The sequence below is a fragment of the Aristolochia californica genome, unplaced genomic scaffold, assembly GCF_029961685.1.
Source record: "Aristolochia californica isolate CCGP_79_NKW_82.1479 unplaced genomic scaffold, dmAriCali1.0.hap1 SCAF_3, whole genome shotgun sequence".
NCBI lineage: Eukaryota > Viridiplantae > Streptophyta > Magnoliopsida > Piperales > Aristolochiaceae > Aristolochia > Aristolochia californica.
Window position 1 is genome coordinate 7,979,656 of NW_027181992.1, and position 260,461 is coordinate 8,240,116.

The 260,461-nt window shown below is 38.3% G+C and overlaps 17 protein-coding genes across 24 annotated transcripts in view; 8 read left to right on the forward strand and 9 right to left on the reverse strand.

Moving 5' to 3' along the window:
- The window catches only part of LOC137959169 (protein FLUORESCENT IN BLUE LIGHT, chloroplastic), an 8,128-nt gene extending 3,565 nt beyond the window's left edge, over positions 1-4,563 (forward strand). The window contains exons 3-6 of one of the 5 annotated variants that reach the window (XM_068806513.1): positions 1,700-1,983; positions 2,845-2,989; positions 3,605-3,922; positions 4,056-4,563. In XM_068806513.1, coding sequence (XP_068662614.1) covers positions 1,807-1,983; positions 2,845-2,989; positions 3,605-3,922; positions 4,056-4,258 — 843 coding nt within the window. In that variant the 5' untranslated portion in view covers positions 1,700-1,806 and the 3' untranslated portion in view covers positions 4,259-4,563. Of the gene's footprint in view, positions 1-1,699; positions 1,992-2,139; positions 2,739-2,844; positions 2,990-3,604; positions 3,923-4,055 lie in introns of those variants that run through there. The other 4 variants (XM_068806514.1, XM_068806516.1, XM_068806517.1 and 1 more) reach the window with 4 other exon arrangements.
- Positions 4,564-12,338: 7,775 nt separating this feature from the next.
- On the forward strand, positions 12,339-12,920 carry LOC137959314 (ethylene-responsive transcription factor ERF017-like). The gene has a single exon (XM_068806722.1). It carries the CDS (start codon positions 12,339-12,341, stop codon positions 12,918-12,920), a length of 582 nt encoding a protein of 193 aa, XP_068662823.1.
- Positions 12,921-29,510: 16,590 nt separating this feature from the next.
- On the forward strand, positions 29,511-31,754 carry LOC137959752 (3-ketoacyl-CoA synthase 10-like). Its single transcript, XM_068807096.1, has 3 exons — positions 29,511-29,941; positions 30,293-30,918; positions 31,073-31,754. The coding sequence occupies exons 1-3, from the start codon at positions 29,531-29,533 to the stop codon at positions 31,614-31,616; spliced, it is 1,581 nt and encodes a 526-aa protein (XP_068663197.1). The 5' UTR covers positions 29,511-29,530; the 3' UTR covers positions 31,617-31,754.
- A 2,065-nt stretch (positions 31,755-33,819) lies between these two features.
- LOC137959751 (auxin response factor 16-like) lies at positions 33,820-43,065 on the reverse strand. Of its 3 annotated transcripts, none has more exons than XM_068807094.1 (13): positions 41,828-43,065; positions 41,058-41,170; positions 40,835-40,930; positions 40,702-40,758; positions 40,256-40,411; positions 40,067-40,151; positions 39,625-39,715; positions 39,374-39,538; positions 38,805-39,000; positions 38,409-38,547; positions 36,483-38,257; positions 34,625-34,815; positions 33,820-34,528 (listed from the first exon to the last, which is right to left on the reverse strand). In XM_068807094.1, the coding sequence occupies exons 1-13, from the start codon at positions 41,865-41,867 to the stop codon at positions 34,348-34,350; spliced, it is 3,285 nt and encodes a 1,094-aa protein (XP_068663195.1). In that variant the 5' UTR covers positions 41,868-43,065; the 3' UTR covers positions 33,820-34,347. The 3 variants fall into 3 exon arrangements, with proteins under 3 accessions (XP_068663195.1, XP_068663194.1, XP_068663196.1); XM_068807093.1 differs by having other exon boundaries at positions 36,483-38,275; XM_068807095.1 differs by lacking the exons at positions 41,058-41,170; positions 41,828-43,065 and having other exon boundaries at positions 36,483-38,275; positions 40,702-40,742; positions 40,835-40,860.
- Positions 43,066-60,067: 17,002 nt separating this feature from the next.
- LOC137959289 (nuclear pore complex protein NUP107) lies at positions 60,068-116,694 on the forward strand. The gene is made up of 24 exons (XM_068806688.1): positions 60,068-60,336; positions 60,942-61,276; positions 61,501-61,570; positions 69,681-69,796; positions 70,863-70,894; positions 70,964-71,089; positions 72,328-72,486; positions 84,661-84,753; positions 84,867-85,034; positions 85,172-85,270; positions 94,747-94,979; positions 95,073-95,130; positions 95,402-95,487; positions 95,599-95,730; positions 103,204-103,326; positions 104,806-104,904; positions 104,987-105,172; positions 107,655-107,829; positions 107,966-108,122; positions 110,448-110,647; positions 110,847-110,988; positions 111,072-111,232; positions 115,670-115,786; positions 116,182-116,694. The coding sequence occupies exons 1-24, from the start codon at positions 60,257-60,259 to the stop codon at positions 116,260-116,262; spliced, it is 3,228 nt and encodes a 1,075-aa protein (XP_068662789.1). The 5' UTR covers positions 60,068-60,256; the 3' UTR covers positions 116,263-116,694.
- A 1,009-nt stretch (positions 116,695-117,703) lies between these two features.
- On the reverse strand, positions 117,704-129,340 carry LOC137960050 (protein PHYTOCHROME-DEPENDENT LATE-FLOWERING-like). Its single transcript, XM_068807515.1, has 12 exons — positions 129,009-129,340; positions 124,364-124,445; positions 124,222-124,286; positions 123,409-123,489; positions 123,051-123,131; positions 122,171-122,332; positions 121,980-122,078; positions 120,515-121,896; positions 120,119-120,345; positions 119,831-119,982; positions 119,685-119,723; positions 117,704-119,595 (listed from the first exon to the last, which is right to left on the reverse strand). Exons 1-12 carry the CDS (start codon positions 129,153-129,155, stop codon positions 118,057-118,059), a joined length of 4,056 nt encoding a protein of 1,351 aa, XP_068663616.1. The 5' UTR covers positions 129,156-129,340; the 3' UTR covers positions 117,704-118,056.
- A 5,368-nt stretch (positions 129,341-134,708) lies between these two features.
- LOC137959726 (DEAD-box ATP-dependent RNA helicase 17) lies at positions 134,709-145,597 on the reverse strand. The gene is made up of 11 exons (XM_068807061.1): positions 145,325-145,597; positions 144,514-144,586; positions 144,187-144,296; positions 143,951-144,094; positions 143,649-143,757; positions 143,125-143,489; positions 142,957-143,030; positions 142,277-142,578; positions 141,950-142,196; positions 135,392-135,673; positions 134,709-135,057 (listed from the first exon to the last, which is right to left on the reverse strand). The coding sequence occupies exons 1-10, from the start codon at positions 145,524-145,526 to the stop codon at positions 135,425-135,427; spliced, it is 1,875 nt and encodes a 624-aa protein (XP_068663162.1). The 5' UTR covers positions 145,527-145,597; the 3' UTR covers positions 134,709-135,057; positions 135,392-135,424.
- Positions 145,598-156,102: 10,505 nt separating this feature from the next.
- LOC137959315 (monooxygenase 2-like) lies at positions 156,103-158,044 on the forward strand. Its single transcript, XM_068806723.1, has 5 exons — positions 156,103-156,326; positions 156,421-156,492; positions 156,751-156,928; positions 157,034-157,250; positions 157,355-158,044. The coding sequence occupies exons 1-5, from the start codon at positions 156,103-156,105 to the stop codon at positions 157,930-157,932; spliced, it is 1,269 nt and encodes a 422-aa protein (XP_068662824.1). The 3' UTR covers positions 157,933-158,044.
- A 64-nt stretch (positions 158,045-158,108) lies between these two features.
- On the reverse strand, positions 158,109-161,763 carry LOC137959184 (zinc finger CCCH domain-containing protein 62-like). Its single transcript, XM_068806541.1, has 9 exons — positions 161,551-161,763; positions 161,413-161,486; positions 160,703-160,817; positions 159,948-160,009; positions 159,682-159,733; positions 159,456-159,567; positions 159,273-159,371; positions 158,991-159,118; positions 158,109-158,891 (listed from the first exon to the last, which is right to left on the reverse strand). Exons 1-9 carry the CDS (start codon positions 161,721-161,723, stop codon positions 158,345-158,347), a joined length of 1,362 nt encoding a protein of 453 aa, XP_068662642.1. The 5' UTR covers positions 161,724-161,763; the 3' UTR covers positions 158,109-158,344.
- Positions 161,764-165,723: 3,960 nt separating this feature from the next.
- Positions 165,724-169,967, reverse strand: LOC137959316 (uncharacterized). The gene is made up of 6 exons (XM_068806724.1): positions 168,950-169,967; positions 168,735-168,802; positions 168,446-168,629; positions 167,363-167,827; positions 166,233-167,071; positions 165,724-166,008 (listed from the first exon to the last, which is right to left on the reverse strand). Exons 1-6 carry the CDS (start codon positions 169,965-169,967, stop codon positions 165,724-165,726), a joined length of 2,859 nt encoding a protein of 952 aa, XP_068662825.1.
- A 1,540-nt stretch (positions 169,968-171,507) lies between these two features.
- LOC137958773 (3-oxoacyl-[acyl-carrier-protein] synthase II, chloroplastic-like) lies at positions 171,508-182,426 on the forward strand. Of its 2 annotated transcripts, XM_068805901.1 has the most exons (14): positions 171,508-171,658; positions 171,796-172,258; positions 172,892-173,097; positions 173,257-173,460; positions 173,875-173,985; positions 174,120-174,215; positions 174,308-174,353; positions 174,476-174,555; positions 174,994-175,062; positions 175,175-175,259; positions 176,229-176,383; positions 178,380-178,460; positions 181,543-181,602; positions 181,815-182,426. In XM_068805901.1, the coding sequence occupies exons 2-14, from the start codon at positions 171,877-171,879 to the stop codon at positions 181,929-181,931; spliced, it is 1,692 nt and encodes a 563-aa protein (XP_068662002.1). In that variant the 5' UTR covers positions 171,508-171,658; positions 171,796-171,876; the 3' UTR covers positions 181,932-182,426. The 2 variants fall into 2 exon arrangements, with proteins under 2 accessions (XP_068662002.1, XP_068662003.1); XM_068805902.1 differs by lacking the exons at positions 171,508-171,658; positions 171,796-172,258 and adding an exon at positions 172,658-172,742.
- Positions 182,427-194,749: 12,323 nt separating this feature from the next.
- On the reverse strand, positions 194,750-195,684 carry LOC137960248 (pectinesterase inhibitor 3-like). The gene has a single exon (XM_068807809.1). It carries the CDS (start codon positions 195,496-195,498, stop codon positions 194,938-194,940), a length of 561 nt encoding a protein of 186 aa, XP_068663910.1. The 5' UTR covers positions 195,499-195,684; the 3' UTR covers positions 194,750-194,937.
- Positions 195,685-205,476: 9,792 nt separating this feature from the next.
- Positions 205,477-207,798, reverse strand: LOC137959758 (uncharacterized). The gene is made up of 6 exons (XM_068807103.1): positions 207,473-207,798; positions 206,954-207,047; positions 206,800-206,867; positions 206,654-206,710; positions 205,943-206,191; positions 205,477-205,794 (listed from the first exon to the last, which is right to left on the reverse strand). Exons 1-6 carry the CDS (start codon positions 207,590-207,592, stop codon positions 205,675-205,677), a joined length of 708 nt encoding a protein of 235 aa, XP_068663204.1. The 5' UTR covers positions 207,593-207,798; the 3' UTR covers positions 205,477-205,674.
- A 9,112-nt stretch (positions 207,799-216,910) lies between these two features.
- Positions 216,911-217,562, forward strand: LOC137959317 (protein SMALL AUXIN UP-REGULATED RNA 51-like). The gene is made up of 2 exons (XM_068806725.1): positions 216,911-217,361; positions 217,522-217,562. The coding sequence occupies exons 1-2, from the start codon at positions 216,911-216,913 to the stop codon at positions 217,560-217,562; spliced, it is 492 nt and encodes a 163-aa protein (XP_068662826.1).
- Positions 217,563-230,716: 13,154 nt separating this feature from the next.
- LOC137958849 (respiratory burst oxidase homolog protein E-like) lies at positions 230,717-237,287 on the forward strand. Its single transcript, XM_068806026.1, has 15 exons — positions 230,717-231,316; positions 231,400-231,559; positions 231,634-231,682; positions 231,795-231,908; positions 232,032-232,451; positions 232,895-233,278; positions 233,833-233,928; positions 235,149-235,264; positions 235,360-235,530; positions 235,615-235,774; positions 235,859-236,047; positions 236,176-236,304; positions 236,390-236,468; positions 236,565-236,710; positions 236,818-237,287. The coding sequence occupies exons 1-14, from the start codon at positions 230,746-230,748 to the stop codon at positions 236,672-236,674; spliced, it is 2,748 nt and encodes a 915-aa protein (XP_068662127.1). The 5' UTR covers positions 230,717-230,745; the 3' UTR covers positions 236,675-236,710; positions 236,818-237,287.
- Positions 237,288-239,585: 2,298 nt separating this feature from the next.
- Positions 239,586-249,099, reverse strand: LOC137960525 (uncharacterized). Its single transcript, XM_068808172.1, has 9 exons — positions 249,017-249,099; positions 247,937-248,670; positions 241,711-241,858; positions 241,476-241,626; positions 241,072-241,197; positions 240,910-240,990; positions 240,602-240,794; positions 240,083-240,347; positions 239,586-239,942 (listed from the first exon to the last, which is right to left on the reverse strand). Exons 2-9 carry the CDS (start codon positions 248,153-248,155, stop codon positions 239,707-239,709), a joined length of 1,419 nt encoding a protein of 472 aa, XP_068664273.1. The 5' UTR covers positions 248,156-248,670; positions 249,017-249,099; the 3' UTR covers positions 239,586-239,706.
- Positions 249,050-254,076, reverse strand: LOC137960526 (stress-response A/B barrel domain-containing protein UP3-like). Its single transcript, XM_068808173.1, has 2 exons — positions 253,145-254,076; positions 249,050-249,137 (listed from the first exon to the last, which is right to left on the reverse strand). Exon 1 carries the CDS (start codon positions 254,017-254,019, stop codon positions 253,162-253,164), a length of 858 nt encoding a protein of 285 aa, XP_068664274.1. The 5' UTR covers positions 254,020-254,076; the 3' UTR covers positions 249,050-249,137; positions 253,145-253,161.
- Positions 254,077-260,461: the final 6,385 nt, after the last annotated feature.

Consider the following 260,461-nt stretch of genomic DNA (forward strand, 5'->3'; position numbering starts at 1 on the left):
TTTACTTGATCTACAACTTCACTTTTGCTTGATTAGAAGCTCACTAGAACTAGACTTTTATTTTTGTGAGGACCCACTTTCTTACATTAGACAAAACCCCTTTTCCAGCGACTGTTACTCATCCTAAGTTCCAACTAGAAGCTGCTAATCTAAAACTGGGAAGTCCTGATAACAAAATACCAGTCTGAAATAAGAAACTCCTGAACTAGAAAGGCACCTTTTAAGTAAGAACTCCTAGAAAAACATAATTTTTAAGTAGTTTCTTAAAAACAAAAGAAAAATCAAAAGATTAAATTGGATGCATCTAATAGTAAGAAGAGACTTTGAGGAAACTCTCTTTTTTTTTGTTGAAAAGGTGATGATTTTATTGCAAACAAAAGGGGACAAAATTATATCAAGGGAGACCTCCCCTTACAACAAGAGATTGCAAGGAGGAACCCAATTTTGCACAAGAGGTAATAGAATTTGCTGATTTAGGAACATGAGACCAGTTGCCGAACCATTGTCAATGAATCTTCTATCTCTACATTGTCCTGATTCTCGCTCAGTGAAGTACCATCTGCGCTCTTGGTTGGTTGGCCTCATCGATCGCCGTCCATGCTCGCCGGCGTGATTGGAGAGGGATTCCGACTGGCAGTGAGCATCGCCATGGCGACCCTGTCTCTCTTCTCGCTTCTCGTCCATGTCCTAGTTTACCCAAACTCCATAAGCTAGATGTAAGAAACAATATAGATGACAGTATGGAAGTTTTGACTACAAGGAAACTGTTAAAGACTCTATGGCTGCATTAACCATTCCTGGTTGAGAACAACTCATCTTCGAGTTTGATACTTTCATTTGTTTAAACTTCTTCCTAGCTAAAATAGACACCGTTGACCTCAATCTTAATTGGATGAATATAATTACGTATTTTAGATGGTGGATGCTTTCAATGTACATGACATGATGTGTAGATGTAAGAAGAATTAAGAAACAATGGAACCAAATTTGCAGTTAGTATTCTTGAGAACAAGTTACAGATCTGCCTGAACTATGTCTAACTTGACCTAAGAATGGATTTTCAAAATCAGGCAAGATGAGATGGCTTGCAATGATGTAAAAAATTTGAAACCCAAATACTATGTAAGAAACAGATGATGTGTTGTCTAGGGCGTGGAGAAGGCTTTTTATAGAGTCTTCTTACAAATTTTAATGTAGAAACTTACTACAACTAGGACTCTTGCATCTCTAAAAGCTCTACCTAGACAAAATTCACATCCCTTAAAAAGACCAGCACAAGATAAGTAATGTTTTTAGAAACTGCTTTTCTAATTAGAGAAAAGTAAATTTTGAATGAAAAAAAAACTCAATAAAATAAATATTACAAATTTTGTAACTTCTAAAAGAGATTTTTTTTTTAAAGAATCTAAAAGAGATTCTTTTTGTAACATTATGCTTACAAAAGATGACTTTATGAAAATAAGTCTTCTAAAAATTCTTAGAGACTAAATCAGGTAACTCTGAGGATTACATAGCTGTGCTGTCTGTTACTATCGTTTCTTTACTATTCTTAGTGAGGTCCTAAATTTATTTGCATGAGAATGACTCTTCTGAGCATGTTCTTCCTCTTCCTATGTTGGATTATGCTGTACTGTCCTGTAATTATCATCTAAGGCTGGATAACTCCTTTTCTTTGCTTCCTGCTACCATCATCTTTCAGAGCAGAACTTGAAACGTCCACAGTGTCTCAATAATGCATTTGGGGTAATTCAACTATTTAAGCCAGAAAAATTTTCAGCCTTTCTATTTAAACGAAAAATTCTCGTGATGACCTTCCGAAAGTTCTCTCTGGGGCCTCTGGCTAAATCTCTGCGAAAAAGAAGATTCTCTGGAAATCATTCTCTGGGCTCAAACTCTGATGATCTCCAGATTGTTGTCTCTGGGGAAACTTCTGACATGAAGCTAGATGCATGTAATGATTTGGACCACTTTTTCGCTCATGAGGTATGATGGTGAGTCTCCTCATATTTGGTTTTGATTTTAATCAGTTTCTTTGATTGCTGTTTCCTGATCAATGTATTGTTTTTTTAGACAATGAAGGTGCCTAAGGTCACAATATATGTGCCAGAAAACAAATAAACTTGTAGAGCCACTTAATATGGACTTTGGGATGGTAGTATTTATCTTGAAATTCCATGGCCTTATTTTAAAACTATGAATACAGTGATGTTTTCTAGTATCCTTTTATTGATCTATGTTTGGTTAGCCAGATGACTCGAGCATTTCTGCTATGGACCAGACCGTTGTATGAAACTCTGAGTCACTTGATGGTTCATTTTCCAAAAAATTGAAAAGTTTAAATATCATCAAAATAAATTCTGGGACAGTGATTTGTGAAAAGTTTCAATTTCATCAAAGTAGATTTTGGGACAGGGATTTGTCAAAAGTTTCAATTTCATCGAAGTAGATTTTGGGACTCAGTGATTTGCATAGCGTAATTTTGTTCTTCATAAAATGTGTAGCTTTGACCACGACATCCAAAATCTAGATGTAGTAATTTTTCCTATGTTGATCACACATGCAGGCTACACTCCTTTCTCTTGGTGAGACTTGAACCCTAGACCTCACTCTAGAAACCCACCCTTGTGACTACTGAGCCACAGGCTCAATGCACAGCTAGATGTAGGATTTAAAAACTCTATCACTGTTAATCTTGCCATTTCAGAAAGCTAATGCAGTGGTTCAGCACAGTTAAAATGGTAATTGAAATCAAGTTCATGCAAGCATATTCTCAATTTTCTTTGAATTTAACTGTCTATGCTAACAGGTTCATGCCGTTTGTGACTTAAATTTTTACTGCCGCAGAAGGTGTTCTTGTTCAGCTTTGCCAGTGCATTGATTCTTGGTTTGCCTTTTGAAGCTTTGGCAGAAACATGTGAGGCTGACAGTTTATCTGTACTCAACATGCCTCTGCTCTTTGCAATAGCTATGATTGGTGCTACTGTTGGAGGTACCTTAAATTTTTAACAACACTTTTCTGTACTTCATGGTTGATTTTATGCATTTCTCTTGTTGGAACAAGATAATCATATCTAACCCTGTAAATTTTTTAACTATTCATCATAAAGCAGTTATTATGGTGATGTTCTACATTTTTTTTTTATGGCAAAATTAATTATTTCCTACATGTGCCTTCTGTTCATTTAGTAACATTCCTCAGTGAGTTGCCAGATGTAGCCCACACTTGCATAGAGATAGTCTGCTGGCAATGCCACCTCTAGAAGCAATTATATTTCTTCATGTTATCATTAGAAATTATTCTTATATCACTAGGGGTTTCTAGGAGCAATTTCTTTAATGCTTTTGTAACATTTAACAATCAAGTCTTTTCTCAGTTAATTCTTACTAATATCTTTCTTCATAGTTTGACTGCCAATTCCATGAGTTGTATTCTCGTAATTACTTGTCTGAAGTTTTTATATTCATCTATATGAATTGGAATTATGATGCTTGCACATCATTTTTTGTATCTGGGTTAACAATTAAGTTAAAATAGTCCACACACTTCAGATTGGAGTCATCTTGGGGAAAAGAAAAGAAAAAGAAATCTAAACCTTGATTGTAGGATTACTTGCAAGACAAAGAAGAGGAGAACTGACGCGTTTGAATGATCAGCTCCGGCAAATAAATGCAGCACTAAGAAGGCAAGCAAAAATAGAGTCATATGCCCCTAACTTGAGCTATGCACCTGTTGGTAGAGCACCAGAAAAGGAACTCATAGTTGACCCAAGGAAGCATCAACTGATTACAAATTTGAGGAGTGGGAAAAACTTCCTCAGGAATCAAGAACCTGATAAAGCATTTACAGAGTTCAAGACAGCTCTTGAACTTGCTCAAACCCTTGGTGATCCAATCGAGGAGAAGAAGGCTGCCCGTGGCTTAGGTTTGCTTTCTTCCAGTACTAGGACAATATAAGCATTTCATAGTCCATTGGTGATAATTCAAGAGATGGTAGACCTTACATCTGCACATAGTTTTTACCATCTCTTCGCTGACTTCAACTTGGCTACATCCAGGGGCTTCCCTGCAAAGGCAGGGAAAATACCGGGAAGCAATAAAATACCACTCTATGGTGTTGCAGATCTCAGAACGAGCAGGAGAAGATTCAGGTAACACAGAAGCTTATGGAGCCATAGCCGACTGTTTTACTGAGCTTGGAGATCTAGAACAAGCTGGAAAATTCTATGACAATTACATTTCAAGGTTAGAGACAGACTAATTCCTGTCCCCGTGCATCTTGTTTTTTTCTTAGGGAGTTGAGAGTTCTGTCCTAGATCAATCAATGTAGGAATTACTTTTTTCTGTTTTTTAATAGTTAAAGCTTGCATTAACATGGGGCTCTACCCCACCCTCCCGCGGTTTCTTCACCCTTCTGATGAAATGTTTTGGGTAATTTATATGCCTTGGAATGATCAGAAATTTTTTTTATGCACTACAATTTTCAATTTCTTGTTTTAGACTAGAAATCGTGGTGATGGCCACAAACTGAATCGTGTAATACTTAAAATACTTTTAGGGTTTGGATTTCATTGCAATTCCATGGATTTTAGTAAAGTTTGGCTGTTGCTCTTTAAGAGCAGCACATTTTTTAAGTACTGAAATTGGAATTTTGTCAACAGAAATAATCTCTACTGGCAGAATAGATGTTTTCGCTAGAAGGTGCTATATGGAAACATTTCCTGCCCTTGCGAAAATATCTAAAGATGAAATTATCAACAACCATGAGACAAATCATTTGAATTTTCAAAATGCAGAGGTGGTATTGTTTTTGTCAGTTCGATGAAACAACAAGATTAGGAACTGAATGAATAATTTATGGTTTAATGGGAATGTAGATGAAAACATATTAGATTATTCTTAAAGTCTCGTGGACCCAACCTATCTCTCATATGTCAGATTGGGCAGGTTAGTATGGGATAGGTCCAAGGGCCTAGTTAATTTCTATGTTCGATCAACTCTTAAGCTAGTTTTTGGTGTATTAGTTAGGTACTTAACATTTGATATCAATACTACAAAAAAAAGGGTTACTTGTTGCTAGAGTGAGAACTGTCACAAAATATGAAAAAGGCTAATTGGGCTGAAGTGAAAGATACCATAGGGTGAGCCAATGTGGAAGTTAACATTAGAAGCATAGTGGATTGTTATGGTCTTATAGGGGCTAACCCAATGTCCATATGTCAGGTTAGGCCAACCTAGTATGGGATAGGTTCAAGGGCCTAGTTTTTTTGCATTCCATTCGCTTTAGAGCTTTCGGTGTATTAACTAGGTACCTAACATTTGGGACCAGAGCAGACACCATGTGTTTGAATCTCAGAGAAGGCCCCCTATAAAAAGGGTTACCTAGTGCTAGAGTGAGAGCCATCACAAAAGATGAAAAGGGCAAGTTGGTTTGGAGTGAGTGTTTTCATAGAGTGGTCATGTGGATGTTGATAGGGAAACATGGTAGATTGGCATCCGTACACCAGTTAGGCCAACCTATGATGGGATAGGTTTAAGGGCATAACTTTTTTGCCTTCCATAAGCTCTTAAGCTTTTGGTGTATTGACTAGATATCTAACATTTGTTGATAGTAGGTTTGACTCCCACATTTTTTATGGTAACAAAACTTAATTGAACTAATAACTTGCAAATATAAAGTATTTCAAATACTTCACCTTCAAGAGCATTTCAAGGTCTAAAACGTCAAAGAAAAATTCAATACCTCAAACACAATGGAAGAACATCTCTAGAAGAAGCACCCACAAGGAAGAAGACTCAAGTTCAAGCATTAAAAACAAACATCTAAACTCGCTTAATTTTTGTAAGAGTATTCTAACTCATATTCCTTAAGTAAGGGACTTCAAGCATGATTGATCAAATGAAAATACACTGATCGACCATATTTGTGTTGTATAGCCAGAGGGAATCTCGATTGATCGATCAACCAGATCAATCAACTTGATTTGTCTGGACCAATGGTAACACATTGATTGACAGTTCAATCAGTCACTTGTGATCAATCAATTAAAGTACTAATTTTTGCAAACTGGAAAATAACAGCTAGTTTGAGTTTGGAAAGTTATAAATAATCTACCAAACCATGAGTAAAGCAGAGAATGAACATTTATTGACAAATCTTCAAGCCACAAACCTTTATCTTGCAAATTCCTATCAAAAGTGTTTTAGAGAAAAAGAGAGAGAGTCTTACTCTTGGAAGACCTTCAATCTCTTTCAATCATACTTAAATTCATCATAGTACAAGCTCTTTGATTTAATCACAATGTGCTACAAAGGAGGAGGCAACTTAAATCTCTTAAGGGGAAACACATCTCCAAGTAAGGGTGTAATTTTTCCCTTTCTTTTTTATAAAATTGTGAAAGGTTCGTGTGGAACATATTAATCTAGATAGAAAAGCTTAGCTAGAGCGAGAATCTAGCAACAATCTCTTGGGGAGATTGGCTTGTGTAAAAATCGTGTATAGAGCTACACGTGGCTAAAGAGACTCAAAATTCCTTTTGTATGTTTCCAGCTATTTTAGTGTAATAGTGGAATTCTTCCAAGCATGGGTTCTTTTGGCGGTGACAACCACTAGGGGAACATCGATACAATTTTTTTTTTGTCCCCGTGGTGTGTTTGCATGTTGTTATTTACGTTGAATTGTTTCTATAAGTTATTTTTAATTTGAATATTTCAATTCACACACCCCCAGAAACCACCGTGGGTAACAATTGGTATCAGAGCAGGCCAAGAACTTAATTGAACTAAAAATCTCCTTGATTTTGAAAAATACAAATGACATTTCCCGAAGGACAATCTACCAACGGTCCATACTTAATGGAACAAATTATGGATAATGGAAGGTAAGAATGGAGTTCTTCCTTCAATCCATGGATTAAGACATTTAACATGTAACCAAGAATGACCCATTTGATCCCAAAAATCTTGAAAATAGCATATCGGTTGCAAAAAAATTAGTGAGCCAACTAAAGAAGATAAGGAGCAACTCAAAACAAACTCCAAGGTCATAAATCTCTAGTTATGGGCCTTAGGATCGAACGAGTTCAATAGGGTCTCCACATGTAAGACCGCTAAGGAAATATGGAAAAAAAACTTGAAGTCACACATGAAGGAACCACTAGAGTAAAAGATTCTATAATCAATCTTTCGATAATCCACTATGATGAATTTAAAATGAAGTCGGGTGAGTCAATTGTTGAAATGAACTTAAGGTTCACTCATATAATAAATGAGTTGAATATCTTAGGAAAAGAGATTTCCTTATATAGGCAGAATGACAAGTTTCTCAAGGCACTTCCAAGGTCATGGGGCATGAGGAAGACAACCATTCATGAGAATGTTAACTTTAAAACTATAAGCTCAGAAGAACTGGTAGGAACTCTTTTCACATATGAGATGGAACCAAAAGATGTAGAGGAAAAGCAACCTAAGAAGAAGAACATTGCCTTAAGGCCAAAACATGTGTTGAAAGCAGCCTTAGTGAAGAGAGCTTAGATGAATTAAGTTTCATCACTAAACATCTTCAAAGAGTTTATACGAAGAAGAAAAACTTTTAAAAAATGCCAATTTAGAACTGAAAATGACAAATTTCAAAAGAAAACTGATGTTTGTTTTGAGTATAGTAAATCAAGACATAGAAGGAACAAATGTCCTAAATTAAAAGAAAGAACCCCATCCTAAAGCAAAGATCCCTAGAACAAGGAGAAGAAAGTTTGATCTCAGTTTGAAATGCAATGGAGGAAGAGTTTAGCCACTCCAAAGAAGAAGAAAATGACTTTGGACTTATGGTTTTTGAAGACATTGATAATGAGTCTACAACTTCCAAAGAGATAAGTGACACAGATTATGAGCATGAACTTAAATTACTTTTGGAAATCTATTTATAGTCTAAACAAGTATAACAAAAAATGCAATGCTCAACTACACAAGATTGTTCAGCTCCAGAAACAATTAATTGTCTTGAAGAAGGCAATTGAAAGCTACATAGCTAAGGCCTCAAGACAATGTGGATTGATAGACAAGCTATCATGTGATAGAGTTGCTTTTGAGAAGAAGAGCTTAGATTTAGAAAAGCAAGTCAAACTTCTATTTCTCAAATCCACACCTAAGAGGAAAGTTGGAAAGAACAAAACAAAGAAAAAGAAGTTCTCTCTCATTCCCCACATTAGATGCCACTATTGCAAAGGATTGGGTCACTATGCCCACATTTACAAAGTTAAGAATGAAAACGACATAAAACAAACTTGGGTACCCAAATCAACCGAAAAAAGGTTGTGGTAACCCAAAAGAACTTGGATGAACCAATTTGGAAGCCCAAATCACCTAGCACCACAAACGTCATCTCAAAGAGAACTAACCTTAAATCGGTCTCTAAGGGTTAAATCTCTTATGATGGAGGTATGTCTCCCAGCTAAAGCACCAAAAAATGTTTAGATTTTGGATAGCAGTTGCTTGAGGCACATGAACGATGACAAGAAGAAGATTGTTGAACACAATCACAAAGATGGTGGTCACATAACTTTTGGATACAATAGCAAAGGTACCATAAAAGGAATTGGTAAAATCTGTACCACAACCTCTTTTATAACCGATGTATATTACATTGATGGGTTGATGCATGATTTACTTAGCATTAGTCATTTCTGTGATAAAAAGGACAAATTCTTAATAAAGAATGAGAATGATGAACTAGCTTTGAGGGACATAGAAATAGAAATCTCTATGAAGCTAACATTGTTAATTTACCCTCAACTAGTGTCATCAGCTTGGGTGCAAAAATTGATGAATCTTGGTTATGGAATAAAAGACTGGGACATATAGGAATAAATTCCTTGATCAAATTAGTTAAAAATAACCTAGTGAGAGGACTATTGGTAAAAAAATTATAAGAGAGAGATCTTGTGATGCTGCCAACTTGGAAAACAACACAAAACTTCTGTCAAGGTTAAGATCGTAATTTCAACCTCTCATCCTCTTCAACTAATCTATATGGACTTAGTTGAACCGACCCAAACCTTAAATCTAAATGGAAAGCACTTCACCTTAGTGGTGGTAGACGACTGTTCAAGGTTGACATGGGTATATTTCCTAGCCCATAAGGATGATGTTTTTTCGGTCTTCTTTAAATTATGTGAAAAAGTTCAAGAGGAGCATTACCAAAATTAGGAGTGACTATGGAGGAGAATTTGAAAATTCACATTTCGAGGAATATTGTACAAAACATGATTTAAAAAATACATTTTCAGTTCTTCGAACTCAACAAAATGGTATTTTTCAAAGAAGAAATCAAACCTTAATCGAAATAGCTAGAGTTTTGTTGCATGCATACAACATGCCACATAGGTGTTGGGCCAAAGCTATAAATACCACATGTTATATCATTAACTGAGTACACATAAGGTCACTTCTCAACAAAACTCCATGTTAGTTGTATATGGGCACCCTTCCCAACATTGCTTATTTAGGAACCTTTGGATGTAAAGTATTCATCTTGAAATAGCTAAAAGGAAAATTTAGAGAAATTTGACTCTAGAGTTGATATAGGAATATTCTTCTACTCATAGCAAATCGTATAGAGTTTATAACAAGACATCTATGAGAGTAGAGGAGTCGGTTCATGTTGAGTTTGACGAATCTGATTCGCTAGATACAACTCTAACTTCAACTTTTGATTACGAAGAGGGAAACCCTTTCGATTCATCCTCGAGATCTCAACCTCAAGACCAAAATCTTAAAGAGAACCCAATTAACCCAAATAACCAAGAAGAACCACCTATGGAGCCAAAGAACTATAAATTCATGGTTGATCATCCTTTAAAACAAATTATTGGTGACCCTCGAGGCAAGATTGCAACTAAAAGATCAACTCATGAAGTTATGGCAAATAGTATCATCGTTTCTCAAATAGAGCCTAAATGCTTTGTCGAGGCCGAAAAAGATTACTTTTAGATCATACCAATGCAAGAAGAATTGAATCAATTTGAAATAAACAAAGTTTGGACTCTAGTACCTAGACCTGAAAATCAACGTCATTGAAACAAAATAGGTCTTTAGGAACAAAGCAAATGAAGAAAATTCAGTAATGAGAAACAAAGGTAGGTTAGATGCTAATGGATTTAACCAAGAAGGTATAGATGCTTGTCACATGAAATTCAAGTTGTACCATATGGATGTAAAAAATGTTTTCTTAAATGGGTACATCCAAGAAAAGGTATATGTTGAACAACCCGAAGGATTAGAACATGTGAGTAAGCTTGACTATGTATATACATTACATAAAGCATTGTATGGGTTAAAGCTTTCTCCAAGAGTGTGGTATAAAAGATTAAGTGAATTCTTAGAAAAAAATGGTCGTAAGAGAGGAAGCATAAAAAGACTCTATTTACTAAGAACCATGATGAAGATTTGATTATCGTTCAAATTTATGTAGATGATATCATATTTGATTTTACAAATCCCTCTCATTGTCAAGAATTTTCTAGTGTAATAAAGAATGAGTTTGAAATGAGTTCAAAGGGTGAATTCACATTCTTTCTTGGACTTCAAGTAACACAAACCGAAAATAACACATTCATAAATCAATCCAAATACAATAAGGGATTGCTTAAGAGATTGAACGTCGAAAGTCATAGGTCAATTAACACATCCATGAGTTAGTCCTTGAAAATTAACTCAAACAACTCTGGTGGAGCCATAGTTGTAAAAAACTCCATAGAAACATGATAGGATATCTACTATACCTTTTCAACCAGTAGACCGAATATAATGTTCTCAGTATGCTTATGTGTTATATATCAACCTATTCCTAGAGAATCTCACTTAGTGGAAGTAAAAGAGTTTTTCATTATCTACTTGGGACACCCAACTTAGGTTTTTGGTACTCAAACTCTTCAGCTATTGATCTGGTTGGTTATTCGGATGCTGATTTTGTCGGTTGAAAAATTAACAGAAAGAGTACTAGTGGTAGTTGCCAATTACTTGAAAATATGTTTGTCTCTTGGTTTTCCAAGAAATAACACGATTGCACTATCCACTACCGAAGTTGAATACATAACACGTGAAAGTTGTTGCGTTCAACTTCTTTGGATGAAACAACAACTAGACAACTATGGCTTAGAATATAAAAATATATTTACTTTGACAAAAATATAAAAATAATTAAATTAATACACTATCAACAATATTTTTTGCTAAAAAATCTAACTATAAAATATTTTATTGGTGAAAATTTTCCAAAAAATAATTATTTCAAAACTTTAAAGAATAATATTATTTGTTAGTGAACATTTTCATAAAAAATATTTTCATAGAAAATAAAAAATAACTATAAGAAAAAAATTCATCTAAAACTATTTTAATAATATTAGATTTCTTTAGTCTAAAAATATATTCACAACAAATTATCATTGGTAAATAATTTCAATAAAAATTATCGCCAACAGTGTACTTGACAGCAGAAATTCATCTTTTCTAGGTAATGTTTTCACTGACGAAAACCTAGTTTCATCTTGACCTTAGAGACAACGACAACTTGCATGTTTAGACAAAATTGACGCTGCGGGGTGGACCCACATGAAAACAACTGGGCTTATGGGCTTACGTCATGCTTTGGCTACTTACGTTCTGTCCGGATGGTCAAGCATCATTCGACATATTTGGAAATGAGGCGCACCTGAGAGAATGACGGTCAACGATTCTTTTTCTTCCTACGCGCTGACGACTTGCCACCGGCTTTGGCGGCTAGAAACACAAAAAAAACGTTAATCGATATTTTTTAAAAATAATAATATAAATATAAATTTACCATCAAAATTAAATCAAATTTACCACAGGGTGAAAACTAAAACCCATCTCCAAGTTTTCAGATCAAGTCGGGTTAAATTTTCCATAAAACCGGACCGGATGTTCACCTTTACGACCCAAGTGCCCGGAACGAAACTCCTGAAAACATTGTGCGCATGTCGTTTGAAAAAAAAACACACAAAAAAGGCATTACATCCATGTGCTGAAATGGACCTCCAAAACACACGTGAAAGAGGTGGACGTCCGCGTATGCCACCTCATCAACAATCGGGAGAGGACACGTGTTTGGGCTAGTCTGACTCAGAATCAACACGGATCTCCTCTGCTTCCGGTTACAAAGGGGGAGCAGCATATAAGGCAGAAGCAGAGCCGCCATATGGCAAGCAGCACTAATCAGGAGTAAAGACGAAGCAGACGCCGCCGCCGCCGCAGCAGCTTCAGGAAGACAAAAAACGGACACGAACGCAGTGTCAAGAGTGAGAAGAATAACGAATCATAGAATGAAGCCGGCCGCCGATAAGCACTCCGGGAAGAGCGATCTCAGCTTTAAGGGGGTAAGAAAGAGGAAATGGGGGAAATACGTGTCGGAGATTCGGTTACCCAATAGCCGTGAGAGGATCTGGCTTGGCTCCTACGATACCCCGGAGAAGGCCGCCCGCGCCTTCGACGCCGCCATGTTTTGCTTGCGCGGCAAAAATGCAGACTTCAATTTCCCGGATAATCCGCCGGACATTGCCGGAGGACAGTCTCTCAGCCCGCCCGAGATTCAGGCCGTGGCGGCGAGGTTCGCCAACGAGGCGCCTCCGGTGGCGGAGAAACACATGTCTATGTTCGATTCAATGTCGCCCTCCTCCGGGTCCGACGCAGGGTTTCAGGCAGATAGTGACGCAACTATCGACTGGTCATCCTACTTGGATTCTTTGACTCCACTGAATGTTGAAACCGGCACAAGCGGATCGGAATTTGGTGCTTTTACCGGGGAATTGGATTATTTGCCGGGAGATAACTTCTTGCCCCCTGTGGAGGGGGATTTTGGGGCTGACAACAGCAACTCTCAGCAATCTTTTCTCTGGAATTTTTGAGTCCAAAAGGGTAGTTGGTCGGTAGGCGAGTTTTAGTAGCCGGAGTAGTTACCGAATCCCTGGGGAATATCCAGTCGGCCGTCGGTATAATCCGACTTTTTCTTTAGTTGATACTCCATTTTTCTGTGTATCACACTAAAAGGCCCATTTTGTAACTTAATTCTTCAATCCCGTTATATACTAGATGTCTGTCTCCATGTTTCTTGTAAAGGTGTATGATTTCAACTTCTTATATATCAAAATAAAAAAAATAAAAAAAATAAAAAAATTATATTTAGTCCTAAGCAATCAACTCATTATTCTTCAACTTACAATTTGATGTTCCACTTGATCTTGGACTCGACCACTTCACAATTTTTGCTTCAATTCTCTAGCTTACTTGGTTTTCTTGAAAAACTGTGACTATGGTAGCAACTTTGATCAATACTTCACCTCCACTCTTGGATATCCTGAATCGATTTCACTCTAAGCCAACTTGAAGCATCATTGTAATCTTCTCCACTACTAGATATGATAGAAAGAGAACCGGCTTGGACACTATCCCTAGCAACACAATAGTACCATATTCCAACAAACAAGAGGATCAACATCTACTAAGCAGTGAGAGTATAACTCAGCCCCTTTGCAGTGACAGAAACCGAAGCCAATGAAGAAGTTCATGCTCATCGCTTTTGGTTAGATGTAATTCTTTCTACAATAACAAATCACAAGTATACGCCTTGCAATTCTAACATAATCTTAGGTTTGGACTCTTGAACTCTCTTGCAACTAAGAATCGAAAGATACCTAAAATAGATCAAGCCTTGCTAGTTAGAGACATAGGAGACTCTTGGGAAAGGACAAAATCTTAGGTTGGACTCAATGTAGTTGAAGTTGTTGAAACCTAAAAGAAAACTAGAGTCGGAAGAGCCAACATTGTAACTAGGAGCAACCAAGAATGTTGCCTATGAAAATAAGAAGTTGCTTCTATCTTTAAGTTGTTTATCTGAGTAGGAAACTAGGATCAAGAGAAGAAAATTGCCAATTTGAATTAAATCTTGGGCAATTACTTTGATAATTGATGTTGAAGAATGCCTACCAAGAAGACACACAACATGAAAGCTTCAATGTTAGGAGTCTTAATTATGATAGACCACAAAACATCTACTTTTGAGGGGAAAGGTGTAATATTTTAAAAGTGGATTAACCTTTTGAATTTCACTAGCAAAAGTTAAATTTATTTTAAAAAAATATAGTATTATATTTATATTTTTTATAAAACACATGCAATAATTGATAATAATAAAAAAATTAAAAAATCTAATTAATAAAAAATAAAAAATAATTGAAATACTCAATGCACTTAAAAATATATAAAAGAAATATATGTAAAAAATAAAAAATATATACCTTTGTAAAACAAGAAGTCAATTTATCACTGTATCAATAAGAGGGACCCAATGAATGCTTGTCCGGCTCTAAATGAAAAAGGCACTCCCACTAGAGAGAGACCTTGTGATAAGGGCAATCGAGCATAAACCTAAGACCTCTACTCTAATGCCATGATATATTTTAGGATTCCATTATGTAGAACTAGGGTGAAAGGAAGTAAATTGGTGAGAGGAAGAAAAAAAGTTGGGTAGTGAGATGGTTTGAGAGAAGAAGAAGAGAAGAAGAGATGAAGTGATGAAAAGTGAGAAGAAGAAGAGAAAAAAAGAGAAGTGGATGATGGGTTTAAACCCACATACTCATATGATAATTAAAGAGTGATCTCATAAAGATAACATTGATGTAATACGGTTTTGGCAGAACACTTTTGGAATTATTGACAGGAAAAAGTATTAGAAGCGTTGTGTCCGTCAGCGACAGCTTAAGGGCAAGTACGAGTTCCAGATTGGATAAGCTGCCACCACGTCGCACACCTGAGCCAGTCCACCGGTCGCTCTCAGGATTCCAGAAATTTAACCACGCGGTCAACCTCGGCACGAGACGCGTATGTGCCCGTCTATTTGAACTTTTGACTACGTGGCATCCAGATGTCATTGACTTCCTTAGTAGGACCAAACGATGCCCTCGGCTCCTCTCACTCCCGCGCTTTGCTATAAATAATCTTGCCGCGGTTACAGTCCTACCTTTCCAGTTCACACTCGGATTCGAGTCTGACAAGACTCGGAGAAGAGCAGAGCACCATTTCAAAGATATAACGTAGAAATAAACAATGAGACCGTCCTCCTCCTCCTCCTCCTCGTGGGAGAAGCGACCTATGGCGGAGACTGGGGACAGCTCTGGCGGGAACAGTAGTGGTGGCGCTAAGTTCAAGGGCGTCCGGATGAGGAAATGGGGGAAATGGGTGGCGGAAGTCCGGCTCCCCAACAGCCGGGAGAGGATCTGGCTGGGATCCTACGACACCCCCGAGAAGGCCGCACGAGCCTATGACGCCGCCGTTTTCTGCCTGCGCGGCTCCGGTGTGACGTTCAACTTCCCGGACAATCCGCCGCACATCCCGGATACGGAGAATCTCACTCCGGCGCAAATTCAAGCTGCCGCTGCGAGGTTCGCACATCAGGACCCAGCGCCGGTGTCCAGCGAGACGATATCTTCGACGGAGTTTCAGATGGATGATGGTGCCAACACAGAAAAAACGAGGTGGCCGCCGATGACGACGTCGGTGTCCGGCAGAGAGACATCGGCTACGGAATTTTTCGGGTCGGAGGATTTTATTGGTGCGTCCCCTCTTGAGTATTATTTTACGAGAGACGAGGCGGAAGAAGAACACCCATGCGACGGAGGGGCTTCGTGTCAGCAGCCGGGACTCTGGAGCTTCTGAATTTCGATACTCGAAATCTTCAGCTTAGTTGTGAAATGGGTCCTCACACTCTTGATAGCTAATAATACTTTTACGTTTCGAATCGGAGCTGCCATCTTTTCTCTTGAATCGATTCATTGCTGCCGTCTTTTCTCTTTTGGAATGATTAGATTACTGATTAATTCACGTGTTCAGTGCCCGGAGAGTGATCTTGGAAGGATTGCGAAACGACTGGTACAGGAAACCGCACTTAGCTTCAAGACGGTGCGGTGCGCGTCCGGAGAGTGATTCTGTCTAGTCACTGAATGGGATGATGACGAGTATCGTATCTTTTGGTTTTCCCTTTCTTCTAGGATTTTCTTGTATGTCTCTTAAACCGGTTGACTCGAGGTCAAAATCTCCTCTTTGGGGTTAGTGACCTGGTCAGTTTTTATAATAAGATTATACAACTTCAGGCACTTAAAAGAAATATTGAAAATCAATTTCTACCTAAAACTTGGTTTAGGGGAAAAATACTAGAATGCCTTTTCTTAGCTCATTGGGTGTTGTTGTGAGAATGAATGTATGAAATAAATGAGAAGGTTAAGTAAGGTGATGTCACATTAAGAATTTAAGCAAACACATGAGATTTTCTCTAATTAAAAATATAACAATAATATTGAAAGTAACACATGAGACTACAACAAAGTCAACCAAGTGATATTAAGTGTTGATTTCTAGGGCCAACACGTAAACACAAAATATCTCAAGGGAATGAGATAAGAAACGAACTTTAGCTCTTGCGAGAGAAGAGAGAATAAATCAAGGGAGAAAAATAAGAAGAAAAGAGAGAGCAGTGTATGGACGAATTTGAGCCAGAAGGAAGATGCTTGAATGTTCTACCTATTCCTTGAGGTTATATTTATAGTTGTGAGGTGTTTGCAATGACTACATTGTCTTTAAGGTTGCATGCTTCAAAAGAAAAAAGACATAAGAGGACATACACCATTTTGCATAATTATAATTATATGTCATCTCTAGAAAAATTTTCCTTAATCACAAACCATGTCACCCCTACACTCATGGACGTCTCTTAACATTAAGCAACCCTCATATTTACATTTAGTATCTTCTTAAGAATTTGGTCACTTAAAAGAATTTTTAAACGATCAATCTTTGAACCAGGTGAATCCTCATTAATTCTGTGTACTATAAACTCGACAAATTAATTTTTCTTGTTAGACAAGAAATTTCGTTTTTATATGCTTCACATGTGCACTGACATTTTCCAATTATAATGGTGTTTGGTCTAAAGTCTTGATCAAGTCTAGATACTCTACCCAATTAATCATCTAGTTCGACAAAGGCTATGAAAATCTACCATCGATCTTGAACTAGTTTTAACTCATGGAACCAAATGTTATAAAACTCAAGTAACAATGTTTGATTGATTGGATTTAATTGGACCTAGTCCATTGTCTGGCTAGAGCTTAGCAAGACCTGCAATGGGTGAAGACTCAATGACAGATCAAAATTGCCAGTTCAATCAGTACATATTTGAGTTACCCAACTTAGTCAATTTGGTCACTTATTGTTTGAGAAATTCTCCCATATACAAAAAGGAAAGTGTTGAATTTATAGAAAATAGAAAAACTTCACTAAGTTGATGTAATTTGAGTAAAATTGGACACTATTTATTATAGAGGAAACAATTAGAATTCAATTACAATTAAACTACCCATTATCCTAGTTATAACCAAAGTTAAACAATATAAGATAAATCATAGAACAATTGAACATAAATTGAAAACTAACATAACTAAAACATTTTTAACTAAGACTCTTCTTTGAAACCTCCTTTTGTGAGACTCTTTTAAGACTCCACCATAAGAATTTTGGCTCTTTGAGCGTCACGTAAAACTTTTTCATACTTTTCAACACTCCCCCTCAAGCAGGAGTTTTTGCAATGAAAAGGATTTTTGGTCTTCAATCTTCATTGGGAAAAAAAATTGTAGATGTTGAACCTTCGTCATCCATTCTACCCCTTTCTTAAATATTTTGAGTCGAAAAAAGTACTTCAATTTTCTCTCATATTTCTCATTAACATCGTCGGCGTAAATAGCCATTTTACAGACTATACATGGAAGAATTACGAGTGATTACGGGGATTATAGAGTTTACAAAATTTCAAGATATATGAAATATTTATAGGATTTCTTCTTAAGGTAAGAAATCTCAACACTCCCCCTCAAGTTGGTGCATAGATATCACTCATGCCCAACTTGTCGAGACAATTGTTAAAGGCTCTGTAAGATTCTGCCTTTGTGAACACATCGACAAGTTGATCCTGAGATCGAACATGAGGGACTTCAATGATTCTTGCATCTAATTTTTCCTTGATAAAGTCTATCAACTTCAACATGTTTAGTTCTATCATGCTAGACTGGGTTGTGGGATATATTACATGCTGCCTTACTGTCACAGTATAATTTCATAGGACTTCTTTGCTCAATATGTAGTTCTTGTATCAATTTTTTTATCCATAATAATTCACATATTGCCTTTGCTATTCTCCTGTATTCGGCTTCAACTGACGATCTAACCACCACCTCTTTGTTTCTTACTTCTCAAAGTGACTAAATTTCCACCTACAAATGTAAAGTATCCAGATGTAGATTGTTGATCCTCTATTGACCCAGCCCAATTGGCATATGTATAACCTTCAATTTTCAAGTCACCTTCCTTTTCAAATAAAATTCTTTCCCCTGGAGATGATTTCAAGTAGCGCAGGATATGGTTGACGACATTCATATGTTCTTCACTTGGAGAGTGCATAAATTGACTAACCACACTTTGTACATAAGCTAAATCTGGTCTGGAATGTGCAAGATACATCTACCTCCCGACTAGACTCTGATAACGTTCCTTGTTAGCAGGAACTTGATTTGAATGTATTCCCAGTTTTAGATTTTCTTCCAAGGGAGTACTGACTAGACTACATGTTGGCTATATGTGTAATTATGCATGGGATACTGAGATTTAGAGGTGAGAAGAGGTTCATAATTGACTCTAGGTTTTCGTCTTGTGGTTCGATGAGGTAGCACTCGTAGTCAACTTTCGAAACTTACCTGAGGCTCAGACATGGACTCGGACTCAGAAATCAATTGATTCAATGGTACACTATGACGAGGGGAAGATGTCGACGGAGACTCTAATTCCATCTCTTCCATCTTGTCTTGTTTGTCTCTATCTTGTGAATCATGCTCATTTGTATCATTTTGATGTTTACTGCTATAATCCGAATGCTCACCACTTGTAGTATCCAAGGTGTCCAAATGATGATTAAGGGTCATCAATTCTATCATGTTCTCCCCCTGTATTGAAGACTCGGGAGTAGAATTATACATGTTATCTTCGTGAAATACCACGTCAAGAGTGACATACAAATAATAATGATAACCATTCTAATGTTGAGCATAACCAACAAAAGCACACTTGAGAGTTCGGGGTTCTAATTTATTTCTCAATGGCTTATGGAGGTGCACAAAGGGTACACACCCAAAAACTCTAGGTGGCAGATTTGGCACAGCAGGTGAACTTATGGTCTTATGAAGAATACTCAAGGGAGTTTGAAATTGTAACACACTCGAGGGTATTCGATTGATAAGATTAGTTGTAGATGTGATGGATTCACCCCAGTAACTAGTCGACATATTAGCTTCAAACAAGGAAGCACGAACAACCTCAAGAAGGTGGCGGTTCTTTCTCTCTATAATCCCATTTTGTTGAGGGGTGTACGGACAAGTAGTTTGATGAGTAATATCATGATCATCTAGATATTCTTTCAAACTTTGATTCACAAATTCTCCACCATTGTCACTTTGAAGAGTTTATATTGTAGAATGATACTGAGTGACTATCATTCTGTGAAATTGTTTGAATAACGAATTAACTTCACTTTTTTACTTCATTAAACAAATCCAAGTCTTGTGATCATCAATAAAAGAAATAAACCATTGTTTATCACTAAGAGAGACTATATTTGTTGGACCTCATACATCAGAGTGAAAAATCATTAAGGGTGTTGGACTCTTATTCATGCTTATTTGGAATGGAACACGATGGTTTTTTTGCCAATTCACATACATCACACTTAAAATCTGAAATAGATAATTTTGCAAAGAGTTTAGGAAACAATATCATTAAATAACCAAAGGATGAGTGACCCAACCATTTATGCCATAACCAAATTTTAGAATCTATAGATTTATTCTTCATAAAGAATGTTTGGGCTAACTGAAGAAAACTCTCTGGCTGCAGATCAAGGTAATAGAGTTCCCCCCTTCTAGTACCATAACCAATTGTCTTTTGAGTTCGAATGTCCTTAAAAACACAAAGGTTAGGCAAAAAAATACTATACAATGCAAGATACGAGTTATTTGAACAAGTGATAATAGATTATGATTGAGGGTTGGAACAACTAATACAGAACCACGACTCAGATTTTCAGTGAGGGTGATGGAACCTTCTCCAATAACGTGAGAGGGAGTACCATTTGTAGTAGATATGATATATTGTTCAAATAGTTTCATACTTTTAACATGATGATTTTCAAAGGTCATATGGCCAATAGCAGTAGAATAAATTATGCATTCACTATTTCTACATGGAGCGGAAGTATTAAGAACCTTACCAGATGTAGCAATTAAAACTGATGCATCCTTAGTTGTGTGAGAGGTGGAAGGTTCTGCTACGGCAATGGAAGCATGATTATTTGGTTTGGAGTTCCATTTGCGAAGTGCTTTGGTAGGATCCCACCATTCTGGATACCCGATAAGTTCATAACACCGTGACTTTGTATGCCTAATCTCACCACAGTGAGTACAAATGCGCTCTGGTTTTGCTGTTCCGACCTCATAGCTACGATTCTGAGATCCTGATGTTTGATTTTGATCACTGGTAGGACCAATTGGTCGAGCTGTTTTAGGCTTAGCTCGACGTGCTACCATTGCAAATGACTCAACAAGATCAACTTCACTATTAAAAGTGGTTCTGCGAACAGAGTCACGACGTACGTAAGCATAGGCTTCTTCAAGATCCATATCAGGTCTTTTCTGAGAATTTTGCCATAGACTTGTTCGAATTCTGCATCCAATCTGTTTAAGAAAATGTGAACTCGCAATCTTTAAATGAATTTTCTGTAAGCAATAACATCATCAGGATCTTTCATTATAATCCTATCATGATGATCAAGTTCTTGAAAATTTTCCACAAGATCACCATAATACGTTGACAGAGGGTGACTAGTCTGTTTGGTGGAGAAAACTCTCTGATTCAATGAAAATAATTGTGATTCATCTGATCCATCATAGGAAGTTTTAGCTAGAGCATTCCATATTTCGCATGCGGTGCGCAGCCAAATATAGCTCTTCATAATATCTAGTGACATAGAGGTTAGCAACCACCCCTTGACTTTTTTATTTTCAGCATACCACTTCACATAGGAGGCATCCGTTTCTTGCGGGAGTGGTATTTTTCCCATAATATATTCAAGCTTCTCATGTTCTGCAATTTGTATCTCCATGATCTGGGACCATACATCGTAGTTTACTTCTGTAAGAAAGACACTAGTTGTAAAACCAGAGTTTTTGGATTGCACATGAATAATCGGTGTTAATTCCTTCGACATGACGAAAGAAGATTGGCGGTGATAAGAATAAAAAATCACCCAATAATATCGGTCCAGTCTCATTACTGGTCTGGTCCGTTTTCTGTTCACTGGGTTGACCTAGTTTTGATTTTTGTTTCCGGTCTGGTCCGGTCCGTGAACAATCCGGTCTGGTTCGGGACCTATGTTTAAGCAGAAAAAATAAAATTTCTTGTACCACGTCTTCTTCTTCTAGGCAATGCATTTTTTCCTCTTCGCTGGTGCCGATTGGGCTAGTGGTTTGAAAGAAGGCCGAGCGGTGGCTTGACTACCGTCGTCAGTGACTTCCAGAAGGTCCGCCGGAGTAGGTTCGTCTTCGTCGAGACGCATGCTGGTGAGGCTCTTCGTAGTCAGTTGACAACGCTTTCTAATGGAAGGCCGAGCGGTGGCTCGGTGGCCGGCGGAACTTTCGAACAGCGATTGAGATTACTGGACAGAGCATTCGCTCTGTTCTTCGGCGACGAGAGACTATGGGATAGAGTTTTCGCTCTGTACTTTGGCGACGAAAAGGAGAAGAAGCAGGATTCTCCTGCTCTGATACCAAGTCGAAAAAAGTACTTCAATTTTCTCTCATATTTCTCATTAACATTGTCGGCTTAAATAGCCATTTTACAGACTATACATGGAAGAATTGCAAGTGATTACGGGGATTACAAAGTTTACAAAATTTTGGGATTTAAGGAATATTTACAGGATTTCTTCTTAAGGTAAGAAATCTTAGAAGAAATCTCAATATTTTGGTCACATAAAAATTACAACAACATGTCGAACAAAGTACCTCTTTTTTGTACTTCTTATTTTACTTATCCCCCTCAAGATGGGGATAGAAAAAACACATATAGACCTATTTTTTGAAAACCACAATGTGTGAGAATAAAATCACTCACTTTTAACCATACGAAAAAGCCCCATACACTAGTTAGAATGGTCATAGTCTCAAACACACTCCTCTCAATTTTAAAGGTGGAAAAATTGTCCAACTTTAAGGTTTAACTAAGAGACAAGTCACTTTTTAAGGGTAGCTCAAACACAAATCATCTCTTGGGTGAAGAATAAAAGACTTGACTCAAGTTGGATGTTGGGTACACTCTTATACTTTTTAGGTAGTGGGTCTAAACATTGCACTGAAGTGATGAAAACAGAAAAAGACAAGAGATGAATAAAAGACTTGACTCAAGTTGGATGTTGGGTACACTCTTATACATTTTAGGTAGTGGGTCTAAACATTGCACTGAAGTGATGAAAATAGAAAAAGACAAGAGATGAATAAAAGACTTGACTCAAGTTGGATGTTGGGTACACTCTTATACATTTTAGGTAGTGGGTCTAAATATTGCACTGAAGTGATGAAAACACAAAAAGATAAACCGAAGCAATACTAGAAAAAACAATTTTAACCAGAAGTAAGCGACTATGAAATACTCATACTTTCAAAGTGACCTTTTGTTCTCACAAAAGAAACTAAGTCTCATTTGAAATGCACTTCATAAAGAATAAAAATGATGAAGTAGTTCTAGAGGGACATAGAAATAGAAACCTTTATGTTGTGAACATAGTTGATATACCCACAACTAGTGCCATCTATTTGGGAGCAAAAATTGATAGATCATGGTTAGGACATAAGAGACCAGGACACATAAGAATAGATTCCTTGAACAAATTAGCTAACAAAAAACTAGTGACAGGACTACCGGATCAAAATCTTGTAAGAGAGAAACCTTATAATGCTTGCCAACGTAGAAAACAACACAAAAACTCTTTCAAATCAAACAATGTAGTTTCAACCTTTCGACCTCTTCAACTAATCTACATAGATTTAGTTGGACCTACTCGAACCTTAAGCCTAATGGGAAAGTGTCTCACCTTAGTGGTAGTAGATGACTATTCTAGAATCACATGGGTAGATTTCCTAGCACACAAGGATGACGTTTTTCCGACCTTTATAAAATTGTGTGAAAAAATTCAAAAGTTGAGTTAAAAAATTCAAAAGGGGCAAGGCTATAACATTATCAAGATGAGGAATGACCATTGAGGAAAATTTGAAATTTATAAATTTGAGGAATATTGCATAAAGCATGTCAAAGACAATACATTTTTAGCTCCTCGAACTCCTCAAAAAAATGGTGTTGTTGAGAGAAGAAAAAGAACCTTAATTGTAAATGGCAAGAGCTATGTTACATGCATACAATTTGCCACATAGACTTTGGGCCAAAGCCGTAATCCCACTTGATATATCATAAACAGAGTAAACATAAAGTCCGTTCTCAACAAAACTCTCCTTATGAGTTGTATATAGGAACTCTTCCTAACAAAACATATTTTTGAACCTTTGGATGCAAAATGTTTATATTAAAAGAACCAAAGAAACAATTAAGGAAGTTTGACTCTAGGGCTGATATAGGAACGTTGTTTGGGTTATTTATTTCATAGCAAGGCATATAGAGTTTACAACAAGACATGTATGAGAGTTGAGGAGTCGATGCATGTTGAGTTTCACAAATCTTATTCACCAAATCCAACCCCAACTCCAATTTTTTTATGACGAAGAAGGAAACCCCTTCGATCCACCCCAGGGATCTCAACCTCAAGACCAAAATCTTGAAGAGAACCCAAATTACCCAAATAACCAAGAAGAACCACCTATGGAGCCAAATAACTATAGGTTCATGGTTGGTCACCCCCTATAACAAATCATTGGTGACCCTCAAAAACAAAAAACTACAACTAGAAGATAACTCATTAAACTATGAAATAGTGCCTCCATTTCTCAAATATAGCCCAAATGTTTTGCCAAAGCCAAAAAAGATGATTTTAGGACATTGGCAATGCAAGAAGAATTAAATTAATTCAAAAGAAACAAAGTTTGGACTCTAGGGCCTGGTCCTGAAAATTAGCAAGTCATATGAACTAAATGGCTCTTTAGGAACGAAGCCAATGAAAAAAAATCAAGTAGTGAGAAACAAAGCTAGGTCAGTTGCCAAGGGATATAACCAAGAAGGAGTTGATTTCGAAGAAACCTTCATCCATGGCAAGACTAGAGGCAATTAGAATCTTGTTAGTCTATGCTTGTTACATGAAATTCAAATTGTGCCAAATGGATGTCAAGAGCACATTCTTATATGGGTACATTCAAGAGAAAGTATACGTTGAATAACCCAAAGGATTTGAAGATATGAGCACGCTTAACCATTTATACAAATTACATAAAAAACTATATGGGTTAAAACAAGCTCCTATAGCATGGTATGAAAGATTAAGCGAATTCTTGGAGAAAAAAAGTTATATGAGAGATAGTGTGGATAAGATACCACTCACAAAGAACAAAGAACAAAGAACAATCATATTCGGTTCTACAAACCCCTCTCGATGTCAAGAATTTGCTAAAATAATGAAGAAAGAATTTGAGATGAGTTTAATGGGTGAACTCACATTCTTCTTGGGACTTCAAGTAATGCAAACTGAAAATTGAACTTTCATAAATCTGTCCAAATACACTAAATGATTGCTTAAAAGATTCAATATTGAAAATCTTAAGTCAATTAGCATACCCATGAGTTCATCCTTGAAACTTGGCATAGACAACTCAAGTAGGGCCGTAGATTAAAAAAACTCTGTAGAAGTATGATAGGATCCTTACTTTACCTATCTACCAGTAGACCGGACATAATGTTCTCGGTATGCCTGTGTTAGATTTCAATCTAACCCTAGAGAATCTCACTTAGTGGCTATGAAAAGAATTTTCTGTGACCTACTTGGCACACCCAACTTAGGTCTTTGGTACTCAAATTCATCTGTCATTGATCTGGTAGGTTACTCTGATGCCAATTTTGTTGGATGTAAAATTGACATAAAGAGTATGAGTGGTAGCTACCAACTATTTGGAAATATGCTCGTCTCTTGATTTTCCAAGAAACAACATTCAACAAACTTATCTACCACAATGGCTGAATACATAACTTGTGGAAGTTGTTGTGCTCAACGTTTTTGGATGAAACACCAACAAGATGATTATGACTTAGAGTAAAGTGAAATCAGTGCTAATAAAAAATGGCTAGTTTGGATTGGGAAATTTATAAATACCCTACCAAACCTCCCATTGAGAAGTTAATGAGATTTTATTAGCATAACTAAAACAATCTATTAGCATCCTTTTGAAATTCCTTTATAAGTTCCATTTTGAGAAAGAGAGTCTATTTTGCATATCGTTTCCATTTCTTTCTCAATTCCAACTCCTTGCGTAATTTTTGACAAGCTTCTATTTATGCCATTGTGCATCAAAGATTGGAAGCTTGTAACTCTCAAAGAGAAGGTGCTTTCCTTGTTTTTAAAGGGTGTAAGTTTTACCTTTGTAATTTTTCTATTCTTGATAGGTTCATCTAGAACCTTGTTAAATCTAGATTGAAAAGTTTGCTAGAGCTAGAATCTAGTTAATCTTTTGGAGAGTTAGAGAGGGCGAGAAAGAAAGTGGTAATCATGTATTTGAGCATACACGTGGCTTAAAGGAGAGTCAAAATCTCATTCATGTAATTCCAAGATAATATTATGATTATTAGTGGAATTTCCAAAGCACAGGTTCTTGGGCGGTGAATTAAGGGCGGTGAATTAAGGGAACATTGATAATAAAACATTTGGTTTTCAATTACAGTGTGTGGATTTTGTCTCCTTACTTTCATTTTTTTACTTTATTTTCCACAAACTTTAAGTTCAAAATTGCAAAAACTCGATTCATGCCCCCTCTTGAGAAGCCACCTAGGCCAACATCTTATTCTGAACCAATTAAATACACTTGGTCAACTAAATATGAACTTAAGACCTTCCACTTTGAAATTGTTAGATGTTTAGAATATTACTTGTGGGATAAAACAATGAAATCGGTATTTTAATTTGAGGTGCTTTTGATTGTTGTCCCCTATTTGAGAAACCACTCCAATTTTATCTTGAGCTTTAAAATTGAAATCAAGTCATTACAGACTAATTGAGTTACCATTATATAGGATTGCAACATAGGATAGTTGTGCTTATCTTTTATGCTTGTATTGTTATATTTTCCCAACTAAGAGGTTATTGTAAAGGGCTGAATTGTAACGCAAGTACTCCTTAAAAGCACAGATCGTTTTGTGTAGGCAAGACAACCCATCATCTCAACTAGAATGAGAGAAGCTTAATTAGCAAGGAATTAACTATTGGTAAGCCCTTTGTGTGTTTGTGTTGCTTAGTTGAGGGTAAAGGCTATTAAGCCTTATTTGTTGTTGTTAAAAATCTTTTTTTAGGTCTAGGTAAGTGTACCTAGTTGTAGCTAACTGTAAATCTGTATGAGGACCGATGTCATCAAGATGTCCCTTTATGGGTCAAGGTTTGTGTATCCTTGAGTTATTCTAAATCAATTTATGGGTTTGAGCAAGTGTGCCTAGTTAGTTGTTAGAAAAATCCCTTTGTGGGTCTAGGCTATAAGCCTAGTTTACTATTGTAAATCTATATAAGGGAGTGTATTGTAAATTAGGTATTGTAGTCAATTGAATGGTATAAGCCCCTGGGTGGGGAGCATTATAATTGACACTTGAGACGCTTAGCTACAAATATCATTTGGCTTCCCAAACATAGTGAATTAACTATAAGTTATAAGCACCTTTGAGAGTACATTAGCAACTCGAGTTTGGATTATACACCACTATAAATTCTTGATTTTGAAATTAATATTGCACATTGGAATTATTAAAGAGTGTGTACATACAAAGGTTTAAGTAAAAATAAGATTAGTAACAAAATCAACAAATGTTTTTACCCTCTCCCCTCTGGCTTTGTTCCTCATGGGACCTAATAATTATGATTGTAAGTTTTGTAAATCTTTCAGTGGCCTAAAAAAAGTTCCTTGTTCATGGTTTTGATCACTTCAACACATTTTTGCTCTATTTTGGGTTTCACATTAGTAATGTTGACTCTTCCTTGTTTACTCATTTCTATTCTCATGGGCTTAGATGGTTAGAACCTAAACTGTGAGTTTAACTTAGATATCATCAAGATTATTTATTTATATTCAAGTGACAACTAGTTCCAACAGTGTTCTTCATCAATATAAGTAGTTAAATGTTTTTTGACCTAAAACTGGCATGTACTCATGTTCTCTTGTTTCACACTTTTCAGTTCCCAATATTAAAACCAATACACTTACAGTCCCCTTTATACCAATCACATTCTATCATATCATGTAGATACATGTATGCATGATCAACTTTAATTTTTAACTAGCTAAAAGGATACTCAATTACATGATTAAGGGAATTTTTCCATTTAGGCATTACCTTTATCCTTCTCCTTCTTACATGTTAGTTTTTACTTGGTATTTCTGATACTGACTGGAGTGGGTGTCCCTCTACTCTTTCAGAGCAGGCAAATGGACGTGATCATTCACCCAATATCGTCCAAATCTAGGAGACATAAAACGAGTAACAACATCTATTCCATTAAAAGAAAGAGTGATTGCTCGAAGTTCTCTACCCAGGTCTCATGTCGTTTCTTCTTTTATGTAAGTTTTGGAGACAGACGGATGGCTCTGAAAGTATCTCAAGAGCCTCATCGTACACTCTTTAGTCTAATCTCTCTCGGTCGATATTTATGGAATTGGAGACGGAAAATTATTGCTGTGGAATTTGGAGCTTCGTGATTTACTCCAACATCCTTGCTTTATCTCTTCCATGTGGAATTGAAAGCTTACCATCTGCTCATGACGGCAGTTATACCCTCTGCTCAGAAATTTATTTTGTCATTTTCGCAAGGTTTTAAAAGCTGAGCTCATGCTGCTGACCCAATCAATGGTGTATTTATGATGGCCATCCGTCAACCATACGAAGCCTTAGACGCTGCAGTTATCCATTTGACTTCTCCTTCCTACAACACTAATTTATTGTCTTTTTCTTTAAAAAAGAAGAAAAAACATACACCAGTGTTGTGGTCAATAACTTGCTCCCTTTGTTCTGCAACCAGAAACAGAAGTGGCATTTTTCAGATGGAGAAGATGAAGAAAACGGTATGTTGTGATTTACTTCTGTCATGAATGGTCTGTAAACAATTAAGGCATGGAGAAGAATCCAGAGTATCCATGAGTTTCCGGTTCCAACAAATGAACAAGCTAAAAATGCTGGGCATTAAAAGAAGAACCATAGAAGCAGAGAAGAGGAGCAGAAGAGTGATTGAACGAGGGTAAGGTCATATAAAGGCGCTTCTGTCTGCAGTTGAGCTAAAAGATACGGGTATTTAACTGAGACCCTTAAAACTGTCAGCGCCTCTTCCTCTTAATTCTTCTCTTTCTATAATGGCGAGGCTCCTATTTTGTAAGAGTTCTTTTGGTAAGAATTCTCCCATGGGTAAATATACTTCCCGCTTCAGAAAACAACTGAACCTTGATTCTTAGCTGTTCATTGCCTGGACTTAGTTTCCTTCTACGGAGGAATTAAGTTTGAGCCGCTTCTACTACTGTAATAGGTAATGCAGTCAACTAAAACGACTTGACAAACTTGGATCTTCACATCTTTTTACGAAGATTGAAAAGTTTTGGAAGATATTATTCCTGTCTGTTCAAGATCTGTCACCGGCCTGTCAACTTCTGTGCTTGCTAGGATTTGAAAATGTCTTCCTCAACCAATGAACAGAAGTGGAGGCTTGCTTACATTTCCGTCAACTCCAACTTGACCATACTCAGTGTCTCCCCCGACAACTTATTTTCTAATGGAGAAGATGGGAAGGGGAGAAGAAAGAGAATAAAAAGCGAGGGAGAAAGAGAGGGAAAGAAATGTCTCTCCTGATGATTTTCGAGGAGAATAATTCCGGGCTTGTCTCGACCGGAAATCTTTCCCTGAAAAATTAAATAATTTTTCATACTCGAACCCTAAGCAACGAAGGAGCAAAACTGTCTTTTCACACAAGTTCGTAAAACAAAAGAAACGAAAAGGAATTTAACAGACTTTGAATTCCCTAGTGTCTAAACTCCACTGCATTCAAGAGCTTCATTCATGGCGGTTCCAACCACACTCACAAGTTGGGTGCATACATTAACTATCCTCCACCCACCGTTCTTATAAGTCCCGTCATCTCTCTCCATTTCGTCATATCTCTCTCTCCGAATATCTTCTCTTTTCTCTTCCCATGGCTGGCGAACAGTCGCTGCTCTCGACGGAGATCGTCAATCGGGGCATCGAGGCCACCGGACCTGATGCCGGCTCCCAGACTTTCTCAGTCAGGGTGCGAAGGCGTCTGCCCGACTTTCTCCAATCAGTGAACCTCAAGTACGTGAAGTTGGGCTATCACTACCTCATCAATCACGGGATTTATTTGGCGACCATTCCACTTCTGCTGGTAGTATTCAGCGCGGAGGTGGGCAGTCTGAGCAGGGAGGAGCTGTGGACTAAGTTATGGGACGAGAAGAGCTACGAACTGGCCACCGTGCTGGCGGCCTTCAGCGTGCTTGTTTTCACTGCTTGCGTCTACTTCATCTCACGCCCTCTCCCCGTGTACCTGGTTGACTTCGCTTGCTATCGTCCTCCCGATGAGCTCAAGGTATGCTCTCAGATTTTACCTGCGCGTGGGCCAGCTCCATGCTCTCTCTTTTTCGCTTTTGCATTTGAGGATATTTTGGCTACGCCTTCGCTTTCTGTCAGTCCATTGGATTAATGCGTCTGGACTCCGGAGTGTTTAATGGAGCTTTGACCCAAAGACCCAAGTCCTTAAAGCTATAAATTGTTCTTTAGATATTAAAAATCTGGGTTTCTTTTAAAGTTTTTCAAAAATCAAGTCAAATTGATATCTTCAACAAGAAATAGTAAAATTTTAGAATCACAAATTTGAATAATTTTCTCTTTGATCAAGTTACTGAATGCACGGCGATGCGATTTTTCCCTTTTTTTTCAGGTATCTAAGACTGAATTCATCGAGCATGCTCGCAAATCGGGTAAATTCGATGAAGCAAGCCTAGAGTTCCAAAGCCAACTCCTGAAATTCTCGGGCATAGGGGATGAAACTTATATCCCAAAGGCGATCATGTCGTCGGAGAACTGTGCGACCATGAAAGAAGGCCGGGCAGAGGCCGCCATGGTCATCTTCGGTGCCCTGGACGAACTGTTCGAGAAATGCCGGATTCGACCGAAAGACGTGGGTGTCTTGGTGGTGAATTGCAGCCTCTTCAACCCCACCCCATCTCTCTCGGCCATGATCATCAACCACTACAAGATGAGGGGCAACATCCTGAGTTTTAACCTTGGAGGGATGGGATGTAGCGCAGGGATCATCGCGCTTGACTTGGCGCAAGATATGCTCCAGGCCAACTCCAACAACTATGCGGTGGTGGTGAGCACTGAGATGATCACCTTCAGTTGGTACCAAGGCCGGAACCGCTCAATGCTTATTCCGAACTGCTTCTTTCGGATGGGTTGCTCCGCCGTCCTGCTGTCCAACCGGAGGAGAGACTTCCACCGAGCCAAGTACAGACTCGAGCATATTGTTCGCACACATAAGGGTTCCGACAGTCGAAGCTTCAGGTCAGTCATCAGTTTAGGGCTTTCTCATGATATTAATCTCTTGTTCTTGATATGCATATATATGGAGAGAGAGAGAGAGAGAGGTAAAAATCAGAAAAAAGAAGTTGGTTAATTACGAATTTGACGTGGGTGAGAAACTTTTGGACTGTGACAGGGCGGTATACCAGGAGGAAGACGAGCAACGGATCAAGGGTCTGGCAATCAGCCGGGACCTGATGGAAGTTGGAGGGCACGCGCTGAAAGCGAACATTACCACTATGGGGCCCCTGGTTCTCCCCTTCTCGGAGCAACTTATCTTCTTCGCTACCCTTATCGGGCGCCACCTCTCTGGAGGCAAGGAAGGATCAAAACCCTACATTCCGGACTATAAGCTGGCTTTCGAGCACTTCTGCGTGCACGCGGCCAGCAAGAACGTCCTGGACGAACTGCAGAAGAACCTGGAGCTCAGCGACAACAACATGGAGGCTTCCAGGATGGCGCTCCACCGCTTCGGCAATACCTCGAGCAGCAGCATTTGGTACCAGCTCGCCTACCTGGAGGCCAAGGAGAAGGTCTGCCGCGGCGACCGCATCTGGCAGATCGCCTTCGGCTCCGGCTTCAAATGTAACAGTGCCGTCTGGCGATCTATGGGTCGGGTTAAGAGGCCCAGCAGGAACCCCTGGCTCCACTGCCTCGATCACTACCCTGTCACTCTCTAGAGCCATAGTGGGCGGGCCTCTCATCCTCGATTTCTAATTCAACCTCTACAGCCCATTTCGTCTTCATTTTTATCTGGAAAATAAGGGAAATTGCTTTTTATGATCGACTTAAGAACTTGAAAGATTTCATTTTTCTAATCGTTGAGAAGTTGTGCAACAAAACCCAAATCCTATTTGATAGACTCCCCAACCTTGGTTTTGTTTTTATTTTTATTTTTATTTTAAAAATATAATTACTTAGTGCTTATGAATATTATAATAAATAGAATTACATTGTGATAATATAATATGATTCATTAAATATTTATAATCGTATTTTTTTTACATTATATTTGGGTAGATACTTAGGATTAATGTACCCATTTGCTTTTACTTAGATTATTAAAATTTACCTATTAAGAGACAATTTACTTGTGTTATAATGTAACCAAATAATCTTTGCAATTAGGTTAAGTCTTCAGTACGTAAGATCTTTGGTGTTGTATAAGCTATAAAACCTTGTGTTTGTAGGCAGTGTTGAAAATCCATTTATGGGTCTAGGTTGGTGTGCCTAGTGAGTTGTTGAAAACTCTATGGGTCTAGGCTTATGTAGCCTATTGATATGCTAGAAAATACATTTGTGGGTCAAAGCAAGTCTGCCTAGTTAATTTCTATAAATTTAAGTGAGAGTGTTATTATAAGTTGGCTATTGTGGTCAATTGAGTTGTGTAAGTCCCTATCTGGGGAGAATTTTAGTTTACTTTAGTTGAAATGGTCATATTCTATATGATCAATCAATCGATTATGGTTGATCGATCATGTTTTATAATCTTGGCCTACACACGTTTGGATGATAGATCATTGGCAAGGGTTTATCGATCATTCCAGTGTCCGTTCAACTATGTTGACTTTCAAAGCATATGAATGATTTTATCTAAGTGTTCTAATGTGTTTTAAAAGATATTTATGATGTTCCTAAACATTCTTATATGCAATTTATGTCTTAGAGCTCTATTTTAAACTATTGTACTCAAATAAAGGAGTTAAGGAATACACTCTTACATTTGTGACTGAGTTTAAATATATGACTTTTAGGGTTTGTTTGGAACCCTTTAGAAAAGAAAAAAAATGAGAATTTGATTATTATTATTCCCAAAAATAGTTAGTGAAAAGGAGATTTTGATCATTATCTTATTTTTACTAACTATTTTTGGGAATAATAATGGTCAAATTTGTATTTTCTTTTGACCATTAATGCCACTTCGAGATGTCTTCCAACAAATATCAAGGGTATTTATGTCTTTTTACTTGTTATATTATGTACGGGTTTGGTAAGTCTCATAAGTGGTAGGGTTTTTTATGGCTTAAAATTGGATTTATGGCAGACTCATGTAATGAGACTACATAAGCATGCAGACTATGAAACCCCAAAAACAAAAAAAAACAAAAAATGCAAGATGGAGGAGAAATCTGTGACCGTGAGAGAAGAATCGAAGGGCAAGAAACACAGAGAGTTAAAAAGCGAGAAAGAGAAAGATAATGAGAGCCAATAGGCATTCAACGAAGAAAGAACGTAGAGAAATAAGGTTCTAATTCCGAATGGAGCCATGAAAAGTTGGTATGGTTTAGGGAGATTAGAGTTATGTAGAGAAAGAAGAGAATGAAGTTCATGTATAGAAGAGTATATGTTAAGGATAGTACCACATATATTAGTAAGTACAAAGATCGTGCGTTTATCAGTTGGCAGAACAAGTTTCCTAAGTGGATAGTCATTTTGGGAAAGGGCTTTCGACCCAATTTAACATGGTATAAGAGGAAGGTTTTCATATGTAAACATCCACCCAAATTATCCGCGTACCTACACATGAGGGAGAATGTTAAGGATAGTGCCACATATATTAGTGAGTACAAAAATTTTGCGTTTATTAATTGATAGAAAAGGTTTCCCAAATAGCTAGTCATTTTGGGATAGAACCTTCAACCCAATTTAACAGTATAGATGAATCATGTAAATTCATGTGAAAGACTTGTCTCAGTCAATGGTTTGGCTCAATGACAACTACACTCCCAAACAACGCCTTTGAAGCTAATGTCCTAATTGTTTTCCAGTTTGGCTTTGCATTTGTTTACGAGTTGGGTCTGTTATGTGAGATGCCGGATATATAAGCCAAGGAATAGATATGGCTTTCCCTTTAATCTTCATCAATTTGTTTTACTTCCCCAACAAGCATTGACGAAAATCTTCTCAAGAGGCAAAAGCACAGCATTTGTGTCATATATTTAACAATAGATTGTCCGGAAGCCTCTTCTGCTTTCGCGTTTAAGCTACCAAACATTGCTGTGTTGCCCAGAAAACCATAAAAAGCGAAAAATGGAGAGCTGCACTCGTGATCACATGAGCATGGGCACTTTTATACGTTACAAGAACTCAAGAAGCCTTTCAACCTTCGCCTATGGATTGTGCTCGAGAGGGCTAATCGCTATTAGCAGAAACCTTGAGCTGTCCTTAATAGTTTTATCAAACTCGAAACCCTGCCCAAAAAATAATTATATCCGCTACAGATAGTTAACGCCGGCCAGGTCTCTTTACGTGGAACCCATAATCACCTTCATGCGCTTGACTCCTCCGTGCTCTGGCTCCTTCAGGTTAACCACCAGTAAAAGCTTTGGAAGCCCACGGGGATTAAGAACGAAAACATCCCTGATGATCAAGAAATCAACACATCATCTTGAATCCCTTCTATTAGCTTGTTCACCGATCAAGTGAAGCAGCAGAATTATCATCGTAATGGCCCCTCCATGCATTCCCGCTGTCTGATCCGCTGCATGCTTGATTCTGCACGGCCATATTAACCAAGTCACCATCTAAACTCATCTGCTGAACTTCTACAGATGACAATATCTTGATGCTCTGTACACAGCTAACAAATTCCCTGTGGTTGGATTCAAAGCAAGGAAACGGATGTTAGATCGTGCCAGAACAGGCTGAGGAATCGAAATCTTATAGCGCCTGGAAGACGGCCACTTACTCCCATGGATCGTCTCCAACGAGTAAAATATCATCCTCATGATCCACGTAAACCAACTTCCAGTCAGTCCTGTGTGGATCCTCCAGCTGACCCTCGATCCCAAACATGCATGCAAGATCATGTCTAAGATCATCATAGCCCCTGTACCGAGTGACATCGATAGACCTTCCTACTGAACCACGCTTGTGAACCTTCAATATCCAAACTAAAATTGTTCAGTACATCAGAAAAAGTGGATATAAAAGAAAAAAAGAATTAAGGAAAGCATCTAATCTTCAATTGAAACATTCGAGTTCGCAGGAGCATTCCCCTGAGCTGGTGTAGTCATTTTGAGGTGCGTTCATGAAATGCTCGCAAAGGATTAAGTATACAATTTCATAGGCAGAAGGATAAGAAGGGGATGGTTGTTGCTTCCATTTCAGAAAAGAAATGGAGAATTATGTAATTAACTGCCCCACATACAGTGTAATTAAACGATATTATGCTTAGCATTTTCTAAAACATAAAACTCTTCCACGATAAAGATCAGATACCCAGTTGTTTGTTCCCTGCAAAGTTAATAAACGATTAGGAACTATCATTTTATCATAGAGGCAATAGCAAAGCCAAACTAGTACTAATTCCGTGGGCCTAACTTCCTTACACTCTGTGAGCTACCACAGGCACAATAAATAAATCCAGGACAGACATTTCATCACTTATTTTTAAAGCTTCTTAATTACTAATTCAGATGACAATCAAAGCTAACAAGGCCACAAATTCACCTCATTAAAAACACCTCTTTTAATCACTCTGCGAGCATATTTGTAATCAATTTTAGAAAATGCATGTATAGATGCACGGGTAACCTCCTTAAAATGGGTAATAATACAAAATTGAGGCCAGCAACTGAATCAGTGGCTTGGCTGGTTTCATTTTCACCCATTGAAATTGGATGTTGAACCACCTTAAGGTCATGCAGTTATGACCATATACCTAAGAGAACAGGAAACAAAATGGGAAACTCAAAAAAGCTATCAAAAGAAATTATGAGAGCCACAAAATTAAGAAGCTGATAGAAAACTTTTTAGAAGATTCTAATAAACATCAGAAACTAAAAAAAAATTGAGTAAAAGGTGGGAATAAAAAAAACTAAATAAAAATTATTAGCAACTTATGCAAAATTTGAAATAATGCATATATTAAATACTATAATTGATGATTCAAAGAATCACAATAAATGACAAGCAAAATTACAATAAAATTGACTTTGAGTAGAAACAAAATACAATTAAATTTTTCACCGACAACTATTTCTTTAGAAGAAACATATAAAATAGGATTTTATGTGAATCGTCAGTTAGTTTTCAATTAAACAGACTAAAGATTTCTTCCAAATGTTTTCTATAAAACTAAGTAAAAGTTTTATTTAAGCCCCCAAACATGTTTTCTAAGGACAAAGGTTCTTCAAGAAGAGTTTCTATGACTACAGTCATGACCAATGAGTGATCCTTAAAACTTTTGACGAAACGTATTGGTACCAAGTCATAGCACAGGGGCAGCATTCTGCAGTGGATAGTCAAGTAGTTCAAATGGTGCAAGTTATTGTTGCTCAAGGACTTTTGAGGGATTAGTTTCCAATTTGGAATTTCATAAGTCCGCCATGGACAAAATGAACCTAGCCACTTAGGCCAGACTAGTTTACTAGTTAAACTAGATTAGATGGCTAGTTTTCTGGTTTTTAGGAAGCATGGTTTTTGGGTATACAAATCAGAAAGGACTCTTGAGTTTTGGTTCAACCCAGTCCAAGGGACTTGTTTCATCCATTTTAACAAGTTGCAACAAGCTTGTGTTGAAGACAAAGGAAGTAGAGGCATACCTTAGTGAAAGTCCTCATCCGCTGAGACTGTTGACTGGCCCATGCTACTCTGTTAAGGACCCCATTTTCATTACCAATAGGTTCACTTGAACAGCTAGGTTTAAATGACATGTCAGGCACCCCAAATGACTGAGAACTCATTCCTGCAGTAGATAATTCTGTCTCTATGTCTTTCTGATTATTGTAACTGGCAAGTAAATTCTGAAGATCCTTCCCTGAACCAAATCCTCTAGACAACAGAGTATCAGGCGTAAAACCATCGATATTAACTCCAAAGAGAAGATTATTCCGAGGGTCAACTTGAACTTCCCCGTCCAAACCAAATGAAGGCAGGTTAAAATTTTGCTGAATGCTTCCATCAATAACAAAAGAGGTTGCTGATGAGGAAGCATCCAACTGTTCAGTAACAGCACTACCATGAAATGCCAATTGATCTGATTCCTTTGTGGTGGGTAACTCATTCTTAACGCGAATGTCTGACTTAATTTGCATGTCTGGTACCAAATTATTGGCAGGTCCATGCCGAATCGCCATATCCTCCAAAAGTGGTGGACCTTGCTGGGTCCTGTTTGACATACTTGTTGAGGATACATGACAGTTATTTGTTGAAGGTGAGGTTGAACATGAGGGAGCATCTGCATCTGTAAGAGTGGAATGAGCTCTACCAAGCAAGGGGGACTTGATTTGGCTCAGAATTTGATTAGATGAAATCTGCTGTGAATGGTGATGGGATGAAATTTTCTGCGCCTGATGATTGGAGGATATTTGCTGAGTTTGGTGAGCAGAGGATATTTGCAGGGATTGGCTCAGTTGAGCAGAAGAAAATTGAGTTCCACTGGGCTGCAGCTGCTGTTGTGGATGCTGATTTTGTTGCACTTTTTGATTTTGTTGCTGCTGTTGAGGTACCGGAGAAGGAAACTGAGGGTTTATTTGTGAAAGCAATTGCTGCTGCTGCTGCAATTTTTGCAGTAACTGCAGCTGAAGGTGATGTTGTGTTAATGGCAGCTGTGGCAATTGTTGCTGCTGTTGCCTCTGAGCGAGATTCTGTTGTTGTTGGTCATTTTGTGACTGAAACTGAAAACTTTGTGATTGGACTGAAACCTCACTAGGTAGATGAGAATTTTGTTGAGATTGTGAGTTTGATCCAACAAACTTCTGCTGTTGGAGTTGGGAGTTTTGTAAAGTTTGCTGTGCAAGTTGATTCTGAATCTGAGACTGTGGAAGTGTTTGGTTAATGAAAGACAACTGCTGTCTTCGCTGAGACTGTTCGACAACACTAGGACCAATAAAATGGGATCTCTGGTGTTGTTGATGTTGCTGCTGTTGATGTTGCTGCTGTTGTTGTTGTTGTTGCTGCTGCTGTTGTGCTTGTGGCAGTGTTGGTGTTGCTGAATTAATAATTGTTGGTCGTTGTTGTGGTTGTTGCAGCTGGTGAGGCCATGTGAGAGGTTGCTGTGAAAGTTGTTCTGGTTGTGTGACAGGTTGATTTGGTTTTGGAATATTGAACTGTGAATTGGATAAATGCAAGGATGCTTGTGATTGAAAATTCAAAATCTTTGAGGGATCTTCAGAATCCACATTGTTGGGCAAAGCAGTAGTAAGCATAGATGGGAAGTATCCGGATTGAGCGGCATGGCTCATTAGCTGAGGGTTCTGCTGCTGCTGCTGCATATTCATCCACTGGACCAGACTTAGGCCAGGAAAGATTGAATTTTGAGCATCCTTCATGCCCATGTCATCTGCCAGCCATGGCATAGCCCTTTTAAAAGCATTCTCTATCTCAGCCTCTTCATCTGCAAGTCACTCCTATCAACCTTTGGTAAGAAACTCTAATTTCCTGAGTTTAATTCTCTACTATTCCTGTAGGATGCTAGTAAGGCATAAAAAAAAAATATTAAACTTAGATCAATATTAAAAGTAGCTTACCAGGCATCCCTGGTTGTCTGGGGAACTTGGGCCTGAAAAAGGGAGGAGGGCATACATAGAAAGGTGTGGCAACAGGCTCAATCTCCCAAATTGAAACCCGCTTTCGTCTTTCACCAGCAGTTGATTCATCCCAATTAACCTGTCAAATACAGAAATCATCAGTGACAACTATGCAAAAGTAAAGATAAAGACGACCCCTGGAAGTGGGAATTATTTAATATGCTGATTATTTCAGTACATTGCAAGTAAGAGATCAGTAGACATCTTCTGCACCAAGTTACTTGTTAACTGCAAGGACAACATGCAACTCTAGGAGGTTCTGCATGCATACCGTTCATACGAATGAAGTAGTGGCACAAGTTACAACATACTATCTAACAGGGATTTAACAGTAACCTGAAGATTGCACCATTGTGAACCTTTCCATCGTGTGGGATCCAGATCACCAATGCCTGTAATTGTCCCCATATATCTTCGTATTCCTGATTCTTCAGTCTCAAACATCATCCTGAATCGCATGCCAAGTGAAACTTGGTTGTAGAGTGCTTTCTGATATTTTGCTAATGGAATGACAAACTCTGAAGGGCTAGTTCTGTTAAAAAAAAATCACAACATGTGATTTGAAGGGAAAGCACATAATAAGAATTAATAGTGAAAGTAATTGCAGTGTTCTGCTGCCATCCACACCCACTTTATCTTCACATCACCTGCATGTATCTCTATAAGGCCATAAGAACTGATACTTAACTGGCCATCGAATTGATGGCATACAGGACAAAGGCTATGTGGGCATATAAAAAAATTATCCTTTTCATCAATTGAATTGAATTCTCATAATATCTACAACTTCTATTGGAAAAGAAGTCACAGCTGTTTCCTATGATTTTGAAGTCACCATCTAGGTTGGGAGCCTTGATAGTTCTTCCCTCTTTCCCATTGTAAAAATAGTAGAAACAAGACAGTACCTCGGATTGTAAAATACAGTGAAGGGGCTATTATTTGCTGCAGCATGAGCTGCAGCAGCAAGAATTCCAATGTGCATACTGTCACTAGATAAGACTGACGATGATAGAGTTGGTTGCTGTCTGCTAGCACCCCTTATACCCAATAGGAGCTGTGATTTCTCATCCCTACATGAGCAGATGTCCAGATAACTCATTATTGATTCAGAAAAATGGCATATACAGTTCCTCCTATCAACACCTCAGTGGTTTACCTTATAAAAAGGACAGAATCACCAGCACAGAGTCTTTTTGTACTAACAAAGACACTCCAACCTGTAGTCAGAAGATGCCGTTTTGGTTGACCTGAAAATTAATTAAATTTTGAACTGTAAGGGAAGCATAAAAGGAGAAGAAAACGAATTAAAATACCAGCCTGCAACTTGCCAAAATATGTTTTTGATATTCAAGAATTTCACATAAATGTCAACCCATTACCAAGGAAAAAATCATTTATAGCTAACAAACCCACCAAGATAAAGATATTTATCTGCCAGAAAAATAAGGAAGCATTTTGAAACAGGAGTAGATCCAATTATGTCATTGCCATAAAAGTGAAGAGAACTTCCAGAAGTAGGAAATTCACCAATGACACAGAACCTAGTTACAAGTACAAGATGATGACCATCAAAGGTAAGCCCTGGGACAAGAAAATACCACGATAAATATGTCGGAATGTCCAAGCAAAATCATGCAAGTCTCTGGCCATTATCTCTTGAGCTGGTGGTTGCATTGAAAAATCCTACCAACATGTTTGCACTTAATCACTAGAGTAGAAAAATAATAACAGCATATCATACATGTGAATGTTTAAGCATATCTAAAACCAGGAGGCATCATACATACAAGAGGAGGGAAGATTTTTTCAGCTGCACGACGTGGAACGGAAAATCCACCATGAGTGCTTGTATCACTGGCCGTCAGTGTTTTGCAGAAGAATTCAGTTGGTTGTTTGTTTTGCTTCAGGCCCATGTCAGAAGCGAGTAATGCTTCTTTATCATACTAGCACAAATGCATAGAGAAAGAGTACATCAGAAAAATAAGAAAAAATATTAGCAACAAACAAAATCCAGAAACCTGAAGTAGTATGATGAGGCTCCCTTCCTATATATAGCAACAAAGTACCAAGTGAACTTGCTGGAAAGTAGAAGAAATAGATTGAGGTTCCAGCAGTATTTCCAAAGAGAGAAAGAGGAAAATGTTTGACTCTATAACATACACCCTTGCTCCAGAATCAACCAGCATTCATTAGAACCTATGACTTACAAAAACAAAGAGGCATCTCTACCTACTTTATTCACAGGTTGAAGCGTCATCTGTGCATAAACCTCATCTGTTTCAGCATCGGCCTGATAGAAAGTAAAGGAATTAACTAAACCACATAAAAGACTGAATTCCATGAAATAACATGAGACAAAGGCTTACATGAAGAGTGACATTATGGAGGATACAGATCAACTTAGAAGGAAGCGATGGATAATTTGGGATACTATCTATCTCCTTTTGCATTGAAGCTGCAACCTGATACAGACACGAATAACAAATACTTACATAAGTCCCAAGCATTTCAATTATATGCGGTATACATAAACAATTCATATCCTAAGCATTATTATGATCTGTTAATGCAATTGCAGAACAACTATACCTGTTCACTGTGACCTTGTGGGAAGTATACAACAAGACTTCCCACAGGAGGAAGTGATACGAGTGGGCCTGCACACGCATGCCATAGTTCTGAATTGATGCTCCTTTTCTCCCCTGATCACACAAAGTTTAATATAACAGCCATCAAATCTTCCAGGAATGGCAGTCAAAAAGCAAGAAACATTTGTTTATTAGACTTTGCTATGATATCAACTACTGACAAGGTGTGGACGTCGATTATAGGCATCAATATAGGAATTTTTATTGCATATTTTGGATAATTTTTTATCCAATGAGGCTCGAATTATGATTCCATAGTTCAGAACTAAGATATATAATCATAATCTGTAATGTTAATTGGGTTGGTTTCGTCTGTTAGGCTGGAATCCCGAAAAGAGAGTCTTTAGTACCAACGTAGGACAACGCAAAACAACTGAAATAAAACCCGATGCCTAAATTCGTATCATTAGGTGGCATATGTCTTTTCAAGGGATGAAGAGATTTCTACTTGAAAGAGATGAGAGAGAAATTACAGAGAACTCCTGCCTCACCGATTTGTTTTTAAAACGGAGAAAAAAAAAATGATGGCCGATGAAAAATTAAATGCACAAGGACACAATTTTCTTTTTAGGCTAGCAGAAAAAAAAATTCAAAATTATATAAATCAAGCAAACCCGTGATAAAAAATTACTTAGAAGAATAGTCCAGATTTAACTACCAAATTTAGTAAAATAGTCCTAAATGCTAAAGTTAAAAGTTCGAGAGCTATACCATCTGAATTTGCCGGAAATCCATTTAATGGTGCCTTCATGTTGGCAGATACCGCAGTGAAGCTCTAAGAATGCGTACTGAAAATTTACCAAAGACGAAGCGTCACCCAATCTTTTTGGGTGTGAGAAATCTTGGAAAACTTCCGTTCTGTCTCAGCAACAACTTCTTCCATACTAAACTAGACGAAATCCCATCAGTATCTTTCAGTTTTATTGCAACTAGTGCCACGGGTTTTTCAGAGACAAACCCACGTTCGACTTGTAATTACGGTAGTACCTATACCAGATCCCTCAATCCTGCAATTATCTGATTGAAGTTGAACAATTATCGAAAAAACAAACTTCTCTGGCTTCCTTGCTGAGAGATGCTTTAGCTGCACATTTCAACGTTGAAACTCCAACTTCCTCACTTTCTTTGTTGAGACAAAAACCAGAACGATTTGAATATGTTTCCTGTCTAAAAACTGTGCCTCCAAGACGAATACAGAAGTCAGTAAATTTGTCGCCAGAATTCTCTTGTTCAATTGCTTGTGCGCCAGAACATTGAAAGGCACAACTGTCAAAAAAACACAGTCGGCAAGGCTTTTCCCAAGTTGAAGATTCAAGAAGAAGACACGTAACAACGACTATAGACGGGCTCTAAACAAAATTTGGTCGATTTGAATCACAATTTCTACGGAACAAGGTGAAAGAGAGAGTGATCGGAATAAAGTTACTTCATAGTTGGTAAGGAAGGATAAGGAGCCGACGAAGTTCCTCCAGCAAAACATAACAGTCTCTCATTTCCACATTGTTCTAGTTCCACTATCGAAGTAGCTGTATTGTTTTTAGTGGAGAATCAAAACAGCTCATTGAAGTAAACTTCCGCGGATAAATTGTAGCTCTTAGCAGGTCGAACAAAGAAGAACAGTAATTGCATTGAAGGGAGAGCACTACTGCCAATTTCAGTGGAAGCCCCCGCAACAGGAGAGCCTTTAGTTGAGAAACTTTAACCTCAATGTCTTCCAGCGAGATCGTAGGAAGTCCAACTTCCTTTCCGGAATTGTATATATTGCAGTAGCTGCTGCGGGGAACCTTGATACATCAGCTCCAAACTAACCGGAAATTGGCTGGGCACTTCAGGTAACGCACGCCCGCCCCGCGTGCGCGCGCGAACGAGAGCGAAAGAGAAAGAGACCGACGGAGTCGTCGGCGGATATACGGGGGTCCTCGCCGGGTAATGACGCGTTCTCAATAAGCTCGCTAGGTGTCCCTAGCCGACATGAAAAGGACGCAAGAAGGTTAAAAAAGGATCGCTTGCCCCTCCCTTCTCAGACAAACCATCCCTCAAATTCTGCCCAAATTCTTCTCAAATTCTTCGCAAATTCACTTCTTCCTGCCATTAGTTTATTCCTTGTTCCATTAAACAACACGCGACAGTCGCGATTATTCTGCCGTAAAAACCGGGAACTTTCACGTGCCATATAATAAAATGTTACAATCTCCCAATCACCATAATACCCTCAAAGACGAAAAATAACGGAAATACCGTCCCTGCCTCTTACTCCAGAGTCCATACGCGCGGCGTTACGGCTTCTGACTTTGTCTCCGGCGCACAGACCATCGGTAGACTTGCGAAAGCTGGTCTCGCCGTCAAGGATTTAGGGAATTTATCGCGTTCAAACGCGTTCCGACTTCTGTCCCGTCCATGTAGCAGCGTTTGTCGGGGCAACGACCGTCCGCAAAACAGAGAAATTAAATGCAGTGCTTGGTGATTTGACGAAGATGAGAAGACATCGGTAATTACGCCCCAAGTGCGAGCTCCTTTTCGTACACAAGAACTCGAGTATGGGCGGCGTCCATGTACATCACCAAGCTGCCTGGGGTTTTGCACTAGCTCGTGATTAAGTCCTTTAACCATCTGTGTTTTTTCTGATCTGAGAGCTGGAAGACGCCCGCAGAGAGACTGGACGGTGCGATCCGACGGTCCATATTGTGAGGGAACAGATAAGCGATGGATCACGTGGACGCAAGTGAGTCCCAAGTGAAGGGAGCGACAAAGACCAGCTTGACCGAAAGGATTCTCTCGGTCTTTGAAAAAGCGGAATTTAGAGAAGGAACAAAATGGCGCGATTAGGGAATCTTAGATCGATCTAATGGGATCTAACGTCTGAGGAGGGCTTGTCTAGTGACCGTCCACGTTTCCATGTGGTTTTCGGCAAAGTACGAGATTCCGGACCCACATGGAAGTGGAACTTGTCTTTCCTCACTTTGCTTTTTATAAAAGATTTCACAGCCTTTTATAAACAGTAAAGAAAGCACGAATTTGCTTAGCTATGGTAAATCTTTGGGTAGGGGGACGACGACGACTGACGGACGAGGAGGAGAGAACGACGAAATTGCGCCTGACATCATTACAATGTCCTTCATATAAATGGTACACGCCGGCGGGCTGTAAAGCTCCGGCCATGGAATGATTCGCTGTCACTCTTCCCAAATCCTAAAGGCTCTTCACCTTTTTGTCCATGGCCGACCACCTGCGGCCTGCCCCGCCTGACCCTCTCGTTTATTTCCTACAGAAGCATCATGTCGTACGCAGTACGCACCAAAAGCAATTAATCGCAGCGTCTCTACTTCAAGCACGGCCGAACCTCCATTCCGGTATTTTGCTATTTCGATGAGTTGTTTCTCTTCCATCGCCATACAAATCATTCAAGGCAGAATGCACAGTTCTATAGTAACCCCAGAAAAAGAAAACCACCAGAGCGAGTCTTAACTATAGTTTTTTTCTCCTCCTCAACTAGGTCAGATTCTAATCTGTTTCCTTTCTTGTGTTGCGACACTGGCAATGATGGGCAAAGGAAGAATTGACGATACCAGAGCTGCCATTTGAGGGGAGGAGAGGGGTGTAGGGCTGCCTGCTGCGACTATTTCCTGTACAGGCCAATCTTGGCGTGGAGGTAAACATGGAATGGATGTCGGCATATACTCCAAACATTGATAACCTTCTGCACACTTTTTTCAATGTATCGCAGGCTACAGCTAGACGAACCCTACAACAATCAAGTAATGGGGCCTTTTGGACGAGAAAAGCTGAACTGAGGTGCGAACCAGCAGCGCAGATCAATTATTTGTCTGATTCTTCAGCGGGACGATGAAGGGATCACTTCAACTTACCAGCAACCAACTGATATGCTCAAGATTGAACCTCAATAACTTAGTTGTCAAATGAATCTCTCTCTTCACCGAGACGATTTTCATTGGAGAGGAGGAAATATCTGGACATGTGGGGCAACTCCGCTAGTGTTTTAATCAGGCTTGCCGGTCTCGGAATCTTTTACCTATCGACTGAGACCAGTGATATCTCGGAATTTCTTCAAACAAAGAAATCTATACTATGATAGAGTGGATAAAACTATGAGAGACTGAACTGGACATTTTTATATTGATTTAGAGTGTTATTTATATAATTTAGAATAGAAATGATAAATATAATTATAAAGATTTTATCTCCTAAACTAATTTATCTCTTAAATCAAAGGGAGGATAAGTAATCTTATCCCTTGAACTAAAGTACTTTTTCATGCCTCTCAAGATAAGTCACGATCAAATAGGCTAATTTTGTCTCTTAGTAACTAAAACTGTTGAGAATATCCATTTCTAATAATGCCCCTCAAATAGATTGCTCTTGTGGATAGACTAGTGTCATTGCCAATTATAACATCATTAGAGCCAGTATAAAGCACATCCGATAAGGACAAATTTGAGCAAGAGAGAAGGATTCGAATTTGGGAAAAGATTTGCAATGACGGATTTTGATGGATAGAGTTTAGAGTCATCAATGTACCCCAAGGAAATCATACATGATAAGGATGAGTTTGAACCAAAAGGGAGAGAATTGAATTTGGGGATAAATTTGTATTGAGGGTTAGATGGACAAGGTTTAAAGTTATCAATGTACCCAAGGAATTTATATATGATAAAGGCTTAATTTGAGCAAAAGGGAGAGGCTTGAATTTGGGAATAAATTTGTAGTGAGGGTTTTTGGTGGACAAGATTTGAATTTATTACCTGATAAGGACAAATTTGAGCCAAGAAGGAGAGTTTATACTTTGGAAAAAAAATTGTAATGAGCTAGAACTACGAAACAGTGAGTTGGAAAATGGCGGCTATACTGAATTCCATTGAAGAAAGGATAAAGTAGGCAATAGCGGAGTCCGCTAAGCCTCTCGGTGGCGGGGACGGTCTAATAGGACATAAAAATGACCGGCTTTGATTAGGCAATGTTGGGGCAAGAAATCCAGGTTGTTGATCACATAAAATGAGAAATATGGACGGTTAGAGAGGGAAATAAAGGAAGCCTTGTGGAGGGTTTCAAACTCGGTGGGAGGGAGAGGCAGAGAAGGGGGAGGGAAGCCCCTTTCTTTTCACACCTACAAGTCCCATGCGCGAGTCGCACGTTATCGTTGAAGAAGCATGCGGCTCTTTCTCGAGTTGGCGTATCAAGAATATTTATTTATGGACTTAATGAAATCTTCACGAGATTGCAAGGACGGCACGTTGTCTCTGGGAATTCTGGCTCAGCTCTAGCAAGAAGCAACGATGAGGGTCCGGTGATGTTGATGCCAACTAGGACTGATGCAACATTCGAAGATGGCTCCGGGAGGTTCCAAGATCGTGCGTGTGGCATTGATCAAAGTCTATGTGTAAAGGAGAAAGAGAAGAGGAAGATATGGTAGGGATGCAAAATAACCTTGAATTGTTGGAGGTGCACGAAAGTTCAGTGCGAGTTTCCGTCGTCAATCGTGGAAAATGGACCGGAGGGAAGATAATATCCGAGGGTTTTAATGGGGTTAGTGGCCATGACACGAACAGGTACATGAACAGTTTGACCGAGGAAGGGGTCAGTCTCAGGGTTAGCTTCCACTGTTTCTTCCTTCGGTGTCTTCGTCAATGGAGTTCTTGCAAACTAAGATTCTTATGTCAGTGAAGTAATTAAAGAAAGTTCATGTTTTTAAAGCAGTCGTACATTGCATAATCTCACTTGCAAGATCAAAATCCCAACCACTGCCAATCAAAGCCTCTATAAATTATTCTGGGTGGGTTGAATGAAGACAATCTTCAGTCGACAGCACGCAGTATCCCGTGGGTCCTGTCGCCCAGACAGTGCAAGAACAACGCGCACCCAGCGAATGTCGCCATTATCGAAAGATGATGAGCTTCGCCTGGAGATTAAAATACCCGGGAATCAATCGTCTGATCTGTATATGACCTGAAACTCGTAAAATATACCTCAATCGGATAAACACCCGGAAATATCTGAGGCCCTGAACCAATATCTACCGAGGGCAAGACAGCTCTGTGGCGCTTTCATGATCGAATCAGCAATCCTGCCATCGAAACCAAAAAGGAAGACAATGCGCGCAAGTCACGGCAGAGGAATACTTTGGGGAACCAGGGCTGGGTGAGGTGGGTGCTGAGTTTTAAGGATGATTGCTCGTCTCCTACTCCACCTACAGCGCTGCGCGGCGACAACACCCAAAAACAGTTAATCTTTTCCTGTTTCCATTTTCAGACCTCCGGCGCTTTAAAAATGGCGGGAGACAACGAGGAAAGGATCATTACTGCTGTTTCCTATTGCTCGATGCTTCTGTGTAGCCAGCAAACCGAACCTAAATTTGACTACCTAAATTAAAACCAATCTTTGCCTAATCCAATCTCAATGGGCATGTGGAAGAGTATCAAGCTTTAATGCCTCTTTTGGCTCAAATTCTCTCGTGGTTTACTTTCTTTCCTCCCTTCTCCCATATCTTTCCACTTTTTCTTTTCTTCACTATCTCTTTCATGCTTCTTTTTTAAACTTAACATATATCATCATCATGTCTAAAATCCAAATTTCATAATCTAGCATAAAAGCATGATCGATCAACCTATTAGACTTGATCGATCATATTGAATGCAGTCTTGCAAAAGATAATAAGGAATGATCAATCAATGAAACAGATTGATCAACCATGCAGAAAGTTGCCTAACAAGAGCTACAAAACACGATTAATCATGCAAAATGGTACATAGCTAGGTTTACTAAGCATGACCGATCAACCTAAATGAATTGATCGATCAATCAACCATTTTTTATAAGTTAAAAATTTGATTGATCATGGCCTGATTGATCAACAAGGTTAAGGAAAGCAAAAGTATAACCATAATATATTGTTAATTGATCATACCTTTCCAGTGACAATTAACATTTTTTACAGTTTTTTGAAAACGGGTTAAGGTGATTTATTAACCACAAAGGGGCAAAAAAGGCAAATTTTTATGGGAGACTTATAAATACACTTCCAAACTTCTAGTGAAGAATAATAAGAGCATTTATTGGCAATTAAGAACACTCAACCACTATTTTTACCTGAAATTAAGAGCACAAATCTATTTTTGAGAGAAAAGTAGAAACTTGCAAAAACTTCCTACCACTTTCAAATTCTTTGTGCATCATAGTACTTCCAAGTCCAAAGTCTTTTCCTCTCGTGCATCAAACGTTGGAGACTTGAAAATCTCAAGGAGAAAATTGTCTCTCCATATTTCAAGGTTGTAAGTTTTTTTTTTTTATTGTTTTCTTTATACTACTGATTTAGATCCTTGTAATCTAGTTAGGAGAGCTTGTTAGAATTAGAATCTAACCTAATCTCAAATAGAGATTTGCAATCGTGTATTTGAGCATACATGTGGTTTAAAAAAGTCAAAATGTCTTTTGTGTAAATTTTTGCTAATAGAGTCATTAGTGGAATTTTCTCAAACAAGAGTTATTGGGTGGTGACTACCACTAGAGAAACATTTATAACAATTTTTTTTCTCTCCTTATGATATGTGTTTGATATTTACTTTACTTACATTTGATTTTTAATTCAAGCACTAAAAGTTTTAGTTGTAAAATTCTCAATTCACCCCCTTCTGAAGAAGCTACTTGGGTCAATAATAATGATCAAGTACTTTTTTTTTTAAATTGCACTAATATCTTTATGCTAATATGACTCATATTCTTTAGTTTTTCCCTGAATATAGAGGGATAAAAAATAAACTCTTAAAACACTTAAAAAAAAAAAATTGCAACATACATGTGGGTCTAAGTCATTGTTCTAGGCACACCATGAGATAGTATGTGTAACATTGCTGACATTTTTATTTCCTTATTTAAATTATAAGAAAACTAATCCTAGAGAATAAGGAGACAATCCTCCTATTCTTATATATGTGCATGATTTGGAGTTCCCTTGCCTTCCTCCCTTATTTGATTTTGCTTCAACTATAAAATCTTGTTTGTCTGATACTCACTTTAGAATATTTATTATTGACATCTTTAACACTCCCCCTCAAACTGAAGTTTATTATTGAAACTTCAATTTGCAAACAATTTTGATCATGAAATTTGTAATCGATTTTTTAATATTTTCGTGTGGCTAGAAAAAGAAATTCTTATTATAAAAGAAATCATGTTTGCCTTGATTCATCTTGTTCTTGTTCATGTTGTGCTTCTAATCTTCATCTTGTTCTCGTTTTATTCTTCCTCCATTTTCTTTATATTTCGGTTACACAAAATTTGATTACCGTAATTGTGGAAGGAGGAGCTCATAGACTTCTCATTACCCACATTTTGCTGATGACAAACATTCACTTGATGTATTTACACTCGAGTGTGAACAAATAAACTTAGATTAAGTACCTATCACAAGGAATCAAGCATATGGAAAAGAAGAAGGCCATAAAATTTCAACTTTTAAGGTTTTAACTTGTCCATAAGTTGATGGAGTCGAGGACATGGTTAATGGAGTTAAGCACATGACTCTAAAGCTAACACGGCAAAAAATAGTTGAAATTTTTGTTTGAAAAGTCGTTAGAAGCAATTGTTAAGAATAATTGGAGTGAAACCCGTACACATCTGAAGTTTAGTACATGCACAAAAAAAACAAAATAAAAACTCAGAGAGACAAGTTTTTAAAATCATATCTCTGCAAAATCTCCAAGAGGAGTAGGCTTCATAGTAAAGTAGTCACGCACATACCATCAATTGTAAGCAAACAAGGAATTGAACCCAAGTTACAAAAGGTTTCGATCATTTCAAGGAGCGATCCCTATAGGAAGATCAAATGTATAAGACTGAGTATATTGAAAAGGAGTTGACCCTTATAGAAAAATAGAAGAAGGGTTTGGGCCTTAAACGAGTTGTTGGAGTAAACTGGATTCGACCTTAGAGTGAAAGACTCAAACCCAAACCCCAAAATTGGAATTCTAAGTTATTCCATAAGCAATATCTTCGATTGTATAGTTGCAATTGTGGGTAAGGAAGAAAACCCAAAACCAAAATTTTTGGATCATGTTGGGTAATTATATTGTTATGCTATATGAATGAATCTTGTTAGTATTTGCATTCAAATATCACAAATGTAAGAATAAGAATGGGAGTATAAAAAAATCTGATCTGAAAAAACCCTAAATCGTCAAACTTAACTCCGACCCGATCACCATCTTAGAAATCCTGTCCCTGCTTTTTTCTCGTAAGCTCGACTTAAATCCAACCTATCCCATAAACTCGATCGTTTCTGCCCTATTTTGTAAACTCTATCCATCTCAACCCCATTTTATATATTGGTCTCGTTTGTAGGTTTTATGTCATGTTTGAGCCTAATTGTCACGCGGTTAGATTTAGGCTAAGTCCGTCTAGCCTTGCGGAATATCTACCCCGTGCGGCCTAGCTCTTCCGAAGAACTAGTCAGCCTCGGATCCTCCAACCAATACTTCACACAAGAAGTTGCAAGCCAAATGGGACAATGAAAGGAGCAAGATATAGCAGAGAAAAACCTACTTTGTATTAAGAATACAAGATTACAAAGGATGGCCAAACACTCTTGAAAGCCAAGGCTAAAAACTCTCTCTATACACTTGATAAGTAAAGAATACTAAGGATTTTCGACCTCTTTACAATGGGAGAGGCCCCTCTATTTATAACCTCTCCTTTGGCTTTAGATATCTCTAAAACCGCCAAGAAATCCGCCAGAATCCGAAAAATCCGAATTCTGGCATCAGGGGTGCCCTGGGCGTCCAGGCGTCTGGAGTCCTGGAAACCCCATTTCGCCCCGCCAGGACTCTGTTGGCGCACGCCTGGCGCCTGGAGTCCTGCTGGCGCCGGACTCCTGGAAACCCCATTTCGCCCCGCCAGGACTCTGTTGGTGCCAGCAACCCCATTTCGCCCTGCCAGGACTCTGTTGGCGCGCGCCTGGCGCCTGGAGTCCTGCTGGCGTAGGACTCCTGGAAACCCCATTTCGCCCCGCCAGGACTTTGTTGGCGCCAGCAACCCCATTTCGCCCCGCCAGGACTCTCTTGGCGCCAACAACCCCATTTCGCCCCGCCAGGACTCTATGGGCGCCAGCACTCTCTGTTGGCGTGCTGCCTTGTGTCTGGGCTGGCTGCTGGGGTTGTTGTACACCTTGTTGCTTGGCCATCCGTTTGGCAAACTCAAGTGTGTCTTCCTTTGCTGCAGCTAATGCCGGGTCAGCCATATGTGTGCGCCCCTCTGGGCCGTGCCTTGGCACTTGGCCTTGGCCGTTGCTGCTATTGCTGTGCACTGGACTTGCACAGTCTTTTGCCTTGGTGTCTGGCCACACCATTGCTTCATCCTCCGTCTCATACTCCCACCGCCATAAGGCAGACGCCCTCGTCTGCAACCCCTGGCGATAGTCGGCTACCTCCTTTTCGAACTGCCATAACTCGGCAGAATCTTGCCATGTTGCCTCGCTTTCCGGTTGACCCAGCCACTTAACCAAGTATTGCGTCCTCCGGGGCTTGCCCCTTTGGCATTCCTCTCGGTCTGCAATAATATACTCTACCTTATTGTCAAAGGTAGTAGATATATCCATGGGAGCTCTTGGGTCAACTATTCTCTCCGGGTTCGGGTCTTCAAAATAAGGTTTAAGGTTTGATACATGAAAAACGTTGTGGAACTTAAACCTTTTTGGCAGCTGCAATTTGTAGGCGAGGTTGCCCACACGTTCAATGATAGGGAAGGGTCCTTCATATTTCTTCAAAAGACCTTTGTTCTTGCTTCTTAGGTGACGAAATTGCTCAGGTCTGAGTTTGAGAAGGACCTGGTCACCGATATTGAACGAAGACTCCCTCCTCTTCAAATCAGCATGCTTCTTCATCTTTATAGCTGCGTTATGCAATAAGACCCGTGCCAGCTCCGCTTTCTCTTTCCACCTCTTCGCCAGCTGATGAGCTGCTGGACTTTTTCGTGAAGTGTTTGGAAAGATTTTGGGAGCCAAAGGTTGTCGTCCTGTCGCGAACTCGAAAGGACTGTGCCCGGTTGATTCCGATTTCTGCAAATTGTATGAAAACTGGGCCACGTCTAACAAGTCTGGCCAGTTTTTCTGATTTGCGGCAACAAAATGGCGTAAGTATTGTTCTAACAAAGCATTTACCCGCTCGGTTTGGCCGTCACTTTGAGGATGAAAACTAGTGGAAAAACATAGAGATGTTCCCATTAGTTTGAATAACTCGGTCCAGAATTTTCCCGTGAATCTGGGGTCACGATCACTAATGATCGTTGTGGGTAAACCCCAATGCTTCACCACATGTGCCATGAAAGCTCTAGCTGCTCCGTCTGTTGTACAATCACTTAGCACTGCTACGAATGTACCATACTTCATAAATTTGTCTACCACCACCATGATAGACGCCAGCCCATATTTCTTACGTAATCCAGAGATGAAGTCCATTGAAACAGACTCCCACGGCCGCTTTGGAATAGGTAAGGGCTGTAGCAAACCCCTCGACTTGCGTTGTTCGATCTTATCTTGTTGACAAATAAGACATGTGCGCACAAACTCCTCCACATCATTCTCCATGTCTGGCCAATAATACTGGCCAGACAACAAGGCCAACGTCCTTCTTTGACCTGGATGTCCTGCCCATAAGGTATCATGGCATTCCCTCAAGAGGTCACGCCGTAGGTTATCGTACTTAGGCACATAAAGTCGATTACCTTTGGTCTTGAGCAATCCGTCGTCAAGCCAGAATCTTCTCGTCTCGCCCAAGGCAGCAGCTTGTACAATGCTGTAAGCCTGGGAGTCTTGGCGTATTCCAATGCGAATCTTGTCTAGCAACGATGTACCAACCTGTGTAATTGCTGCTAAGGCTTGTAATCGCAAAGTCCCATCTTCTATTTCTGCGCCAAGATGGTCCTCCCTGCGCGCGCGCTTGCCTTGCGCAAAGCACATATCTCTTGCGCCTACTCTCGCGCCGCGCGCCTCTTCCTGTCCAGCTGCTACCGCACCGCGCGTGGTGCGCGTGAAGCAAGTACCGGCTGCTGCAGTATGCTGGGATTCAGTCGCACGCGTCTTCTCCTCTGCCGCATGCGTGTATGATGTTGGTGCTTGCTGCGCCATGTGCGCTAAGCTCTGGCTGGTCTCTTCCTCATAAGAGTTAGGTGCGTCCACCTTCCTGCTCAGTGCGTCGGCAGCACCATTGGCCTTCCCCGCCTTGTACATCATCTCAAAATCAAACTCGGCCAAGAAATCTTGCCACCGGGCCTGTTTTGGACTGAGCTTTTTCTGTGTAAGAAAGTAACTAGAAGCAACATTGTCAGTTCTTACAATAAATTTGGAGCCTAAAAGATAGTGCCTCCAAATACGTAAACAATGTACTACTGCCGTCATTTCTCTTTCTTGTACAGTGTACCGTTGCTCAGTTTCATTGAGCTTCCTACTCTCATAAGCGACTGGGTGTCCTTCTTGTTCTAGCACACCCCCAATGGCATAATTTGAGGCATTGATATGTACCTCAAATGGCTTGCTGAAATCAGCAAGGTGTAGCACTGGTTCAACCATCATGGTATCCTTCAGCCGCTGGAATGCTCTTTGGCATGAGTCCGTCCATCGCCATTTTTGGTCATTCTTTAGGAGATCAGTCAAGGGGGTTGCTATAGCTGAGAAACCCTTGATAAACCTCCTATAATAGTTTGCTAAGCCAAGAAAACTTCTAAGCTCACGCACCTTGGTAGGGATAGACCAATCACGCACAACCTCCACCTTCTTGCTGTCCATCCATATCCGTCCTTCCCCTATCCAATGTCCAAGAAAGGACACCTCTGGCAACCCAAAGGAACACTTCTCTTTCTTGACATATAGCTGATTGTGTCTCAATTTCTTGAACACTTTTCGAAGGTGTTCTTTGTGCTCTTCCATACTCTTGCTATACACCACAATATCATCCAAATACACAACAACAAATTTGTCTAAGTACTCGGAAAATACCTCGTTCATGAGAGTGCAGAAAGTTGTTGGTGCGTTGGTTAGGCCGAAGGGCATAACCATGAACTCATAAGCCCCATATCTCGTTACACAAGTAGTCTTCCCCTCGTCTCCTTCAGCAATCCGAACTTGGTAATAATCACTTCGTAAATCCAGCTCGGAGAAAACTCTTGCCTCCTTCAATTGATCAAAGAGATCAGCAATAAGGGGAATAGGGTACTTGTTCTTGATGGTTACCTTGTTGAGCACCCTATAATCAATGCATAGTCTCATACTTCCATCCTTTTTAGTCTGAAACAGTATAGGGGCTCCATAAGGTGCTTTGCTTGGCTTTATAAACCCCGAATCCAGCAGCTCGCTGAGTTGTTTTCGCAATTCGTCCAACTCTTTGGGCGCCATTCGATATGGTGCTTGTGCTGGCTTTCTTGCTCCGGGTTCAAGCTCTATGTGATGGTCCACCCCTCTCCTAGGTGGTAACCTCGTTGGGAGTTGTTCCGGCATGACGTCTCTATACTCATGCAAAACGGTTTGTATCTCCTTAGGGGTAGGGATGGCTAGGGGTGGCTTCGAGCCGAGCCGGTTCGTGAGCCGGCTCGGTTCGGCTCGGTTCGATTCGTCATTTTTCGAGCTCGAGCCGAGCTCGAACACCGAAATCGGCTCGTTTACCTTAACGAGCCGAGCTCGACCGAAGCTAGGTTCGGTTCGTTGGCTCGCGAGCCGGCTCGAAATGAGTCGGATCGGCATGAATCGGTACGGGATCGCGAGCGAGCGGGGGAGCGGGAGCGGGAGGGAGAGCGAGGGGGGGAAAATTTTTTCCTCCCCCCTCGTCACCGCCGACCCCTCCCATCGGTTGTTGTCGCCGCCTCTACCGCCGTCGTAGCTGTTCTCCGGCATTTATACCGCCGTCGCAGCTGCTCGCCGGCCGCCTCTGTGTCCGTCCGTTCGATTTCTTCCTCTCCTCGCCGTCGCCTCTGTTTCCGTCGCCGCCGCTTCCGTCACCGCCGATTCCGTCGCTGCCGACTCCGTCGTGGCCGTCATCTCCGACGATAAATCCTCCCCGGCGCCGTAAGCCCCTTCCCTCGGGGTCGTCTCGGCGGAAAACCAGAACAGGGGAGAAATAATCTCCCCCTTCCTCGCGAGAAGATGATCTCGCACGTGCGATTTCACACGTGCGAGATCATAAAAAAAAAAAAAAAACTTTTTCCTCTGGAAAAAATTAAAAATAAATTTTATAGAAATAATTTTCTATAAACTATTAGTGTCTCATGTTTTTTTAAACACTTTTCTAATTGAAATTTTTTATTAAAAATCATATAATTTTCAAAGTAAGATTTTTTGTACCAAGATGGGGTAGAAAACTGTATAGAAAATTTTTGAATAAGTATTTAACAGTTGATGCTGTAATACTTTTAGCATGAAATAATTTTCATTGCAATTTTGTGTTTGATATTTTATTTAATTAAAAATTTATCGATAAGTATAATAATATATTAGATTGGTTATTAATTTTTATTTATTTCCCTATAAGAGACAATAAAAGGTCCGTTTAACTTTCCTAATAAAATTTTAAAATATTTCCTATAATTTTCTAATAAGTCACTAATAGTAATAAGATTTTATTTAAAGGTTTTTTTGGGAATATGTATCATAGGAAAAATATTTTTAGTTTTTCCTATAATATAAATTTTTATCTAGGGGCACTAAGGAGGCCATAATAAGTTATGGCCAAATTCAAAAATTACAAAACAAGCTAGACAACAATTGGAGTAAAAAATATTAATATTGGTGCATTTTAATCCATTATTGAAATTCAATCCTGAACCTCCCCTATCATTATATTTTTTAAAAATGTATGTATAATTTTATATATAATTTATTCAAAGCCACCCCTACGTGCGAGATCATAAACAAGGAAAAAAAAACTCTTTGTCCCTTCCTCATGGCTCTTAAATAAATTGAAAAGATATTTTAGTAGAAATACGTTTCCAGAGACTAGTTTTTTCAATAAATGTTGAAAAAACATTTTTAATAGAAATATAGGGACCATTAGTGCCTCGTATTTTTTAAAAATATTTTTTTAATTATAAATTCTTTTTAAAAAATCCTATAATTTTTCAAGTAAGATTTTCTTGCCAAGATGGTTTAGAAAACCATATAGAAAAATTTTGAATAAATATTTGACAGTTGATGATATAATACTTTGAGCATGAGGCAATTTTCATAGTAATTTTGTGTTTGACATTTTATGTGATTAAAATTTTATCGATAAGTATAATAATATATTAGATTAATTATTAATTTTTATTTATTTCCTTAGAAAAGGCAATAAGAGGTCCATTTAATTTTCCTAAGAAAAATTTAAAATATTTCTTGTAATTTTCTAGTAAGTATGTAATAGTAATATGATTTTATTTAAAGAATTTATAGTTTTTATTTGGGTGATTGTAAATTGATAGTGATATTTTATTTAATTTTGTTGTGTTTGATTATTGTATGGAGTTTATTTATAATGTTATGCAGTGTATGGAGTGTTTAGATTATTTTATGGAGTGTATAAACAATTTTATGAAGTGTTTATGGAATGTATAAACAATTTTATGAAGTGTTTATGGAATGTATAAACAATTTTATGGAGTGTTTATGGAGTGTTTATGCAGGTATTATATATATTGATTATGCCCAATTTTAAGTAAAGGTCATGCCGAATTTTATACAAGTATTATATATATAGATTATGCTCAATTTTAAGTAGAGGTTATGCCCAATCTTATACACATATTATATATATAAGTTATGCCCAATTTTATGTAGAGGTCATGCCCAATTTTATATAAAATGTATGCATAATTTTATATACATTTTATTCGATATATATTTTTTGAAAAGTTTGAAATGTATGTTGAGGCTCGAGCTCGGCTCGAACTCGTTGGGCTCGATCTCGATAACAATTTTAGGCTCGAGACGAGGCTCGGCTCGAAGCTCGGCTCGAAATATTTAAATCAAGCTCGACTCGAACATAGGCAGGTTCGGGCTCGGCTCGGCTCGATGCCACCCCTAGGGATGGCATCAACCTGTTCTATAGCACAAAGAGAAGCAATGTAAGTAGAACAGCCCTGCTTAAGACCTTTCTTAAGCTGGAGGGCTGATAACATTGCATCTTTATTTTTTTCATCTTCAACTTCAGAAACAGTACAAGGACTTTGCTCGTCCATAATCCCCACTACCCCAACATGTGGCATTACAAAAGCCCTACAAACCGTGAAAAACTCCATTCCCAAAATTACTTTGAAATCATCCATACCAACAATGGTAAAAATTCAGAAATCCTACCCACTTGCCTATCACCACCGGGACATTCTTGGCAATCCCTTGGACTTCACAAGCAGCAGAATTTACGGCTTTCATTTTGCTTCCATCTTTCTCTCCTCATATCCTTAGGCGCCTTGCCTCCTCCTCCGAAAGGAAGTTGTGGGTGGCGCCAGTGTCCACCATTGCTTTAATAGTATGTCCAGCAAGTGTTAGTGATATAAAAAGAAGTTCTCTTGAGGGTCTTACCGGAAGTGGAGCAGCCTTCTCCTCCTTGGAACGGACAGCAGCATTGAGAAGGGTTAGAGAACCCATCCTAGGCTCAATTCCTCCATTGTCAGATTCTGTTTGAGCAGCATTGAGGAGTCTCTTTTTAGGACAATCTCTCGCATAGTGCTCTCCCTCGCATATAAAACAATGAACCTTCTTCCTCTGTTTGTCCCCTCTCTTCTTCTCTTCCGGCCTAGCCTTGGTATCTTTTACCTATGGCTTCTTCTCCCCTTTCTCCTTCTTCTTAAAATTTGTTTTACCATTATTTTCCTTGGACACCTTGTTAACCGAATCATTCCTCCTCTCGTATTCGGTTAACTTTTCAGCTGTAGATAACGCTGAAACTAGTGTCTTTACCTCTCGTCTTCTCAATTCTTGCTCAGCCCATGGACGAAGGCCAGCAAGAAAGGAGAAGAGACGGTCCTCATCCGTTATGTTGGAAATACAAAGCATAAGGGAAGTGAAGGATTGTACATACTCTTTAATTGTACCTTTCTGTGTCAATGCACGAAGTTCCTTCCTTGCTTGGTACTCAACATCCTCCGGAAAGAACTGTCTCCGCAGTTCCCTCTTGAAATCTTCCCAAGTGTGGACGGGGTCCACTCCCTCTTGCTCATCTCCCATGCGTCTTCTCCGCCAAAGAACAGCATTATCAGACAAGAACATGGCAGCCGTACTAACCTTAGCTTGCTCGTCGGTGAGCTTGCGCGCATGGAAGTATTGCTCCACTTGCCATATAAAATTATCTATGACCTTCGCGTCTCTCTTTCCACTGAAAGACTTTGGCTCAGGCACCTTTATCTTTGCTTGTGTGTGACCAGCCCCTCCATTGGCTAAGGCTAGTTCGCACAAAGAAAGTCTTGCCCGCAGCTCTCCAGTGAGGTCTTTGACGTCCTTCCCCAATCGTTCCATTTCTACCCTCATGACAGCCATGGCAGAATGGACGTCCTCCTCAAATCCTCTCAGCCAATTCGGAGTTGGCTGATGCTCCTCAATCGTCCTTTGAACGAACTCCTCCCAGTTCGTACAAAGGTTTTCAACACTGTCCAAACGATGTTCAAGAGTAGAAAAACGAAAGTTAACATCACTTACTTGTTCTTTGCCTCTTGAAGCATCTTCTCCACTTGTGGAAGCCATTGATTGCAACGCACGCTCTGATACCAGTTGTCACGCGGTTAGATTTAGGCTAAGTCCGTCTAGCCTTGCGGAATATCTACCCCGTGCGGCCTAGCTCTTCCGAAGAACTAGTCAGCCTCGGATCCTCCAACCAATACTTCACACAAGAAGTTGCAAGCCAAATGGGACAATGAAAGGAGCAAGATATAGCAGAGAAAAGCCTACTTTGTATTAAGAATACAAGATTACAAAGGATGGCCAAACACTCTTGAAAGCCAAGGCTAAAAACTCTCTCTATACACTTGATAAGTAAAGAATACTAAGGATTTTCGACCTCTTTACAATGGGAGAGGCCCCTCTATTTATAACCTCTCCTTTGGCTTTAGATATATCTAAAAACGCCAAGAAATCCGCCAGAATCCGAAAAATCCAAATTCTGGCGTCAGGGGCGCCCTGGGCGCCCAGGCGTCTGGAGTCTTGCTGGCGCTGGAGTCCTGGAAACCCCATTTCGCCTCGCCAGGACTCTGTTGGCGCGCACCTGGCGCCTGGCGCCGGACTCCTGGAAACCCCATTTCGCCTCGCCAGGACTCTGTTGGCGCCAGCAACCCCATTTCGCCCCACCAGGACTCTGTTGGCGTGCGCCTGGCGCCTGGCGCCTGGAGTCCTGCTGGCGTAGGACTCCTGGAAACCCCATTTCGCCCCGCCAGGACTCTGTTGGCGCCAGCAAGCCCATTTCGCCCCGCCAGGACTCTCTTGGCGCCAGCAACCCCATTTCGCCCCGCTAGGACTCTATGGGCGCCAGCAAGCCCATTTCGCCCCGCCAGGACTCTATGGGCGTCAACACTCTCTGTTGGCGTGCTGCCTTGTGTCTGGGCTGGCTGCTGGGGTTGTTGTGCACCTTGTTGCTTGGCCATCCGTTTGGCAAGCTCAAGTGTGTCTTCCTTTGCTGTAGCTGATGCCGGGCCAGCCATATGTGTGTGCCCCTCTGGGCCGTGCCTTTGCACTTGGCCTTGGCCGTTGCTGCTATTGCTGTGCACTGGACTTGCACAGTCTTTTGCCTTGGTGTCTGGCCACACCATAGCTTCATCCTCCGTCTCACTAATGGTGTTTTTTCTAGTGGGATAAAATTAAAAACTCAAACCCAGGATTTTTGGGTCAAATCGGGTCGGTTTCCTCGAAAAACCCGAGTCGATGCTCACCCCGATTCCTGATCGCGGACTTGAGGAAAACGGCGAGCGGTCCGTACTGGGTTCATGCTCGAAAGTTCATTCTCGAAGTTAGGGTTTAACCCGTCGTTCCCGCGCTTGAAATCATTGACTACCGGGCGAGACGAGCTGAAGTGTCTTCAGTGGGACTGGGGGGGAGGGAAGGAATCGAACTGGCCGCTGAAAGAAGCTGAAAAATCGTCCGATGTTCTAAGCCATCATTTTTGTTCGGAGCGTCATTTCTTCGGGATGGACGTTGACATGGATGCTTCTCCCAGCTATTTCAATCCAGAAGACCTTAGCAGTAGGGAGAAATATCGCCGCTACGGGTATGCTCTTTCACTGTTTATTGCTTTTGGTCCAAAATTTGGTCAGGAGAACGGAATTTTCTCGGCGCTGTTATCAACTTCTGAAATTTTTTATGTAGTGAGGATAATGCATTTTAAAATTTCCTTTTCTAGTCTTAAATGGGAAAAGAAAATATTTGCGAGGAAACATTTTCTACGTCTGGGTTGTGCGAGAATGGAAATTAACGCTCGAATATCATTGGAATGGAATTTGCAGCCTAAACAGTATCGCTCCAGCCATGGAGCCTGTCTTACAGATATAACTTTCATAATGTAACTTGAACGCTTTTCTTCACCCCTTCCACCTTTTGACCCACTCGGAGGGCCCTCCATCTAGTTACCTTGAATTCTTGATTGATGCTTAGTGTCTGAGTACCGAGTTGAACCTCGACGGTTGGAAGAAACGTTATTTGGACCGGCTTTTGTTAAGATTTTGTGAGCTTGAACTATCCATGGTGAACTTAATGGTGTCCCGATAGATTCTGGTGCTAAAGTTCAAGCTTCAGAGCACCTCTAATTTGAGCTTTTGAAGTTACTAGCATTTGGCTTTTCCATATAATGTTACTGACACTGTCTGATGTATACAGGACGAGGCATTCCTCAAGTTTTCTGCCTTTTCAAGAAACATCTCCTTCCAAGTTTGCTGAAGCAAGGATAACCTATGATGGCCACAATATTCAAAGTCGGCCAAATGCTGCACTTCTTCTTGAAGAAATTAAACAAGAAGCTGAAAATGTTGAAGTTGATGGCTTTGAAAGAACCCCAGCCAAGTTAACCTCTTCGTGTAGAAGAATGTCATCATTAGATAGTCAAATGGGGAGTCCTTCACTATTATCTTGCAAGCAGGAAGACGAGGTTTTGTCTGATACTGGAGAGACAATCTTTGGCTTGTTTTCATCTCTACTCGACAGCACACTTCAAGGTAGCTGAACTGCACACTGCCTTTTCTTTTATTCATTTACATTAGAGCTTTTTAGTATATATTTAGTATTTACACTTCTGCTAGCTTTAACTATTTGTACAGCTCATTGATTGGCATTATCACTTTTTATGTACTAAATCTTTAAATATCTTATATTATTCGTCTAACTTGATAAATCTTATCCACATTCAAGTGCTCATTATAACTGAAGTGTATGTTTTCAGGATTAATGTCCGTCTCCGATCTGATTCTACAGTTAGAGAACACTTGTCGAAATGTGTCGGAGATAATTAGGTAATAATTTTGACTGCATTCTAGTGTTTCTGTGTTCAGCTGGCCTAATATGTATATCTTGAAGTTGGGTGAATTGCTCTCAAAGTAACTAGATAATAAGGAGGTATTTTCCCAACTAATAAGTCTAGAATCATCTAAGCCCATAACAAATGCATGTTTATTCCCACGATATTCTCTCATCTCAAACAACTAGCTTAAGATGTGGATGACACTCACATCAGAATGGTGGGGTTTTATCCACTAACACTCTCCTTCACATCCATGTGTAAATGGACTTCGCAGTCCAAAACATGGAAAAGGATGCCATAAAGATCCACATGTGATCTTCATAAAGCATGCTTACAGGTCAATAAGTATACCGATCCTCCCCCCTCCTCTTAAGAAAAAAGATTGAAGTGTTGCTTTTTTTTTTTTTTTTTTGTGCTTGAGGTATTTGCATGAGTAGATCAATCTGAAGTTCCTTTATACTACAAAATAGATTGTCTAGCAGGTAGGTTAGTCATTTTGACTTTTCTCCTATCTTTTATACAAAGGCTTTCACTTTTTGTTTCTAACTAATGTCATCTGAAGCTGTGCTTTGGCTTCCCATTGGGGACCAAAAAGTTTGGTTTGCTGTGTCTCTACCTTTTTCGACTTGCTCTATCAAAGAGCTATGCATTAATCTGTTTGAAAATGTTGGTTTTCATCGGTTGTAGTGAGGCATTCTTAGTTGTAATCGACAAGAACTACTTCATGACTAATACTATTAGCTTCCTCTTTAACATGGTCTATAGTAATCAATTCTAACACATCTAACTGGTTCCTTAACAATGTCTATGAACCTATATGATTAAACTGCTTTTAATGAAAAAAGAAACTGCCCTCATGAAGCCTATTCGATTAGGTTCTAACAGTTCTCTTTAGTCATTGAGGTCTTTGAAACTTCAAAACTCGTCTCAACACCTTGTTCTTAGGGATTTACTTTTTTCAGTGGCATCTAGATTTTAGTTGATATTTTGTATTTTTTGTTTTGTTTTTATTAATCATTTTTTATTCTTTCTAATGGGGCGATTATTGGTCTGCCTTGTTCTTTATTTTATTTCGGTGTACCTTTTCTTAATCTTTTATATCTCCTTGTCTTCTCTAATGAATTTTTCATCATTTTAAAAAAAATAAAGAAATAAGACATAAGAGAGAGGGAGGGAAAAGTGAGAGGAAATGAAAGAAGAGAATCCAATTGGCTTCTAGAAGCGTACAACTCCTTATATAGACTAGTTATTAGTAGATGTTTCTGTACAATAAGGAGAAATACAATTTTAAAACAAAAGGCTCCTAAAGTTAATGTGCTTTGACTTTCTAAATGAGAGACTTAACCTAATAAGCTAACTTAAATTAAGAAATCTACTGAACTTTTGACCAACTAATGCAAAACTACTTTCTGCAGTTATCTTAAGACTTCTAGTTAGAATATGATTCTTTGACATACAGTTCTTTTTATAACTTAATTTTTATTATTTTTTAAACTGGCAGAAAGGGAGTGTCAAGGATATACAAGATTTGTAATGCATGATCTTTGATACTACTTTTTTTTTTTTTTGAAATGATATTGATTTTTATTAAGACAAAAGCTTAAAAGAGCAATTTACAAAGGAGGGAAGCCTTCCCAAACAATGAGAGATTGCTAGAAAGTTCCAAATATTGCCAATTTATCGGCCAAAGAGTTGGCAAATCTAGGAATGAGATTCCAATTACAATGAGTAGAAGATATAATATCAGCTATACTATCAATGATGGGCCAGTGGCGCCAAAGGGGGGAGCTGTCTTTGGAGCACTAACTAATAATAGTCTTCGAGTCACCTTTAATGATTAACTTGCCATGGAGACGATCCCTGAAGATTTGGAGGCCGAATAGCAGAGCACTAACTTTAGCAGTATTAGAATCGGCAATGCCCACGGGACCAACATAAGAAAGAATAGGGTCTCCATTGTGACCTCTGAACACACCTCCTGCTCCAGCCTGCCCAAGACATCCAATAGCACTACCATCAAAATTCAGCTTAATGCAGTCGCAAGGGGGAGGATCCCAGATAGCCAAACTCAGAGTTTTGTTGGGGCCAGTCATATGGGCAATCAAATTCCAATTTTCCTGAAGGGAAACCCCCCGATAGAGTGGCAAAATCCTTCCTTGTATGAAACCAGCTCGAGATGAGGCTAACAACATGAGAAGCCGTGTTGTCTGGGGTGCTAGCTTTGGAGTTAAATCTTCGGTTGTTCTGCTCGAGCCAAATGCACCATGGAACATGCGCAAGATAGGCCAAAAGTATTAACTTGCCCAGTCGAGTAAGGTGAATACCTCGAACCATCTCAAAGGTGCCAAAGAGGTCCTGATGTAGCCCCACTTGGAGCCCAATTTTCTGAAAAATCTTCATCCAAACATGCCACGAAAATCCACAGTATAAGAAGACATGCTTGACTGTCTCTTTGCATTAACCAAAAAGGGGACAAGAAAGGTCGGGGGCGGTGAAGCCTCTTCTATGAAGGTTGTTCGAAGTAAGAATCTCTTCTCTGATGGCCGAGCACACGAAAAATTTGATTTTGCTTGGCACTGAGAGTTTCTAAACCAGATTTGCCTTGTGCTCATGAATACTGTAGTCTTGCTTTCTGATATGAGAGTAAGCAGAAGTAATAGTGAATCGACCATTCTTGCTGGGCTTTCAAATCAGTTTATCAATTGAGTGCTCCCGGATAATAGTACTGCTGAGTCTAGTAAGGAGAAAACAAAAAACCAACGATTCCTCATCATTTAATCCTCGGCGGAACGGGAGACTCTTTGACTGATCACTTCATGAATCAACGACAAAGCAAGAGAGGACGCTAGCCACCCTATGCAGCCCCGAGAAGTCCTCTGAGAGGGATTGGGGCCCACACCATTCATTCGACTAGAAGAGAAGGGCCTGTGTGAAACGAGGTAGCATATCTGAATACTGGAAGGAACTTGAAAATTGATTTCCATATCAGGGATAGGAGGCGAGTGGGGCCACCCTCTCTCCACCAAGCACCCGAAAATTGAAGGTAGAATTTCACCATATTCCTCCATAAACTGTTATGTTTGTTGGTGAAATTCCAAATCCATTTGAGCATAAGCGCTTTGTTCATTTCTCTTGTAGACCGGATGCCCAATCCTCCCCTATTATGAGGCATGCAAATATCCTTCCAACTAACCAAATGGTATCTGAAGGTGCCTTCTGAACCTCTCCAAAGAAATCGCCGATGGATGACATCAATTTTGGAGCAAACGGGGGTTGGACAGTGCATGAATGATAACAAATAATTTGGCAGCCCAACCAGACAATACCTGAGGAGAGTGGGACTCCTCGCTGTTGATAAGAGTTTACCCCTCCAAGTGGCTAGCCTCTTTTCAAATTTCTAAATGAGGGGGGACCATAGTGACGCCGAAGGCCGAGAATCAAAAAGTGGGAGCCCAAGATATGTAGCTAGCATATTTCCCATAGAGCATCCCAAGTAGTCCGCCATATCCCGAAGCCCAGTGGGATCAATGTGGCAGTCAAGAAGAGTGGTTTTTCCCTAGTTTATGTTCTGATCGGAAGCCAATTCAAATAATCCCAGAATAGCACACAATTTTCTGATCTGATCCATAGTACCAACCCCGAAGCAAATAGTATCATCCGTAAACTGGAGAATCGGAATATCAAAGGCTGTGCAAGCTGTCGTGGGGAGGAGCCATCCCATGTTCTTGGCTGAGTAGATCAAGGAGGATAGATATTTTGCTACCACATTGAAGAGCAAGGGGGAGAGGGGGTCTCCCTGTCTTATCCACCTGGTTCCATTAAAATACCCACAAACTGTTCCGTTGAGAAAGATGGAGTAACTTGCATAGGAGATGTAGTTTTAGATCTAGAAACACCATTTTTCCTAGGAGGGTGTCCAGAAACTTCCAGTTAACTCTGTCACATGCCTTTTCAAAGTCAAGCTTGAGGATGAATCTGGGGAGCTTGAGGACCTTGAAATGATGACTAAGTTCATGACATGCCATGGCTGAATCAAGAATGTTTCTTCCCTTAATAAAAGCACTCTGGCCATGGTGAATAGCAATAGGGAGGACTGCCCTGAGTTGACTAGCAAGGAAGCGCGCAATCGTCGTATATGCATTGGTAGTGAGACTGATCAGATGGGAGCTTTGCCCCATCTTTTTTAGGGATGAGGGCGATGAAAGAGGCTCCAGTACTCCTATATTTGATGCCATGCTAATAAAAGGAGCGGGCCATGCTGGAAATGTCGTCTTTGATGAAGGGCCAGCAACGACAATAAAATTCCCCGTTGAATCCATCTGGGCCCGGAGCGCGATCCAGAGGAAGACCAAGGGTTGCAATTTCAATTTCCCGACTAGAGGAGGGGAGCTTGATGAGGCTAGCTACAACTGATGGAATAACCTGGAGGTTAACCCTTTGGAAGAAGGGGCAGACTGGCAGGTGATCAGTATAAATTTGCAAAAAATTTCACCAGTGAGTCAGAAATAAGGGTTTGGCTTGAGGTGGTCTCACCGTTGACACTGAGCATAGCAATGTTGTTGGCCCTTCTTTGAGTAGAGGCGACTGCATGGAAGAATTTAGTATTAGCATCCCCATCGGAGAACCATTTTGAATTTTGCACGTTGCTTCCAGTGCACTAACTCGTTGTGGGCGAAGGATTGCAATTGCCCTTGAAGGGCATACCTCTGAGAGACTTCCGGAGAAGAGAGACCTCTAGATTCCTCCTTAGAGTCGAGAGGTGCTATCTGAGCAAGGGCATTGGCTCTCACATCCGCCACAACAACGACTTCAACATCTTGAGCTTGATTGGGAAGGTCCACCCGGGCTAGCAACAGTCATATTCTCCCAGAAGGATTGGAGAGATAGATCAAAAGAGGGGTCCGTGAAGATGGTGCCCATCACCTTGGCAAGTTCCACTATCTGGGCCCAGGTTTTTGGGTCTTATTTATGCTCTTCTGACTGAAGAGCTGCCACAAACACTTGAGCTCGTTCACCCGACTCTGGAAGGATGAAATCTCAAGTCTCTAAGTTGCGGGGGTATCGAGTGGTGGCATTGGGTCTCCTTGTAGAAGTTGTCTCTGTTGACCTTTAGCTCGGCGCTGGTAGGTGACAACGGGAGGGGGATAATTGGTTTGCTTGTGAGCACGACGGGCTCACTACGTTCGGACTCTGCGTCGGAGATGTAATTTTCAGGGTGAGGATTTCTCGGGGGGTGAGCGGGGGGGGGGTTCCAATATCCGGGGGAAGTTTGTGGAGTGTGGGGGCTATGGGGACGATTTATAGGAGGGCACGTGTGTGTGTGTGGGGGGGGGGGGGGGGGGGGGGCAAAGTCGAGAGGTGCAATTCCTAGAGTATTGACTGGCTGTGTGATTTCCCGAGGTTTGATTTTGTTTTTTGGGACCACATCTCTAAAATCATCCATCACAGCGATGCTGATACCGATCCAATACCACACTTCATCCACCATAACACATATGAAATATTGGCCTTTGGATGAAGAGGATTGATGAGGATCCGAGCCTCATCCAGACGGTGCTAGTGCTTTGTGAGTGGGTCCAAAGCAATGTTAGAGCCAAATTCAAACACGACTCTCGAGAAGACTACGTTCTGCCATAGCTCGACAAGAAGCCCTGTAATAGTGACCCATTGGCCGTACTGGCTGGAGGGTGCCGAGAGGAGCCACTTTGAGACCCCGATGATGCCTAAGCCGGTGTGGGGTATGAGGGTAAGAGCCGCAAAAGACTCCTGCTGGGTTCCGAAATGAACAAGCCAAGTTTGGGGACTGAGATAGGAGATTATGGGAGTGTCAGGGAGGTGAAGTTCGTCAATCAGCCAGTGAAGAATGCTGGATTAATGACGTCGGGGGATGTTTGGACGAGAATGGAGAGAGTCAAAATTCTGCGTCCGTCATGGAGAAGGTTTGGTGGGATTTGGATGATTTCGGATGTTTCTGTGGGAGTAGGGGGGACCGAGGTATGGTTTTGGGGCAAATCAGGAAATTTCGGGGAGGAGGGGGTGCTGTTAAGAGCAAGAAGGGATGTCAGGGTGGGGGTGGGGTGATTTGGTGGCGTTGGGTTGTACGGAGGAGGTGGGGATCTTACTCTGGCATCACCGGGGAGGATTGGCGCTTCTGCTTGGTCCAGCGCCGGGGAGAGGCTCTGGAGTGTAGCGGCTAGCTCATTCCAGCCAAAAACCCCAGTTTGTGGCCTCAGGTATGAACAATCTGGCCAAAACAGAGGTTCCTCTTCTGTGGGTGACTCAACATTCCCGGCTATCACGGAAGGTAGTCACCGAGAAGAGGAAAACGAGTCCCGTGACCAGAGTTCACGGGATTTCTCAGTTTTTGTGGTTGCTCTCTAGAACTGAAGTCTGAAGCTGTGGATTGCTTCTACTAGGCCGCAAATGAATGAGAGTTTTGATCCGTCGGCTGAGGAGATACGGATCACTGGACCAGATTTCTGAACGACCCTCTCACCTGTAACTCTGCATTTTCCGTAGCTGAAGCGGAAAAGATTATTCCGCTTCTTTCGTCAGGAGACCGTCGTCTAGCAAGCTTCGTAGTCCTCCGTTGGAGCCTCAGAGAGCTCGCCGGAGCGGTGGCTGGACGGATCCGACTGTCTGTTGGTTTTTCTTCCTTGCCGTGGAGAGACATTTCTTCTCGTCGCAACATCGTCGTGTCTTCTACTGGCGTCAGAAATGTTTGCGGTGGCCGTCGGGAATGGTCCGGTCGCCGGCCATGGGGACGATGACCGTCGGGGGTAGCCCTCTCTCGCATTTTTGGTTTTCGGCGCACGTTAGGAATTTCAAAAATTTCGGTGTTCGATATGATCGCTTACGGCGCACATTAAGTGTAATCGCAATTGGTGCACATTATGCGAATAAAATCGCCTAAAGCGGGAAGCGGGATTTGAACCCGACCTGAATCGAACATATACTAATTTTTTTGAAATAGATCTTTGATACTACTTGAAAGAGTGGATAAGTGCGCAATCAATGGAAGCAACCGAACCAAGCAGTTATTGCTTTCGTATTGTAATTTTTGCGCTAAGCTTGTGTTGTCTTTTTCTGTTTTGTTGGTTTTTGTTAGCCAGCTGATGTGCTGGTCTTTTGGTCTCTTTGTCTTGAGGCCTTCTTCTTTTTGTTTCTTTTCTCCTCTCCTTCTAATGATATTCCCATTATCTTCAAAAACTATTGAATCAAACTGTCAATGCTGTGATGTGTAAACCCACAATCTCTGTTTTATATTTTCTGATTATACTTCTATGCTGAGAGTGCCTGGGCTGGAGTTTAGTTCAACCCAGGAGTAAATGGAGTCATATCCACCAATGAACTGGAATGTAGAGAATCACATTCTCCTGGCCTTTGTAAGCCAATTCTCAACTTCTTCACTATGATTTAGTTTTTTTTTTCATACTCCACATTCAAATAATCACTGTTTTTCTAATATTAACCACCAAACAGACTTGTGAACCTTGACTTATCAGGAATTGAGTTCCATAAAGACACTCTTGGGAGAGGTACAGACCGGGTAACATGGATACCTGTGAGGATTGAACTCAAAATTTTTAATTAGGAGACCATCCAATATGGCTGTTGAACCAAAACACTACCGTTATGGGCAACCTTCAGCCACCATCTGAAGTATTCAATTTCCAATTAAAAAATTGCAGTTTTGATTTGTTCTGGTTGTGTGGTCAGAAGCATACAAAATGGGCAGTGGAAAATATATATGAGAAATATTTTTAATTAGGGACTCGAGTTTTCTGTAAAATAACAAAGTTTTATGTGATCTATCAGTCAGATAGGTGTACTCAGTCGCTTCTACATGTTAAAAATGATAAACAAGTTTGCATTCTCACGCTGCAACTTTTCAAGTAGAGGGTTTCATTACAGTTCCTTTGCAAGTAAAGGGTAACTCTTGTTGGATATTTCTTGCACTGGTCACTACTTATAAGTTTTAAAAATTCGGTAAATTTTCCTGATTTTAGTATGTTCTTTGTGGCATATCTCATACTAGAAGTAGTTATTCTTGCGGTTCAATTGATTAGTTAACGATATTTCTCTATGTGGCTTATCTGAAGGGATGGGGCTGTTGGCAGACACCGTGTTGTGGAGGATAAATTAATGAGGCAAAGGGCTCAACTGTTGTGTGATGAGGCAGCTTCCTGGTCGCTTCTTTGGTATCTATTTGGAAAAGGTGATAGATTATGTAAACGGAGGTGCTATCATTTGAAGAGGCTGTTAAGTTTGCTTGAATATTTTGTAGTTGATCCTGGAAAATATTTTTGTGAGCATGAGATCAAGATCATTGTCCTACTGCAAGTAAATCCTTCCAAGTGAACATATTTTATCACAATTGGTGATTAACTGCACTGAAGCAATTATGCTGATTAAATAGTGTATAAAGAAAAGTATATCTTATCAGAGCTATTAGAGCCAGTAAATAAAATCTCAAGCCTTGTATCTAGGATCTGATGCAGTCTGAAGGACCTAGGTGACTATATTTGTTTTATGGTTTTAAAAGGCAAAATGTGAACTTCCCCGTATGCTCTGAGTCTCTTGGACTGACCTTGTCTGCATCCAATTGCAGTGGTCGTTCATAAATTAATCAGTGAGTATTGCCTCCTGCTTGGTCGATCTTCAATCCCCCATCCTTGGTGCCCCCATCCAGGAGGGACAAGCTTAATTTTGATGAAAGTTTTTGCTAAGACCTTAGATCAGCTGGGTTGGTTGTGGTTGGTGGAGATCAAGGTGGGAGATTCCTCCTTAATTATTCTAGCATTCTAGAGATTGCCAACTCCAAGGAGGTGGAGCTCAAACACCCTTTAAGAAGGCCTCAAGATTTACAATAAAGCTTCAGCAAGCTGTCTTTATTGGAGGGAACTAAAAAAGGGGTAATTGGTTTGTACATGTAAAATGTCAAATCCCTCGGATGTTTCTTCTATTTCATGAGTCAAATTGTAGTATTGCTTGCTCTCTTTGTTTCCTCCAAACATATTTTTGCTCTCTCACAAGGGAAGAAGCTGACTGGGATAGCCTTCTTCCTTTAGCTTTGCTTATTTTGCTTTTGGTTGTTTCTCTCTTTTATTGATGCCGATCCCTGGCTTCATGCTTCTAATCTTGGAGGGTGCTTTCTTTGTACCTTTGGTCTTTTTCTCCATTCATGATAAAATATAGACACAAAAAATTTGTTTTTTGACAGAACTGGTGTATCTGGGTGTATTTTTGGGCTTACCTGAAACTGTTTGTTCTTTTCTCCTCAGGGACTGAAGAACTGCCAGAAAACCTAATATTGGTAGGTAAACATTCTATTTCATCTTTTTGCAAAAATGTGCCAATGACGTCTCTCTGTTTGTTTTGACAGTCGCCACCAACTTCGCATCTAGAGGCTTGCCAGTTTGTTGCAACAGACCATACTGCTCAGTTATGCCTCAGGATTGTGCAATGGCTTGAAGGACTGGCTTCAAAATCTCTTGACTTGGAGAAGAAGGTTGTTCTTTGTCACATAATCTTCTTTTCAACTTCATCTTTTTTTCTATATTGTCCTATGGTGCCTTGGCAACAGAAAGTGCAAATAACAGCCATACAACTACTGTTTAGTAACGACAAAAAACTCATGCATATCAAAAGTGTTGATTGCCCATATTACAATTACAATAAGGTACCCAAAGAAGCAGGCCAGAGAAGTTACCCTTCCTGGTACTTGGCCAAAAGTTTGGTTCTCAGCTCAAAACATATTGTACAAAGTGGTTTTGGTATGTGATTTGTGCTCTAGGCAGTGAATTAGTAAGCCTAATGCTAAAAAGACACAAAGGTACTGGGTGGCTACTTGGCTCATAAATGGTAGCAAGACTCAAGTTGGTTACTCACATGGTCCAAAGGAGTTTGCTCATGACCATAGATCTGTCTAGGATTCCATGTTTGGCATTCCTATTTTATGTAAACTTACCTCACTGTCAATTACTCATGTATGCTAAGCCTTGTTTTTTTTTTTTTTTTTTTTGAAATGATGCTGATTTTTATTAAAACAAAAGCTCAAAAGAGCAATTTACAAATGAGGGAAGCCTTTCCAAACAAGGAGAGATTGCTGGGAGGTTCCGAATTTATCCAATTTATCAGCCAAAGAGTTGGTTGATCTAGGAATGAGATTCCAATTACAACGAGTAGAAGATACAATGTTAGCAATACTATCAGTGATGGGCCAGTGGCGCCAAGGGGGGGATCTGTCACTAAGCCTTGTTTTAGGGCCAACAAACAGAAAATCATACTTGGATGAGAGCATTCATACCAACTATTTTTGGATAATGTTTGTTCTTCCTTTTTGCTCTCATCCTTTACAATTTTTTGATATCAGAGCAAATTCATGCTGCAACTATCATTGATAGATCAAGATCTTCCATAATGGCTATTTTTGTGCAAATTGTCTTTTTTGATGTTCAGGTTCAGATTAGCTAAACAAAACTAGATTGCAAGAATTGCATGTCATATTCATGATTTTTCAGTACTTGTGTGTATATAAGTTTTTTCCAGGGCAATCGTTTTGTACTTGCCACTCAAAATGTTTTTCTTAGTGTTTATAGGTATCTGTGGATAGCGCTCATGTGGTTCAGATACCTGCAGCTCTGATTTCCATCATTAAATTCTTAATCTTGGTGTTTGCTAATACTACTAATTAATTGGACTTATTTCATTAGTTTCTCTGGATGATCCCTCCAAGCACTTTTACAGGTGAGAGAATTCCATGTTGGTTCATACCTGCCTACCTCTGGCATCTGGCATCATACACAAAGGTTTCTTAAGAAAGGGAAAACAGATGCCTCAGTTGTTCAACATTTGGATTTTGATGCCCCGACAAGAGAAGTTGCTCAAAAACTACCTGATGACATGGTACATCTACTTTTCTCTTTCACAGTCATTTTTTGCCTATGATTGGTCTTTCTGTCTTTAAAATGTGATTGATTATTTGGGGTAGGGCATGGAGATTTGACAGACATTTTCTAGAAGTTCATGACTTGATTTCTAACCTATATGTCTCTAGTAAGCATATTCACTGTTTTGCCAACTCAGTAGTGGATTCTGTAGCTAATGTTGGGATCTCTCATCAACATCCAGTTGTCAACATGGGCCTCCTTAGCTACTGGTTTCAATGATTTTTTTATGTTTATTTTCTTTTTCTTTCTTTAAAAGGGCTAATCAACCCTCTTCTTGGATTTGTATTGTATGTTTTACTTTTTTAATACATTTCTCAGGTCTCAAAAAAAATGTGATAGATTGATTTCGAGGCATCACTACAATGATCAATTAAATACCCATAATCTTTTTTTTTTTTTTTTTTAAACTTTAAGTAGATGGTTTGGTCAATTCAAAATGCATGTGGCATTTTTCATGCTTAGACTTTTGGATGTTCTGTCCAAGAGAACGGTCTTCTTTTCTGGGCTCGCAGTTACTCATGTTCTCTTTACTGAGATATCAGAGGAGGCATAATCCTATAGATTTTATGTAAGTATGTTAACCACCGTTTCCAGAAGGTAGATGCATTAGTTTCTATTCAGTGGTACCATTTGTCCTTCCTGCCATTACGTTTTTCTCTTTTCTGTTTCTCTCTTCTAATGCTGATGGTGAGAGGCTGCCAGTGGCTCTCTATTTCTCTCTCTTTTTCTATCTCTTTCCTGTGAACTGTTGTCCAAAGAGTACATTGATTCAGGAGTTGTGTACTTTGGAACATAGTATGCACATAATCCGATTCTGCCCCCTTGTGGCATATATGAATAGCTAAAACTTTAAGAGAGCTGTTTAGCCTAATTGATTTTTTTTTTATATTAATGTTCTTTCAACTTTTGGAAATTTTTGTGGAGTATCAAAATGGCAAAGATTACTGGAGATGAATCTTTTATTTATCTAAAAGTGGGTTTTGTTGTACTTCTGATGCAACATGGTGGTTTAGATTCTAGGATTAACAAAGCTGAATGCTTCCTCTGGAGTTTGGGTAACTTAGATTTTAGCAACAACTTAGAAAATTATAATCTTTGAATTCAAGTTTAAACCAAAAGGAGAGTTTCTGCAGCTATTACGAAAAATAGCAAACAGAGAGAAAAAAAAAAACCTCCGGATAAGTTTGTCTAAAAGAGAACGAAAACCAGAATTTTATTCTATGAAAGAGTGATTTCTGGGTTACATATTGGGGCCTTTTATAGGCATACAAATCGATAAAATAGGAACTCCTTTGCTGTCCACAATAAGAGATAGACTCCATTAAGTCTTTCTAAATCTAGTTTTACCTGTTGGAAACAAAACTCAAAACAGGAAACTGTTTCTAACTTAAAGATTTGTTATCTTTAAGCTATACTAATTTTTCTTTTTTGACAACGTGAAAATTTATTTAGAAGAAAAGAAGGGGGAGAGGCAAAAAAGCCTCAAGCAAACAGCAGGATCCACCAATGATTATCCCAGAGCACCAATTAAGTAAGATTTACAATCACCCCATCCTGCATATGGCCTGTCTTAGCTAGGCTGTCCGCTTCTGTATTAGCAGCACGAATCACATGCGGCCACACAAGCAGCAAGATATTCAATTTGGAGAAATTGCTGATCAAACCTCTATGCCCCTCGAGGCTTGCAATCTCAAACAAACAAAACGCCAAAAAAAAACTGGCACCACTGGCCGACAAGATAAAATTCTTGGAATCACCTTCTATTATCATCTGGCTGGAGAACTGCTCCAGAAGATCTTCAAACCATGGAGTGCAAAAACATTAGCAGAAGTGGAGTATGTGATATTAAAGTTCCATAATATGTCAAGAGAGTGGTGTCCTCGTGCTTCTGAATCAAACCTCCATAATGTGAGGAGCTCTGGTCAAAATTTACCTTGAGGAGGCCATTAGGGGGGGGTGTCCACCTCTCTATAGGAGCTGGCTGCCAAGATTCTCCAGTTTTTCTGAATAAGAGCTGCATGGAACTCATCGTACTCATGAACAAGCTTTGATCACTGAAGGATATCATGAACAAAGCTTGACAACAAAGGTCCAGTCATTGTGTTCGAGCCAAAGGGTCCATGGAATAGCGGCCAGAGTCATACACCGTAGGAGGGACCCAAACAGAGGCAGTTGAAGATGAAAGCTACTGGAAATAAAATAAGTGAGGGATTTAGGGATACAAAAAGATAAACCAAAATGCTGAAGAGAATAATAGCAAACCTCATTAGCTAAGTGATAATGAAGGAGGGAGTGGTTGATAGACTGGCTCGTTAGAGCAAAATTTATTGCAAGGGTTGTAACGATTCATACCTCTTACCTGAAGTTGGTCACAGGTGAGGATCCTACCTTTCAACAAGCTCCAAATGAAGTCTTTCACCTTAGGGGGGAAATAATCTTTCAAGCCAAAGAGGGGATAGGGGGTGGGGGGACTCCAAGGGTTCTTCAACAATGGCTTGATTGGAAGAGGCTACTAAAAAGAATCCCCAAAGAGTCAAGGGTCTAAACAAACTTATCCTTACCAGAGGCATGCAAGTAGAGGTTATCTAGCTTTGTCCATATCTGACATCTCATGATCAAATAGTGGCCTTCTGAGGCTTTAATGCCCACATCCACCATTCAAAGGATTGAAGGAGTTCTTGACTAAAGAGGAGTTCAAAAGAGTTAGCTGAAAAATTGCAAGAAAGGTTATGGTCAAGGCTTCACTTCCTGGTCCAAAATTTGGCAGTGGTCCAAATTTTGGCGCTGTCCCATTCATAGACACTAAAACGAATGAGATTATTAAAATTTTCAGCAGTGGAAGTGATGGATTTCTGAAGGTAAGAAGCATTGGGGTTCTAGAAGTAGTTGGGATGAGGGAGTCGGTCCGGATTTGGTATTTCTCACGGATAATTTGTTTCTAGATGCCATCAATTTCTAGCTAAAATGCCACAACCACTTCATGACAAAAACATTGTTCAGATATAATCTTCGGTTCTTGAGTTACAAAAGAGGCTAGGTATTGGCTGTGTGAGATGAGAAGAAGTACGAGTGTGAGAGCGAGTGCGAGAGGAAGGAAAAGTGTGAGAAGGCGATCACAAGGGCAATCGAGGATCCACCAAGAGGCAACCCGAAGCAGAAGGAAAAAGAAATTGGAATGCTAATGAGCATTGTCTTGGAGACCAGGAATCTGAACTCAGGAGATCACCCACTTCAGATGCTATGTTAGATGAAGAATGGCACCTCGTCTGAAGCGAAGCAAACAAGAAGAGACGGCGAAACGACCAAATGGAGCGCCAACTTGAAAGCAATTCCTTCAACTATGGCAGCACTGGTGTATCCATTAAAAAACTCCAAGATCACCTTGGGTTGGCGACTTGGATCTTTATCACCAATGGTGATAAGCGAACCTTCATCACAATCCTTGATGCCGTCTGCCCCTCCTTCCTCAAGTAGTTTGAACAGGCCATAAAAGATTGACACTCCAAAAATCGGGCCATGGAACTAGGGACTAGACACCTCGTGTTCTACTTCTCAGTCTTCAAATACAGACAAGCCTGGGAATGCAAGATCTCCCAATGCCGGTAGGGCGCCATAATGGCAAGAGTCTATATTCCTGAATCCACACTTTCTGCTTTGGCTGGAACACCTTCATGGAGTACATCCAAAACCTCTTCCCCCTTGACACTTCCAACGCTCACCCTACCACACTTGCTTTTCCTGCTTTGAAACCTAGTGCAGCAATACCAACCCTTCAAATCACACCCCTTCTTCAGTCCCCCACCATCTCCAAAGCCAACAGTCTCGAACCCACAAAAACACTTGCTAGCTACTTCACCATCACCTTACCCTCCCAAACTTTAGCCAACTGATGAGAGCAGCTTTCATCGTCCTTGATTGTCACCACCTCTTGTAAATCAGTTGACGGCCTCTCCATAGCTAGCTGGTTTACAAATCAACTTGACCTTCACTACTCTCCCATTTACTCCTACTTGGGGCACAATGAATGGCTGATCTGGTTCATTTCAACTGTTGATTCATCAACTGTTGTAGGCTTCCATCTCAATCTTCATTCTAACTTCCGAAAATTGCTACATACCTTGCAAGCCCTCGATCACCTTGCCCTGCTACAGTTGACTTTCTTAGCCCCCGACCCAATGGTGTGTTAGAATTTAATGGCTGTCTTATCTTCCCAGATGGTCAACCAGACAAAAGCTAGCGCTCACCCGACCAAGATTCCAACGCTCAGCCAACCATCAACATGCTCTTTGATCAAGAGTTGCATGAGAAGTCACTTTCCCATCAATGCTAAACTCCCCAGGTTAGCGTTTCTTTGGACACCTGGAAAGTCGACCGTACCATTGCAGACACTACCATCTCTCGAACCTATTCACTTTTTAACCCAGACAATGCCCATGCTCCCTGCCATAGCTCTCCCCTCCTTGCCACTTCTGGTATGGAAGATCTCCCACCTTCACCACCCTGCCTTTGCCACCTTTCTGATTTACACTTTAATTCTGAATCCGCCACTCCCACCAAAACCCAGTTTCCTAACCAAACTGCAGTAGCGGCTGCCCACTTGGACTACCCAAAAAATGCCTCTTCCCCTCTCCTTGCTGCCTACCAGAGGAAAGGAAAAAGGAGTTCAAATAAGGTTCCCCACGTGGAGTCCAACAACCCCAATCAATGCCAAGTTGATGGCACATCTAGCTGGATTCTCTTCCCATTGGCAGGAGAAAGATCCGACAACCTTGTGGCTGAGCTTCAGTTTGAAAAACATTAAGTATAGTAGGGTCACTTGGGGTGTATCTCCTACGGGAGAAGTCCGAAGTATTTTATGTATTCCAAGGCAACAAAGTTGCCCCTCTTCCAGAAATCCTTTCTCTTCTATTTTCTCCCCAAATCACCTATTTTTCATGGTATCAGTGCAACTTCAATGCCAAGGAAGTACTTGAGAGAGCCCAAATCCTTTGTCCAAAAATGCGTGGCCAGATATTATTTAAGTTTTGTAATACCATCAAGATCATCTCCAGATAACACAATGTCATCTACATAAACAACCAAAACCACCATACAGTCTTCCTTTTAAGTAGGAACATAGAATGATCACAATGACTCCTATAGAACATTGCTAAACTTTTCAAACCATGCCCGTGGACTCTGTTTAAGTCCATAAATAGCCTTTTGCAGCTTACACACCTTTTCTGTCTCCTCTTGAGCAACATACCTAGGAGGTTGCTCCATATACACTTCCTCATGTAGATCACCATATAAAAAGGCATTCATTACATCGAGTTGAAAGAGAGGTCAACCCTTGTTAACAGCCACATATATTAAGATATGTATCGAAGTAAGTCGGGCCACAGGAGAGAATGTCACAAAGACATCAACTCCAAAAGTTTGCGTATACCCTTTCGCTACTAGCCAAACTTTGTACTGTTCAATAGAGCCATCAACATTATATTTGATAGTATAAACCTAACGACACCCTGCTCTTATGCACCACAACAAAATGGGGTGGTTGAACGTAAAAATAGACATCTCCTTGAGGTTACAAGGACACTATTATTGCATATGGATGTTCCTAAATCTTTTGGGGAGATGCGGTTTTGACTTTGTGCTACTTGGTTAATCGTATGCCCTCATCTGTTTTGAGTAGTCAAGTTCCTCTTCATGTTTTAAAACCCAATTGTAAATTGTTTGGTGTGGTTCCTCGTATTTTTTGATGTACCTATTTTGTTCATATGCTTGGAATTTCTGTTGATAAGTTGCCATCTCGGTTTGTCAAATGTGTTTTTTTGGGGATATTCTCGTCGATAAAAAGGGTACAAATGTTATGATTCTGTTCGACGGAAAACATGTGTCAACCGATGTGATCTTCTTTGCACATACTCCATATTTTTCATCATTTACTGAGCTTCTTATATCACCTGAATCTCCTACAAACAGTCCTGTTCCTGTTGTAGTTTTGGATGTACCAGCTTCATCGAGTTCTTCATTGCCTCTTCGTGTTTACAGTTGTCGTTGTTGTACTCCTGCAGTTACCTCTATATAGCACTCTTCTCATGATCCACCAGCTTCCTCATTACCTGCAGATCCTGTTGTCTTTGATTAGGACCTATCTATTAGTCTACGAAAAGGATTTCTAGAAGAGGGAGTAGTTTTGCTGCCTTGGAATACATCAAATACTTCGGACTTCTCCCGTAGCAGATACACCCAAGTGATTCTACTGAAATTATCAATAAACGACACAAAATACTTAAAACCAAATGGGCTAGGAACCTGACATGGACCCCATACATCAGAGTGGACTAATTCAAACAACTTGGTGCTTTGACTAGAATTAATTGGGAAATTGGAGCGACGATGCTTTCCTAGTTGACATGATTCACAATCAAATGAAATATCGGCTGGCAAAGAAGGAAAAGGCTGATGAAACATAGCTGGTGAGGGATGTCCCAAGCGTAGATGCTACAAGTAAGAAGAATATGCAGTAGTGAGAGCTACATCTCCAAGGTAGCAAAACTGCCCCTCTTCCAGAAATCCTTTTTCTCTTCTATTTTCTCCCCAAATCACCTATTTTTCAAGTATGATAGGAATACATGGCGCCAAATTATAAAGCTGGCTGAGATTATGAGGATCATTTACAAAGGCAAGTTACGTGGAGACACTAATGACAAAGGAGTCACCAAACCCAAACCCAAAAAGAAATGATCATCTCCTCATGGAATGTTCGTGGAGTTGGTTCCCAATGGAAGATGGCCACAACCACAAAATTTCTAGCCTCCAACTGCCACCATTCTCATCCTCCAAGAGACCAAGTTTTAGTCTATGAGTGACCCATGACCTTTGGAGCTGCACCTCCCTCAATAGGACAATGCTGAACATAGTGGGACACTCGGGAGGTATCCTGATTCTTTGGAACTCCAACCCGGTTGATGTCCTTGACACTAACCATGGTTCATTTTTCATCGTCCTCACTCTTTGTGATAGCTGCTCCGGCTATGTATGGTGCCTCGCGGGTGTTTATGGCCCTACAAGATACCATGGAACACATGCCTTCTACGATGAGCTTTCATCCCTCATAAAGCAGTGGAGTCACCCTTGCCTGTTTGCAGGTGATTTCAGCCCCATTTGATACTACAACAAGAGATCTCATCTATGCGTGGCTTCATCGATTTCATTAGAAGTTGCGAGCCCGATGAGATTAGCACCTCTAGTAAATTCTTCTCCTGGTTCAACGAAGAATCACAACCTATCCTCTCCAAGCTCGACTGCTTCCTTGCTAATGGTGATTGGCTGAGGCTATATGAGAAGGCCATCGGCTGTGTCCTCAACCATGCTGGTTCAGGTCATTGGCCTATTCAGCTGGACACCAAGGCCGACAAATGGGGAACCAAGCCGTTCAGGTTTGAGAATTTCTGGCTCCCTAATAAGGAATTTGACTACCTACTTTCTAATTGATGGTCTAGCGCCTCCGCCACTGATGCCTTGGGTGGAAACTCACTGAAAAACTCTAGGCTCTAAAAGGAAAGCTCAATACCTGGTCTCCGGACCATTGTACCTCTTTGTTGAGGAAAGATCTTCGCACTTATCCCAAATCTCTCAACTTGATGGGATGGAAGAGCAACGACCCCCTCTTCTCCCCTACCAAATTCACTTTTCACACCTTCCTTCTCAACAATTTCCGAGCTCTCCCATTATGAGCGCATCCAATGGAAGCAAATGGCTGGCAGAAGGAGACGGAAACACCAAAATTTTCCATGATGTTGCTTCAACTTGACAGAGTACCTTATACATCAACAATGAAGTAACCTCGGACATGACTTCCATTACTAACGCCATTATTAGTTTTTTTTTGCAGATTTATATATTGAAGAATGCCCCATTCGTCCTACCATTCAACGACTTTAACTATCCAACATATCCCCTTGTGTTGCCTCACTCCTAGAGCTCCTCTTCTTCACTAAAGAAATTGAAGATGTTGTCTTGGGAATGCCAACTGATCGTGCCCCTCACCCAGATGGATTCAATGGGGGAATTCTATCGTAGATGTTGGCCGACTCTCAAGGATGACATTGTCTCTATGGTTGGAAGCATCTACCACAAGGAAATCACTTATCGGGTTATGGGGGACTCCTTTATTACCCTCATCCCCAAAAAATCTGCCATGGAGCACCGCCGTTACTTTAGGCCCATCAGTCTTGTCTCTGGCCCCTACAGCCCATCGTCTCAAGGCGCCCTCCTCATTGTCATCCATTGCGGCCAAAGTGCTTTTATAAAAGGTTGCTCCATCCTTGACTCAGCTATGGTAGCACATGAACTCATGGACCACTTCAAGCACTCAAGAATATCTAAAATCATTATCAAGCTTGATCTCGAGAAGGCTTTTGATCGGGTCAATTGGCAGCCGCTGGATGACATCCTTGATCGCGTGGGATTTGGAGACTGCTGGTGATTTTGGATAAGAAGCTGCATGTCCTCGGCCTCTTGTTCCTTCCTCCTCAATGGAACTGTCTATGGCTACTTCAAAGGCACTAGAGGTATTCGCCAGGGAGACCCCCTCTACCCTTTTCTCTTCAACTTTATTGTTAAATACCTCTTCTCCTTGGTCTACTCGGCCAAGACCACTGGTTGGCTCTCCCTGGTTGACAAGCAACAAAAGTTTGACGTCCCCGCACTATAGTTCTCTGATAACTGTCTTTGGTTTGCCGATGGCACGTGCTTGGGTTTTGATTGCTGGGTTTAATGGGAAGGTCGAAAGAATTTAATGCTAGAGGCATAGGATTAGTCGGTTTGTGAATAGGGAGGGTAGTCAATGTTGTTAGGTCGCAATGAATTCACCTGAATGCTGACATTAGTTATAGGCAATGAGTTTTCGTTTGGTTGAAATGGGGAAGTAATGCCTAGGAATTCAAAATTTGCATTTTGAAAGTTGTCTTCACTGGCTGGAATGAAATGGGCTATAGATGGCAAGGACAGGTCACCTACAGCTAGGTTGAGTTGAGTCGTTTCTCTATGAGTCATACCTGAGTCAACTCATCTTTGTCGTTCTCCTTTGCTGCTTATTCCTTGAGCAACTGATGTTTTCTTGTTGAAAGCGTAGACATATGATCCCAGCACAACATTCACCCATTTGTCCTTCAAATAATTCCCATGAGGTGTAATCTGAACTTGAGCAAAGTCTAGTCTTTGCATTTGTTGCATATAGTCATTCACCATTGTTGTTTTAACAAAATCCTTAACTAAAGCTGAGAATACCTCCTTTGACCAGATTTCAAATGGGAGGCTTGATACCTTCATCCAACATTGAAATGGGCCTGTTGAAGAGGATCCTTGCCATTCAACAATTGAAGAGCCAAGGATAGGGTAGTCGGAAACCCAAGAGGATAGGAGTATTCAACAATCCTCTTGCTTATGCAGACGTATTAGGCGTCAGCTATTAGCCAAAAAGGAGACTATGGGAATGTACCTCGGTCCCCAAATCTAATCACAAATCTTTGAAATCGATCCAAGCTCCATTTTATGATATCAACCGGGCTGCTATTCCACTGAGTGGTTCCATTTAGAAGAAGGTCAGCTGAAAGATGTAGAAAAGGTTAAGTTGGCTTGGTTTGGGAGTCTTGAATATGCTGCGATCTCCAGACACTACCTTCCCATGCTGAACTTGATTGAAGGGAAGTGTTGAAAGGCGACTTTTGGGGATGTCCGAGTTGGTTGAACTTTAGGAGAGAAGAAAGGTTTCAAGGCTTCCAATAAGATGGACTATCCAAAATTGTTAGTTGTGGAGTTGGGAAGATAAAGCCTTGCTAGTACCATAGTATCTCTCAGGTGGACAATTTTGCATTCCGTCCTATGATAATGGAACACAGTCATGACATATTGGGAGTTCTCAACCCAGATCTCCTTGCTTTAAATCTTTCCTTCTGGGCATTGGAAACTATTTGTAGTTGTGAAAGGAAGGTTCCTCCAATGCTGTCAGGTATCCTAAATGGAGGATTTCTTCTACCTGTTAGTTATTGAAACTTTGACATAGTGACCATCCTTTGTTTTGAGTTTGACAATATGAAGTATTGTTCCTTCGTATTGAAAAAGTCTTGAGTTTGCTGCTTTTTGAGTTGCCATCTTCTTCCTCCTCTTTGCTACAACCATCCAACCGCGGTCTTATACCCTTTCTGCCACCAATTCAAAGCCTCCTTTGCCCTTAGACTGTTGTTGCAACCTTGCATTGCTAACTCCCTCTTCTCCCTCTCTCCATCTCTTGCCTCCTGGCTCCCTTGCCCAGCTCTCATTTCGGATTTCACTATTGACAAGGAGCACTTATCTATGGCCTTCCCTTGATTCAGGTTAGCTACAGATAAATAGGTTCTAGTTGAGGATTTGTCTTATAATGATCCATGGGATTTTCATTTTACGAGGAATTTAAGGCATCAAGATAGGGATGCAGTGTCTAGGTAGCCTTTGTTGGATTTGAACTATATCACACGGGGAGGTGTGGATCAACTTATTTTGAAGTTTATTAGTTCGGGTAGTTATACTATAACATCTTTTTATAATCATTTTTTGCTTCTGAGGTACACAGTCATCCCCCTTCAGTCTTGGTTTGGAAATGTCCAGCCCCTCCTAAAATGAGGTACTTTATGTGGTGTGTTTCAAAAGGAAAAATTCTTACTATTAACCAGTTACCTCTCTGAGTTCAAAAGTGTCCAAGATGGTGGGTGCAAGTTTTGTTTGCTTGCTGATGAGTCCGTTAATCACATGTTTTTGCATTGCCTATTTGCCTTTGTTGTGTTGACTGCGATACTGCGTAAGTCTAGTTTCCTTTTATGAATTTCTAATTCTTCAAATTTTTTAGTGCATTAGCTAGATTTCTATCTAAGCCTGGAAAAGTTTTGACTGTTTTTTATGCAGTTGTGCCTTTGTGGAAGAAAGAAACACTGACTTTTGAGTACCAAACTTCTTCTATTGGTGGCATAATAGAGTGTATGATTACCCAGTTTTGGGTTAGTCAATTGATCAGCAATCTACTAGTTCTATTCTTAGGTCTCATTTGCATGAGGTTTCAGCAATTCACGAGTTCTTTTCTTAGATCTCAATGGCATGAGGTACTTGCTTTTATTGGCTCTAGAGCTGTTAGAGTTTGCATAATGTGAGAAATGGGGTGGTTGAAACTCAACTTTTGATGTGATTTCTCGAGAATTCGAGCATTGCAGGAGGTGGAGGTATCCTCTGGAACCATTTAGTACAAATTAATAGGGTTTATTCTGCTCCTTTTGGTGAGTGTGATTCTATAGAAGCTGAGCTTCGGGTATTATTCTGTGTTAAAATACAAGTTCAGGGGTATTTTGGTCATTTCTTATATTTTCAATATTATATTTTTCTCTTATAGTATGGCTATTAGATAGAGAATGTCTCTAGTTAAAATTTTCATTCAATTTAGACATGTGTTTTAGGAGATATGTAATTTTGAGTATTGAGGGGCATTTTTGTCCTATTGTAAATTTTCACTTAAACCCTGATTATAAAGAAGCAGGAAGGGCCTTTCTGGCTCGGATTCTGAAGTAGCAAAACTGCCTCTCTTCCAGGAATCCATTTTCTCTTCTATTTTCTCCCCAAATCACCTATTTTTCACTGTGGTTTGAGGATTCTTTTGCACCACTTTAAGATGCCTCTTGAGATGGAGAATGACTCCATTGTGGTGGTGGGGTGGTTCTCCACTGGACTTTAGTCACCATGGAGGTTTTGGGTGGTTGCATCATGAAGTTCTCGACTTGTGTGAGGGCTTTAGTTGCAGTGGGTGAATAATGTGATATGTGTTAATGGCCTGGCCGATGAACTTGATTGGCTAGGTGTTTCTCTTTCTGACCTTGTGGAGTGCTCTACATCCAATTGATACTGGCTGAATTGTCGCTTTTCAGTTTTATTTCTTGTTTTGGGCTCTTTTTTCAGTTTATCTTGTTGCTTTTATATTTTGCCATGTTGTTGGTGGCCTTTTTGTTCGTGGTCTCTTCTCTCTAGTAATCTTTTTCTCTCCTTTAATAAAAATCCTCATTGTTCTAAAAAAAGTATATCTTCAATTTTGATGAAAATGGTCTTGGTTCATTGTGCACAGAAACAAGATGAATCACTTCTAGAAGATATTTGGCTTCTGTTGAAGGCAGGAAGACTGGAAGAAGCATGTGAGCTTTGCCGATCTGCTGGGCAGGTAAGCTCTTGCTACTAGCTCTTGGACTTTGCAGGTTTTCAAGCTTTTTTCTTTTCTTGCTTTTTATCAAATGTAGTAAAGTTGTTTTCTTTGTTGCGATATCCTTGTGGAAGCCTTGGAGGGCTGCAACTTTATGCCCATTTGGTGGGTTGGACCAGTTTCCTTCAATTGAAGCTCTTAAAAAGAATGGGGTGAATAGAACACTGCAGGCAATTGAATTGCAAAGTGGAATTGGGCACCAATGGCGTCTCTTTAGATGGGCTTCTTTCTGTGCTTCGGAGGTAGAAAACTCTGCCTTAGCTTAACTACTTAAGTTGCTCTAGTTTGTTTTTGGAAAACGACTGACTGTATTAATAGTTCTAGAAAAACTATCATTAATTTTTACTTATAATGCTATGCGGTTTCTTCTTCATGCAAGAAAATTGCGGAAAGAGAAGGTGAAAAATATGAGAGTGCCATTTATGCCGCACAGTCTAGTAACTTGAAGCATTTGCTACCTATTTGTAGGGACTGGGAGGTACTGATTCATTTTTTAATCTTGTGAAGAATCTTCTCATCTCTTCAGATGCTGTTGTTTGACGACAGTTGATTATTCGATCGATGCAAATGTCATAATTTTTTTTTTTTTGCTGTGGCTTATATTGTGCTCTTAAGTTTTGTTCATTCTGTGTGAATTGATGGAATTTTGATTCTTCATCTCATGCTTTCCAATGTGAATACATAACCCCAAGGATAAAGGTTTTATTCAGCAATCAAGCATTGATGTCAGAGGATCTTCTCTAAATAAATCATCTTTTTGATCAGTATCTTGAAGTTCTGGTTACATGCTCATGGATTGTTTCATCACTTCCCAGTTTAATTCGACTTTTCTCTAAAGCACTATAAAACACTATAGATAAACCTAAACATTGCTTCATTATTCTTGTATCCTCCAAATAGAGCTCCTAGATTTCTCCTTTGTTAGTTAATGTTCTGTGTTTGTAACTTGCTTAAGCATTCCATTGTCGTCCACCACAACTTTCTTCTTCCTAGTTCTAGCCTGATCTCTCTACTCTCACCCTTTTCCTCTACTCTAGGGTGGGTGCTATAATTGGTATCAGAGAATGAGAATAGGGAAGGATCAAACTAGAATGAGGAAGAGGAAAGAGTTGGGTTGGCTATGATCGAATTCTCGAGCAAGTGGCATACACAAAAAATACTAAAAATGAAGGGTTGAGTCCTGATGCCTCTTCCGACATCCAATTCTCATTTTACAATGATTTTTTAGAGCTTCCTTTCTTGACCAACAATTTGCCTCCTTTCCCAAGGAGCAACTTGGAGAAAAAAAACCCTTTCCTAGTGCTTCTTTTAAGATACCTCAAAATTCTTTGCGTAGCTTCTAAGTGAATTTTGCATGGATGCTCCATAAAATGACTCACTACATTTACTGCAAATGAGATATCAAGTCTAGTGACTATTGCATATATGAGCTTACCCACTAGCCTCCAATATAGTATCTTGTCATTTAATTCTGCACTCTGATCGTCATAGAGATCATGCCCCACTTCCATTAGAGTATCAATTGGCTTTGCTTCTAACAAACCATATTCCTAGAGTATATCAGTTATATATTTCCTGTTAAGGAATAGTCCCACATGGATTAGTTTACAAAGATCTTGAGTTTATTAATTGGAAAAAGGGTTTCCTAAGTTGGCTTGTCATTTTGGGATTGGCCTTGGACCCAACTTAACATGGTATGAGAATAGGTACTCTTATGTGGGCCAACACCTAAACTATTCATTTGTAGAGCCACAAAAGAGGGCCTACACCTAAAAATTATCTACTTTTAGAGCCACAAAGGAGGGCCTACACCTAAATTATCCACTTGTAGAGCCATAAAAGTGGGTCTACATGTGAGGGGGAGTGTTAAGGAATAGTCTCACATGGATTAGTGAGTACAAAGATCTTGAATTTATTAGTTGGAAAAGAGGCTTCCTAAGCTGGTTAGTCATTTTGGGATGGGCCTTGGACCCAACTTAACATTTCCGTTGTGTTACTTCAATGCCTAGAAAGTATTTCAATGGCCCCAAGTCTTTCGGTGAAAATGTTCGGCTAAATGGGACTTAGTGTCCTCTATACAAGAAATGTTACTCCCAGATAGAATAATGTTATCTACATAAACCAGTAGCACTACAATCTTGGATGTCTTTTTCATTATAAATTAGGACTGATCACAATGACTCCTCGAGAATCCCACATATATCACAACTTGGCTGAAATTTTCAAACCAAGCTCTCAAACTCTGCTTTATCCCATAGATGGCCTTTTTGAGTTTGCAAACTTTATGTTTCTTTTGCTGATCAACATATCCCGAAGGTTGTTCCATATATACCTTTTCATCTAAATCACCATACAAGAAGACATTTTTGATGTCCAATTGACATATGGACCATCCTTGATTTATTACAATCGAGATCAATATATGAATAGAAGATAACCGGGCAGCAGGTGAAAAGGTCTCAAAAACATTGATGTTATAAGTTTGGGTGTACCCTTTAGCTATCAACCAAGCTTTATACCGTTCAACCAAGCGATAAACATTATATTTCACCATATACACTCATCTACAACTAACGACTATCGCCCTTGAAGGTAAATCACACAATTGCCAAATACATTGATCTACTAATGCCTCCATTTCAACATCCATAGCTTGCTTCCACTGGGGGGATAAAAGAGCTTCTTTCACTGAAGAAGGAACAATGCAGGTAGAGATGGACAAAGCAAACTTTTTATAGTTGTCAGATAAGGAACTACAAGAAACAAAATGAGACAAAGGATACCATGTACCTTTTTTGACACCCTTCCTATGTTTAATAGGAAGGTGTAAGTTACTAACCTTGGGATACTTAGATGAGTCAGAGTCATGGTCCGATGTGTGAGAGAAATCTGGAACCTGAGATGAAACTTCTTTCCTATGCCGATACACCTGCAAAGGTTTCTCAACTGTGACAACTTGTGATGGTCCAATGTATTCATCAACTAGTATAGTAATAACAAATCCAAGGTCTGAAGGTACAATAGGAGCCGGGGATAAAAAAAGTAGACTCAAAGAAGGGAACATTATAAAAAAATGCAACATCTGTAGATACAAATGTTTTTCTGGTGGATGGATATAAACATTTATATCCTTTATGTGTCTGAGAATACCCCATAAATATACATTTAACAGCTCTAGGTGATAAGTTATCCTTGGAAGGTCCCAATACATGTGCAAAATAGACATAATCAATCAGACGAGGAGAAGCAGAAAATAGTGGGATTGACGGTAAAAGAACCTAAATTAAGATTTTATCTTCTAAAACAGATGAAGGTATCCTACTGATAAAAAAAAGCAATAAGTACAACATCACACCAGTAGGACTTATGCACATTCATATGGATCATCATTGTCCTAACAACTTTCAGTAAATGACAATTCTTACGTTTAGCCACTCCATTTTGCTGAGGAGTGAAGATCCAAAACGTTTGATGAGTTATCCCTTGATTTTGACAAAAAACTATGAAATTTGTGAGTCATGAACTCAAGTTAATCAGTATGCAAAACATGTAGTGAGGCAACAAACTGATTCTTTATTTCATTATTAAAGCTATTTGAATACATCAAAAGCATCAGGTTTTTGCCTAAGGTGGTAAATCTGAGTGCATCTACTAAAAACATCAATAAAAGAAATAAAGTACCTATGACCAAACTGACTAGTCACAGGGCAAGGTCCCAAGATGTTGGAGTGTACAATATAAAAAAGATGACTACACTTGTGAGGTGAGGCTGGAAAGTAACTTTTGTGGTGCTTGCCCAGTTGACATGACTTGCACTGAAATGAAAGACTGGAGGGAAAGTCTGGGAAGACTTGAATCAATTTTTCTATAGATGGATGACCTAGTCATGAGTGGAATCAATCGTCTTCCTCATCGCGAGATCCTGAAAAACACTGATAACAAATTCATAGATTTGGCTAGTTGATTGACAAATAATAAATTTAAAGGAAACTTGGGGACAAGTAGTGTAGATTGAGGAGACAAGAAGATGGTTGGAGTGACATTGCCTACTCCTGGACCAAGACACGTAGAACCATCAACTAGATTGATATGCTTTATATACAAGGACTCCTTCAAATCAGAAAACAATGACGACATACTTGACATATGCCTGGAGGTCCTTGAATCAAGAACCCATGATGGTGATGAGCGAAATGATAAGCTGACATACCTAAGCTGGCATTGGTAGGAGTTGGAACAAGGATGGAAGCATGAGCCACAAATGCAGAGTTGAGGCAACAAAGATCTGAGCCGTATGTTGTGCAATTTGCTGCTACTGCTGTATCAACTGTTGCATCTCATTTGGAGCTCCCAATGTAACGGAGGTAGTAGTGTCAGGAGTACCGATCCCTCACTCATGGATAGTGGAGTTAGCCCATGCTGGTTTTCCAAACTTAATCTAGCATCTGTCTAAGTAGTGGTTACCGTGTCCATAGTGAACACATTTTCTTTCTAACATTCCATCACCATGACCTCTACCTTGACCTGAGCCCTCTCTACCTCAACCTCTGCCAGTACCTGTGCGACCTCTAGAGGAGTTTGTGGGGATTGATGTAGTGTCTGAAGCATTAAGAGTTGTAACTTCCATTATCTTGCCATCCTTACCTGCTTTGGGTAGTACTATTTTCTCAGCCCTCATAATGCGATTGAAAGTTGTAGAGAGAGTAGGTGTCTCATCAAAAGCTAATACTTGGGCTTTTATCCCATAAAATTCAGTGCCTAACCCATCAAGAAATTTCGCAACCACCAACTGATTTTGTTGTTTCCTCAATTCTCTTTCATCCGTAGTTAATAGATGATGCATATTGTTCTCCTGCTGAATACCTAGGAATGCACTATAGTATTTTGTGACAATTTTATTTTCTATTTTTAGCCCAATGAAATCAGTATATAGTTCATAAACTCGAGAAAGGTTACTCTCTTGAGCATACAGAGACTCTTAAGGACACCTACATATGCCTCTGCTGTCTCACAATTCATTACTTGATTTATCATTGTAGAATCAATGCTATTGACAATCCAGGTCATAACCTGGCTGTTCTCTGCCTCCCAGTCATTATCTGTAGGGACCAGAGGATTATCTCTAATAATTTTTTTTTTTTTAGAAAGGATGATTTTATTAACAACCAAACAACAGCTCAAGGGAGCAAACCCTTTACAATATTGGATTGGAGAGAAGCACCCTGTTTAGCAAGAATATCAACAACATAATTGGCAAATCTCGGAATGTGAGACCAAGTACAATCAAAGTGAGATACAACATCTATAATCTCGTAGAAAACATCCCAGTGGTGCCACAGAGGGACGGATGAAGATGCACACCAACCAATCTCCACTTTAGAGTCCTCTTTGATATGGAGAGGGCAGTTGCAGTGGTCATGAAAAATATGGAGCCCATTGAGGAGGCCAAGGAGTTCGACGGTCGTGGAATCAGCAATTCCTAAAGGGCCGTCGAATGAGATGATCTGGGTGCTAGTAGAGTCACAAAGGTCACCACCGAATCCGGCCTTTCCAAGTTTACCTAGAGAGTCACAAAGGACACCACTGAATCCGGCCTTTCTAGGATTACCTAGAGAGGAACCATCAAAATCAAGCTTGAGGAGACTAGGCTGGGGAGGCTGCCATTCTTGGATGATAGGGGGACCTCGTGGGAGCGAGCATCTGTGCCAAGGTGTGCTAGTTGTCACAGAGGAAAGAACCCAAAAACGAGGAGAATGCATTCTTGGTATGCAACCAAGTGGAAATCTGATTAGAGATGATGTTGGACACCCTCTCAATAGACTCAAGCTTGCCATTGAAGCGCCTGCAATTCCTATCCTTCCAAAGACCCTAGGGAATGTATTCAGTATAGGCAAAAATTAGAAACTTGCCCATCATGGGAGTAGTAGTCCCAAGGAGCATCTGGTTGGCTGAAACGAGATCCACAGGCATACAAAGCTGCAAATCAAAGCGATGAAGGATGGAAATCCACACCTGTCATAAGAAAGGGCATAGAAGGAGAAGATGGCTGACCGTTTCCTGAGAGGGGTCTAATTATTTTAATTGGGATAAAATTTGTCTACTTTCTTGCCTTTAGATAATTAACCCAATTAAGATAATTAGACCCTATTAGCTTCTAAGATGTAATCACTACATCCTTTCCATCATATCCTGAATTCTCTTAGGATGGAGTGTAAACTCTCCTGAATCACCCATATTATGTATTTATAATCACAAAATAATAAATTAACACTTCTAGAAAATTTCCAAATATATGACCAGAGTGTGCCCCATCTTGCAGAATTAGAGTTAGGGCCAAAACTAGGATTTGCACACTTCAATACTTCAAAACACTATACAAAGCTTCAAATTCAAAGAGAATAGTATAGATTACCCCCTCACTTAGGGCTAACACCAGCCTCATATGGGATAATGTAGGTGCAGTACCAGGGATGGGTGACACACATCCCAAGAATCTTCAATAGAAACCCACTTAGGGTAATTAAATCTTGGGAGATCACTCAATGATCAACAAAAACCAGTAACCCTAGAGTTACGGCAGGAAAAAAAAAGGAAATTTTTTAAGTTTTACCAACCAGTAATTGAAGAACTTGGTGGATCCTTCTTCTAGGAGATTGACCTCTTCAAATCTGATGGAAAATTGTAAGAAGGTGCTCCCAAATGTGATTTACTGCTACGATACCATGTAAAAATTAGGTTTTAGGTGTTGGAAGAAGAGAGAAGTGAAAGGAAGAGGGAGAGCAGAGAGAATTTGAGAGAAGCTCCAAAGGAGAGCTCGTTGGGGGTCATGCATGACCCCCAACTTTATTTAATTAATAGGTTTGAAGAAATTATGAAAATACCCCCACTTCCACAATAATGCTTCTTCTCCTTATATCTCCCTAACTATGTATCCTATGTATATGAAAATTAAACCATAGATATAGTTCATTGAATAGAACAAGATTATGTATAGAAATAACTCTGCCAAAGTAGTGAAATGACCAAAATACCCTGGACATATTTTCTAACAATTTTATGTTGAGGGTGGGACTGTCTTTCACATCTTGTATTTTTTTTTTTTTTTTACCTTTTTTATTGCTAGCCTCGTCTTGCTACTTTTTTTATTTTTTTATTTTTTGTATTTATATCCTTGAGTTGTATCCCTTTGTTTTTGTTGAATTTCTAGAAAAGATACAAACGTCATTGACTTATTGTGATTTGAGTATAATGAGCCTCTATTTATAGTAGAGTAAACAAGAAAAATTCAATTACAATTAAACTGCCCTTATCCCAATTACACGCAAAGTTAAACACTAAAAGATAAGTCCTAGAACAATTGAACATAAATAGAAGACTAACATAATTAAAACATTTGTAACTGCTGTGAGATCTCCTCTTGTGAGACTCCTATAAGATTCCACCATAATAATTTTGGCTTTGTGAGACTTCTTGTTGTGAGAGTCATGTGAGACTCTTTCATAGCTACTTTTCAACATTCCCCCTCAAGTTGGAGTTTATAACTTCAGCTTGCAAGGAAAAAGATCTTGGTCATCAACCTTTGTTGATTTTTTTATTTTTTTATTTTTATAGATGCAAAATTCTTCATTTTTATACCCACTTTCTTGAATATTTTGGTTACATAAAAATTATCACAACATGTGGAATTAAAATTACCTCTTTCTTGTACTACTTTTTCTTCTTCTCCCCGAAGCTGGGGATAAAAAGGATATAGAGATCCAACTTGGATAAAACAAAATATGGGAGAAGTAAATCACTCTTAGCCGTACTACAAAGCTCCAAATACCAGTCAAAACGATCATAGTGTGAAGCACACTCCACTCAATATTAAAGGCGGAAAAACGGTCAAACTTTATGACATAACAAAGAGACTACTAACTTTTTAAGGATAGCTCAAACACAAATCAACTCTTGGGTGAAGAATAAAAGATTTGACTCGAGCTGGATGTTGGGCACACTCCTATACTTTTTAGGTAGTGGGTTTACTAGGCATTGCTATGAAGTGATGAAAACAAAAGATGACAAACTGAAGAAATACTAGAGAAAACAAACTTTAATCGGAAGGAAGCGACTATGCAACATTCATACTTCAAACGAATCTAGAATGTGACCTTTAAAAAAAATAGGGGAGAATATAACGGTAGAACTTAATAAATTTGACGAAGGATAACTTTTTTTTTTTGTGACTACAATTTTTTGGAGTTGACTATGTGAAAGATACACAACCAAGTAACAAAATGCAAAACTTGAAAATACCATCGAAGCAGGATATTGCATACCATGAACGAGGACATCATGGAGTAATTAAATTTGAGCAAAATTCTCTGATGAGAAGAGAAATTTGACTAAAAAACTAGGTTTCTAGAAGAAAAGGAAATTCAATTCATGTCAATTCATGGAGAGGTAATAGGAGAGAAAATAGGATAAGGAGAGATTTTTCGGCAGAATTGACATTTGGCACTTCTGATATCCATATCTCTCAAAATAAATTCAGAACCACAAACAATTTGTTTCTCAAGAAATTAGATTTAAAGAGTTTGAATTTGATACCTAATTTGACATAAAAAGTTTCGTTCTCGAATCTTTTATGACCTTTTTATTTGCTTCATTTTGTAGCTCGACCCTTGTCGACTCCAATGTGAATATCACCTTATAGATAGATCAGATTGACATGAAAATTATTCTTTCTGAAACTAGACTTCGATGCCTTTCATTCAAGTATAATGTTTTTCCCAAAATATACTTCTTTTGAGACAAAGAATCTGATAGATTTCGGACTCCGTAATATGGCCGAGCTGAGTACTCTTTCTTCTTTGACCAACATGACCATTGATCCTTGTGAAATTGATATCTCTCTCTAGAAAAATTAAATTGAGAATCGGTTTGATAAGGTAGAAAATTGACTTACAGATCTTTCTTTTGACATATAAATCTCCATATAAAGTCTCGTTTTTTTATGGCATAAAGCGGTTTGAAAATTGAAGCTTTCTGCTACTGCTTCAACTTCTCTTGCTACCTGACATTTTTTGCTTCATATATTAATTTCTTTTTGTAGAAAACTCCGATTGCCAAAATTCTTTTTGATTTGGAAAGTGGACTCAAAGATATTTCCGTTAATATATAATTTACAATATGAAAGGTGTGAACGCCAAAGAAACAACGGGTACTAGGACAAGAAAGGAAAAAAAAGTAGAATATGAACATAAACTACTGGAGATGATAAACTAGAAAAAGGATCACATGATTTCTATGGGTTGACCAAGTCAACTCATAGAACACGCTCTGATACCATGTTGAATTTTTGTAAAAGAGAAAAACTTCACTGACTTGTTGAAATTTGAGTACAATAAGTTTCTATTTATAATAGAGAAAACAAGAAGAATCCAATTACAATTAAACTACCCTTATCCCAGTTACACCTAAAGTTAAACACTACAAGATAAGTTCTAGAACAATTGAACAACTGAACATAAATAGAAGACTAACATAACTAAGACTCCCTTAAGTGGGATTCTTTTGTGAGACCTCCTCTTGTGAGACCCTTGGAAGATTTCGCCATAATAATTTTGGCTTTGTGAAACTTCTTGTTGTGAGAGTTATGTGTGACTCCTTCATACCTGCTCTTCAACAGTTTTCATCTTTTTTCTTAATGAAATTCTTGACATTCTCAAAAAAATAAATAAATAAATCCAGTTTTAGTGCCTCTAGTAGAAATGATTCTTCCACAACAGGATGTGAAAGGAGACTCCTGCATGCACCAATGAATCTACCTAGTTATTTACACTAAGTGCTTGACAAACTTGTGGAACTGCACACGTTTCTGTTCTATGTTGGGGTTTTAAGCTATTTGATTTAATTCAATTCTTCTATTGATATCTATACTGCATCTCATGCTACTGCAATTTTTCTTTTCAGTCTGCTTGCTGGGCTATGGCTAAGTCATGGTTAGATTTCAAAGTAGACTTACAATTAGCCAACTTAGAAGAAACCAAATTGGAACAGTTGAAAAATTATACAGATGCTATGGATAGTTCTGGGCAAAGGGAGAAGTTCATGCATTCTTCTTTAGGTCCAGAAAGTTGGCCATATCATATCCTTGACCAACAACCACAAGACATACATGCGCTTCTTCAGAAGCTGCACTCAGGGTATGAGTTTTGTCTGTTCTATGTGCTTCTATTGCTTTTTCTTCTTATAATGCTGTTCCTCCTTTCTCTCAGTTGTATATCTTTTTAGTGCAGTGACATGGTACATGAAGCAGTCTCTCGGGCATGCAAAGAGAAGCATCGACAAATTGAGGTGAGAGTTCCATATCTCTGATATAAAGGAGGTTTATGTCACTGTTAAAAGTTGCTAATAGTGTTCTCCGCTAGCAACCACACTGTGTGGTCATGTCAGTAGCTAAGACTGACATTATGATTTTTCCTTATCCTATTTCGCATGCACTATTTTTGGTGTTAGAAGTTGATGTCTTTTGTGTAAATAATTATTTGTTTGTCTTACTTCATTTGTTCATTACTTATCTTTTGTTTATTCATCTTATTTATTCTCTATAAACCAATGTTGGCAGATGAACCTGATGCTGGGAAATATAGCTCTTCTGCTGGACCTTCTTTGGTCATGGATATCTCCATCAGATGATCAAAATTGCATAAAGTAATCGAGTGTATCTACTTGCAAACAGTCTTCTGCAAATATATACATTAAATTGGTTCCTCTGTTTTAAGGAGTCATCATTCCTGAGATTTGCTTGCCTTTTCTGCTCAGGCCCCATGGTGATGCTCAGATGATCCGGTTTGCTGCACATTTAGTACTTGTTCTCAGATATTTAATGGCTGACGAAATTAAGGATGGTTTTAAAGAAAAGCTCATGACTGTTGGTGATCGAATTCTCAACATGTGAGTTGTTCATATATGCACTCAGTTCGTCTTGCATATTTCTTTATTTTCATTAAATATCATAGATCTTAGGTCAGGCCTCAGGCCCTTCCCTGGTTAATTTTGCTTGGGCCTTTTTCTTGGCTTGAATTTTCCATTAACACTACTAAAATGCCACCATCCAGTTTTTAGATAAGAATAAAATTGTTGTCTTCCACCTGATTCTCTCTCTCTTTTTTTTTTAATAATGATACGAATTTTATTAAGGTCAAAGGAAAAACACTAAAGGAAAGAGGCCTAAGGAAGAGCCCCCCTGCATCATGTATGCACAAAAAAGCCAAAAACTACAATAAGTGAACATAAAACGGAAAAAGGTCTTCTCCATGAAGGTCCTAAAAGAAAGAACCTACCGCGCCACATAATCTGACATTTTATCTAGAATCTCATAAAGAGTCTTTTACTTTTCTTTTTCTGAAAACTGTGAGTTTCGTTAAAGAGGAGAAAGAAGGTGCAAAGAATTACAAAAAAATCTGGAAGGCCAAGAACAAATGGCCATGAAAGATAATTATAAATAAAAAACAATGACAAAAACAAAGAAACCAACAAGAGAGAAAGTATAGCCTTTAGGAAGATCATGCAAACGAACCCTTGCATGGGCCAAAATAGTTACCATGCAATTTGCACTACACTGTATGTGACAACATTGAATATTAAGCAAGTCACACATGTCATGATTTTTATCTTACAAGGGCAAAAAAGCCATGGCAGGTCTTTCCATGGATAGCAAGCACAAAATAATCACCTAGGAATCTTGTATCAATAGATGGCACAAAAAATGCTGAACGAAAAATCCACACACATAGAAGGGAACTGAGTTTTGACCTAGAAGATATGTAGAGTCCAAAGGGGGCAGATAATACATGCATGATCTACCCCATACGATCATGAAAGATGCCTCCATTTCTTGTGGGACTTGGATTACCCTATGAGCAGATTTCTTCTAGTTTTGTGGCTTCTTCCTCCCTCAGCATCTCCATTGAAGGTTCTTCCAAGAAGTTTGGACTGGTAGGGTAAAAACTCAATCTTTTCTCTTTTCTGCCTGCCACAATCTATTGGTTAATGGCAATTACTCTCAATTGAGTGACTATTGGGATTTAAAGCCCTTTAAGGGCTTTAAGGGATCCTACTTGAAGGCCTAACTTCATTATTGCCTGCGTCATCATGCTTCATCACCCCAACTGCCTGCGTTATCCTTTTTCTCTGTAATTGAGCCTCCTTCTAGTCAATTTATGGTCTTAATTGCAGAGTACTAGTACTATGAGTTGTTAATTGGGTACTTCGCATGAAATTTTGCCCTAATTGGTTTTGATTGTGGGTCCACTTGCCTACTCAGGCAAAATTAAATTGGGGAAAGTGATTCTATGTGGTTGTAAACGCTGTTTTGGGTTGAATTGTGATTTGTTTTGTGAAATTGGAGGGGTGAATCTAGTACACTGAGAGCTCAAATGGAAAACATTCTCAACCTATTCAAGATCGGTTTTGATGTATTTGAAGGCTAGAAGGATGACAAAATACATAACAGAAGATCCCCCTGTACCTATTACTAAAGATTGGGTGGTAGAAGACAATTTAGTGATGACTTGGTTGATCAAAGTATGGAGTCATGATTTAGTGACCAAATTTTGAGTTGTAGTACCGCCAAGGCAATGTGGACTATCTTGGCATTTTTTTATCTTAATAGAATAACTTGTCAATAATCTTTGAGTTGTATGTGAAATATTTTAGTGTGAAGCATGGAAGTAGATCAGTTACAAATTACTTTATTAAGATGGGAGGGGTACTACAAGAAATCAGTACATTCCATCCTTTTATTGCAAATGTTGAAGACATTCGTGAGAAAGAAAATTGGATTCAAGTAGATTGTTTGGGATCTAAGTATGATGCCATTCGAGCTCAGTTGTTGGTCAATGAGGAAGTGACCACCCTAGAGCAGGCTTTTAATAGAGTTCTTTGGGCTGAAGGTGTAGTAGTGAATAAAATTGATTTAGGTGGAAATCTCTTATGTAACTGCTCTTAACCTCCAGCCTTCTATCGGTAAGCTTGATTGTTAGTTTCTTGGTGGTAATAATAGAGGTAGATGTCGTTCATTCTCTACCCATGGTGTGACCAAAATGCTCAGGGGGATCGGAAATGGGTTCACTGCTGTAGGTCAAACCATATTTCTAAAAAAATGTTGGGAGAAATTTGGTAAGCCTACCTGGGCCAATTCTATAGTCGCAGACAAGGATGCCTCCTCACACACAGGATCTTATGAAGAAATTCAGCAGTTAGAACAACGACTGGGCCAACTGACTGTATCATCTACTACTACTCAGATTATTGAGACCCATCCTTCATCCTTAGCAAGTGCCACCATTAGCAAGTGCCACAATAGTGAATATAAGTATGACTGCATTAAATGTGTCTCATTCTTTTCCCCGGGCCATTTATTCAGGAACTTCGACACGTATGTCAGGTATGAGCTTCTTATTTTAGTCCATTAATCCGTCTCATTCATATAGTCAAGTTACTTTAGCTGATGGATCTACCTCTCCTATCAAAGGGGAGGGTACTCTTCACATTGCCCCACAAATGTCATTATATTCCGTTTTGTTTGTTCCAAAGTTTCCAGTCAATCTCTTATTTGTGAGTCATATTACTAAATCCTTAAATTGTTCAGTAATTTTTTATCTTACCTCCTGTGTTTTCCAAGACTTGTGGATGAAGATGATGATTGGTTCAAGACATGAGAAGGGAGGACTATATGCTGGATGATTTATCTATTTCTCGGGCTGTGACACTCAGTACTGCAAATTCTTCCTACTTGTGGCATATGTGCTTGAGTCATCCATCACCAGTTGAGTTGCATCAATCTTTCCCTTCTCTGCCAGTAGATATACATTTGGTGTGTCTTGTCAGTTGGTAAAGCATGATTGTTCTAGTTTCCCAGTTAGTTCTAGCTGAAAAATCGAATTGTATGAATTAGGTCACTATGATGTATGAGGTCCATGTCTGATTCCTAGTCTGTTTGGTTTCAAGTATTTCGTGTCGTTTATTGATGATTTTAGTGGAGTAACTTGGGTGTATCTCCTACGGGAGAAATTAGAAGTGTTTGATATATTCCTCAAAATTTTCAATGAAATAAAAAATCAATTTGGTGGTTGTGCTCATGTGCTTCGTACTGACAATGGGTTGGAATATCTTAATCTTAAATTTTTAGTGTTTTGTGTTTCATATGGTTTACCCATCAGACATCTTGTCCTAGTATGCCACTACAAAATGGGGTGGTTGAACGTAAAATTAGATATCTTCTTGAGGTTACTAGGACACTATTACTGCACATGAGTGTTCCTAAGTCTTTTTGGGGGATGCGGTTTTGACTTCATGTTACTTAATTAATTGCATGCTCTGCTTAGTTTCCTCTTCAGGTTTTAAAACCGAATTGTAAACTGTTTGATGTGGTTCCTCACATTTTTTGTTGTATTTATTTTGTTCACATGTTTGGAACTTCAGTTGATACATTGTCACCTCGGTCTGTCAAATGTGTCTTTTTGGGCACTCTTGTTGACAAAAAGGGTACAAATGTTATGATCCTATTCAACAGAAGACGTGTGTCAGCTGATGTGACTTTCTTTGAACATACTCCGTATGTTTTATCATCTAGTGAGTTTTATGTTTCTTCTGAGTCTTCTTCAGATAGTTCAGTTCTTGTCACGGTTTTGGATGTACCAGCTCCATCGGGGTTTTCTCTGCCTCTTCATGTTTACAACTACTGTCCTTGTCCTCCTGCAATACCTCCAACAATTACATCTACAAAGCTCTCTTCTCGTGATCAACCATCTTCCTCTTTGCCTGCCAAGCTTGTTGTATCTAATTTTGACTTGCCTATTAGTCTACAGAAAGGTAAATGGTCTTGTACTTCTCATCCGATCTCAAAGTATCTCTCTTGAATTTTTATTTCCGTCCTTTAAATCATTTGCTATGTTATTGTCTACTTCCTCTGTACCTTGTTCAGTGTAGGATGCTTTGTGTTCTCCATAGTGGAGACAAACTATGGATGATGAAATGAGTGTTATGATGTCTCAGGAACGTTGCATCTATGTGATCCACTGGCAGGAGCAACTATTGTTGGTTGTCGTTGGGTTCATACCATAAAATATAATATTGATGGCTTTAATGAACGACACAAGGCACGATTGGTGGTTAAGGGATATACATAGACCTTTGGTGTTGATGTGTTTGAGACATTCTCCTGTGGCCCGACTCACTTCGATAAGTATCGTAATCTCTATGGTTGTTAATAAGGGTTGACTTCTCTTTCAACTTGATGTGAAAAACACCTTTTTGTTTGGTGATAGACATTAGGAAGTTTATATGAAGCAACCTCCTAGGTATATTGCTTAGTGGAGAGGCAACGAAGGTATGTTAGCTGCAAAAGGCCATTTATGGACATAAACAAGGTCAACAAGCGTGGTTTGAAAAGTTTAGTATTGTATTATTGTAATTTGGGTTCTACAGGAGTCATTGTGATCATTCCATGTTCCTACGTAAGAGGAAGACTGGTTTGGTAGTTTTGGTTGTCGATGTAGATGACATTCTACTATCTGAAGATGATCTTAATTGCATTACAAAAGTTAAATAATACCTGACCACACATTTTTAGATGAAAGATTCGGGCTATCTCAAGTACTTCCTTGGCATTGAAGTTTATTGTAGTAAATTAGGTATTGTTCTCTCTCTAAGAAATATTATAGATGGTATAAGAGTAGGTTTATTGGGTGCTAAACCAATAGACACTCCCATGGAAGTCGACCATAATTTGCATGACACCCAAAGTCCCACTCTCAAGGATAGAACTCAATACTTACAGTTGGTAGGTAAATTGATTTATGTTATAGTTACCAGGCTAGATATTTCATTCGTTGTGAGAGTTGTGAGCCAGTTCATAGAAAATACTTTAGAAGCTACTTAGAGGATTTTAAAGTATTTGAAAGGTGCACTTGGAAAAAGGTCTGTTGTATATTTAGAATAGAAAGGTTGATGTACTTGGGTATTCTAATGCAAATTATACTAGGTGTAAGATAGATAAGCATTCTACTTCAGGCTACTATTGTTTTATTGGAGGTAACCTGGTAAGATGGAAAAGTAAGAAACAAATAGTTGTGGCTAGGTCTAGTATAGAGGCCGAATATTGAGCAATGGTTTATACAGTTAGTGAGTTTATGTGGATTAAATATGTTATTCTTGAATTTGGCTTCCATTTACCAGATCATATGGTTATGAAGTGTGATAATTAGACAACCATTTTTATTGCAAGCGACCTTGTATTCCACGAGAGAACTAAACATATAGAGGTTGATTGCTACTATATTAGAGATGCAGTTATGTAAGAGAAGGTGATAACTCTTTATGTGAAATCTTCATACTAGTTGGGAGATATATTTATCAAGCCTTTGGGAAGACGTACATGTGTCCATCTGTGACAACTTGGGTTTGTTTGATATCTACTCTCTAGCTTGAGGGGGAGTTTTAAAATACCAGTTTAGGGGTATTTTAATCATATTTTATATTACATTTTCTCTTTATATTATGTCTGTTAGACAGACAATGTCTTAGCATGTCTATGGTTCAATTTTCAACGATCCCCTTCATCTACCCTTCTTTTTGGAAGGTATGTCTTAGTATGTCTATGGTGCCATCTCTCTATGGTTCAATTTGCTTTGATGTTTTAAGACCTATCAAAGGATGTGTGATGAAGGAATATGGCTAATAAGATAACATGAGGTAAGAATTGCATCACCTTTATATGATTTTGGAACCTTCATCTGAGACAACATGGTGTAGACAACTTCTAAGAGATGTTGATTCTTTCGTATGCACACAAGGTATGATGGATGATACTAATATGTAAAATCCGTATCTCCTGAGTGAATTGTGATTAAAGATGATAATTCAATGTAAAAACTAATAAGAAACTAAGCTTCAAAATTGGATAAGTATGCCTTTTAGAGAGAGGCACTCTCTCATGATTTATGACGAGCAAAAAGATTGGAAAGCCACATCTACCTTTCTTCTCAGCTCAACGTGTATTTGTATTTTCTAAAGAATTATGTTATGGTCCTCATTACTTCCATAGTTACTTAAAGACAACCCCCCTTACATAAATTGGTAACTATGCTTTCTTAAAATAATGAAAGACTGAAATAAAGACTTGTGAAAAAACTAAAGTGGTTCTTAAGTGTATCATTCCTTCCCCAAACCTTGTGCTTAGGGTTTAGAAAACTCTGGAAATTGTAGATGGAAGGAGTCTTCTACTTCCGATGTAGCATTCTTCAGAGGTAAGTGAGACCATTCCTCCAAAAGCTTAGTGCAGAATCGACCTTGTATGTGGGTGAGTTGACAATGAAGAATGCAGTTAGGTTCGCGCATAAGCTGACCCAAGCTGTCCCACTGAGGAAGGGAGAGACAAAAGTAGTGCTGCCGAAATGTAGCTTCAACTTAGATACATAAAAAACTGAACGTACAAAAGTTTTGCTAGGTAACTCCCAACTTGTATGCCATTGAACCCACATGTTCTAGTGTTCGGAAATGCCCTAAATAATAGAATGAAAGTTTTTGATTGCGACACTACACCACTGACATATGCGATATGGTTGGAGCTTCACAAAAACAAGATCGCCGATCAGAAATTAGCGTTCGGGATGGTGGGTGTCTCATTTCTGCCTCATGTGGTTTTGAGAAACAACTAGTTTGTGTTTCAAATTACACAAAATATCATCTTGTGCTAACAATTCGGATTCCACCTTTGGAGGACGACAACTGTACACTGCTTGCAAAAGAGTCATACCAGTTGAAGAATACAACATATTACACGCCCATTTCACCCAGTGTAAGAACGAATGCCAAGGGCAAGGTTTGTGCTCCTGCAAAACAATGCAAAAAATTCTCCAAACATCTATTCACAACCCTAGTTTGATTGTTAGTCTGCGGATGATAAGCTATACTCTTATGGAGAGAAGTATCTAGTGTGATGATAGTCTCAGACCAAAATGGGATCAGAAAGATTGGGTCACTGTCAGAGACAATAGTGCACGAGACCCCATGCATACATACAATCTCATGTAGAAATATGTCCACCAAACGTTGTATTTTTTCAGGATAGTTTCCTATTACGACTTGTCTTTCTTTGTATATTTTTCTTTTGTGTTGGTGAACTTCTCATGATTCTCAAAAAAAAAATGTTAATAATGTTCGTTCTTATTGATAATTTTCCATTTCTTATAACTTGTAATGGGATTCCTTATTAATTTCCTTAATTTGTCTTATAAGTTTCCAAAACGTTTCTTTTTCTGTTAATTTCTTGTGTTTTATGTTTTTTTTCTCATCTGTTTCTTCTTGTCATTCCTATTCTTGTACCATACTTATATCTTTTTTCTATGTAAATGTAAATTGCAGGTATGCCATGTTTCTATTCTCACAGCAGCATGAGGAGTTGGTTGGTATTTATGGCTCTCAACTTTCACGTCATCTTTGTGTAGATTTATTTGTTCAAATGATGGAACTAAAGTTAAATAGCAGGTTGGTTACTACACAATGTTTCTGTGTTAATTGAATATTCAAGTTTATTGGTTTTCTTTTAGTATGACTTGGTGTCTCTCTGGACTCAATACTGATTTTAATCCCACCCCCTTTGTTCAAATCTTGCAAAAAATTGACATTTTTGATAATTGCATAAATAGTTTAATGGTTTCACTGGTTAGGAGACTTCAAGGAAGTTCTGTAAATCTATGGTACACTATTGCCTAAATATAATGTTATCAGTGCTGTCGAAATTGATACTTCTGAAGGAACATGAATAGTTAAAAATGGAAATTAGTCATTCTGCTCAATTAAATTATTTTATTGATTAACATTCCAAAAAATTGATTAATTAAATGAAAGAAACTAATTTGTCAAAGTACCCAATTCAAACATTTTTAACAGTGAACTGCCTTGTAGGCGTTGTGAACTTCCCATAACTGCCAGCATGGCACCAAGTTCGATTAAAAAAGTGGGTCCACTAAGTGGGACTCACCAATAAGAGGAGGGGCTGGGAGAATGCTCCTCCTCCCTTTACTTCGATTAAAAATGTGGGTCCACTAAGTGGGACTCACCAATAATAGAGGGGCTGGAAGAATGCTCCTCCTCCCTCTTCACCAGATGAAAAGCCAGAGGGGGCAGTCTTCCTCTCTGCCGGCTAAAGTGAGGGGAAGGAGAGAGGTCCTCCCCTTCTGCTGCAGTCCTGCAGGGGAGGGGGAGGTTCCCCACTATCTCATTTGCAGAGCTCCTCACTGTTTGGCCACTGGCACAGTGAGGGGGAGAGCAGTTTGCCGTTGGACTTCTCTTCCGGCAGAGGAAGGGGAGAGCCTCCTTTTCTGTGTTCATGCTGTAGGCAGAAGGAGAGGCCCCTTAACCTACCCTTCTTTTTGGAAGGTACCATTTTCTATGTTTTTCTCAAATAAAGTCTTTTCTTCAGTAACAAAAATAAAAAGTCGTGGTTACAAAATGTAGAATTGTAGTGAAAATTTATTTGAAGGAACTGTTTGAGTATGTGAATGTAACCTTTTTGTCTTTTCTTTACATACCAAATTCATTTTACTTGACCCAGCAGATAACTTTTTGATGTTTCTGGAAGTGGAGACAAATAAAATCTTCGTTTGAAAATTTGTCTTTAGTTGCCAGAAAGGTAATTCTTAGTTAAATTATACTGTACAATGGTTTGTTGGAAACAACATGTTCCCTCCCCCTTCCCTCCTCACTGGGCAAAGTCTTCTTTTCCATGAAGCCCTGGATGCTCTCTTTAAGGACTGTTATCTACTCTAATATATAAACTTTGTGTTTCAATTTGTATGTGAGAGAGCTGGACTATATCTGTTCCATTTCTCTTTTAGACTTGTATTGTTTCTGATCTTTTATCTACTTGTGATTATGTGGTATTAGCTCTCTCTCTCTCTATCTATCTATCTGACACTCGGGAAATGGACAGTTTTTTATGTTGCATTTCTTTTTTGTTGACAGTATGCAAGTTAAATACAAACTTTTCCGCACTGCTGTAGAGCATCTACCTTTCTCACAGGTGGATGACTCTAAAGCCTGTTTTGAAGATATTCTTGAAAGGTTTGTTTATATTACCGAGGACCTCCTCCTACTTTCTCATTATATGGATGGCCAGAACTTTATGTAATGTCCTTCTGAACAGGGTTCTTTCAAGATCCAGAGTTGTTAAAGTTGGTAACTATGATGACAAGTCTATTGCGGAGCAGCACCGTTTACAGAGCATTCAGAAGGCTTTGGTTATTCAGTGGCTTTGCTTTACGCCACCTACTACGGTTAATGATTCCAATGTTATCAGTGCCAAACTCGTAATGAAAGCTCTGATGCATAGGTAATATTTTTACTTCTGTTCTACTACAAATGACATCAATATGATATTAGAGAATGAAGGGTTTCTTGATGCCTCTGTAAAAATCCATTCGATGGGTCTAATGAATTGTTCTCTTCTTTATCTCTTGTACTTTTCCTCTTTTGTTCAGACCTTTTTTCTCATCATGTTGGAAGAAGATAAAAAAATGTGGTTCTCTTCGAGCAGAGTTGTCTGGCTGTTTCCTATACCTTGATCTGACAGTTGTCTTTTAGAAAACTGGATCATCAGATCTGGAAAATTTTATACTGTCCAATTTGTCAGTGGTGAATTGTATTTCAGTTCATGGCAGAGTCGGGGTAAACATCTTCTTGTTCATTACTTCCCAGCCATTACTTCTGATTGCAGCAATAACCCTTTGAAACTCCCAGTAAAATACATCCACACAATTAGTCAATGAATACCCTTTAACCAACTAACAATACAAGCAGCAGCTTAAACCAATATAACTTGTCTTTCCAATACAAAACAACACCCAATCATGTAAACAACTCTAATTGGGGGAATTTCCTGGTACAAAGTAGCCCTCACAGAACATGCACTTTGGACTAACTCACTTGTGGGAGTTTGAAAAGGAGACATCATGTACTAGGTACTAGAAACCCATTGTACGTCGCAGAGAGGTTTGGATCCCCAAAGTCACTTAGCAGTAGGTAGTGGCACAGGAAAGAGATTCGTTTGAACTGGACATAGAAGAAAGAATAGGAAAAAGTAAAACACTCCGCTTGAGCCCAAAACCGATAGAGAAGAAGAAGAAAAGGTAAAAAATTCTTAAAAGATTGATGATTGCTTTTATACTATGTAAACGGATCGGATATAGCACTTCTAAATCTGATCCATTTTTAACTATCCAGTTTCGACTCCGTTGAATAATATCTAGATTCGTATATAGTTCCAATTTCCAAATCCAAAATAATAGTAAACAAACTCAAAATAAAATCTCAGGCCCTAAATTATTAAAAGATACCAAAGAACTGAAAGACACAAAATTACCACCAAAAGCTGAATATTTTCTTTTGAAAAGATGAGGTTTGTCAAAAAACACAAAACTAAAAGCTGAATCTGAGAGAGAGGTGAGAGGCTAGAGAGAAATACACAAAGCTAAGGTATGGAAAAGAAAGTTGAAACTGAGAGAGGCGAGAGGCTGAGAGAGAAATACACAAAGAGGCACGGAATAGAGAAAGAGAGAGAGGAGCTGAGAGATAGGCTGCAAGAGAGGGGGGATTGAGAGAGAGGCTGAGAGAGAAATATACAAAGAGGCACGGAATAGAGAAAGAGAGAGAGGAGCTGAGAGATAGGCTGCAAGAGAGAGGGGTTGAGAGAAAAAAAGTTGTCAGAGGGGGGATTGAGAGAGAGGCTGAGGGATCAAAGACTGTACCTTGTGAGAGAAGTCAGGAGCCAGAGAGAGGCTGGGAGAGAAGAAAAGAGGAGAGGTGGAGCACATTTGACGCAGAGCTGCAGAGGAGAGATATTCGGGAAAGAGAAAAGAAAGGGGGTTAAGAGAAGCAGGAACCGGGGGATTAGGTTAAAATACTACAGAGAGCCACCATTGGATATCAAACGGTTGAGATTCAGATGGGATTTTTACTGGATCCCAATCTCATGATTCCAGTCTTGTTCTGGAATCATATCAGACCTCTTATCGAATATCTGATTGAGTTCCGTCAGAACTCTATTTAATATCCGTGATTTCGGACTCAGATCCAAATAGGATCTAGATAATATTCAGATACAGATGATAGCAGCAAAAGTGGCCGAGAAGAAAGAAGTTACTTGCCATAAATATGATAGTTTTGTACAATCCTGAAATCCAGCACACCAGACTGTCAAGCTCCACTTTATTAATGTAGCTCTTCGAGGTTATAGACTAAATGTACAATTATTCCAGAGGGTGAGAATTGAATTGCATATGTTAACTTAGAGAGGTGTGTATCAGCTGTTACATCACAACATCTAAAATGCTCTAAAAGAAACCATTAGCACACAAATAAGTTCTTGAATCATCAAAACTAATGGTTCGGCATAGACCAACTTTCCTCTTATACTATAAACTCCCTATTTATGTCTAAGTACACACACAGCTCAACATGTGAACTGATGGCATGGTAACCATATAGAGGCACTAAGAATGCTATAAAGTATACCTATGTGAAACTGGTGGGACCAGTCATTGTACTCAGCCGAGTCTTATGCACCTTTGAATTAAGTGTGAGTTCATTTCATAGGTTGGATTGGGCTTATTGTAAGATAAATAGCATTAACAAGGACTGGAATGAGGTAAGCATTTAAGGACAAGAAAAGAAGAGGAGATACAGGGAAGATAAGGAAACTATGTTTGATAGATAGGTTAATTTGAGAGGGAGGGTTTGTGGGTATATCTTTTTGGTGTATCTCAATATTTTCTTTTCTGGAACCTTGAGATTCTGATTCACATGTGTTCTTGTAGCAATGTGCTTCTGAGAGAGTTTGCCCTGATGTCAATGTGGAGAGTTCCCAAAATGCCAGTGGGAGCTCATCAGCTACTTGCCTTCCTGGCTGAGCCCCTGAAGCAACCTACTTATGCGCTGCTATCTTTTGAGGAGCATGATATTTCAGAGGACTTGCACGAATTTGAAGATTGGGTATCTTTACTTCATTTGGTTTCATCTCTATGACCTCTATTACTTAGTCCTGTGTGATTTTTTTTAATTTTTTTTTTTTTCTGTTTCTTTTCACTTTTTGGGTTCATTTAGTAATTCCATTTTTCTTAATAAACAGCGTGAATATTATTCCTGTGATGCGATGTATCGAAAATGGCTCCAAATTGAGCTGTTGAATGGAGAAATCCCACCCAGTGAGCTTTCCAAGGAAGAAAAAGAAAATGCTATTGTGGCTGCTAGAGAAACAGTAAACTCATCATTGGTTCTGCTACTAAGTGAGTTACATTAACAGATGTTATTATAAACAGTGCTTGATTTAGTGAAGTTACAATGGATATTAATTTGTTCATTTATTATTTTCATAATTAACTTTGTCTAATCATTTACAAATATTTACCTATGAGGATTTCTGATACTGGATTAAAATTCGTTTGTCTATGTCACTGCTCCAAAATGCTTTTAATGTCAGACAGTGGTTGTATCAATAATTACTAACAGATGAAGTTACAACAGATGTTATTTACAAATAGTACTTGGTTTAGTGAAGTTACAATGGATATTAATTCTATTTATTTATTTGTTTTCATAATTATCTTTGTCTATTCATTTGCAAATATTAACATATGAGGACTACATAAAACTCGTTTGTCCGTGCCACTCCTCCAAAATGCTGTTTAATGTCAGACTGGTGGTATCAACAATTACTAATTTAACCCATCAACCAAAAAAAAAAATCAATAGTTAGTAAATAATGAACTGTTGAGAAGTTTTAACCAATCAATATTCACTTATGTATTTGTGTCTCAGATTGGTCAGATGGTGTCATAGATTTAGTTTCTTTAGTTCTGGTCTATTTAGTTATGTTTTTAGGCCTTAGAATGATTAGATAGATGTGGCTGATGCATGTAATTGGGGCATTCTTGTCATTTTATTCTTTTTTCACTAAGTGATTATAAAGGAAGGATTAGGGTTGATTAGCCCCCAATGTGCTGCTATTCTTTCAACACAGTTTTTTTTCTAGTCCCTTCTATCCTCAGCTTTTCTTCTATCACTAGCTTTCTAGGCCTATTGGGTTTCGGCGGTGTCTTCAGAAACTCCAAGGGTGCCACCCGATCTCTTACTCCGGACCTATGGCGATCTCCGATTCCACAATGGCCGAGCTCATGGCTCTCCTCCAGGGCCTCATCATCTTCCTTGTCATCTCTTTGCATCATTGAAGGTGATTCCGGTGTGAGGATAAGCTGGTGCTCCTCCCTATTCCTCAAGCTCCATAGCGGCATTGGACCACCTTTTGAAGCATTAGAGACATTGTCTCCCTTTTTACTTGTGTTTTGGGCTTATGTACCAAGGTCAGCCAATTCTGCGGTTGATTCTCTTACTAAACATGGAGATTCCATGCAATCTCTTGTTGTAATTGGATCGCTCCAATAATTGTGCTGTTTTGCATTGCTCTAATTTTTTAATAAAGTTCACCAGTTTCAATATATATATATATAGATATACAGGGTCTTTCAATTGTTAACCATCAAACATTGGTCGCATGGACTCCTGATCAGGGATCATTAAATTGAACTTCGAAGGCTGTTCTTTCAGCAATCCTGGTATGGCTGGTTTTGGGGGGACTTTTTATTGGCATGAAGACTCAGTTGCTCTCTCTTATGCTAGTCCTTTGGGTATTTTTTATTCTGTCTGCTGAACTTTACGCTCTTTTCCATGGAAAGGATATTTCATGGAAAGTTTCAGACTCGTCTAGGAATTGACAGCGATTCCTAAGTAGTGATTACTTGGTGGTCTGGAGGTAATGATTCTTCTAGGGGGCACTGGAATTTTTTCCAGGAAATTCAGAATTTATTGCATACTGTTGTTACAAACTGTTCTGTGAACTGTATGGCTCATGCTATAGCTAACGAGGGGGCCTTGTCTCTGATCTCTTGTTGTTTGCTGTCCCACCCCCCCCTCCCTTAATCTTATATTTTGGCCTTTGGCTGTTTAATTCAATTATTCCCATTTCGAAAGAAAAACTGGAAGTCTTAGTGTATTTATAGAAATTATATCTGTATCCAGTTTATTAGTTTGATAGAAGTGATAATTGTTCTGTGTCAGTTTCTAAAATAAATTCTTATATCCTTTTGTAGCTCTCTTTTCTCCTTAATGAAATCACCATTCAGAAAAGAAAAACAAAGGTTAAAATTCTTCTGTTTTGATAGTCAAAGTATTTTGGCTTTCCGGGTCCTATTTATTTTCTGTTTCAATGTGTATTTCAGTCCTTATTATGTAAAAGCTTCTGCTAATGAGTAGTCTAAAGGAATTGTCATAGTCATCTAAGAAACTTGTTTATATAGTTCTTTTTTTTCTCTCTCTCACATTTTTATTTATAAGTTACTATCTTTAAGCATTTTCTCCATGTTCATGTTTTGCTATCCTGGTAGTAGAGCTTGCAATGCTTGATACTCTTAATGGTAGGGTATACCTTGGTAGTCAATGCCAAAAATGACAATGTTTGAGCTCCATATGAACTTCTTTGTCTATTATGGACTAATTTATGATGAAAGCAGTTTCCTCCATCATTGTTTGTCTGAGTTTTTTTGTTTTTTTCATAGGAAAGGGAATTCAATGGTTAAGTGCTCAAAGTAACGTGCACGAATCAATAGATCTTTTATATCTTGAGCTGCATGCTACTGCAATGCTATGTCTTCCTTCAGGCGAGTGCATGAGTCTTGATGCTACTTCTTGCACTGCATTGACAACTGCACTCTACTCTTCAGTCAGTGAAGAAGTTTTGGTAAACCGGAGATTGATGGTAGAGTCTTGAGCTTTTGCACCATGTCACCTTCTTTTTTGTCAGTATCATTGTACCAGTTAATGCTTCTGGTTGGAAGAAAAGTCCTTTTATGGCTGGGCTTTCTATGTAGACTACATATATTTGTATTTAAGAGTATTATTTTTTTAATAGCTCTTTCACAATGCATTTTGGCTGACTTCAATCCATCTATGGGTAGGTCAATGTGGCTCTTTCTGCAACAGATAGTTACTGTGTTGAAATTGTACTCCGCTGCTTAGCAGTGGAAGGTGATGGGTTGGGACATCATGAAATGAATGATGGTGGACTGCTTGCTAGTGTCATTGCAGCTGGCTTCAAAGGTATTGAAATATAATGTGTATGAACTTTTCCCCCCTAATTTGTCTTATCTTTTCTAATATTTGTTTGTTGATCTTTGGAGCAGGTGAATTGGGTCGATTTCAAGCTGGAATTACTCTGGAGATATCTCGACTGGATGCATGGTATTCAGAAGATGATGGGTCTTTGAGAGGGCCTGCAACATATATTTTGCGTGGTCTTTGTCGTAGATGCTGCTTGTCGGAGCTTATTCTTCGATGCATGCAGGTTAGGTGTTCCCCTGTGTCTTTGATAGCATAAAGAGTTCTTAGTTTTAAGATGTACTTGTAAAAGAACTCAACAGTGAAGAAAAGGGGTTTTTAAACACATCTCCAAGTTGTTCTGAAAGTTTCACATATGGAGTAACCACTTTCCCTTGCATGACAACATCTCTAATGAAATGGCAATCAACTTTTATGTGTTTAGTTCTTTCGTAAAATACTAGATTACTCACTGTGAATATGTAGCCTAATTGTCACACTTCATAACCATGAGTTCTGGAATGGCAAATTCAAACTCAACAAGAACCAACTTCACCCAAGTAAGCTCACTAGAGGGCTTGTTTGGAACCCATAGAAAAGAAAAGAAAGTAAAGAAAAGGGGAGAGAGTTATTTTCTGTTGTTTGGCAGCAGAGAATCATTGAGAGAAAATAAAATAAGAGAGAAAATCTTAGTTAATAAAATTTCTCTGACAAAATGATGGAATTTGAGGAGAAAAAAAGATATAAAATCTTGAGAGAAAATTTTAATTATCAAAATTTTAAAATTACTAATTTTCTTTTCTTTTCATTTTCTACACGTATCTAAACAGGAGAAACTATATTTCTCTTCAATTTTTTCTCTCATTTTCTTTGGTCATCCAAACATGAGAAAAAAAAACCCTCTTTTCTTTGCTTTTCTTTCCTCTTTTGCTTTTTCTTTTTCTTTCTCTTCTCTTCCTTTTCTTTTCTCTTCACTTTCTGTGTTCCAAACACAGCGTAACTGTGTGAGCCATTGTCCTATATTCTGCCTTGGCGTCTAGCCACTACAACTTGTTTGTTACTCTTCCAATTTACCAAGTTACCCCAACAAAACAACAATAACCAGTGTTGGACCTTCTATCCATCTTGCATCCATCATAGTCAACATCAGAATATCCCAATATATCAATTTTCTCATTCCGAGTGTACACCTTTCAAATACTTCAGAATTCTTTGAATCTTTTGTTTTTGAATTTTCTATGAATTGACTCACTATTCCCATTGCAAATGATATATCAGGCCTATTGATTGTATCATAATCAATTTTCCCACTAGGTGTCTATACTATGTCTTGTTTATGAGTACAACACTATGAGAGTCATGAAGGCTAGCATCGACTTCCGTGGGAGTATCCACTAGTCTTGCACCCAAGAGGCTACTGCAATATATTTACAATGTACTTTCTTTGAGAGAGAAAAACACCTTGTTTACTTCGAGCCACTTCAATACCTAAGAAATATTTCAGCTATCCTAAATCCTTTATTTGTAAATGTGTGGCAAAATATGTTTTTACCGACTCAATTCCTTCAAGGTCACTCCTAGATAACATAATACCATCAACATACACAGCCAAAACAACAATACCGATCTTCTTTTTTAGCAAAAACATAAAGTGATCACAATTTTTCAAACCACACTCTAGGGCTCTGTTTAACTCAATAGATAGTCTTATTTAACCAACACATTTTCACTATCTGACTCTAAGCAACACTACCTAGGAGGTTGCTCCATATATACATCCTCCTTTAAGTCACCAGGATTTTGAACATAATAGTGATAATAATCACTAAAAAGGGTAATGCCGGTCACTCAAAACACGACGATAAACCCAAAGGGTACCAATAAAAAAGTCTCAATGGACTTAAAAACACATATAAAAAAGAAGACCAACTAAAGCAATGCACCAAGGGGTTGGCCTAAGAGGGTAAACGAGAGTTAAAAAAGGATGGTAGGAGAAAAGGCAACCAAGTAAGGGTAATGGGGGATTAAAGGTAGAGAAAATAACCACCGCCGTAATAATAAGGAGATTGTAGTGGTAGAACTGAATTAACTTAACAAATTTGACCAATTATGACTTTTGGGGGGTGACTAAGTTTGACTTAAGAGCTAGATAAAAAACATATTTCCTCTATAAACATGATGATTAAAGAAACTTAAAAAAATCCAAATAAGAAAGTTTTGAGATGGAACATAATAATGGACACTTTCTAAAAATAGACTTTTCATATAAAGCAATTACTTTTTAACACACCTTGACCAATTTGGAAAGAAAATATTCAAAAGAAATTTTGGAATGAGGGAGATTTAAGACAACTAATATTTGGGATAATTTGAAGGATAAGTTTGAGAAATGGTTTATTGGGATAGAAAGTAGACTCTAATATCTTTCTTTTGAGATATAATTCTCAATATAAATCTTTAGTAATGTTGGTACAAACCGTTTAGGAATTTGAGACTTTTTACTGCTACAAGAAAATTTTATGTTGTGTGACCTTTGTTGCTTTAGATATCGATTTCTCTTTCTAGAAAAATCTGATTGCAACAATGTTTTTTGCATTGAAGATTACACTTGTTAAGTTGGGTCCAAGGCTCATCCCAAAATGATTAACCAACTTAGGAAACCTCTTTCCAATTAATAAACTCAAGATCTATGTACTCACTATTCTATGTGAGACTATTCCTTAATACTCCCCCTCACGTGTAGGCCCTCTTTTGTGGCTCTACAAGTGTATAATTTAGGTGTAGGCCTTTTTTTTGTGGCTCTACAAGTAGATAATTTAGGTGTAGGCCCTCTTCTGTGGCTCTACAAGTGGATAATTTAGGTGTAAGCTCTCCTTTGTGGCTCTACAAGTGGATATTTTAGGTGTAGGCCCACATATGAGTACCTGCTCTGATACCATGTAAAGTTGGGTCCAAGGCCCATCCTAAGATGACTAGTCAACATAGGAAACCTCTTTCCCAACTAATAAACTCATGATCTTTGTATTCACTAACCCATGTGGGACTATTTCTTAACAAGACTCAAGTATCTTTCCAACGGTATATAATTTTCTATATGAAAAATACGGCAAGAGTGAAACATCCAATGAAAAATAGCAATTGGGAAAAAAGAAAAAACGAGAAACTCATCCTTTTTTTTTTCTTTTTCTTCATCTTCTTCTTCTCCCTTTTATTCTCTATCTTTTTCTCCTTTCCATCTTAGATCTTTGTCCGCTCTGATACCATGTTGATTTCTAAGGCCAAGACATAAACACGAGATCTCAAGGGAATGAAAGAAGAGAGGAATTCTAGCTCTTAGGAGAAAGGAGAGAAGAAACAAAGGGAGAGAAGGAAGAGGAAAAGAGAGGTATATGGACGAGTTTGAGCCAAGAGGAAGAGGCTTGAATGCTCTACCCCATGCCTTGAGGAAGTTCTTCTTATATACTAGCCATGCTACCCCTACACACATGGGTGTCTCTTAACACTAACCTCACCTTCTTTCTAAGATCTCTTTGCTCTATTTCTTCCTTGCATTCGCTTGCCCATCTTTGCACTGACTACTTCTCAGCTGCTCACTCCCTCATTGCTCATCTACTTAACACCTTTGGTTTTGAATTGGTGAGGTAAAGTTTGTGGTATTGAGGTGGTGAGTTGTATTATATTGAACCTAGTTCCATCCACCAAAATGACTAGTCACTTTGGAAACCTATTAGTCAAACTTAATGTGAAGTTGGGTCTAAGTCCATGTGGGACTATTCCTTAACACTTATCAATGTGGGACTTTTTCCCACTCAACAAGTTTTAGAGGAACGTATCAAGAGCTTTTTTGAAGCTTTCCCAAACAAAGCCTTCACCGATAGCTTGTGGGATATCCAGCAATGCCACCAACCTTTCAGTGGTGAGCTCAACTATGCAGCAATGCGTACCTTTCAAGTTTGTTATAATTGAGAAGCAAAATATAATATCGCTTGTCCATAGGTCCCTACTTCCCCTGATTTGATCTTCTGCTTCCATTGTTCTAGTGAATTGGATGATAAAGTTTTCTAGTCACACACCTGGAATACAAATTAATGACGCTTTATCATAGTTTTTAGGGAGGTTTCTACCACCCATTTTCCATCTTGTTGAACATTTTCGAAGTAGAGCTTGGAGGGTCCGAAATGGTAGGTCAAGGCTATGTGCTCTGCCTCTTTCTTGTCGTGATTGCCGCTTATCTTCCCTCATACTTCTTTTTCTTCGTACTCCCATCCCTCATCATCTTCATTGTCCTCACAACTTGGACCACCTTTCATCACTGTGCTTCCCTCTAGTTGGTCTCAACTTGAACATTGCCTCTCACCATCACTTTTCACATTATTTTCTCCTTTTTTAAGTATAATATATTGACAAGTATGTTGTGTTTTCTATGCACATTGTTAGTCTAGTTTTTTTATTTGAACATTACTCTTTCACAATTACTAATGGTAATCTTATGGCTGCACAATTACTATGTTACATTATTAGCATATAATTTGTAGAGAATTCCTAAACTACTATTTTTTACATGCTTCGGTGGTTTCCCTGATTACTAACGCCTTCATGCATGTTTGCTACATGTCTCCTTTTCCTGTGGATCACACCCTTTTTTAGGATCTCAGAAGAGAAACTGGTTTAACTTTGAGTGCAGGTTTCTGTTTCACTTATTGAATCTGGTGAACTATTGGATAGCCATGACAAATTGATTGAGTTGGTGGCTTCACCTGACTCTGGTTTAATCCGTTTATTTAGTCAGCATCAGTTGCAGGTGGGCAGATAATTTAACACTTCCATTTCCTCCTCGTCATTAGTTGGCATGCTTTTTGTTTTTTTGAGGGGTGAGTGCCATTTACTATTAAAGTGGCAAATATCACAGAGAATTAAGAAAATGACTGATATGGAAGAATAATACTGGACACACTATATCTTATTGTGGGTTGCATGGCCTTAAACATACCCTTGAGATTTCCAGAGCTGCGTGTCTTTAGGAGATGGAATCAGGGTTGTCCATCTGTAGAACCTGTGTCCTGATTCCTTCTCAAGCTGAGATGGGAATAAGAAATCCCAGGTCTTAGGTGTCATTGGTTGATCTTTCCTGATATGTGGCAAGGATACTGTTCATGTATTTCACAACATTCCTTTTCTAACTTGTTCTTTTATCAGGAATTTTTGTTGTTTGAAAGGGAATACTCCATATGCAGCATGGAGTTTCAAGAGGAACGACTCTCTGTGGACGATTCTTAACTCATGTAATGCAATGAGAAGTATATTCTCATTTTTGGGTTCAATGTCATTCTTCCTGCTGATTGTTTACAAGTTCTACCTAGTGGGGTTACTGCAGTAAGTCCGACAAACTTCTTCAAGATGACAGGTGCTCGTACAATTACTAGCTCCATGTTTTCTTCTGGTATGATTGCTGTTGGGGTAGAAAAGATCGACTGTAGACAAAACTTTGTCCTGTAAAAACGAGGGTGGCAATCGTTGAGAGGCGGCTGAGGGAGCATCCATTGTATCATCTTTACATCTTAAAGGCCACACGGTGAGAAAGGACTCGTCAGAACACAACAGATGCTTAATTTTGTATTTATTTCTTTTAGTAGATGTACACAATTGTCTCGGAAGATGACTACTCAAAATTTCTTAAAGGCCTTTCTCATTTATTTCTTGAGTGATACACATCCATCTCAAAATGATTAGTCTGAGTTAGAAGACTTTCTCATTGCTCCAAGTTCGTTCTTTTGCTTTTGAATCAGTGCCTTATAGACGCTGGGAGAAAATAAAATTATTATTTCGTATCCTTATATTGAGATCCCCCGCTATCTAGACCATGATTGATGAGTTGGATTGTATGTTTACAAAGACAAGGCCCGACACATGTGAACCGAAAGAGCAAAACATCAATGCTTTGGAAATGATTTGTGTCACCGTGTACACAATATTCATATAGAGTTTAGAAAGAAGGGGTTGGGGCCTTCTCCCTCCCCTACAAGATTCTTCATTTTCTCTTCGATCCGTCGTATGAGGCAGGACAGCCGAAATTCCCCCTTTTTTCCCCATATCTTTCATAGATTTGAAAGGAAAGGGGAGGATGGAGTCCCTACCCATTTTTCCATTCAAAGACATTTTCTAGGCCGTCTTTTCCCTTCATCCCATCCAAGATCCACAACGTACAGGGCACTACGTGTTATGTAATGTCTGTTACATGGGTATAATGCCTGATTGAGCTCGAGGGTCTAACATAACATTACCCTCTAAAATCGAGATGTATCAAATGTTATACATTACTTGTTACAAGACACCCACCAACCCCATCGCCCTATTTATCAAAGTAGAGGCAGCATTCAAGCTCACTCAATAGCGATTAATTGCTCAAGTTGATTTCTTAGAGGAAATCTTGAAGCTTCCTCTCATTAAGCATAGGAAAGAAAGCTTAAATATAGCTTACATATGGGTGTATTTTTACAAGAATAGTTTGAACTTGACACTGAGGGGTGAGGGCCATCAAACGCACCAAGTCCTTTCCCTCCAACGGAGACGAAAAATGAGGGAAAAAGGGCCACTGGCTACACAGAACGCTCCCTCTATTACAGAGCATTTGTGTATACAAGTGGTGCGAGTCATCCTTGTCAAACTTGGATTCAAAGTTGTTACTTTTCCTGCCTAGAACAAGCAAAGGTCCCAAAGAACATGCATTTATGTGCACGCAATGAATCATACATTTACTTTCTACTGGCAGTATACCTTTGTTTCTTCATATTGACGATACCTGACTAACTAAAATAAATGAATCATACATTTACTTTCTACTGGCAGTATACCTTTGTTTCTTCCTATTGACGACACCTGACTAACTAAAATGCTAGCAAAGATAAAAGAGCTGAGTCTAATTCAGAAAATACACTTTAACTGATCGTTTTTTTTGGTATATCCAAGTAACCCAGGAATGCAGATCTTCTTACCTCTTTGCAATGACTTTCCTTGTTCAAGACAACTTTTATTCCCTTGGACAACTGCAACCTCCATTATTCTCGATGTCCTTCAAATATTATTAAGTGAACCCCCTTTATTTACACCTTGCAGCTCCATTGGTGAACTTGAGATACTACCCACAGACCCAAGTGTCTGCGAACTTAACTGGGGGCTAGCAGGGCCTGCAGCTGCATTGCTGACATTATTCATCTGATGCAAGCCTCCACTGCTCAGCTGTGGGCTCATCGGATTTTGTTGGCTTTGTGGTGAACTAATCTGCTGTTGTTGGCTGAGTTGCTGCTGAATGGTCATAGCAGGTGAACCCACATGTGGCTGTGAAAGTATAGCCTGAGCAGTATGTAGTGGAGAGCTTATTTTCTGTTGTTGTTGATGCTGCTGCTGTTGTTGTTGCTGCTGTAATTGTTGTTGTTGTAACTGATGCTGCTGTTGCTGTTGCAATTGCATCTGCTGCTGCTGTTGATTCATGTAAAAGTTGGTCCTGGGTGGCCCCATTGCTGCCATGGATGCACGCTGCAATGGGCTCATGTTACTCCGATTCAGTGACTGCCCCAACATAGACAAACCTGGGGATGCACCATGCATCTGGCCTCCTCCAGACATGCCAACAATCCCAGGCTGTGAGCCCAACATGTTCCCTCTGCTCTGCACCATCCTGAGTTTTGATGCCATAACAGCAGCATGGGCAGGTGATATGGCTCCTGAACGAATATGCTGGTTTAAAACATTGGTGATGTTAGACACCTGACTCATGTTCATCTGGTTGTTGCTCAGTCCTGATGTGGGGCCCACTCCTGTTGGTGCCGAGATTCCAGAACCAATTGCCATTGGTGCAGAAATGCCAGGTCCCATACCCATGGACCCTGAGATGCCAGCTCCCATGGGTGCTGACATGCCAGGTCCCACACCCACTGATGCAGATATTCCAGGTCCAACTGCTCGCACACCTCCAATGCCTACAACGTTGCTAAGACTACCTAGTCCAACCGTGTTATTTCCCATGCTCATGGCTGCCCCCAGTCCCATCATCATTTTTCTCTGCATTTGCGATGGTGGTGGTTGTTGTTGTTGTTGTTGCATTAACTGAAGCTGTAAATGCGAAGGCTTATTGACCATTGGACTACCCATATTTAGGTTTGTGCTCTGTCCGATACCACTAAGGTGAGACAGTGGATTTGTTGATAGTAGAGAGGATCTTTGCATTTGAGACTGTTGGAGTTGCTGAATCTGGTTATGTTGATTTTGCTGCAGTGGAAGGGAGGATGGGTCTAACTGCTGTGGTGGCCTAGCAGGCATAGGCCCACCAGACAAATATCCTTGGGACACCTGTACAGGGGAAGCATTTCCTGCTGATAGTAGTCGCTGGTTGGGTAGCACACTGTGTGTTGGATTTGTCGAAAGTGGCCCACCAGGAGCAGGAGCCACAGGGTTGTGCATCTGACCTGAAGTGTTTTCTGAATATTGCATCTCAGGACCTGCAGACTCTGTAGAAACACCTGGGACATTAGATAAGCCACCAGAACAGGCGCTCACATTTGTCGGTAAAGGTTGGATTTGATCATCCATGACTTGATACCCATCACGCATCGTCTGTATACACCAAAAGGACATGAATCAACAAAAGTTTCAAATGAGAGTTCACTAAAACAATCGACTAGAGAACCAATTTGATAACTTACCAGTGAACAAAACTGAGCAGCAAGCAAATCTGCATAGTGCTGAAAGACAAAAATATTTATTGACAATGAGAGGAAAATATTGATGCCTTGAAAATTTTGCAAAGAGCTGAGCACAAAATCTATTATAAAAATGAAAAGGAACTCACAGTATTGCACAATGTGGGAAGATACTCCAGATAGGGTAGAAGATCAATATCCTCTACATCACCATGTTGTATTGCTACCATGCCATCATGAGACCTCTCCAACAGGACTAATCTGTTCCGTGACTTGGGAACCATAATAGAAACACCATTTCCTGAGGAAACATGTGATAGGAAAAAGTCAGCTGAGCGAAAAAGGGCCATTTTTCGTCTTTTTATGTCAATTATTTATTAGTTAACTCCAAACATGAACTACTACTAATAATACATGACGGAGGGAGCCAATACAACCTTGGTAGATATGCTCGGTGTGCATGAAGTTTATAATTCTGCTTTTACAGGCATTTATGCTTCCCCCTATGAGCGACTTAGACATAGGATACATAGTGTTCGCCTCTTTGAAATCCTCGTTGTTTGGAGAATTAGAGAGACAAAAGGACAGCTGCTGAGTGGAATATGTTGAAGATTTCATTACATGATAATCATCCACTTTGTGCTTTCTACAGTTGAGTTGATATCTGAGCAAGCAAACATATATAATGCACATATATCAGACTCATATACACAAAATACCATAAATCTGCAAAATTTCTGGGTGAGCAGAAAAATAAAAGGGCTATGTTAATCTACTGAGCAAGTTTTGCAAGCAAGGTCAAAATTTCAAAACAGGATTTTGTTGGTCCATACCTCTGGGTAACTGCATCAATCTTTGTAAATCTATCAAGAAGATCTGTCAAAGGAGGTGTTCCAACTGAAGGGCTGTTCGCGTTTAGTGGGATATTCACATTGCTGACACTAGCAGGAGATGCAACCGCACCAATAGCTGGGGTTTTTGAGAGGGAATTAGATTTACGCTTCACCTGCATTGGTGCCTGTGCCTGCCGTTGCATAGAATCAGTAGGGCTAGAAGCTACTGAGGGGATGCCACCAGACATTGCTGCTGCTTTCTCTTTCTGTGATCCATGTGTTGCTGCAGGTGAGACAACCCCACTCAGTTGGGCCCCTAATGACCCACTAGATATTTCTCCTGATTTTGAAGAAACTGGAGACTGAACTACAGCACCTCCAGCTGAGATACGAGGGCTCTGCACTGACTTCCATTTTTGGAGTGAATCCTCTCTCCTTTGATCCTTCTCAACAAGTATACCAAGATTTTGCCACTGTGATTGGGGAGGGAAATGGGATCTCATAGAAGGCTGGGGCATCTGCCCCTGTTGCTGGCCAAGATGATTTTCAGGGGCAGATGTGTGAGAATCCTCTTTACCATTGTCAATCTCTTGTTTTCCTAATGGATCTATTTCACGTCGATCTTCCTTAACTCCATATCTCATTCCTCGCTGATCCAAATAAAAGGGTGGACCACCACCCTGACCTGAAGCCCCTTCAATCATTGTTGAGCGGCTATCACCCACTGCCAGTAGAGGGTACTTCGACACTGCAGCACTTGGATACTGCATTCCTCTGGCATCCATTTGCTGCTGCAGCATTGGGCTTTTCCAAAGCGTATCAGTTCCATGGAGGTTGTCAAGTGTTGATCCAAGTTGCAACAGTTGATTGCTGCCATCAAGAGTAGATGTCATCTGTTTTGGTCTCTTAATACCTGATAAAGTCCCCATTTGTGTGTCTAGATTTTCTCTCATCCCTTGAATAGAAACAGCACTACTCATATTTTCACTGTATGAATTAATTAACTCTTGCCCAGTAGATGAAGCAATACTAATGTTAGCAGATGACATGTTTGAAGGTAATCCAGAGCCTCGATCCTGAATGACTCTAGGATAGCCAACACTTGGTTGAAATTTAGGTTGACCTATCAAAGGTATTGAAGGTCTAGAAGTCTCTTGCCCAAAGTTTTTAGGTCTCAACGTCTGGTCAATATTCATGCTCTCACGGATGTGCTGCATGGCTTCATCACTTGGAATGGATCTAAGATCCCCTGATTTGTAGTTTGGACTCTCAAGTATCCTGTCAATAGAGACCTTTCCATGGCTTTGCTTGTTTGAAGTAACAGTAACTTCCGCCATTTGTCTCAATCTCTTTTTCCGTGTGGCACAAATACCCAAATCAAGCTGCCATAAATGTTTAATGAGATAACTGATACTAGTTACAGAGAATATTTTCAAGAAAGTAGCCTATTCCTCAGACCCAATACCTTGTTTGCAACTGGAGACGCACAAAGCCTGTCTATCATTGGAGTTGGGTCAAGACAGAGCCGTGGCTGCACAGCTTTCAATATCCGAGACTCTATTTCCTGCAGTAAAGAAGCATGTTTGGGAACAATCTGACATTGTTACAGCAAAATAGAAAAATGCATAGAGCATTTTTAAGGTTCAGTAAACTGACCATCAGGTCACCATAAGACCAGGACTCATCTGTGATTGAAGCAATATCTTTAACAATATTTTCCAAGGACATTCGGAGATGCACTTTATTCACAACTGGACATCCATCAACAATAGAACCATTATTTCCTGGTTCCAACATGCACTTCCTATAGTCCCGTACCTTCATTGAGAACACAATTGATAAGCCACTACACCAAAAAGATATACTAAAAAGCAGTTAAATGAAATAAATTAGCAGCAGTATTTGCAGCACCCATTTCAACTGAAACATAGTTCCTGTTCTCGTGTGGTTATCACATAGCATGAATTATCATTTGCAAGAAAGCAGGGCCCTAGTAGCTGATATATTGATCAGCTACTAATAAAGAGGAAAATTTGCTATCCACTTATATCTATTAACAGTATTGTGAAGCGATTGACAGCAGCAACTGCTGAAACATATGTTGCACTGGCACAAATACAATTTTGCCCCCCACTTGGACAGAGCACCAAAAACAGCCAACATTCTCTGCTAAAATCAACTGAAAATTACATTATCGAATTTATGGTGTCTAAAGGACTATCAGATTTTGGATCGATTATTAGACCATCAACTGGATAGCTTCAGATATCCAATCAACTGGTCATTCTGGATAGTCCCTGAAAAAACCATTAGGCAAAATCAAAATTGAGTGGGAATCATTTTGAGACCATTCTTCTCCCAAAAGCTTGTTTGATATCAAATTAGTAGAGAATTTTAATCATGTAACTTGGATTAAACTGCACACGTAATGAATAATGAGGTGTAGAGCACCATGTCTTTTGCCAGCTCTATAAGAACAACCAAAACCTGTAGAGCATAAATAAGAAAAACTGTCATTAATGAATCCATGACTCACCTCACATACAAGAGAGCCATTAAAATACTTGCTAGGTATATCATCCAGAATATCTCCAGGCAACCTACCTGATTCAATTGCCTTCAAACATAAGGCATGTCATGAACAATTAATAACACGAGGCAAGTAAATAAATAAACAAATAACAGAAGACAATATATATTTTACAGTATATAGAACTCAGTCAACTCATAAACCAGATGAGCCACTGAAAACATTCATCAGTAACGTAGTAAAAAATTATTTGGTTTATAAAAAAATGTTTCTAATTAAAATAAGAGATCACTTTAGCAGTAAAAGATAGCAAATTTTCTATACATCAACATTTTTATGCATGTATAAAATTTCCTTTACTTACTGAAAAAAGAGTCTCTGATGACCTATTATAAGGATGCAATGACTTTGGACCCTCCTGAAGCAAAGGTTGAAGCTTTCCATTCTGCAACTCCAAAAACGTATTTGTAAGATTTTCTACTCTATTTCCTGAACAATGGAAAAGATTTTTTGAAGCTTTTTATGGTAGTGCAACTATGAATATAAGAGCTAGGATCTCATAATTTAAAAAGGGAAGAAGGCCGAGAAAGAGGTTAGTGCAGAGAGAGAACTTTGGTTCACTAGTGAAGTAGAGAAGAGAAACAAGTAGACCATCTTTGTTATAGTAACTCCCTTTCATAGCTACAGGATTCCCCACAAATTGTGGCCATATATTGTAAAGTCAGCCATACATCCAATGTCAGATTCACAAAGCATGCCCTATAATAAAGGCCTACATTGAAAGAGAAAAGAGTAAAGCTGCTTTAACATGAAGCTTGTTAGCTAGTCCCCTCTCTGAACTATTGAGCTCGTAGGCTTACATAGAAGTCAAAATCTTCGCCTTTCTGCGCAATTTTACCCTTGTTCTTTTTTTTCTTTTAAGTTAACTGACAAAGTTTGCTGGCAAACAGGTTTGTAATGAAATTTCAAAACTAGGGGATTGTGCATAAATATTGATATTCTTGAAGATAATTACACAGGTTTTTGAGGGTAGGTGTTATTAACTCATATATCTAAACCTACGCTTTTCAAGCTATACTTGAGCATATCACGACAAACTTTCTATCCACAAACTTTGTTTAGCAATAACAATATGGCTTTGAAACAGTACAGAATTTGAACTTTTTTATAGACAAACCTCAGTTGGTTTTCCAATAGAGAAGCCAGCTGGAAAAAGGTTCAATGTAAAGGATGCCTCATGATCTACAGAAAAAAAAAATTGATATAAGTAATAATCGATGCTTAGAGGTTAAAGAGCACAAGGTAATCATTACTCTTACCAGGTGAAACAAAATTTCCCTCAGCAAAAGTGGACATGGGAAAAAAATTATTGACATCTTCATCCATTTCGCTTGCATCATCCTAAAAGAAGATAGAAAAGTGAAATTCGGAGGAGAACAAAACAATTATGCCACATGACCATACAAACCAAACAGCTTGTACATCTCAACTTCCTCATCAGAAATTTCTCTTTGGAATGCTGAATGGCTCTTTATTCATAAAATACAATTACAATAAAAGGGAAGCCTCCCATCATCATATAATTACATCTCGAGTTTTTCATCACAAATCTTAAGTAACTTAATCTAATAAGATATTTAGGTCCAGTATCATAATACTAATTCTTTTCTTTTCCCTTCTTGGGTATCTTATTCCTTTTCACCATGTGAATCGTTACGCAAAGTGGATCGTAATAGTATCACATTTTAATGCTGTGAGAAAAACAAACTTCTATATTTTTCTACTCTTCCTTCACATAAAATCCAACCAACTACTTGTCCCAATTGAATATGGCTACTAGAGAATAGATTAAGGGAGACTTTACCCAAAAAAATTGTGCTTTTTATGGTAAAACCATTCTGCACCAGCCACGAGGTCATGGGGTAGAGATGGATACTTCCATATATGGTATATTGTTCAGTAGAGTTTCCATACAATAGGGGATATAAGAAAAGAATAAAGATTTAATTTTAAAAACATTTGCAAAGTAACCACTGCACTAAGAGGGAGGCACTCATATAGAAAATGACATTTACATTAAATTTACACACTGGTGCACATAGTTATAACCTTATTAAGAAAGTATTAGTGTGAGTAAAGTTCCATTGACGATACTACTTAGGAAATGGGTTTCATAAGTAATAGGTCTCGAATAGTGGCTAGTCATTTTGGGAAGAGAGATTAACAGGCTTCTGCTGCACTCTTTATTTTTAACTGATTCTAGAAAATTTGGACCATTTCTCAATTTGTTTATATCATCCTTCAGCAGGGGTTATGCTTCTGCTGCACTCTTATATTATGATATGTTTGACCAGTCCCATTCTAAAATGACAAACCACTTCAGGAGGAGTATTACCCAATTTACCAATCAAATACGCAATAACAGATGTAGGACATTATCCACTCTGACACAAAGGTAGAATTATGTTAATATACAAAAAGAAAAGCTTTTACTTTCTCAGAGTCATCCTGCTAAGCTTCCCCAAGAGTAAAATGCAACATATGAAACTTAAATAACTTCCCCAGAAAACTACATAATTATCCCTGCATTTATTATTGAGGAGAAATTTTCATAAAAGTTAGTCAAAGTAATTAGCTATGTGTATCTGTCAGCTTCAAGAGGAAAAAGAGAGTCCTTCCAAGAAGAAGAGCTATTGAAGTCAACGATGCATAAGCAGAAAAAAATTTACAAGTTCAAAGGGAAAAAGAGAGTCCTTCCAAGAAGAAGAGCTATTGAAGTCAACGATGCATAAGCAGAAAAAAAATTACAAGTTCAAAGGGCAACTAAGAGTGAGTGGCCTCACAACCAATGGCATTATCTTCACCGTATCTAACACCTTAAGCAATACAAACATTTCATGAGATGAACTGGCATAAAAAAATTTGCCAACTTAAGGCTACACAATTGTCAGACGAACCTTTTTCAAAATCACAAGAATATAATTAAAAGGAGAAGAAATATTGTACTGTGAGATGAATTGAATCATCTAAGAGGAAAGGTTTTACATTATGACACATTCAATGCAGGAGCATTCAAGTGGCAACCCCGGTCTTTCTTAGGGAATATCCCGTGTCCAGAATGAGCCATAGACAGCTTGTCGAATTGCTAACGAATATTTGTTTCCTTAAATAAAAATAGTAATATGGTTCAAACAGTTAAAACATATGTCAAATTGCCATTCAATTAAGTTTGAACTAGCCATATACGCTTAGTAAATTCATAACATTAATTATCCCTCAGCGCAAATAAACAATAATGCAGTACAGGAATACATATCTGATTGACTACACACTAACATTAGAAGGTCAGCATCATGAGTATTGTCTTCAGATGCGCCTTAATGTTATCAACGCAACATCAGTTATGAGATGAATATCTCTTTGAGAATGTAGTAATGAGATGAATCTTGCCAGATTTTTGGGACTAGACAAGAAACTTAAAATATAATAATAATAAGAGTAGAAGGTGATCACAAATAATAGAAGGAAAAGGAAGGTTTAAGTGCTATAACAAAAATGGTAATCTTCAATTTTTCTGACTATATGTTTTGACACTCATTAAAGTAAAAATATAATAAAAAACATAATTGTGAAAAAAAATTAAAATATTTAAAAGCTTAATAGGAATAGGATCAATACACCACCATAAATACTATCAGACTGATCCCTAGATAAGAAATTAACACTCATGATTTTAACCAACTCGCCCGTTCAACGTGCAGCCAATTATGAAATGGGATATGTCGCATTTGAATTGTATTGGCTGCTTTTGAAACTATGAAGCAACTCTGCTATGGATGGAACTAGAGAGAGGTCCTATAGGTAAGAAGGCATTTGAAGTGGATAACAATGTGTAGCAAAGACCACCAACAAGATCGAATGAGCCAGCATTGATGAAACATCAAGGTGGAAAGAAAAGGACTTGAAATAAAAAATTAAAAAAAACAAAGTTTATAGAAAGGGATCCATGTAAAAGTCATTATGAGCGAAATAGATGTAATGAATTGAATGTGTGTATATGTGTGTGTGAGAGAGAAAGAGAGAGAGAGAGAAAAGTAGGTCACGTACTCTAAAGTGTGCCAATACAGGTTTCTGACACACTATAAAAACTCAACAAATCTATATGCATATTCTGAAGACTTTAGGCTGAGAAATTCATCATTGTCATATATTCCAAGTAAGCAATGAGATTAAGGATCATTACAGAGAAGAGAGATGCAGCACCAAGAAACAGGTCAGCTCTTATGATGTAAACTGGGTGGAAGAAGGAGAGAGAAATTTGGGCATTAAAAGCATCATAAAGGCTATCATAATAGGAATGACACAAGAAGAAGCCATGCATCATATATGTAGAATGCATATATTTCTTGATTGATAATAGTAATTATCTATAAACAAGTGAACTTCTAATGACATGTTTTATTATTTCAAGTAATTATCTATAACTGGGTGAACCTTTATTATTTCAAGTAATTATTTATCAACAGGTGAACTTCTAATCACATGCTTTATTATTTCAAGTAATTATTTATCAACAGGTGAACTTCTAATCACATGCATTATTATTTCAAGTAATTATCTATAAACAGGTGAACTTCTAATCACATGCTTTATTATTTCAAGTAATTATCTATAAATAGGTGAACTTCTAATCACACGCTTTATTATTTCAAGTAATTATCTATAAACAGGTGAACTTCTAATCACATGCTTTATTATTTCAAGTAATTATCTATAAATAGGTGAACTTCTAATCACACGCTTTATTATTTCAAGTAATTATCTATAAACAGGTGAACTTATAATCACATGCTTTATTATTTCAAGTCATTATCTATAAATAGGTGAACTTCCAATCACATGCTTTATTATTTCAAGTAATTATCTATAAACAGGTGAACTTCTAATCACATGCTTTATTATTTCAAGTAATTATCTATAAATAGGTGAACTTCTAATCACATGCTTTATTATTTCAAGTACCAAATAAAGAAGTAACATAATCCATGAACATGCTTCCATAAAACAGTAACGGATGTAATGAAGAAAATGTTAAATTTGGTAGTTTAACGGATCATGTACGTCATAAGTTCCACATAATATCTACTCCAAAATAATTAAAATTGCTAAAAAGGCAAACGTTGTAAAAGTTGTTAAACTACTAAATGTTCAATTTAGTAGTTTAACGGATCATGTACGTCATAAGTTCGACATAAAATCTACTCCCAAATAATTACAATTGCTAAAAAGGCACAAGTTGTAAAAGTCGTTTTTGTGGAACAATAACTGCATAGACGATAAGATTAACAATAAAAGACAAGATTACTTTCCCAGATATTGATGATAAATTCCACAACAACCTCCTGTAGAATTCCTTGAGTTTCCCAATATTCCCCATCCATAACACTGGACTATTTCTTTCAGTTTGTTTATTGTAACATTTAGAAGATTCTTTTTCTGGACGAGATAGTTTGGCAGTGAATCAAACCCTAAATTTCACGTTAACAACTAATGAATACAAAATAAAAAGACAGCGACACCTTTAATTACAGGAAATGCTAGAGCGACAGAAATTTTTTATAAGAACCACCTTTCAAATTTTCAGCAACAGGGTTTCATATTGAAGTTAACGCATAAATTAGTGTTACGTATACAATTCTATATAAACTAACAGAGCAACAAGGAAAAAAAGAAATAACAGGCAACTCAATGACACAAAAATAGTGAGTAAACAAAGAAAGAATAGAAAAAGTACACCATTCAAAAAGAAATAGTTAAGCTGCATGGATCTCTTCAGTTTGACGAAACAAAGCCCAAAAACCTAAATTCCCGCAGACACTAATTTAACCAATACGAAAAACAAATTATTCAAAAATTCTGAAAACTTAACTGATAGGACTTAACCGTAGAATAACTAAAAAGTACCTCATGCTTCCTCTTGGAAGCAGAGGAAGATTCATTTTCACTGAGCACATTCGAATTTTGGGTGGCGTCATCACCCACAGTCTCGACTGGAGGAGGTTTAGGACGAAACCTTGTTCCAGTATTGGCCACCTTGAAGGAGACACCCATCTCATCTGAAAAAGCCTTCGACTTCTCTATGCGTCAAGCAATCATGCCGAATCTTTTGGAGCAATTTCGGTGAATTGAGTAGAGTGGGTGGAGAGAGGTTTAGCAATTCGCATTAAGTAAATAGACAGTGAGAGTTTGAAACATTCCCACTTTGGAGAAGAGTAGGGAGGGGTAGATTCGCTGAATCTGAGACCCGTCGGACAGCGCGAAGCTTTGCTGTGTTTAGCTCGGAGCTAAATACTAGCCAAAAATGTAGTAAAAGTCCAATCATTATTTCAATGAGAAGCATGTGAGAAGCCTCACCGGAGCTTCCACGTGCAAATCAGGGCCCTCACAGACTGGTCCTAGCTGTCGGGGTGCAAACGAGTAAATTCGACAGTTCGACCGGTTCATCAGTGTAGTTCGACCGGTTCATAGTGATGAACCGGAGATATCATAAATAGGCAAAAGGGCAATTCTAGAAAATCATAGATGGATCCTGTCAAATGATATTTACCATTTATAACTTACAAGGGAAGAAAATAATTATAAATTACACCCATCTAATAATTTTCAACAAAAACAAAAGTCTAAAATTATTAATAATTTTCCCTTTCATATTTTAAAGCTCATATTAAATATTTGACATTTATTTATTTTTATTATACTTGGAGTAATTCATGGGAGAAAAAATCAACTATGAAAGAAAATCCAATGTATCTATTTAAAAAAAATTATATTTAACGATTTTCTTGTCTTTGTACAATCGTAGAAAACCGTTTGTGTTTTAACAAAAGACAGAATGGAGATAAGAAGCGTGAGTGATAGTTTGATGCTTCTTACGTCATTTTTCCTATAATTCCTTGTGGGAGTAGTAGGAAACATACTTTCTATCTACTTCGATAATTTCTTCTGACGAAATGAATTGGAGAAAAAAACTTTCAATATCCTAAAATTAAAAAGAAAAAAAAAATCTTTTGCTTCAAGATCACAATAAAATTTTATTAAAGTATAATTTAATTAATTTATCTTGATATCATCACTCAAACATTATTACAGTTATTATTATTATTATTGAATTAAATTATAGTTTAATTATTAAATATTTACCAAAATAAGTTTAATTAAATGCATTGTCCCCTAAGATCTCCCAAATCTTAATTAGGTTTCCCTCGGGTCTCCCACCATAATCCTCTCCCAAATCTCATTGACTTATTATGATTATTGTCGTTGCTGTTATTATGAATGAACACAAAATAGTTAGAACTAGATCTAATAAAGCCAAAATAAATCATGATTGAGTTGAACTTGTCAAACCAAGCTCTATGTTTCAACTTATATAGTGCCTTCTTCAGTCTACATAATGCTCCTTTGCTTGAGGAACAAAACCTTAGTGGTTGCTCTATGAAAACTTTATTAAGTAAATTATCATATAAAAATATTTAATGCATTTGATTGGTAAAAATCGACAACCCAAATTGACTGCCACAAACAATAAAATAAATACAAATTTATAATAACTCAAATTACACTCTTTGGACTCAAGTCTAGTTTATACCAATCCAAGGATCCATCAAGATAATGTTTGGTAGTAAACACCTATCTATTGTTCTAACTCAAATTATAGTATGGCATCTGCTCCTACCTAAAAGGTATTTCGCCAATAGGCCACCTATGTTTAATGGCACAAACGATGTCTATTGGAAAGTTCGAATAAAGTTTTTCCTTCAATCTATGGAGACCTTTTGACCCTCATAATGAATTTGATGGTGAAAAGATATGAAAATCTTTTGTTGAACTAAGTAGGTAAGGAGCAATTGAGAACCAACTCTAAGGCGATCAACCTATTGTAATGCACCTTAGGTCTTAATGATTTCAATTGGGTCTCCACATATAAAATAACCAAAGAAATTTGGAACAAATTGGAGGTGACCCATGATGGAACAACTCAAGTGAAAGACTCTAGGATTACCCTATTAATAGCCAAGATGATGAATTCAGAATGAGAGTGGGTGAATCAATAACTGAAATGAATTTTTTATTTACTCACATTATCAATAAGTTGAATATCTTAGGAGATAAAATATCCCTCTATAAAAATTATTAAAAGATCCTCCAAAATCATGAGACACAAGGAAAACAACAATTAGAAAAAAAAAGCTGATTTTAGGACAATGAGCTCTAAGAAGCTACTAGGTATTCTTTTGAAATATGAGATGGAATCGAAATAAAAATAAGAACAACAACCTAGAAGAAAGAACGTTGCGCTTAAAGAAAAAAGTTCATCAAATGAGGAGTAATAGATCTAGTTCCGATGAGGTGATCTTCATTACTAGACATTTATAAAAACTTATAAAAAGAAGAAAAAACATAAGAAAAAATCAAACAAGGGAAACAAAGAAAAATCTTGTAAAAAGACTAATATTTACTCTAAGTGTGGCAAGCTAGGGCATAGAAGAAGCAAATACCCATCTCTCAAGGAAAAATTTTTATCCTCAAGCAACGATCTTAAGAAGAAAGGGAAAGTCTTGATTTTAGCTTGGGATACAATTAAATGTGAATCCAATCATTCAGAAGAGAAGTGATATTGGACTTATGGCTTTAAAAGAAGATGACTCCATTACATAAGAAGATATAAGCGATTCAGATTATGAGCATGAACTTGAGGAACTAATTGAAAATATGTTAAGGAACTAATTGAAAATATGTTAAGAGTATGAACAAATATAACAAAAAAAATATGATACCCAAATACAAGAAATAGCCAAGTTTAAGAGTGAACTGACTACTTTATAGCCAATGCTTTAAGGCAACAAAAAATTAATTGTTAAATTATCTTGTCATAGATTAGAATTTGAAAAAAATTGCATTGATTTGGAGCAAAAACTCTAGAACAAGATTACACCTATGAGGCTCCATAGGAAAACAATAACATTCTTGTTCACAAATTTACTCCTTTGCCTCATTTAGATGCATTGATTGCAATGAATTCAAGGGCATGCAAGTTTGGATGCCCTAAGAGAATGTTGTAGCTAATGGCTTCCCAATGGGACCCAAGTTATTTGATATCTCAAAGGGATGATTCTTATTCTTTTTTGTAGGTTGGTCTCTAATCTGAAGCACCAAAGAACGTAAAAATTTTGGATAGTGGGTGCTCAAGGCACATGATTGATGATAAGAAGAAATTTGTAGAGCTATACCCAAAGGATTGCAGTCATTTCACTTTTGGAGATAATGAAAAAAGTACTATCAAGGGATTTGGGAAGATAGGAAACTCGTAACTCTCATATCTCATATGTTTATTATGTAAAAGAATTGATACACAATTTACTTAGCACTAGTCAATTTTGTTACAAAAAAATACAATGTTATTTGATATTAATTTCGATTTTTTCATTATATTTGTCAAAATAAAAATGTAAATATTATTTTATACTGGGATCAATTAGAGCATGTTAGTGCCCAATGTAACTGAAATGTTTTTCACTTACACTCGGTAAAATATGTTAAAAGCCTTTAATGCCCAGTGTAAGTGCAGGGGGAACTAAATTACAAATGTATTTCACCTTCTCCTGTTTTAGGCATAATGGAAGGGGTCGAGCTCTGAATTCACTTTCCCTCCCTAAATTACATCGGGCTCGGGCTGTCGGGAGGGCTTTGTCGAACGAGGGTTTCGGAGAAAAAAAAATTTCTCTCGCTCGCGACCGACCTTCGGCGATTTCAATCGCCCTCTGTGCAACCTATCTCCGACGCTCGACTTCCTTCCTCTTGCCACCCCCAGTACCAACGACCTTCGATGACTTCTCTCCCCTCTCTACAACCTCTCCGGCTCCTCTCTCGCTGGCAACCTTCGGCGATTTCAATCGCCCCCTCTGCGACCTCTCCCCGGCGCTTGAATCTCTTCCTCTTGTCATCCCCAGCACCGACGACCAACTTCTCTCCCTTCTCTACAACCTCTCTGACTCCTATCTCGCGACCTTTAGCGATTTCAATCGCCCCCTCTGCGACCTCTCCCCGACGCTTGACTCTCTTCCTCTTGCCGTCCCTAGCACCGACGATCGACTTCTCTCCCCTCTCTGCAACCTCTCAAGCTCGATTCGGAAGAAAGTAGGGTAAACACTTCTTCCTATAAATTTGATGGTTAATTGGCCATTGTAGGTCTTTGTTTAGAGGAGTTAGCTATTAAAAATCATTATTAGTCTTTAATAAAAGCAATATATTTTACATAGTTAAGAATGTATGGGGGTATGTCTCTGATTTACAATAAGCTAGTCCTCCTCCATGGTTGGCTTGATTGAGCAAGGAATAAGGAGTTTCGTTGTGGTAACTTCTGTTTACTATAAGCACTGCAGCTTTCTGATGCTTCATTTGCAGTGAAAATGAGTGTGCTTGTGGATCAAAACAAATTTTTTTGAAGCCATCCATGGCTATAGAAAAATCGTTGAAGTTTGGCAAGTTAGAAACAAGGGAACTGGAAGTAATTTTGTTTGGAAAGCAAGGATTTGCAGTAAAAGTGAGTTTGCTTGTGGAACAGAGCAATTTTTTTGTTGATAAGCCAACATATGACTATCAAAAATTTTGTATTGAAATTCTGGACTGTAAGAATGTGTTGCTTCTCTATAAATCAGAGAGGAGGGCGGGAGGTCCACCACAATGAAAGTGATAATTCTGGTGGAGAACATTGTGAAGATAACAATGAAAGTGAAAATGAAGATATTGATAATAGTGATGATGTTGAGGATGATGTGGACACTCAAAGAAGTACTCAGAGGGAGTCTGCAAGAGCATCATATTATTGAGATGTTTTAACAATTTAGATGTGGCAAAATTATTGACTATTATGTTTTAATGTCACTAAATATTTTTTGTGTTGTATTTTTGTATGTACAGTTGTAATTTTTTTATATTAAAAAGGTGATTGAGTTATATTTGTATTATTTTTATTTTTATTATTACGATGTTTGTGTAGTACGATGTTTGTATAATTATTTCATATTTAGATATTACAAAATTAAAATTTGATTACAATTTTAATAATATAAAAGGTAGCATTTATTTAATTGTTATATTTAATATATTTTATTTATTAACTAATATTAATTTAATTTACTAAATGTCGAATATATCAAAATATTTTATTTAATAAATAATCTATTTACACTTTACACCACACTTTCCATTATGCATACTAACACAAACAAATACTTTATACTGTACTTTATATTGTGCACACTAACACAAACTAATACTTTCCCTCTCTCTTTCCCCCTACACTTACATTGTACACTAACCTCCCCTTAGTAGCTTAAACTTAGTGCTACATTCCTGTCCCATCTTAGGATTAACTAAATTTACGATCTCATCAAAGGGAGGATAAATGGGTTCTCCAAAGTAAATGGCTCTGTTATAACAGCAACAACTATTTCCATCGAAGGCAATGGTATCATCCCCTACAACAAGAGTTAATAATATAATGATTTCATATTTTTTTAAATATACTGTTTACCCATTTATCTAATTACCTGCAGATAATCGCATTAAAAGATCTTTTACTCGTTCTGAATAAATTAGAAAGAAAAAAAACAGTATATCCTCATTTTACTACCACAAAATTGCCCTAAAGAACAAAGAGTACCGAAACATTGAAAAATAAAACAAAAACTACACGACCAACTGCAGACTTAAACTTGTCTACTACCCTTAGAGAGAACCCACACACCAAACCGTATGAGAGAACTTCTACAAGACAAGAATCAAGTCAATCACGTCATAAACATCATTCATGCTACACATCACATTAAAATCAGCTTTTCTTCTTTGCGTATACTTATCAATAACTTAATTTTTGAAAGATCAAACATCCTTTTTCCCAGCTTGACATTCTGTGTCATCTGGAAGCTTTGATAACCTCACCGTTCAACACCTAGAAACGTCAAAAATCATATTAGTAATGTTTTCAATGACATGAACAATGTTAAAAAACTTGCCCAGTCACCATCCCGATGAGGATATAACTGGTCCAATTGGTACCGGGTCAACTGGGTTTGACTGTTAGTTAACCTTACATCAAGAGAGATTTCTCCCCCCCCCCCCCCCCCCCCCCCTGTTTTGTGTCTCATGGGGTACTAACCCAGTCAAAGGCCCTGGTCTGGTTGAACAGACTGGTCCCGTCTGTTTTTTATAGAATCAGGCAAGGATCATTTTACCATATGTTCAGCAACAAAACAATAAAAAATGCAGAAAAAAATGTGTTACACCTGTCAGTAAAATTTGATGGATGAGCCAGAATGTTACTTCTTTTTGGACACCCGTCTTTTTTTTGAGACACCTTGCTGCTTCTGTTCTTTCTTTCTCTTCTTGACATTCATTTGGAATGATCTTCCAACCGAAGAAGGTTGCTCTTTCAATGCAAAACTCCTAGTAACATGCCCCAAATGAAGCTTCTTTACCATGAAGATTCTCTTCAGCTCACCCCGATGGGCAGTGTAGGCACGAACCCAGGACCAAAAAGCATCCTTCGCAAGGTTCTTCATCTTTGTCTAAAGCAAGCAAAAGCAGATTAAGAGAAGAGAAATTACTGAATTTACAATAGGTTGACGTATTGTATAAGACCTAAACATCCAAAGCCATTCAGGCAGTTATGTCAGGGAATCAGGTAACATATATAGACACAACGGGAAAGAGATAAAAAAAAAAAAATTTAGATGAATAATTAATAGAACTTTTACTTCTTTTCCATGATGACAAGTAATCCTGAGATGATTCAGACACCTAAACATCCTAAGCCGTTCTGGCGGATATAAGAGGTTGAAAAAACCATATGGGCAAGGCAAACCCCCAAAAAAAAATTAAAAGCAGAAGAGTATCACCCATGAAAAGAACTGTATAGAGACAAGTTTTAGCTAACGAAAATGACTAGCTTCTTTGGGCATATATTACTGTTAAAAAATACATCCAGGGGTATTTTTTTCACTTTATCACTTCAATGGTCAATTTTCTTTATGTAATCTTATTCTGCATGTTAAATTATATCAATGGTTAAATTTTCGTGTACATAAGATGTGTAGTTAGGGAGATATAAGGAGACTAGGGTTTATTAAGTGTATAGGGGCATTTTTATTATTTGTAACTCAAAACACTTATTTAAGAAGTCCAGGAATTCGTCCACAGTTCCCAATGAAACCTTTTCAGGCTTTTCAAAACACTCTTCTTCTCCTTTCTCCTATTCTCTCAATTTTGTCATCTTTCTTCACCCAAATCTTGATTTTTACAATAACCAGAAAGCAACAAACGGTTTTGAATGCCTACCACTCCCCCAACAAACAACCAAAGCCGAGTCCTCTCCAGTTGAATGTAAGGGAGAACATGCCTTTCTAGAGTCGAGGCCATGAAAAGGCACATTATATCCTTTTGCAGGATGCAGCTTGCATAAGTTTGGAAAAGACAAGCCCAATTATAGAGCACACATGACTTACTAAAAAATTGTGCTCCAACTACAGTTGATACTAGCCAAGGAAATACAGTTTCAAGATTTATTTTCCAAGTACAGCAGCAATAGACTTAATTGGCAGTTAAGTTTCCCACTCATTTAAAAGCTTCTAGTTTAGTATAAATCTGCTTCAATTCTTCTTATTACAATGAACAGTAGGTTAAAGAATAGACCCACATGGGATGGAATCAGGCTCAATCCAATAGTGGAATCAAAGCAGGTTGTGCGGGTGGGCCAAGGCCTAGTGTGTACTCCCCAGGTTATTTGTGTTGTGTGGGTTCTATGAGGTGAGAGTCAAGTTATTTGTGTATTGTGGAGACGTCACAGACCAATTATGTGTAAGCCTGAATGTCAGGGTGTTTGAGTGAGAAAAAGTCCGACAACGAAAAAATATTAAAAACTAATCGGGTTATCTTGTCATCAGAGAGCAACCTCTCGGATATATGAATTGTATGTTTGATATTTCAACATGAAGAGGAGTGATCGTAGAATAACTAACTACTTTATTAAGATGAGAGGTGTACTGCAAGAGACCAGTACATTTCATCCATTTATTACGAATGCTGAAAACATTCAGAAGAAGGAGAATCAGATACAAGTTGCTCGATTTCTTGATGGTTTGGGATCAAAATATAATTCCACAAGGGCTCAACTACTGGCTAATGATGATACGACTACTCTTGAAAAGGCGTTCAATAGAATCATATAGGCAGAGGGAGTAGTGATAAGCAAGGGGGGAACAATACCCAACCAATTGATGCAACAACTCTCAACCTTCATCCTTCATATAATAAGGTTGAGAATAGAGGTCGTGGAAATAATAGTAGAATGGAAGGTAGAGATTCCTCTACTTGTGGTCATCGTCGGAATGATAGAGGTGACAAGAGATGTATTCACTATGGAAGAAACAACTACTTATCTGAGAAATGTTGGGAGAAGTTTAGCAAACCAGCTTGGGCTAACTCTATTGTGACAAGCCTAAATACATCTTCCCATTCTGGACTTCAGGATGACATATAGCAATTGATTCAGTGATTGGGTCAGTTCACTATTGCTTCTACTCCCGCCACTACTACCATTTTGACCGACTCTCCTACTGCATCAAGTACCACAATGGCAAACACAAGTATGACTACACTGAATGTGTCACATTCTCCCTCCCAGATCATTGATTTAGGAGTGTCAACCCACATGTCAGGTATGAAATCTTTGTTCTAATCAATTAATCTAAGTCTGATCGTCATGATGTCTTGGATGATGGTTCTAGTTCTCCAATTTAGGGAAAGGGTACTACTCTTCCTACTCCCAAAATGTCATTAGACTCTGTTTTGTTTGTTCTTAATTTTTCAGATAATTTGCTTTTGGTCAGTCATATTACTAAGTCTCAAAATTGTCTGTAACCTTTTCTCCTATTTCATGTGTTTCAGGACTTGAAAACGAAGATGACATTTGGTTCCAAACATAAAAAAGATGGGCTTTATGTGCTGGATGGTGTTTCTACTCCGATGCCAACGGCATTACCTGCAAAAGATTCACCGTTCTTATGACATTTGAGGTTGAGGCATCCATCACCAACAAAATTCCATCAGTCTTTTCCATCTATCCTTGTTGATGTTTCTTTTTAGTGCAAATCCTATCAATTGGGAGAACATCTCAATGCCTTATAGAGATAATCCAGTGCCTATTATTGTTATGGATACTCCTCATGCAGGTCATATCTGAGTTAGATCTGCCTATTAGTCTCTAGAAAGGTAAACAATCTTGTACTTCTCATCCGATTTCCCACTATGCCTGTTTTGATTTCTTATCTCACTCTTACAAGTCCTTTGCTATGTCATTGTGCTCTTCTTCTGCTCATTCAATGCAGGATGCTATGACTTCGCTTGAGTGAAAACGTGTTATGGATGAGAAAATGGATGTATATTTATCTAGAGGTACTTGGAGTCTATGTGGTCCTCCTTGTGGAGCAACTGTTGTTGGATACTGATGGGTCTATGCAATCAAGTATAAGGTGGATGGGACCATAGAGCAGTATCAGACCAGACTAGTAGCCAAGGGCTATACACAGACATTTGGTGTGGATGTCTTTGAGACGTTCTCACCGGTTGCTTGACTTACTTTTGTCTGTATATTGCCTTCAGTGGCAGTGAATCGAGGGTGGCCATTGTATTAGTTGGATGTGAAAAAATGTATGTCTGTATGGAGATTTGAAGGAAGAAGTCTATATAGAGCAACCTCCAGGGTATGTTGCTCAAGGGGAGAGTACTAAAGTGTGTAGGTTGAAAAAAGCTTTCTATGGGCTTAAACAAAGTCCAAGAGCTTGGTTTAAAAAGTTCAATAATGTGGTGATACAATTTTGGTTTCATTGAAGCCATTGGATCTTTCAGTTTTTGTACTCAACAAGGTATAAGGTATTGGAACTTTAATTGTGTACGTTGATGATATTATCTTGTCTGGCAGTGATATAAACAGAATTGCGAAAGTAAAAAAGTATTTGGGCACACACTTTCAAACCAAAGATTTGGGACAACTTGAGTATTTCCTTGGCATAAGAGTAGCTTGGAGTAAAAGCGGTGTGAAATTGGGTCCAAGGCCTATCCCAAAATGACTAGCCATCTTAGGAAACCTCTTTCCCAACTAATAAACTCAACATATTTGTTCTCACTAATCCATGTGGGACTATTCTTTTAACACTCCCCCTCACATGTAGGCCCTTTGGGCTCTTACATGTGGATAATTTGGGTGGAGGCCCACATATGAGTACCTGTTCTGATGAAATTGGGTCTAAGGCCTATCCCAAAATGACTAGCCATCTTAGGAAACCTCTTTCCCAACTAATAAACTCAACATATTTGTTCTCACTAATCCATGTGGGACTATTCTTTTAACAAGAGGTATGGTTCTTTCTCAATGGAAATATGTTGTGGACATGTTGCATGAATCTAGCGCAAGAAACTTGATAAGTTGGTAGAGCAAAAAACAAAATGTTGTGGTTCAATCTAGCGCTAAAGTTGAGTATAGAACTAAGGCTCTTGTTAGTGAGTTAATGTGGGTGAGATCAGTTGTCCAGGAATTAAATCTACAAAGTGGTAAGCCTATGACCATGTATTGTCATAATCAAGCCGCTATATTTTTTATAGAAAATCCAATATTTCACAAGAGAACAAAACATATAGAGGTTGACTGTCATTTTATTTGAGTTGTGGTGATGAAGAAGGAAGTGGTTACTCCCTATATTTGGTCAAGTGATCAAGCTGATGATATGTTTTAAAAAGCCTCGGGCAAACGTGAAGTTGGGATTTTCCATAACAAGCTGGAGCTCATGGAGATATATGTTCCAGCTTGAGGAGTGTTAGAAAATAGTATGAGAGGTAATTTCATCTTTTTATATGGTCTATATTTTCTAGTGAGACACTATCTTACTAGGTATGTATAGGTGTGTCTATAGTTCAATTTTTATGTAATTTGGAAATGTCTGAGTTATATGCTTGTAAGTGTACAAAGGGTATTTGTGACTTTTTATCCTACTTCACTTAAGTTAATAAAAAGGGAGATAGGGTTTGACTTTTTGCCCTGATCCAAAGTTGTACGCTCTTCTCCAAAATTATTCTTTTTTCTTCTCTTTTCCTCTTCTCTCTCTCAACTTTCTTTCCTTTTTACATTAGTCAAAGCTAATTTAGCAAAGGAAGGAATCACTCATCAAGAACTTGTCATTCGATAGATTTTTCTTTTCAATTTGTCTTGTTTAAATTCTCAGAAGTTGTATCATTATAAGGGATGTTAGGCCAAACTTTGGCTTCCATTATTCTATTGCATTTTAATGAATATAATTACACAACATTCAAATATATATTTATATACATACATACATACACATATATATATATATATGTATGTACGTAAATATATATATATATATATATATATATACACGGCCGATCCAATACAAAAAGCCATATGGTGCGAAACATGCAAAACAGTTATCTCAACATTCCGATCATGATCATTTGGCTACGATAGCCGTTGATCATGATCGGATGGTTGAGATAGCGTTTCGTATGTTTCGCACCAAATAGTTTTTCATATTGGATCAGCCCTATATATATAAACATCTTCAAAATTGGTCCCAGAGCCAGGATTAAAGTGTTAATTACTTGAGAAGTAGCCTCTTACTACATATAGTCATTTTGGGATAGTGCTAGACCCAATTTTATCATGGTATTAAATCAACAACATGAGGGGAGTGTTAAAAATAGTCTCAACATTGATCCAAGAGTTGAGTAGAGCGGTAGTCTCACAAAATCACAACATGGGAACTAGAGGCATGTCTCTAATCTGGAAATATTTAAGCAATAGCACATAAACTTCAACAGCCACATGTAATTCGAAAAATCAGAAACACCAAAAACCAAAAATAAAAAAAATTGCCACATGCATCAGAAAAGCAAACAGACTACCACAACTGGGTCAGTAAAAACAGGCAGAAATGCTCCCAAGTGCCATACCTTTAGGGCAGAGAAAGTTTTTTTTTTTTTGTTTGGTAGCAGAGAATCATTGAGAGAAAATAAAATAAGAAAGAAAATCATTTTCTCTCTTATTTTTATTTTATTTGTTTGAATGAAGATGTATAAGTTATTAAATGAGTAAAGAGTACAACACCTAGCTAAAAAGGGCATTCCTCCACAACAAAGTGTAAGAGTGAAACACTTAATTTAGCCTGAGTGGAAAATTTATTAACTAATTGGAAGCACATTCCTAGGTCAGCTTTGCTCCCCAAATTCCATTATTTTGTGAGACAAAAATTATTAACTAAGAGAGAAAATTTTAAAATATTACTAACTTTCTTTTCTTTTTCTTTTTCCACATGTATCCAAACAAGAGAAACTATATTTCTCTCTCATTTTTTCATGGGCATCCAAACAAGAGAAAGGAAACCTCTTTTTTTTTCTTTTCTTTTCTCTTTCTCTTTTTCTTCTCTTCCTTTTCTTTCCTCTCCACTTTCTGTGTTCCAAACACAGCCTTAGTAATCTCATAGGTTAATGTATCACAAGAGTACCTAGCAATGCTCTATCACAACAACAACAACAACAACAAAAAAAAAAAAAAAAATACCTAACAACAAATCCCAATATCTACATCAGTTCCCGAATGGAGTTATTAATTAAAGAGCATACAAATGAGATGGAAAAAAATCATAAGAGGCGTGTCCTATCTGAAAATAGTTATACAGAATAACAAAATTTGCAATAGCCACATGTGCAAGAAAAGCAATGCACAACAAAGTAAAAAAGTAAGCAATGAATTGAAGGGTTAACAGAGTCCATACATCTCTAGAAATGAAGGATTCAAGTGCTTTCTGCAAAGATAACATCCAAGGATGCATTTCCAAAGACAACAGCGGCTTTTGTTGGTGTTTTTGAACATACAACAGAAAGCTGTCTAAGACCTTCAAAAGTGGAAACTCATCCAGTGCAACCCCATGTTTCCGTAACTCCTGCAAATAGTCCATTTCAACTGGCTGTAGGAACAGCAATGCCTCTCCTTTTTTACCTAATCGAGCAGTTCTTCCAACCCTATCACAAACAAAAAAAATGTATAAACAACTAATATGGTCACAGGAATCCTTCATTGTGCATAAAGCAGTTCAACAAACCTATGCACATAGTCAGTTGCCTCCCCAGGAGAATCATACTGGATGATACATCTAACCATGGGGAAATCCAAGCCTCTTGCTGCTACATCTGTGCATAAGAGAATAGCAGATTTTTCACTCTTAAAATTCTGAAAGGTTGTCCTGCGGCTTTCATGCTCCATGTTCCCATGTAATCGGAAGCTTCTGCATTTGACAAATGGCTGCCCCTGACTATCATGTGATGAATCTGAGGACCATCTGAATTCACTTAAGAGTGTATAATGGAAATCTACAGCCACGCATGTCGAGAAGAAAACAGCAATCTGTAGAATGAACCTGTGAGCAAACCTGAGTGCTTAAATAAAAATAAAAAAGGGCAACCGAGAATTGCAAAACAGCAAGTCTTCAGGCTTAGTGAAATTGATATTACAGTAGAGATCATTATATGACGTTGATCGCATGGACAAACAAGATATCTCTATAAAACATAGAAATGCAACAAAAAGGGCAAGCTCATGTTTTTTTCCTTTATTTTTTGGGTGAGTGTGTGTGTGTGTGTGTGTGTGGGGGGGGGGGGGGGGGGGGGGGGGGGAGATGGGATGTTTTGGGTGGCAAACCCTGAGACTAAGATAGCTCAGCTAGCCTAAAAGCAAGTCTTGAATGCATGGCTTATGACAGAATCATGACCAAGTTTAACTTACCTTTTGGGAGACATCTCTTTCAAAAAGGGTTCTCAGAATGGAAAGAAGCGCCACTAACCGTGAACCACAAGGCACTGTAAATAATAATTAAGGGTTAGAATTGCCACAAGTATGATAAGGACACTATTACGACATTACTAACCTGTAATACCTATGTACAAACAATACCTTTCACATATCTCTGAACCAATTGTACCGGAAGGTGATAATCTTCAACTGAAGGGCCTGTGAATGGTCCTGATTGACTTGATTCATGCTTCCCATCAAAACATAGTGAATCTGAGTCTGTACAAGAAGCTGGTTGCTTGGGCATTGTATTTTTCCCATGTAGACTAATCATAACCGGATTCTCCAAGCTAATTTTAGCTAGGTGATTCACTTTGTCGTTTAACGTTGCTGATAACAACAAATTCTGCCTTCTAAAATCAGAAGATTTTGATTCTGAATTGTTCTTGCCAACAGGCTCAATATCCGTTGAAGCCAAAAGTTTAAGTATATCTTGAATTTCTTTCCCAAATCCGAGCTCAAGAATCCTTTAGACACGGAAAATTGCAGTCAATTTGACCATTAAAAATGAAAAATAAAAATAAAAAATAAAGGTGTGGTATGACACTAACACAATTGTGAAGATGGTCAAGTTCAAGGTACTATTTTGTAATATAAAATCTAAGATGATCTCACATAACTCATACCTATCAGCTTCATCAAAGACAACCCAACGCAATCTTGAGTAAATAAATGATGTCGTGTTTTTTAAGTGATCTAAAAGACGTCCAGGTGTAGCAACTAGAATAGATATGCCTGAAAGTTATTTAAGACAATAATCATAACATTAATAAGAAAATTAAGGCAATCCACAACAATAAGATAAGTGAGGAGATTGCAAGAGGATTTCCACTATCAAATGTCTAAATGTCCAAAAGAATCTCTTCTCGGCCATGAAAATTACTATTTGATAGAAAAATTTCCCGTGAAACAAGGTATTATAACACACCTTTGCGCAACCTTGCTTTCTCTTTTGACCTATTTTCACCTCCCATTAAGTATCCAGGAACTATCCAATGGAAACGATGCAACAATTTCTGCAGAATCTCATAAACCTGCAAACATAGCTCACGCGTTGGTACAAGTACCAGCGCTGTGATCAATTTGTCAGTACTTCAAAATAATATCCACAAAAAGGAACTGAATGAAAAAGGCAAAAAGTCATCTGGATGAAGAAGCCAATACCCAAGGTCCCATCTGACCGTTGAACACGAGGAACATAAGTTTGCAAATGATGAATTATTGGAGCAAGATATACAATGGTCTTGCCAGTACCAGTAGGTGCATTGATAAGTCTAGAAAGTTTCAGTCAAGAAATCTACATACACTAACAACTGCCAGCCCCCTATAAAGTCCAAACACTCCACCCAGCCACCCCAAGATAAATACCAAAAAAGAAAACATGATAAGGATAATTAAAAACATTTTAGTGCCCCACGTACCAGACAAAAAATAAATATAAACTTCAAGAAATTAAAAAGAAAATGCAAGCATAAGCAAATAAAAGGATACACATGACGCCCAGATACAATGGCGGGAATCGACTGAGCCTGTACTTGAGTAGGAACTTCAAACCCCATCCTCTCTGTAAAATAGGCAGAAATTAAATGTGTGACAAGATATAAGATTAAGTTGTCTCAGCATTTCCATCGTTACAATTAGCATAGATCCAAGAGGCTATGTAAATTTTCCCATATTCCATTTTTTCATTACATTTTCTCACCGAATTGGCTCAAATACAATAAAAAGAAATAGATGTAAAGCAATTGGCATTATATTCACGCAATCATAAAATTTGGAACTACTTGGTACCCGTCAAATTAGTAAGAAAACGAAAAACGAAAAACAAAAGGAAAGAAAAAAAGAACTAACATTTAATCTTCCATCAGAACAAAATCATATTAAGATGAAATGTTATCCTCTAAAACCTTCAATAAAGGGTCATAATTACAGTAAAATGGAACATCTTAACCGAAAGAAGGAAAAAATCTCATCGTATAATGAAAACTATGATAATTACACCTCATCTCAAACTTCGCTTCATTAAGTATTTATGTGGTCAAAAAGAGTGTTGGAAGAATTACATGGAAAAAATAAGACGAAAAAGAAAATTGGAGTAGTTAAAAACGAAGTACTTAAGATCCTTAGCAGCTTTTGTCCATTGGTTAAGCACCGGCTAGCATAAAAATCTAAATACAACTACCACATAGAGGAGCTCGGCTTAAGATGTGGTGTTATGTTGAATACAGCGGACGTTATACCGAAGAAGCTTCTCGGAGAAGCAGAGGTTTCGGTTTTACAAGGAGACAGAAAGAATTTGAACCTCGGAGCTGCTCGCACAAGTTTGGTTGGAGACCTAGGTCGGCAAAAGAGCACGAAGCAAATATTCCATCTTCCTTCTCATCTTTCTTCACCTGCACCTGCTTCTGTTGTTTGAGGTACTGAAGTCTAACGGATAATTTACCGTCTTCCTGCGCATCGTTACTTGCAGTTTCGCGGGGAGCCGAGACACCAACCGCGCCCATCTCTGTTTGAGAGTTTGAACCACCCTCGTTTCCCTCTGCCCACGTTTTCCAATCGCTCCCCTCGATGGCTCTCCCCGCGGCCGGGCTTATGATTGTGAAGGAAACAAGGGCTTGGACTCCTCTTAATTCTAAAGGGAATTTTATTAAATTACCCTTTTTTAAAAAAAAATATTAATAAAAATTATAACTTTTAAACTTAATATAAAAAAAACCCAACTTCGATCCGATCTAAGATGACACATCAGCTTTGATTGCTTATGTGGTACCACCTCATCATGCCACATAAGTATCTAGAGGAATTAATACCATGTCATCTGACAAGTCATCACATCATCATATAACAACGTATGACATGTCATCATGCCACATCATCAATACTCTAGGGATTAATTTTTAAAAACATTAAAAAAAATTCAAATGTGACAAAAATGTCATATACATGTTTTAAGTGGATGCTAAAGATAATAGTGAAATCTTTTCTATTGCAAGTTTTAGCTAAAAGGTCACATGTTATTCCCTTCTCATACAATTTCGACGTCTAAAATGTCAATACTTTCTTAATTCTACTGCCACAACCAAACAATGGGTGAGAGCCAATTGAGATGAAACATCTTTATTACCTGTAGGCATTCCAACAAAACACATGAAGACAACTACGTAGACTCTTCTCATACATGTATATCTTCCCACATCCTCGAGCAAGTCTAAGGGTGAATGTTCTAACTCACAGTAGACATCATTGCACATGTCTACGCTAGTTTCACTTATTGTCCCCATGGCTATTGAGTTTCGCACTACCAAAGTCAATTTGTCATAAAGTGGACACCCTTCACATCTATACTTTTCAGCATCTTTATGCTCCTACAACAAAGAAACATTTTTTAGACCTCTTGGAATAGAGTTCTAGTAATAAAAAAAAATATACAAAATATTTTGCAGTTCAGCAATATTTATTGACCTTGATGTAGTCTTGTCATATAGAATAACATGCAGTAATTCGTTGTGTGATTGCATCTAACCTAAACCCACTAATGTTGAGACAGTTCGTTACTGTTTAGTAAGTTTTCTTCTATGATCTTATTCGATTCTCGAGCTGCTCAACAGTTTTTTTATTAACTGTGTCTTCATTGAACCTATTGACACATACCATATACACTTCATGCTTCCAAACGCCATTGGGCAACTTGTTCCCCATATTGACCTGTTCAACCAAGAGATCGAGCATTTTGCTGTCATTCTCGAAGGTCCAAATGTCAGATGATCGAAGAGTTCGTTGTCTTCTTCCAGCCATTTATAATCTAAATCTGAGATAGTCCTCATAAAAAAAACTTTATCAGACAACCTTTACCCATCAAAGTAAATAGGGACCTATGGAAACACAAATAACCACTTAAAAAAAAAACCATGTGGTGGATATTTATAAGTCATTTGAATCTCTTCACCACATGGCAAGATACATTCCATAGCACTTCAAAGTTATTTAACTACATTCTATTACATTTACAAATTAATCAAATTAATTCCATTGCAGATAACTAAAATAATGCAAAAACACACTCATCATCACCAAACACTCATGGTAGAGCCCTATATGACTTCGCAGTCGCTACAAATCGTACCTCGTCAGTAATGGAAGTCGGGTTTCATTGGCTAATGGACGTCCGTGTAGGCGACTCGGCCTAGTTTCAACTAGACTCAACCCACCCAGTAGCCCCATAAACCCTAAACCTTGGCCCCTAAACCCTTAACCCTAACCCTAATTCCATAACCTAAACCCTAAACTTTTTACACTAAACCCCCTAAAAGCCCCAAACCCCAAACCCTATAACCCTATAACCCCAAACTCTAAACCCCTAAACCCTAACTTCTATTAACCGTACCTTGACTGCGCTTTAAAAAAAAACCTCTAACCCTAAATACCATAAACCCTACCTTAACCATACTCTAAATACCCTAAACCCTAAACTCGAAATTATACCCTACCTTAACCCTAACTCTAAAAACCCTAAACCTTAAACCATAAAGACAAAATTGAACCCTAAATACCATAAACCCTAACCCTATATCCCGAAATTATGCATAAACTAAATAATAAATACAAATACCGTACACAAAAATTAAGATTAAATCAAATACAATAGTAAATTAATAAAAAAATTAGGGTTTAGGGTTACGTTCTGAAATTTGGGGAAAATCGAAACCCAATGTGGAAATCGAAGTAGAATCAAATAAATTGACGCTGAAATGGGGAAATCGAAGGAAATCACAATCGAAATGGGTTAAATCGAAGGAAATTGGGAGGATTTTTAGGGGAAAAGAGAAGAGGGAGAGGGAGAAGGGAGAGGGAGGCCAAGAGGGAGGCCAAGAGGGAGGTCGAGAGAGACAGGGAGAGGAGATACAAAGACGATAAAGGGAGAAGAGATGCGAAGACGATGAGAAGGGAGAAGAGATACGAAGACGATGAAGGGAGAAGAAGCCGAAGGGAGTGCGAAGACGAGAGGAAGAAGAGAGAGCGGGAGAAAAAAATTGGGAGAGGAAGGTTGAGAGGGAGAAGAGAGAGTGGATGAGAAAAAAAATCGTTGGGGGACGGAAAGACGTGTCCCAAACAAGTCTTCAAGTGGATGATTCGCAAATTTGGGCTGAATCACGATTCCACAATTTTAGCCTGAGATGATTACTTGCATTTTTTAGATGACACTGGAGCTGGTGTACCACTAACGACCTAATTGAATTTACTACGTAATACGCGTGAACTTCATTTCAACTTCATTGTTGACTAACCTCCCCATGTATCTACCCACCCCGTATATCTACCCACATTGTTACTACCTCTCTCAGATTTTATGATCATTACATACAGGAGATGAAAACGACTACTTCCTCTCCCTACTGTATTCATTGGAACATCAAACACTAATGCAGTAGTGATTTAGAGGTTCCCTTTATTAACCAAACTTTTGTTTTTTCAAGTGAACATAAGAAATATATATGGAATATGGGATTAACATAATCTTCCTTTCGGTTATCAAATAAGATCTTTGTGGTATTTATCACATGTTGTAATTATCTCTTTTATTAAAGCTGATCGTTTTGGTTAAGTTTATCATTAAATTGTATAAATACCACTTTCAATTAATACAAAAGGTATGGTTGTTCAGCATCTCATATAGTATCAGAGCAAATTGATTAATCCTCTCCATCTGTCTTCTGCCAAAATCCTCTCCACCCATCACTCCCTCTCTGCAATGTCCTCCAACAATTCAAGTTAAACCACCTGTCGTGCATGATGTGAGCCGTGCACATGTGCTTTGGCAACCTCTCTCTCAGTGCCCCGTCTCCACAGCAACAACCTTCACAATAGCCTTCTCCCCAATTTCCCCCTGTTTGCTTCCCTTTACCCAACAGAAGATGCAGGCAGAGAAAAGAAAAAAAATGAAAATAAAGTGTGTCTTTCGTCGCTACTCCACACCATTGTTGCCATCACAAAATCTACATAGTTGTCACATCTCAACCACCGCTCTCGATCCCCTCCGCGCAGACGGCCAGAACTTCCGCTTCTCCGATTGCCGCCACTTACACTTCGGCCTTCCATTCCTTTATCTCTCATCTCTCTGATTGCGTCTGCAAGCCTTCTCCCACCGTCATCCCTAGTCCAACTCAAATCCCATTGTGACGCTGGTGAAACCCTTTACAGCATATTCTCCCTGACCTTCGTTGAGATCGTCGGCTACAACTTCGTTGTCATCATGGCCATAGACCTTCACCTTTGTCGTCATCATCACCGAAGACCATCACTTTCATCGTTAGAGACCATCACCATCGTTGTCTTCGTCAAACTGCACCCACTGTTGTTGTTGTCTACCCCGCTGCACACATGTGCCACGCCGATTGTCACCATCGCTGCGTTTCAACGACACCAAACGTAACCTCTCACCGACACTAAAGCTACACTTCATCATTCTACAAAACTGGATCAGCCATACCTAAGTTCAAGGAAATAAATTCCTCCTCTAGGATGCCTTCTTGCTCACGCATGTGCTACACGTGTGAGAAAAATAAACAAATACAAAAGTAAAAACAAAACAGAAAAACTTCACAGTCAATAACTGCTTGATCATTGTTTTCAATTCCAACTCACTTCAAATAATTCTTTAAATTCAAGCATCTCCTTCTTGGCTCCAATTCGTCCTTATCGGGTATGATATCTTTGGGTACATTAATGGCTCCAAATCTTGTCCACCAAAAACCCTCACTACAAATCTCTCCCCAAATTCAAGCATTTTTCTTTTGGCTCAAACTCATCCTTATCGAGTATGATCTTTTTGGGTACATTGATAGCTCCAAACACTATCCACCGAAAATCCTCACGACAAATCTCTCCCCAAATTCAAACATCTCCCTTTTGGCTCAAACTCGTCCTTTTCGGGTATGATCTCCTTGGGTACAATTGATGACTCCAAACCATGTCCACCGAAAATCCTGACTACAAATCTCTCCCCAAATTCAAATCTCTCTCTGTCTCTCTTGGCTCAAACTCGTCTTTATCGGGTATGATCTCCTTACAAAGCCATTATCATGTTCACAGTTTCATTTGTTACGATACAAGATATGTCTCTCTAACTATGGCCTATCTTGAGGGGGTATGATAAGGGCTTAACATAATTTTTCCTTCAGTTATCAGATAAGATCTTTGTTGTATTTATTACATGTTATAATTATCATTTATGTTAAAGCTTATCATTTCAGTTAAGCTTATCATTGTAAACTATATACTCATTCAATACAATGAGTGTGTTCAGTTCAACATCTCATATATCTAATACAATCTTTTGACCCCTTGTTACGATTATAGAGAGGGTCTTAATCTGTCACTTTCTATGCGTACATGTCTCCTGGTAATATCTTTGAGAGTAGGACAACCTACAAGAGCCATGGTGAGTTCAAGTTCATCTTTCAGCATTTGCATGACCCTTACAACTCCAGCCTCTCCCCTTGCTGCTAAACCATAAACAACTGGCTTCCCAAGGGGCAGTTAGAGAAGCTGACATTCAATAATAATGTCACTTAATTGCTACTTCAGAAAGCCTACCATACAGCTTGTAGAGTATCTCTCAACCAACAACTCCATTTCTAAGTGTTTCTGTCATTGATTATCGCCAACGTCTAAAGACTAAAGAGAAGAAGCAGCAAATCGTAGTCGCTGGGAAGGAACTGCCACCAACACCAGGAGCATTTAGTCCACCTTCGATGCAAAGAAACTCACTATTCATCCTTGATGAATTTCAAAAAAAGACAATGTTCGTGTCGGGCAACCGACTCATCAAACAGAATTGAAACTCCTATTGGGATTAGGAGTTAGACTGGCAGAGGACTCTTGTAATCATTTCTTCTCTTTTTGTTTCAAGGTTCTTCTCATTGCATTGCTTTTAGTAGTTTTCGTTTTTGTTATGTGATTCATTAGTTTTCTCCATGCTCTTTCATCGCCTTTGTTCTTGGTTCATTTATCATTTTCATTTTGTGATGGATTAGTTTCTGCTCATTCATTTTCATTAAGGACTGCCAAAGTTTTTCACTAAGGCATACCAAACTAGTTACTAGGTTAAGTATAACAAAAACATATAGAAAATGATTTGTTCTTCTTCCTCTTTTATTTATACTATTATCGAATTTTCATATGATATCAAGGTGTGGTACATGTTAATGTGTCATATCGCATTTTAGTAACTCTAATGCAATACTCAATACCAATAATAGCTATAGGAGTGGCATCGAATCGACCCAAACCCGAACTTGCCTATGTTCGAGTTAGGTTTGATTTAAATATTTCAAACTTGAGCTCGAGTCGTGCCCAACTTCGAGCCTAAAATTGTAATCGAGTTCGAGCCCAATAAGTTTAGCCAAGTTCAAACTCCAACTTGAGGATCTGGTTATAATTTAACTGAAATCTATATAGTTGCTGCATATATATTGGGAATTACTCTATTTAATAAGTTGAAGGGCCTCCATAAAGGCCATTTTGTCCTTCACAATAATAGAAATACAACTTCTTTCTCATAGGGAAATCATTTCGACCAGATCCCCATTCCCTGATTCCTAAGCTCAAAGTTGTCGCTGCTTGCCGCTAGGGGTGGCATTGAGTAGAGCCAGTTCGTGAATAGCTCGAACTCGACTCAAAGCCGACTTGGTTTGGCTTGATTCGAAAACATTATGAATCAAGTTCGAACAATGGTTCATGCTTGTTTAAGTAATCGAGACAAACTCGAGTGAGCCGCGGTTCGGTTCACGAGCTCATGAGCCGGCTCAATTACTCAATAAAACCTCTTTCGGTTTTTGCATTTCGGAACTCGGCAACGACGGGAGGGGGAGCTTTGTTTTGACTTTTCATTTTGGATTTCGAAGTCTTTTGAAACTCCCTTTGAAGCTCTCTTCTAATTGTAACTCTTCCTCCCCTTTAAAAAACCGCGCCTCGCACCTCAAATCTCCATAATCACCAATGGCGAAAGAAGACCACATTTTTCGCAGACATTACCCGGCCGTCCCGGTGCCAAACCTCTCCTTGCAGGAATTCGTCCTCCAAGACACTGACTGGTACACCGACAAGGTTGCCATAATTGAAGTATTTCATTTTTCCTTTCCCTTTTTTAATCTTCATATAGAAAGCTCTAAATACTCCCCCCTTCATTCATTGATAAGGAGGTATCCAGCGGACCTCAGCTTGAATTTACTTGAGTAAGGCCTCGAGTTGTGTTTTGTGCTCCTTCAGTTCGTGGAGCTTCTCTGCAAATACTCTCGGCTCGCTGATGCTTTAAGTTGGGTCTTCCCGAGAGGTTTATCTCCAGCAATGATCCGAGTGAGGGTTTCGCTCGTTCTGCGGAAAGCTTTCTCTTACCTGCGTCAATGCTTGGGTGATGCCTGACCGTTGTCTCATGGATTGCGTTATTCAGCGCATGTTGTCAATTCGCTTGAGTAGAGTGAACAAAAAGGGTTTAAGCATTAGTGATTGTCACCAGCAGTTCCGTCTACGACAAGGTCTGCTTCTTCAATTTTGAAAATGACAAAATGAGTAGATTTTTACATTTTTTTTAGCTCCTCAAGGTTCGGTTTGTGAAAATATCGGGTTTTTCTTGTGTCCTCTGTTTCAATTTTTGTTTCCAATGCCTATTTAAAATGGATAAAAATGTCTCTTTTCCTATTTTTTTGACTTTATATTGACATCTGAAATCCCATTTATTTATAATTTAGATGATCCAAATGTTGATCCATAAGATGCATGCAAAGCTGAAGGTAACCTCACCAGAAAATATAATGGTAGCCTAACTCACTAAATTTTTTTCAATAACTTATTTTTTGTTTGCAAGCAAGATGAGTTGTCTAGAGGTTACTTTGCATATGTCAAAAGACAAGTTTAATCTCCACCTGAATTGAAATGTTCCAACCCGTAAATAATATGGTATTAGCATATAATCCTAACTTTTCAATGTTTAATCATAGCCTGAGAAAAAGACTGTGCAGATAATGCGACCAATTACTTGATTTTTCATCTTTTTTTCATCTTGGTAATTTTAAATTTTTACTGAATTTATAGTTTTTGTTTGGGTGGTTTTAAATTTATATTTTGTATTTATTAAAAATTTGTTTTGATAATTGAATAAAGTTCATGCATAATATTTAGTGTTTATAAACAGTTTTATGTAGTGTATAGACAATTTTATGTAGGGTTTATGTACAGAGGTAATGCTTAATTTTATGTAAAGGTCATGCTCAATTTATGTAGAGGTCATACCCAATTTTAACTATAATTTATGCATAATTTTATATACAATTTATTTAACATGTATTTTATGCAAAATTTTAAATGTAGGTTGGAGCTCGAACTCAACTCGAGTTTGAGGTAGAACTCGATTAAAATTATGGGCTCGAGCTCGATTATAATTTTAGGCTCGAGGTTGGGTTGGGCTCGAGCTCAAATTCAAAATATTTAAATCAAAATCAGCTCAAACATCGACATGTTCAAGCTTGACTTGACTCGATGCCACCCCTTCCAACTGCATATCTCCTATATCGCTGATTTTTCTCGGGCCTTCATTAAGTTAACAAGTTGGCTCGCAAGCTTCTGAACCGAACCACAATTTTCTTGACCTTGGCTTATTAACTTAAATGAGCCCGAACTCGATATTGAATTCGATTTGAGATTGAGATAAATCGAACCGAGCTCGAGTTGCTTGCGAATCGACTCAGTTCGATGCTAGCAAGTACAACAACACCAATCACCAATGCAATGGGCAATGCTCTTTTGCAACAAAGAAGAGTCCTCTATCATAAAAATAGAAGTGAGGAGGCACAACCTTTCAACAAACAAGAGAAAGATATTACACGATGGCTTCATCTTTTTGAATTTGTGCCTTTCGAGCTTTACGAACATCTGTATCATTGGCACTCTTCACCATTGTAGGGTGGTAAGTTATGAATCTTCGTTTTGGAGCACCACAAACTACACAACATAATGAGCAAAATGTCATCAGATGAATCATAACTTTTCATTGATACCAAATAATGAGATTTGATTTCAAGCATTGAAAATATTAAGAAATTGGACAAGAGAACCAAATACCAACAATTCAGCTACATCAATAACTTCAAGCTTTAGTTGAAGCCCATAAAATTCTTTATCTATCGGTGATCTATATGACAGTGATGATCAACAGAAACACATATTAGAAATTGGGGTTGTCAAGGTAGTAGCAGATAAAAAATGAAAAAAATCATTGTTTCGTCGGCGACGAAAAAAAGCAGAAGATAAAGAATAAAAGAACTTACCTTTGTTCCTTCACTTTCGTCGACAAGGAAGAAGATTAGAGGAATAAATCGAAGAAGAAGAAATCAAAGAGGAAGACCGAAGAATAAGAAGAGGAAATCGAAAAAAACCAAAACTTACCTAAAGGAGCAGATCGCACTCCGATTTTTCTTGCCAGTAGTTGATTTCCTTCTGATATTCTCGAGCCCCAAATCCCCATTTTCACTCACTCGCTTGCGAACTATGACTATCCCGAATTCTCAATTCCGAAGAATGAAACCCGATGGATGAAGTCACTTGGGCCCTCGTTAAGTTAACGAGCCACTTGCGAGTTTTCAAACTCAACCATGGTTCGCTCGAGCTCGAGCTCGTTAACTTAAACGAGCCCGATCTAGATCTCAAACTCGGTTTGAAATCCAGGTAAACTGAATTGAACCAAACTGCTCACGAACTGGCTCAATTCGATGTCACCCCTAGCTATGGTTATGTAGTTCATTATAACAACTCAAATTACAATAAGGATTTACTAAAGAGTAATTTTCAAATACATTAATTCCAAACACAACTAAATTTCAAACGAGGTTGATGAAATTTGTTGAATGTAAGGGTAGACTTTTAACTAAAATTTGAAAATAATTCTATTTTTTTAAAAACAAAAGGCCCTAATAGAAGATGAAGAGCTTCTTTCTTCTCTTTTCTCTCGAATGCCCCCCCCTATGCAGGGAAGAAGGTAAGGGAGTGGTGGTGGAGCTCTTCCCCTTGTTTCTATGATTGGCACCTTCGGCATTTGGAACCCCATGTTTGAAGACAAGAAGTTGAGGAGGTGAAAAACTTTGATTGGATTCTATCTATTATCTATCACATTGTTACAATTGTTCCATCCGAACAGAAAAAAAACTAATGATATGACATGTATTACGGTAATTTTCCTCATACTCTCAAAACCCAATTTAAATTAGGGACATTTGTCAAGGTGTCTCGTCAACGAATTGATCTTAATATGAATATTCTTCCTTTGCTCTTTATTAGATTCTGCATTGTCTTCTCCTTTATTCTCTTTTGCTAATGTAAGTTATCATGTATTTCACGAAAACAGGAGGACTAGCAACTTCAAGACCAGAAGTTTTTTTCTGGTACGTGAAGAGACCCTCTTGATTCTTACAAGTCGAACGAATCAAAGTCAGGATAAAAAATGGCGGCTTCATGACCCTCTCAGAAGCATCAAAGAAGATCGCTCCGTACTGGGAAAAGACTACAAAAGGCTCACGGCTTTGACCCGGAATCTCTGTTTGATGATTCAATCACCTTTTCTAGGAAAAAGACTATTAAAAAAAAGGCTTAGATATTTGATCCTCAATCTGTTGTTAATGATTCAATCACCTTCTCTGGGCTTCCTGTTGAAGTCCTACGTGGGAATCTGAAAACAGATGGGATGTGAGATTGATTTGCTCTTCTTTTTAGTCAAACAGAAGCTCGTAGATGATCAGTCGATTCAGAGGAGGATCCGCAGTCGGCAGTTTTCTTGCGGGGGAAGCTTCATGCTCTCATGAAGTCTAAGAAAACCATTTGAGTCAAAGTCATTCACAATGTCAGCAAAGGTCGGCCATGTCGTCGAGTCTCTTCTCTGGATCATTCGTTGCGCACCTCCGTCCTCGGGTATTAATATAAACGAAGAAGAGAGCTACAGCCAACACAGATAAATTAAACAGCATTCAGATACCCTAGAAAGGAGAGAGAAAGCATTCGAGAGAGTTTCTGGTGTGAAAAGTGAGATTGTCAGGAATGGTGGAGATTTGCGAGGACGTGGTGATTGTAGGAGGAGGGATCGCTGGACTGGCGACGGCCTTGGCGTTGAAGAAGATAGGCGTTCGTAGCTTAATTCTGGAAAGGTTCCACGAGTTGCGAACCACCGGAACTGGTATAAACCTCTTCCCCAACGCGTGGAGAGCTCTTGATGCACTCGGCGTCGCCCACAAGCTCTACCCGCTATATTCATCCCTAACCAAGTATGTAGTTTTTTTATTCTCCAACCCTGCTTAATGCTTCTCTTGTTTATCTGTCTGTGCCTACGTACTTATAATAGTCATTCGCTGCAATCAGGGCCTATTTCACTGATGTTGCTACTGGGGAGACGCGAGTGGTTCCATTGAATGCAGATCAGGGGAATGACAAGTAAGAACCCTACTCCATGGAAGGAGCTCTAACAGTATTCAAGCTACAATTAGAAAATGATTCTGCGGTCTGTACTGTAGACTCAACACAGAAACACTCGGAAGGTAGCTCTGCTTCGAGCTACCAGGAAATTATTGTGATGGTTTGTCGGGGCAAAGAGCACGGCCGGCAAATCTAACATAGTTAGCTATCTAGGTATTGATTATCATACAAAATTTTGCTTGTTTCCACTAATTTGAAGCAAACTGAAAAATGAAGGAGCGAACTGGAGGCGAGGATGGTACACAGGAAGGCCTTGTTAGAGGTTCTTGCCGAAGAACTGCCGCCACAAGCGATTCGTTTCTCTGCAAAACTTGCTTCTATCAAGATGGAGACGGTCGACGGTTCATCAATTATTGTTCTGCAACTGGAAGAAGGGACGATTATTAAAGCCAAGGTTAGGACAAATTTAGTTTAGATTGGTCTATCTATTCGGTTTTCGGGTTTCTTCCACCTTCTCGGTCCTCTTTTCTGAATAGATTGTTGTTTTTTTTTATGATAGGCAGTGATTGGGTGCGATGGTCTCCACTCTGTAATAGCTCAATGGCTGGGTCTTAGCCCACCCGTCAGTTCTGGACGATCGGCGGTGAGAGGTTTATCAGTTTATCCTGACGGGCACGGCTTCACGGACGGTGCTCATCAGTTTCTGGCGCCCGGCGCCAGGGCAGGAATTGTTCCTCTGAACGCCACGGAGATCTTTTGGTTCATCACCCACATGGGTAAGCGCTTTTTGACTTCACAAACTTCAATTCAATTTTCCATTGCCAGCTCGTGATCATCCAGAGAAGAAAAATTAGATGAATTGCATTTCACTGATCTTCAGGTGAAGAGAGCTCACGAGATCCAGAACTAATAAAAGAGCTAGTAATCCAAAAAAAGGCCAAAGGCTTCCCACAAAAATATCTCGACGTCGTGGAGCAATCCGTGATGGAATCGCTAACTCTTGACCCGCTGAAGCTTCGGCTGCCATGGAACCTCATATTGCAACAAGCTCACAAAGGCAACGTGACGGTGGCTGGGGACGCGATGCACCCGATGACCCCTGACCTAGGTCAAGGGGGGTGCCAAGCGCTGGAAGACGCAGTAGTGCTCGGCCAGAACATCGGAAAATTGCGGCAGGCTGACGGGAGCATAGAATGGGAGAAAGTCGGGGAGGCTTTGGGGGATTACGTGAAGCAGAGGAGGTGGCGCGTCGCCGGAGTGACCGCCGGATCTTATTTTATGGGGCGAGCCCAAATGGGTGCAACAGGATGGTTGGCGAGGTTTGGATGGCTAACCAAATTCTTCAGGAACAATATCTTGTTTACTTTAGTGTTCCGAAGATTGTTAGGAATCGTGAACTATGACTGTGGCAAGCTGCCGGAGGTTCCGGCGTCATCTCGTGGGTCAAAACTAGAATGAGGTGCAAGATCGGAGTTGTTTGCTTTGGTGAATTTGGTTTCACTTGCTGGTTTGTAACTATCTGTGTTGCAAATTCTTTTATGTGTCTGTATTAATGAGTTGGATTTGGATTTGAGTGGCTTTCTTTCAAATTGTTTCACAGACATATTTCCCCTTTCACAATGAGAAACAAGAAGGAAAAAAGGGCGAGAAATTTAATTATATTAGAAGAAAGAATCAAGTTTCTGATGATGTTTGAACAAACTACACATTCCACCCAGCTTAGGCTCAGATTGCATGTAAATTTCTAGACCCAAAACACAAAAAATTGCCAAACAGCTGCACAGATCATACACACACAATCAAAAGAAAAAAAAAACCTCTTTGTGCACACTGGATATGAAATTCTAAGTTCCCAACCTTTGATTCCTCTCTATTCATGCAAAAACATGCAGGCATCTCCATAAAGACACCGCCCTTCCCTATAATAACGACATTCAGTGCGTTTCACAGGGTAACTCTTCTGTGGACAGGAATAGTTGAAGATTGCCAATGGCCTCCTTGGCTGAGCTGTATATTGTAGTGCCTGTCCTTGACAAGTTCTGGTATAGTTCTGGTAATGTCGAGGCGGATTTTCATCTCTTTTTGTGGGAGGGTGCTGATGAACATTATTGCAAAGTTCATCATTGTATTTTGGCGAGTGAGGTCGAACATTGAGGTGTCCAAACTTGTTTGGAACATGGGGTCCATTGGGTAGAGCATGCTGATGCAGTCTTGGGTATTGAGGATAGTACTGTTGTGATTCATCATGTTGAATTGGGTTTGGTGGAGCAGCATAACGTCCTTCTTGGCTTCTGCGTGGGAAATTTTGACACACCCTTTGGTATTGAAGATTGGATTGTGGTAATTCAACCAGTTGAATTGGGTTTGGATGGGCGGCATTATGTTCTTGAATTGTGTTAATCCCTGTTCTCTTTCCCCTGGAATTTGAAAGAATACAAAATGTGACCCATTGAAAACTAACAAATCAACTACGTGAAAGACTGATGAATTTGTTAGAAAGATAAGGATATCCTTACTTTTTTGTGTTATATAGTTTCCTCATTTCCTTCTCTTGAATCCTCAGTCCTCTGCAAGACCTTGCAACGTTTCCCCTCTTGTGCTTCTCAAGCAAAACTCTATTCCTTTCCTCTTCATGAGCCCATCTCTGCTAGTTGAGAAACGAAAAGTAGTGTAAGAAAGTTGAATGTTCACTGAAAATGAGAAACCAAAACCTTAAGAAACTAAATGGAAAAGGAAAGAAAAAACAGAGGAAGAAAAAGAGAAAAGACGATAAGTTGTCTGATTATGATTACACTCACCTGCCTCATAGTTTTGAGCCTATAGAGGTTTCTTCCCTTTATGAGAAGAGGATGAAGAGGAGGCAAAGTGTTCGTTCCTTTGCACCATAAAACTTCAATCTGATCACATTGACAAGATATAGGGAGTAGTTCACAAAATTTGAGCTTTTCAAACCAAAGACGGTACAAAATATTGGAGCTTACAGTGAATGTATGTTGCTGCTTGGCAGCACCATAGCTCTCTTTGACAATACGGCCTGCAATAGTCCTTTTACCACAGGGTGGAGCTGTAGCACACCTTGACACAATGCTATACCTGAAGTAGAAACAGCAATCAAAAAAATAAAATTAGTGTTTTTCACATTTACAGCCAAAAAGGGCTGCTTTTTTTTTTTCCATGCTAGTAAATATGGACACAGAGAGAAGTTACATGTCATAAACATTTTGCTCAAACATCACAACATCTCCTGTACATGCATCACCTGTAAAAAAAGCACCACCTTCTGTTATTAAACAGGAGAAACGAGGAAAAGTGCAAGCTGCTGCAAATAATTATGAATGATATAGAAAAAATGCATATAGCAGATGCTTCAAGATATGACTACTACACACTGAAAATGGACACAAAGATTAATTGCTTGGTTAAGTTTCTCTTTTCAGGCTCGTAAGAAACAAGTTGCATCTCATGATTCATACCTTTGCAGTCCAACACAAAGCTAGAGACAGGGTACTTCACCTCTCCCTCACCATCTTTGACCCTGAACTTACAACAAGGAAAGAGGAGTGAGTGTAATTAACCAAAAATAGAATCAATATTTGTGGCCCAAGAAGATCCTCATCTTACTACTACAATCAAGGAAGAACCTACAAAAAAGAGGAGAAATATGCTGCTCATCGGATGTGCTGCAATTTTCTACCTAAAGAACAAGCAAGAAATCCTTGTTCCAGAATTTGCTTTTGAGGGGGTCCAATTCTGTTATTCTAAATAGTTAAAATGTAGACAAGCGCCATTATCCAACAATAGATAGTGCTGTTCATAAAGTCTCACAGTCCAACTATAGACGTTTTGTGTCCAATTAAATGACTCATCACCACTATTTCTATCAATTTATGCACATAACAGATGCGATTGAACTGATAAAATGCCTGGTAATAAGACAAAGTTTTAAGAAATTTTGGCAGATCCTTTAGGCCTACGTTGATCTGAAGAAGAGATCAAGATAAAGCTAGAGCCAGAGACTCCTGCTTTTAGTCGTGGGAGGAAATACCTCTCAGTGTTACAATAACTATAAGGTGATTAAAATTGACAGCCCGAATTGATGGTAAAGAACAATCATCTCTCAATGGAGTTTGGCTATGAACTCCTCTTCCAAATACATCTTAACCCATGTGATACTTTTCTTTGAAATTGTTGGCTACAACTTCCAATAAGAGTCACTGAAATTACAAACCCAAGATGCTCCTTTATGCGCTCAATGAGGACTTCCTTCTTGCCGGTTAATCTCAACTCGTACTTCCTAAGATATAGCTTACATTGGTTGACTTTTATTTTCTCCCATTGACCACCTGCGAGCATCAAAGTTGAGAGACATCTGTCATTTCTATTTTGCAAGGCCTAAGGAGAATCGGGAAAAAAGTCAACGAAGGAGCTCATTTTAAGAACCTGTAGATAAAAGTGTAAAGAATGTTTTAAGACACAAGCTCGCAACTTGTTCAGTTCTAAGCATCATGAAGCACTTAACAGCATTAGTAAACAGTTGAAAAGTTCTGGAAAACATCACAACGACCAAATACCAGAGTTGTATTCTTTATGATCAAATTCAATATCCTCTACAAGACGTGCAAACACTTGTTGTGGTTTAGGAGACCAAATAAAGAAACAAGACCAAACTAAACAGCCAAGAATCACATTCATCAAAAGCGATCCAATATTGTGTTCCCTCCGTACATTTTCCTCTGAGATTGTTTGTAGCATGTCAATCCTTCATATAGAAGTCTGCCTACAGGAGCTAATCCAATTTACTCAAGCATAAAATATTCCGATAACACTAGTTGCGCCCTTCAAAATAACAGTGTCCGTGGAACAAGTATCTGACTCCGATGATTCTTCTTGAATTTTTTTTTTTATAAAGTTCCAAAACCACTAAAGAAGAAAACCAACCTCGAATAATTTCTTCGACTTTCTCAAAACACTCCTCCGGCTCCTCGTCGCTCCCAGATGCCTCTTTCACAATCCTATCCATATCAAGGCATAAATACAATTCAGAAAACAAAACTTACATCAAACTTGAGTGCTTACCTCGACGTGGATTTCTTCTTCACCGAGAGTTGTAAAAGAGCTGATCGGGTTTCTTCTTCCAGCACATCGTAAGTTGGGTCATCCTCCGAACCATACGAATCGTACTCTTCACTCTCTGAGTCCCCATTCCCGTCATTGTCGTCCATTTCCTGATGATCTCTTTGATCTTTCATTGCAATTACTTTTTTCTCATAAAATGACCATTCTTTTGTGTCTCAACTCCTACAAATAGGAATTGAGCAACTTCTGTTGCGCGGCGTATCGGGCCGCTTAAAAGAAATAAGGCCGTTGAACTGTTTGCCAGAAATTTGAAATTCAAATGAGAACCGAGTGTTCCTGTTTTTCCTAACCCAGTCGGAGATATTGAACAAACGTTTTTACCCAATTAGGAATTAGGGCAAGAATTGCCTCCTTATATGTGAATATTTATTAAATAGAAAAGATGTCAGTACTGATTACTGATCATTTTGAAGAACAAAATGGTGTTTTCGTCTCTGTCTAATATGGATTAATTGCATTTTCTTTCATGTTAGATAAAACATATTTAATTGTTAATTTATAAATTTTTTATTAACATTTAGCATTTATGCTTTCCTAACTAGTGTGGCATCAAACCGAGCCGGTTCGCGAGCGGCTCGAGTTCGGTTCGGTTCCAGCTTGGTTCGATTCGGTTTAGTTGGATCTCAAACCGAGTTCCAGAACTAGATAAGGCTCGTTTAAGTTAACGAGTTGAGTTCAACTGAACCATGGTTCGGTTTGAAAGTTCGCAAACCGGCTCGTTAACTTAATGAGCGGCCCGAGAGGCTAGAGCTAGGAGCGGGAGTCGACGAGTCATCTTTGACTTCGTTCGACCCTTCAACTTCAAGTTCGATATTTTCGTTTTGGCTTTTCGGGAATTAGGGGGAAGAGGGAAGAGGTCACCAAGCAATGGATTCAGAAGGAATTCCATTAGCTAGATTTAATAAATTCAGAGGAGACGACACTAGATCAAGCAGAGTACGCGAGGTCGCCAAGCTATGGATTCTTCCGTTTCAGGCGATGAAGGGCTTCCAAGCCTTTCAAGGGGCCATCTTTCAGTTTCGCGGGATTAGAAAGAAGGAATAGAATCTCTTCTGCCTCTTCGTGTTTTTCGTCGGTAAAGCACAAACTTTTTTTTTTGTGAGGCTGCATTGCCGTCTTCGGTTGATCTCAGATTGTTTCGTTAGAGGCTCTGAGTCGGGCTGACACCCCTACCTGGTCGAGTGTTGTCTCCTTTGTTTCAGCGTGAGAGGAGCACAGAGAAACACATACAAGGGTTTAAGTAGCAATAATAGCATAGTCTAATAGATACTGATTTAGAAAATATTTTAATGCCAAATCTATTTTTTTCTCTTCTAAATTATAACTTGCATAAGTTAACTATTTAATTTTCTAGATGCTGATTGTTCTTCAACTTTATGTCTTAGGTTGTTGGTGATGTGCTAAGGATTCATCAAATACTGACCAATTTAATCAGGTAAATACTACTATTTCTTATTCTTACATGATCTCCTAAGCAAAAACATACATATTTGTACTTTTTGATTTGTTACATCATATGATTCTCTTACTTGAGAACATTTTGTACCTTATTAAGCCTAAATGAATAATCTTTATTTTTTTAGTTGAATAATGGACTTGGGAATTTTGAATGTCAATAATTGTCAGAGAGGTAGAGGAAATGCAAAACTTCTCCTTTTTTTATAGATGAATTATTTTTTTAATAAAATTTATGCATAATTATGCAATTTTTATGAATAATTTTTATGCAGAGTGTAGAGATAATTTTATATATAATATATTTGACATGTATTTTACGCAAAATTTTAAATATAAGTGGAAGCTCGAACTCGGTTAAAATTATTGGGCTTGAGCTTGATAACAATTTTAGGCTCGAGGCTGGGCTGGGCTCGAGCTCGAGTTCGAAATATTTAAATAAAACTCGGCTGTAACATAGGCAGGTTCAGGCTCGGCTCGGCTCGATGCCACCCCTAATCCTAACCATGGAGACAATCTTCGTCACCTTTAATATTTACTTATTTATTTATTCATTTGGACATAACTTAATCGATTCATGTGTTTAGGAACATTTTTAGATCAAAGTAATCTAACATGAATCTTAGTCCCAGTTTGACCTAACTAATTTGTATTATCCTAAAACGAGTTCAAATTAAATCTAACCGATTAAAACAAAACCTGAACAAGATCAGGGTTTTGGAGGGTCTGCCCTAAATAAGCCCAATCCCAGGCCGGGAATCGCATCTTTTGATTTGAAACTTCCTTAATTGTAATGTGACAAATTTCAACAATTATCTTTTGTCTCTCTACAATTTACTTTCCCAATTTAAGGGAGAGTGTAGATTCTCAAGAAGGTCAGAGAACTTCCCTTATACATTTGCCCAACTCTAGGGAATTATGATCGATAACTACTAGATGCAAGCACCTAAACCCTTAAAGGGACTTCAATAATAACTATCAATCAGTTTATTCAAGTCTTGATTGGTTTACGACATAAAGAAATATTTACTTTTTAATTAAGTTCAAAGCTTCTTAATTTGGGTAAAATTATTACATTCCTATACAAAAAATAACTATCATCATGCTCATTATCAAACAAATTTTCTCCTAGAGTCCATTTCTTACTATCTTCATCATTTGCCCCATTCTTCTTCTTCTTCTACATTCTTTTCACTCCCTCCTACTCCATGTTGAATCATGGTACTATTTTAAAAGAAATAAAAATTTGACGATTATTATTTTAAAAAATAATTATTAAAAAAAAGATAATATAATTTTTTTATTAACTATTTAAAAATAATAATTAAATTCTTATTTTCTTTTCTTTTCCTTTTTTCCGCGGGTTCTAATGGACCCTAATGGCACACATGAAATCATTTAAAGGCTCCCAAGCATTAGAAAGTAAAAATATCGGCACTCATTTACCGGGAGACCGAGGGCTTTTCCTGATCTTGATACCCGTGAGTCTCTCTCTTTCCTCTTCCTCGCTTTTCTTGATTACTTCCAGTTTTTATTGCCTGGTTTTCTATTTTTTAGTGGCAATCCCTTCTTTCTGCTTACAAAATGCTTTCTCTCGCCGTCTTCTTCACAATTAAAAGATTCCAAAACATTTTGGAACAATTTCTTCCCATCTATGTTCGGCTGCTCTCTGGCGCTTCTGCCAGGGATAGCTTATAATTTTAATCAGTTTTAACGGCATCTTTAGATCCTCCTCGATTCTTTACGGTTCTCTTTCTTGCTATATATTTTTCAAGATCGTGGTTTCTTGTTTCTCTCTCTAGATTTAGTTTATTTTAAAAATTTTAATTACTGTTCACGAACTTTCGTCAGGCATATCCTATTTTACACGATTCGTGAGTCAGCTCGAGGGCTGGAATTACTAACCCGGGATTCTGAGCATCAGGCGTGTCTGATACGAAATTAGGGTGAGTCGGGACTCATTGACCCGATCCGCCTCTTTATCGTCAGAAAACATCTGAATCAGTGTTTTTTTTCTCTATTTCTTCCTCCATTTCTTCCCTTCCAACCTTGATTTACCATCGATAAGGTGAGTTTCTCGATTAACTCGTAGTACAGGTTTTGATCACTTGCAATTTCAATTATAAATATTTTATTAAAAAAATATAGATGATGGAGTGTACATGTAGTACAGGTTTTGATAATTTTAAATATTTTTTTTAAAATATGTCTTTGGTCTAATGTAATTCATGTTGCTGAAAGGAAGATCATTCAAATAAAAAACAAGATAGATAGATAATTTTTATTTAAAATATAAATATAAAATGTAATATGATTTACAATAGCATAATAAATTTTAATTATTTAATATATTTGAATCTGCTCACTTGCTCATAGGTAATTGGATAAGCAAAGGAGGTAAGACATATTTCTCATTTGTTGTGGGTGAAATGGGTGATGTAATATTTTTATTTGTTAGAACCTCGAATGGCAAAGAGCCGTTGAGCTCTATCGTCGGGAAGACGAAAACGGGAGTAAAATTATAATTCTCATTCCATCGATTTACAGGATATAGATGGGGTTTTAAAGAGTAAGGGGCAAAATAGTAAAATACACTCATTACATAAAAATGAATTAATGAAATAATGAAATAAGTAAAATACATTTCAATACTCCCCCTCAAGGTGGCTTATAAATGTCCTTGACAGCCATCTTGGACAACAAAGAAAAAATGTGAGTAGACGGAAGAGGTTTAGTGAACATATCAGCTAACTGGTATGGAGAACGAATGGGAAGTAACTTGAGGACGCCCAAAGTAACCCGTTCACGAGCAAAATGGCAATCGATCTCAATGTGTTTGGTACGCTCATGAAATGTAGGGTTAGCAATATGTATCGTAGTTTGATTGTCACAGTATAACAACACAGGAGAGTCGACTTTGACGTGAAAATCTTGAAGCAGTTGCTGTAACCAAATAAGTTAACTGGCAGTTGAAGAAAGTGCTCTATATTCAGCTTCAACGGAGGAGCAAGAGACGGTGATTTGCTTTTTGGCCTTCCAGGAGACCAAATAATCACCAATGAAGATGCAAAAGCTGGTAGTAGAGCAGCGAGAATCAAGGCATGATCCCCAATCAGCATCAAAGTAGGCGCGTACCTGCAAGGAAGAAGTAGAAGAAAACAACAAACCTTGACCAGGACTGGTCTTGAGATAACGAAGTAGGTGATGTACTGCCTGGAGATGAGGAAGGCAGGTTGGGCCACAAATTGAGTGAGCTTGTGAACGACAAAGGTAATGTCGGGACGAGATAAAGTGAGGTAAAGTAGTTTCCCAATAAGCCGCCGATAGTGGGTTATATCTGGAAGCAGGTCACCGTCAGTGGCAGTTAAATTAAGCTTGGGATCCATGGGATCACGAGTAGGTTTACAAGTTAGGTAACCTGAGTCTTCAAGTAATTGTAAGGTGTAATGACGTTGAGAAAGCACAATACCAGTCTTGGAGTGAGCAATTTCAAGACGAATGAAGTGCTTAAGACAACCAAGATCCTTGAGCTTGAACTGAGTATACATAAAATGTTTGAGCTCATTAATAACACTAGAGGAAGGACCAGTAAGGATGATATCATCCACATAAACCAATAGTGCAACAAAGGAGGAACCATGACCTTTGGTGAAGAGAGAGTAATCAGATTTCGATTGGAGAAAGCCAAAATTGATTAAAACATGAGAAAATTTGGAATACCATTGCCGCGAAGCCTGTTTGAGGCCATAAAGGGACTTGTGAAGCTTGCAAACGAGTTTGGTGGAAGAGGGAGAGGACTCCCCCTGTCGAAGGTAGCCAAGAGGAAGATCCATATAGATTTCTTCAAAAAGATCACCATGTAAAAAGGCGTTGTTGACATCAAGCTGAGCGAGATGCCAATCGTGAGAAGCAGCAAGGACAAGAAGAACCTTCACAGTGACTAATTTGGCCACTGGAGAGAAAGTGTCAACAAAGTCCAAACCCTCTTGTTGAGTGTAGCCTTTAGCTACCAAACGAGCCTTATATCGCTCAATAGAGCCATTAGAATTAAGTTTGATTTTATAGACCCATTTGCAGCCATTGGTATGTTTATCAGGAGGTAGAGGAGTGACGGTCTAGGTATTGTTGGCTTCCAGGGCGGCCAACTCATCACGCATAGCCAACCTCCAGTCAGGACATTTCACGGCTTGGTGATAGTACTGAGGTTCAACTTGAAAAGATAGGTTGAGTACAAAATTTCTGTGCGAATCAGAAAGGGCATGGTAAGAAATGGAATTAGAGATTGGATAAGACGTACGGGATGAAGCAGAGGATGAAGAGCCTGTAATTAAATTGCACTGATAATCCTGTAGGTAATGAGGTGGATAAGTCGCCCTAGTAGATGTTCGAAGAGGAGCAACAACGAAGGAGGAAGGAATAAGTGTAGGAAGAGTAGGAGGTGAGGGATCATCAATTGGAACACCAGAAATAACTGGAGAATCATGAAGGGGGGAAGAATCAAGGTCAGGAAAAGGCGAAGCGTGGAGGGAGGAATGAGGCAGAACGAAATCAGGAAAGGGGTCAGTAAGTTGAGTTGAACTGGTAATAGTATGAAAAGGGAAAACTTCTTCATGGAACACGGCATCTCTTGAAAGAAAAACTTGGTGAGTCTCAACATCATAGAATTTATAACCTTTCACACCAGCTGGATAACTAAGAAAAACACAAACCCGAGCACGTGGGCGGAACTTGGGGTGATGAGTAGCTAAGGTGAAAACAAAAGCTAAACAGCCAAAAACACGAAAGAGGGAATAATCAGGAGAGTGGTTATAGAGCAAATGAAAGGGTGTGTTGTGTTGCAAGAGGGGAGAAGGAGTTTGGTTAATCATGAAGGCCGCAATGAGAATACACTCGGTCCAAAAAGAGACAGAAATGCGTGATTGAAAAAACAAGGACCGAGCCACATTCAAAAGGTGTTGATGTTTTCTTTCAGCAATCGAGTTTTGTTGAGGCCGTTCAACACATGAAAACTGGTGCAAAATGCCGTGAGCGTGAAAAAAATCAACAAAGGATAACTCAGGGGCATTATCAGATCGAATTTTTTTGATTTTGGCATTAAACTGCGTAGAAACCATGTTAAAAAAACGTGGTATCACAGAAATAGTGTCAGATTTAGTCTTCAATAGATAAATCCAAGTAAATCGAGTACAATCATCAACAAGAGTTAAGAAAAAACGATGGCCAGTATAAAAGACAGTTTGATATGGTCCCCAAATATCACAGTGCACAAGATCAAAAGGAAATTTTGATAAATGATTATGGGATTCAAAAGATAGTCTACGTTGTTTAGCAAGAAGACAAATATAACAAGGATCTGCTTTGTGTAATCTAGTTACATCACAGTGCAACTGATCCTTCAAAAAATCAAGTCGCTTGAAAGAAATGTGTCTTAGCCTATTATGCCAAACATGGGCAGAAACATTGTTAACAAAAACATGAGAAGCAGAGGGCAAATGTTGAGCACGGAGGACATAGAGATCTTGAACTTTGTCACCCTTGCCAATCGTCCGCTGGGTGGAGAGATCCTGGATAACAAAACAATCAGGAAAGAAACTTACTGTAAGGCCAGAAGCAGTAACTAAAGTATTAACCGAGATTAAGTTGAATTTGAATTGAGGAACAAATAGTACGTCTTTAAGTAGAAGGTGAGAATGTAATTTAATATCACTAGCAAAACGGACTAAAAGATGATAATTATCTGGCAAAGTAACGATAGTATGAGGAATAACATGCAAGGAGATAAAAACATGAGCTTGAGAGCAAATATGTCAAGTAGCTCCGGAGTCGACAATCCATAATGGAGTGGAAGAACTTAGAGAATGTAAGGATACAAAAAAACAAGTACCTGCCAAGCAACTGTATGTAGAAGAGTCTAGAGCAGTGGTGACATTTGCTGAGCTACTCAGTTGTGTAGAAAGCATGGATATGAGCTGCTGACATTGAGTGGGGTCCAAATTCTGAATAAAACCCCCGACAGAATAAGAACCAGGGCGAGCATCAGCAAGGGAAACTTGATAAATAGCAGCAGGAGAATTTTGCTTGGTGTTGAATGTAGATCCAAACGGATAGCCATGGAGCTTGAAGCAACGAGAGATGGTATGACCTGTAATCTTGCAGTGGGTACAGTAATACTTGTCCTTGTTTTGATTCCGAGGAGCACTGGAATTCTGAGTCCGGGTAGTATGGTAAGGCGGAGGGCGTGGAGCATTGTAACCTCTGTCGTTGTTGTTCCCAGATTTACTAACCTCTGTCTTGTCAGATTTAACTGCAAACGCCATTGTGTCAGTGGGAGCATTCGAACCCGAGGCATGAGTAGTTCGTTGTTGTTGTTCCTCTTGGACAACCAAAGAAAAAACACGGTTAAGAGGGGTCATCAGATCCATGAGGAGCAACTGACCACGAACATGGGAGAAAGAGTCGTCAAGACCCATTAAGAAGGACATGATATACTCCATATGGTGGTGATCATTAAGATTTGTAACGTCACCGCAAGAGCATTTCCCACAAGAACAATGAGGACGGTAGTTGCACAGTTCTTCCCAAATGGTTTTCAATTTGGTAAAATAAGTACTAACTGAATCCTTGTCTTGACGCAAGTTCATCAATTCTCGTTTATGCTGAAAAATACGAGGGCTGTTCCGCTGTTGAAAACGATCCCGAAGATCGAGCCCAATTTCTCGGGCAGATGCAGCAAAGATAACACTCGCAGAGAGTTCCTTGGAGACGGAATTTAAGATCCAAGAGATGACCATATAGTTGTTCTGGGTCCAGGAGTTGAGCAGAATAGGATCAGCACTGGGAGGTTCAAGAATGAAGCCATCGACAAAACCGACTTTGTTCTTCACGGATAGGGTGATTAACATCGCACGGCTCCAACTGGTGTAATTTTCGCCGGTAAGCAGCTGGGAGACAAGGACTTGCCCGGGGCTGTCCGAGTGGTGAATATAATACAGATTCGATGATTCATAAAAAACCAAACGAGCCGAACTGGTATGTAAACCAGAATCTGAAGATGAATAAGTCTCCATAGAGCACTGACCACCAATGCAACTCCATTTGTTTTTTTTTTTTACCAGATCTGCCACCAAAGCTCTTCAAAATAAATCGAATCCGTTTCCGCGACTTCAGAATCCAACATCGAGCTCGAAAAAAAATTCGAGCAAGAATAATCCACAAAAAATACCCAAAGTGGCCATTGCCCTCGAGAGTTTTAAACCAACAGAATCCTCACCTCTCGGCCAACCAAAGAAGGCCAGAGCGATCCAACCAGCGCTCGCCCAACCAGAGAAGGCCAGAAGGAGAACCAACGCGACCCTCTCGGCGCTGGAAACGATGCCTCTTCAAGGAATCAAGGAAGACGCCCAAAATCGGCGCCCAAAAACCAGAAAACGAACGTAGCAAGAAAAAAAAACCCAACCTCTCGACGGAATTCAGAGGAAAAATAAATGGGAACGGAAGCTAACCTCTTTGCCGGGAATAACCACCGGAAGCAAGACGCCAAAAATACCAGAAGAACTTCCCAATAGCTTGAATCGCAGAGTCCCGTCCGAATAGAGGGCGGAAACCCCTTTGTCGGAAATAATGGCGAAACCGTCGGAAAACGGTAGTCGAAAAGAGAAAGGAAGAGCCGTCGTCGGAAAGAAAATCAGAAATGGCATATCGTCCGCTCTGATACCATGTTAGAACCTCAAATGGCAAAGAGCCGTTGAGCTCTGTCGTTGGGAAGACGAAAACGGGAGTAAAATTATAATTCTCATTTCATCGATTTACAGGATACAGATGGGGTTTTAAAGAGTAAGGGGCAAAATAGTAAAATACACTCATTACATAAAAATGAATTAATGAAATAATGAAATAAGTAAAATACATTCTAATATTATCTAATTTAAAATATAGAAAAAGAAAATAGTCAAAAATAATTTGTTGCTGGGAAAACTAAATTTCCTTGAAACTCCCTGGAGATTGATTACGAAATGCTCTCGCTGTCTAGTATTCGCAGGGCATTGAGGTCTTGCGAGCCACTGACGCGGACTCATGAGAAATTGAGAACCCTTTTTACATTTTAATATACATTTACGAAAGTAACGTACGGAGAAATTGCTGGAACGTCACACGCAGGCAAAAAAATTAGAAAAAAACTGAAACGTCACATGCTACATTGGAGTTAATAAGATGTGTTATTCGCAGCTCCCGTTTTGTTTATATTTATCTCTCTGCACTCTGTCATATATTTCGACTGGGAAAAAAATTTGAATTATGCAGCATTTATTTGTACAGGATTTTTTTTTTTTTTTTAGCATTTGATTCAAAAATTGGGATCCTGACATCCTGCATCCCACATTGTTGCAGATAAAAAAAATTAAAAAATTAACAACTCCATTTCCATTTTCTGAATATCCTCTCAGAGATCCCCTCGTGCGTTTGTCCGCTTTTTGTGTCGGAAACATTTTCATTTTTGTGCCGTCTCCCTCGCTGATTTCGACAGCGGAGCTACGGTTCGAGGACGTTTTTTCTCGCTTTCGGAGAGAGATCGATGACTCATATTTGCTGTGAGGTTGACCTTTCATCGCTTCTTGCGGGGTTTCTCTCGGATTGAAGATCAATATCTTTTCTTTCTGGAGGAACCCAGTAAAATCCATCACATTTTGTTCGTGCGGAGCCTGTTTTTCTCTCACCAGATCGCGTTTGCAGGACTAGAAACCTCCTGATCGCCGTCTTCTTTATCTGGGTTGTCCATTCGGGCCCTGGCTTTCTGGCCTTCTTTCAGCTTCAATGGCGGCCCCTTCAGTTGCTTCTCCTCTCTGTACATGGCTAGTAGCTGCATGCATGTCCGTGGCTTGCGAGCAAGAAACTTCTCCGAGAATCTCTCTGTTTTCATCTTCCAAGAGGTTGAGCAGTTGGGCACGGCGCAGGAGAGTAGTGGCCAAGGTGGGTCGGGAGAGTTTCGCTACCGGTTTGATTTCGTCTTTCTGCGGATCCAAGTTCCAGGGGCTTATGAATTCATGCATGGCTCTTGAGCCGTGTGAAGCTTATCACAGCTCAAGCAAATGGTCATCCTCCTCTTTATTGTTTGGCGAAAATGGATTTTCTTTGTTCGGATCAATGATGGGGTTCACTCAACGGCAAGACAGGGTCAATCCTGCTGCAGCCTCAGGTAGATTTATCGAATTTGGGCTGAGCAGTCTTTTGTTTCTTATTTGTGCTTGCGTGTTCTTCTCTCCTGTGAATCCAGAACTTGTTGATAAAAATATCTGCTAAAGGTTTTTGAGCAACCGTTTGGATTTATTGTTACGACTATTGTTTACCTATTTCTGTTTGCAAATATTGACGCGGGGGGGTGGGCGGGCTAATGTATGCCGATGGGGAGATTTACTGATACGACTCTGGATTGTGGTGCTAAGGTGGTCTTACCTTAGCAACCCCAAACGTTAAAACATGACACCAGTTTACCCATTGTAGTCGCCGATGAGCAGTTCTGCGTTATGAGTACTTAGAATTATACGCTTTATTACTTTGTTATCTGCATAATTTCTGATGAGCTTTAATCTATCACATTTCATATGCAACATTTTCTTGGGATATCTCGTGGGAGATAAAGGTTGCAGGCTTTTACTACTTTGTAGCTGATCCGAGTGAAGGTTGAGGATTTAATTGGCATTCCTTGACTAAATGTTACTGTATTTGTTTATTATCAAATTAGTTACTAAAAGAATGACCAGTGAGTTTCATTAAGGATATTCACTATTTTATTTTCAGCTTATGTGGTATTACATTCTTGGTTTGTCAGGAAAAGCCATGGCTGTGGCTGTAGTGCCCTCAAAGGAAGTTACAACAAAGAAGAGAAGTCTTGCCAAGAAAAGGAGGGTTGTTGTGACTGGGATGGGTCTTTTAAGCCCTCTGGGTCATGAACCTGATGTGTTCTACAATAATCTCCTCGATGGTGTGAGTGGCATAACTGAGATTGAAGCCTTTGAATGTGCCAACTTTCCTACGGTATGGTATAATCTTACCCATCATAGATGTTCATCTTGTCGCATCTGTTGTATTGTTTTAATTTTATGAAATATGCTTCTTCAATTTTTTTTTATGTTGGCTAACCTAGATTATTACCATTTCAAAAAATTACAATAATTTATTCGTATTTTGGTACAGAGAATTGCAGGAGAAATCAAATCTTTTTCAACTGATGGATGGGTTGCCCCAAAACTTTCTAAGCGAATGGACAAGTTCATGCTTTACATGCTAACTGCAGGTAAGAAAGCTTTGGCAGATGGTGGCATGACAGAGGAGTTTATGAAGGCTCTGGACAAAACCAAATGTGGGGTTCTCATTGGCTCTGCAATGGGCGGAATGAAGGTACTCAACTTAGACTTTGCAAACCAATGCATGGACTATGTCATGTCCTTCTAATAGTTTGGGTATTACTCCAAACATTTTAAAAAGATATATGAATAAAAAAAAATTGACGTTTAATATCTTTTTTGTCGCTTGCTCATTAATTTGACTTAGCATCCTGAAAAAAAAATGATGAGATAAGAAAATTGAATGACTCCAGTTATTCTGAATGCTAAGGATAGTCAAGTGGAGCACTTGAGGTGTTTTATGATTTATCTGATCTAGGTTTAGGCTGTTAATTTTTTAATATTTCATTAGTTACTTGAAGACCAAGAACATGTATATGTCTTTGCTGTAAATATGATTACTGTATGGTATACCTTGTGGTTCATGGTTATTAGTATCCATTCATGTTCGATACTGAAATTGATATAGGTTTTCAACGATGCAATAGAAGCTTTAAGGATCTCTTACAAGAAAATGAACCCATTTTGTGTTCCCTTTGCAACTACTAATATGGGCTCCGCAATGCTTGCAATGGATCTGGTGAGCTCTTATTAGATAACTGAGAACTAAATTTCTTTTTTTTTATTCTTTTTCTTTTCTTCTTCTTCTTCTTCTTCTTCTTCTTCTTCTTCTTCGTCGTCGTCTTTCCATCTTTACTTACGGTGTGAGTTCAGGGATGGATGGGGCCTAACTATTCAATTTCAACTGCTTGCGCCACTAGCAATTTTTGTATATTGAATGCTGCAAATCATATTATCAGAGGTGAAGCTGTAAGTTACTTGTGCATTTGCTTTTCATTGGTCAATGGTTTAAATATTTTACCTACGTGTAGACCTGTTGTTGACTCTGAAAATACTTGCAGGATGTGATGCTTTGTGGTGGTTCTGATGCAACAATCATTCCTATTGGTAATGACACCTTTGCTTTGTATTGTAGATGGCATCTTGATTATCATTTGTGAATGCATATGTGGACAAGTACACATCAATGAGATGCTGACTTGATATTATGATTTTGGTCATATGTGCAGGCTTGGGAGGTTTCATAGCATGCAGAGCACTCTCCCAGAGAAATGATGACCCAACTAAAGCATCTCGACCATGGGATACAGTATGTAGATATTGCCGTTTGATTTCCGTTCCTTTCTTTTTCATATTGATCTGAAAACCTTTTTTACTTCAGAGGATATGGTTCTATCTGGGAAAGTCATTCCCTGTAGAAATTAGTGCTTGTGATGAGCTTCTCTTGTGCATTAGAATTGTTAAAGGAGACTTTTACAATTTCAGAAAGCAATTCCAAGTAAGAAAGTTGACATTTAAAATCACATTCTTGTCGATTTACAGCTGAAATAACATTAGACAGGAGTTTCATCTAAAAAGTCTTGTGCTATGTCTTTGTTAAATATAGCCAAATTTTATGAGTTAATCTGATTTTCAATGGTTCATACCAAAGTTATACTCTGATTCTCCAAAGCTATTCTCTGAGTAATATCATTCCTCAAAGTTCAAATACTTGGTTCTGATTTTGACCTGCTTGCTTGGTTGACAGGAGCGTGATGGTTTTGTTATGGGAGAAGGAGCTGGGGTCCTACTTTTGGAGGAACTAGAACATGCCAAGGTTTTCCAATTGTCTATGTACATCAATAGCTCAGAATAGCTTTTCAACATAATCCACATTATTCTTTCTTATTTTCTCATCTTCTAATCTTGTAACTTTTTGGACCTTGCAGAGAAGAGGTGCAACTATCTATGCAGAATTTCTTGGAGGAAGCTTCACCTGTGATGCTTATCACATGACTGAGCCTCATCCAGAAGGTATAGAAGCATAAATCATTTGTTGTTGGCTGGGACGGCAGCCAGGTGGGAATATGATGGGGTCCTAAACTTGACTTGTGACCCACCCAAGCCCGTAAAGGATGGCAGTGGGTCGGGTCAGAGTTGGGCTTAGGGAAACCTGATCCAGCCCCAACCCTGACTGATCCCCGCAAACCTGTCTTGTGGATCTGTTCCTGCGAAAACCCTTGACATGTTTGGATTTTCAACCTTGTGTCTACCAACTCATTGGCAAACTCTGTCACTGTCCCGGTCCCGTGAAACCTGTCGGGTTCTGTTAATTTCTTTGGGTTTCCGCAAACCTCCCATCCCCATCTGGCTCATGCACACCCAAACAATGCTACTCATATACGGTTCCTTGTTTTATTATTTCAATTTTTTTTACCTTTTATACTGTCATCTGGAGTAAGATAAGGGGCATGTTTCTAAAATAAATTAAATATTTATATATCTCAGACCCTTGACAGGTCTGGCAGGCTTTTAGGGTTAAACCCATCACCCTGACCGTGTGCAGATTTTTAAGGGGAAATCCGTCCCTCTGTCTGGGGTAAAACGAGAGCCATCCCACCCTCAAGCAGGTCCAGTTAGAGTGGGTTCCCCATTTGACCTGCCTGATTGACATCCCTAAACCCTGTCGAGTGCTACAAAACCATATTATTTTAAAGTTTGATGGTTTTTCCGAATTACATAAACCCCCCTTATGTATGTATACATGTAACTGTGTATGAATGGATGTATTTTGTGTCAATCTATTTATGGCTGTTGATTAATGTTTTAGGGATGAGTTTTACATAACATGATCACTGCCCCTACATTGCTTCTTTTTCCAAATTGATCCTTGTTTGCTGAGGTCAAAACCTAAACTCCTGCACTAAATAAAATTGGTGTGTGTAGTTTCTTGATTACCCTGCTCTACTGCTACCACTGATTGTGAAAGCGGATTTCATTCAGGCACGGGGGTCATTCTCTGCATAGAGAATGCCTTATCTCAAGCCGGGGTGCATAAAGAAGATGTTAACTATGTAAATGCTCATGCTACGTCAACACAAGCTGGTGATTTGAAAGAATATGAGGCCCTGATCCGCTGCTTTGGACAGAACCCCGAGGTATGTATGTCGGTGACTAACTAGTTTACTTAGTTTGAGCATCAACTATGATTTACATTTGGTGCTGAAGGCCACCAGGTTTCATCCAAAGCGTGTGGTTTTGCCTGTGAGAAGCAAACAGGAAAATAACTGCACTGGAAACTTTTTCATTTGAACAAAATGTTGTTGTTTTTGCCCCACATTTTTCTTATGAGAATAACTTTATCTTGACTTTTATCGCTTTAAGGAAAACAAGAGATGTATTGGTCTGTCTCTTAAATGTGATGTGTAGGACAATAGGATGGGATTCATACTTGTCCCACCTAGGAATGGAAATGGCTTACTATGAAAATATGAATTTAATGAGAAAAGAGGAGAGAGAAGAGAAAATAGAGAGAGGAGAGGAAAGAAGAGTGCATCAGTTCTGCACTTAATGGGGGAGAAATCAATTCCCTTTTCTATTTAATAATCACTTTAGTGAAAAATAATCATAGTTACAAAAATGCCCCTCTATCCTAAATTTCCTATAACTCACTAAATACTACTAAGAATGACATGAAATTGAACCATATAGTTCTAGCTAGATTACTAGCTTATTGCTACTCCTAGAGATCATATGACAAAAGTGAAATGACAAAACTACCCTTACATGTGTTTCAACAGTTACATTTTGGTTCAGGTCAATTTCTAGCCTTTCTATTAGGCTGACCAAGCATCACATATTGATTCTTGTTTGTTTAAGCGGAGTCACAATAAGTGGTAAAAAACGTAGAAATTAGTGGTAAAAAAAAACAACTTTCTCTTAGTAAAATTTCCATTTTATTTTGTATTTGAATGATGAAAATTTTCAAATAGAATTTAATTTTTAAATGTAATGGAATTTATAAAATGTTAATCTGTTTTTCGGTGAAAGTTTTTCCCCTGGGGGCATGAAGATGTCCTGTGGGAATTATTACAAGAAGTACTTTCTTTTTCTATGAATTTTGGCTGGTTTTGGATAGATTAGATGATCAAACAGAACTAAGATGTTGGGGTACCATTCTGCTTATTATATGCTAACTCCTTTTAGCAGAACTTCAAATCAATTCTGTTTTTGTGTGTGTGGGATAGGCAATGGCTACTGGAATGAATTGCACCACATGTTTTTTGTTGTTGCTGATTTCATGAGTCTTCATAGATGCATGAGATAAAAAATAAATGTAGAATAGGAACAAATCAAGTTTTAAGGCATTTAATTCAACTTGAAAGGTTAAATTAATAACTGAGTGCACCCAATTTAGGTGAACTTTGGTCCATGTTCCTTTTTTCTGTGTGTGCATATATATTTGTTGATATGTGTATCTAATTTATATTTTCTAGTATCAATTTGGTCTTTACCTGTTTTAAAGCAAATTTTTACAATTTATGTGAAATTGCATCTGTTCTGTCAGATGTCTTTGGTTGTTAAATTATTTATAAAACCAGCATGAGGGCCTTCAAAATATGGGGAGAGCACTATAAACAGGTATACAATTTGAGATGTATGAAGATAGTACGGTCAAGTACCCTTTGTTTTCACATAAGTTTGTTTTAGGTACTAACCAGTTTATAAAAAAAAATTGCATTGTCATGATGGGCTTCAGATTGGAATTGGCAACCATTGTCTTCAGGGTTAAGTCAATGATCATAAGTTTCAGGATGGTGGCTGCTAGTGAGTTGGTGATTGTGGGGCTCTGTACTAGCATCATAGAGCTCCTTAGACATAGGGCATAATTGCTTTCTTAGCTCTTCTGGTGCCTGGCAATTTGGTTTGGTCCACATATTTGTTTCATGTTTTTCCTTTATTCTGCGAAGAGTGTGGCTAATCTAGCATTCTCCATGTATTGTCCCTTTTTTTCTCTTAACAATTTTTTCTTTCTCATTGTACTAGATAAAAGAAAAGGAAAAGAAAAGCTTATTGTTTTGATAAATGGAAACTTGCATAAATATTTTGATCTGGTTATTGGGTTTTATTGATTCTATGATGTAACATTTGCAGCTCAAAGTAAACTCTACAAAATCTATGATTGGGCACCTATTAGGAGCAGCAGGTGCTGTTGAAGCTGTTGCAACTGTGCAGGTGAGAAAGTTTAGGTTTTCTATATTTATTTTGATCTCTGACAGAATGTCTTTAATGATTTGGGAGACAATGAAAGAAAAGGAGAGTAAAAAACAAAGCAATGTTTTAAGCCTTCAGTCTCTCCTTGAATGACCCGCCTCTTCTTAGAGTTTTCTTTTTTGCCCCTGGGCATAATGAAATTGCTTTTGAAAAAAAAGTGTGGCAGTGTTGACTAAATATGGTGAGTTGGTTATCTTGTCTTCTTTTTAACTGTACTGACATCTCATAGTTAGTCCCCTAATGATATATATCGGCAGACTCAAATCATAGTCACGAAGTTTGCCGGTAACTGAGTCCTCTTGGTTGCCGAGGAGTTTCCATTTGCATTTATTACAGTCCACAAATTTTATATTCTACTTAATTAGAAATAGTATTGGTGATTCTAGGTTATATACATTTTTTTTTTTTTTTTGAAATGATGCTGAAGGTTATATACATTATTATTGACACTTTTATATTATAAACACATAGGTTCAATTTTATAAAATTAATATCACTCAAGGTTATGAAACCTATTATTGACACTTCTAAATTATAAACACATAGCTTTAATTTTGTAAAAGTAATCTCACTGCTATAGATTGTTGCGAAGTTGGGTCCAAGGCTCATCCCAAAATGACTAGCCAATTAAGGAAGTTTCTTTCCTAACAAATAAACTCAAGATCTTTGTACTTACTAATCCATGTGGGACTATTCCTTAACACTCCCCTTCACGTGTAGGCCATCTTTTGTGGCTCTACAAGTGGGTAATTTTGGTGTAGGCCCTCTTTTGTGGCTTTATAAGTGGATAATTTAGGTGTAGACCCTTTTTTGTGGCTCTACAAGTAGATAATTTAGGTGTAGGCCCACATATGAGTACCTGCTCTGATACCATGTGAAGTTGAGTCTAAGGCTCATTACAAAATGACTAGCCAACTTAGGAAGCTTTTTTCCCAACCAATAAACTCAAGATCTTTGTACTTACTAATCCATGTGGGACTATTCCTTAACCTTGTAATCACTTATTTGATAGTTGTTATTTTTTTTCAGTTTATTTTGATTTTTCCAATAAGTTTATTACTAGTTGGGAGGTAAAAGACAAACAAATGCAGCAGTTATTATCCTTTTGAACATCAAGAAGAGATTGGGACATTTCCCTTTGTTTTCATTTTTTGTGGTTGTGTTGGTGGGGTAGAGAGTTCAGAAGGTTTTGTGTTTTTTTTTTTTTTTGCATATTTCAAATATTTGATCTGAGAATTGCTGTACTCAAGAGTGTTTCTGTTGTTTGAGGGGCCTTTGGGGTCTTTGTTCTGATTGTTCTTAGATGTTATATTTTATAGAGCATTGACATAGGTCAAGTTTTCTCAAATGGGTGTCAGTCAGGAAGAAAAGGAAGAAGAAGAAGGGCTCGAAGTGAAGATGGCCTGATCTGGTAGGCAAGACAAGGTAGTGAACAAAGATAAATTTCCATTTCTTTTCATTTAGAAAGGAATTTAGACTCCAAGAGGATGGGAAAAATCAGCAAGTTCTGCTCTCTCTAATATTGAGTTATTGTTAGGTGGGTAGTGATAATTATATCCCAATTCCAGATGGTCTCCACCTAAAATACTTCATTTAGAGGCTGGTTGTGTTTGCTGTAGTACAGATTTTGTTGAAAGGCAAAACTCTTTATAGGTTAGATCATTTGCATTGGATTTCAATTGGACAATCAGGATAGGCCTACTGCTGATGGGATGTAGAGTTGTATGAAGAAAGATTTGAACCACTAGAGGAATGAAGTGTTAAAATGTTGGAAACTTTTGCATTATTTTGCAACGAGGTAAGGGCTGTGCTTCTTTTGTATTTATTGATGTTTTAGTTTTGTCTGCTTGTTTTGTTTGTATTCTCTCCCTCTAGTACTGGTTTACCCCTCCATTTGGGCTTCTTAATGAGTTCTCTCTTCTCATTTTGCTCAAAAAAGGGAAAAAAAAAAGAATAGTAAAGGCTGTGAAAATGAAGCTAGGGACATGTTCATGTGGAAAGCATGATACAAGTTAACTGGTTATTTGATGTTGTTGTTTGACTAGTTGGTGATCATCTTCATTCCAGATCCTGCTAGACCAAAGCATAATATAACCATTTTTCACATTACTTAATTTATTGCATGTTTATTTAACCAGTTTCCATATTTATTTTGTTTTCTTTTTGATGCCCAAATCTAGGAGAAACTCGTTCATGATATTTATTAATTTAACTTAATCAACTTTGAGTTTTCTAACTTGATACATTTTGGGATGTTAGAGAGAGAACTCTTAATTAAAAGAGTCGGCTAAAAATGGCAATTGATCTATAATTGCCAATTGCTAGAAGCGAGTAGTATAAATATGAACCGACCTATAATTGCTATTATGAAACAAACATGAAAAAGAGCAGCAGAATCTTTACCATATATTTAATGTGAGACTTTTGCTCTTATTTGATAGTGTGTTTTTATATATTTTTTTAATTTTAAAATGAAATTTGTTTTTCTTATTGGTAAATGAAAGGGATAAACTTCTGAGATTAAAAAAGTTGGATGGCTTTCTCTAGTTGTAAGCAATTTACATGATCAACCATCTGATTACCAAGCCCCTATACTGTCTAAGATGATTGTGCAATGTTTATCCTCTAGAAACTGTACCTCATTGCCCACTGAAAATTCATCACAGGAATAGATTTTCATATACTTTTCTGATATATAAAGTCCACCTGCAGCGCCTTAGACCATAGGGAAACCTTTAGATTTTCTTTTCAGAGGTCTCCATTGCAAAGGACTCAATCAATGACTAAAAACATATAGAATTAATACTTGCTGACTTCTATTAATTTTTATTGCAATAAAATCTGACAATCCGTAGTGTGTTTGTGGTGCTGCCTACTGGATATGTCTACTATTGGGTGTTAAGGAGTCTTTTCTCACTGTCTTGCTTTGTTTATCTTGAACCTTCATTAGTTCAAAATTCATGTTGTTTCAACTTTAGTCATCTTTAACAATAAATTTGATGTAATCTATGATATTCTAATTGTGAGTTCTGGATTCTTACAGGCGATAAGGACAGGATGGGTACATCCAAATATCAATCTGGAGAACCCTGATCATGGTGTGGTGCGTTCTTTTCTCTCTTCTCTCTCATATGCTGTAAGAGTAAATCTTCTGATTGTTGCCTGTCTTTTGCTTAATTTTTTGAAGGGACTCGAGTGTATAAGATCGTGTAGTGGGCATAGGCTAATGCCCAGAAACCTTAGCTTGGAACGTCCAATTCCTATCTTTGTTGTTCTTGAATAATGGTTGTCTGCTTTACACTTATTTGGTTTCAGGACACTAAGTTGCTGGTGGGGCCAAGGAAGGAGAAGCTGGACATAAAAGTAGCGTTATCTAATTCGTTTGGGTTTGGTGGTCACAACTCTTCTATCCTTTTTGTCCCGTACAAGTAAAATTTTGCCGAGGAATTTGAGCCACTGAGTTACAAGCAAGGAAAACAAAACGTCTGAAAACAGCGCCTTACATTGATCCTTTTAAAATAGACGACCCCAGGCCAAGGCCTGCAGTGCAATGCTGTGAACGGAGGCAGAAGGCTCATCTTTGTTCAGCTTCTTGCTTTTTGATAGATACATGATAACGAAAGAAGCTACTGATTAGATTCGATGAACTATGTAAAGATTTGGAGGAAAGAAAGGAGAAAATCATATTTTGATGAGATCCGAGCTAGAAAGTTCTTTGATATTGAATTATGGGGCAGCCTCACATATGTTTTTTAGCTGCAGAATGGCTGCTGCAATCTACCATTGATTGCACTAGAATCCTTGAGCCAGATGTTTTGGATTGTAATACTGAACATGTATCTTCTATTGTAGAATTTTAATGGTTCGGAAACTGCTTTTTATCTTTTGGTATGAAAGTAAGCCAAGGATGGTAATAATGTTGTTAAGTCGTGGAACTTAATTAATGCCTTACGTTGAATCGGTATGCGGATTGACCTATTGACTGTAATTTCATTAAGGGAAGTTTGAGGATTTTACTTTTGTATTGCGGTTGTCCTAGTTTTATCTTTATATTTGGGGGTGTCGCTATTAAGGATCTTAGTTGCGGTTGAGAGAGGTTAGAGGAAAAAAAGTACTTTAGTGTGTGCGTTTTGTTTTGTAAACTATTTCATTTTTACGGAAGATATGACATAGTCTCACCTAGAGGCGAATGTATATAAATTTTGTGTTTTTTCGCGTTTGTTTTTTCTTTTTAAGTTATTATTATTGTTCTCGTTAGGTTTGAATTAGGATGTTTAATTCCTAACAAATGTAGCCATCAGTTGGTGGATGAAAAGAAGATAACCGAAGCCATTGGTGGATGAAAAGAAGAAAACCGAAGCCATGGTATGTTCAGTAGGTCCACAAGCTTGGCGTTGTGTTCTTCATTTTGAACACATCACTGATTTTCTTTGACTAATTTAATAATAGTGTTATTTTATAATCTATTTTCACTAATTCAATTTTTTAGTGATTTAATTTAAATTATTATTTTTGATTATTAGTGACTATTTTATTTGCTTACTACACAATATCTTAATTAATATATAATTAATTACCTTTCAAATGTTAATACTCAATCACTAATACATAAATAGTTACGTTATTCTTACATATAAATTCACTATCCCTATTGATAATTGGTTAAATTAAAAATCATTTCATGAAATCCAAGTTTACTAATTGGTTATTAACAAGTAAGTCCTAAGTTACTCTACATTTCAACCCAGCTCGAAAATGACTGGTTCATTGAACCTCGAAGCTAAATTCATAAACATTAACCCCTTAGTAAACTAAAATAGTTAATAAATAATAATAAAATACTATTGGGAGCACATTGGTTTCAAGAACTCAATTGATTTTTTATGATACCAAATATGAAAATTTATCCGGTGCATTGAGATGTCTGCATAGACTTTTAAAGTCATTCCAAACTTTTGCAGCTCAAAGATAAACGTTTAAATGATAGAGAATAGAAGAAAAGTAAAAAAAATAAAAAACTGTTCTAATGGTGAAATACCGTTAGGATGGCCTATAGCAAAACGATTAACCCAACTAAAGATTTTGCAAAGAAGGCACAACCAAGAAGACCACTCGATCAACAAGAATCCATTAGAACAATCATGAGAGAGAAAGGCTACTACAAAGAAGAGTTTAAATAAGTGTTCAAATGACAAATTCAAAATGGTCGAACAATTGAAAAGCAGAAAGGCCGATTATAAAAGGCCATTTGAATGAACCCCCACTTATTAGAACAATGGGATCTAGAAGAGTTGTAGGAAGAGCATAATTTGATGCTACCAAGATATGTCTCCAAAATCTATAAGTGAATTATCTATGTGATTAACAACTCATTAAGAGATTTTTGAATATTTTTATATTTTTTGGTTGATATTTCATCAAGTTTTACGAAAGAACAAAATGTCCCTTTCCAAACTCAACGATTCAATTTCCGAACCTTGAGAACTAGGTTTATAAGTTGTTTTTACTCCAAAATTTTAAACTCCCAGTTACTAAGGATTCCATGATCGCTCCTAAGCACATTCATACTTTGAAATAGATTTTTGAGTTTGAATTTGAAGATTTGAGAAACAACGAGCTTAGTATTTTTGACCTATTACTTTGAAATCTTTATTTGCTTAACATAATCCGTGTTAGAATCTTTGTACCATTACTTTGAAATCATATTATTTATCCTATCAATAGATTTAGAAGCGGCAAGTGCACAATATTAACAATTTGGAGTTGACTTTCACAATGCTTATGTGTTCTTACATTGTAATCAATTGACTACACTTGGTCAAGTAAATCTAAACTAGAGATTTGCTAATTTTAAAGAATAATAATTTTTCAAATAATTACTTGTGAACTTGAATTGTGATATCAATATTTGAGTTGAGTTGCTTTTACGTGTCCCCTATTTGAGAAACCAATCCGAGATATATTACAACTTTAAACTTTGAATTAAGTCAATTTAAGGTCTTATTGAGCTACTATTACATTGTATTGGCATATAGGATTGGGTGTGCTTATCTATTTGTTCTTTTGTATAATATCCTAATTGAAAGACATTTGTATAGGGTTGAATTGTAAGCAAGTAATCCTGGCAGGCGTAGGTCAAGTCCTTTGTAGGTAAAACTATCTCTCATCTCAATTGTTGTAAGAAGCCTTTTTGGCTAATAATTAGGCATTGATAAACCCTTTCTGGGTCTAAGCTGTGTTGCTTAGTCGGTTGTTGATTTCTCATTAAGGGTATCATTAGGAAAACCTTGCTTTTTGTTGTAATACTTTTTATTGTTTGTGTAGGTGAGCACTATTGTAAATATTTTTCTAGAACTAGGTATGTGTATCAAGTTGTTGTTGACCTAAGTCCCTATGTGAGTAGTTGTTATTGATAAATCCCTTTATGGGTCTAGGTAAGTGTAACTAGTTGTTGTTGGTTGTAAGTCCTCGTGTGGGTAATTATTGTTTGATAAATTCCTTTGTGGATCTAGACTCTTTATGAGTCTAGGTTAGAGAGTTTGATACGTCGTAAATCTATGTTTGAGGATGCATTGTAAATTGGATTTTTTGGTCATTGAGTCCATGTGTGAGTAGTATTGTAATTGGACTTTGTGATAATTTGCTTCAGATGTCATTTGGCTTGTGAACATAGTGAATTAACTTTAAGGAACAAAAAAAATTGGGAGTAGATTAGCAACTCAAGGTTTGGTCATTAACAACTATAAATCTTTGTATGGTTTGTGTGATTTATTACTTGTGTATTGCTCTTGCTTTGAAATCAATATTGCACATTGAAATTGTTCCAAAGTATGGATACACAATTAAACGGGGAAAAAAACATACAAAATAGGCAACAAAATTAACAAACTTACTTAACTCCCCCTCTAAGTTTGTTCCTCATGGGATATAAAAGTTATTATATGATTAACTACTTTAGTATGGCCTCTTAGTTTACAATCAAGATCGCACAAAGGAATTCACAAAAAGTGGGAACACACATAACCCAAGTGGAAAGAACTAAAAACTAGTAACAAAGTTAAAAAACCTATTCACACCCCTCCTCTAGGTTTGTTCCTCATAAACCTAACAAGTGGAGTTAAAGCAAGTTAACTTTGATAGCTTGGTACTAAGGTTGAGTGCCAAAGATCTCTTGAGAGAATTAGGATAGCATCACAAGCTGGCCCTTCCCTTATTTTTAAGTAAAATAGAAAATTATGGCCATTGAGGTAATCAACATTCCTCATCTCTTTCACTCGAAAGTTTAGATCTTGAAAAGAGAGGATGACCCACTTCGTCCAAGCACAAAGCATGGAATCTTGGAAAGAGAGGGTGGATGGGTCAAATATTTCTACAAATGTGAGATTGACTATTGAAGACAAGAGATGTCTTCATGTCAATATTGAAGACAGATTCTAGCTCTCCGTCAAGCCATGTATGTGTTCAAATACACGATTACAACTTAATATTTCTTAGATATTAGCTAGATTCCAGCTCTGGAAGGCCATTTCTATCTAGATTTATCTAGGTTCTAAATGAACCTATTAGAAAATGAAAATTACAAAGAAAAGTAAAACTTACACCCTTGAATTTTGAGAGATGCCCTTCTGCTTGAGAATTTCAAGTTTCTAACCTTTGATGCACAATGGAGAGATATGAGCTAGACTAATTATGAATGTAAGGGAGATAGAGTGAGGAAGGAATGAAGTTTTACAAAGAATGATTCTCTCTTTCTCAAGATAGAACTTAGGAAGGTTTTTTAAACGATTGAGAATAAATCAAAGTAGGTATGTCAATCAAACCTCATTAACTTCTTAATGAGAGGTTTAGTGGGGTATTTATAAGTTCTCCAAGCATTTTTTTTTTTTTTTTGCCTATTTGTAAAAAGTTGATTCTATATAGATCGGTCAGTGTAAAGTGATTGATCGATCAATTATGTGTAAAAGGTTCTCAAATGGGTTAGATCCCATTATGATTTCTTGGTAGTCATTATGTTACTCATTGTATCTTTAATAGGAAAAGGATATTTTGTATTATGTAGATCACTTAAAAGTTAAAATGAAAAGAAATAGAACTATAAGAACACACAAAAAGATTAACTCAAATTAATAATGAAGTTACCTTTGACCAAATTCTTTGACTCAACTCAACAATTATGTAAAGAGATATTATTTAGTTACAATATTAAACTAATAGAGGAATTACCACCATGAAACTACCCTTCTTAGTATCGATAATTAGGTATTTGTGTAAGAAACGATTCTATATCCCATTAGTAGTGTATAGGGGTGGCATCGAACCAAGCCGGTTAACGAGCGGCTCGAGCTCGGCTCGGTTCCTGCTAGATAAATCCTGAACTTGAACTGAATTCGAGTTCAGGTTTGGGCTCGTTTAAGTAAACGAGTTAAACGAGTCGAGCTCGAGCAAACTGCGGTTCGGTTTAGCAGCTCGTGAGCTGGCTCGTTACTTAACAAGCAATTCCTATTTTTGGGGAATCGAATAAGGCTTTTTGTCTTCGGCTATTTCGTCTCTTCCTCTTCAGGCTTGATTTCGATTGTCGATTTTTTTTCTTCAGTTTCGATTTTGTGGAATCAACGGCAAAATCGGAAGGAAATCAGTGATGGCGATGAGAAGTTCACTCCCCAAGTCTAAATAGAGAAAGAAGAGGTTTGCAATTTGCCCCTTTAGGTTAGTTTTCGTTTTTATTCGATTTCTACGATTTCTTCCGCAATCTCATTGTTCTTCGTCTTCAATCGAGTTTTTGTAATTGAGGATTATAGAGGAACAATCTCTTCGTTCTTCATCTTCTACGATTTCTTATTCAAATTTCTTCATTCTTTGTCTTCTCTGTGAGGAACAAATCACATAGGTGAATAGAGCCTGTTGAAAAGTCATGGAAGAGAAGGAAACTCATCTGCCCCTCTCCCCCCTTTCTCTCTCTCGGTTAGAGGTCCTTGCGGCTAGTAGGAAGTTGTTTTGGCTTTAGACGGGTTCGGCCAGCAGGATGCAGTTCTAGGCAAGCTCATTCCGTAGGTTAGATCAGCCCGCCCCTTATTTTTCCTATGAATTATTGCCAATTTTTTTAGTTTTAATGGTGGTTTTAGAGTTCTATTTTTGTTTTTTTAGAGATTGCTTAATAAACTGTTTATAATCTATTTAAATGACCATTTGCAATAGATCTCAACTGTAACAGAATCCATTTCTAGCAGGATCCTTTTGTGGAAGAGTAGAGTAAGTGAAAAACATATTTAATTTTGAACCACTGATAAACAAAAAAAAGAGGATAAATGCTTAGGGAGTAAAATAGGCCTTTTATTGGGGATAGAGGGACTTAAACCCTCACGATTTCACATTCTGTTTCTCCTCTTCGAAGATAGATTTTGTCCTTTGGATGGTAAAAATCAAGAGTGCCCCTGATACGATGATGAACACCATAAGGTAAATGGTGGATGCCTTGGAATCTTTTAAAGAGGAGAAACATAAGAGAATCTTTTAATAATCAAGAGTAGCCTTCAAGGATGAATAAGAGAGAGTAAAAGTGAGTTAATTACAACTCCTTTTTCAAATTGTTTCCACCATGCCTTGTATCTCTACCATGCTGCTACTGGCGGCTGAGACTTTGGTGAAGCTTGGTGTCCTAACTTCCCATTGCTGAAGGAAATCAATAAAGTATACCATCCATACGAATAGTGTTAAAACAAAGGCTAAATACGAGCATATGGTCAAGGATATCAACTACGAACAATAATTGAGAAATCGTAAAGATACATAAATAGTAAATCAAACAGCAAAGTAAAGACGGGAGACACAGAGTTACGTGGTTCGGCAACAACCTACTCCATGGGTAGAGACGACGACGATTCCACTCAAATCGAAAAGGGGTTGAAGCTTTGCGGCTCGAAGCTTGATTACAAAATCGATTTCTCGATTAATCCCTCGGCGAAACCCTCTTTCAAGAAAATCCTCTTCCTCAATAGAGAAATCCCCAAATGTCTCGACCAAACCTCCCGAAAACTGATTTTCCGATTAAGTGACTTAATCGGGTAATATACACGGATCCCAAAACGAGAAAGAGGGTCGAATCGGGTAATCGGATTCAAGACACCCGATTAACAAATAGAAAAATCTTGCTCCAACGGACTAGAAGACTGGTATAAAGCTTATAGTAATATTGCCATCCACATCAAAGCGCACTTGATGTTGCATGGTTTGAATAATCCCCGGAGCTGCACCTTTTTTTCTCCAGCTTTTCCTAAAAAAAGCCTCTTTATTTGAACTCACTTGGTATTGGATTTGGTATGATCAACCTTTTCCTTTATGGCTTTACGATCTGCCCAAGGGAAAATAAAGCCCCCGATTTCTCTTGTACTTTTATCCAAGATCATTCAATGGAGGAATCTGTTGTGTTAAAGTGCCACATTTGAATCTTATAGCACTAAAATTTCATCATTTTTTGAAGGATTCTTTGGAAGCGGGCACTTGTGCTTGTCTTTAAGCAGTTCACTTGTTTAGATTATTAAAACATGAAGAGAAATGTCAGCATAAACGGCTGATTAAACTAAGCATAAAGGGTCTTGATCATGACTTCTCCCAACTTAACTTTGCAGGATTAGTATTTTTTAAATGTATAACATAATTTTTATATGATTATGAATTAAATTAGTACCAGTAAAAATTATAAAATTTTAAAGTAATTTTATTAAATGGGTACAATTTTTTTGTTTTATTTATATAATAATCAAATAATATAAAGTAAATGTATTTAATCTAAATAAAATAATATATAATCATAAATTAAAAAAATATCAAGGATTACGTTATTAATTTTAAAATATTAATTAATTATATTAATTAATAAAAACACATAATTAAATTAATAAGTTAAAATTTATCCATAATTATGTTTAAATCTATGATAAAATTAATTAATTTTTTTAAATAATAATAATATAATAATAATAAAAATCAATTGTAAATAATTTATTTATATAAATATAATCAATGATAAAACACAATGAGAAGAGTTCTCTTTATGTACTAGCTAGATTACCTCTACACACATGGGTGTCTCTTAACACTCCTCCTCAAGTTGGTGTTTGTAAGTTCATTGGTAAATAATCTTGGTCAAGAAACTTGTGTGTTTAATATATATATATATATATATATATATATCCATTTTGTTCTTATCCACATCTTGCTTGTCGTCTTTATCTTGTTGTCATATTGTTCTCCCCCTTAGATATTCTAGTCACGTAAAATTTGATTACCACAACACGCGAAATTCTTCATGGTAGATTATGCTTCTTCTTTTCAAATGATAACAACATCTATATTCCAATTCGAAAGGAGGCGCGAACCACTGCGAACATTCGACTTCCAATCTTATCATTAATACTTCTCCTTCTAATTTCTCCCTCAAGGTGGGGGATAATGACAATGGTACCAGGTTAAATAAAAAAATAGTTATACTAATTGTTTCCACCATCAAGGTGTCCCAAGGATAAATACTCAATCACTCACAAACTCTCAAAAAGTAAAACATGGGTGATAAAGCAAAAACCAAAACCAACCTTAAAGGATTTTGAACAAAATAGTGATAATAATCACTAAAGAGGGTGATGCCGGTCACTCAAAAGACGACGATAAAAACCCAAAGGGTACCAAGAAAAAAGTCTCTGTGGACTTTAAAACACTCATATAAGACAATTATTTTTAAACATAGACTTCTCATATAAGACAATTATTTTTAAACACAACTTTACCAATTTGCAAAGAAAATATTAAAGAGATAATTTATGGATTGAGAGAGGTTTTAGGATACTAAGATTTGAAATTTCGAACGAGCAAACAAGACTTTCTATTTTAAAATTTTCATACTTTGTCAAAAAAAGAAAACTGAACTCATAATGGGAAAAACTTCTCTTAAGGAAACTGTACTCATAATGGGAAAGACTTCTCTTAAGGAAACAAATGTAATGTGAATCAAACAAAAAAAAATTTTAAGAAAGGAAAGATACTGAAGCTGGTAAAATAGTAACTAGATTTTGAAAAAAATAGGAAACTCAACTAAGATTAGCAACTCAAAAAGTGAAGCAGAAAATTCAGATCTTTGCATGCAACAGGATACTAGCATAACCTTTGATTCTTCCAATGTAGAGATATCTTTCTCTAAAAAGACTAGATTGAGAAACGATTTATTGGGATAGAAAGTAGACTCAAATATATTTCTTTTGAGATATAATTCTCAATATAAATCTTCAGTAACATTGGTACAAACTGTTCAGGAAGTTGATGCTTTTTGCTGCTACACAAAACTTTTTTTCTGCTTGACCTTTGCAGCTTCAGATGTTAATTTCTCTTTCTAGAAAAATTAGATTTCAAATAATCTTCTGAGTTGGATACTAGACTCAAAGATATTTCCAATGGTATATAATTTTCTATAAGAAACATAACGTAACAGAGCAAAACATCTAATGAAAAACAAGAATTGGGAAAAGACTTAAGGAAAAATGAGAAACTCCTTTTTTTTTTCTTCTTCCTCCATTTATTCTCCATCTTCTTCTCCTTTTCCATCTCAAATCTTTGCTCGCTCTGATACAATATTGATTTCTAGGGCTTACACATAAATCCAAGAGATCTCAAGGGAAGGAGAGAAGAGATGAACTCTAGCTCTTGGGAGAGAGGAGAGAATAAACTAAGGGAGAGAAAGAAGAAGAAAAGAGAGAGAGGAGTATGGACGAATTTGGGCCAAGAGGAAGATGCTTGAATACTCTACCCTATGTCTTGAGGTTGTACTTATAGTTGTGTGAAGGTGTTTATAATGACTACATGCTTCAAAAGGAAAAAGACATAAGGAGACATACACCAGCTTACATATTTACAATTCTATCCTATTTCTATGGAAGTTCTCTTTATTTATTAGTCATGCCACCACTACACACATAAGTGTTTCTTAACATTCTTTAATATTTTACTTTGATGTAAGGGTGGTGGTAGTAATAATGTGTGAGTTAAGTGTTTATGTTGTAAAGGAGAGTAGTGTGGTAATAAGGAGGGTCATGTTAAAGTAGTTAATGGTATATCTTGTAATTAAGCGTTTAGTGGCAGATCTTGTAATTAAGGGGTTGAGTGCCACACCTAGTAATTACTGAGATTTTCTTGGTTTTTTTATCTTCATCATGTACTGGGGTTTCTTAATCAAGTCTATAAACAAAGACCTAATGGGCACGACCTCATCAAGTGAGCATTTCCCACTCTCCTAAATCCTTCTCTCTTCTCTACTCGTGCTCCTCTCCTTTCTTCTTCTCCTACTCATTTTCTCTTATTCTTCTCTTCAATTCTTCTTCTCCCTACTCCAAACATTTCAAGTATGAAAACCTAGAAACTAACATGGTAGCAGATCAGGGGTTCTAGGGTTTCAAAACAAATTTCTCTAAGTAAAATCATGCTTGTTAGAGGACATCCAAGTTCAGCCTTTGGAGGAGAAAATCACTGAAAAGAATTCCAGAAATAGTCTCAATCAAGTAAGGTTTGTTCTCCTCAATCCTTTGTGTGTTTATTATCTCCAAAATTCCAGCTTCGAGTCTCTTAAATTGGATGTCCAAAGCAAGGTATGTCTCTCTCAAAATCTTCGGTTTTTTTGTTCAAAACAAGGGTTGTATGTGGTTTAATTGATGGAACTTTGAAATCACTTTAATTAACCCCTTAAGTTGATGCTAAAAATAAATTATATGAATTTTAAAAATCCTCTAAATTTCTTACTTAAGAGTCGATTTGAAGATTCAATTGGTTTAAGTTGTTCTTCAATCTCTTTTCAGCCATTATTTTTGTGGAATTTTCCAGAAAAATTTATCCCATCAATTGTGGTTAAGTGTCTTGCTAATCCATTCTAGTTCACACTTGCTGGATTATATAAAGGCTGGTTGTATAAACCATCTACAAGAGTAGTTTTTTTTTCAATACTTGTTTACAAATTATTAAACTAGTGCTGATTCTTACTCCTTGTCTTCAAAAGTTATTGTTTGATCCAAAACTCTCTCAAGTATAAAAAAAGTAGTCTTTTTTGGTTGCTTAAGATGCCTGAAAGTTCAAATAAACCTTCATATTCCTCTTCATAAGCTGATTTAAGTTAATATGATCCTTTGAGAATCACCACTATTCCACTCAAAGGTCTAAATAATTATTCCTCTTAGTCACAATGAGTTAAACGATTATTGATTACAAGAAACTTGACTGATTACTTAACACAACCACCAATTATTGGAGATGATCCTTCCTATCAAAACTGGTTGAAGGAAAACACTGTGGTTATGAGTTGGTTGATATGGAAGAGTCAGTTGCACATAACTTTGTGCACTTGGATACGACAAGTCATTTCGCAGACATGTTTCAAATTGTATTCCACTCCCTGATAGTCTAAAAAATTATTTATGATGCTTTTTAGGAGATGTCTATGACAAAACAAAGTGATAATCTCCATGAATACTTTGCGAAATTCATATATCTTCTACAAGAGTGGAAAGTTGCTCAATGATACTCAACTAGTATAGCAACTCAAGAAAAACAAAGACAAGCCCTTCTGTCTGCCATTTGTCTTGCCAATTTAAACCCATTTTTGGATGTTACAAATCTCTGATACTTAGCGTTGGAAGATATGATGTAATTTGGGTGTCATTTATATATTTAATTAATATTTCTTGTCTTTTTTTTTTATTCTTACTAGAGTGAAGGGTATAATTATAATATTATACTTTTATTCATTTATAAATAGAGTTTAAGGGGGAGGGTTTGGACACAAGTCCATAACCTCATTCTTTCTCCCTTTTCTCCCTTTTCTCCCCAATGTGCATTCTTCTTCTTTCTCCTTGAGGTAATCCATGGAGTCTTGATAATCAACATGGTATCAAAGCATTGATTTTTAGGTCTCGTATCTATGAGTTTTTCGGAATTTCAATCTTTCTATTGGCTCGGATTATTACTGTTGTCCATTTAGAGTCATTTACTATTGTTCGTTCTTGCACAACAACCTTCTTCTATGGATTGACAATGCCCGAATCAAAGGATGGTCACTTCTTATATCACTTCTTTTGTTGCTGCTATCTGGTATCGGTACAATTGAAATGGAATGATCCATGATCCAACAAACCACAAAGAAGAGATCCAAAGAAGCCTGAGACTCTTCTGATACCTCATCTTGTGAGACTCCTGCAAGACTTCACTATAAGAATTCTAATTCTGTAAGACTTCTTGTTGTGAGAGTTGTGTGAGACTATTCCGTACCTACTCTTCAACATATTACACCTATCCACCCTCGGTTCCCTCTATCCCTTCCTTAGCTGAGTCTGTGTCCCTTAAGATTTTCCATACACCCCCTCTCTTTGTTTAGAAGAGAAGAGCCCTATCTCCCTCAACATCTTTCCCCCGTGTGAGTCACCCTCTCCCTAGGCTCCCTTAGATTCCACTTTACCCAAAATACCCTTCCTTCCTGTCTCTACCCACATGCCAACCTCTCCTTCCCTCCTGCTATTTCCCACTTCCCTCTCTTTTCTCAAACCTCCTAAAGTATCTTGTTCCTCTACTCTATATCGATCGGCATCTAGAATCTTCCCCAACCTACATAAAACATACTCCTTCCAAAACAATCTTGACCAACCCCTTCTCTCTTCATTGAATCCCTCCCTTCCAAAACACTAATGGATTCTTCCACTCTACTCTCCCCAAAACTCCACTCTCTTCCGAGTAAACCCTAGTCCAGCCTACCCAATACTTTCATTAGGATCCAACCCTATCAATCCCTGTTCCTTGACCCAATGGAAACCAAAACCCTAATTCTTTCTCTACAACGGTTGGAGTCTTTTTGTCTCAACTTCTACATAAAATTTTCCTACCTCTTGCACTTTTTAAAGTTTTCCTTAAAAATTTCTCAAGTTAATACTCATATATGTATTAGTTGAGGCTACAAACAATATGGTCATATCTTCGTTCTCATCTTTTCTAAACGGACAAGTGAACAGTAGGAAAAATAAGATAGGAAATCAATTATTGCAGAGCAAGAACCTTGGCAAACTCTTGCGCATGTGAGTTCCTGACAAGTGGGCTTCTGTCCTTTCCTCTCCCTGGCGCTGACCTAGTTTTGAAGCTCCTGTCGCGTTTCTTTTTACGTTATGGGTCTTGTTAGTGACGATGAGACAACACTTGAGATGCCCGTTAATTAAACGATGCAATCTAAGACAGAATCAAAAGAATGGAAATCGTTTATTGCATTCGCCGACATGGCTTAACACTTTGGCATTACGTGCTTCCAGTTTTCAGGGAAATATGAGATAGTATCGGCAATAGAAAATGGTTTCGTTTTTCCCTCCTACGAATTACAATTGCTTGCATAGCAACAAGTAGGAGAGCTTTTCTGTAGCAGAATTTGTTAAGGGCGAGTGGTAGCGAGGCGATCAATGAGATACAAGGCGTTACTCGTCACACGGGCGACGGTCTGTATATTCTTCCTGACGGCCGTCTTCACGTTGCCGTCGACGTCTTGGAACCCGTCCACGCACGTATCCTCGTTGGTCAGAGCGGCACTGACCCACGTCTTCACGTTGCTCATCTGCCACCGGAACGTCCCAGGACGGAGACTCTTCAGCTCCTTCAGTGACTGACGGAGCTCCTCCACGGAGTCCGTTAACTGCCCCACGCAGTCATTCAACGCAGCTTTTTCTCTTTTGCTGCCGCTATGGACTTTGACGGCGTTGGAGAGGAAGTCGGTAGCGTTCCGGGCGCGGTCCAGTGCGACGGAAACGGCGATCTGAGCTAGGGTAGACGGGGTCTTGGCGGTGGAGGCGTAGGCGGAGAGAGTACGGAGGCAGAGAGAGGGATACCGGGCGTGGGCGCAGGAGATCTGGACGAGGTCCGACGTGTCCGACTTAGCGGCGGAGACGTCGAGGAAGGCGAGAAGCAAAATGAAAGAGATGGGTTTTAAAAAACTCATCCTTCTGTGATCTGCACACCGTGAGCGCGCTTGCGAGACACAGAGAGAAAGAGAGAGAGAGAGAGATGGCCGGGCAGAGCTATTGGGTATAGACTGACTCTGCAGAGATGGAATTGATTTATAAGGAAGGTTGGATGATATAAGAAAGAAGGCGGAGAGATCTTGCCCTATGGAGAAAGAGAAATTACTGCCGACGCCAAGAGTGTGTTTTTGTGTTTGGTTTAACCAAAGCAATATTTGGAGAACAATCAGACTACACATTTGAATAACTATTCGAATCCAATTACTAAGCGTCTTCCTTCACCGTTTGGGCTCCAATCATCATTTAAAAGTGCGTACCAAACTCCCCCATGATTTGTCAAAAAGGATTTCTCATTTCTGCTCTTTCTTTGCTCTCGTAAAGCTCCCGAAAATGAAACTCTGAGCCATTAAGAGAGGGCCCTTTTCTTGTCTCCTTTCGACGAGTCACTCTGAACCCGAGCAAATTTGTAAAGATCTCTCTATATGATACCCATACATAGACGCCATGCTGCCTTCTCACTACGTTCTTTCTGATTGTTCTTCTGATCATTTGGTTCTGTCGACAGCTATTGGAAGTGGACAGCCATGTGCATGAGCAGGCAGGGGCCACTGGTGCATTAGTAGGGAAGTTGAGTTGAGAACTGGAATATCGAGTTGGCCATCTGGATCGGCGAATCTCAACTGTTCATGATCGGATTTTGATAGGCAACGCTAGGAATTCAACAAAAACGAAACAAAGAAAAAGAAAAAAAATCCTAACTTCACACATGAGAGGTCAGGAAGCATTACTCACTTGCATGTTCCTTCAACTTTCAACTGCCCATTTGATGGCCATTCTTAAAAAGTACAGGACTGTGTTAAGTCACAGGTTTAATACTATGACCCTCACATTTGAGGCTAAGTGGGACTAAGATCCAGACTGCAAGAATACACCTCCATCAATCTGCTGCTCAAGTCAAAGTGACTTGGTAAGGATATAAATGCCATAGATGGTGGTCCCTTTATCATTATCTCTAGTTGCATTTTAGAACAACAGTTTGATGTTTACATGGAGAATGCATAAATGACACTTGATAGACTAAAAATGCAATATTGGGATGAGTCATGGATAAATGCTGCAAGACATTACCAAGAGTCCAGAAAGTCTCCAGTGAATCAATTGAAGTATTTATGGACCTTGGTGCATTGCAATTCAAAGCACACAATGTAGAAATTGATTTATAATCAATGGGATGAGAACCATTCTCTAATTCAATGATATATTTATGTTGAGTCACCTGAATATTTGAAGTTGTCATGTGAATCTCCATGCCCAAAAATATTCTATTGGTCTTTCTACCAAGTTTTGATGATTACAAACTGTTGGAATTAACACTGTGTTTTGAGTAAGATTTGAACAGGTCTCTAAAATATCTCAAACCCCCCATAACATCCTTATTGAAATGGAGGAAGAAACCTATGACTTTTGGAAGAAAAAAACAACTAAAAGAGTTTGCTAAAAAAATCTAGAATTCAAGTTGGCATTCAAAATCCTAGGTCCAAAATTTGAATGTCAACCAGAATTTAAATGATCAAGCAAGCAAAAGAAGCAATCCAAATTTCGATAGACAGCACATGGCAAATTGGATTTCGAGACATGACTCAGCCAAATTAGATCTCCACAAGTTTGTGACCTACCAATAGGTTTAGCAACTCAAACCAAGCTTTCTGAGTATTTTTCATGATTTTTCATCCAATATTTGGCTGAATTTTAACGGACAAAATGCCCCTTTCTAAACTTAACTGCTCTATTTTAAGACATTATAGCTTCATTTATAATGTATTTTACCCCATCTCAATCAAGAAGCTTGGTCACAATAAGAGGAACTCCCTAGAGCACACTTTTACTTTCAAGTCATTTGTGGAGGTTGGATTTGTCACTCCAAACACAACTATCTAAACTCTTGCCTTGGATTTTAAAACATTGTGATAAAATTCAGAAGGGTCCGGCCAGTTAAACTAGTTTAACTGGATCCGGTCCCCTATCTAGAATATGGGTATGCAAGACTAGGAGAAAAGATTAAACCTAGTTGACTTGGTTAGATTTGTTTGTTAAACTAACAAACATGACTATCCAGCTGGTTAGTTAGTCAGGTCATAGTCACTCATTATCCATTGCGTAAAGAAAGAGCGAAGGGTTAAGGGACATAGAGGAAATGTCGGAAGGCTAACAGTGGGAGAGGAGCCCTTGCCCTTGTTGCCATCACACTACAATAACCGTTATACACGATTGATCGATCACTCACTTTATAGTGATTGATCAATCCATACACTGACGTTTGTAAACGGTCAAAAAATGACTAGTTTGGCTTAGAAAAGTCATAAATACCCTACAAAACTTCACATTGAGAAGTTAACGAGTATTTATTGGTAAATCTTTAAGCCTTTATTCTCAAAGTGTTGCAAATTCTTCTCAAAGTGCTTTTGAGTGTAAGAGAGTCATTACCTTACAAAATCTCCTACACTTTCCTCTACCTTTCCTTAAATTTTCATTTAGACAAGCTCCCATACTCACATTGTGCTACAACAATTGGAGGCTTAGATCTCTCAAGGAGAAGGTATTCTCCAAGTGAAAGGGTTAAGTGATCTCTACCTTTCTTTTGATTTTTATTTTATGAAAGGTTCATCTAGAACCTATTAAAATCTAGATAGAAAGTGCCTAGCTAGAGCTAGAATTTAGCCAATCTCTTTCGGAAATTGTATTTGTAAAAATGTGTACTTGAGCTACATAGGCTTAAAGAGAGTTGGAATATCTTTGATGTAATTCAAGTTATTAGAGATTAAATAGTGGAATTTCCCAAGTAGAGGTTCTTAGGCAGTGAATACCAATCAGGGCACATCGATAAAAAAAATTCTTATGTCTCCCTATGGAGTGTGATTGATTTTTTATTTTGAAATTGTTTTATTGCATGCCTTACATTTCACGCCTAAGTTATATTTTTAACTTGTATATCTCAATTCACCCTTTTTTGAGAAGCCACCTAAGCCAACAATTGGTATTAGATCAAGCCAAGCACTTCACTTGAGTAAAAATCCCCTTGATTTTGACTCGATGAAAAGGCATCTCAAGATAAATTACTCCTTCTCGAAGGAGAATCTGCCAATCGTCCTCCATTGTTCAATGGAATAAACTATAGCTATTGGGAGGTAAGAATGAAATTCTTCCTCCAATCTATGGATTGGGACATATGGCATGTGACCAAGAATGGTCAATTTGAACCTCAAAAACTTGAAAATGGTATTCCGACTGCAAAGGAATTCATAGAGTTGACTAGGGAAGATAAGGAGCAGTTCAAAATGAACTCTAAGGCCACTGACCTTTTGTTATGTGCCTTAGAACTCAATGAGTTCAATTGGGTCTCTACATATATGATCGCCAAAGATATATGGGAAAAATTATAGATCACACATTAGTGAGGCACAAGAATCAAGGACTCTAGGATTAACTTATTAATAACTCAATATGATGACTTTAAAATGAAGATGGGCGAATCAATAGCTGAGATGAACTCTAGGTTCACTCATATTATAAATGAGTTGAAAATCCTAGGAGAAGAGATTTCTTTGTATAGGAAAAACGATAAGCTTCTCAAGACACTTCCAAAGTCATTAGACATGAGGAAGACCGCCATCTATGAGAATGAAAATTTTAGAACAATGAGCTCGGAAGAGATACTAGGAATCATTCTCACATATGAAATGGAACCTCAAGATGTTGAGGAAGAGCAACCCAAAAGAAAAACTATTTATAGGAAAAATAAACTTTTTAGAAAAGGGCAAAAAAGAACTCAAAATGAGGACCAACCTAGTTCTTGCACAGATAACATTCATTTTCATCTCCCAATTCTTCGATTGTGCACCCTCTTATGGAATCTAGAAAGTATTAACCAGATGAAACAAGACCTATGTAAGGAATTCAAGATAAAAGACTTGAGACTCCTTAAATACTTTCTTAGAATTGAAGTATTGCAATCAAGTCATGGTATTATTTTATCACAAATAAAATATGTGTTGGATTTTCTTAGTGAATTAGAGATGTTGGGGTGTCGTTCTAAAAACACTCCTATGGACACTAATGTGAAATTATGTGTGGGTTTTGGAAAATATAGATGTGGGAAAGTACCAAAGGCTAGTAAGAAAGTTGATATATATATATATATATATATATATCTCACTGTAACTATACTTGACATCTCCATTGCTATGAGTATAGTTAACCAATACATGCACAAGCCTCAGAGCTCTCAGTGGCAAGATCTAAAGTGGATCCTTCAATACTAGAAAAATCTCTTGGACAAGGATTTTTATATAGATGACATGATCATATTAATGTTGAAAGCTTTGCAGATACATATTAGGTAGGCTCTTTGGCAGAAAATCTACCTTCGGTTAGTGTACTTTAATTAGAGGAAACCTGGTAATTTTGAAGAGAAAAAAACAAAATGTAATTACCAGATCCAGTGCAAAGGCTGAATACAAAGTTGTAACATATGCAGTAAGTGAACTGATATAGGTCAAGTCACTTCTCACAGAGCTAGGATTCAACAATGACACTCCAATGAAACTTCATTGTGATAAACAATCATCCATATCGCCTCTAATCCAATCTTTCACAAATGAACAAAGCATATTGAATTTGACTACTACTTTGTCAAAAAAAAAAAAAAAAAAAAACTACAAGTTGGTATTATAAGACTTGAGTATGTGTCATCTTGAAGTCAAGTTGCTAACATGTTTACAAATCCGGTTGCTTCAAAGACATCGATCACTGCACGGTCCAAGTTGAGAGTGTATAATGTCTTTGAGTGCTGCAGTGGTTGCATCTCCTTCCGAATTCCATGTTTGAGAAGAACAAAGAAGTATAATCTACATCGAAGAATTTTGCATGTTGTGGTAGTCAAATCTTATGTGCCTAGAATATCCAAGCAAGGGGGAGAACAAGATGAGAAAAAGATGAAAGCTACAAGCAAGATGTGAACAAGAACCAGATAAAAAAAACAAGACAATCAAATTTAATTTTCAAGTCACACAAGATTAGAATTTCTTTTCAAGCATACAAGTTTTTTTACCAAGACTATTTTCCCAAGTAAAGTTACACCAGCTTGAGGGGAGTGTTAAAAGACACCCAAGTGTGTAAGGGTGGTATGCCTAGTAAATAAAGAGAACTTCCACAGAGATGACATAAAATTATAATTATGCAAACCGATGTATGTCTTTTTATGTCTTTTTCTTTTTGAAACATGTAGCCCTAAAGACATTGTAGTAACTGTAAATAGTTTCACACAACTATAAATACAACCTCAAGACATTCAAGAGTCTTCCTCTTGGCTTAAATTTGTCCTTACATCTCTCTCTTTCTTCTTCTTTCTCTCCCTTGGTTTCTTCGCTCCTCTTTCCAAAGAACTAGATTTTTCTCTCTTCTCTCCTTCCCTTGAGATATTTTGTGTTAATGTGTTGGTTCTAGAAATCAACACTTCTATAGTTGTTGCTCCACCTCCCTTGCAAGAACATTGGTGAATTTTTTGTTTGGTTTGGCTGAGAGGTGGATCCTTATTGGAATCTGAAGCATGATCACACATACATCATTAAAAAAGGGTATTATAGAAGAGCTGAGTACCTGAGATTTTGTAACATCCAAGTAGGGCTTTAAATTTGTAAGCCATATGGTTGAGACAAAGTCTTCTCTTTGCTTCTCTTGAGTGGCAATATTAGTTAAATATAGTTGAACAACTTTCCACTCTTGTAGTTGCCCCTAAATCTAGCAAAATAGTCATAAAGGTTATCTCCATGCTTTATCTTACACATCTCCTGAAAAATATCATAAACCTTTTGAAGGTTGTCAAAAGTGCAATAAAGTCTAGAACAAGTATCCCAAATCCCCTGGGTTGTATCCAAGTAAATAAAATTATTAGCAACTAATTCATCCTTGATATTTATTAATCGGTTTATGACTTAGGTGGCATCCTTCAATCCCTTTTGATATAAAGGATTACCTTCACTAAGGGTCAAGTGTCCAACAAGGTTTCTTTTAATTAGGAACATTTTTACTGATTTGAACCATGATGAAAAATTACTTAGGACTGCGAGTGGAGCAGTGGTGATTCTCAAGCGATCACGTTTGTTGAAATCAACTTATGTAGGAGACTTTCGTGAACTTTCAGCCATTATAACAGCCACAACAATACAAAGAAACTTTAGTGATTCAAGAGAGTAAAGACTAATTCAATTTAGACTTAAGAAGAAGATGAATTAATCACTTGCAATGAAGAAACTAACAACTTGACATTAATTTCAGCACATATTCATACCCAAAGTGTATGAAAATTTTGAAAAACTATGAACTTGATTTAACTTAAGCATGATTAAGCAATAATTCAAGGATAATATCCCCACAAAAAATTCATAATCCAATTGGGAATGGGTTTTACTTACACACATAGCCTACGGTGTGCAACCGTCGGCAATAAATAAATTTTGTTCATTAAAATTATTAGGCATTGTTTTACTATATGCACTAATTAAATACAACCTTAGTTAGCAATTTAGCATATGGTATGATACGGAGGTAACACTAACCTGACACTTCCCATTGCCAAATAAATATGATACTTAGTCAATGACTTCACCTCATTGTGGAGTTTCATGGACCAAATACAAACTTTGGTACCTACCAAGGCCAAGGCCAATTATATTAAGAGTATTTATTATCATGATTTTACTTTGAGGGCATGTTTGGGACTCACAAAAAATAAAAGAAAAGAAAATGGGAGAGAAATATATTTTATGTTGTTTGGCAGCAAAAATTTTGTCTAAAAAAATAATGAAATTCAGGGAGAAAAGAAAAGAAATAGTAACTTGGGAGAAAATTTTAATCATAATTTTTTTTTTCATATTTCACGTGTATCCAAGTAAGAAAAACTACATTTTTCTTCCATTTTACCTGATTTACTCGTGATTTCTTGATGAAGGCAGATGGTTCCCACTTTGCGGACCTCCAATTATTTGGCGTAAAACATGCTAATGACTATCTCAATCATCTGATCATGATCAATGACTATCTCAACCATACGGCTATCTATGAAGCCTCCGTCAATCTCTCTCACACGTTCGGAAATCTCTGCCCTTCTCTGATCCCTCCTCTCTATTCCATTCCAATTCCCGATCCAATTCTCATTCCCCCATCTCCCTACATTTTGATTTTTCGACATTCAAATGGGTCTTCTCGATAAACTCTGGGATGACACAGTCGTCGGACCCCAACCTGAGAAGGGATTGAGGGGGGGTTAGTCCCCCAAATAGGTTTTTCAAGTTCAAGTTCATGTCCAACATGAAGATCATGTCAGTCATGTACATGAAGATCATCTTCGCACTTGGTGTTAGTGTTGACGACTTCATGTGCACTGAAAAACAGTTTCCAGTGTTAGTGCCCCAACATGAGAAAAACATAAAAAAATAAGAGAATTTCTAAACCTTTACAGTGCACTTAATTACAACATAATCCTTAAATCCCAAATTAGGTAAAACAACCATTATTACTACACGAATAAGTTATTTAATGTATAATTAAATATATTAATATATTTATTAATTGAATTAGATATTTTATTATGCATTAATATGGTAATTACATGAGGCAATGAAATACATATATGATTAATTACAAATAATAAATAAATAAAATTATAAATAAAAAAATGAAAGTAATACGTTGAGTTATTAATTTATTAATAACATATGATATACTTTAACCTAAAAATGAATAATTTAAGAGAAAAAAATGATCTAATCATAACTTTAACACACTATATATTTTTACATAATATATTTTATGTATTATTAATTAATAATATATTATCACAAAATTTAAAACCATTGGTTTAATTAACTATAGCAATTGGATAATTATGCCAAAATAATTTATCAAATATTTATTTTAACAATATTTTAATTATGACTATTAAATCACTATTTTAATATAGTAATTGTAAAATAAAAATAATTATTTTATAAATAAAAATTATAAATTAATAATTTTTATGAAGATAGATTAATTTTTCCTAACTTAGGAAAACTTAAACCATCTTCGTCTGCCTCAGCGGCGAGCCAGCGGGCAACGGCGATGGCGAAGGGGATGGGCTAGTAGACAAAGGCGACGGCGGCGGGCAATGCTGATAGAGGCGGCGCTCCGACGGTACACCGAGAGGGAGAAGAGAGGGAGGCCGAGAAGCTCTGCAATAGATGCTCGACCTCCCGTGCTCTGTGACGAAGGTCAAGAGGGAGAGGAGAGGGAGGATGGCTGTTAAACCTAAGTTGATGGCTCAAATCAAAGCCGAATGGGAAAATCGATGATGAGTCGAAGTAGAAATTAAAAAAATCGAAGCCCAAATGTCAAAATTGAGCAGGGGGTTTAGAGGGAGAGAGAGTCCGAGATGGAGAGCAAGATGCCGAAAGGACGTTCGCAGCGCGATGGACGTCGTAGAGAGGGATATCGGAGAGGGACGGTGGAGACGAGAAAGGGAGCAGAGAACGAGAGAGGGCTGTGGGAATGAAAGAGGGTTGCGGGAATGAAATGGCAGAGAGGGTGTGCGGCAGAGAGAGAGCCCCACGCGAGAGTCATGTAGACGATTCTCAAAATCGGGCAAAAAACACTTTCCGCTATTTACTCTTGGGACATGAACTCCTGAGTCATGTATGTTCATGTATATGACATGAATTTCAGCGCTCCCTAACGACAACAGGACATGAATTGCATAATGCGCATGAAGATCATGTCCTGAGTCATGTGCACTAACCCCCCTGAGCAAGCTTTGGAAATAGGATTCCTTTCCTGCTTTGTCTTCTCGTCCTATTCCTTTGTCTTCTCCTCGTATTGTCGATAACCATCAAGAAACACCTGCAGCATACCATCATGAAAACTGCCACTTTCCGAAACTCATTGGCGGATTCTGCCTCTGTACCTTCTCCCGCTAGCTCGATTGGGTCCGATTCGCCTATCACACGTGGGTGTTCTCATTTGAGCAATGTTCTAGAGCCTCCCTTCACCGGATCCTCCTCTCTCTACAGTTGCTGATCTTTTGCTCTTGTTTTCCTCGCAGTGAGGTTGCCAACGGTGGAGTCGAGGAAATTCAAGAGAAAAACTTTGTCGGAAGCGTCTGAAAGAGCGGAGCCCAGATCTCCTACCGTATCTGACTGATTGGTTTTTTCTCTTTGTTTATTTATTTGTGATATTAGTAATGCGATTGTGTAATGGTAGAAAACAAATGTTAATCACTGAGAAATGTTCTCATTATCCGCAAAAGGAAACTAGGAATCGAAGATCGTCTCCAATTGGTGTAGCGTTTCCGCGTCCTGAACAAAACGTTACTCCTTGGTATTATATAGGTTTTGTGATCATGCTGGGCGTTTTTCAACTCCAATTTCTTCCTCCCTCTCTCTGCTTGAAATTCTAACTTCTCCTCTCCTTTCCTATGTACTCGATCTGGGTTGTGTTCCTCGATGTTGCAGAGATATGCGAATCTTTCCTTAAAACGAAATTATCAAGCTATTCACCGAAAATTGGATTCTTATGAGAATCTGCCCCTAATGAGATATATTGTGTTCATCGTCTTACAGGATTGTTATCAGTGCTCTGGATCGGTAGGAAAGAGATGCTCGATTTTGTGAACAAGGCACCTGCGATGAGGCCGGCTCTGCATCTTTCGTGTTCCCCTCCGTTTCCTGTAATGGATTCTTTTGTTTATCATCCACATTATTTTGTATTCCATTTTACCGATTGTTTTGTATTACCATTTATCCAACAACAAAAACTAATAATCAGATAATGAAAGAAATATTAACAAAATTATTTAAAATTGAAAACTAGATTAGAGAAGGAAAGTTCAAGCATTTGCAGAATATAAATATTGCAGAGATAAGTAATTAAATAAAAAATTTTATTCTCATTCTCTTTCCGTTTAATTTAATAAACTATAAAGGATCGGATAAACTGACAAAATCGACGCCCTATCCATGGACCCGAAGCCATGAGCAGCGATTGTCATCGGAGCGAAGAAAACCCGCTCTCCCACCTCATCCAGTGTCAACCCTGTAACGAAAACACAACGATCGACCTTGACTTCACGCGGAGACCCCGGCGTCTCGTGAGGATACGTCCTGCCCAGACGACACCTTCTGTTTTCTCCCGCTCCTGCGTTTCCCTCCCGAGCCGCGCCCCGCCGATTCTTCTTGGCTGTTCGCCTGCCATATCAGAACCAGACAGACACCATCAATCTCCCCGGATTCAAAAGTTTTTTTTTCGGAAAGTATACAGACAACTTTTTAATCAAAATTCACATTAGTTACTTAAAACTTTGACTGCAGAAGTGAGGGAGTAATCGAACTTTACCCCGAGAGAGAAAGTCCGGTTGGCTTCCATCGCCGAATAATCCGAAAAACTATAGACCTTGTCTGTACCGGAAGTCATGTCAGGACAATTTCTTTTGTTACTGCTACTGCTGGTGTAAGAACACGAAGTCCACGAACTGGAAGCCTTCCCGTTACCACTGCTATCGCTTTCAGAAGCACCGTAACTGCCTCGTTGAAACATTTCCTCGAATAGCTCCTGCAGTTCTTCGAAGCTACCATTACCGCTTCCCTGCAAATTCCAAGTTACCCAAGGGAATCAACGACACTGTACAAAAATTCAGAAAATTCGACTCGTCTAGAGTAGAAACGATGCCGGGATGCAACATCACTCACGAGTAACTTCCTTCGCCGGAAAAAATAAAAACTCCTTGTTGTCTAGTGCCCGAGGACGCTCCGATTCACTGGTCCCCCAGCGCAACCCAGAACTCGAAATCGCTCGAGAAGCTTCCGGAGGCTGCATCTAGAGCCTCCCTCCGAAGTTTATGGCCACAGTTGGCCCAAGGGTTACAATCCGACGCGCACGCTAGCATTCACTACCAAAATGCGCACCCTGCGCACGTTAGGGACTCAGCAATGGTCACGCCTCATCTCTTATATGCGCTGTCTTAGGAATCTCCAAACTCGGAAAGAAAACGCTAAGTTGGACGGCTCCGCATAGAGCGCAAGTTAGTGGAGGAGGACAAGAACTTACATTTTCATTCGTTTGGCTCATCATCGCGGCCATCTCCCCAATGAAATCGCCCATCCCCTGTTCAATCGAATATGTTTGGATTGATTACAGAAAGAAATTTCACCGAGTAAACTCAATCCGTTCGGAGTAGCAGACTTCTTACTTACTTCTTCGTCATCATCGTTCTCATAGACTCCTACATCGTACAGGAATCTCTTATTCGCGTCCGAAAGCACTGCAAAACAAAGAAAATCATAGATGTTTATCGACATCGTTCTGCTTATGGATTGGAAGAGAAAAGGACAGGGGTCAGGTGGTTACCGGAATACGCTTCCTGTATCGCCTGAAACTTCTTCTTCGACTCTTCGACGAATTTCGTATTTCCAGACGCAGAGCATCGATCCGGATGCCATCTCTGTTAAGAAAGCAATTCATATTACTTGAAATATATTCAGCAAACCGATCCGCTTTTAAATTGACTTTCTTAGAGATGTCTTAAAAAGATACCAACTTTCGCACAGAGACACAAGATGAACGAGGAAAATTCCCGACGTCGACTTTGACGAGTTGTAAGAATTCACAAAAAGAACGAGATCCCCACCCTCTGTTCCTTGGAAAGGAAAGATCCGATCCAAAGATGTTAACTATGAGAAGCTGAATGGACGAATAGTCGATTTTGTGCACTGTAATTCTTTACGTAAAAAAGATTTTAGAAAAAAAAACGAAAATAAAGACTCCAACGATCGCTCACAAGAAGGGAAGAAAAGAAACAATCGATCCCAAACATGGGAGAGAGCGCCCAGAAAGAAATCAAAAGCAAAAAAGGGTGTTTATTCGAACCATGGCCAGTTTTTTATAAGCATTCCTCAGCTCCGCTGGCGAGCACTCCTTCTTGAGCCCCAAAACGGCGTAGAAGTCCTGGTAAAAGACCTCGTTCTTCTCTTCCCCTCCGGCAGCCATTAGGTGTTAAAAAACAGTAAATAAACGGAGAAGACGGTAATGTCGTCGAATTTCCTGCCGGAGAGAGCCTTAAGACAGCGGAAGAAGCACCGAAATCATTAAATCTACATCTTGGTAGCAATTTCGCACACGAAAACTTTAGCACTTCCGTGCCAGAAAGGGGAGGAAGGGACTTGAGAAGCCCCAAGAAGGCTAAGAGCTTCGGAATCTTCCAGAAACAGGAACTTATATAATGCATCCAGGATATAGTCGACCCGTTGGATGGTGTCAAATGCACGGACAGGATGGTCGACGCATATAGATATTTTTTTTTTGGCGTCTCCAGAAAGTTCCACCTCCCCTCCTCTGGTCATGTTTGACGGCGCATTTTAAAAAGCACTGGACGAGGCTCGTGGGACCCCGCCGGGAGTTAATAACAGAAAGGTGCCGGCCTGAAACTTGTCTCTTCCACCACCCACACTCGATCAGGAAATAGCAAACGTGCCACTCGTGTCACTAATCCCCGTCTAGATGATAATCCACATGAGTTGAATAGGAACCTTTTTTTACAATTCTTTGTGATTTTTGTAATTCCTTGGGAGCTGGTCCGGACCTGTCTCTACGTGAAGTGTCGGAATTGATACAATAAAGGATTATGGTAGATGTAGAATGGAATCACAGAGTTATGATAAGATAAATATAACAAATGATAAATCCAATGATAGGTCACATATTAAATAGGCTAATTTTGTATCATAGTAACTAAAATTGTGAACTTGTATTGGTTTGTTTTGAGGGTTCTTGAAAGCAAAAGGACTGGCGGGAAAGAGCAACAACAATTGTTGCAATTAGGGCTGACATAATTACATCGTTCGATGAAGATATATAGAAGAGCAACGGTACGGGTAATGGCTAGGGCGAACGGAATTGAAGAGAATACATTATCTGGTGAAGAGATGTGAAAGATTAGCGATATTGGTAACGACTGGACAAACAAAATCACATCATCTGATGAAAAAATGTGGAAGAGTAACAACATTGGTAGATGTAGAAGAGCAACGACATTAATAGGAGTTAGGCCGAATAGAATCGAATAGAAAGAATCATAGTAACAATATTGGTAATAGTTGAGAAGAGCAACAAAATTGGGAACGGCTAGGAACAGCGACATTGGTAGGGATTGGCAGATGGAATAGGAGAGCAAATCATGTTGGTGGTTACTCTTGAGAGGGTGTGGCAAAGAGTAAATTAGTTATCCTATGTTACATATAGAAATGAACCACACTAAAGGTGTCATTTATATATCATAGAATAAAAAAAATACAAAAAAATACAATATATAATAAATCCAATAGAATCTTATTAAAAGATTAGGCTTATCCATTGTCCCGTTGTCTGGGTAATAATGTCGGAGACAGGCGATGGCTTGCTGAAACAAAAAAGGCATTCGGATCGTCGTCGTTAGTGGGAGTGGGACGCAGTTGGCTCTACTGTGAATTGGAAAGTCGTCGAGTGCCAAGGTTCCATGCTGCAACACGTCTTTTCGAGAAAAGGATGGTCGACCCCACAGCTTTTCGCCTGGTTTTTCTTTTACAGAGTATTCACCACCCACTGACGCGAAGACAGTCGCAACTTGTCTTTATTCTTCAAAAGTCATTAGAACTTTGATGTAGCTGCGCGTCCCGTCGTTGCAAGATAGATAAAATATCCCTTTCCAGTCTCTCTTCATTTGGGCTCGACTGCCGGTTAAATCCCTTTCCAGTCTTTGATTCGCCGGTGGGCAAACAAGCAGCTGGATTTTCGGAGAAAGATGAGGTCGCGATGCATTTGGTCGTCAAGTGAGGTTTGAAAAGACTAATAAGGGATCACGTGAAGGGCAGAATCCCACTAGAGAGAGTTGAGATGACAAGTGGAGATGTAGACTCTATCTATCTGCATGTGGCCAACTCTCTTGCCTTCTTCCATGATTCTGGTGGAACGGAAGGGGCACGTCCTCACGAGCCCTTGTTCCGACGAGGCTGCGATTATGCCGTGGGAGTTGGGAGGCGGCGGTACCGGGTGTACAACTTGAGCAGATGCTAATATGCGCCTCCCTCCCTCTCTCCTGTGTCCTGGTCTTCTCCTCCCTAGCTGTCCATGGAGCCCACGGCTCTCAAAATCATAAAAGTTAAAGAGGTTGAAATGCAAACAACCAAGAATGATGAAAACGGCAACGTTAGAGAGATCTGTTTCTGTCGCTGAAGCTTTTGGTGAAAAGACGAATCAAGTAGCATTTGTATAATGTCCCTCACATGCTACTTTCGATTATTTATCACCCCAGATAAAAGTATCATTGATTTGCTTTATCAATTAAAAACCAGCTTGCAATCTTATCAAAGATCTTTTTAATCATGATATCGTTTTTTTTTTTTAATATCAAGATTTTTGCAACTGAGGTACTGATCCCAGATTCTATCAAAAGCTCAAAACCATACTTGTTACCTGAAAATTTCAATTCCAGCATCCATGCAAAGATCTAGAAAACCCACCAGAACACTCACCCTGAGGTAACAAACTCATTAGAATTTCAGGCTCTATCAAAACCTCCCCCAGCCCGACGGGGTTATACCAGGATTCATGCAGTTTCTGAAGTTGTTCCTTACTTGCAACCTGTCGAGCATGGTTACTGAGAGACTCATTCAAGGGTTGCTAAACTTGAGCCTGACCTTCCTTTCCTGCATAATCTTCTGGCGACCTTCAAAATAATCGAAGTCCTTTCAGCATCTCAAGGCCCTGTTCCAATTTCACCTGCGCAGTTGAAATAGTGAAAGTTCAACAAATGTTTTACCAAAGAAGTGCAAATAAAAAACTTGGCCTAAATTGCACAGAACGATGCTAGTAGTGAAATCAGCAAAATCTCATAATGAAATGTACAACCACTGTGTACTTGTTATGGAGGAGAAGAAGCACTATACTTCCTGCTCTACTGTTGGTCACAGGTTTGTTAACATTATTTTCGAGGATAATATGCTGAAACTGACTATTTGGAACATCTTTTATAATATGCCATTTAACAGGAAATTGGCCACTCCAATTATCTTGCTGCCAGTAGTCCACACTCTTATCAAAGTCAACTGGCCCCATCATCTCAGCCACCTCACAAAAGTGTGGACTGGCATTTACCTGCAAGTACATTTGAACTTGGCTAAAACATTGTTTTTATTTTGACTGATAAGACGAACCCAACTTATGATCAACAATTCAGCTGGATGGAGAAGATTGCCTAGCTAAAACCGTTTAAGTGACATACGAAGTACTTCTAGTAATTTAAAGAGAGAGTTCATACAGACAAGAAAAGAAAGATCGGGCAGGGGGAGTCATTCCCCTTTGCCGCACAATAAGCTGCATCAAATCTTCTGTTTCCATTGACAGATATTTGATGCTCTTGTGGACATTATCTTCACTATATGATTTAATTATGAAAAAATTAGCATCTCTGTAGTCTGTTGCAAAGTCTGGTCAACTCGCTTAGTGCATTGGCTGTCGATTCACTGTTGTTGACATCTGCAGATGGACTTAGGACTGGGACAGAAATCTTTTGTCCTAGATGCCCTTGGACCTCTATTTTGCTCAGTCAGGACATCAAGAATTCCATTACAATTACACACTGAGTAGAGCCCCTCCCTCTTCTCCTACTTTTATTAATTATAAGAGAGCTTCTGCCATTCATAGCCAAGCCAGAATTAGACACACCAAATTCAGTGTCTTGATACATGCCCCCATGTTGGTGATAGTAGTGCATAATTATCTTGTGGAAGTTTCATGAAAATCAAATAGTCAAATTGTAGAAGTTGAGGGTGTGATGAGACGTCGTCGGGAGGAACGCTCCCCCTCACGACTCATCTTCCCCAAGCATCGTTGCCTGAGGAAGTTTCTGAACCACCTCTACTGCTGCCCACTGGTGCGAAGCCAGGGCTCTTGTCGGCAATAGCCACCATGACGACAAGGCCCTCCAACTCTCCTGGCGCCGTTGAGGAGTCCCCTACCGAGAAATCGAAAGACAATCTTTTCGATCTCGATCTCGACCTCGACCAAGCTGCACCGGAGGAAGATGGGCGTTGGTGTACGACAAAAGGAAGAAATTCGGAGAAGAAAGGTAAACGGAAAGAAGGGGAAGCATCGTGGGCCTGTGGAGACTCTGAAATCTCGTTGGAGCTGAAGTTAGGGAGATTCGACAAGGTTATACGCCTAACCATCAGAAATGGAAGAAGGTCTTTCATCTCGATTCCTCTGACTGCAGTCTCCGATTTCACGCAATGTTTCGAGGATGGGGATTCGGCGAGAGCACCCCGACTCCGGGAGATCAGAGTAGGAGAAATCTCTTTCTCCCTCTCGGTGTTCCGAAAGAAGGGGATTCGGGAGCTCAAAATCGTCCAGAGAAGGGGGACGCTAATCATGGTTCGAACCTATCTCCCAAAGTTTTTCGGAACCTCGTCTTGTTATTTTTAGAAGTCCAACTGACTTGCAGAAACAAACCATACCATTCCAGCGCTAAAAGAGAGAAGTTATGGGCAAACGAACCCGTAGTTGTCAGTGATTGAGGCGAAAAGGTGGCAGGTGGCAATGAACCCAAAGACCTGTAGCCATCTGGCCAATCCGTCCAAGGCCCAAATCCGAATGGATCAAACCCTAGTCTCAAGTCATGAAAAAGAGTGTCAGAGCAGCTTATGATCAAACATAATACAGGAAAATAACCAGAAATGGATGGTGACAGTCTCTTTAGTCCAAACAGCATACCATTAGCATTGGAAGATTCCGTAAGAAAAGCACCTCGTGGATCAACACCAGCTGGTATTGGAAGTTCTGGCTGAGAAACTGAAGTCTGTGAATTAATGTAAGGCATTTTAGGTGGCACAGGCTGCTGATAGTAAGGACCAGTGAATGGAGCTTGTTGTGCAGAGTACATTTGACCACAACGATTTCCATTCACTGGTACTTACTATCCACAGCCTGTGCCAGAGTACATTTGAATATCTCCTCTCTCTGAAGGCATGGGGGATGTGGCAGAGGAATAAGGTCCATATGGCATTTTGAGGATTGTAACCATAACCAGAGACGAGAACAAGAGATGGAGTCCCATTATAAAGGCCCTGCAAGATCACAGAAAATTGAAAATCGAAAAGAAACTCCAACCATGTAGGAAGAAAAGAACTCAATTCTTGGATTAATCGAGACGCAACTGCAACAAATCAAATCAAGCAAAAGCCACTTGATACCGATATTTCACATACTCTGCTGATCTAGAAAACGAACAACGGATTTTTCTTGCAGAACCAAACCAATTCACATTTAAATAAAATTTTTAAGCAAAGCCTAACCGAATTGCACATATGAGATACCGACTCTTGGTCAAAACAACCCAGAGAAGCGCCACAAGATTCCATCGAAAACACATAATTCTCTTCCCCCGTCGCCGAAAACGCAATAATCCATCATCATAACACGAAAACAAAGAAAAAACATTCACGGACGCTTGACAAAGAAAAGACTCTCCACCAGGTCAACCGAATATGACACAAGAAAACAAAGTTAAAACCGAAAGACTGGAAAGACCGAAAAATCAAAGGGGATCTTCTCTTACCAGTCGTAAGAATTCGATCCTGTCCTTGTTGCGTTGCTGCCATCAATCGGAGATCCGGTCTGTGGATTCTAGCGATACTTATACCCATCCGACGTTCCCAGGAGGAGGGTTTTAGGTGTTGGGAAGGGAAACAGCGAGGGGTTTATGCTCTCTGTCGTGTGTTTTTAAACAAAGGGAGTGGCGAGCAAGGTTTGCGCGCCATTTCGGGTACTAGAATTTTGATACGAGGGTATTGCCGTCAATTGCATGAACAACTGCGGGCGCACATGGAGCCCACTAGAAAAAATTAATTCCATCAAGCTCATTCTCTTCGATCATTCATGCTTAAACATCTGGAATTTTTTTTTCTCATGCGGAGAAGGGTAATTTCCCATATTAAAAATAAATTATAATTTTTTATTTTACTTTTTAATTTTTTATTTATTCTTTAATAGGTTCTCTAGTGCCTAGAATGCTAGAGGAATTGGTTTCAAAAACCAAAAATTTAGAAGGGGAGTGCTAGATTAGAGCGGGAATCTAGTCCTTTGTATTGAATCTCTTGGGAGATCGGAAATCATGTAATTGAGATTACACGTAGCTTAAGAGTGTCGGAATTTTTTTTGTAATTTCCAGCTATTAGAGTATACTGTCTTTTAAGGTTGTTTCTATGATAATTTTTGAAGAAGATGTTCATGGAAGTGAATGACAATTATGCACACATCGTAATTGTTAAAGGTAAGTTGAAGGTGGCATCATATATTTCTATGGAAAACCAAACTTTACTCAAAGAAATAAGAAAATGATCAGAAAAAGGATAATCCTTCAATAGTCTTATCCTCAATACATTCTCTAGTAGTGGTAGACTAAGAGACACACAAATTCTAAATAGTCAATCTTTTTTTACTTGTATTTATATAAAGTTTGGTTTACCACATAAAAACCTCTTGAGAGTAGTGAAGATTTTTCTGGGGAATCACATAATTTGATAATAGTTAGAACCAAATCAATGCATATAAAAAACACATGATAGGACATATTGAAACCTAATGGATGTTTGTCATGTTTCTAATTTTGAAAATTCGATATCCCAGGGTACTTTAGACTCTATAGGATGATGCATATATGCAATTAAAGGTAGAGTATAGAAGGTTTAAAAAGGTACTCATTATGTGTTGCAGGGGAAAAAAGGGTAATTAGTAGAGCTAAGAGGAAGATTAGTGGAAGGTTGAGTTACTGCTACCTCAGACAATGACCATATATGTTCGTAGTCGTCATAAATGTGCAAGAGTTCATAGTTCATAGTTGCCCATTAGGGTGTTTGGAGAAGAAGAGAAAGTAGTAGTAGAATTTAGAAATTAGAGTTCAAGTTTGATTAGGTTCTATATAAAGTTTATTAATCTAATTAATTTTTATATTTCTATTCAAATTAGGTGTATAATCATCATGTAGTTAAGTTAGGAACCTTACTTGGTATAATGAAATTGCCTAGCTCTCAAAGGCATCCTTCAAAGCCATATATAAAGATTTCTTGAGAACTTGGAGGATTTTTCAATTAAACAAAGATCACCAGATGTTAAACAAGACAAATTCCCTTTATGTAGGTGTGGACTAGCCTTCATTTCTTTTAAAAGAAAGTATACTTATGAGTCAATGTCCTCCATGTATCTACAAATTACATTATGCTACTGAATTTAATTTATGTGTTGAAGAGCAATTATGGAGGAGTTTTACATGACTCTCATAGCAAAAAGTCTCACAAAGTCAAAATTAATATGGTGGGGGTCTAAGAGGAGCCTCACAGGAGGAGGTCTCATATAAGAGTCTCAGTTAAAGGTGTTTTAGTTTTGTTAGTCTTCTATTTATGTTTAATTATTTAATTATTTTAGGACTCGTATTTTATTGTTTTAACTTTGGGTGTAACTGGGACAAGGGTAATTTAATTGTAATTGGAATGTACTTGTTTCTTCTATTATAAATAGAGGCTGTTGTACTCAAATTACAATAAGGTAGTGAAATATTTCTCTTTTCCATAAATTCAACATGGTATCAGAGCAAGCTCTATGAGTTGACTCGATCAACCTATATAAATAATGTGATATTTTCCTAATCCATCATCTCAAGTACTTTAGGTTCATATTCTATCTTTTTTCTCTGTACCATGTCCCAATACTTGTTGGTTTCTTAGCATTCGTACCTCCATACTAAGGTTTTCATATTATAAAGTATATATTGATGGAAAAATATTTGAATCTACTTTCTAACACAAAACGAATTTGGGCAATCATAGTTTTCTAAAAAGATAAATTGATATTTAAACCAATAAATATCATTCTATAAGAGAGGTTCGAGCAGCAATAGAGAGCTTCAACTTTCGAGTTGTTTTATACCATCGAGAACGAGACTTTATATAGAGAATTATATATAAAAATAAATATATATAAGCCTATGAGAGAATTTTTTCATGAGAAACGTAATTAATCAGTGCGGAATCAACGGGTTCTTTCATCGCTCTTCAGGGAGAGAGACCAACCGGGTGGTTTGGTGAGAGCAGAAAACACAAAATAGCCACGCAATCTCTTCAGATTTGTTTTTAGTATGAGAAAAAGCCGGCCTTGAGATTTTGCTTTAAATATAATTTTCTTATTTCTGAGTCTTATATTTCTATCTAATCCGGGAGCTGGTCGCGAACACCACAGAAATCTCTCGTATCCGCTTGTCCGAGAGAGAGTGGATGGATTATAAATGTGATATCGGCGGACAAGGTGAAAAAGTGAGATCAAAATGTTTACTGTTCCGATTTCTTGACCTCTCTCTGCGTCACTTTCCCTAGCTCCCTTCTGATTCCTCTTTCTCATGACGGATTTGTGCTACTTTCAACACAGGTATGGCAGAAACGTTATCTTTCCTTTCTTTTTAATTGTCTTTGAGCCTCATATTTCCTCGTCTCTGATGTCCGCCTTGATTTAGATCCGGATATTTTCACAGTTCTTGATTTTCGGTTTTTGGAACTATGTTGTTGTTCTCGTGGAAAGAAATGTGCGGGAGAAGAGTCGTACTCCACATGCACTGCGATCTGTAGGCGTCGATCGGTGTCTCACGTTTTCACGCTCGACGTTTGATTTCGTAATGGAAAAAAAGCTGATCTGATTGTTTCTTTTCTTCTCTCCAATTCCATGGATCTAACTAGGACGGATAAAGAACTTGTCTCTGTTAGAATCGAAAATTTGAATAATTTTCTGAAACGAGGAAGCGTAGTTTCTTTCTTTCATTTTTTTATTCACAAGTGATGTATTCACACAAATTTCTCTTGCTTTGGAATTTTTGCACTGAAATTTGGGGAATAGTCGTTCAAACGATGATGATCCTCCAACTATCTGTTCATTTTTAGCTTTCTTTCGTTGTCGAGCTTCATTCTTGAATGACATCATGCCATGTCTAAGGCATTGCCGCCGTTTTTGAGGGAAAAATGCCTTGCGTCCATTCATATGCGTTATGCCCGCAAGGTCTCGTGGAACTGGATCCCCTGACTCAAAAAATCCCAAAAATATAATAATTTTTTTATTGATTAATTTTAATTTTTTTGCAATATTAGTTTGTCTTTTTTTTTGCATGCATGCATGCACGTGGACACTTCTTTTAAAAAAAAAGCGTACCAATAGGTGCCGCTCTATCTGATGCTGCAAGGTTCTCGGAAACTTGACGTCCCCATCATCCCTTAACTTCATCCTGGCTTCTTCGCCATGGTCAACGACGGTGGAGGCCCCAAGGTGACCGGAATCCGGCAGATAGTTCGATTTAGGGAACTTCTTCACAAATGGCACTCCATTTCTCTTAGAAGACCCAAAGGCGAGAAATGCAGAAAGTTCTTGGGTATCTCTCCATCCATGAATAAACGCCTCAGAGACTCCTGCGTCATCGGTGAGTCTGACGAAGAAAATTGTGGCCAGAGCCCGGAGGACCTGCCAGACATCCCAAAGGGGTATCTTGCGGTTTATGTAGGACCCGAGCTACGGAGATTTATCATTCCCACCACCTACCTGAGCCTCCCAGTTTTCAAGGCATTGCTGGAGAAGGCTGAGGAGGAGTTTGGATTCGATCCCAATGGCGCCCTCACCATCCCCTGCGAGATTGAGACCTTCAAGTACATTCTTCAGGCACTTGGCCACAACCAGAAGTCCCAAGATGACGAGCGTAAGTTTCCACTAACTGCCTTCTCTTTTACATGCTCTAGAATTTTCATATTTAAATACAATTCTCCTGTTAAATTATCTTTAAGTATAGCGAGAATGTCAAAAAATTATAATAATATTCTCTGCTTTTCTAGAAGTCTTATCAAAAGTCTAATTTGCAGGGATTGATAATTTATCCAAAACCATTAATGGGTGGGATTAATAATTTACCCCGATGATTTTTTTTTTTAAATTCTGTTGTTGGCTAATCATATGAAACCTCCTTTTCTCGCTCTATTGCAGAAGAAAACGACAGTTCCAATGCTTAATGGTCTCATGGATTTGTATAGAGTTGAAGAGGGTCGGGCATATTACCTTGCTGGTTGTAAATTGATTTCTGTACTGTAGGGAGCTTTAGATAGTCTTTTGGTTGTGTTTGGCCGGAAATCTAGCCTGTGCTTTTTAGCAATCCTGGCAACGAATGTTGAGTGATTGAGATGAGCAGTAGATACATTTGGGTTTTCCATTGGAATCTCGACAGAATGTGTCCGACAGGATCTTTTCTTACTCCCATAATCTGATGTTTGAGCGATTGTGAGATTCTTCAAACATGTTTTCCTACTCCCATTTATGCAGATCAGTCTGCATTCTTTCTTTTATATCTTTAATGGCTTCGAAAGATCTTATTTATCATATAATTGGTGACAGAGATTGTCATCGTCTAGTAAAAGTATTCTCCATAACAATTCGATATCGTCTTCCAAGATGGATTGTGTTACCGATTCCCTTTGTCATGTAATAGAGCTATTCGTCCTTTCTGTGGATTTAAACTTGAGCCGATCATTTACCGAGTCTAGCGACTGAAACTGGTTCGTTCAACTGTAATAGTTTAGGATATTGAAGTGCCGCTGTCCTTGGCTAAAGTAGTGTTAAGGCACAGCATTTGGCCATTCCATAAACCAGCTGCGACATTAGGAATGACCGCCCCTTTAAAGTGAAGAAGGATAACATGACTGCTTGGGAAAAAAAAGCATCTATATACTCTATATAAAACCTTGTGCAAGAATACGGCAATAAGTTATACTTAAAAGATACTTCGCGATTGCAAATGTAATCAAATGTTGTACTACAGGATTATACTATCTCACGTACGAATGTGTATCTCCGTAAAATCCAAGCATTTGGTCAGTTGGATTGCTTTTGAGGAGTTTCTACTTACAAGGAATTCTCAACTTTCACACATAATTGGACTCCTTAAAACCAGCAGGTTTACCGTATCTAGGAGATGGATTCTTCAAAGTCCTAGTTCATCAAGGACTTATAGCTTCTCACGAATTTCTGTCGACTGGCTTCTTGAGATGAAATCTGCCATGGCCTGCATGAAATCTGCAATCTATCCTTTAAGTGGAGGAGCTTTTTGTCACAGGTAACGATGGAGTTGATGCTTCTATTGTTAGATTTAGAATCTCAAGGTAACACTGTAGATAATTAGCACTAGAGAGAGAGAGAGAGAGAAGCTGAAGGTGAAGCTGAAGATGAGAGGAAGGAGAGGAAGAAGAGTGAGAGAAGAGAAGAGAGAGTCCAAAGTTGAGACAAGGTTTGAGTGAGAAGGAGGGAAGGAGGATTAGGTTAAGTTACATCCTAATCCTCGTCCTTAATATATTTATATCAATGAGAGAAACAATAAGTACAACATTACCTTTTACCGTAAAAAGGGAGAGAAATGGACAAAAATCAAAGGTAAATTACAACATGCCACTATACTTCGATCTTAACTTCCAACACTCCCCCTCAAGGTGGGGGAGATAAAATATCGTAGATACCCAGCTTGCGCATATAGTGGTCTGAATCTTGGTTATGACTAGTTTCGTAAGTATGTCTGCCACCTGTCTTTGAGATGAAACATGTCTGAGAGATAAAATACCAGTTTGAAATTTCTCTCGTATAAAATGATAATTTACCTCAATATGTTTAGCTCTCTCGTGAAAGACTGAATTTGAAACAATATGAATGGTTGCCTATTTGTCACAATATAGTTCCATAGAGGCAACTCTATAAAACTCCAATTTAGTAAGAGGTAATCTGATCCATAGACGCTCACTGATTGTATGAGCCATAGTTCTGTATTCTGCTTCCACATTGAATTTAACAACAATATTTTGTTTTTTGCTTCTCCATGTAACCAGGTTACCTCCAACTAAAGTGCAATACCTAGAAGTAGACATCCTGTCATCAGGTGATCCAACCCAATTTGCATCCATGAAACCTTCAATATTTAAGTGACCGTGATTTTTATAGGGAATTCCCTTCCCTGTAGTTTCTTTTAAATACCTTAGTATCCTCTCCAGAGTTTGCCAATGGGTAAGTTGTGGTTTATGTATATACTGACTAACCACACTTACTGCATATGATAGATTTGATCAGGTCATTGTGAGGTAAATAAGTTTTCTTACAAGTCTCTGATATCTACCTCTATCAATATCTTCACCAAAGTTTGCACATAACTTTGTGTTATCATCAATAAGAGTATTTGTTGGTTGACATCTCATCATCCTTATGTCCTTAAGTAGATCAAGAACATATTTTCTCTAACATGCTTTGACTGGAAGACTTCAATGCCCAAGAATATTTCAAAAGTCCAAGATCCTTCGTTTTAACTTCTTTGCATATATTCTCTTTGACTTCTTTTATACTTTCTGCATCATTACCAATTAAGACAATATCATCCACATAAACAGCCAGTAATACTTTTCCCTTTAGGGTATTCTTAACAAATACGGAATAATCTACTAAGCACTGGTTGAATCCAGATCACAACATTGTTTGGCTAAATTTGTCAAACCAAACCTAAAAAGATTGTTTTAGGCCAGATAAATACTTCCTCAATTTGCTTACTCACTCTCCCTCAACCACAAAGTCAGGTGGTTGATGCATATATATGTTTTTTCTTAATATCATCATTCAAAAATAGATTCTTCACATTCAATTGATATACCAGCCAAGAGAAATTAGCAATGAGTGATAATAAGATAACATACCAAAAATAGATTAGCTTGAAGCTTCATGGTTCATAACTTGACGAAGAGTGGAAGAGGGTTTCACAATCCTTTCTTCCGTAAAATCTTGAAACATGGTGGTCAATTATAATACTCGTCCTCCCAGACTTGTCATTTTATCACTCAAGTTTTCTTGGTTAGACTCATGGGCAATGACCAACTCTTTTTGTAGTTGTTGCTCCATGCTCCTTGTATTCACCATGTTGATGATGGAGGTCCCAAAGAACGGACCCACTCTAATACCAATTGGTTGAACCCACCTTTAGGCCTTATCTACTTCAATTAATAAATTAGAACAAACCAAAGAAGAAGTTTTGGATATGTAGGCAAGCTCCCTTGCAAAAAGAACACTCCTCGAGGAAAAAAACTTTTATGCTTGTTGGAAGCCTTTCAGAAGAGCGAAGGGGGAGGACGTAAATAACAACGAAGATGTAAAAGAAGAATATGAGGATGACATAGAAGAAAAATACAATTTAAGAACAAGAGGAAACAAAAGAAGAAAAAGAAGATGTTGAAGAATGTTGACTTCGAGGGCTAACACATAAACTCAAGAGATTTTAAGTGAAGGAGAGAAGAAAGGAAATATACCTATTTGAAGATAGGAGAGAAAAAACCAAGGGAGAGAAAGAAGAGGAAAAGAGAAAGGTAAGGACGAATTTGAGCCTAGAGGAAGAAGTTTGAATGCTCTACCCCATGCCTTGAGGCTATATTTTGAGGTTATATTTATAGTTGTGTGAAAGTGTTTACAATGACTACAATGCCTTTAGGGTTACATGTTTCAAATGAAAAAAAAACATAAGAGGACATAGATCATCTTGCAAAATTAAAATTATATGTTATCTCTATGGAAGTTCTCCTTATTTACTACCCATGACACCCCTATACACATGGGTGTTTCTTAATAAAGAAGAAGGGGAATAAAGAGATGAAATTATAAAGTTGTTAGATGATAATGAATCTAAATAATTTTCCATGGGTCTACAATGTTACTTTCTATAAAATTATTTTTCCTAGAAACAATAGTATTGATGTCATAAACATATTATACATGTCCATCTAATATCGTGTCTCCTAGTCCGTCTAGGCTACTACCATTCTCACGCTTTGCATCACCCGAGGACATGGATTTGATAGAGCCACCATCATGCATGAAAGTGAGTTACTTGGGGGTATCGTGTCCCAAACACAGAGGGTATGAAAGTCAACTAAATATTATTCCTCATTTATATTAAATTATATTTTTCTATAGTAAATTATTTACTTTATGTATATAGATCCATCCAATCCATCCCTTTCCACATCATCTTCATCCATGCCCTCTCCATTTGTATCATCATTGACGAGGTGAGGATGTGAGCCAATAAGGGGCTCCATAGTAGATCATGTTATAGGAGAGTTCTGTAGGAGGATCCTAATGGAGTTTAGAGCTTTGTATAGAAGGCATCGAGACCCTATAGTCCATTTTTCACTCATTGGGTGGATCGTATCCTTAAGACTTGCATAGAGGTGAAAGTGGACAAGTTCAAGGCTTATACCAATGATCAATTAACTTGTGGGCATCCTTATATTGAGGTAAATATTAAAAATTATTCAACTAGATTTTTCCTTTAATTTTTTCTAGCTTACAATGTTAAGTTTGATAACATTTTCTATTATTCCTTTTTTCAAGGAAAAGTTTGATATTGATATGCATAGTGATACAACAACACGAGTTGTCATGTATTCTGAATGGGGTGTTGTATTTCAACAATATTGGACTGCCATGTATGCTTGGTATAGAGAGTGTGAAGGTTATCCGACAACACTATACAATTGTTATAGAGGGGTTTTCCTCGAGGATTAACAATGGCGGTGTGTGCACATATTTCAGGGGGAGAAGTTCCAAGTGATTAGGTTTCTTAAGACTTTTATGTATAAAAAAGAGTAGATGGTATATATTTTACTTGAAGTGCATTTTCTTTCAATACTACTACTTGTTAATACATTTACATGCATGTGTCCTTTAAATATGCATGGTACAAATTGCTCTCATATTGAGCAAAAGTATGATCTGATAACAATATATATCCATGTTTAGTTTCATTTTGGTAAATATTGAAGCTGATTGTTCGTTGTGAGTATAAACAAGGAGGATTAATCAGTCTCATAAAATCTGGACTGCACTTCAAAACGAGTCACCATTCTTGACAAGTAAACAGCCCTTCCCTCTGTAAGTCTTAATCATGAATTTCTAATAAAAACATGAAATTCATTATGAATTAAAAGGAAGATAAATCATACCTCCTTCCATACGCTTCAAATTCCTTCGCTCTGTTTTCTCGGTGCTTCCGATCTCTGAGCACTCACGGCGATGGCACTGAACTGAAGGGGAATGAGAGTGACGAGACAGGGGACCAAAAACGATACTTAACCGAAGCCAACCTCCCATCAAGGTTCATGGCTTCGTGTTACCGAGGGAGTTGCAACTGCCAGAAGTTAAAACTGCCAGAAATTTGAGACCACACGTTTGAGGAAACCATTTCTCATAAAAATAGTTTACATTCTCCCACTTGGTCCAAACTTCTAATATAATTTTAAACCCATCGATAATATGAATTTAAATAATAAATACATGAATCATGGCGATAGGTCCTCTAATGACGAGTAGTATCTTCCATGTATTACTATGTATATATTACTTATACTGTGTGAATAAACCCTATGTTTACTCTTGGTCCAACACAGATGAATTTTCTCAAAATTAAAGTGCACATAAAGATGAGAAAAAAACATCACATTAATTTAAGAATTTCACTGAAATAACATTGTTCATACAATGAAAAAATTTACATAATGGAACCAAGTCCCATATTCACAACATGATCCTTGAATTTAAACGGTGGCATGCCCTTAGTCAAAGGATCTGCGATCATTAAGTCAGTGCTGACGTGTTCAATGACCACTTTCTTTTCTTTAACACGTTCTCTTATGGCCAAATACTTAATGTCGATGTGTTTAGTTCGACTTCCACTTTTGTTGTTTTTGGCCATAAAAACAGCAGCTGAATTATCGCAATATATTCTTAATGGCCTAGAGATAGAATCCATAATTCTAAGCCTAGAAATGAAACTTTTAAGCCATACACCATGTGAAGTAGCCTCAAAACAGGAAACTAACTCGGCTTCCATAGTCGACGTGGCGGTCAAAGTCTGTTTGGCACTCCTCCATGATATTGCTCCACTAGCTAACAAGAAAATGTATCCTGATGTTGATTTGCGGGAATCAACACAGCCAGCAAAGTAAGAATCTGAGTAACCAATGACTTCTAAATTGTCCGTCCGCCTATACATTAGCATGTAGTCTTTGGTTCCTTGAAGGTACCGCATGACTTTCTTTGCAGCTCTCCAGTGGTCTAACCCAGGATTACTCTGATATTGCCCCAACATCCCAACAGCAAATGCAATATCAGGTCTTATGCAGACTTGAACATACATTAGGCTTCCGACAGCAGAAACATATGGAATGTCCTTCATTTGCTCCCTTTCAAGGTCGTTCTTCGGGCATTGGTTCAAATTGAACCTATCACCCTTCACAATGGGACCTACACTTGGTGAACAATTTTTCATCTGAAATCTCTCTAACACTGTATTAATACAGGTTGCTTGAGACATACCTAAGATACCTCGAAATCTGTCTCTATGAATCTTAATGCCAATGACACAAGATGTTTCACCCATATCCTTCTTTCTGCTACACCATTTTGTTCCGGAGAACCTTGCTCTGATACAAACTGTAAGTCTTAATCATGAATTTCTAATAACAACATGAAATTCATTATGAATTAAACGGAAGATAAATCATACCTCCTTCCATAAGCTTCAAATTCCTTCGTTCTGTTTTCTCGGTGTTTCCGATCTCTAAGCACTTACGGCGATGGCACTGAACTGAAGGGGAATGAGAGTGACGAGACAGGGGACCGAAAACCATACTTAACCGAAGCCAACCTCCTATCAAGGTTCATGGCTTCGTGTTACCGAGGGAGTTGCAACTGCCGGAAGTTTCAATTGCCAGAAATTTGAGACCACACGTTTGAGGAAACCGTTTCTCATAAAAACGGTTTACACCCTCACCTACTAAGATTCCCCCCAGACACCAAAATACACTTAGCTGCAACTTCTTAGTACAAAATTAATAGATATCAATCTCAGGTTTGGTCTGTGTAGTTATCAGCCTCTTGAATCCAGGAACTCAATATCTCTAACTATAATGACTTTTTTCGAGATTACTTCACTGTCAAGAATCTACCATCCATGCAGATCTTCTAGACTTGGGTTGATTTAAATCGTTTTCATCTGGAAAAAAGATTAAGAAATGGAACTAGAAGCAGGTTAAACATCCCTGCGTGACTCTCTTCCAACCACCAACCTTCGTTTTTTCATCACTTCAAGGGTTTAGACAAGTCGGGAGAAAGAGGCAAGCTTCTGGACTTGTCCATATAGGTGCTGTTCAAAGTTTTATTATTGCGAAAAATTGACAAGAGTTAAAAGCTTACGCTCGAGACATGCAGCTTTCGATATTAAAATCTGCAGTAATGGAAAGGGAGAGAGACAGGTGCACGTACTCGTTCATGGCTGCGATTGTAATTGCAAAAAAAAAATTAACGAATGAGGGAAGAGGTTTAAAGCTTACATCAGCCTGGTTTAAACACGCCTGAAACTGATGATAATAGCATGGAAAAGAGTGCAAGGATGAAGGTTTAACAAAGTAAAAGCTTACATCAACCTGGTTTAAACAATATTTCTCTACCAACTGAACCACGTCCACCCTTTCCGAAAGTGACTGTTAACTTTACTTCAACTGATCCTCTCGCATTAGGGTTGAGATTTTCTGAAACAAAAGAATTTAACTCCTCTGAACCATTCGTGGCAGATCAGGTACTATTAATGGATTTCACAAACCAGTAAATCTCCTTCTGTCAAACTCTTAAATGTACTTACTATATAGGATCATTAATAAGACAAGTAAGCAATATAAATCTACATGAGTTGAAATATTTCAACTCTTTTGATTGTAATTCAGCCAAATGAACTACTGTGAACCCATTTCATTTCTTGAACAGTATAAATGAAATTGTAATACTTAGGAAAATAAAACAAGATGAAGAAAGTTGGAGATGAAAATGGAGTAAGAGTAACGTTACAATTGCTCTGAAGCTGCAACCAGTGCTACAGAAGTAAAGAACAGAAGCATTAAACCAGTTCAGCTTGTATTTTTCGATTCAGACCATCAAAAGGAGTGAGCATGTGAAAGGCAGAAATTAAAATAGAAATTAGTCCTGAAACTATCATATATCGAATGTTTAGCCACAAATATTAAGTGTGTTACATGGCATTTAACTGGTGTTAATTAGAGCTTAATTGAATTATGTTGAGGAGAGAAGAGAAAGAGCTTAACTGGAGTATGACCTGGTATGACAAAGAGGTCAGATGGAGCCATAAACTAAGCCCAATTAGGAGAGAAAGAGGTGCCTTGCTTGGAGTCTTGGAATTAGACTTCCTATTTTAAAGGGATTTTTATCTGTTTTGAAGTTGAATTAGGAGTCTAGCTATACTCTAGTTTGAATTCAAAGCAAGGGTTAAAACCTTCTTTGAAACATCGTTGTACCTTACAAAATGATCCATGGCGTCTGGTAAGGCTGCAAATAACTTCCAAGTTTAGATTCTAAAGTTCATTGAGAAAAAATAATTTTAATCATTGGAAGATTCATATGAATGTGATAGTTGGATTCTAGGAGTTCATAGAATCGACGAATGTGACATGGGTTAACCTTGTTAAGACATGCAAGGGAATCCTAGTTATGTAAGAGCTTCACTTGCAAATTATGGGGAGGACGTGTGAGCTTTTGGAAAAAGAGAAGTTTGAAATGGTATTTAATTTAATTTTTTTTTTTATGTGCCTTCAAGGATTGTTCAACCTGATAAAGAACAATTGAGAGGAAATCAAGAAAAAGTAGATCATCTAGAATGGCCTCAGATAACTCACAACCGAAAACTATAAAAAAATCCTTTTTTTGTCTGCGAAAAAATTGCCAAGAAAGGATGCAATTTTTGCAGCTAAAACTATTACCGACGATATTTTTCGTTACAATTTAAGACAATTTTCAAAATTTTGACAGCATCTCCCTATATCCCTCGTGTTATACTAGTATTATCTGTTGTCCAGTGCATTCTAAACCTTAGTACCAAAACAAGGTGCACACTAGATCAACAAATACTATAACATAATAGAAAGGACTTTCAAGAATATGCAACAAAAAATAGGCAATAACTATCGTAAATCATAACATTATATAACATTAAAAAATATTTTTGAATCCCAAACTATCTTACAGGACAACCCTAAAGTTTGTACCATTACACTCCAACATTCGTACTCACTTGTTATGTGTGAGCATGTAAAACCTAAAAATTGTAGTACATTGGAACATACTTTACAAACTCTTGGACGAGTAGCAAAATTTCATCAAAATAGTACAATACAAAAAAAAATGGAATGATTGCATGACATAATGGTTTTACCAATAATGTGTTAATATGACCCTTGCCAATCTCGATTTAGTGAGACCAGGTTGTGGCTGACCCATACCCTATCAGTTGTAGCTCGGTCATTCCTTTTTTATTATGCCAATTAGCGTGTTTGTTATGCTCATTATCTGATCGTCTTTCTCAATTCTTTGTTAACCTAATTCTTAGTTGTTTGTGTTTATAAGTGTATATAACATATGCTTATGAATGTACTATGCTCTTGTCTTGCTCATATCTCTATTGTTCTTTGTCATCTTAATTATCTATTACCAATTCAAGAAAAACATTTCTAAAAAAAAACTGCCAATGAATTCCCTGGACTTGTATCGAGAAATTACTCACAATAACTTCATTTGTCTAGATATCACAGGGGTTATACAGACACATATTTCACGTTTCAATATTTATTTATTTTTAAAATAATAGTTTTTATTTCACATATTTATCTATGCTTGTTATTTTTGTTTCATGTATTTTTTTATTTTTTTATTTTATATTTACCTTCTCTTTATCCTTTCTCTAATAGTATGCTAGAAAAAGGACATTAATATTTTTTTTTTGTGCTCCTTATCTTCAAGTTTTTTTTCAAAACCATTAATTATTAAACTTATTATTTTAATGTCACAGAAAGCTTAATATAAAGTATACTAAATTATCAAGCCAAAAATATTTTAAATTATATAATAATTTTAAATTTTAAATCGTTAATTAGTATACTATAAAATAATTTAGTTAACCAATAAATAAATTAATTAAAAAGTTATTTTTAAAATTTTAAATATTATTTATAAATTAATTTTTCTTTTTCTTTTTATCATTGTTCTTTCTCCTCCTATTTTTAAATTATAATTTTATCACATTTTTAAATTTTAAAAAAATATTTTTCATTTTTTTATTTTCTCTTCTCTGCCTGCATTTTTTTACTTTAAATTTTTCATATCTATCCATTTTGTCATTTTCTTCTCCCTCTCCCTTCTTTTTTCTTTTTATGTTCTTCTTTCTCCCCCTCCTTTTCCCTCCCCTCTTTTTTCATCAGAGGAGGATAAGAAAGTTAGATTAATGTCATTTTATTTTAAAGTAATTTAAATCATAAAGTATAATTAAAAATTTTTGTTGCAATAAATTAGTGAATAAAAATCTATTCATTATAAACATATATAATTATGCATTTGAATTTTAATAAATTAAAGATATTATTAAAATTATATATTTAAAAAAAATTAATGTGAAAATTAGATTATTTTATATAATAAATTATTCTATTTAACCATCTTAATTAAAATTTTATTTTTAAAAGTTTTATGTTTTATAAAAATTATTATTTATTCATTTTCTTATCTTCTTATTTTTCATTGTAAACTCTAGAAAGGATACTAAGATATTTAAAAGGACAGGATACTGCGGTATTTAAAAGGAGCTCTAGGGAAATGATTTTTCTATAAAAATCATGGTCACTTTAACATTGAAGGTTTTGCGGATGCAAATTGGGTTAGATCACTTGATGATAGAAAATCGACTCTTGGTATTTTACCTTAGTTGAAGGGAACTAGGTCACATAGAGAAGCAAAAATCATAATGTTGTTGTGAGATCTAATGCTGAAGAAGAGTACAGAGCTATGACCTACGTAGTCAGTGAACTTTAATGAATCAGATCCCTTCTCACTGAATTGGAGTTCTATAAAGGAGTTTCTTTGAAATTATATTGTGATAACTAGGTAGTCATTCATATTACTTCAAATATGGTTTTTTACGTGAAAACAAAATATATTGAGGTAGATTGTCATTTTATATGGGAAAAATTTCAAGTTGGTAATTTATCTCTCAAACACGTTTCATCTCAAGGACAAGTGGTTGTCATTCTAACGAAGCCAGACACATCTGAGACTACTATATGTGGCAAGTTGGGTATCTACGATGTTTTCTTTCCACCAACTTGAGGGGGAGTATTGGAAGATAAGATCGAATTATAGTCGCATGATGTAATTTACGTTTGATTTTTTTTCCCTTTCTCTCCCTTCTTAGGGTAAAGGGTAATAATAAATTATGCTTTCTCATTGATATAAATACGTTGAAGGGGAGGATTAGGATGTGACATAACCTAATCCTCTTTCCCTCCGGATTAGGATGTGACATAACCTAATCCTCTTTCCCTCCTCTCTCAATCTCTCTCTCTCTCTCTCTGTGGCAACCTCAGTTTCTCTCTTCTTCTCTGGTTCTTCTTCTTCCTCTCCACTTCATCTTCAGTTTCCACTTTTGTGATGATTATCTACAATATTATCATGGGATCTTAAATCCAACAAATAAAATTAAACATATCTATAAATAGAATTTTAATTTCAAAATTTTAAATAATTTTAATCAAATTTTAATTATTTTTAGTTATAATAGTAAAAAAACAAAGGTAATAAAAAGTATAAAGATAATAGTAATAATAAAATAAAGTAAGGTAATAATAAAAAATATAAATAATAAAGGAGGTTAACGTCCTACGGTCTCTCTCCTTTTTTTACCTTCTCCTTATTTCTTCTATCTTAGGATTTTATTGAAATTGCACATACTAAAAAATCTAGACACTCTAGAAAGTAATTCTACAAGCAATTCTGTTTGAATTTATAGAAAAAGGGAAAAACTTCATTAACTTTTCGTAATCAGAATACATGAACTACGATTTATAATAGAGGAAACCAGTAGAGTCCAATTATAATTAAACTACCCTTATCCCAATTACACCTAAATTCTAACACTTAAATAAGTCATAACGTAATACCTAAATTCTAACACTTAAGGATAAGTCCTAGCATAATTAAATAACTCAACATAAATAAAAGACTAACATAACTAAAACACCTTTAAACTGAAACTCAGACTTTTACTGTGAGAGTCCTATGAGATGCTTCCGTAAAGCAAATTCCAAATTGATTTACCTAGTTCCAAAGCTAGAGTACAGATTGCAGGGGTCGTTCTGCAACCAGCGCCTTTCGCGGACGGAAATGTTTAACGCAAAAACTGAAAGAAACGTAGAAGGGAAAGGGGAAAGCAGGTAGAGGGCAACGCGAACGTGGACGGCGATTGATTGATGATAGCCTTCTAGAAACCCAACACAGGAGGAATTGAGCTGCTGGATCCAGATAGAACCATGCGAACCACCGAGTCCACGAGACGGGCTGGAGCAGTTGCAGACAGTAACAGGTAGTACAAAAGTACAAACCGGCGATGGCCGGTGGGAATTAGTAACCCCGCCGGCACCTCACCCGCCGCCAACCTCCGTTTGACTTGGATGAACAAAGCTACGAATAGCCGTTAGTGCCCCCCGCCTTTCCCTTTTAACTAACCATTTGAAAACAACGCTGGCGGAGACCAAATGCCACGCGGCATTTATTTATCATCTAATCATCTGCAAAAGAGAAGAGATGGAAGGCAGCTCTCTCTCATCAAGCTTTCATTAACAGGGCTTCATTTAAGAAATTAGTAATTGAGAACCAGCGTCTGGTGGAAAGCGAGTGAAATAACTGGTCAGATTTCTTAAGAATACACTAAAGGGAGCTTGCTTTAATTGTTATTGTTTATGGGTTTTTTCTCTCATGATTTACTTGTCTCTGTATATAGTTTTCTGAGAGTTCTTCAACTAATCTCAACAACTCAGAGGCGGGACTCTATCGCCCTGCGTTGAAATCTTGTCTTCTCATCGGTTGGCCTGGTTTGTTTTAAGCTGCGTTGAAGCGTGTGAGAGAAGGCGCCATCGGTCGAAGAGAGAGAAACCGAGGGAATAAGAGAGGGCGGTACAGAAATGCGGACTCCGTCCGCCGGAAGCAGCTCTCAGAGGTCGAGCTACCACCGGAGCTCAGAGAATTCGGACAGTACAGATCTCGATTCGGGGGAGTACGGCCTTGGTGGACCAATGTTGCCGTTTTTTCTCAACGACCTACGCAGAGGAGATCAGAGAGATTTCGTCGAGGTAACACTTGAGATTGACGATGATTCGATCGTCGTCTGCGGCGTCACGCCGTCGACCGGTGAGGATCCGCGTGGAAGCAGTGCCGGTAACGGATTTTTCAGTCGGAGCTCGTCCGTCACGTCAAGAATACGGCGTAAATTTCCTTGGTTGAGATCCTCTTCGTCCCGGTCGATGTCATCGGCGGTCGAGGAGCAAACGATCTCAGCCCGCGATGCTCGGAAAATGCAGGCGAGGCTGGATAGGACACGTGCTAGCGCCCAGCGCGCGCTCAAGGGTCTGAGGTTCATAAGCAAGACGACGGATACGGTGGATACGGCGGAGCTTTGGGAGACGGTCGAGTCGCGTTTTGACTCCCTAGCGACTGACGGTTTACTCTCCAGAGACGACTTTGCAGAATGCATAGGTAGGGAATTTTCGTTTCCAGTTTTCGTACTCCTACCTTGCTACAGTAGTTGAATCGCTTCAATATTTGACTGGACTCCTCAGGAATGGTTGATTCGAAGGAGTTTGCAGTGGGAATTTTCGACGCGTTGGCTAGGAGGAAGCATCAAAAGATAGAAAGGATCACAAAAGAAGAGTTTTACGATTTCTGGCTGCAAATATCCGATCAGAGTTTCGATGCCCGGCTTCAAATCTTCTTTGACATGTGTGTTTTAACTCTCTCATCATCTCAAGTCTTTTTAATGTCAAAAACTCAAAATGTCCTTCTCTTTAATCTAGGGTGGACAGCAACGTGGACGGAAAAATCACGAGAGAAGAAGTGCAAGAGGTGACGTTATCCTGCGTGCCATAGCGCATGTTAGTCTTATCCATTTTTCCTGGTTTCACATCACGGTTTCTCATCAATTTCTGACTTTTGGTTTTTGGCGTTCCTCCTACAGCTCATAACGCTGAGTGCATCTGCTAACAAACTATCCAAGCTCAAAGAACAAGCAGAAGAGTACGCGGCGCTTATAATGGAAGAACTTGATCCAGAGAATTTCGGTTACATTGAGGTAAGAAAAACGATGATTCCTTTTCCTCTCTTTTTTTTTTTCGGTTCTGCAACAAGCACTTCTATGGCGCTTTATAGTTTGTAGCGTGATTCATAAGCCGATTACCAAGAATTTCAATTTCAGCTGTGGCAGCTGGAAGCGCTCCTTCTGCAACGGGATAACTACATGAACTATAGCAGACCTCTGAGCACGGCGAGTGTGGCGTGGAGTCAGACGATTGCCATGAAGCCCAAGAACATGGTGCGCAGGTTAAGCTCAACGCTGCGGTGGCGTATACAAGAGAACTGGCAGCGAGCATGGATCATCCTTGTGTGGTTCCTAATCATGGCCGGGCTCTTCTCGTGGAAATTCGTTCAATACAGACGGCGAGCCGTCTTCCATGTGATGGGTTACTGCGTGACTACGGCGAAAGGCGCCGCCGAAACGCTGAAGCTCAACATGGCCCTCATCTTGCTTCCCGTCTGCCGGAATACGCTGACGTGGCTCCGGTCCACCAAGGCCAGATTCCTTGTTCCCTTCGATGACAACATCAATTTTCATAAGGTAACTCAATCTCCGATCCCGCTATCCTAGTATCCAGATCTCTGTGGGGGCACTGACAGAGTCCTCAAATGTATTCGGTAGGTTTCAATCATTTTCAGAAAAAAAAAAAAAAAAAAAAAACAAGGAAGAAGACACGACAATTGGGAATTTGACCAAAAATTTCTTGTCATTTTCTAACAGAAGTAAACTGCAAAAAATAAACCTGAGATTCGAATAAATTCATATACCTGAATTCAGATCAGCTATCCATTCATTGCGAGCAGACAGCGTAATTTAGTCAATTTAGACCATGTCTTCGACGTCATTGTTTACTTCTTTCGAGAGTCGAGATCAGTACCTTTCCTATAGTTAGTTTTTGGGATCGTAAGCGATAAACCTGTAAATCGCTACTTGAGTGACCTGAGTCCATTTTAAATAATACTTTGTTGCTGTAATAATTGCAGATGATCGCTTTTGGGATTTTGATCGGGATCATCTTACACGCGGGAAACCACATTGCGTGCGATTTCCCGCGTCTCATCAGTTCGTCTCCGAGCAACTACCAGCTCGTCTCGTCCGACTTCGGCGAAGACAAACCCTCGTACAGCAGCCTCGTATCGGGTGTGGAAGGACTAACCGGGATGGCTATGGTGATTTTGATGGCCATCGCCTTCACCCTCGCCACTCGCCGTTTACGGAAGAACGGAGTTAAGCTACCTCCACCGTTGAACAGATTGACAGGTTTCAATGCCTTCTGGTATTCGCACCATCTCTTTGCTCTCGTCTACGTCTTGCTTGTCGTCCATGGTTACTGCTTGTTCCTCGTCCACAAATGGTACCTCAAAACGGTGAGCCCGTCCCCGGCTAATTTGAATTTTGCTTATATTCCTGTTTTGTCTAATTTCTTGCTAATGAAGACGTAATTGATGAAACGTGTCAACAATCGGTGGGTGGAGCCTGTTGATCATGCATGTTGTGTGTGTGTGCTCACGCACATGTCACTGCTGTTTTGTTAGCTAGACAGCTCATCCGCAGATAGGATCAGCCACTAGCATAGATTAGATCAAAACGGCCACCAGAAATAGGACATAGACATGGTAGTAGCTGTAGACGTGCAAGATACATGAGGAATTAAAGAAAAGACCAATTCATTTCCTGCTGGATTTCCGATTTTATTTGATTATTTCGGAATCCCTTTTATGATTTATCTGCAGAAAGCAGAGATCAATGAAAACCCTTTCTTTTCAGTTTTACCACCAATGGAGATTTTTTGAATATTATTTAGATTTCTAGTAGGTTGGAAGGAAGTTATTGTTTAATTTGTGGAAAGAAATAGGCTGTAGTTCTAATGGCGATTGTTTTATTGCGATTTGATTGCTAACTGTGCTTCTGTAAGTGACAGACGTGGATGTATATCTCAGCTCCGTTGTTACTCTATTTAGGCGAGCGGACGCTCCGGGCATTCCGATCTGGATATTACTCAGTTAAAATATTAAAGGTATTTTTCTTTCTTTTTTATTTTTCTCCTTTTTGTCGGCATGTTACTCTTATTCTGGACAACAGATATGTAGTTAAGATTCCAGAAGCATGTGAAAGTTTGAGGGTAGTAGTTGACTTATCTTCATCTTTTCTGTGATCATTCATAAACTCATGGTACATAATATAGGAATGATGAATTGCCGTGATTATTATTGATCAGGTGTAAACTATTTATAGAATTATATAGAGAGATTGTAAGTGATTAGGACTCTACAATCTGAGTCTATCTCTAATTCAAACACTAGTTATCTTTATCTCTATCATTATATTTATATCTATCACTATATTTATCTCTATCTTTATCACATGGTTGAATTTTTGTAAACTACATTGTTAGTCATAACATCTTCTTGGTTATTCTTATAAAAATCAGCCAAGATGTTAGTTCAAGTCTACGAAATAAGGTTACCCAGAGGAGGGTCTATTTGGAACCCCTAGAAAATGAAATAATGATCAAATTCTTCTTTTCACTAACTATATTTTGGAATAATAATGGTTAAATTCTTATTTTTTTATCGAATATTTTTTGGGTCTATTTTATTTTCAACTTCAGGGCTCCTAATCGCTGTCCTATTTTAAATGTATTGGATCAAGTTCTCATTGTTCATGTTTCCAACTGGAAATGATCGAGAAACATGCATTTAGCTTTCATTATATAGGAGAGAGGAGATTGATATGGCTTTTTGTTTGAAAGGTAATTAGGACAGATCATTCATGTGGGACCTGTAAGAATGGCTCGGATTGTCATGTTCTTTCCCCGAGAAGAAAGTCTAGACAGCTAAAAGAAAATGAAATTATCTTGATTTTGACGCTTCTCACTCGAATTGAAGCCATGAATCTTTAAAATGCAAGCTACTGCAAACGCAGTGAATGCAAATTATTGTAAGATCCAATCAAAAAAGCAACTCTATAGACCACCATCCTCGGTCTTCAACTGTTTCCTCACTTTTAAGTTTTCGGGAGTTCCTTGACCGAAACTCCAAATAATATTAGGAAAGATGGAAAGATCCAAAGGCGCATACTTACAGTTTTTGGTCATTGTGAAGATGACATGCAATTTTGTTGTAGTTCTTGTAATTGGTAGGCTTTTCTTCATCCAGACAATTTTGACTCCTTTTAGCTTGGTTGGAGGAGTACTCGATGGATGATTTTAACAATGCTTATCGTGTTATCTTTTAGGTTGCTGTGCTACCGGGAAATGTCTTGAGCTTGATAATGTCTAAGCCACAAGGTTTCCGCTATAAGAGTGGACAATATATCTTTCTGCAATGCCCCAAAATCTCCCCATTTGAATGGTGAAGACCACGTCCTTCTCTTCCCAACCGCAGTTATTATATCTTGGCATTCCGTTTCAAAACTTAAATTCAGGTAACAAACTTGAATGTATCAGGCACCCTTTCTCCATCACTTCCGCTCCGGGAGACGACCATCTTAGCGTCCACATCAGAACCACTGGAGATTGGACCCAGGAACTAAAGAGGGTATTTACTGAAACCGGCAATGCTCCAACCGTGATAGGCAGAGCACAGTTCGGTGGAAGGGAAAAAATAGAGCAGAAAGGGTAACGTACTTAACGCCTGTTTCAGTCCCAAGTCACCGTACTTGGACCCTTTTTATTCCCCATACTGAGAACCAATTTGCGCAGTTTGCCGAGATTGCTTGTCGATGGGCCATACGGTGCACCTGCACAGGACTACGCAAATTATGATGTGTTACTTCTTGTGGGTCTCGGAATAGGAGCAACGCCATTTATCAGTATCCTGAAAGACCTTCTGAGCAACATAAAGCTGACCGAAGACCCAACGGTGAGATTTGCATTTGGCTGATTAATTTCCGTGTTAGCCCTCAACATAGCTCAAGTTCTTTTATCTTTCAATACTGGAGAACAGGACTCAAACACGGATACTAGCCCATCCGACGATAGTCTTAATAGCTTCGGATCAACAATTACCTCTTCTAAGAGCAAGAAAAAATCTCAGAGTACAACCCATGCACATTTTTACTGGGTGACGAGGGAAGCTGGATCCTTTGAGTGGTTCAAAGGCATCATGAACGAAGTAGCGGAAATGGATCAGAAGGTCAGCTCTTCATATTTTTGGAGCTTAGATTAGATAGTTTTTGTTAGTACCTTTTATGCTCATCTTCCGACTGTTATGTTTCTCTCTCGTCTCAAGCTAACAGAACGATGATGCTTTTGTTGAAACAGGGTATCATTGAGATGCATAATTATCTCACAAGTGTTTACGAAGAAGGTGACGCCAGATCTACCCTCCTCACAATGGTGCAGGCTCTCAACCATGCAAAACATGGTGTGGACATTCTCTCTGGCATGCGGGTAAGAAATTATACACCGGAAAACAGAAAGAGGAAGGATCAGACATTAACAGTTATAGTAACATAGGCGTTTTTGTTAATTACAGGTTAGGACTCACTTTGCAAGACCGAATTGGAAAGAGGTGTTCACAAAAATAGCTGCCAAACATCCATATTCGACAGTTGGTAATATATACTTGGAACCATCTATTAGAGTTTGCCTTTGTTGTAAAGGAAGGCTTTCTACCGTCTCCTAAGTGGTGGCTTACTGCACAAGCGCAGGTGTGTTTTACTGTGGATTCCCTGGGCTGGCGAAGGAGCTGAAAAGATTATCGCAAGAGATGGCTGAGAGGACCACCACGCGCTTTGAGTTCCACAAGGAGTATTTTTGACCCTCAAGGAATGAGCAAGAGAAAAAGAAGGTCAAGGTAAGCGAGATTCCTCTTCTTTTTGTAACCAAGTGTAAAATGTAAATAACATATAAGAAATGATATATAAGAGAAAAGGAAATACAAAATTTTACTTCTGTTTTCAGGATTCACTAATTTCCAACCAAATCCCATCCCGTCTAATCATCTTAGCCTACCACTGAGCTTCAGAGAAAATGCAGACAGGAGGACTGATAACCAACTTTTGTTTGAGTTTGATAGCCAATTCCATGGACTAATGCAATCAGTGGGAGCGTCCAGAGTCTTCTAAACAGGTGTCTCTACAGGAGGTGGTAACTGGTAAGGGACCTCTCAGCGTTCCCAAGGTGTGAAAGGGTTCGCCGAGTTGCCATGAAACTCCTTTACCTACCCCAAATTATTAGCACATCGACCCACGAATCAAATTCGACGACCTCGTCCCCATCACAACTGTGAAAAATAATATTTCGAGCGCAGACTTGCTTCCAGCGATGGTTTTTCTTTTGGGGATGACACCAGACAGCGAATACGTCGTAGAACAGCTTTAGAATATTCTCCCACCTTTTCTCTCCAATAATGGACTATGTTGGTAGGAAGATGTCGACCTCAGGAAGAATATTGGGATATACAAAGCAATTTAGCCTTTTTGGAGGATCCATTCCTGGTCTGAAGTCAATACCATTAAAATCGAATTTTTACCTTCCATCTTGAAATTCATAATCAGAATGTAAATGTAAGAATGGGTGTTTACTTCTAACATTAAATTCCAAAAGTTGCAACTTGAACCCTCTTTTACTGTACAAAAGACAGAAGTGGTTACAATTGCCCACCTTTCCTTTCCCACATAAGCAGGGAAGACGGTGACCTTCCAAAGGAAATTGGCATTTCTGAAGCAAGTAAACCTTGGGGAAGACTTGAACCGAATCTACCTTATTATTAAGGATCCAAAACTAGTCTTTTTATGAGCATTATTATAAGGATTCAAAACTGCATTTTATAAGGTTTTAGAGAATGTTTTAGCCTTATAACACACATACCATATTCATTCTTAAGATCAATCATAGGCCTCCATTTCTTGTTAGACTATTTTGGCAGCCCATTGCCTAAATCTTTTCCTCGGTACCAAGCCAACAATGATACTTGTTAGAAAATACATCTATGGGTATTTTGGTTATTTTATCACTTCAATAGTTAATTTTTATTTATGTAATCTTGTTCTGCATGTTATATTATATCATTGGTTAAATTTTTGTGTATATAGGATGTATAGTTAGAGAGATTAAAATTTATTAAGCTTATAGGGGCATTTTTATAATTTTTAAATCAAAATAATTATTTAAGAATTTTGGAAATTCATGCACGATTCCCAATAAAGCATTTCAGGCTCTTAAAAAAAAAGATTTTTCTCCTTTTCTCCTTTTTTGTCTCAATTTTCTCCTATTCCTTCCCCCAAATCTAGATTTTTACAACACCGATGGCAAAGCTTATAGCACATGCCTTTGACCATTTAAGCAAGGTTAAAGATAGAAGAAAGCCTGTTAAATAGAAATGAGAAATGTGCTCCCTAGAACAAGACGATGATAGGAAGCCTCTCTTGAATGACAATTTGTTGCTAATAACATGGCTTGGCGGTTGGCATACTAAAAGTCCTAATTTATACATTTTTAAAAAAAAAAATTATCAATTACATTCACTTGTCTGTTATACCCTTTCAGAAAATATATTCAGGGGCATTTTGGTTATATTACTACTTCAGTAGAATGGTAATTTTTTTCTATGCATTTAACTATGTTTATTGTTTAATTTTCATGAACATAGGATATATAGTTAGGGATATGTAAATAGAATAAACATTATTGTGTATTTAGGGGTATTCTTATAATTTTCTTTAAACCCTAGTAATTAGATAAGGAAGCAAATAGGTATTGCTTAGTTTATTGTTTTACGGTCTGATTATAATAGGTATTGATTTGAGGATTCAAGTAAGATTATTGTAGTAACTTCTAAAGTACAACTTTGTTAGGTATTATATTATAAGATAGAAATTTTCAAAATATGGTAATATGATTGATGGTAATTTTAGTATAACCTCATGCAACAAGACAAGTACACCTTTGCCCTTCATACACTCCACTCTCTTACAAGAAGATACATGGGAGCCAAATTTAAACATGTATATAATTGAATTTAGATTAATCTGAATACTTCTAACTCAAGTTTGAGCCCAAAAATTTTAATCCGAGTTTAAACTAGAACTTGAACAAGGTTTGAGCTTTAACCTATATTTAAAATTATAAAAATAAAAAAATTACAAAAAAAAATTAAAAAAATATTATGATAAACTTAGTACCATCGAACTACAAGCTATCGCAAAGAAAAACAAAATTTTACAATGGAACATACTAACATATAATAACCAACTAAATAAACCTAAAAGAAAGAACAAATACTTATATCCATAGTGTTTATTCCATTGACAAACAACAACATTAGATGTTAAGGGACCCAAAAGGGTTGAGTTATCGATTGTCTTTGAAGTTTGATGTAAATAAGAACAACTATCAACCAATTTAAAAAGAAATTGACAAAAACAATAAAAATTTAAGATATTTTTGTAAAAAAATACCTACTAACGATTCACAAGCTAATAAACCAAACTTGGAAAATCTAAAGTTTGACTTGTTATACTTCACAAGCCTTATTTCAAGTTTGAACTCGAACCAAACTCAAATAAAAACTGAACTGAGTCGAATTTTTTTTAAGCCGAACTCAAGAACTCGAACAATTTGGGAGACGGTTTGGCTCGGTGCTACCCTTGAAAATCGGCAACCAACACTATCCAACCCATATCCAAGAGATTCTCTCTTCTTTATGCAACCATAATCCAACATCAAAATAGTAAACTCCCACATCACTCTATACATCATATGTGTGTAAATTAAAGTCAGAAAATGGGATTATATAATACAAGTTTGTTAAGGAGATCGATTATAAATACCACTTTACTGCTTTTCCAACTAATTTGACCACACATGTATCAAACCTTGCTTGTTGCCCGTGTATATCTCATTCCTGTCCTCATCATAGAAAAGGGCTGTAACATCTTCAAGTGCTTCTCTGACGGAGCTCCTTATCCATGATCGCCCAACTCTGCCTCGTGGGCTGATCTGGAGGTTGGGATCACTTGAGCATATCTTGGCAATGCATTTTCCTGTCAAGATGTTGCTCATGTTGATGGATCCTAGTCCACAACCTACGCAAGAAGTTCCCAAGAATTAAAAGACCAAGAACAGCATCTAGGCTTGTCAAGGAAGAGATGACGCTCGCAATGCAATAAAAGGGTGATAGTGAAATGACCAAACTAAGCAGCAACGAGTCTCTGTATATCATTACCTTCACCATCGTCCTCAGTCCCCTCCGCTTTACAGTATGATATTATTAGGTCCTGATCACTGGTTATATAAATGTTGTTGGTGTTGCAGTCAGGGTGCCACAACATGTGGTCTTCAAATGACGTAACTAGCTCCCCCCTGAAATTCCAAACTGCAACAGCTCTGTTCCGAAAGGTTAAGAAAAGGTGGTTTTCATACAGGAAAATGAATGCCGAAGGAGTCATGAACTCAATTCTGCTTACTTCAGTCACTTTTGAGTTCCTAACCTGAGAAAAGAAGGGTTGAACATTAGAACAGGCCAAACACCCAAAAATAGACATGAAGAAACATCAATGAAAACAGACTTGCTGTAATACAACTAATGTAGAACTAATCTGGCCCCAAAATAGATGGGATAAAACTCTGCTACCAATGAAGACGATGATGATGATGGAAGCAGGGAAAAACACATGCATTCACATATACACACATTCAGTCATACACCAAGCACAAACAGAGAGAGAGAGAGAGAGAAACTCACATCAAGAATTTGCAAGTTCTCATTTTCTTGTTTGACCAGTAGTTTCTCATTGAACTGCTCAATGAAATCAACCTTCTTGTTACGATGTAATAAGTGGTTAAAAGATTTTAACACGGTTCCATCTTCAATTGAGAGTATCTTAAGAGGCACATATCCAGGGGCTCTATGGAATATTAGAAGCATAATACCCGGACTGTCATCAACAAAATGTTATTCCAGAAATACATACAGAAAAGCAAGTCACTGTCAACCATTAATATTAAGAGAGAGAGAGAGAAGAGAGAAAAGAGGGGGGAGAGAGGCTGGACCTGATTTTGATCTCTTGAACATTTTTATCAGATATGGAATACAGGAAGGAGTAGTTCTTCAGATCAAAGACCTTATAAATGCTGCACGACGCAGCACCTTACATTAGTCTGGCTCCAAAAGTACGGAGCAGGACAAAAAAACAAGCAGAACAGGATATTTACCCATCCTGCGCAGAATAAGTCAGCACCTTCCCATTCACGTCATCAAATTCAACAAAACCAGGCCACCTTAGCGATTCGGATTCAAAAAGAGGAAACCCAGCATCCAAGTGATTGCGCTTAATATATCTGCAAAATTATCAATTGGAAGTTCTATTTGGCTGGATCAGCCAGGATCAAGGGTGTTTTGTCAAGAAGGACCAACAAGCACTTCAATTGGCTGTTGCAGTCTAAGAAAACTAGAATTAGATTAGGAACAAGTGTCTGCATGTACAGTTGACCAATAACAGGGAAAAGAGGTGCTCTGATCATTGTCAAACAAGTTGCTACATCACTTCATAGAACATATCAAAGAACCAATTACCAAAAACCTTTCATTATTTACTGAAAGGAATTAAACTTCTTACTCAATAGGCGTAGTCCGGCACTTCAAGGAGCTAAAGTGATCAGAGGCATAAACTGATACTGTGATCAGAGAGTCATTATTCTTGTTGTAGAAGAGGCTTCTAATAACTTCATCAGGGCTGATATTGAGAAAACAAATGCGTTGGTTGGTTGCTGCCACGAGAATATTAGAAACAGATAGCTTTAGTATCACAAACAAAATTAAAATATATATACATCCTTAAGAATGGAACTTACTCCGACTAAAAGCAGCACAGAGGCCTGACTGTGCCAGAGCAAATATAACATCCTTTGCAGCTACTATCTCTATAATTTTGGATCTCTTCTTAAGAAATTGTAACCTGAGAAACCAGTGGGCTTTTGGATCGTATGTATCAAATTCTTCCTGCACTAATAAACGCACAAATTAGTGAGTACTTTTTCTCTTTGAATAGTAATCATCACTGTTTGACAAATAATATAAGATGATAAAAAGTTTAGTAACTCTTCAAAAATAAAAATAAAAAGCTTGGAGAAAAAAGAAAGGGTATATTTGAAACAGCTTTCACACAATTTTTAACTTTTTTCTTCCTTAAGAATGTTGCTAAACCACATGTGTGACACCCAATAACCCTGGTGAGACTTGGAAACCCCCATGCAATTGAGCCAAATGACCCAATCCCATTTTATTTTATTTTCTTTGCTCCAATATTTTTCTTCAGCAGTATCTATGACACACTGCACGTTCTACAGACCAACAAATAATTCAACCAAAGAACAATCATAGGCCAGAGGGATTCGGGTGGAAGAACATTCAAGACAATTTCTTATTGGCAACGAAACACACCTTCACTGCCCAAAGATATGGAATATGAGATTCACCGACAACCAGACATGAAACTGCTGGATACCATAGGAAGAAACATGATAACCTGAATGTGTATTACACAATTATGTATCAAAAGGTGTAATCAACTGGGAGACAAAATGTCCATGTAATAAAGGACAAAAGGAACCCCAATACATGACTTTCAGACTTTGCTGATCTAGTCACTGTGGTACGCTAATCAGGCTGTTCTGACTTGTTTGATGGTTCCCAAATGATTGCAAAACATGCTCTTCAGCAATATTTCAGAATTCATAATGCATGTACACAAAAATGAGTGTTAATTAATCACTAGTACAAACAAATTTCATCTGAAAAAATTTACTAGTAAATATAACATATAAACCTTGCTGCATTATGATAAAAAGTAGGCTCTCCCTAGCTTACAATGAAAAAAATATAACATAGCACGTTTAAGAAAAATACAAAATAGCTACTCTATCACCATAACAAATTACTGTTGTTGGAAGATAGGGCCCGAACCCACACGACCAAGGAAGTCCCACATATCTAAGAGTATCGTAAGATGTATCACACGACCAAGAAAGAACCCACATATCTAAGAGTATTGTAAGATAGGCCCAAGCACATAAAAAGTAGGACCCACCATGATTACCACGAGCTGGCATCCTTATCACATAAGTTGGAAGATCAAGAAGGACTCACAAAGATAACCACGAGCTGGCATCTTTATCTTATGGTCACGTCCTAGAAGAGTTCTAGTTTGAGTTATGTTTGTCTTTTATTTATATTGAGTTATTTAATTATATTAAGGTTTATCCTTAAGTGTTAGAGTTTGGGTGTAATTGGGACAAAGGTAGTTTTTTTGTAATTGGACTCTACTACCTTCCTCTATTATAAATAGAGGTTCATGTACTCTGATTATAATAAGTTAATGAAGTATTTCTCTTTTCCATAAATTCAACAAATGCATCATAATAAAATGGCTGCATGCATGAGTTCATAACCCATACATGGCACTTCATCATGAAATTAGCTACATGGCAGTCTATCATTGAGCCTCCAAGAAACATGTATTAAAGATTTTGATGCATGAGTGGACCAATGTTGCCTAACAAAGCCTCTCCTAAATCTGTTGGCAGCACTAATAGAAATGTCACACTTGCCTAACCATCACATTTAAAATGAATTAGGTGATTGATTAATTTCCCTAGGCACATGAATCCATCAGGTGTCAACAAGAACAAGAGAACACCAAACCTATTTGCTAGAGAACTATTTTTATTATCCACTTAATCTCAAAACTACAACAAGAGAACTGAAAACTCAGACAGCAACAAAAGCTGAGAGTGTAAGTGATTCTAAAACAAGGATGAGAAAACTAAAAAGAGATCATCCTAAGGGAAAGATGTCCCCAACAACGAGTTGTATAGAGGCCCCTTCTGAAACAACAAAATCAGAAATATGCTTCCAGCTGCAGGGAACAGGGGTTCATGATACAATGAGTTGTCTAAAGAAGTCTAAGATCTCCCTGTAGATAATAATAAGATGCCATGGAGAGGGTTCCCTAGTGGTAATACAAGTGATGACTGCTGCAGTCTTAATAACCACAGGATCAACGAATATGCTGGTGGAAATAAGAAGCCCAATAAGAAGTGCACGAAGTACTGCCTAAATGGAATCATAGAGCTCCTATGAGGCAGATTACACATGACATATGCTGCACTCACAGTCATGTTCTACAACTCTTGTTTGCTTAGTTAAGCCTGGACATGAAAGGGAATGTTAATGAAAATAATCACATATACATTAATGTCAAGAAAAACTTTGAGGTTATTAGTTGGGAAAGACCACCTAATTTTGGATAGTCATTTTAGGATAAACTTGGCCTCAGCTTTAACACTTACATTTCCAAAATTCCTCCCACTTGATAAGGCAGAATTTAAACTACTCCAAGCCACACCAAAGAAAGTGCTTCTTGGCCTCAATATAGGTGGCCACACATGCCAGCCCACCAAAAAAGGAGAGAAAAGAATTTGGCAGTCGAGCAAGTGGACATGATTAAGGTAGCCTGACCTGCAAGAGAGAGGAGTGTTCCCTTCCATTCAACGAGTCAATGCTCAATCTCTCAATAAGAGAGAGATTTTGAAGGCTGCCTAAGAAATAAAGGGAGACCCAAGTAGGAAGAAATCTCTCAATAATCTCCTCATCTGGACATTGTTAATGGCACACAGTGAGGACTTTGACCAATTCATTTTCTTGCCAACTATGTGCTCTCAATAGCTAAAAGGGTTTTAACCCTAGTGACCTAGTCAATTTTGCCACCATAAAAACATAGAGTATAATCAGCACATTGAAGAAGAGCCGATTCCACCAAATTGCAAGGAAACAGGCAAAGAAAGTAAATCATTATCAATTGCAAAAGTGAAAATAGAAGCAAGATATTAACTCATAATATAGAAGTGCTTATTTTTTCTTCATCTTCTCCCCTGTCTTCTGCCCTCAGCAATGCATTTTGCATTTGAAGTTCCTCTTTAAACAAACTCTCCTATTCTTATGGCTATCCAGAAAAGAAGAAGCGTAAAAGCAAAGACTACTCGAGAAGTACCTTAAATGTCTCAACGCCACGTCTTAGCACCCTATCTAAAACCAACAATAAGAAAATAAGAACTGAAGTATAGTTTCTGCTTCATAAGTGAAATATGATGTAACCCCTGAAAGTAGGATTCATTTTCCAGGCACCGGAAAGACTCAATAGCACTACAAAACAGAGGTGTTTTTTAGCATAGACGTTTTCTTAATGAAATAAGTAAAGTCTGAAATGAGATATCCCGATAATATGTCTCTTATTCATTTCTATAATATTTGTACTTCATCTAAGTTGGACCTGAAATCAATACAGCACTTATTTGGGATTGAAATTCTCCTTAACCCCATGCAATCCTTGACAATTCATTTATCATGCCAAGACTTATTCTTTTTTTTCTGAAGAAGAGGAGGAAGAAGGCTTATTTGATTCAACCATATTGTTTAGCACTGCAACAAGTTGCATAAGGTGATTTCCTTTCCATGGATCCAATATGCGAAGCCTCGAGAACAAACATGAACAGATCTTTAGGCTACATGATATACCTGAAACTTCCCGAGCCAACTCTGATCAGATCTTTTCTTCTTCCAATTCTCTACAGAACAATTAACACAGCATATGCAAATTTCTTGGTGTATTTAGACTCTTTTGTAAAGTTGAAATTGAATGAGTGAAAATTTGAAACGCCTATGATGATGCTGAAGATAATGAAAATGGTCAATATCTTTTCTTATTTCTGTGCCCCACCAGCAAGCCTCTTTTCTTATTTCTGTGTCCCACCAGCAAGTCCTTTTGTGATGTGACCAAACATTTTTGAGAGACTTTTTTCACACAGGCACTGTAGCATGATTCTTATTACTTCAAGAATCAACATGTTCAATCTACAGAGTCTAAAAGACACCATCACAATGCCTTTCCTGCTATAAGTATCCTCAATGTTTTTAGCAAGAAAATCCTAAAGTCAGCTAATCTCCAGTACACTAAGCTAACTTCAAGATAAGGCACACAATGATGAAGCACTTAAGATAGCAGACCCAATAGTCATTTGAAGCCTTCTACATCAGAGGAAGTGCGGAAAGCAAACCAATCTGGTGAGTTGTCCATACCAGAAAAATATGGCAGCATCTTTATATGATCTCTTATGGACAGCATTAACAAAAATTACAGCTATGCAGTGCTCTATCTGGGGAATTTCTCAATCCTCCAAAAGAGGCACCAAATATCAAAATTCTACATTCAAGTTTTGTATTAGAACAAAGGAATCAGTAAAGTATACTCTCTTTACTGGAATCCACATCATTCAAGTCCCAGTCCTCACTTTCCCTTTCCTGCGGGCAGCCACAAACTTAATTTGAATGGTCAGTTCAAGGGGACCCCAGTGCCCAACCAAGTTGGTGGAGCTAGGAGGTACAAAGATTGCATTAACATTCTTTGCTATCTGAGGCCTGCTTGCAGGGACCAGAGCAGATGTCGGTGCTGTTATTCAAGAAGACAGGATTTATAGGGAAAATAAAAAAGAAACAGAAAATATCTTCACCTTAATCCTCAAAAAAGATTCCAGTATTATCATCCAGTGGTTGTTCACACTCTCATGGAGGCTAGAGGAAATTGTTGGCCTCATTGGCCCCCTGAACATAACCAGTTGGTATTCATTAAGGTTCCCATTCTGTATTGAAGATCGCTCAGATAAAATTGAGAGTTATTCAACAAAATCTAGGTCGCAATGTCCTCATCCTGTAAGTGGTAATTTTGAGGCCCAATGCTGCCCCTCTACCTCTCCCTTTTTGCAGTTTTCTCTATAAGAAAACATTCTCAGTATTCCAAGATTAAAAAATTAGTCCCCACTCACTATTTCACAATCTATATGGTCAGTGAATCCCTGCCTCTTGCATGGATCTGTGAGACAACATGTCATAATAGCATTCAGAGGGTTAATGAATTAAAAAAATCAGAAATAAAAATTCCCAAGTGAATATGTAACATATATATTTAAATATTCCAGAAAACTAATAGAGGAATTTTGCTACATCTAACACTTGCAAAGGCAGTTTGACATGGACCCGCAGTGAACCTGGTTTTTACTACCAAACAACCAGCTGCAATTTCACAGGAACGCCCTAGGACATTACTTAGAAGCCCTGTAGCTTCCCACCCAGAAAGTGAGAAAGGAATAATTAGAAGAATTTGAGGGAGTACAAGCATGGGGCATGAAGACACTATGAATAATATTCTTCAGATTTTAGTGTTAGATGGACACACTAAAATACATGATCTTGATACTGCTGCAATCGACATCAGATTGGCAGCATCCAGTGGAAATCCAGTGATGAGTAATGAAACACGTATTATTACTGAAATCTAAAAAGAACTCAGATGACTTCACCAACTAATTATGACGATGGTACAAAATACGAAGAAAAGAAGAACAACAAAAGCTTAAGATATTGCAACCAATAAGTAACTGTGCCCCGCAATAAAACTTATAGACCTCATATAATAGCTAAACTTCCATTAAGAATGAATCAAATGATGATATGAGAAACAACTGATATGAACCAAAATTCAATCAGACAACAGTATCAGAAAACAGGAAAAGTAAACGGTACCAAGAGAACAAGGCAATTGCACATATGCTAAAGGGAAGTCCTTAAACTGCTGCAAACTATATGCATAACCTAACATTATAGACAAACAAAATCCCAAAATCTTCCTTGTTGCCTGAGAAAATAAAAAAGTCTAAACCATCAAAAGCCAATCTTCGGCTTAAAACCAAGACTGAGAATCAGCAGTAAATTTCTCGAAAGCCAGATCCTAGAAATGGGACAGGAGAGGAAATCGCAAAATCGCCAGCCAAACATGACTCTTCCAGAGAAGGAAACAACGTATTTGTAAGAAAACCTCCTGCAAAAATTAAACCACATAATCTCCATCTGCCAATTCCACAGAAATAAAAACTCAATTACTCCTCATCCCTTCAAAACTAAAGAAATAAAAGTGGCACCAACACCAATACAAGTTACAAAATAGAACGGGGAAACACCAGAGACAACCTGTAGCTGAAAATTCCGGAATTTCTCCTGAGCATTCGATGCCGCCCCTCGGCCCATCTTCCTGAAAGCACCAATCTCCCGCTGCTGCAGTTTTTTAACCGAATTACACGAGTACTTTTCTCGTAGCATCTTGACGGAATCGCATCGCTTGAGCGACCGCGAGCGTTTACGAGCCGTGACTCGGAGGCGGAGCCGAAGAAGCGATTTCTTATTCTCCATTGCTCTCACTTTTGCAGAAACGAATCAAAACCACATTGAAAGAGAAGTGACGATAACAAAAAGAACACCAAAAGCCTTAGGCTCCAGAAAACATAAACTGATCATGGCGGTCTAATCATGAGAAGCGAAATCAGGAATTCAGTATAGGATTGCAGTTCGCTTCTTAGTGATGAAGAAAGAAGAGAGCTTTCCCCCTTCCAAGCTTCACCTACGTCGCCAGTAGCTCGCTCCAGAGTTACGCACTATCCCGGCACAAAGGTTTTTCACTCTCCGTTTCCGCATCTGCGAGAGGTGCGAAAATTTTGTTCGCTGTCGGTCAGGTTGGGTAGGGTCGAGGCATGGAAACACGATAGGTGTACGGGTGGACCCACACGTTACGGCGGGAAGTTGTCAGATGCCGGCGAGACGGCTAATGAACCGAGTTGACGTCACTGGTCTTTCTCTCCGTAGCCAGCTGGACCATGGTGCTGGATTTAGATTGAAGACCGTAGCGCTCGTTTTATCTGTACACACGCCTACAGCCCAAAGAGAAGTACGTCATCACTTGGAAATCCTCGTGGAACTCTGATATTTATTTACCCTCGCGGGACGGGTATTGTTTCTTTACACTCATGATTGATGCCACGGTGAATCATTGGCCTATAGGGGTTTCATCAATCAATAAATAGGCATAATCGACCATCCTTTTTGCAACTTTTTGTTAATAGAAAGTCCTCGTCAACCGAGCTAGCTCCATGCCCAAAAAAAATTCAAGTCTCAAGTAACTCAATTTTAAGAAATTTATTCAGCTACTTGCGGTAAACATGGAAGCCAACTATAAACAAAAACAGGACCAAGTGATAGTGAGAATCATGAAACCACCTGAAGATGATCGGATCACATATGACTGTTAGTATTGGATACAGTCTTGTATTCTAAAAACGTAAAAGATAATTCATGCCTCCATCTGGTAATGCATTGTAGAATAGCTCCACTTGTCTGCCTGGTGCAAGTACAAAATGATTCTTAAGAAATCATTCATTAAGTAGAGCATAAATAATTCTTAATAAATGATTCCATTAAATAATGCATTGTAGAACAGCTCCACATTCTCAATAAATCATTCCATTAAGTAGAGCTTCCAGCCCCATCAACAGAGTAAACTATGATAAGCAGTAAAACAAGGCTTCATGTCATCAATCGAGCTCAAGTAAATTTCTGATCAGACACATTGGTGGGGGATATTCTCATGAGCGTAGGTTTCTTTAGGCTCTATAGAGTTGCCCAAAGCACAATATTTTCTGAGCAGAAGTCACGAGTCGCTCATGGCAACTCAACTGGGACTTAAACCACCCATAGGGTCTTTAAATGGTGTTGAAGCTGAAGACAAATCCATTTCCAAAGTGGATCACAGTCAAAGCCATATAGAGTATCACCATCTCAGGAGACTTCACAGTTGCTTCTTCCTACAAGTTATATCAACCCAGCTCTCCTAGTTAAGAGGACTCAAAAGCTAGTTGGACCCTCAAATGTGCTCTACATTTTCTCTGAACAGGCACACACAAGGGAAAATCCTAATCAGTGAAGAGCTATACCAAAAAGTGTTTCTGGTAATTGACAACCTGTGTAAACTATGAAGACAGGTGGAAGAATCAGCTGACCACGAACTTCTCCACAGCCCCTTCAGTGATCAGATTTGGGGACCATGCTAAAGAAGTTTCCACCTAGTGCGTGCTTCCCAGCAGTTTTCTCAAGTTTTATCAGACAGTTCCATTCTCTGAAATTACAGTTTTAAGGTATCAAACTATGTTTTCCAACAAAAGAGAGACGAAAGAAGGGACTGATTTCAAAGGTGTACGAGAAAATAGAGATGTGAAGACAAAGGTTAGAAGAAGAAGGTGGGGAAAAGGAAGAAGAGAGAAGTGAGAATGTCAGACAAACAGAAAGGGAAATCCAGAGGTGGCAATACCTGCTCGACTCCTAACTACTTTCAGTAAGACATCTGTTGCAAAAGACTGAAATGCTCCATGCTTAATCGCTTAAAATGAGGGTGATACAGAAATCAAACATACAGCAACTAAATAAAACAGAACAGCAGCTACTGCAGTTGGATAAAATAAACAAGTCTAGGCATTCCCCACCACTTGTAATGTCGTAAGGAAGCTGATCAAGGCAGCTATCCCATGGCATCAATGCCATGAAAGAACAAGAGAACATTTCAGCACTCTTCAAGCTCCTTGGGATGTACAATTGAAGCCATTCAACACTCCATTCTCCTGTGGGCAAGCACTTAAAAAAGATTTCCCCTCTTCCTAGCTATCTACCCATAGAATCTGAGAGACAATTATCAACTTCAGAATTACATCTCACCCTCCATTACCGTCCCTTGGACCCCTCCAACAGAAGGGTGGTAGAAGATAGACTTTAATGTAGTTTGTTCTGTAATCCCAGTCCAGCGGGAGACGGTGGGGTCATCTAGGACAGCAATGGATCCATCCTCCTCACACTCTCAGGCCAGCTGGGTTAAGTGAATCAGCAGAGACAGAAATGAGAGGCCTAATCACACGTGTCAAGTTGTTCTCTCAGAACATCTCTCTACCTGTGGAGATTGAACAAGATTCTGCGATAGTAATAGCTTGGATGATAATGACAAACAACTCAGATCCTTCATGGCAACTAGCTTACGTATTTGACAAAATAACAAACTTATGTTCTTCCTGAACAGCTTCGCATGTACTCAGATCGGCCAACAGTGTATCAATAAATTGGCCAAAGATGGGGTTCTCCACGCAGCAACTTGCTGTTGGAGCTTCCCTCATAATATTTGGTTGAGGAGGAAGTGGGGGCAGGGACTGTTTTTGAACAACTAGTTATTCACTGGTTAGAAATCCATCACTATTTCCCCAAAACTGAAAAAGTTCTCAAAAGGATAACAACAGATACCAGTAAAACTGTACTCTGAAGAAATCAGGACAAGCAAGGTTACATAAGAACCTGTAAAATTACATAGGTAATTGAAAAAGATCAAGATTATGAACAAACTGATAAAATTTCTGTGCTGAGAAATACAGAAAATTGAAACAAACTTCTAGCAGGTAAATAGAAAAAAAAAAAAAAGGGTAACTGGAAACAACGAAGATTATGAATGAAAATGTATAAAATAGTATTTTTTTTAGAAAATGTATAAAATAATACATGCTGAGAAGAAAATGGAATTAGCAAACTACAGAAAATGAGGCTCTACATACTGAAAATTAGACCGTATACAATGTACTCTTCTTTTTTTTTAAACGTATACAACGTACTCTTAGAGAGAGGTAACGAGATCTGTCGAGGATTTAGAAGAATCTTATTTAAGCTAATCAGACTTTTTTGCCATTAAAAATAACACAAAAGTAAGATGAACTACCCATGTCTGCATCAGAAAAGATGGTGGAAGAACGAAGGAGCAAACACACTCCCTTTTCACCCACCACCTCACTCCTTCCTTCTCCTTCTTTTTTCTTCTTTGTTTTTTTCCTTCAACATCTTCACCATCATCACGCTCATCCCCCAGCTTTTGCCAGTGGTGCCTTCTACAAGCTTCGTATTCTATTCTTCATTGCCATAGGTTTCTCAGGAATTCTGCAGACCATCCATGCAATTGTCGCCGATTGGATGAAGCCCAACAACAATGGGACCATCCTCTAAGAAGCAGCCATGGCACTGTCCTATCTGATTGGAACGACATTTTACGTGAGCCGGATATCAGAGAACTAGAAGTCCTGGTTCTTTGATCCGACCATAGCCACTAGATCTTCCATGTGGTTGTCATGCTAGGTGCCTTGGCTCATTACATCACATTGCTCATCTTTCTGGAGTGGCAAGATTCAGTTGGTGCAATGGAGGGACACATTGAAAAAGATGCAATGGGTGAGGCAGACGACTCAATGAGTTTATCTACAAGCCAAGTGCGAGAAATGTCCTGTAAAGATAAATTTTAATTTTCTTCGTTATCATGGTCTAGGGTTTGAGGCTGTTGTTAAACTTTGCTTGGTCTGTGATCATATGGATTCACTTGGTTATCGGTAATATCATTCATCAGTCACATGACATATCTAAATCTTGTGGATCCTTTTGGAACCATTTTTATTGGCCTATCCTGGCCTTACTCCAATGAAGGGAGTTTTGAGCTTAAGTGGTTCACCTGAAATATACCAATTAGAGATTAATTAAGAGCTTCCAACTTTAGCCAGGGTACAGAAGGAAATTAATGCTTTGCAGGCTAAACAAGATCTTGATGCATCTAAGGCTTGATGAAATTTGTATAGTTTCCAAATTTATATGTAGTGTTTGAGTGTGTGTTTGAGGTTCTATGTGGTTGTGTCAAATTGAGATTGATCATACTGTTGTAGGTTGTAGTGGGATCTTGTACTCAGTTATCAAAGATGAATAAAAGTTAACCAAAAAGAAAGTCTAGATTAGAAACCAAAAGTAGAAGAATTCCAGATACTTCAGCATGAGAACTGGTTAAACAAATAATAAGCCCTCATATCCAACAAATGGCCAATTAGGCCTCATAAGTTAAAGCCTCAAATCCATCAAAGAAAAGTCAGAAAGCAAGTAGAAAACAGACCAAGAAATTGGTGCCGGGGAAAGGATTTCCACGTACATTTTATTACAAAAAGAACCCGTCTCATATCCAGATGCGAGTAACTAAGACTATCAATAAGCTTTACAAAGCTAAAAGAAAATCAGAAAAACTATCAAATTCAGAACACTTCTGAGGTAAAATAGTATGAAATTCAGTTACTTAAAATTTACTGCCAATGTTATTAATCATCATGCAGTCGAAATCGTCCCAAAGAAAACCTGTTTTTAGTAAGTTTCCACTTCAAAATAGCGCCCTCATCAAACACTGTTTCTTTTGCGTACTGAGAATCTCACAAGTGCGGGATGAAGATAAAGTCTTACATCGAGGACATAATAAAATTAAAAGGATACAATGGCTAAAAAGACGAGAAATTTCACCTAGAGGAGCTCCAATATTAGATGTTAGAAGAAGACAGAAACGGCATGACATAATCCACCACAAGAACACTCTCTAATAAATGTCTAACTTTGTCTTTCTGTACTTCAACCTTCTCTCCCTCTGCATCCAACGCTTCGAGCTCCTTCACCCCTGGAAATATGGAAATAAAACCTAATTCAAACCCTTTCGCCCTTGCCGGAGAAAAATTTTCCCCAAAACTGACGTGCTTAATCAATTCCGGAAACGACTCCTTAATCCCTCCAACAACCCTGATAATCTCAGCCTTCTCTTCCGCTCGTATCCCCTCTTTTGGCTTCAAAAGCGTGAATCGCATGGCTGATCCCGGTCGAGGCACGACCGCACTGCCAGCGAGATCTGCCACCCAATCGACGGCCATGATGTCATCACAGATTGGCAGGCCGCACTCCTTCACGACCTTGATATGTGCGGGATCGCTGGTATAGGAGTTCAGATCTGACTTGGTCCGGTAGCGACTGTGAAGTAGGTGCGTGAAGTTCCCAAAGGAGGAAGAACGGTTCTTGAAGATGGGGCCGGCAGTCAAATGCGAAACTGAATCGAGCGATACTAAGCTGCGAAGGCCAGACATCAGCTCTTCAGCCTTAGATGGGGCTGCGTCACGATTGACGGCGAAGAGTACGAGGTGTTCGACGACTTGATCGGAAGAAGACATAGTGGACGAGGAACAGGACCTAGAAACAAAGTGAACGTCACGGAAAACGGAGACAGTCGTCAACGGTGATCTCTGTGTTGTTTTGTCTGAGAGAATGATGCGAGAGCGAGATGTGGAAAGAAAAACCGATCTAAGGGAGTGTGGCTGGAGTTGGAAAAATGGGAGAGACTTCACAGACAACATTTTCTTTGAGCAGAGACGATGATCGAGACGACAGTGATGTGGATATGTTGCAACTTGCAAGATGCACCCAACACCCATTTGTCACGCGACGCGTGTACTTAAAAGGCGTAAGGGCAACCTTTGCCGTTTGTGCTGGTGTAGGAAAATAAAATAACGAAAAAATTATTTTTAATAATTTGTAAATAATAATAAAGAGTTAATTAGTAAACAAATACTACAAAATACAATGTGAGATCAAGGTACACATGAGCCTTGTGCGGGCCTAGAAGGTGGATGCCGGCTGCAGCCATATCCAACGCAAGCAGCCTCCTGTTACCAGAACGGCCCGAATCAACATCAACTCTTCAGAATATTTTCATCGATTGGTTGACGGCTTCCTCTCAGATCTTCGGAAGTGCGATGTAGAAGAGACAAGATTCCGAGGCTCAAGCGCTTCTAACCGGATGTTGAAAGCTTCCTCTACTATTGCTTGAACATTTCTCAGTCATTCTTGATCTCTTCTATTTACAACTTTGGCTGATCGGGACAATAGGTTTAGATTTGGAGAGAGGAGATCAGCATCACCTGCAATATCCACCCATGGCCTGAGGTCTGATTTTGTTTCCCGACTCCGGTCTCTCTAAAGAACGTGTTGAAAGCATCATCTTCGTTGCTCTGTAACTTACTCTATTCGGCAGGCTTGCTCGCCGCCATCGGGAGTCGTATTGAGTTCCTGAATTTGTTCGGCCGACTTCCGACTGTCTATCCTGTCTGTCTCGAATTAACTTGCCATCTTTCTGCTGGATGGAGTTTCTGGTTGCTGCTTCAGGAGGACGATGAACCAGCACCTTACTTTATTAATGGGCATATCATGATATCAGTTTCATTTTAGAAGATTACAACAAGGTTGCTACGTGATTATTGAAATTGGATGCAGCGGCTGTTTTTTTTAAAAAAATCTTAGAAAGTCGCCTTGAACCTCAGCTAGTTGATAGCCTCCTGATATCTTGTCAATCTCAGCAGATTTCATATTTTCCGTGACTCGCCTAATTACAGCAGTTACCTTCTACTAAAAGTTGCCTACTGTAGTTACCTTCCAGAGTGGTTGGATTACATATTCCAGAATCTTACCTTCGATGTTGCCAATGTTGCTCAAGGAACCAGAATCATATTCCAAACTTCATTCGATTGCTAGCACTAACCTTGTTGGCATTTCTTTTATTTCTGGAAGTTTCCCGTCCGAGACTCCGAGGAATCTCTCTGCGTCAATCTTCGAAAATTTATTGTTATGCTTCACCGGCCTTCTTCTGTTGGCATCTCTATTGGAACGTTGTGCGGAGTTACCAGAAGAGGCTGAGCAGTTGCCCGAATTTTGCACTATCGAATCAACATTATCGAACTTCCGAGGAAACTCAGCTAGCAACCTGATATGACCACGAAGGTAGTAGCAACGTGGCTTATGCAGTTGTTGTTTAGTGGGTTGTTCAGTTATTTGTTTATTAGTTGTTAATTAGTAGTTTGTTCAGTTAATTGTTTAGTTATTACTTTGAACGTGTGTGTTGTTTAATTCTTTTCCGGAGTCGTGGTTAGTTTTTCTGTAATTATATGGCTATATATAGCCTGGATGAATTCAATGGAGATATATGGATTTTTCTACGATCTTTGGAGAAATACTATAGTAGAGATCATTCTGTTGGAACAGTTGATCCTTCGCTGGCGTTTTTTCCTTCCTTGGCGTTGCCTCTCTAATTCATTGTTGTCTAGTTGTTCGGAAGCGAGAAGAAGATAAAACTGTAGCCGAATTAAAATTTGCCAAGTTAGGTAACTTGGTTTAATCGAGCGCCTGCCAAGACTCTGACTAGACTCGCCCGAGTCTAGCTAGTGACCCAGTGACCCAAGGATCTATTGGTTTTGTTCTGACCAAGTCAACTCAGACAATTCAACCTGGTCCGGGTCAACTTAGCATGGTCAACTCGGTCCAGGTTTGTCTGACTCACCCCGACTCGCTTGCTTATTGCATCAGTTATATGGGTTCGGGTCCCAAGTTATATACCTATTTCTTTTGCAACTCTGCTATATTGATCTAATACCTAACTCGACTCGACTTGGTCCCTTTTTTATCTAGCTGGATTATTATTTTGAAGTATTGGCAGCATATTATTTGGTGTATATACTCGCATCAAATTATTTCATGGGTTCTTTTATAAGGATTTTTATTATTTGGTACATGCTATTGGGCCCAGGCCCATTTTAGTTACTACTATTGTGTCTCTTTGGATAAGACATTATTATTGAAAAATAACTTCTCAATTGTTGATTTTTATCAGCATTGGTTATTCTTATGATGAAGAAAGCCAAGGTGGCCCCAGAATATTATCTTCTGTGTTACCCTCTTAATTAACGCTCCTACCATTTCAGAGTCGGTGTCCTGTGGAGGACACGGTATTGGAGGAGTTTTATTACACTTCTGAGCACTGCGTATAGACCCACTACCTACAGAAGATAGAAGTGTGCCCCACATCCAGCATGAGTTATGACTAGAGTATGAAGCGATGTCATACGTCTTGGAGTGATTCTACTCTCATTTATTTTATGCCAGTTGGGCCTCATGGAAAAGACCACCAGTGTGAGGAGTGTTGGAAGATATAGAGGACTACCATTTTATACGAAAAGATCATATATACCATTTGCAACAAGTTAAGAGTTCATGATGTTTTCTCACCCCCAGCTTGAGGGGGAGTGTTAGAAGATGGGCCCAAGCCCACACAACCAAGGAAGGACCACATATCCAAGTGTGTTGGAAGATGGGCCCAAGCCCATAGGACCAAAGAAGGCACACATCCAAGAGATGTGGAAGATGGGCTCAAGGCCCATAGATCAATGAGAAGGCCCACAAACCCATACAGTGATGGCAGGATGGTAAATAAAAAGTCATCTCATAGAGATGACATTTATGTAATTAAGTTAAAGTTTCAGGGGCATTATTATAATATTTTAGGATCATTAATCTATAAATTGAGCTTTAGGCGAAGGGTTAGGACAATAAGTCCATAACCTCTTCTTCCTCCTATTTTCTCCCAATAGGTCTCCCTCTCTAAATCCATGGAGTCATAAAAATCAACAATTTAGTCAAGCTTCCATACATTCTCATTGTGCTGAAAAGAGGTGGATTTTTGGATCTCTCAAGGAAAATGTACTCTCCAAATCTTTAATGATAAATATAGAAGTTTCCCTACAAAAATCTTTAATATCTACCTTTATTTGGTAATAAGTCTCCTTCTATGAGTATGCCCACTTCAAGAGGACTACCCCACGGCTTAGAAGCAAGCATGTTATTTTCCTTGAGTAAATCTAATACATACTTTCTTTGAAAAATAAATATATCATATTCTTGTTGGCATACCTCAATCCAAGAAGGTACTAGAGATTTTCCAAGTCCTTAGTTTCAAATTCTTTGGCTAATGTTGTCTTAGACTCAGCAATAATTTTCTTATTGTTGCAGAGCCGATATGGAAGAGTCTTACATTACTCTCATAGCAAGAAATCTCACAGAACCAGAATTAATATGATAGAGTCTAAAAAGAGTCTCATTGAAGGAGGTCTCACAGAAGAGTCTCAAGTAAATGTGTTTTAGTTTTGTTTAATTATTCTAATACTCATCTTTTAGTGTTTAACTTTGGGTGCAACTAGGATAAGGGTAGTTTAATTGTAATAAGGATAGTTTAAATGTAATTGGATTCTATTTGTTTTTTCTTTATAAATAGAGGTTCATTGTACTCAAATTACATCAATTTAGTGAAATATTTCTCTTTTCCTAAAAATCAATATGGTATCAGAGTGGGTTATGTGAGTTGACTTGGTCAACCCACAAAGATAATGTCATCTTTTTCTAGTTTTATTTATAATAGTTTATGTTTGTATTCTATCTTTTTTCTTTCTTTCTTGTCCCTGTACCCATAATTTTCTTTGCATTTGCACCTCCATACTGAAATTTTCATATAGTAAATTATGTATTTAAGGAAAGATCTTTGGGTCTACTTTCCAATGCAAAAATATTTTTTAATTATATTTTTCTACAAAAAGAAATCGATATTTGAAGTAGCAAAGGTTATACTGCAAGACAAGTTTAAGAAAGAGCAGAAAGCTTCAATTTTAGAGGCATTTTATGCCATCAATAATGAGACTTTATAAGGATAACTATAAGTCAAAAGAAATATTTGTAAGTATATTTTCTACCCTATCAAAAAATTCTCAATCTGAGTTTTTTAGAGGGATTATCAATTTCGCAAAGGTCAATGGTTACGTTGGCGAAAGAAGAAAGAGTATTCAGTTCGGTCACATAATAGAGTCCCAAATCTATCAGATTATTTCTCTCAAAATAAATATATTTTGTGAAGAAAAATTATCCTTGAATGAAACGTATTGAATTCTAGTTTCATAAGGATCAAATTTCATGTCAATCCGATCTATTTATAAAGAGATATTCAGATTAGAATAGGCAAAGGTCGAAGTAAAAAATAAAACAAATCAAGAGGTCATGAAAGATTCAAGAACGAAGTTTTTTATGTCAAATTAGGTATCAAATTAAAGATCTTTGAGTCTAGTTTATTGAAAAACAAATATTTTGTTATTTTGAGCTTTTTTTTTAGATATTAATATCAGAAGTAGCCAAGGTTAGTTATGCTAAAAATCTTATCTTTTTCCTGTTTTCTCTCCTATTATCTCTCCATGCATTAACATGAATTGACTTTCCTTTTTCTTCTAAAATCCAAGTTTTTTAGCCAGTTTACCTTATAATCAGAGAGTTTTGGTTAGAATTAATTACTCCATGATGTGTTCATTCAAGGTATACAATATCTTGCTTTAATGTTGCTTTCAAGTTTTACGTATTTATTACTTGGTTATGTATTTTCAACATAGTTAACTTCGAAAAAATTTAGTCACCCTAAAAAAGTCATAATGGTCAAATTTATTAAGTTTTACTATTATAGTCTCCCCTAGTTTTAAAAAAATAAAAGGTCACTTTGGAAGTATGAGTGTTACATAGTTGCCTCCTTCCAATTAAAGTTATTTTTCTCTAGTATTTCTTCAGTTTATCATCTTGTATTTTTATCACTTCAATGCAATGCCTAAACCCACTGCCTAAAAATCATAGGAGTGTGCCCAATATCTAACTTGCATCAAGTCTTTTTTTCTTCACCCGAGAGATGATTTGTGTTTGAGTTACCCTTAAAAAGTGAGTAGTCTCTTTCTTCTGCCCTAAAGTTGGACTGTTTATCCGCTTTTAAAATTGAGCAAAGTATGTTTCAAACTATGACCATTTTTTACTGGTATATGGAGCTTTGTCATATGCCTAGGATTGATTTTATTCTCCCATATTGTGTTTTGTCCAAGCCGGGTCTCTATTTCCTTTTTATCCCTAGCTTGAGGGGGAGAAGTAGACGAAGAAGTACAAGAAAGAGGTATTTTGTTTCACATGTTGTAGTAATTTTTATATGAACAAAATATTCAAGATAGGGGGACCATAAAAGATGAAGGTTTTTTGCCTAAAGATGAAGTTTTTGCATCTATGAAGATTTTTTTTTTCAACAAAAGAAAATTGAAGACCAAGAATCTTTTTCATTACAAGCTAAAGTTATAAACTGCAACTTGAGGGGGAGTGTTGAAGAACAGATATGAAAGTATTTTACACGACACTCATAGTAAGAAGCCTCACAAAACCAAAATTAATATGGTGGAGTTTAAGAAGAATCTCATGGAAGGAAGTTTCATAGAAGAGTCTTAGGCAAATGTGTTTTAGTTATGTTAATCTTCTATTTATGTTTAGTTGTTTAATTATTTTAGGACTCATCTTTTAGTGTTTAACTTTGTGTGTAATTGGGATAAGGATAATTTAATTGTAATTGGTTTCTACTTGTTTCATCTATTATATATAGAGGTTCATTGTACTCAAATTACATCAAGTTAGTGAAGTATTTATCTTTTCCAAAATTCAACACTTATTAGTACTTTTAATCACCATGTCATTTACTTAAATAATTAAGACCATCAAATAAACAAAGTATGATCAACATTACTTTAGTGATAACTACGTTTAATCATAAGCAATTTCAACCTTTCAAACCATGCCTGAGGAGATTGTTCCATCCATATAATGCCTTTTTCGAGTATGCATAAACAATGTCCCTCACCTTTTGACCCAGGAACAAGAACCATATACACTTCTTCTAGCTCCCTATTTAGAAAGGCATTCTTAATGTCCAACTAGTGTAAAACCTAACCCTTAGTTACTGCCAAAGAAAATAAGACCTGAATAGTATTAAGCTTTGGAACTAGATCAAAGGTATCATAGTAATATTCTTCATGGGTCTGGGTGAACCCTTTCGCTATAAGACAAGCTTTATACCTTTTAATCTCTCTACTACATTTATACTTTATAGTTTAAACCCACTTACACCCTACT

Coding starts and splice junctions, on each gene's coding strand:
- LOC137959316 (XM_068806724.1), bottom strand. CDS start 169,967: ATGTTAATCACCCTATCCGTGAAGAACAAAGTCGGTTTTGTCGATGGC. Junction 168,803..168,949: donor TACATACAGTTGCTTGGCAG/GTACTTGTTTTT, acceptor TTACTTTGCCAG/ATAATTATCATCTTTTAGTC. Junction 166,009..166,232: donor CAAGACCAGTCCTGGTCAAG/GTTTGTTGTTTT, acceptor ATTTGGTTACAG/CAACTGCTTCAAGATTTTCA.
- LOC137959726 (XM_068807061.1), bottom strand. CDS start 145,526: ATGGGCGCGGTTGGTGTCTCGGCTCCCCGCGAAACTGCAAGTAACGAT. Junction 143,758..143,950: donor GAAAGCAAGGTTGCGCAAAG/GTGTGTTATAAT, acceptor AATAACTTTCAG/GCATATCTATTCTAGTTGCT. Junction 135,674..141,949: donor AATCCTTCATTTCTAGAGAT/GTATGGACTCTG, acceptor TGCTTGCTTTAG/ACAAAGATGAAGAACCTTGC.
- LOC137959752 (XM_068807096.1), top strand. CDS start 29,531: ATGGCTGGCGAACAGTCGCTGCTCTCGACGGAGATCGTCAATCGGGGC. Junction 29,942..30,292: donor GTCCTCCCGATGAGCTCAAG/GTATGCTCTCAG, acceptor CTTTTTTTTCAG/GTATCTAAGACTGAATTCAT. Junction 30,919..31,072: donor TCCGACAGTCGAAGCTTCAG/GTCAGTCATCAG, acceptor GGACTGTGACAG/GGCGGTATACCAGGAGGAAG.
- LOC137959314 (XM_068806722.1), top strand. CDS start 12,339: ATGAAGCCGGCCGCCGATAAGCACTCCGGGAAGAGCGATCTCAGCTTT.
- LOC137959317 (XM_068806725.1), top strand. CDS start 216,911: ATGGTCAACGACGGTGGAGGCCCCAAGGTGACCGGAATCCGGCAGATA. Junction 217,362..217,521: donor GAAGTCCCAAGATGACGAGC/GTAAGTTTCCAC, acceptor TCTAATTTGCAG/GGATTGATAATTTATCCAAA.
- LOC137959289 (XM_068806688.1), top strand. CDS start 60,257: ATGGACGTTGACATGGATGCTTCTCCCAGCTATTTCAATCCAGAAGAC. Junction 71,090..72,327: donor CTCTTGACTTGGAGAAGAAG/GTTGTTCTTTGT, acceptor GCACTTTTACAG/GTGAGAGAATTCCATGTTGG. Junction 115,787..116,181: donor TTAGTCAGCATCAGTTGCAG/GTGGGCAGATAA, acceptor TTCTTTTATCAG/GAATTTTTGTTGTTTGAAAG.
- LOC137959758 (XM_068807103.1), bottom strand. CDS start 207,592: ATGGCTGCCGGAGGGGAAGAGAAGAACGAGGTCTTTTACCAGGACTTC. Junction 206,711..206,799: donor AGAACGATGATGACGAAGAA/GTAAGTAAGAAG, acceptor TCGATTGAACAG/GGGATGGGCGATTTCATTGG. Junction 206,192..206,653: donor TGAGCCAAACGAATGAAAAT/GTAAGTTCTTGT, acceptor TGGAATTTGCAG/GGAAGCGGTAATGGTAGCTT.
- LOC137960525 (XM_068808172.1), bottom strand. CDS start 248,155: ATGGAGAATAAGAAATCGCTTCTTCGGCTCCGCCTCCGAGTCACGGCT. Junction 241,627..241,710: donor CTGTGCTGCTTTTAGTCGGA/GTAAGTTCCATT, acceptor TTCTCGTGGCAG/CAACCAACCAACGCATTTGT. Junction 241,198..241,475: donor TGCCGGACTACGCCTATTGA/GTAAGAAGTTTA, acceptor ATAATTTTGCAG/ATATATTAAGCGCAATCACT.
- LOC137958773 (XM_068805901.1), top strand. CDS start 171,877: ATGGCGGCCCCTTCAGTTGCTTCTCCTCTCTGTACATGGCTAGTAGCT. Junction 174,216..174,307: donor ATATTATCAGAGGTGAAGCT/GTAAGTTACTTG, acceptor AAATACTTGCAG/GATGTGATGCTTTGTGGTGG. Junction 175,260..176,228: donor GACTGAGCCTCATCCAGAAG/GTATAGAAGCAT, acceptor GATTTCATTCAG/GCACGGGGGTCATTCTCTGC.
- LOC137959751 (XM_068807093.1), bottom strand. CDS start 41,867: ATGAAGGCACCATTAAATGGATTTCCGGCAAATTCAGATG. Junction 40,759..40,834: donor TCCATAATGTCACTCTTCAT/GTAAGCCTTTGT, acceptor ACTTTCTATCAG/GCCGATGCTGAAACAGATGA. Junction 39,001..39,373: donor ACTGTATTTTACAATCCGAG/GTACTGTCTTGT, acceptor TTTTTTTAACAG/AACTAGCCCTTCAGAGTTTG.
- LOC137960526 (XM_068808173.1), bottom strand. CDS start 254,019: ATGTTGTCTGTGAAGTCTCTCCCATTTTTCCAACTCCAGCCACACTCC.
- LOC137960248 (XM_068807809.1), bottom strand. CDS start 195,498: ATGAGTTTTTTAAAACCCATCTCTTTCATTTTGCTTCTCGCCTTCCTC.
- LOC137958849 (XM_068806026.1), top strand. CDS start 230,746: ATGCGGACTCCGTCCGCCGGAAGCAGCTCTCAGAGGTCGAGCTACCAC. Junction 235,265..235,359: donor AAAATCTCCCCATTTGAATG/GTGAAGACCACG, acceptor TGAATGTATCAG/GCACCCTTTCTCCATCACTT. Junction 236,048..236,175: donor TAGCGGAAATGGATCAGAAG/GTCAGCTCTTCA, acceptor TTGTTGAAACAG/GGTATCATTGAGATGCATAA.
- LOC137959184 (XM_068806541.1), bottom strand. CDS start 161,723: ATGAAAGATCAAAGAGATCATCAGGAAATGGACGACAATGACGGGAAT. Junction 160,818..161,412: donor AGTCGAAGAAATTATTCGAG/GTTGGTTTTCTT, acceptor TGATGCTCGCAG/GTGGTCAATGGGAGAAAATA. Junction 160,010..160,702: donor CGCATAAAGGAGCATCTTGG/GTTTGTAATTTC, acceptor TTGTAAGTTCAG/GGTCAAAGATGGTGAGGGAG.
- LOC137959315 (XM_068806723.1), top strand. CDS start 156,103: ATGGTGGAGATTTGCGAGGACGTGGTGATTGTAGGAGGAGGGATCGCT. Junction 156,327..156,420: donor CTATATTCATCCCTAACCAA/GTATGTAGTTTT, acceptor CGCTGCAATCAG/GGCCTATTTCACTGATGTTG. Junction 156,929..157,033: donor GGACGATTATTAAAGCCAAG/GTTAGGACAAAT, acceptor TTTTTATGATAG/GCAGTGATTGGGTGCGATGG.
- LOC137960050 (XM_068807515.1), bottom strand. CDS start 129,155: ATGGGTGTCTCCTTCAAGGTGGCCAATACTGGAACAAGGTTTCGTCCT. Junction 119,724..119,830: donor TTCCCACATTGTGCAATACT/GTGAGTTCCTTT, acceptor TTTGTCTTTCAG/CACTATGCAGATTTGCTTGC. Junction 119,596..119,684: donor CTGCTCAGTTTTGTTCACTG/GTAAGTTATCAA, acceptor TGGTGTATACAG/ACGATGCGTGATGGGTATCA.